The sequence below is a fragment of the Giraffa tippelskirchi genome, chromosome 11 (assembly GCF_054371585.1).
Source record: "Giraffa tippelskirchi isolate mGirTip1 chromosome 11, T2T-mGirTip1v1.2.pri, whole genome shotgun sequence".
Taxonomy (NCBI): Eukaryota; Metazoa; Chordata; class Mammalia; order Artiodactyla; family Giraffidae; genus Giraffa; species Giraffa tippelskirchi.
In genome coordinates this window covers 65,154,064-65,397,856 of record NC_137285.1, presented here as the reverse complement: position 1 = coordinate 65,397,856, position 243,793 = coordinate 65,154,064, and the positions used below count along the sequence as shown (strand labels likewise).

The window sequence follows — 243,793 nt, the reverse complement described above, 5'->3', positions numbered from 1 at the left end:
CAATACATTAAAAAGATCATACAGCATGATCAAGTGAGACTCATCTCAGGGATTCAAGGATTTTTCAATATCCACAAATCAAACAATGTGATACACCACATCAAGAAATTGAAGAATAAAAACCTCATGATCATATCAATATAAGCAGAAAAAGCTTTTTAACAAAATCCAGCACGCTTTTATGATTAAAACTCTTCAGAAAGTGGGCATAGAAGGAATATACCTCAATATAATAAAGGCCATATATAACAAATGTAAAGCTAACATCATATTCAATGGTGAAATGCTGAAATCATTTGCTCTAAGATCAGGAACAAGACAAAGATGTCAACTGTCACAACTTTTATTCAGCATAATTTTAGAAGTCCTAGCTGTAGCAATCAGAGAAGAAAAAAAATAAATGGAATCCAAATTGGAAAAGAATTTAAACTGTCACTATTTGCAGATGACATGATACTATACACATAAGATCCTAAAGATGCTATGGGAAAACTACTAGAACTCATCAATGAATTTGGTAAAGTTGCAGGTTAAAAAATTAATACACAGAAATCTGCTGCATTTCTATACATTAACAGTGAAGGATCAGGAAGAGAAATTCAAGAGAATTTAAGTAAATTCCATTTACTGTCACATCAAGAAGAATAAAATACCTAGGACTAATCTTACCTAAGGAGGCAAAAGACCTGTACTCTGGAAAATAAAAGATGCTGATGAAAGAAATTGAGGAAGACACAAACAGATGAAAAAATATATCACATTTGTGGATTGGAAGAATCAATATTGTTAAAATGACTATACTACTCAAGGCAATCTACAGATTCAATGCAATCCCTATCAAATTACCAATGGTATTTTTCACAGAAGAACAACAACAACAAAAATCTCAAAATGTATATGGAGACACAAAATATCCTGACTAGCCAAAGCAAACTTTAGGGAAAAAAGAAAAACTAGCTGGGGGAATTAGGCTTCCTGACTTCAGACTGTAGAGCTATAGTCATTTAAACAGTATGATACTGGCACAAAAGTAAAGATATAGAAAAAGATAGAAACCCCAGAAATAAACATATGCACCTATGGTCAGTTAATCTACGATAAAGAAGGCAAGATTATACCATGTTGGAAAGACAGTCTGTTCAACAAATGGTGTTGGGAAATCTTATATTAGATAATTCTTTAATACCATATACCAAAAAAAAGCTCAAAAAGATTAAAGATCTAAATGTGAGAGACTGCACATTATAAAACTCCTAGAGGAAAACAGAACACTTTGACATAAATTGCAGCAATATTTTTTTTTATACATGTCCCAGAATAATGGAAATAAAAACAAAAACAAATGGGACCTACTTAAACTCAAAAGCTTTTGCACAGCAAAGAAAACAATAAACAAAATGAAAAGACAACCCACTGATTGGGAGAAAATATTTGCAGGTGATGTGACCAACAAGGGATTAGTTTCCAAAATTTACAAACAGCTCATGATACTTGACAGCATCAAAACAAACAACCCGATCAATAAAAGAACAGAAGACGTAAATAGATATTTCTCCAAAGGGATATTCAGATGGTCAAGAGGCACATGAAAATGAAAATGTTCAACATTGCTAATTATTAGAGAAATAGGAATCAAAACTACAATGAAATATCACCTCATACCAGCCAGAATGGCTACCATCAAAAAATGCACGAATGATAAATGCTGGAGGAGGTGTGGAGAGAAGGGAACGCTCCTACTCTGTTAGCGGGAATGTGAATTGGGATGGCCACTATGGAGAACAGTATGTAGGTTCCTTAAAAAACTAAAAATAGAGTTACCATATGGTCATATGCAAGGCCCCACAGTTCCACTCCTGGGCACATATCCAGAGAAAAACATGATCTGAAAGGATACAGACATCCCAATGTTTATTGAAGCACTGTTTACCATCGCAAGGCATGGAAGCAACCTAGATGTCCATTGACAGAGCAATGGATCAAGAAGATATGGTATACATATACAATTGAACATTAATCAACCATTAAAAAGAATAAACTAATGCCATTTGCAGCAACATGGGCCTAGAGATTGCCGTAGTGAATGAAGTAAGTCAGACAGAGAAGGAAAAATAGCATATGACATCCCTTATATGTGGAATCTGAAAAGAAATGATACAAATGAATGTACAAAACAGAAAGACACTCATAGACGTAGAGAACAATCTTATGATTGTAGGGGGGAAAGCGTGAGGGAAAGGTATTGTTAGTGAGTTTGGATGGACATGTACTCACCTCTCTATTTAAAATGGATAACCAACAACCTACTTACTGCATTGCACATGCAACGCTGCTCAATGTAATGTCGCAGCATGGATGGAAGGGGAGTTTGGGGGAGAATACATACATGTATATGAGAAGCTGAGTCCCTTAAATGCTCACCTGAAACTATCACAACATTGGTAATCGCCTATAATCCAATACAAAGTAAAAAGTTAAAAAATAATTTCTTGAAAACATTGAAGTTAAGCAAATGTTGATCAAACTAAATTTTTCAAACAAGTTGAGTATAAACTGAACACTATATTTAAAAAGTTGCATTGCACAGATTGTTAAAAGCATGAACTTGTTTTTTTAAAAAAAACATAAATTTCGTATTTCTTGCTATGCACACTTAGTTTTTCAACATATTGATTTATTAAACTTGTATCCACTGTGATTTCTTTATAAATAATTGTTGAAGAAGTAAAAAAAATTCAGAGGTAGGGGGAAAAATACTGGGAACGAGTTTAATTTACTAGTCAATGAATAAATAATAAATTGAGACAATTCAATTAGGATTAAGCTTCTTCTAAATTAAAAAAAATAGTAGAAATCGTTGTTATTTTAAAGTCTTTAAAGAAGTGTCTTTTTCTTTTTATTTTGTTAAGGATTACCTATGCTAGTTAAGTGCTGTTATTTTTGGTTATTTTATCAGCACACAGTCCTCTGCCTTTTTAGATCATTTTGTTGACTGGTTTAATTTTTGACAGAATATCCACTGAGTACCTACACAAAGCATTTACATTAAAGAAACACTTGGAATGGGTTTTCAGCTGTGTGGACAAGGAATGACTTCCGTCCAGGCTCTTTGTGGCTAAGTTACACAGAGTGTTACCTAACACAGATGGAATGCAATCCCCGGCAATCTTCCAAGTATTCCATCTGCATAATTTCGTTCAATACTCACAGCAACGCTATTAGCCAGTTCGCTTCAGTCCAGTCACTCAGTCGCGACCGACTCTTTGCTATCCCATGCACGGCAGCACGCCAGGCTTCCCTGTCCATCACCAACACCCAGAAGCTTGCTCCAACTCATGTCCATCGAGTCGGTGATGCCATCCAGCCGTCTCATGCTCTGTCGTCCCCTTCTCCTCCTGCCCTCAATGTTTCCCAGCGTCAGGGTCTTTTCCAATGAGTCAGTTCTTCGCGACCGGTGGCCAAAGCATCGGAGCTTCAGCTTCAACATCTATCCTTCCAATGAATGTTCAGGACTGACTTCCTTTAGGATTGACTGGTTTGATCCCTTTGCAGTTCAAGGGACTCTCAAGAGTCTTCTCCAACACCACAGCTCAAAAGCATCGATTCTTTGGCGCTCAGCTTTCTTTATGGCTATTAAGGTTATTATTAATATTATATCCTCCCCCCTTTTTTTTAATACAGAAGAGGAAACTAGGGTATACAGATCTTAACTTGCAGGACATCACATGGACAGAGAGGGGTGCGCCAGGATTCAAATGTGCCGTTTGACTCCTGAGCCTGCAAACGTCTTTATCTTGCCTTTCTGTCCCATCTGTCAGTATATTAGTCCGTCGGTACACTACTCCGATTCACAGAACTTCATGTCTGTAACACCTGTGGCAAAACAACGGATATGTTTTGCTCTAATGAGGCCCCTCACGCCGCTGGCAGGCGCCAACTCTCAGTGCGCAGGCGCCAACTCTCCGGCTGCTGGACGGGTCCTGTCTCCTAGGTAACTACTGAAGCACAGGCGACAGGTAATACACCCTTTTCCGCAGACCCAGAGGGCTGACGTCATTTCCTGCCTCTGGGCGGTGGCCTCAGTGACTCGTAGGGCTGTAGGGCGCTGTTAGGTACCCGAGGCCTGGGGCGGGAAAAGGCACTTCCTCCCAGAGAGCTTGTATCCTAGCAACCGCGCCCCGCCTCCGTTCTTAGTCCCGCCTCGGCGCCCCCTGAGAGGCCGGGTCTCTGACAGCAGCCAGGCGCAGGCCGGGCGGAGGGGCAAGCCGCCGAGCTCTCGGTTCGCGGGCTGCCGGCCGCAGGAATGCCAGGTGAGTGCAGAAGGCGAGACTTGCGGGTCCCGGAGACCTGGGGCCGGAGGCCGCGCTGGGCTGCGCACTGGCCTGGCTAGTAGCGGCTGCTGGGTGGGCCGCGATGGGCCGAGCGGTCAGGCACAGGGCGCCGCCGTGTAGGGCCGGAGCGGTCCCCGCGCGCTACGGAGGGCCTCGGGGCGGCCCGGCAGTCTCCTGGAGCAGCTGGAAACCTTCACGGGACCATCTGACACTGATTTTGTAAAGCTTCATTTTGTTTTATCTAATTGTATTAACACTTTTGTAAGAGGGAATAGTGAAAGAAAAAAAATTTTTAAATGATGTTCTTAGATGATCCTTTATGCTGACAGTAGCCTTCTTTTAGATAAGTATGGCTTTTAAATAAAAGTAGACTTTTTATTTTTAAAATAAAAGTAGCCTTTTAAATAAGTATGGCTCATTTGTAGGCAGTATTATACTTTTGAATGAAAGAGGTGGAAAAGTTTCTGTTTTAATTGGCAACAAGCCATTGCGCTCATTATTCAAGTGAGTGCAATAATTGTAAAACTTATTTAGGATAATAAAATAATTGTGAAACTATTTTAGGATAACTTAAGTTTGAATTTTCTTTTCTCTTTGAAAACCAGTTTGTTGGTAGAATTTGCTATTTATTTTCAAGAACTCTGTTTAAGTGGACATGCAGCTCAATGATGCCTTTCTTGTTTTTGTTTGGCTTTTCTGGGGGGCAGGGAAGCATTAAATGTAATAATACAAATTCTCAAGCATGCAAAAATGTCTGACTTGTTTATTGTGTGTTTCAGCCATCATCAGAGATTGAATTATTCCTATCATTTGTTAGCCATTTTATAAAGGTAGAGAATTAAAACACACTATGTCTGATGAAGTTTTTAGCACAACTTTGGCATATACAAAGAGTCCAAAAGTCACCAAAAGAACTACTTTCCAGGTAAAGTATTTTTATTTTGAATGACTGTACAAGGTAATTCCTGTATTAGGAATATTGGACTTGAAAGTAATCCTAGAGCAGTCCTATAAAGAGCAGGAGTAAATCTTACGTTTCTTTTGAGATTTTGCAGATCATTGTATTTGGGCTCTAGTATTACCAGCTCTTCTGTGTGGCTTTAAGACTACCAAACTAAAGAAAGTTAAATTAGCTTTTGAAAGTTAAATAGCAACTTCTAATTGCCATTTTCATATAAAGATTGTTGATTTTTTTTTTTTCTTGTTTAACATAATAACATTTAAGCTTTCTGTGTCCAGTCGCTACACTTTTCAACTGAGCTTCTCAATTTATGGTATTGATTACATCTGTTAATAGCAATATGCTGAAACAAAAGATCATAAAGAATACCAGTTTCTTACAGAATATGAGTTTATAATGAACCTGGTCCAGATAGAGTCCTTCAATTAATTTTCTTGGTGTTGTCTGTCTTGTTTAATTTAACTGTAAGTTCCATGAAAAAAGGGGTCATCTGTAATGTTCTGTGTTGCCTCTTAGAGTTTGGGTGCATGGCATAAAGTAGGCTTTCAGTAAATATTTGTTAGATGAATGAAATCTGAGTTTTAAAGCAGTTATTAATCAAGCATTATTTGTTTAAAGAATTAATTCTACATATGAGAGTACACATTTGGGTAGAGATTGATTTTAATTATCTCATTTCAGGATGAGCTAATAAAAGCAATTACAGCTCGCTCAGCCAGACAAAGAAGTTCTGAATACTCAGATGACTTTGACAGTGATGAGACAGGTATGTGAGAACATGGGGAAAATAAATCTTTTCTTTTTGCTTCCTTAGTTATGCATAGCCCAAACTTGAAAAAAAAAAAAAAGTCACCATTCTAAAATAATACCAGTGAATTCACTGGTTTTAGGTCTCCAACTTTTAATGAATAAAAAGTCACTCTTAATTTTCAAGAAGTTGTATGATTGTCCTTGTTTTTTTCTGAATGTGTATACAAAAATAAAAATTAACTGATAGCAGATTTGCTTGTCAGTGGTAAATTACATTGGAGATGATGAGTGCATCTTTAAGGCCAACCCTATGAGACCTGCAGTGAAGTAATAATTAGGGACCATAGAACTGAACTTTTTGTACATCAGAATCACTTTTATAATGCTTTTCAAATCAAGGTTTTTGGGCTGTGAAAAGGAATCAGTTTTGAAAACCCAGTATGTCAGCACTGTATGATTAATTTGGTTTCTTTGGTTATGTAAGATATTAACATTTCACATTTCAAGATAAACATACAAAATTCTGAACTTGAAATTCAGTGTTTTATTCTTTGATATTCAGTGAATAATTCTTGGTGTTCTCTGTAAAAGTTACCAGAACAATAGTTAAATCATTACTGTATAGTTCAGTTAGCATTCTTTATTATTATTCTCATAATGAAATCTAATACTCTGGTATGGATGGAATAGCAGTTCCAAAATTTTTATGGAAAAACATTATTAGTTAATTCTTCCATTTACAAATATTCTTGATTTTATATGACGAAGTTTTTGAAAAAATAATAATAATAATGTTTTACAGTCCAAAATCTAAATGTCTATGACTGATTGTTATTTTGAAGAACGTTTGAATGACTTCTCTCAGAGCAAACACAGTGCTTGACTTGATACACTATTCATACTCAATAAGTATGTTTTAAATAAATGAAACTGAAAATTTTATTTTATAGACTACCTAAATTAGCAGTTTTCTTAGGGTTCCAAATCCATTCACAGTTGTAAATTCGTTTCTAATCTTGAAGGTAATGTTTCTGATTGATGTAACCTTCAAAACTTTAAAATGTATTATTGAAAATTTGTTTCTCTTCTATTTTTCAGTTTCCTTAGGTGATTTTTCTGACACCTCAGGAGATGAAAATTCAGTTAAGAAAAAAATGAATAATTTTCAAATATCAGATGATGAAGAAAACAATTCTCCAAAACTTTCTTTTTTGAAAACCAAGAAATCAAGCAATGATGTGAGGAAACATGAGCCAGTAGTCTCTATCAAAAACGATGACATTGCACTTGATGATGGTGAAGGCGTGGTTGTAAATCCCTTATCTGAATCTCAAAATAAACAACAGGAAGTTGAAAAAGAGAAAATTAAAATGGAAACTAAACCTAGAATTCTTCCAGTCAAAAGTACATCTTCAGGTAATCCGTTGGTTTGGTTTGGTTTAGTCGCTAAGTTGTGTTGGACTCTTTGCAATCCCATGGACTGTAGCCCGCCAGGCTCCTCTGTCCATGGGATTTTCCAGGCAAGAATACTGCAGTGGATCAAAAGTACATCTTCAGGTAATTTGTTAGGTTACTATAATTGCATTTCTTGAAAATTTATTTAAAGATAATTACAAAATATTTTTACATAGTGGCTAATAAATATTAAAAAAAAAAAGACAGACTTTTCAATTTTACAGATATAAATAAAAATAATAGAAGCATAGAAAGTGAAAGTGAAAATGTTTGTCTCTCAGTCTTGTCTGACTCTTTGTGATCCCATGGACTGTTGCCTGCCAGGCTCCTCTGTCCATGGAATTCTCAGGGCAAGAACACTGGAGTGGGTCGCCAGTTCCTTCTCCAAGGGATCTTCCTAACCCAGGGATTGAAGCCAGGTCTCCTGCATTACAGGCAGATTCTTTATTATGTGAACCACCAAGGAAGCCCATAAATTGGAGACCTGGCTGTGTAGAGGTTGGGTGAGTGTGTGGGTACTAAGTCGCTTCAGTTGTGTCTGACTTTTTGTGACCCTATGGACCGTAGCCCAACAGGCTTCTCTGTCCACGGCACTCTCCAGGCAAGAATACTGGAGTGGGTTGCCATGCCTTCCTCCAGGAGATCTTCCCAACCCAGGGATCAAACCCATGTCTATTACGTCTCCTGTATTGGCAGGCAGGTTCTTTAGCACTAGTGCGACCTGGGAAATCCAGAACCATAGAGGAAAGCCGTAATTCTCAGGAAAGTCTGGAGGCTTAAATAGTAAGAGCAACAACACCTCTCCCTCCCCTCCTCCAACCTCCATTTCAAATATACAAATGTCAAACAGATATTCTGGCAAATGGCTGCATGGAAATGGTTGTTTTAAGGACTGCCCCAGTGCTGCTCTAACCCTAATGTCTGGAGCATGAGATTGATTAGAAAAGATTCCATTGTAGTTACACTGCTAAAACCAAAATTGAAGCTGATAGGCCGAAGCGAGGCTGGATGTGGATGACTGAAAATTCTTTCCCCTCCTATCAGGCACTAGCAGAGATGCAAGACTGAATGCAGGAGGCAGAAGAACTTTAAGCATCCACATCCAGCCTCGCTTAGACCTGTGAGCTCCAATTTTGATTTTAGCAGTGTAACTACAATGGAATCCTTTCTAACCCATCTCACACTCCAAACATTAGGGTTAGAGCACAGCATTGGGGCTAGTCCTTAAAGAATCATTTCCATGCAGCCATTTGCCAGAATATCTATGTGACATTTGTATATTTGCAAAGGGGGTGGGGGAGAGAGGCCTTGTTACTATTCTCGTTTAAGCCTCCAGACTTTCCTTAAGAAAAGAGAATCTCCATTTGGTTTCTCTGTCCCCCAGGAAAATCCACTAAAACTCAGTTTTCTGTGTGGTAGTTCCTGGTGTAACCATTACAGTAGTTTCTCCACAATTCTACTGAGCTCTGAGCATAGTGGAGCAGAGATGGAGTGAAGCAGGCACCAACTGCTGTGAGATCCCCGGGGCTACCATGCAAGAATAAGGGCATAGAAGGTGAACGATTTGGGGTCTTCCAGCCTTTTTCTGTTTTATGGAAAACAATAGTAGTTGATACTAACCTGCACAAAAACCTCTTTCCTTTATATCATCATTAAATACAATGCTGGAAAGTATTTCATACTTTATGTATTAGATAGCACTGATAACTTCAGCCAAAGCTTTATTTCAGATATGTATTAGGGACCTACTCCTTTTTCCACCCCTGACAATCATATCCACTTTCAAATGAGAAGATTTGAATCAGCAACGATACTAGGGAGAGAGCCCCTGTATGTTAATTATGTTTGACCTTAGCAATAGGGTAAGCCTTACTGTCCTCCATGAGGAGGGAGAGGAAACTTGTTCTCCCTTCCTACAGAATTGTTTGAAGAATGTACCCAAGTGGCACAATAGTAAAGAATTCACCTGCCAATGCAGGAGACGCAGGAGAGGTGGGTTTGATCCCTGGGTCGGAGAGATCCCCCGGGAGGAGGAAATGACAACCCATTCCAGTATTCTTGCCTGGAAACTTCCATGGACAGAGGAGCCTTGCAGGCGGGCTATAGTCCCATGGGGTTGCAAAGAGTCAGACATGACAGCACACACTCATCACACTGAAATATGTCTCAAACTGTAAACTTCTACAAAAGGGTAAGCACAAGGTCTAATGAAACAGAATTTACTTGCTAAAATGTATCTTACCAACGTACTGAGTAAAATAAAAAATGGAGAGAAGGGAAACATAATCAAATAGTGAATAATCCAATAAATCACCATTTCCCACAGTATTTTCCACAGTTTGTTCATTGTATTAAGGGGAAAACACAGAGTTATAGAAAATTTAAACCAATTTCTTTGTGAGAGAACTTCTTGGAACCATTAATAAAGACATATGCACAGTGAATCTTCATGAAAGATAGAGTATGTAGTATTCCCTAGTCCTAGTTGAGTTTAAAAACTATTTTTATAGATTATGTTTATCCTTTTTGTCCTGATTCTGAAAAGCTTTTCATTAGATAATAAGAAACTGTGAGCATACCTTAGAAGCTAAAAATTAGTCTGATATAAGTATATAATTAGAACTTTATAGAACATAATCAGCAATAATCCCTTATTTAATACCTTTTCTAAAACCTGTGACAAAATGAATAGAGAAATACTGTACTTTGACCACAAGATGGCCTCTGGATTATGAATGTGCAATACTGAATTTTTTAACAATCATTAACCATTTCCAATTCAGTATATGCAGTATAAAAATAATTACTGAAATAGGTAATCATTTACATTTGATAATGAAACAAGACATCTTGATAATGTATAGACTTTGTTTTTCTTTCTGAAAACTTGAGGCTTCTGGAAGTAAGATTTTGGTATAAAATATTTGAAATCATTATTCCAAGGTTATTCAAGTTGAAGGAAAAAGTTGAGTCTGCTGGTTAGTGCCTGGCATCTAGAATTCTTTAAGTATTTGAATATCAGTTCAGTTCAGTCGCTCAGTCGTGTCTGACTCTTTGCAACCCCATGAACCGAAGCATGCCAGGCATCCATGTCCATCACCAACTCCTGGAGATACCCAAACTCATGTCCATCGAGTCGGTGATGCCATCTAACCATCTCATCCTCTGTCATCCCTTCTCCTCCTACCTTCAATCTTTCCCAACATCAGGTCTTTTCAAATGAGTCAGCTCTTCACATCAGGTGACCAAAATATTGGAGTTTCAGCTTCAAAATCAGTCCTTCCAATGAACACCCAGGACTGATCTCCTTTAAGATGGACTGGTTGGATCTCCCTGCAGTCCAAGGGACTCTCAAGAGTCTTCTCCAACACCACAGTTCAAAAGCATCAATTCTTCGGTGCTCAGCTTTCTTCACCATCCAACTCTCACATCCATACATGACCACTGGAAAAATCATAGCCTTGAGTAGACAGACCTTTGTTGACAAAGTAATGTCTCTGCTTTTTAATATGCTATCTAGGTTGGTCATAACTTTCTTTCCAAGGAGGAAGCGTCTTTAATTTCATGGCTGCAATCACCATCTGCAGTGATTTTGGAGCCCCAAAAAATAAAGTCTGACACTGTTTCCACTGTTTCCCCATCTATTTGCCATGAAGTAATGGGACCAGATGCCATGATCTTAGTTTTCTGAATGTTGAGCTTTAAGCCAACATTTTCACTCTCTTCTTTCACTTTCATCTAGAGGCTCTTTAGTTCTTCCTCACTTTCTGCCATAGGGTGGTATCATCTGCATATCTGAGGTTATTGATATTTCTCCCAGCAATCTTGATTCCATCTTGTGCTTCATCTAGTCCAGTGTTTCTCATGATGTACTCTGCATAGAAGTTAAATAAGCAGGGTGACAATATACAGCCTTGACGGACTCCTTTCCCTATTTGAAACCAGTCTGTTGTTCCATGTCCAGTTCTAACTGTTACTTCCTGACCTGCATACAGGTTTCTCAAGAGGCAGGTCAGATGGTCTGGTATTCCCATCTCTTTCAGAATTTTCCACAGTTTATTGTGATCCACACACAGTTTATTGACTATGCCAAAGCCATAGTCAATAAAGCAGAGATGTTTTTCTGGAACTCTCTTGCTTTTTCGATGATCCAACGGATGTTGGCAATTTGATCTCTAGTTCCTCTGCCTTTTCTAAAACCAGCTTGAACATCTGGAAGTTCACAGTTAACATATTGCTGAAGCCTGGTTTGGAGAATTTTGAGCATTACTTTACCAGTAGCGTGTGAGATGAGTGAAATTCTGCAGTAATTTGAGCATTCTTTGGCATTGCCTTTCTTTGGGATTGGAATGAAAATTGACCTTTTCCAGTCATGTGGCCGCTGCTGAGTTTTCCAAATTTGCTGGCATATTGAGTGCAGCACTTTTCATAGCATCATCTTTTAAGTTTTGAAATAGCTCAACTGAATTTCCATCACCTCCACTAGCTTTATTCGTAGTGATGCTTCCTAAGGCCCACTTGACTTCACATTCCAGGATGTCTGGCTCTAGGTGAGTGATCACACCATCATGATTATCTGGGTCATGAAGATCTTTTTTGTACACTTCTACGTATTCTTGCCACTTCTTCTTAATATCTTCTGCTTCTATTAGGTCCATACCATTTCTGTCATTTATCGAGCCCATCTTTGCATGAAATGTTCCCTTGGTATCTCTGATTTTCTTGAAGAGATCTCTAGTCTTTCCTGTTCTCTTGTTTTCCTCTATTTCTTTGCACTGATCACTGAGGAAGGCTTTCTTATCTCTCCTTGCTGTTCTTTGGAACTCTGCATTCAAATGGTTATATATTTTCTTTTCTCCTTTGCTTTTTGCTTCTCTTCTTTTCACAGCTATTTGTAAGCCCTCCTCAGACAGGCATTTTGCTTTTTTGCATTTGTTTTTCTTGGGGATGGTCTTCATCCTTGTCTCCTGTACAATGTCATGAACCTCCATCCATAGTTCATCAGGCACTCGGTCTATCAGAACTAGTATTTGAATATATAAATGAATAATTTATTCATTAAAGAAGTAATATGGTTAACAAGTTTAACTGTATCTGCTAAATTTTTTAGACTTTTTTCTTTATCATTTTTAGAACTTTATATTTTTAATATCATGAGATATTGCTGAATATCATTTAATGCTTTATAAAAATATTAGAACCTGAAAGTTTCCCTTGTTCTCACTTGTCTGCTGTTCAGTTCAGTTCAGTCACTCAGTCGTGTCCAATTCTTTGTGACCCCATGGACTGCAGCACGCCAGGCTTCCCTGTCGATCACCAACCCCCCACAAGACCCAGTTTTCCCCTTAGTCAGTGTCTCCCATCAGGAAGCTTCCATAAGCCTCTTATCCTTCCCCATCAGAGGGCAGACAGAATGAAAACCACAGTCACAGAAAACTAACCATGTGATCACATGGACCACAGCCTTGTCTAGCTCAATGAAACTATGAGCCATGCTGTATAGGGCCAGCCAAGACAGACAGGTCATGGCAGAGAGTTCTGGCAAATCGTGGTCCACTGGAGAAGGGATTGGCAAACCACTTCAGTATTCTTGCCTTGAGAACTCCATGAACAGTATGAAAAGGCAAAAAGATAGGACACTGAAAGATGAACTCCCCAGGTTGGTAGGTGCCCATTATGCTACTAGAGATCAGTGGAGAAATAACTCCAGAAAGAATGAAGAGATGGAGTCAAAGCAAAAACAAAACCCAGTTGTGGATGTGATGGGTGATGGAAGTAAAGTCCGATTCTGTAAAGAGCAATATTGCATAGGAACCTGAAATGTCAGGTCCATGAATCAAGGTAAATTGGAAGTGGTCAAACAGGAGATGATAAGAATGAACATTGACATTTTAGGAATCAGTAAACTAAAATGGACTGGAATGGGTGAATTTAGTTCAGATGACTATTATATCTACTACTGTGGGCAAGAATCCCTTAGAAGAAATGGAGTAGCCATCATAGTCAACAAAAGAGTCCAAAATGCTCTACTTGGATGCAGTCTCAAAAGTGACAGAATGATCTCTGCTCATTTCCAAGGTAAACCATTCAATATCTCAGTAATCCAAGCCTATGCCCTAACCAGTAATGCTAAAGAATCTGAAGTTGAATGGTTCTAGAAAGACCTATAAGACCTTCTAGAACTAACACCCAAAAAAGATGTCCTTTTCATCATAGCGGCCTAGAGTGCAAAAGTAGGAAGTCAAGAGATACCTGGAGTAACAGGCAAATCTGGCCTTAGAGTACAAAATGAAGTAGGGCAAAGGCTAACAGAGTTTTCCCAAGAGAACTCACTGGTCATAGAAAACACCCTCTTCCAACAACACAAGAGAAGATTCGACACATGGACATCACCAGATGGTCAATACTGAAATAAGATTGATTATATTCTTTGCAGCCAAAGATGGAGAAGCTCTATACAGTCAGCAAAAACAAGACTGGGAGCTGACTGTGGCCCAGATCATGAACTCCTTATTGCCAAATTCAGACTTAAATTGTCTGCTGTAAAAAGTACAATAATCAAACTCCTTCACTTTATCAAGTCATGGTCACATTGATGGTGATTGTGGAAAGTAATTTTTACAGGGTTTTATTTTAACTTTAAAGCAGGAGCACCTTGACTCCATTAGCATTGGAGCCAGGGTGCTCCTGCTTTAATTCCACAAACTAGAGTTTATAACCATGGGCATGCACATGATCTCTTTGTTCCTCATTTTATCTGTCTGTGAAAGGGGACAATAGTTGAACCACTGCAAGGGGTTTGAGGCAATTAAATGAGTTTATGTATCTGAAGGGTTTAGAGCAATCTGGCATAAATTAAGCATGCTATAAATGCTTTTACTATTCACTTTATTATTCAGCATTTGTTCATAAGCAGATCATTTTATTTATCCACACATATTTATCGTTTGTATGATATGTCTCACTGTTACAAGCACTGTGATGGTAACTACAACTGCAGCATTAGAGATGTAGTACCAGTCCTCCAGTACTGTCTTGGTCATTTGGGCTGCTATAATCAAATACTTCCCAAATAGTACTGGGGCTTCTCAGATGGGGCTAGTGGTAAAGAACCCACCTGCCAATGCAGGAGATGCAAGTTCAATCCCTGGGTTGGGAGGATGCCCTGGAGGAGGAAATGGCAACCCATTCCAGTATTCTTGCCAGGAAAACCCCAAGGACAGTGGAGCCCGGTGGGCCACAGTCCATGGGTTTGCAAAGAGTCAGACCTGACTGAAGCTTAGCAGCACAGCACAACCAGAAACTTCAAACTGAGTGAATTATAACTGATAAAAATCTGTTTCTCACAGTTCTGGAGGATGAAAGTCTGAGATCACAGGGCTCATATGGTTGGATAGGGTCCTTTTCCACGTTGCAGGCTTCTCATTGTATCTTTACATGGTGGAAAGGGCAAGGGAACTTTCTAGAACATTGTTTTTAGGGCACTAGTTCCATTCATGAAGGTCTGCCTTTATGACATAATCACCTCCCAAGGGTCCTACCTCCTAGTATATGACTTTTGGGGTTAAGATTTCAATGTAAGAATGGTAGTTATGAGTGGCTAGAGGGAGAGGGAAATGGGAATTGATAGTCAAAAGGTGTAAAGTTTCAGTTAGCAAGATGAACAAGTTCTAGAGTTCTGCTGTATGGCATTGTGCCTTTAGGTAATAATACTGCATTCTGCACTTAAAATTTTGTTAAGAGAATGGATCTCCTGTTAAGTGTTCTTGTTACAGTAAAAAAGACTCAAAACCTTTTATCAAGTTTTATATAATATTCTGCTTAAACTGAGATTCCAAAGACAAGCACGCATTCGTCAGGAGAAGCTGGAAGTGGACATCCTAGGCTGAGGAAGAACTAGGGTAAAAGTTTAGTAGCAAGAGAGATGTGGCCCAACTGCAGGACAGTGAGCCCAGCATGTCAGGACAGATTACCAAGGGAGTGTGCTGGTGATGAGGCAGCACGGGTAGCCAGGGACAAGACTATGAAACCTTTTATATTGTTCAGAGGCAACGAACTTGCAAGACTGGATGATGGGGAGCCATTGAAGAATTTTGTGGAGTGGGGTGATGTGATCTGATTTGTGTTTTATAAACATTGCTGAGGCAGTAATCTAGGCAAGACTGGATAAGGAAATGACAGTGGGGATGCAGAAAGTGGGATAAATGAGAGATATTTAGAGGTAGAGTCAATAGGGTATCATGATGCTTTGGATTTTGAGGGAGGAATCTAGGATAACTCTTGGATTTTAAATTGGACATTTGACCAGAATTTAGGACATACCTAAAATTGGCAGTGAAACATTGATAGTGGTTCCAATTAGGTCTGACTGTAGAATCTTCTAGCAGGATTTATAACCCCACTTATAGATAAAAAAGAGAAAGGTATTCAATTTTGCAGCTTTGTCAGAAGAATACATTGGTAGGACAGTGGAGAAATGGATATATATAAAAGGTGAAATTTAGGGGAAAGTTCATGTAAAAAACTTGTATATCATGTTTTGAGGGCTGGAAGTATACCAGCATTAGAGTGTTGTTTTAAACTTAGAAGTAGTGGAAATAGTAACTGAGAAATTTTAATGACTGCTGGAGAGGTTTTATGGACTCAGAGAACAGCAGCTCACAGGTTGCCGAGTTCTCCATCCCTCTTTCCAGGGACATTGGCTCTTCTACCCCTTGTACTGACATCATCTTCATACTTGTTGCAGCACTTAGCTTTGTCTTATAATTTTATTTGTTTACAATCATCTCCCTCCCCAACCTCTAAAATCCTAGGACAGGGCCATTGCCAGTGTCTTGATTCTGAGATCTGTTGATGTGAATGATGTGAACAGGGCCTGGCAGCAGACACTCAATAAAGGTTTGATGGATGAACTGCCTCATTTTATAAAGGCTGAAATCAAGACATGGTTTTGTTTGTTTTAAAAAATTTTTAATACTATGAGAGTTGATAAAGTAGAATAGTTAACTACTCACAAGAGTGAAGTATACTAGTTACTTTCAGAATGGCAGCCATTAAAAAAATTGTTTTGACTGTGAACTATCACCTATTTTTACTTTCTGGAGTTCTTTGTAGAGAAGGGAGTTGGCTTCTTCTCCAGGACAGAGAGGCAAGGTGCTTGGCAACAGGAGGGAAGTTTGGTGGCACCTGGGGTTTAGGAGAAGCCATGATCATCTTAAACAGGAAAATATTTTTTACTGTATTAAATGTATTAAAGCATTGTATTTTTCTGCAGAAAATAACAGCAGCCTTGAAGCAGACAACCATTTTAAACCTTCACCTCGACCAAGGAGCATGTTGAAAAAGCACAGCCATGGGGAGAAGAAAGATAGCCTAGGAGAAGATAAAGAAACTGTCCCACATGAAGAATTAGAGGCACATTCCACACCTCCGTTCCTCCCAAGGCTGAATGGCAGACAACCAGAAGCTGAGAAGAATGCATTCTCTGAAAACCCTGATGCTGAGGTTAGCACTGTTGCTGAATTGTGTTTTGAGTTCAGATTTTTGCATCTGGTTATAAGAGAAAGAGAGAATATTTGTGCACACGCATGTGTGTGCTTGTGTGTGTTTCACATGTTTTTGTCAGCAAATGACAAGGAACTTTAATTTTTTAAATATATTTTATTGGGTCTAAAACTGCGTTGTAAGATAGAGCAAAAAGGCAGCATTATTGCACGTACTGCTAAGAAAGAAGAAAACTGGTAATTAAGCTATAACACGCCAGTCATTATGCATCCAATATCAGAGAAAGTAAAATGTGAAAAAACAATGCAGTCCTTTTGAATCTATGCAACACTAACTGCAAGTATATATTTACACATCTTTTAATTGTATAATTTATGGCCAGTGTCATTTTATTCATTTGGTTTTAATCACTCAACAAATGCATATTGAATGTTCACAGCAGTGTCCTATCTTTTTTGGGATATACCACAATGGAAGTAGATATGATCCTTCAGGAGTTCATCAGGAGTTTACTGTGTATTGTCATTGGGGAAGAACACTTGGCCTCCTGTATTTTATTTTCACTATGGCTAGGAAACTTCTGCCTCACCTTTCAGAAGGGATAAGTATGGGAAGAACACTGCTGCTCCACAATCTGCTTAAGCAGATCAGAGAAAACTGAACAGCACCCGGCTAAGCTTCTTTCTCCTGGCTCCTCTGTGGTTCAGATGTGACTAAGAGAGGTGGTACAAAGGGAGACAGAGGAAGTCCTTTGTATCACAGCTAAATGAATGGATCTCTTCAGTTCAGACCAGAAATGTGATTACAGTAGGCTTCTTATTCCACTCTTGTCCTGTAGGTTAGCTTTACCAGGAAAGCTGGCAATTTGGTATAAACCTCTCTAACTTCAGTGTGCTATGTCCTAATTTGTTGTAAAAATCAGGAGAAGAGATGGTCTTATCAAAACCAAACAATTATTTTATATTGATCATCTGACCAAGTGGATATTGTGGTAGTTCACTGTAGCTGTTACAACCAATTGCCACAAACTAGACTTAAAATAACAGAATTTTTTTTCAGTTCTGGAGGTCAGAAGTCCAAAGTGAAAGTGTGGAGAGGGTCATATTCTCTCTGAAAGCTCTAGAGAGAAATCCTTCCTTGCTTTTTCCAGCTTCTGATGGTTGTCAGAAATCTATGGTGGTCCTTGGCTTTCAGCTGCATCACTCTAACCCCTGTCTCCATCATCACATGGCCTTTTTCCCTTGGTCTCTGTGTCTTCCCTCACTTGCCTCTAAAAAAAAAGACACCAGTCATTTGATTTAGGGTCCACCCTAGTCTAGTATAAGGGCTTCCCTTGTAGCTCAGTTGATAAAGAATCTGCCTAAAGTGCAGGAGACCTGGGTTTGATCCCTGGGTTGGAAAGATGCCCTGGAGAAGGAAATGGCAACTCACTCCAGTATCCTTGCTTGGAAAATCTCATGGACAGAGGAGCCTGATGGGCTGCAGTCTATGGGGTCACAGAGAGTCGGGCACAACTGAGCGACTAACACTTACTTACTTACTTACTAATCTAGTATATCCTCATCTTGATTAATTCCGTCTGAGATTCAGGATAGACATGAATTTTGAGGGACATTATTCAAACTGGTAGCGATACCTAACTAAATCCTCTTTGTGATGCATGTTATGTCGCTTGATTAAAGAAAAAAAGTATTCCTAAAGTTTTTAAAGTAACATATTATGACAGAAAGTTTAATTGAAAAATATCTACTCATAATCCCACCACTTAGTAACAACAATGTTCATTACTCTTATTCCTTTTGGGGCTATTTTTCCTTTACTTATTTTATCATATTTGTCATCTTAACATTCGTGATGTTTTGTATTATGCTTTTTTTTTTTAATCTCTTAGCACTAAGCTCATGAAGTGTTTCTGTGTCGCTAGGTGATCTTGAGACTACATTCACCTTAATGACGATAACATAGCCCATAATGTAGATCTATTATTTTATTGTTGGGTATGTTAGATACTTTTGTTTTTAATAATCTAAAATTTCCTTATTCCTCATTATAAAATTTGCCTTAGCATGCTGTGAATCTTCTTTAAGCCCACCTTGGCAGGGATTTCCATTAATTTTTTGTCCTACCTTTCTCTCTCCTGTATCCATAATCTTTGCCTCTGGAAGGGTCTGTTATCATCCACATTCAACTATGCTTATGTCTCTTAAACTACGTGTAAATTCTTACATGACACTGCACCTCTCTCTCTACTGCCTTACTTTCCCACAAGTGTCACAGCTAGATGTGGAAAGGGTGACACTTTCTTTTTTTGCTACGGCCTCACTTCCTACCTTTCCTTCGTGTGTATGTTTGTATGATGATACTTTTCTGTTAAATTAGCTCCGTATTCTGGGATAAAATCTGGTCGATCATAGTAGGTTGTTTTAGTGTGAGATTTTATTTCTTAATATTTTGTTAAGACTTCTACATCTGTATTTATGGAGGCAGAGTATAATTTTTTCCTTATAATGCTGTTGTCAGACATGGGTATCATATGAATTGGGGAGTGTCTCTTTCTCTTTGTTTTCTAAAATTTGGTATGAAACCAAAGATTTGGTATCATTTTTTCCATAATTGGGAGACTTCATCAGCAAAATTATCTGGGACTAGAATTTTCTTTGTGGAGAGGTCTTTGATACTAAATTTGATTTTTTCTTTTTTTGGATAGATACTTTGGTATTCAGATTTTCTACTTCATCAAATTAGTAATTTATGATAAAGACATTAGTAATTTATGTCTATTTAGAAATTTGACCACTTTATCTGAGATGCTGGTTGTATAAAGTTGTTTGTGATATTCCCTTATGCTTTTGATGGCAATAAAATTATCATGACATTCCCATCTTTCATCTCTAATGTATAGTTTGTGTTTTCTGTGTTTCTTGTTAAATTTTAAAGGCATCACTCAGTTTTGTTAAAACTTTTCTAAGAACCAGTGTTGGCTTAGTTTTCTCTATTGTTTGTTTCCAGTTTCACTGATTTTTATTCTTTTATTTTATTTTCTTTGGGTTTAATTTGCTTATCTTTAAGTTAGAAAATGTGTCCCTTTATTTTAAGCTTTTCATCCTTCCAGTCAAAACTTTTAAAAACTATGAATTTTCCTCTTATGCACTGATTAGCAGCACCCATTTTTGATGCCATTTATTTTCATTATCATTCCTTTAAATATGTTTTCTAATTTTCCTTGTCATTTCTTTTTTGACCTAATGGGGATTTTATGATGAATGATTTTAAACTTTTAGTCTTAGACTTTTAAAGAACTAAAAGAGTAGAATAAACTAGAATAAACATTTGTAGTTTTCTTAGATTTATATAACATTTCTAAGGATCTTCATTTCTTCCTTTAGATTCATATTCCTTCTAATGTTATTTCCCTTCAATCTTAAGAACTTATTTTTATTTTTCTTATAATATAGATTTGCCAGTGACAGGTTTGCTCAGTCAGTAAAAATTCACTTTATCTTCATTTTTGAAGGATGACTTAGCTGAATATGTACTTGGCTGACAGTTCTCTTCTCCTACCTCCAGCTCTTTATAGGTTTCCATTGTTCCTGATCTCTATGATTTCTGTTAGAAAATCAGCAAAAATTTATCTTGTTGTACTCATTATATAACAATTTGGGGTTTTTTCTGACAGCTTTCAGAATTTTTTTTTTTCAAGACTTTGTCTTTTTTCTTTGAATTATAATAATTTGACTACAGGGTACCTAGGTGTCGTTTTTCTTTATATTTATCCTGCCTGGGTTTCGTTGAGGTTTCAGGATCTGTAAACTGATGTTTTCCATGAAGATGGGAAGTTAATTTTTTCTGTGTTGTTTTCTTTTCTCCTGTTTGTAACCCAGTGTGTTGACATTGTTGATATGTCTCGCTGAGCTCTCATGTTCCTGTTTCTTCAGTCTTTTTACCCTTTGTTTTCTTCAATTTCTGTCTTCAGAGACTTTGAGTACCCTGCCTTTGTCTACCATATCTCATCTACTGTTAAGTCTATGCAGGAATTTTATTTTTTATTTCACTACTATTCAACTCTGGAATTTCCAATTGTTTTTTTTTTTTTTTTTGTATTTTCTGTATCTAATAACAAGATACCCATCTGTTCCACCACTGTGTATATATTTTTCCTCCTAAATACTTGAAGATATTTATGATACCTACTTTAAAGTTCTTGTTTGTAATTGCAATATCTGGGTCATCACTGGGTTGGTTAGTATAGACTGTTTTTGTTGTTTGTTTTCATAGTATAAGTCACTATTTTCTGTTACTTAATGTTTTGATTGAATACTGAATATTATGGATGATATGTTGTAGACATTTTGGATTCTATTATGTTTCTCTGAACATGTGTTCTATGTTCTATCATACTGATTTTATGGCCAGACTCAAATTCCCAACTCTGTCTCCCTTGCAATGGACATTCACTAAAACTTCTGCTTAGTTTTTTTACTTTCTAGCCACTACAATTTTACAGGGCCCTCTGAGGTCTTTTCCATGCCATGCATAGTTGAGCCAAGGGTTTGAGGTGGATTTTATATGCAGATTTTGGGGTTCTTGCCCTCTGCAGCTCTTCTCCAAATTTATTGGCTGATCTTCTATTCCTAAACTCTATTCTCTGATGCCTCAAGCAAGTCTGGTAGGCATGCAGCCTACTACTACTTGAGCTACACAGTTGGGGAAACTTTCTCAGGAGAAAAGCTACTAACTTGCAAATCTCCTTGGATAAAGCTTCATCTCTTAGGGTAGACTCCAGTGTTTTAGCCCTTCTGCCATCTTCCCAGAGGGTTTCTCTCTATTGCTTTTGACATTAAATACTATGGGAAAAAAATAAAAATTTTTATACAACAAAATCAAACTTCTTATACTTATAGGTACTTATGATACTTACAGTATCATCACCCTTAGACTAGAGTATTATCCTATAAAGAGATGTTTAATATAGGAACACAAATATAATTACTTCATTTCATATATAATTATTTTATTTCAGATATAGTAATTTTGAGGAAAACTAAAGTGCATGAAATATATGTACTTTTTAATCTAAAATATTTGGAAGTAGCTACTTGGTTTTTGGGCTTCCCAGGTGGCACTAGTGGTAAAGAACCTGCCTGCCAATGCAGGAGATAAAAGAGACGTGAGTTCTATTCCTGGGTCAGGAAGATTCCCTGGAGGAGGAAATGGCAACCCACTCCAATATTCTTACCTAGAGAATCCCATGGACAGAGGAGCCTGGTGAGCTACAGTCCATAGCGTCACGAAGAGTCAGACACGACTGAAGCAACACACACACGCACACACTTGGTTTTATGAATGGCTTTTGTTTGAACAACTATTAATGTTTGATTCAAACCAAGGGTTTTTGATCTACGATCTTTATGCTTTCTTAGAAAATATATACTTAGAGAAAGAGATGTCAAATACTTAAGTATTTCTGAGATTTGATTTTAGAGCAGCAATAGTGTTGAAAATTGCTAAAAATGGATTTAGAAGTTTCAGTTAAAGAGCTGAAATAGCTCTTAAGTTGAAAGTAAAGTATATTTTAACCTCCTTTGACTTAACCCTTATGGTGTTTCAGTAGAAAACTAATAATGCATATTTCAGAGTTATGAAATAGTCTTAATACTGCTATTGCCCTCTACAAATCTTGACAACTAAACTTACATAGTTTCTTTACATAGGATCCATGGTTAACAAGTGTACCATCATCATCTGTTAAAGAAAATCTTAAAGATTCCTTTTCACTAGGATCTGAGGAAAAAGCCTCCATTACAGGTGATTATATCAAAATATCCTACCTTATGTTATTTGTGAATTTCTTTATTGCTTAGACTGCCATAGAAGTATGCCAAAGGAGTAATATGTCACATAGTTACAGGAACAATATATGTTTATGTTTGCCTGACTTTTAATCTCACAATGCAATTTACTAACCTTGTGATTATAGATGCAGAACTTAATTTCTCAGTTTAAGAGAGATTGCAGAGAGATTGCCTCAATCCCCCAAGTTATAACAATCAACCTCATTAGGCTATTGTGAAAATTAAGTGATGCTTTGCATTTTAGCCACTAACTCAATTCTTGACACAAGTAGAGTATTCACTCAGGGTGAGCTATTATTATGTATTTGTTGCTCCAATACTCAGCATAATGGTTAGGTGAACTTTTAAATTGAGACTAAGGTGGATTTAAATCCAGGTACAACTACATGAGAAGGTAACTAACCTTTCTGGCCCTATATATTGATCTTTAAAATGGGCATAAGAGTAGAGTGATTGTAAGAATTAAATTAATTAATACATGTAAAGCACATATAACAGACCATAGTTAACATCAGTAAGTGTGAGGTATGAATAAGTTAACATTCTTTCTTTCCTTAGTCCTATGACATATAAAGGCATAGCTGTTTCTAAGGTTGGGATGTATAACTAACATTTATTAAGTGCTTACTATGTAGTATAATTTTTATCATTTTGCAGATGAGAAAAACTGAAATGCAAAGATATTGGGAAACATACCCAAGGTCAGTGATGGAGCCATAATTTGAATCTTTGGCTCCAAAGTCCTTGTTCTTTTCACTGAGTACATTGATTAGCAGAATCCATTATTGATACTTTAAATCACGAGTACTGTCCAAATATGAACATATAATTGGAATTATAAAGTGATATGATATCTAGCTTGCCTCAAAATGAGTTCCCCAAAAATGACTGTAATGAAAGCCTCAGAATTAAGACTTTGACAGTAAAGATACAGGTTTGGCCAGGTACTAGTAGAACTGAAAGTTGGTGATCAGCACAGAAAGCACTGATTTTCTGTTGCACATTCTAAAGTATGATAGAATCAAAATAGTAGAAGCAATTCTGTAAAAGCAAAACTGAATCCTCCATGCCAGAGTTTAAGACTGTCCCTTGAGCACTGAGATGGTGAGTATTAGTCCTTCCTTTCCTGCCCTTTTATTATCAGAGGCAACACTGCATCTTCGTGGGAGTAAAACTGGCAGATGACTTTATTCTCTGTGTGGTAGACTCTTCTAGAATTACATTGATTCTTGGTTTTCTCTGTATCTGTACAGTTTCACAACTGCATTGCTAGTAACTGTGGTAGCTTAGAGATCTATGCCTTTTGTTCCAGCTAAGAAACACAGGCTTTTAAGTAGAATAGATATTGCTATCTCACTTACTTGATTTATACAAGCATTTGTAATGTGTCTATATTTCAGGATGGTTATTCCATTCTATTTATTTATATGATATTTTTCTAAGGTGTGCCAAATGCTTTAGTAGATTTAGTAACCATTTTCTCTGTTATAGATCACTTTGGAAAAATGTTTATTCAAGTTGAATATGATTGTTTTCTCCATTTCTATTTTGCAAGAAAGATCAGAGACGTTTTCATTTAGCAGAAAGCAAATGAATCAGTTATCCACCTCACTAATTCAAAAGGGAGATTTAATTCTGTTACTTTGTCACAAAGTAGATCAGAATGAAGAATGCCCTGAAAGGCATAATTCCTTGAAATCAACCGAAAATGAAAAGAACTCATTTTTGATAGACTTTGTTGCTACTGCACTTGAGAAACCCAAGGAAAGTCAAGTGACTGTTGGTGACATTGAAGAAGAAAAGGAGAAAGCTGAACTGATTATGAATGATGACTTAACAGTTGAAGATCCACCACTACTACAACTTCAGAATATCTTGTGTACTGAGTCTTCAAAGGTATTTATATAAAATTGTACCTTCTATACTATACCTTAAAACTCAAAGTAGAACTCTTAAATACTTTATCTTCCATATTAGGTACTTCTGAATTATCTGTGTAAGACTCATCTTTTGATAGTAATATTATACTATCATGTGATTCTTATTCAGTAGAATTTTCACTTCAGAGAAGTGGTGAAGTGAATACAGTAAAACCCAACATTTCATTAAAATTTTCAGAAGTATATGATCATAATATCCTTTTAAATGTTTCAGAATTACATACTCAGAAGTGGGTAGATTTCTATAGGTCTTCATGTTATAAAAATATAGCTGTCTGGAATAATTTCTGAGGGTTTGGAATTAGTGAAAGGTATTCCTTTGGATATCATTTTTAAATACTTTAAAAAACTAAAAAATAAAAATTTTTTAAGAAATATTTATCAGCATCCATGCCTATTTAAATGGAAGGACAGGGTCACTATCAGGAATATTATTATCATTACCTTGAGAACCAGATTTGTGATATGTAGGATTACTTCTCCCTATGCAATACCGCAGGCGTCCTTGGTGACTCAGAGGTAAAGAATCTGCCTGCCAATGCAGGAGACACAGGTTCATCCCTGGCTTGGGAAGATCCCCTGGAGAAGCAAATGGCAACCCACCTCAGTATTCTTGCCTGCAAAATCCCATGAACAGAGGAGCCTACAGCCCATGGGGTCGCAAAGAGTTGAACAACAAACAACAATATACTATATTACACTAGAGTACTGTACTGTGCTGAGTGTACTGTACTGTACTCTGACTGAACTGAACTGAACTGTACTGATAAAATTTATGGTGGAGCATTTTTAGTCTCTCTTTCTCCTGAGTTTTCTTTATCCAGTTTCTCCTGCAGTTAATTGGTGGCTATGTATATTTACTATTGGGGAAAATAACAGTTATCTGAAAACTTGTGGTTGAACAGGACTTTTATAATACAGGGTATTAGATTTTTATTACATTTTAAGGAGAAGGTTCATTAAGCCATATTCCAGGTGTATTTCCTTAACCATTTTCATTAGGAAAACACTAATGCCAAGTTAGGGAAGCATTTACATCTGTGCCCTCACGTAGTGCTAACACCCATCTGTCTGTGTAAAATAGAAAAGTCATTCCTTAAAAGGAAGAAGGGTATTCTGGAATTTAAAGACAAGGTTTTAGAAATGTTTAACAGAGGTAATTCTAAACTAGAACAGGTGATGTACATATAACAAGATTATAACATATATCTTTTGATTGAATCTTTGGCTTTATTCTTACTCTTTACCAAGTGATTTTAAGTCTGGATAAGTCATCCCCTCTAAGGTCTCTCTGTTGGATTCTCATCATGGAATAAAATGCAGACCTCCCACCACTGCCTGGAGCTCTCTGGTGATGCTTTCTGGACCTTCCATTCCTCAGCTCACCCTGCCGTTCATTGTGCCTCAGCATCTTTCGCTGGGTCTGTTTCTCACAACTATCAAGTTCTCCACAGAGTGTCACATGGCCCTTTTCTATCCATCATCTGTCTGAGCTCTGATGTCACGTCCTCAGGGGGCCTTCCCTGATCACCTTCATTAAAGTAGCTCCTCAACTCCACTCTGTCACTGCCATTACACCCTAATTTATCACTTTCATGAGTCACATTATTTATGTGTTTAGGATCAGTCAGTTTCCCTGAAATGTGATATCCTTATTCGTTCCTGGTGACCGCTATGCTTATGTTAAGCATAGTAGATGCTTCAAAAACATTGCCTTTCTAGCAGTTGGCCTCTAACTATAACTGTGATATATAGAGTGAGTAATCTTTTGCTTTTTCTATTTAATAGAAAGCAATTCAAGATAGAAATATGAAGAATAAAAAATCAGCAAATAATAGAGCATCCAGTGCATCTGGCAGGTAATAAAGTTATCATTTTCCTTCAGTTATAGGTTTATATTTCAACAAAGCAAGTTCTAGTTTAACTTCTGAAAGTAAATTTCATTTGATATTCTTAATTTTCTTCTTATGAGAAGAATGAATTAGTCACTTCATGATAATCCCCCTAGTTGCATATATTCTTTTATAAAAGGGATTGATTAAGGATCCTCTGTGTTCTACATTGCTCATGAGATGGAGTTTCTTTCTCCTATTGTTCCTGAGACAGTATATAAAGTAGTAATAAAGCTGAAGTCTAGCATTCACCTTCTCTGTTAAATGTCTTTGTCCAACGCATGTAAAATTATACTTTAAACTTTGAGGTTCTATGTACTAAATTGGTTTATTAAAATGATAAGAACTGATCATCATTCACACTGATGCCTAGCTCATAAGTGCTAATCAAAATCTTCTGCATCTTTTAAATTATAATTACACCAATAGAAAAGGGATCGGCAAACGTTTTCTGTGAATTTGCCAGTTAGTACATATGTCAGGTCTTATAGGCCATATGGTCTCTATTGTAATTACTCACATCTGCTATTGTAGCAGGGAGGCCACAGTTGGCATTATGAAAATAAGTGAAATAGCTGTGGTGTGATAACTTTATATACCAGAAGATATCATGAGCCAAATTTTCCCACCATCCCTAAGTTAGAAGTTATTAGTCTAACTTTATATTTAAGTTGGTTTATGTAGCAAAATAGATGTTCCAGAAGAACATCTGTTTCTGCTTTATTGACTATGCCAAAGCCTTTGACTGTGTGGATCACAATAAACTGTGGAAAATTCTTAAAGAGATGGGAATACCAGACCATCTGACCTGTCTCTTGAGAAACCTGTATGCAGGTCAGGAAGCAACAGTTAGAACTGGACATGGAACGACAGACTGGTTCCAAATAGGAAAAGGAGTACGTCAAGGCTGTATATTATCACCCTGCTTATTTAACTTATATGCAGAGTACATCATGAGAAATGCTGGGCTGGAGGAAACACAAGCTGGAATCAAGATTGCGGGGAGAAATATCAATAACCTCAGATATGCAAATGACACCACCCTTATGGCAGACAGCGAAGAAGAACTAAAGAGCCTCTTGATGAAAGTGAAAGAGGAGAGTGAAAAAGTTGGCTTAAAGCTCAACATTCAGAAAACTAAGATCATGGCATCTGGTCCCATCACCTCATGGGAAATAGATGGGGAAACAGTGCAAACAGTGTCAGACTTTATTTTTGGGGGCTCCAAAATCACTGCTGATGGTGATTGCAGCCATGAAATTAAAAGACACTTACTCCTTGGAAGGAAAGTTATGACCAACCTAGATAGCATATTGAAAAGCAGAGACATTACTCTGCCAACAAAAGTCCGTCTAGTCAAGACTATGGTTTTTCCAGTGGTCATGTATGGATGTGAGAGTTGGACGGTGAAGAAAGCTGAGCAGCAAAGAATTGATGCTTTTGAACTGTGGTGTTGGAGAAGACTCTTGAGAGTCCCTTGGAATGCAAGAAGATCCAACCAGTCCATCCTAAAGGAGATCAGTCCTAGGTGTTCATTGGAAGGACTGATGTTGAAGCTGAAACTCCAATACTTTGGCCACCTCATGTGAAGAGTTGACTCATTGGAAAAGACCCTAATGCTGGGAAGGATTGGGGGCAGGAGGAGAAGGGGACAACAGAGGATGAGATGGTCGGATGGCATCATCGACTCGATGGACATGGGTTTGGGTAGACTCTGGGAGTTGATGATGGACAGGGAGGCCTGGTGTGCTATGATTCATGGGGTCGCAAAGAGGCGGACACGACTCAGCGACTGAACTGAACAGAACTGATGTAGCAAAATGGGGCTTCTCTGGTGGATCAGCAGTAAAGAATCTGCCTGACAATGCAGGAGAAGGGGTTTGATCCTTGGCTTAGGAAGATTCCCTGGAGAAGGAAATGGCAACCACTCTAGTATTCTTACCTCAGAAATCCCATGAACAGAGGAGCCTGGCGGGCCACAGTCCATGGTGTTGCAAAGAGTTGAACATGGCTTAACGACTAAACAACCACCACAGCAGTAGCAATGTAGCAATATAATACAAGAAACTATTAAAACCTACTTATTAATATTTTTTTCATGTAACTTGAGTCCATGTTTTAAAAAAATGTTTTAATTATAAATAACCTAAAAAGAAAAATTACTTTGAAGCAATATATAAATTAAAGTAATAAAACTTAAATTATGTTGAAGGGGTCTTTGTTTACTAATAAAATACCACATCATTTTCAAAGTAATACAATTATAATTTATTAAATTATAATATAGTTTTTAGATATAGTAGTTTCAAAATCTAATGAATCTTTCTTCTACCAGTGTAATTGTAATAGTTTATCTTGATTCATTTGGCTCTTTTCAGATTAATGACCTCTGAGTTCTTAAAGAAGCCTAGTTCTCTAAGGAGGACTCCGTCGAGAGCCCCAGCTTCTCACTATTTAGGGACCTTGAGAGTCTTGGACCAAAAGCCCTCACAGAAACAGAGCACAGAAGCTGACAGAGCAGATAATCTCAGGGCAACTGTTTATCAGGTAAAAAGGAAAACATTTGTTTAAAAAGTTAGAATTAATCACATAAGGTTTTTTATCAGGGAATAAAATGAACCTGTCAGAAATGATGATTTATCAATCCATTTCCTTTATAATACCCGAGCAATCCAAATCTCCTCCCAAGTTTGCTTGTGTGTGTGTGTTAGTGGTTCAGTTGTGTTCAACTCTTTGCGACTACATGGACTGTAGCCTGCCAAGCTTCTCTGTCCATGGAATTCTGCAGGCAAGAATACTGGGGTGAGTTGCCATTCCCTTCTCCAGGGGATCTTCCCAACCCAGGGATTGAACCCAGGTCTCCTTATTGCAGGCAGATTCTTTACCATCTGAGTCACCAGGGCTACTTTAAACTTTGCTTAACTGATCATACTTGTAAAGAAAGAGAATTTGCCATGGCAGTTGATAAAAATATATCAAAAGCAAAATATAGGTAAGGTATATCTATGTTTTTATACTTTTTCAACTTAAAGTTTATATTGTTATTAACAAAAGTGTTTTAATATTTTTTTGTTTCCTGAGACTTTGTATTTGAGTTAAACTTACTTAGAAAAAAGCTTTTCTAATTTTTCAAAATTCCAAACATGTCTTTTTTGGTCTTATTTCTTATATAAAATACAATGTATTTTAGAAAATTGTCCATGTGAATTTCAGAGAAAATGTTAATATATGCAGTCATCATATTCAGTCTTTGAAATCTGTTCCTAATACTGAGAAAGATAACACATATATGCTTTTCTTAATTCTTACTCGTTATATATTAGAATATTATCAGAAAAAGAGGAATGATATTAGCACATACAAAGTTTAGAAGATTTATTTTTTTTAAGTTGTAATTATATATTTCAGAAATAAATAAGAATTCTGATTCATTTGCAAAACTTTGCATAACATATAGCCTTTTTCTTCTTCTCACAGGAGTGGTTAGAAAAGAAAAATATTTATTTACATGAAATGCACAGAATTAAAAGAATTGAAAGTGAAAACTTAAGGATTCAAAATGAACAGGTATTCTGAAATGTAGAAATGAAAAACATTCCAGATTTTTAAGTCAGTAAAATAGTTCTGAATGCTTAATATTTTTAAATCAACTGCTTTTTAAATGGTGAAGTAAATTGTATATAAAAGAAATGATTTCTGATTTTCTGTAGTACTTTATACATTTTTAGTTGGTATAAATATAACTGGTTTACATGAAAACATAGATACACAGATTTTCTTATATGTGTACAATAACTTTGGCACTGTTGATTATGAACATTTTTTTTCTTGTGACCATGTACGTATTTCATTCTTAAAAATCGACTTCTGTGTTACAACTTAGCGAAGAATATAAAGGGTCTTCAGACATTAACCTTCAATTGTCCTCTTTTCTATCTTGAATTTTTTTGTGTGTCTTTAAGACCAACCTCTTGGAGAAGGAAATGGCAACCCACTCCAGTGTTCTTGCCTGGAGAATCCCGGGGACGGAGGAGTCTGGTGGGCTGCCGTCTACGGGGTCGCACAGAGTCGGACACGACCGAAGTGACTTAGCAGCAGCAAGACCAACCTCTACCTGAGTGATTGGCCCTGTCCTTCCCACTGAATGGAGCTGGGCTCTCATTTCAATCTCAGCTGTACTTCACTTTCTGCCTCTAACTCCTGCCCCATAGCCTACAACATGCTCATTCGTTTTTCATCTTCTAAAGTAAAACCACTGAAGAAAACAGAACAAAATAAAACCAACCCTTCTTTGTGTTTTTTAATGCTACCATGAAAGAAACAGCGCTGAGTGGAGCAGCCCTGCAGGGGCCGTGCCTGGACACTGGCGCCATGTTGGAGCTTTATCCGCCACAGGCAGTGCCAGACACCTCATTTGGTCTTCACAACTCAGGGTGGCCATACTTCTACTTCTAAATTATGTTATCTCTGTAGTAAGGCTTTATAGCATTTAATGCTAAGCAATATGATAAGGCAAACAGAATATTATGGGATTAGACTGAAGTAAGTAAAGTAATAGCATTTTCCAGTCTGGCCCATGTTTTCAACATTTGGGACATGTTTATGCAGTAAGAATTGTATGCTCTGATGTCAGTCAAAACTCAGGGTTAAAGTAAAGACCTGTGGTTTACTTTGTGACTTGGCCAATTTATCCTACTTCGACTGTAATTTTACCTCTCTGGCCTGTAACTTCCCTGATATTTTTCTTTTAATGCAATATTTCATTATGAGCACTTTGCAGTACCAATTAACTTATTACAGTTTACTCTGAAAACATTTGTTCAGTATACTTCCCAAAAAACGTTCCTTCCCATGCATCGTAGTAGATCAATATCTCAGAAGTATTAGAAAAGGACATTAAAAATATAGAGAATAATTCAGATAACATTTTTTATAAATTAATTTTTCTAAATCATTTAAAATAGATTGCTTTGAAACCTAACTTGATGAACATTAAGGAAAATAAAGACACATATGTATATCTATATCTATCTGTATATGTCAATTTATATTAATACATACACATATGACTATTATTTTTCCAAAATAGAAAAGAGCTGCTAAGAGAGAAGAAGCCTTAGCATCATTTGAGGCCTGGAAAGCCATGAAAGAAAAGGAAGCAAAGAAGATAGCTGCAAAAAAAAGGCTGGAGGAAATAAACAAGAAGAAAACTGAAGAAGAAAATGCTATGAGAAAAGGAGAAGCACTGCAAGTATGCAATAGCTTTAATATCTTTCTTAATTTTAAACATTTGAAAATTAGTGGTTAACTATACTTTTACTATTTTATTATATTCACATTCAATAAGAAGGTAATTCTTAACTTTTTCAGGCTTTTGAAAAATGGAAAGCAAAAAAGATGGAATACCTTAAGGAGAAAAATAAAAAAGAGAAAGAATATGAAAGAGCAAAGAAACAGAAAGAGGAGGAAACTGTTGCTGAGAAAAGAAAAGATAACTTAACTGCTGTAGAAAAATGGTAATCTAGAATAGCAAATTTTTTGATAGATCTGAAGTTAGTAACACTTTAGGCTTTTCTAAAATTCAGTTACTTGAATGTTATTAATGTACTCAATCTTATTGTAGAGACACATTAGGGAATCTTTATTATATATTCTCCTTTAACTTGCCGATGTTTTATACTGTCTTACATAGGAATGAAAAAAAGGAAGTTCTTTTCAAGGAAAAGGAAAAAGTAAAAATACATGAGAAAAGAAAAGAAGAACTGAAAAGAGCTGAGAAAAAAGAAAAAGATAAACAAGCTCTTGAGGAATATGAAAAATGGCTGGTAGGTGTTACTTGTTAATGCAGTTGTGTATCTTAAAGGTACTTTTTGTGACTTTTCTGTCCCTAATTCCAGTTCTGTTTGTCTCATGCCTACTGACTGTTTCTGCCTGGAATTTGCCTTGTTGAATTCATCCTCTCCTTCTACATATATCATAATTTCTTCGATCTACTCATTTCTATTAATGATTGTGTGTGTGCTCAGTGATGTCTGACTCTTTGTGACCCAGTGAACTGTAGCCCACCAGGCTGTTCTGTTCATGGGGTTTTCCAGGCAAGAATCCTGGAGTGGGTTGCCATTCCCTTCTCCATGTGATCTTTCTGGCCTAGGGATAAAACCCTGGTCTCCCGCATTACAAGCAGATCTGAGCCACCTGGGAATAATTAATGATTCTACTATTCCCTAACACACTCAGGCTTAAAACTTTAGTCGTAATAGTGTTGCATTTATCCTTTGCAATAATTTTCATATCTAAAATCATAAAAAGCTGACAAGTATATTGCTAAAGATATACCAGGTTAGTTTATGTAGAACTTGGTCCCAACACACAGTAAAATAGTATTTAATGAGAAAATTATTTCATTTTTTATTTCCTTTTGATCTTTCTGATGACCTCAAGGAGACGGTCTTACTTAAGTGGTTTTTGAATGAAAGAAAGCAAGTGTGACGATTGGGAGAAATGATAATAAATGACATTATATATTTTTTTCTTTCAATATACTTATGTTTATACTTGCTTTTCATTGAGAGCAAGCAAAATATCATTTTCTATCTTAAAATATCAATATAAATATGTATTTTATTAATTGATTTTTGAATAAGTAAATGCATTTCAGATGAATAAGTACTTTGCATGCTAAGTTGCTTTAGACATGTCTGACTCCATCAAATGTAGCCCACCAGGCTCCTCTGTCCATGGGATTCTCCAGGCAAGGATGCTGGAGTGGGTTGCCATGCCCTCCTCCATGGGATCTTCCTGAGCCAGGAATCAAACCCACGTCTCTTTCATTTCCTGCATTGGCAGGCAGGTTCTTTACCACTAGCGCCACCCTCGGAAGCCCGATTGAATACTTTACATTAGTCAAAAAGTGCAAAATTTCTCCACAGGGCTTAGGGTCCAATAGGGTTTCTGATTAAAAAATTATTGTAGTCTGACATGTATTTTTGAATTCATGTCTCTCAGCAAGTTAAAAGTATGTCACTCAGACATTTTTTTTGCATTTTTGCATATTTTTTGCATATTTGTATTTCTCTGATTAGGATTGAGGTTGAGCATTTTTCATTTGTATAAGGATTAATTGTGTTTATTTTTCCTATAAAGAGTCCATTTTACACTGAACAAAAACTGAACATTTTCTCATTGGTCTTTTTCTTATTGATTTCTAGAAGCTTTTATATGTACTAGGGAGATTAGCCTATTGTTTCTGATATGAGTTACAGTTTTTTTTTTTTTCCCATTGTATTATATTGTCAACTTTGCTCATATTATTTAATGAAGAATTAACTTTATTTTCAGGTATCAAATCTATTAGTCTTTTTCTATGGCTTCTCAATTTTAGAAATAATTGAAAGGACCTTCTCCAAAATCTGAAGTCAAAGGTCCCATTTTTCTTCTAATAACTTTATGATTTTAATATCTTAACATTTTAACATTTGCTCTACTTAGAACTTATCCTGTTGTATGATGGGAAATATGATTCCATCTTTATTTTTTCCAAATGCATCTTTCATGAAACAACACATCTTTTACCCACTGATTTGAGATACTGACTTTCTTATATGATACGTTAGATCATTCCCATAATGTTGGGTCTCTTTCTTGACTTTCTGTTTCATCGGTCAGTCTCACTAGAAATATCCCAGTGCTACACTCTTCTCCTTATCAGGACTTGATATATTTTCATATGTTTGTGTTAATCTCCCTTCATAACGTCATTCAAAGTATTTCTGAATATTCTAGGTTTCTTCACATAAAGTTTAGAGTTAGTAACTAGAGAAGCACCCAGGACCCAAAGCAGGCTATCTAAAGGTAGGATAAAAGATGGAATACCTAGGAATAAACAGGAAATGCACAAGACCAGTATAAGAAAACTTCAGAATCCTCCTGAAGCACACAAATGAGTGCTTGAGAAGTTAGAACAAAACTACCCTTGGGTAGAAACAATATTATAATGATATTATAAAGGTGTCAATTTTTCCCTGAAGTAATTTACAAATTTAATGTAATCCTAATAAAAACACCAACAGCATTTATTCTCGTGTATGTGTTGACTAGTACTGCTATAATGCTAAATCTATGCGGAGAAACAGTAATAAAATAAAGCAGTCAAAATTGCTTCAGTGGTTTGAATGAGAATAGTAATGTTGTATGATGACTTTCTTAGACTGAACTCTTAAATAATGCTTTGTTTTAAGAAAAATTGAAAATTTTCTTATACTAAGGAGATGGATGCTAATTCTGCTGATATCTCTTAGAGTAGTGCATATGTGCTCAATTCGTTCAGTCATGCTGGATTCTTTGGACTTGTAGCCTGCCAGGCTCCTCTGTCCACAGGATTCTTCAAGCAAGAATACTAGAGTGGGTTGCCATGTCCTCCTCCAGGGGATCTTCCTGATCCAGGGATCGAATTCGTGTCTCTTACTTCTACTGTATTCTTTACCACTAGCACCACCTGGGAAGCCCTTTAGAGTACTGATTGAATGTAAATGTCCCAGTTTTCAGTTTTATTTTCACATTGTCTCAAAAATTGGATAGAATTTCCCAAATGACGTAAGTCATACATGACTAATGTAAAATACTAAGTTAGGTACATTATGTTTTATTATAATATTTAGTCACTTTCTCATCCTAATCAATCCTGTGGAGAACAAAAACTCATCAAAGACATAATACAGAATAACTAGTTTTGATGTACAGTATATCCCTATAATATAGTGCTACCTAAAAAAAAAATATCCATGTCCAACATGTTATAGATCTATTTCCCATCTTACCAATTTCTTATTGAAATTTGCTTGCAGAGAGAATGGGAAATGACTCCTATACAGAAGAGCTAATTACTTCAATTTTCATATAAAGTAACATATCAAAATTTGGTGTACAACCTAGCTTGGGGAGTGAGCATCTGAAGGGTCACTGTTTTAGGTGAAAACTGTAGTCAAAGATCAGGTAAGATGCTTCATGCCAGTTCCCATGTTAATCCATGTGCTTAGTGCATCCTTAGTTGCTCAGTCGTATCCAACTCTTGGTGACCCCATGGGCTGCAGCCAGCCAGGCTCCTCTGTCCATGGAGATTCTCCTGGAAAGAATACTGGAGTGGATTGCCATTCCCTCCTGCAGGGGATCTTCCCAACCCGGGGATCTTCCCAACCCAGGGATCAAACCCAGGTCTACTGCACTGCAGATTCTTTACCAGCTGAGCAACCAGGGAGCCCCATATTAATTCATAGTTACCTTTAATAAGGAAAAAATAAGCAAAAGATTCATACTCCAACAAACAACAACAGAAGAACTTTTTTTAACAAGCCTCTTTTAATTATTACTCAAGATAACATCAATTTATCTTAATTGATATTACGGTTGATACTTAATTGCCCTTTTCCTGCTCTGACTTTTCAGCATCTGCTGGTAAACTCAAAGTTGCTTCAGGTTCCTCTCCACATGTTAAATGGAATGGATAAAGAGGTTGGTTTAGTCAGTTTCTGAGAACACAGCACGGTCACTGGTTTTCCCGCACCTAGCTAAGTGGGCCTCCCCCTCTCTAAAGTATTAGGATGATTGACAGTGGTCCAATTACAGCTTTTATTTTCTCAGTTAGTATTTTGAAAGGAGGTTCTTTACTAGGAGTAGCAAGGATGCAAACATTCTCATGAGGAAGAGCAAAATGTTAAGACAAAAATAAGTCTCACCTTTCTTCACTTCTTTTGTTGTATGTGAATAATTGCATGCTAATGCACCCTTGTATTAAGATATTCTTCTTGTGACATTATCAATTCCTTTTATGTACTGATAAAAGAAGCATAGACAACTAATAATTTACCAAACTGCCACTCCTCCCGAGCCATCAGCAGAGGTTGTCAAAGGGTTCCCTGACACCACTGCTCTTTGGAATACAAGGAAACCACTTTATAGATTTAGCACAGATTTAAGGAAACAGACAGTCAAGGCTGCAGGATGAAAATGCCAAATGCTATTAAAATTTCAGATATTCCTGTATCATTGTTTGGATTTCATATTAATTCTCAGATACACAGTCATTTCTTGGAAGAGAGTATAGCAGGGAAACCAAGTGGTTCTAAAATTCACCTGATATAATAAAAATGTGAGACTATGGAAGATAAGTTTTCAGAATAATATGAAACAGGATTATACCAATCACAACAATGAAATATGAACTTACCATTTCACTCACCTATGAATCCACATTCTTCTACCTTCCTGGATTATTCCCATCAAGCCTCAGTATGTGTAATCTTAAGTAAAAATAAACTCTCTTAATTCTTCATTTCTGTCCATCTACAATTGCATATTTCACTGCTCTTTTTTATAGCTAAACTTCTGGAAAGTTTGTTTATACTTCCTTAGTTCTTCATATTCTTTCCATCCTTAATAAATTCCAATCTTAACCCTTTCCCAGAACTCCATTTTGAGAGTTATGATTTTGCCAGACCATTTAACCTATGGGATGCATTCTTTTCTGCGCTCTATCCTAGACCTCTGGGCATTCTGCATGCTCGATTTCTCGTCCCACTTACAGCTGTCTCCTCCTCTGCTGCCCTGGTCGCCCATCTGCCTCTCAACTCTCTGCCTGCCTTCTCCAAATCACCTGTTGACAGCTCTTTTTTTTTTTAACTTTTGTTCTAAATGTTGCAGTGGCCTGCTGCAGTAGATAGTAGCTCTTACACATTTACTGTGTCGTTCTTATCAGGGACCCTTGCCCCTCCCTGCCAGGCTGTGTCTACACTGGCACACTGGCTTCGTCTCCTGCCCCATCTCCTCCTTGTGTGAGAATCTCATGCACACACCTCTCCTCCATGCACGTCTCTCCTCTTACCTATCACATCTCACTCAAAGTGAATGCCTGAATCCACTTTTCTTTGAAAGTAAGAACTTCCTATTATTTTTTTTATCAATCACAACAGCTTTTTTATATGTTTCATAAAATTTCACACAATTTGGAATTATCTGTTGTCTATGTACTTGTTTATTAGCCATCTGTTTTGAAAGTTCCCTAAGGGACAGGGACAGTAATTTATGTGTTTGGATTTTATAATCACTTCATGCATGGCTTCTTGTATACTACTTGACCATAGTAAGGTCTTGGTGCTTAACAGAATGAAAGAGCACACTGTAGCCAAGAAATTAAAAGATGGTTGCTCCTTGAAAGAAAAGCTATGACAAACCTAGAGAGCATATTAAAAAGCAGAGACATCACTTTGCCAACAAAGGTCCGTATAGTCAAAGCTATGGTTTTTCCAATGGTCATGTACAAATGTGAGAGTTGGACCATAAAGAAAACTGAGCGGTGAAGAATTGATGCTTTCGAACTGTGGTTTTAGAGAAGATTCTAGAGAGTCCCTTAGACAGGAAGGAGATCAACCCAGTTAATCCTAAAGGAAATCAACCCTGAATGTTCATTGGAAGGACTGATGCTGAAGCTGAAACTCCAGTACTTTGGCCACCTGATGCGAAGAGCTGACTCATTGGAAAAGACCATAATGCTGGGAAAGATTGAGGGCAGGAGGAGAAGGGGATGACAGAGGATGAAATGGTTGGATGGCATCACCGACTCAATGGACATGAGGTTGAGCAAACTCTGGGAGATGGCAAAGGACAGGGAAGCCTGTCATGCTTCAGTCCATAGGATTGTAAAGAGTCAGAAACGACTGAGCAACTGAACAACAGCAGCAAGAAGAATAACAGACCATGGACTCCTCAGAACCTGTTACCTGTAAGGATGTACTATAGAATAAAGTAACACAGATTAATAAATGTGAGGCAGTACCAGTTGGGATCATTCATGACATTTGGACATAAAGTCACTTCAAACAGTTCTTTATTGTAATACATACTTCAAAAGATTTAAGCATTAAGCTGGCTTCCTCAGTGGCTCAGTGGTAAAGAATCCGCCTGCAATTCAGAAGATGTGGGTTCAATCTCTGGGTCGGGAAGATTCCCTGGAGAAGGAAATGGCAACCCACTGCTTTATTCTTGCCTGAGAAATCCCATGGACGTGTAGTATGTCAGGCTACAGTCCATGAGATTTGCAAGGAGTTGGACACGCCTTACTGACTAAACAACAACAATAAAATTCTAAACAATAGGATACATAATAATACAAAATAAAAATATAGGTTGTTGGACGATAATTTCCTACAGCTTTGGAAAATAAATCGTTGTCATCCAGCAAAGTCAAACATATTCATACCCTACAAACTGGCAGTTTCACTCCTAGCCATGTGTATGGAGATTTTTGACTTACAAGCACAAGGAATCAGACATTTACAGCAGCATTGTCTTTGTGTGGGAAGAAAACATTAGAACATCATGTCTTCAACACCAAAATAAGTATGTTGTAAACTATGGTATGTTGATATACTAGGATTCTGTGCATCACTGAATTAGAACTATAGCTCTACATAGATGTATCTTAGAGATATGATGATAAAGAAGACAGTTGCCAAAGAATATATAGCATGGTACCATTTAGCATCGATTTAAAATGATGCTTTCAAATTGTGTTGCTGGAGAAAACTCTTGAGAGCCCAGCAATAACACCTTTTAGCATAAATTTTAAAAACCTGCCAAAAAATTGTTATTTGGGGATGAATACATGTGTGATAAAGGTATTAAGAGATGTGCTGCAACTATAAGCACTACATTCAGAGTAATGGCTAGGTCTGGAGGGTAGAGAAAAAACAGGTGCAGTGAGGGAATGGATACACAGGCTGCACAAGTATTGATCATGTTTTATTTCAAAAGGCAGGTAGTGAGTGTGTGGGTTTTGACTGTATTACTCTTTAAACAGTTTAGTTGTCTATGGTTGAAATATTAATTTAAAAAAAATAAGGACTAAAAATAATGTAGATAAAATGCTACAAGGATAATATGTGTTACATGAAAATATGCAAATTGCTAAAAATTGTAAACTCTGATACCTGTGCAGTTAGATGAGCAAATAATTGAGCAAAAAATTCACAAGAAGACTAAACAAATGAAAAGATGCTCAAGCTCAATAATAAGCAAAGAAATATGAGCCTCAATATTCAAATATCTGTAAACACTGAGGTATCTTCTGTTGCCATCACATACTCAACCTTTGCATCTAGTAATTTATTTCTGAGACCCTGTTCTCTGAAAGTCATCACTAACTTCTGACAATTATTCTCTTTGAATTATGGAATTACAGGTCTTTGTCCTCCTATTTTACATAATTCTTTTAAAATATTATCACTTTTAATATTTAAAAAATTAAGTGGTGTGCTAATGCCTATTGATAGTATACTTATAAATCAGCAACATCTCCTAGTTGCTATTGCTTTCTAACCTATTAAAGGATTTCCAAAAATACATGATACACAGATGATACCACCCTATGGCAGAAAATGAAGAAGAACTAAAGAGCATGTTGATGAAAGTGAAAGAGTAGAGTGAAAAAGTTGGTTTAAAACTCAACATTCAAGAAAGTAAGATCATGACATCTGGTCCCATCACTTCGTGGCAAATAGATGGGGAAACAATGGAAATAGTGACAAACTTTATTTTCTTGGGCTCCAAAATGAAAGCAGATGGTGACTGCAGCCATGAAATTAAAAGATGCCTGTTCCTTGGAAGAAAAGCTATGACCAATCTAGACAGCATATTAAAAAGCAGAGACATTACTTTGCCGATAAAGGTCTGTCTAGTCAAAGCTATGGTTTTTCCAGTAGTCATGTATGGATGTGAGAGTTGGACTGTGAAGAAAGCTGAGTGCCAAAGAATTGATGCTGTTGAACTGTGGTGTTGGAGAAAACTCTTGAGAGTCCCTTGGACTGCAAGGAAATCAAATCAGTCAATTGTAAAGGAAATCAGTCCTGAATATTCATTGGAAGGACTGATGCTTAAGCTGAAGCTCCAGTACTTTGGCCACCTGATGTGAAGAACTGACTCATTGGAAACGACCTTCACTCTGATAAAGATGGAAGGCAGGAGGAGAAGGGGATGACAGAGGATGAGATGGTTGGATGATGTCACTCAGTGGATGGACATGAATTTGAGCAAGCTCCAGGAGTTGGTGATGGAGAGGGAAGCCTGGCATGGGGTTGCAAAGAATCAGACATGACTGAGCAACTAAACCGAACTGAACTGAGAAAAACATCTACTTCTGTTTCATTGACTCTGCTAAATCCTTTGACTGCGTGGATCACTACAAACTGTGGAAAATTCTTCAAGGGATGGGAATACCAGACCACCTTACCTGTCTCCTGAGAAATCTGTATGCATATCAAGAAGCAACAGTTAGAACCAGACATGGAGCAACAGACTCAAAATTGGGAATGGAGTACATCAAGGCTGTATATTGTCACCTGCTTAGTGAACTTCTATGCAGAGGACATCATGCAAAATGCCAGGCTGGTTGACTCACAAGCTGGAATCAAGATTACTGGGAGAAACATCAACAACCTTAGATATGCAGATGATACCATTCTAATGGCAGAAAGCAAAGAGGAACTAAAGAGTCTTGATGAGGGTGAAAGAGGAGAGTGAAAAGCCTGGCTTAAAACTCAACATTCAAAAAACTAAAATCATGGCATCCGGTCCCATCACTTCATGGCAAATAGATGGGGAGAAAGTGGAACCAGTGACAGATTTTATTTTCATGGGCTCCAAAGTCACTGGATAGTGACTGCAGTCATGAAATTAAAAGATGCTTGCTCCTTGGGAGAAAATCCATGGCAAACCTAGACAGCATATTAAAAAACAGAGACATTACTTTGCCAACCAAGGTCTGAATAGTCAAAGCTATGATTTTTCCAGTAGTCATGTATGGATGTGAAAGTTGGACTATAAAAAGACTGAGCACTGAGCAATTGATACTTTCAAATTGTGGTGCTGAAGAAGACTCTTCAGAGTCCCTTGAACAGCAGGAAGATCAAATCCTAAAGGAAATCATGCCTGAATATTCATTAGAAGAATCGATGCTGAAGCTGAAGCTCCAGTACTTTGACTACCTGATTCAAAGAGCCGACTTATTGGAAAAGACCCTGATGCTGGGAAAGATTGAGGGCAAGGAGAGAAGAGGGCAGCAGAGAATGAGATGGTTAGATAGCATCACCAACTCAAAGGACATGAGTTTGAGCAAACCCCAGAAGATACTGAAAGATAGGGAAGCCTGGCATGCTGCAGTTCATGGGGTTGAAAAGAATCATACACGACTTAACAAAGCTAACAAATGAAATTTAAATACCTTATAATGATTATTTTGTTCTTCAGCAAGCAACTTGATTTGAAAATAATGGTCATATTTGTATATAAATTTATAGTTGTTTGTTTTCTCTTTAGGAAAAAAAAGAAAGGAAGGAAAGAATTGAACGAAAACAAAAGAAACGCCATCCCTTTCTTGAAAATGAGGCACTTCCTCCATGGAGCCCTCCAAGCAGAATGGTGTTCTCAAAAGTGTTTTGATAATTCAGAAAACTAAGATCATGGCATCTGGCCCCATCACTTAATGGCAAATAGATGGAGAAACAATGGAAACAGTGACAGACTTTATTTGGGGGGCTCCGAAATCACTGCAGATGGTGACTGCAGTCATGAAATTAAAAGACGCTTGCTCCTTAGAAGAAAAGCTATGACCAATCTAGACAGCATATTAAAAAGCAGAGATATTACTTTGCCAACAAAGGTCTGTCTAGTCAAAGTTACGGTTTTTTGAGTAGTCGTGTATGGATGTGAGAGTCAGACTACAATAGAAAGCTGAGTGCCAAAGAATTGCTTTTGAACTGTGTTGTTGGAGAAGACTCTTGAGAGTCCCTTGGACTGCAAGGAGATCCAACCAGTCCATCCTAAAGGAAATCAGTCCTGAATATTCATTGGAAGGACTGATGCTGAAGCTGAAACTCCAATACTTTGGCCACCTGATGCAAAGAACTGACTCATTTGAAAAGACTCTGGTGCTGGGAAAGATTGAAGGCAGGAGGAGAAGGGGATGACAGAGGATGAGATGGTTGGATGGCATCACCAACTCAATGGACGTGGGTTTGGGTAAACTCCGGGAGTTGGTGATGGACAAACAGGCCTGAGGTCCTGCAGTCCATGGGATTGCAAAGAGTCAGAGACTCTGCGCGACTGAACTGAACTGAACTGATTCTTGCCTTAATTAGTTATTTATCAGTTCAACAATTTTAGCCAAACTAACTTTAAAACTATTCCTTCAGTTATTTATAGTTAGAAGAATCTGTTTTAATTAATGCTGATCATTTCTACTGACAATGAAAAAGATGCTTTGGAGTTTAATCAGTGAAAGCAGTGAAGGCATTTTTATCTCTAGATGTGTGTGTACTTGCGTGCTCAGTCGCATCTGAGTGACCTTTTGCAACCCCATGGGCTGTATCCTGCCAGGTTCCTCTGTCCATGGGATTTTGCAGGCAAGGGTACTGGAGTGGGTTGTTATTTCCTTCTCCAGGGGATCTTCCTGACCCAGGGATCAAGCCCACGTCTCTTGTGTCTCCTGCATTGGCAGGCAGATTACCACTGTGCCATCTGGTAAATTGCCAAAAATGAAGAGCTAATAATCAGATTGCTTTTAACCATTGAAATGTATAACCCTTTATCGTGTCCTGATAATCCTTACAGTCCGATGATCCATGATGACCTGCACTAGCCTGTACATGTTATTTAACTGTGTTTATTCCCCAGTATCAAATGAAAATCATCTAGTACTTTAATCATAGAAATAATTAAATTTCTGAATGATTGACTGCACATTCATAGGCACTTTATAATGATCAGACCTCTAAAATATATCTTCCTAAATTTTATCTCGCTTTATCATTTCATTGACATCAAAAGATGTCCATTTCGTGGTAGTGGTATTCATTAGTTGTGGAAATTTCACGAGTCCAGGGTCATTATTACTATTATTTTTTAGACTAAAGCCATAAAAATGATAAAGACAATTTTTGTCCTCTTAGCTAATCCAGAGTCATATAACTTATATTTAGAAGAAATTATGAAAAGATAACTTGTAGAAAATGTCCAAAGAATATATTTATTTGATCTCTGCATATCCTCATTGATTGGACTCACAGTTGTCATCTAGTTTATCACAGACCAAGTGTGTGCTCTGAGTTGAAATGCTACTTTAACCAGTGAGGCAATGCAGTAGTAGATGAGAGTAAAGTTACTATTTATTAAGCATCTGTTGTATGCTTTCTACTAGATCTTTACAAGTATTATGTCTTGTCTTTACAACAGCTATTCAGAGTATGTGTTCTTATCTTCATTTTGCAGATAAACGTACCGAGAGTCAGAGAAATCAAACACTCAAAAATGAAAAAAGGAATTCATAATATTTTAAGGAGTTAGTTCACATGCCCATGTCTAGTAATTGAATGTCAGAACACCCAGTGGGTTATTAAACTTACACTTTGAGACAGTTAGTCAGGAGGTTTCACACTCTGAGAATTAGCCTGCTTGCTGCAGTGGATGTGCAAAGTAAGAAAAATGTCATGGATATCTCTGTAAGATCATATCAGTGCTGCAGATAAAAAAAATTCATAAATAAAACAGAATAGATTAAGTATTTATTGTATTGAATTAGCTATTTAGAGCTTAAAAGATATTTGCAAAGTCCATGGAGGTAAAGAAAAATAGAAAAAAAGTACATCTACTTTTATGGCTGTGAGATCTTCACTATGTGTATGATAGATTGCATATCAAATATTTTCTTAAGCATCCTGACCATTTCCTTCTATTTTATCACGCTTAGTGAATTAACTGTTATCACATCATAGTCAATTAACAAAGCATAAGGAAAGGCTTAATAAGTGTTCATTGTTTTCATTTACTTCTTATGCTGAGCCGTATGTTTCCCCACTTCATGTTTGTGACAAGATTATCATGGATGGGGTTGATAATGGTAAGTTAACATTGCACATGATTGATGTACAAGAATAAATTTCTGCTTCCCTGGACAGTCTAGCTGTAGCACTCAAAAGAAGATATAGAGGTGACCTGCATTTGGGACCTTCTAAAAAGAAACCTAAATAGTAATTCCATAGCATTCTTGTGAGGTAAATGAAAAGGAATATTGAAGTGTTTGCAAAGACCCAACAAGTTATTTCCCTCAAATAGAAATTTCATCTTACTATGCTAAATAAAACATTATTTCCTGTTTACAGCAAGCTGGAGAAGGCGGTGGCACCCCACTCCAGTACTCTTGCCTGGAAAATCCCATGGACGGAGGAGCCTGGTAGGCTGCAGTCCATGGGGTCGCTAAGAGTCAGACACGACTGAGTGTCCTTGCTTTCACTTTTCACTTTCATGCATTGCAGAAGGAAATGGCAACCCATTCCAGTGTTCTTGCCTGGAGAATCCCAGGGACGGGGGAGCCTGGAGGGCTGCCGTCTATGGGGTCGCACAGAGTCAGACACAACTGAAGCGACTTAGCAGCAGCAGCAGTACTGATTGAATGGTCTAACAGAATGAAATAACCTCTTCTCCTGTAACAGAAGTAAAGCTGAGTTCTGGGAGCTGAGTGAATTTACTTTTTGAGGTCCAAAGAGAAGAATCAAGCCTGGTAATATTCTCCTGAAGGTTTTTATCTATTTAAGGCATATGATTTCCCTGTATTTCTTTTAAAATGATGAGATATCAATATCATTAACATTTGTTAAGTTTTTCTTAAAATATGTGTGTGCTCAATCGTGTCCAACTCTTTGCAACCCCAGGAGCCCACCAGACTCCTCTGTCTGTGATATTTTCCAGGCAAGAATACTGGAGTGGGTTGCCATTTCCTTCTCCTCCAGGAGATCGTCCCAACCCAGACACTGAACTGGCTGTCTCCTGTGTCTCCTGCCTTGGTAGGTGGATTCTTTACCACTGCACCACCTGGGAATATGAGGGAATATTAATTTGAATTAAAAACATTAAAATCCTACAGATTTTCAGATTAAATGTCTACTTTTGTAAACTGTATTGAGTACTTGAAAAATGCTGACGCTTCAAAGTAAATAGCAATTTAATGAATATTTTAAAACATTACTGAGAACAGTTTCCCTAGAAATTTTAATAATAGTAAAAAATAAAATTTTATTCAGAACAGAAGTTTCATAATAACCAAGAAAACTGTGATAAGTCACTTCAGTTGTGTCTGACTCTTTGCGACCCTGTGACCGTAGCCCACCAGGCTCCTCTGTCCATGGGATTCTCCAGGCAAGAATACTGGCGTGGGTTGCCATTTCCTTCTCCAGGGGATCTTCCTGACCCAGGGGGTCGAATCCTAGGCTCCTATGTCTCCTTCATTGGCAAGCAGGTTCTTTACCACTAGCGCCACCATTTTATTCAGAATCAAAGTTCATAATAACCAAGAAAATTAGTGTTACATAATAAATAAATGATATGGCATCTTAGATCAGGAAGAGGTTAAAATTTTCTTAATGTAAGAAAATAAGAATTGGGGCTTCACTGGTGGATCAGTGGTAAAGAATCCGCCTGCCAGAGGAGCAGACACAGGTTTGATCCCTATTCCAGGAAGATCCCACATGCCTCGGAACAACAAAAGCTGTGTGCAACAACTCTTGAGCCTGTGTTCTAGGGCCCTGGAGCCGCAACTACTGAGCCCATATACTGCAACTGTTGACATCTGTGCACCCTAAAACCTGTGCTCCGCAGCGAGAGGCCACTGCAGTGAGAAGCCCAGGCACCACAGCTAGAGAGCAGCCCCACCCGCTGCAACTATTGACAGAAAAGTCAGTGAGGCAAGGAAGACCCAGCACAGCCAAAAATAAATACAATTATAAAAAAAAAGAAATAAGAATTGTTCAGGGATAACAATATTCCAGTGGTTTGCATTGTGCCACATTTTGAAAATGTGAGTAGTTCATTTACTGTTTTAAATAGTATTGAAACTGATGTTTTTCACTGTTGCCAAAGCAGTAGCTGACAGTAGTCACGTGTCCAAAGTTTGGTACTGTAGAGTGATATAACTATGCATCTGAAAGACATTTTAATAATTTAATAAACCTGGCCCAAATTCTTATTTCTAAGTTAAAGAAACTGATTTCCAAAGCCTTGCACTTGCCTGTTTTCACACAAAGGACCATAAGAAATCTAGAGTTACAACTCAGGTATCAGGTTTCCCAGCTGTAGATTGTCCACCATTCTACAATTTTGATAATCTACCATCATTAATGTCACTGATTTTTATACTCTCAGATGTGTCCTTGCTCTTCCACAGCCTTCTCTATAACCTCAGATCAGAGCTGTTTGTGCACCTACATTCTCATGGAAAATGTGGGGAAATACTGCAGTTTTTAAAATGCTGAATCATGGGTTAAGATACAGTAGAGAAAAAGAATTTTACAAAATAGGAGAAATTGATGTTTCTCAAAATTGTTCCCAAGAATAAACTAGTACAAAAAAACTCACTGTCCTGATTTAATTTTAACTCTGCTTTCAATAATGCTGTGTTAAAAAATATTTAAACCCACATGCCTCCATTCTATGGAAAGCAAAGATACTATCAATTATCCTGCTTCCTGGATACACTGGCTACCAGAAATAAAGAATGCTATGTAACATTTAACTGGAGACTTCTCTGAATTCTTTTTATGTTAAAATTTCATGTTATTTGGTTATTTTGAAACATATGTATTACATGTAGTTGTATAATGTTGACTTGAGTGAACTAAATTCTTCCTAAAGGATGCTTTAAGAATTATTTTAGGAGATGTGTTTAATGTCTGCTTTTCAGTAGCATAATTTCATATGATGCATTAAAAGTGAATTATTCAAGATATATTTTATTGGGTGATATTTACTGAGTCCAAGTTTCACTTCATAATGATAAGAAATATGGTATGAATTTTATTTGTGGGCTAAAGGGCTAAAAATAAGACCTGGAACTGACTGGCTCAGATCACCAGATCCTTACTGCAAAATTCAGGCTTAAATTGAAGAAAATAGGGAAAAGCACTAGGCCATTCAGGTATGACCTAAATCAAATTCTTTATGATTATATAGTGGAGGTGATGAATAGAGTCAAAGGATTAGATCTGGTAGACAGAGTGCCTGAAGAACTATCGGTGGACATTTATAACGTGCAGGAGCCAATGATCAAAACCATCCCAAAGAAAAATGCAAGAAATCAAACTGGTTCTCTGAGAAGGGTTTACAAATAATGGGGGAAAGAAGAGAAGCAAAAGGCAATGGTGAAAGAAAAAGATATGCCTAACTGAATGCAGAGTTCTAGAAAATAGCAAGGGGAGATAAGAAGGCCTTCTTAAGTAAACAGTGCAAAGAAATAGAGGAAAACAAAAGAATGGAAAGACGAGATCTATTCAAGAAAACTGGAAATGGAACATTTCATGCAAGTATATGGGACAGCAATGGTAAGTAACTAACAGAAGTAGAAGAAATTAAGAGGTGGCAAGAATACACTGAAGAACTATACATGAAAGGTCTTAATGACTCGTATAACCAGTGGTCACTCAACTAGATCCAGACATCCTGGAGTGTGAAGTCAAATAGGCCTTAGAAAGCATTACTATGAACAAAGCTAGCGGAGGTGATGAAATTCCAGCTGAGTTATTTCAAATCCTAAAAGATGATTTTCTTAAAGTGCTGCACAAAATATGTCAACAAATTTGGAAAATTCAGCAGTGGCCATAGGACTGGAAATAGTTTTCATTCCAATCCTAAAGAAAGGCAATGCCAAAAAATGCTCAAACTCCCATACAGTTGTGCTAATTTTACATGCTAGGAAGGTTATGCTCAAAATCCTTCAACCTAAGCTTCATCAGTATATAAATTGAGAACACCCAGATGTACAAGCAGCGTTTTTGAAGAGACAGAGGAACCAGCAATAAAATTGCTAACATTCATTGGATCATGGAGAAAGCAAGAGAGTTCCAGAAAACTATCTGATTCATTGACTAAAGCCTTTGACTGTATAGATCACAACAAATTGTGGAAAATTCTTAAAGAGATGAAAGTACCAGACCACTTTACCTATCCTGAGAAACCTGTGTTTAGGTCTAGAAGCAACAGAACTGGACATGGAACAACTGACTGGTTCCAAGTTGGGAAAGGAAGATGTCAAGTCTGTACATTGTCACCCTGCTTATTTAACTTATGTTCAGAGTACATCATGCAGAATGCTGGGCTGGATGGACCATAAGATGGAAATTAGGATTGCTGAGAGAAATATCAATAACCTCAGATCTACAGATAATGCCACTCTAATACTAGAAAGTGAAGAGGAACTAAAGTGACTCTTGATGAGGATTCAGAGAGGAGAGTGAAAAAGCTGGCTTAAAACTCAACTTTCAAAAATTCTGAATATTCATTGGAAGGACCAATGCTGAAGCTGAAGCTCCAATACTTTGGCCACCTGGTTTGAAGTGCTGACTCACTGGGAAAGACCCTGGGAAAGACTGAAGACAAAAGCAGAAGGGGACATCAGAGGATGAGATGACTAGAGAGCATCACTGACTCAATGACCATGAATTTTATCAAACTTGGGGAGATAGTGAAGCACAGATGAACCTGGTGTGCGGCAGCCCACGGGGTCGCAAGGAGTCGTACATGACTTAGCAACTGAACAACAACAACAGCAAAAGATGAAATAATCATGTGTACATGAAGCAACTAAATCGCTTCAGTCATGGTCAACTCTCTGCAACCCTATGGACTGTAGCCCACCTCCTCTGTCCACAAGATTCTCCAGGCAGGAAGCCCTTCTCCAGGTGATCTTTCCAACCCAGGGATCGAACCCATGTCTCCTGTGGCTCCTGCATTGCAGGTGGATTCTTTACCACTGAGCCACTGGGGAAGCCCCTGAAATAATCATATATTTTTTGATAAAACTTTATTAAAAAGGACTGACATTTTGGACATATAGCTTTTTGTTACTTAAAATACAGAGATTGCAAAGGTAATGTAAGTATATAATTATTACATAACTATAAAATGCACATAGCAAAAATCACCCACACTCCATTTCCCAAAGACAGTTAACATATTGCATTTTCTTCCAGTTTTTATTTTCTAAAGCATTTTCCCACATACATAAAATTAAGCCGAGAGTGAATAAGGTAGAGGTACAGTCCTTCTCTCTGTTTTTCTGTGTTTCTCTCTCTACCATGCTGCTGTATGTCTGTATACATGTGTGTGTATACATATGTATGTATATAGTATGCAAAATACAATACATGCACATACATGAATATATTCACACATACACATTCTTATTCTTTAAAAATTATATCAGTCTTCATATATGGTAACCAGATTTTAAAATATCAGAACATCCAGCAGGTTATGGAATTTAGGGTTTGAAACAGTTAATCAGGTTGCATGCTCTGAGGATTAGCCTTCTTGCTGCAGTACATGTACAATATGAGAAAAGTATTATGGATCATTTTGTAAGATCACATCAGTGCTACAGATAAAGAAATTTCATTGTTGTTGTTTAGTTTCTCAGTCTGTCTGACTCTTTGCGACCCCGTGGACTGCAGCACACCAGGCTTCCCTGTCCTTCACTATCTCCTGGAGTTTGCTTATATCCATTGAGTCAATGATGCTATCCAACCATCTCATCCTCTGCTGCCCCCTTCTCCTCTTGCCCTCAGTCTTTCCCAGTATCAGAGTCTTTTCCAATGAGTTGGCTGTTTGCATCAGGCGGCCAAAGTATTGGCGCTTCAGCTTCAGCATTAGTGCTTCCAATGAATATTCAGGGTTGATTTCTTTTAGGATTGACTGGTTTGATCTTGCTGTTTTGCGAAGTAGAAAAATAAGCTTTTCTAGTGCACTGAGTATGAGATATGAAGGATAGAGAAAAAGCAACAATGACTTCAAGATTTCATCATAGCCTGGGCCAGTGGATGGATGGTGATGCCTTTTATGCAGATAAGTGTGAAGGTGAAAGATTTTGGAGTATGAGGGATGGTGGATGATAGATTTGAGAGAATTGGTTCCAGACATCTCAGAGGCTAGTGAAGAGATAGAAGGAGAAGCTGATTGACCTGAGTATATGTCTGACCCTGCTTGCTCCTTGACTGAAACATACCATACAAAAACCCCATGACAGTCTTATGCACGGGGCACTTCAAGCCTGAGCTATGATCTGTACCAGAAAGCAATCATGTCCCAGGACAACCTATGCATGACTTAAGCCCAATCACAAGTCCAGTCCCCACTTCCCTTGCTGTTTGGTGAGTCTTTTCTGCCTTCTCCCATAATATTTAGTAGGGGCTACTTCAATATATGTGAAAGTGTTACTCAGTTGTGTCTGACTCTTTGCAACCGTATGGGCTATACCCTGCCAGGCTTCTCTGTCCATGGATTTCTTCAAGCAAAAATGCTGGAGTGGGTAACCATTCCCTTCTCCTGGGGATCTTCCCAGCCCAGGGACTGATCCCAGTCTCCCACATTGCAGGAGGATTCTTTACCATCTCAGCCACGAGGGAAGGCCTAGGAAGACACAGCCATATGGTAATTGCATCTGGACCATTGCACTGACCAGGCTACAGTACATTTTCTTTACTCTCTAGTTACAGTGTGCCAGCTTCTCACTGCAGTGGCTTCTCTTGTAGGGCCATGGGTTCTAGGTATGCAAGCTTCGTCAGTTGCGGCATGTGGGATTAGTTGCACTGTAGCATGTGGAATCTTCCTGGACCAGGGCTGGAATCAGTGTCCCCTGCATTGGCAGGTGGATCCTTACCCGCTGGACCACCAGGAGGCTCCTATCTTTAAGTTCTTGAGGAACTGCCACAGTGCCTTCGACAGTGGTTGTACCATTTTCTATCCCCACTAACAGTACACAAGGGGTCCAATTGGTTCATATCTTTGCCAACATTTGTTATTTTCTGGGTTTTTTGAGAGTAGTCATCCTACTGGGTACGACAGAGATTGAGATGATTGGAAGGCAAAACCAACTTGATGGACATGAGTTTGATCAAGCTCCAGGAGATGGTGATAGAGAGGGAAGCCTGGCAGTCCATGGGGCACAGAGACTTGGACACAATTGAGCTACTGAACAGCAACAAAATTTGTTCATTTTTTGTTAATAATTGTTGTTGCCTGTGCCTTTGGTGTCATACCAGGGAATCATTGTCAAATCTAATGTCCTGAAGTTTTTGTCCTAAATAAGAAGCTCAATTTACCGAAAGATGGGGAAAGAACTTGTCTAAAGACTTTGAAACATTAATAAGATTTATCCTCAGGTTTCCAAGGAGCTAGACAAATGGAGGTTTAGGGAAGGAAGAAGAAGTAAGCTAAACTCACTTGAAGGCTTCATTCTCTTGTTCATTTGTAAAACCACTGTGTTGTTTGAAACACTGCCATGAGATTTCTGAGACCAGTGCTACTGGGCTTCATCAGAGGAACACAAAAAAATGGCAGACCTTGCCCGTGTCCCCACTGGGAAGGAATCGCATCAGGGCACCAGGGCTCACAGACTCCAGGGAATCCCGGCCCTCAGGACTGGGCTCCTTTCTTCCAGCCGGCTGCAGGTTAGAGGCCCAGGGACTCTTATTCTGGCTCCAACCTTCAGGGCCTGAATTCTGGGACAGCGTAAGGGTAAGCAAGACCCTTAACACTCCTTTATCTGCTTGGGGGTTAGCATATCTAAGAAGCTGCAACTAGCAGATCATGGAGGGCTGAGTGCTTGCAGCAGGTATGGTTGGAAAGATGGGTGTGAGGTTCCTATGTCAGCCAGGCCTTTCCAGGGTGAAGATCTGTGCATTTTTCCTGGCCAGTCAACTCCCCATGATATCCTCCCAGGGAGCCCAGATCCATGATTATGAAGGCAGAGGCTTTCCCCTTGCTTATCTGTAATTTCCCACTCCCACAGTGAGGAGCCTGGCTCCCATCATCTGCCATTTATCTGTGCATTGCTCCTTTCCAGATTACATGGGCAGAGGCTTCAGCATCCTTAGCTACTACATCCTGGAAAAGAACTCCATAAAATAAAGTCCACTGTTTATGCACAGTCCATTTTGCCTTTTGTCTACAGATTCTGTTCATTTCCAAAGTTAACTTAGGTTAGCACCTTTTACTCCATCCCCTACAGTTGAGCTTTTCCATACATTTCTAATATGGCTACATTCTGCCATATTGTATATTCCATCCTGTAACACTCTCACAACCTAAATAACTAAATTTGAATAAATTATGACTTACCCCTTGGGCTATACAAATCTATAGTCTTAGACAAATGCAGAGTGACAGTCATCCATTTTATAGTATCACTTCAAACCCCCCACTCCAGAATTGGCTTACCATCTATGTAGCTTTGCCTTCCCCAGAATGTTATAAATGGGGTCATGCTGTGTGCTGACCGGGAGCTGACTGTGGCTCAGATCATGAACTCCTTATTGCCGAATTCAGACTGAAATTGAAGAAAGTGGAGAAAACCACTAGACCAAATGGTCTAAATCAAATCCCTTATGACTATAGAGTGGAAGTGAGAAATAGATTTAAGGGACTAGATCTGATAGACAGAGTGCTTGATGAACTATGGACAGAGATTCATGATATTGTACAGGAAATAATAATCAAGACCATCGCCAAGAAAAAGAAATGCAAAAAAGCAAAATGGCTGTCTGAAGAGGCCTTACAAATAGCTGGGAAAAGACAGAAGGCGAAAAGCAAAGGAGAAAAGGAAAGATATACCCATTTGAATGCAGAGTTCCAAAGAACAGCAAGGAGAGCTAAGAAAGCCTTCCCCAGCGAACAATGCAAAGAAATAGAGGAAAACAATAGAATGGGAAAGACTAGAGATCTCTTCAAAAAAATTAGAGATACCAAGTAAATATTTCCTGCAAAGTTGGGCTCAATAAAGGACAGAAATGGTAGGGACCTAAGAGAAGCAGATGATATTAAGAAGAGGTGGCAAAAATACACAGAACTCTACAAAAAAGATCTTCATGATGCAGATAATCAGGATGGTGTGATCACTCACCTAGAGCCAGACATCCTGGAATGGGAAGTCAAGTGAGCCTTAGGAAGCATCACTATGAACAAAGCTAGTGGAGGTGATGGAATTCCAGTTGAGCTATTTCAAATCCTAAAAGATGATGCTATGAAAGTGCTGCACTCAATATGCCAGCAAATTTGGAAAGCTCAGCAGTGGCCACAGGACTGGAAAAGGTCAGTTTTCATTCCAATCCCGAAGAAAGGCAATGCCAAAGAATGCTTGAACTACTGCACTATTGCCCTCATCTCATACACTAGTAAAGTATTGCTTAGAATTCTCCCAAGCCAGGCTTCAGCAATACGTGAACCATGAACTTTCAGATGTTCAAGCTGGTTATAGAAAAGGCAGAGGAGCCAGAGATCAAATTGCCAACATCTGATGGATCATCGGAAAAGCAAGAGAGTTCTAGAAAAACATCTATTTCTGCTTTATTGACTATGCCAAAGCCTTTGACTGTGTGGATCACAATAAACTGTGGAAAATTCTGAAAGAGATGGGAATACCAGACCACCAGACCTGCCGCTTGAGAAACCTGTATCAGGTGAGGAAGCAGCAGTTAGAACTGGACATGGAACAACAGACTGGTTCCAAATAGGAAAAGGAGTACGTCAAGGCTGTATATTGTCACCCTGCTTATATAACTTATATCCAGAGTACATCATGAGAAATGCTGGGCTGGAGGAAACAGAAGCTGGAATCAAGATTGCGGGGAGAAATGTCAATAACCTCAGATATGCAGATGACACCACCCTCATTGCAGAAAGTGAAAAAGAACAAAAGAGCCTCTTGATGAAAGTGAAAGAAGAGAATGAAAAAGTTGGCTTAAAGCTCAACATTCAGAAAACTAAGATCATGGCATCTGGTCCCATCACTTCATGGCAAAATGATGGGGAAACAGCACAAACAGTGGCTGACTTTATTTTTTTGGGCTCCAAAATCACTGCAGATGATGATTGCAGCCATGAAATTAAAAGACACTTACTCCTTAGAAGGAAAGTTATGACCAACCTTGACAGCATATTGAAAAGCAGAGACATTACTTTGCCAACAAAGGTCTGTCTAGTCAAGGCTATGGTTTTTCCAGTGGTCAGGTATGGATGTGAGAGTTGGACTATAAAGAAAGCTGAGCACTGCAGAATTGATGCTTTTGAACTGTGGTGTTGGAGAAGACTCTTGAGAGTCCCTTGGACTGCAAGGAGATCCAACCAGTCCATCCTAAAGGAGATCAGCCCTGGGTGTTCATTGGAAGGACTGATGTTGAAGCTGAAACTCCAATACTTTGGCCACCTGATGCAAAGAGTTGACTCATTTGAAAAGACTGTGATGCTGGGAAATATTGAGGGCAGGAGGAGAAGGGGAGGACAGAGAATGAGATGGTTGGATGGCATCACTGACTCAATGGACATGGGTAGACTCAGGGAGTTGTTGATGGACAGGGAGGCCTGGCATGCTGTGGTTCAGGGAGTCGCAAAGAGTCGGACATGACTGAGCAACTGAACTGAACTGTGTGCAGCCTCTTCATACTGGATTATTTCAGTTAACAACATACACTGAAGATTTATCCAGGTGTTTCTATTGGTTGATGGTTCACTGTTTTCTATTGCTGAGTAGTATTTCATTTTATGTGTATAGGAGGAAAAACATTTTTCACTCTGTCCTTCTAGATTCTTGGTTGAGAACCGTCTTGTATTAGAAGATTACTAAGAGAAGAAAAGAAGTTAATAGCATGCATACAAGGAAACTACCCAGAAATCTGAGTTACTCCCAGAAATAGCCAAAGCCATTACCTTAAATATAAACCTTCAGATAAAAACAAAAGAAGACCTTGGGAAAGGGGGAATGCCAGTTGTGGCAGGATATTATGCAAAGCAGGATAAACAAGGGTATGATTGTTTGAATATTTAAGTCAGGGCTTCTACAGTGATGAGTTACTTGAGATTTAGTCATTCTTCTATTTCTGGTGCAAAGCAGGACATGTGTGCATGTTCAGGCATATCTGACTCTTCATGGACCCAAGGACTGTAGCCCTCCAGGCTCCTCTGTCCATGGGATCTCCCAGACAAGAATCCTGGAGGAGTTTGCCATTTCCATCTCCAGGGGACCTTCCCAACCCAGGGAACTGACCCCATGACTCCTGTTCCTCCTGCCTTGGCAAGTGGATTCTTTACCACTGACCCAAGACACTTGTTCCTTGGAAGAAAAGCTATGACCAACCTGGACAGCATATTAAAAAGCAGAGACATTATTTTGCCAACAAAGGTCCATCTAGTCAAAGCTTTGCTTTTTCCAGTAGTCATGTATGAATGTGAGAGTCGGACGATGAAGAAAGCTGAGTGCCGAAGAACTGATGCTTTTGAACTGTGGTGTTGGAGAAGATTCTTCAGAGTCCCTTGGACTGAAAGGAGATCCAACCAGTCAACCCTAAAAGAAATCAGTCCTGAATATACATTGGAAGGACTGATGTTGAAGCTGAAACTCCAGTACTTTGGCCACCTGATGCAAAGAACTAACTCATTTGAAAAGACCCTGATGCTGGGAAAGACTGAGGGCAGGAGGAGAAGGGGAAAACAGAGGATGAGATGGTTGGATGGCATCACCAACTGGATGGAGATGAGTTTGAGCAAGCTCCAGAAGTTGGTAATGGACAGGGAAGGCTGGCATGCTGCAGTCCATGGGGTAGCAGAATCGGACGCAACTGAGCTACTGAACTGAACTGAAAGGGGGGCACGCTGTTACTAGTGATTTTCCTATTGTAAATATCCTTCACAGAAGACCATTCTCATATTTCTAAGTTGTTTTTTTTTTCTTTGAATCAGATTGAAACAATCCTTATTATCATAGGCAAATTTTGGGGTGGTATATTCTAATCACCTTGAAATCGATGTACCCCACTTTGCTTATGCATTCATCTATTGAAGGATATCCTGATTTTGTCAAGTTTTTAGCAATTATGAGTAGTGCTGCTGTATGCAATTGCATCTTTGTTTGCATTTGGATATAGATTTTCAAAGCACGATACTTCCACTAAATACTGGAAGCACGATTGTTGGATCTGTCGACTTAAAAAAAAAGTACAATGTGAGTGTTGTGAGTTAAGTTTTATTTGGGGCAAAATAAGGAATTCAGTCCAGAAGACAGCACCTCAGATAGTCCTGAGGAACTACTCCAAAGAGGCAGAGGGGAAAGGTCAGCATATATGTGACCTTGGTGAAGAGGGAATACATGCATTCAGGCACATATTTTTCCAGAAGTTTTCTACTGTTTTTGTGAAGCTTTGCTAGTCACGAGGAACAGTCATCACCATGAAGGATTTTAGTGCTTTTCTAGATATAGGAAGAAGTACAAGAACTGGGCTCATAAAATCAGCTCCTGAAAATAATCTAACTATCTGAAAATCTGGTCTGGCAGTTTTTCCCCAAGCACGGAGTGCCTCATTTCTGCTCTCCACCTGAACTCCTTTCAGGGAGGTGTTGAAGGTCAGTAGTTGCAGCAGCACATTATTTAATTCTTGTAGAGGTAGATAGCAAGTGCCAATGGCAAGTGCCAATTTGTACTTGACAGATCCCAAAGTGAGACTTGTTTAGCTTTGGGAAAACTGCACAATTGCCTTACAAAGTAACTGTACATGCATCCCACAAGCAATGAGGGAGAACTTGTTGTTCCTCACCTTCAACAATTGGGATTGTCATATTTTTGGACTTCAGCAGTCTTAAATGTGTGCTGTGACATCTCATGATTTTAATTTGCAATTCCCTAACAGTATATGATGTTGAGCATATCTTTGTATGATTTTTACTATATGTATGTCTTTTTTGGCCAGATATCTGTTCAGATTCTCACCCATTTTTTCCGGGGTTGTTCTAAAGATTTTTGATATACAAATCCTTTATCAAATATGTGGTTTGCAAGATGCCTCCCAGTATGTGGCTTGTCTTTTGACTTTTTGAATAAAGTCTTTTAGAGTACAAATCTCTAAGTGTATAAAATCCACAATATTACTTTTTTTTTTCTTTTGTGGATTGGCTTATTGTGTCGTGTGTTAAAACTCAAGCTCATGATCTACAAACCAAGCCCAAGGTCATGTAGATTTTCTTCTATGTTTATCTCTGTAATTCTGAGAGTGTTACATTCTAAATGTCTGCAAATATATTTGAATTTGGTGTTAAGTTTTGAAGTTTGTGTCTACAACCATTTTATTTCATACAGTTTGCAGTTTATTTGTTCCTTAACTATTTTGGAGAAGTCAGGACACTTGGCACTATTTCAGTTTGAATTTCCACAGTTTAAAGGATCTAGCAGAACTGCTCTGAGGTGCCTGGGCCTTCACTGAGCTGAGAGGGTGACTTGTTCTGCACTTTCCAATTGGTTGGCAGGGAACATGAGCCCGCCTCTCTGGCCCAGCCCTGGAATGTGCATTCCGCCTAAGGACTGAGTTCAGGGCTGATGGGAGCATCATATCCTCAGCACCTGACACAGCTTTGGCATCTGGAATATGCAGGGCTGAGTACAGGCTGACAGCCTGGGTTTCAGGATGCCCCTGGGTCAAGGCCATGCTAAGAGGAGCCGGGTCCCCTCAGGAGCCCAATATTCCCAGGATCTGCTGGAGGCAGTGCCACTGAAGAAAAAGGGGAAAAAAAGTGAGAATAGGTGGGGAGATGGTGCCTGTGTGTGGTTGACTTCTGAGGACTCAGGAGAGGAAGGACTTGGTGTGGAGAACTCAGTGTGCAGCCAGTTTTGTGTGTGGTGGGGACGGAGTACAGAGCTGTTCCCTGGTGTGTGGGGTCCAGTTTTCCCGGCGCCATTTACCGAGGGGACTGTCCTTTCCCTGGTGTACGCTCTCATCCCCTTTCTTGGGAATTAACTGAGCACACGCCTATAGGACTTTGCTGGGCTCTCTACCCTGTTCGTCTGGTCTGTGCGCCTGTTTTTATGCCAATTCTACACTTCTCTTGGTGACTGTATCTTCGTAATGTAGACGCTTCCAGCCTATTCTCCTTTCTCAGGTTTGCTTCAGCTATTCTGGGTCCTTTGTGATTCCACACACATCTTAAGATTGTTCTGTTTCTATGAAAAATGTCATTGGAATTTTGGTAGGGATCACATTGAATGTGTATGTTAATTTGGGTAGAAGTGAAGTGAAGTGAAGTCACTCAGTCGTGTCCGACTCTTTGCAACCCCATGGACTGTAGCCTACCAGGATCCTCCATCCATGGGATTCTCCAGGCAAGAGTACTGGAGTGGGTTGCCATTTTCTTCTCCATTTGGGTAGAATGCATGTATTAATAATATTCTTTCACCCATGAGCATGGGATATCTTTCTATGTGTTCAGTTTCTTTCATCAGTGTCTTACAGTTTTCAGTATGTAAGCCTTTCACATTTTTGGTTGAATTTACTCCTAGTGTTTTTTTTTTTTTTTGGATGCAACTGTAAATGGGATTTTAAATATATACATATACATATATATATATATATATGATAGTTCATTATTAGTATATAGAATCACAAATGACTTTTGTGTCTTGATTCTTTAAATTCTGCCGTTTTACTGAATTTATTTTTCTTTTAACATTTTCTGTGTGTGGTTTGATGTGGAAAACTAGAATTTAGAAATGTCACGTTTTGACTACATCCAGGTCACCCACAGCACCCAAGACGTAGGGGCTACTAATATAATCTCCCCACAGTTTCTTTAAAAGAAATACATATTGATTTATTTTCGGTTGTTTGGAGTCTGAGTTGCGGTGAGCGGAGGTCACTCTTCATTGTGGTACACAGCCTTCTCATTGCAATGGCTTCTCTTGTTGTGCAGCACAGGCTCTAGGCATGCGGGCTTCAGTAGCTGCAGCTCTTGGGCTCTAGAATGTTGCCTAAGTAGTTGTGGCGTGCAGTCTTAGTTGTTCTACAGCATGTGGAATCTTCCTGGACCAGGGATTGAACCCATGTCCTTTGCATCGGCAGACAGGTTCCTACCTACTGTACCCCACAGTGCCTCTTAGTAACATGTCAACTCCTATGGGCCATCACCACTTTGGGTGAACTGTACCTGGGTGGGGTTTGGCCTTTATAATAAAAAGGTTTGTTTTCATTTTTCTGGTGTGGTGTGATGTGGTGGTTTTAACAAGTAGCTTATTTTCTAGTAAATTTCAAGTGTATAAAAAAATTTAAACAGCAGTACCAAGTTTTCCACATTCACAAAATACTGCAGTGTATTTTACCCTGTGAAATCAGGAAGGCCACTCTCCCAGGAACAAGTACATAACCCCAAAGAGAGGGATAATTATGGTTTCCACATTATAATCCTATCCACAGGACCACTTCAACTTTCACCAGTTGCCCAACTTTGTGAAAATACCATTTTCCATTCCAATCTAATTTTCTTCTACTGGAACTATTCATTACTGGGATGTTCCCTCATTTTAAAAAACCTTGTTGGATTTAAAGTGTGCAAGATGAGCATGATTTGGGTGGTTTTTTCTGTAGGGTTTTTTTTCACTTAGGACGTTTTCAGTGTTTACCACATTGTAACATTTACCATTATTTCATTCATTTTTTTCATTGTGATTAAAAACATAACATTTATCATTTAAACCGTTTAAAGCACACAGTTCTATAACTGTTCATTAACTACATTCACATTGTTGTAAAAATATCCTCACCATTCATCTCCAGAACCTTTTCATTTTCCCCACATGACACCCTAACCTTTAAACACTAACAACACTGAACCCACTAACAACACTGAACACCCTAACCTTTAAACACTAACAACACTGAACACAGCAACCTTATTCTACATTGAATTTGACTTATCTGGATATCTCATACTAGCGGAATCATAGAATGTTTGTCCTTGTGTGTCTGACTTGTTTCACTTAGCATAATGACTTTTTAAGATTCATCCACATTGTAGCATGTGTGAGAATTATCTTATTTTTAAAAGTTAAATCATATTCCATTGTGTATATACTGTCTTCTGCTTATCCATTCCTCTGTCGAAGAACACTTTTGTTCCCATCTTTCGGCTACTGTGAATAATGCTGCTATGGATGGGGTTACAAATATCTGTTCCAGTCCTTGTTTTCTAATATTTTGGGTGTATATCCTGGATCAGAATCAAGCATCATATGTGAATTCTGTGTTTAAGTTTCTGAGGAGCTGCCATAGTGTTTTCCTCAGTGGCTGCGCCATTTTACTTTATTCCTTTCTATGACAGAATAATGCAACTTATGGCTCTTTCTTATTTTGCTTATCTGTTTACCTGTTGACACACATCTAAATCCTTTCTACATTGGGCTATTGTGACCAGTGTTGCTATGAATATTAGTGTACAATTTTGTTTGAATGCCTGTTTTCCATTCTTTGAGTATATATATATATATATATATATATATATATATATATATACATATATATATATAGGAGTGGAGTTGCTGAACCACATTTGTTGTTGTTCAGTTGCTAAGTCATGTCTGACTCTTTGTGACCCCATGGACTGCAACACGCCAGGCTCTTCTGTCCTCCACTGTCTCCTGGAGATTGCTCACAATCATGTCCGCTGAGTCAGTGATGCTATCTAATCATATCCTCTTCTGCTGTTCACTTCTCCTTTTGTCTTCAATCTTTCCCAGCATCAGGTTCTTTTCCAATGAGTCAGCTCTGCATCAGGTGACCAAAAGTATTGGAGTTTCAGCTTCAGCATCAGTCCTTCCAATGAATATTCAGGACTGATTTCCTTTAGGATGGACTGCTTTGATCTCCTTTCAGTGTAAGGAACTCTCAAGAGTCTTCTCCAACACTACAGTTCAAAAGCATCAGTTCTTCAGCACTGAGCTTTCTTTACGGTCCAACTCTCACATCTGTATATGACAACTGTAAAAACCATAGCTCTGACTATACAGACTTTTGTTGGTAAAGCGATGTCTCTGCTTTTTAATACCCTGTTTAGCTTTGCCATAGCTTTCCTTCCAAGAAGCAAGTGTCTTTTAATTTCATGGCTTCAGTAACCATTCACAGTGATTTTGGAGCCCAAGAAAATATAATCTGTTATTGTTTCCACTGTTTCCTCATCTATTTGTCATCAAGTGATGAGACTGCATGCTATGATCTTAATTTTCTGAATGTTGAGTTTTAAGCTAGTTTTTTTCACTTTCCTCTTTCACCCTCACCAAGAGGCTTAGTTCCTCTTCACGTTCTGCTATTAGAGTGTTATCATTTGAGTATCTACGGTTGTTGACATTGTTCTTCAGAGATGGGTAATTAATGTGGCCAGGGTGCTGGCATGACTCCCACCTCTCAGGGGCAGGAATGAGGTCTGTGTGTCTTCTGAGGGCACTTGGGCTACTCTGGGCCAGTCTCTGAGATATAAGGACTCAATGCCTAAGGTAGGAGACTTGAGTTTACCACTGATACCTACTTTGTTTTTTCAGAAAATGGAAGAACTTCTTGCTGTCATGGGAGGCCAGTAACAGCACTGGATGGGTGGGTGGCTTCAACCCCTGACCCGAAGTGAACCCCTTTCATCCTTCTATGTCAGGTTTTGCATGGTGCAGTGAACTGTCATTGACATGGAAACTGCTGCTTTTTCCAAACCAGTATCTGTTCTCTATACCCAAGTCTAGCACCTCAGCTTTCCTTTGGGAACTACACCTTGCCTGCTTCCATTCCAAACAGTTCCAGAGAGCTGGCTCCATGTTACACTCAGCTTGAAGATGGATTTAATATCCATGTCTAGCCAATCCTATTTTCAATCCTCTAGCTCCTGTGATGGGTTCAAGGATGAGTCTGACTCAAGCCAGGCCAAAGGCATTTAAAGTCATGGTTTTTCATGGAAACCAAGGGAAGGAGAAATCCTTTCTGGGAAAACGGATGGTAAGGGTTGTCAGCCTAGAGTTGCTTGGAGCCCCAGACACAGTGAAAGAGACAGTGCCTGTGAAGGGAGTCCCCCTAAGACAGGACAAATGTTTGGAGAAGAGCAAGTCACACTGAGAGGGCATGTGCCACTGGATCTCCCAGGTCCACACCCATTCTTAAGGCAACAAATCTCCCTGAAATTATCTCCCACTCATGGGCTAGATAAAATGATTAGAAAACAAGCCAGAGCTGCAGCCACATGTCCATCCTGCCCCTCAGGACCCACACCTGTTTCTTGGACCTGGCCAGAGCAGCAAGGCCCATTTCTGAGCCCCTGATAGACAACTCTTGGCTGACCTGGGCGGCCTGACCCAGCTGGCCAGTCCTTCACATGTGTGCCCAGGTTGAGGTCTTTACAAATACCCACTCCAGGCAGCAAGGACTTGATGTCACCTTCTCTGTCCTTTCAGAAGCCACAGGGCTGGGTTGGCAAGGGGGAGGGAGGGGTGGCCATGGCACTTCAGGTGGTCATCTGAGTGGGGCTCTGCTGGACCTCCTGCAGGGCTGCCAGCTGCCACTTGATTAGGAAGAGGCTATGTCACCTCTACCTGCTGTTGGACGTCTTCCCAGGCAGAGGTGAGGAAGCAAGAAAAAAGGCAGCGGGGGCAGAACAGGAGGGATAACTCGGAGAAACTGAAACCATCCAGAGAACCCCTAGGCCAGGACTATCCTGCTCGGCCTGTAGGCACCAACTCAGCAAGCGTGCTGTCAACGGTGCGGTTCCAAACCCTTTCCTCCAGTCTGTAAGGCCTTGTACACATCCAGTCAAAGGCTTTAGAGTAATCAATGAAGCAGAAGTAGATGCTTTTCTGGAATTCCCTTGCTTTTTCTGTAATCCAACAGATGTTGGCAATTTGTTCTCTGATTCCTCTACCTTTTCAATTTGATCTCTGATTCATCTGCCTCTTCGAAAACTCAACTTGTACACCTGGAAGTTCTTGGTTCACATACTGTTGAAGTCTAGCTTGAAGGATTTTGAGCATAAACTTGTTAACATGTGAAATGAGTGTGACTGTACAGTAGTTTGAACACTCTTTGGCCTTGTCTTTTTGGGGGATTGGAATGAAATCTGACTTTTTCCAGTCATGGAAAACTGCTGAGTTTTCCAAATTTGCTGGCATATTGAGTGCAGCACTTTAACAGCATCATCTTTTAGGATTTGAAATAACTCAGATGGAATTCTGTCACCTCCACTAGCTGTGTTTGTAGTAAATGCTTGCTAAGGCCCACTTCACTTCATACTCCAGGATGTCTTTTTCTACTTGAGTGACCACACCATCACAGTTATCCAGGTCATTAAGGCTTTTCTTGTATAGTTTTTCTGTGTATTCTTGCCACCTCTTCTTAATATCTTCTTTTGTTAGGTCCTTGCCATTTCTGCCCTTTCTTATGCCCATTTTTGCATAAAACGTCCCCCTGGTATCTGCGATTTTAATAAAGATCTCTAGTCTTTCCTATTCTACTGTTTTCCTGTTTCTTTGCATTGTTCACTTATCTCTCCTTGTTATTCTCTGAATCTCTGTATTCAGTTGGATATATCTTTCCCTTTCTCCCTTGCTTTTCGCTTCTCTTCTTTCCTTAGCTATTTGGAAACCCTCCTCAGACAACCACGTTGCCTTCTTGCATTTCTTTTTCTTTGGGATGGTTTTGGTCACTGCCTGCTGTACAATGTTATGAACCTCTGTCCATAGTTCTTCAGGCACTCTGTCTACCAGATTTAATCCTTTGAATCTATTCATCACCTCTGCTGTATAATCATAAGGATTTGATTTAGGTCATACCTGAATGGTCTAGTGGAAAACCCTACTTTCTTCAATTTGAGTCTGAATTTTGCATAAGGAGTTCATGATCTGAGCCACAGTCAGCTCCCGGTCTTGCTTTTGCTGACTGTATAGAGCTTCTCCATCTTTGGCTGCAAGGAATATAATCAATCTGATTTCGGTGCTGACCATCTGGTGATGTCCATGTGTAGAGTCTTCTCTTGTGTTGTTGGAAGAGGGTGTTTGCTGTGACCAGTGGGTTCTCTGTTAGCCTTTGCCCTGCTTCATTCTGTACTCCAAGGCCAAACTTGCCTGTTATTCCAGGTATCTCTTGACTGCCTACTTTTGCATTCTAGTCCCCTATGATGAAAATGACATCTTTTGTTGGTATTCGTTCTAGAAGGTCTTGAAGGTCATCATAGAACCGTTCAACTTCAGCTTCTTCAGCATCAGTGGTTGGGGCAGACTTGAATTACTGTGATGTTGAATGGTTTGCCTTGGAAATGAACTGAGATCATTCTGTCATTTTTAGCAGTCCTAATAGGTGTGGTGTGATATCTTATGATTTTAATTTGCAATTCCCTAATGGCATATAATGTTGAGCATGTTTTTGTATGATTTTTACTATCTATATATCTTTTTTGGCTGGGTGTCTGTTCAGATGCTTACCCATTTTTTATGGGATTGTTTAAGCTTTCTTTGTCTATAATTTTCTCCCAGTTTGTGGCTTGTCTTTTGATTTTCTGAATAAGGTCTTTCAGAGTAGACATCTTTAATTTTATAAGGTCCACAATATTTTTTTTTTGTATGTGGACTTTTTGTGTGTGAAAACTCAAAGCTCATGATCAGTAGACCAAACCCAAGATCATGTAGATTTTCTATGTTTCTATCTATAATTTTTATAGTTTCACATTTTAAATGTCTATTAGTAAATTTGAGTTAATTTGGTGATTACATTTCATTCCATACTGTTTCATGTTAATTGTTCGTTAACCGTGTTGGAGAAGTTTGGGGATACTTTATTTCAGCTTGAATTTCCACAGTTTAATGAACCTAGCAGAACTGCCTCATGGGATGGGGTCTCCCCTAAGCTGTGAGGGAGGCTTGATCTTAATGTTCTTATTGGTGGCAGGGAGCACAGAGCCCACCTCCCTGATCCTTCTGCATCCCCCAGGGTGAATTTGTGCTCTGCAGGAGCACCTGGCTCCCCGAGGCAGTCCCTCAGGATCCACTGAGGCTTCAGCTTTGGGAATTTGTAGGGTCCAGTTTATGCTGATGGGAGCCCAGTCTCCTCAGGACCTGGGTGGAGATGGTGCTGCTGAAGGAAGAGGTGAGGAAAAGTGGGGAGAAGTTTCCTGCGTGTGGCTGACTGCTGATAGTGTTTGTCTTCAGAGAACCCAGAACTGGAAGGGCTGACATGGAAAGGTGTGGGTTTTTAGTCAGTTTTTGTCTGTGGTATAAGACATAGCTGTCCAGTGTTGTTCCTTGGAGTACCGTGTCCATTTTTCCCAGCATCGTTTTTTTGTCCTTTCCCCGATTATGTTCTTGGCTACTTTTCTGTGAATTAACTGACCAGGCGCCTGTAGGTTTATTTCCAAGCTTTCTGTTCCTCTTGCCTCGGTGCCTGTTTCTGTACCAATTCCACACTCTTTTGGTGCCTTTAGCTGTGTAATGTAGATTGAAGTCAGGGAGGGAGGTGCCACCAGCCTATTCTCCTTTCTCAAGGTCACTTTGGCTCTTTTGGGTCCTTTGTGGCTCCTCACAAATGTTAAGATTATTTTTGTTTCTGTGAAAAATGTCACTGAAATGTTGGTAGTGATTGCATGAATATGTACATTGCTTTGGTTAGAATGGACATTTTAACAATATTTTCCCCATGAGCATGGGGTATCTTTTTATTTGAGTCTGTTCAATTCTTTGACCAATGTCTTTCAGTTTTCAGTTTGCAGATCTTTCAAGTCCTTGGTTAAATTCTTAGTTTTGGGGGGATGCAATTGTAAATGAGATTATTTCCTTAATTCCGCTTTCTGATGGTTAATTATTTGTATCAGTTCAGTTCAGTCACTCAGTCGTGTCCGACTCTTTGCGACCCCATGAATTGCAGCACGCCAGGCCTCTCTGTCCATCACCAACTCCCGGAGTCTACCCAAACCCATGTTCATCGAGTCGGTGATGCCATCCAACCATCTCATCCTCTGTCGTCCCCTTCTCCTCCCGCCCCCAATCCTACCCAGCATTAGGGTCTTTTCCAATGAGTCAACCCTTCGCATGAGGTGGCCAAAGTATTGGAGTTTCAGCTTCAACATCAGCCCTTCCAATGAACACCCAGCATTGATCTCCTTTAGGATGGATTGATTGGATCTCCTTGCAGTCCAAGGGACTCTCAAGAGTCTTCTCCAACACCACAGCTCAAAAGCATCAATTCTGCGGTGCTCAGCTTTCTTCACCGTCCAACTCTCACATCCATACGTGACCACTGGAAAAACCATAGCCTTGACTAGATGGACTTTTGTTGGCAAAGTAATGTCTCTGCTTTTAAATATGCTATCTAGGTTGGCCATAACCTTCCTTCCAAGGAGTAAGTGTCTTTTAATTTCATGGCTGCAGTCACCATCAGCAGTGATTCTGGAGCCCAAAAAAATAAAGTCTGACACTGTTTCCACTGTTTCCCCATCTATTTCCCATGGAGTGATGGGACCAGATGCTATGATCTTAGTATTATTTGTATAGAGAATCACAAAAGATCTTTCAGTTTTACTGAATTCATGGGCTTTTTTTTTTTTGGCCATGCCACTCAGCATGTGGGATCTTAGTTCCCCAAGTAGAGATTGAACCTGTACGCCCTGCAGTGGAAGAGCAGAGTCTTAACCACTAGATTACCAGGGAAGTCCTTGAATTCATATTTTAGTTCTGACAATTTTTCTAGTAGTTTTATGTGGAAAGCTAGAATTCAGAAATCTCACAAACTGTTTAAGTTACATCAGGTTCATTTACAGCACCCAAAACATAGTGGCCACTAATATACTCTTCCCACGGTGACTTTTAATACCATATGGACTCCTACAAGGGCCATTAGCTTCACCAGTTTAGTTGAATTTGGTCTGGGTAAGTCTTGGTCTCTAGAGCAATGTCTGATGTCATCCCTGACTTTCTAGCATGTTACACGGTTGTATTGAAAAGTGATTTACTTTCTAGTAAATTTCAAATGTTTCAACTTTAAATAGCAATACAAAGTTTTCTACAGTCACACCAAATAACAGTGTGTTTCACCCAAAACAGGGCCACTCTCTCAGGGAACCAGCAAATAATCCCCACATGAGGGATAATATGTTTCCACATTACAATTGTATTCATGAGACTACTTCCACTTTCACCAGCTGCCCGAATTTGTACAAATGTCTTTCTCCATTCTAATGCAGTTTTCTTTTCTGGAACCACCACTGGGGATTTGCCTCATTTTAAAAACCTTCATAGATTTAAAGTGTACCAGATGAGTATGATCTGGGTGGCATTTTCTATATGGTTTCTTTCACCATATTTTTCAGTGTTTCAGGATGTTTTCACTGTTTTTCCATGTTGTAACATGTATCATTATATTTTCATTATGATTAAAACATTTTCAGGTTTTTATAACTTCTATAACGTTAACTTCATTCACATCGCTGTCAAAATATCCTCACCATTTGCTTCCAGAACCTTTTCATTTTCCCCAACTGAAACTAACCATTAAGCACTTAACCACCTCAACCCTTGGCAACCTTATTCTACTTTATAATTGAATTTGGCTTATCTGGATATCTCACACTAGTGGAATCATATAGTTTGTCCTTCTGCATCCAGCTTGTTTCACTTAGCATATCGACTTCAGTGTTTATCCACATTGTAGCCTGTGTGAGAATTACCTTAGTTATAAAAGTTGAATTGTATTCCTCTTAATGAAAGTGACAGAGGAAAGTGAAAAATCTGGCTTAAAACTTAACATTCAAAAAACTAAGATCATGGCATCACTTCATGGCAAATAGATGGGGAAACAATGGAAACAGTGACAGACTTTATTTTTGGGGGGGCTCCAAAATCACTGTAGATGGTGATTGCAGCCATGAAATGAAAAGACGCTTGATCCTTGGAAGAAGAGCTATGGCCAACCTAGACAGCATATTAAAAAGCAGAGACATTACTGTGTCAACAAAGGTCTGTCTAGTCAAGCTATGGTTTCTCCAGTAGTCATGTATGGATGGGAGAGTTGGACCATAAAGAAAGCTGAGCACCAAAGAATTGATGCTTTTGAACTGTGGTGTTGGAGAAGACTCTTGAGGGTCTCTTGTGCTGCAAGGAGATCAAAGCAGTCAATCCTAAAGGAAATAAGTCCTGAATATTCATTGAAAGGACTGATGCTGAAGCTGAAGCTCCAATACTTTGGCCACCTGATGTGAAGAACTGACTCCTTGGAAAAGACCCTGATGCTGGGAAAGACTGAAGGCAGGAGAAGGGGAAAACAGAGGATGAGATGGTTGGATGGCATCACTGACTGGATGGACATGAGTTTGAGCAACCTCCAGGAGTTGATGATGGACAGGCAAGCCTGGTGTGCTACAGTCCATGGGGTCGCAAAGAGTTGGACACAAGTGAGCAACTGAACTGAACTGATAAAGGTTGAACTGTATCCCATTGTTTATATACTACATTATGTTTATCCATTCATCTGCTGAAGGACACTTGTGTTGATTCCACCTTTTGGTTACTGTGAATAATGCTGGTATGAATATGGGGTACAAATATCTGTCCCAGTCTTTGCTTTTAAATATTTTTGTTGCATACCCTGGAACAGAACTGAGGGATTCTACATTAACTCTGTGTTTAGGTTTTTGAGGAGCCTCCCTACTGTTCTCCACAGTTGTGGCTCTATTTTACTTTATTCCTTTATATGGCAGAATAATGCATCTTACGGATCTACCCTATTTTGCTTATCTATTCATCCATTTGTGGACATTTTAATTGTTTTTACCTTGGGCTATTGAGAACAGTGCTACTATGAATATTGATGTACAAGTTTATATTTGAACACCTGTTTTAAATTCTTTGAATATGTATCTATGAGGGGAGGAGTTGTTGAAACATATGATAATTACATTTTTAAGAACTCAAATACTTTGGTCACCTAATGCAAAGAACTGACTCATTTGAAAAGACCCTGATGCTGGGCAAGATTGAACTCAGGAGGAGAAGGGGGCAACAGAGGATGAAATGGTTGGATGGCATCACCGACTCAATGGACACGAGTTTGCGCAAGCTCTGGGAGTCTGTGATGGACAGGGAAGCCTGGCATGCTTCAGTTCATGGGGTTGAAAAGAGTCAGTCACTACTGAGTGACTGAACTGAAATCAATTTCAATGAATACCACAAGCAAGTTGTTTTCACCGTGCAGAACCAAGAGATCACCTTCACAGTTCTGCCCTAGGGCTACATCGACTAAATGTCTGCAGTAATCTAATCTGAAGAGATTTTGATGATCTTGCCTTTTCACAGATCATCAAATTTGCCCCCCTCACTGATGACTTACAGAAGGATCTGATAAGAACGCAGAAGAAACTACTTTAGATACCTTAGTAAAATGCATGTGAGTCAGAGAGTAGAACATAAACCTCATAAAAATCTAGGACTCATCCACTTTGGTGAAGTTACTAATGTGCTAATGGTCTGGAGTATGTTGCAATAGTCTATTCCTTTTTTAAAAAATTATCTTTAAAAAATAAATTAAAATAAATAAATAAACAAAAAGCAAAAAAAAAGAAAATGCCAAAATTTTTCATACATAGTTTGCACCATTGTACATCTCTGTAAGTAAATTCTGAGCTCCAATTTCTCTACACTGTTGCCAACGTTTGTTGTTTTTGTTAATTTTTCCCATGTTCATCCTGTGTGTCTTATTTAGGAAGAAGTTGTAATGCAGGACCCATATTTGAGGAGAGGGGAGTTAACTTCAAATACTTGGTGGAGAACTAAGTTTCTATATCAATTGTTTAGAATTTTTCTGCATAGAGACTTCTATTTAACACCATTCATAAAAATTATGTAATTTATTTTAACCAGTTTGGACACATGAAAATTATTTTAAACTTTTGGCTATAATCCAGCACTGTGTTATTAGACTGTTTAGTTCATTCTTGCTTTGACTATTGAGAGCTTTTTCCACTTGGTTCTGTTTTCATTTTATATAATTTATCTTTTGTGGGTTTTGGGGGTGATTCTTTCTTACAGTTTAATATTATCCTGATTCACATATTTACTTTCTCAGTCCTAATATCAGTTCTTTATTCAAAGAGCCCTTGTTCCTTTTTATTAGAGAATAATATTAAAAACTTGCATGTGGGAGCTTAATACTTTCAGCAGACAATGCATGGAAATATGTGTATGCATCCCAGCCTATGCACACACATATAATTATAAGTATTTCCATGTGGAACTATGTGTATATATATGAGGCTAAGGACAGTTTACACTGATGTCTCCAACCTGATCTGTTATGACATGGATATTGTAACTTTCTCCCTTTGTCTGTATGCAACTTCCCACACCAATGGTAAGAAAACTGGCTTCCACTACTTGTCATTTATTGAATTCAGTGCTTGTTCCATTTGATGATTGACACAGTTTCAGAACTATTAGCTACTGCCCTCCATGGGAAGGAACTCAGAGTCCGCTCTTTATGTATAGACGGTTCATTTTGCTTTTGCCCTGGAGGTTCCATTCATTTCCACAGTTAACTCAGTTGAGCTCGTTTTGTCCCACCATCAAGTGTGAGTTTTTTTCTTTTTCTTCTCTTCATCTCTTGGCAATGCTGTATGCATGTGAGCTTTTAATTTTCCAACTAGGAATCGAACCCACATCCCCTGCATTAGCAACATGGAGTCTTAGCCACTGGACAACCAGGGAAGTCTTGAGATTTTTCATACATTTCTCGATCAGTTAGTTTCTTTGTTAAATATTGCATTCCAGTCTTTGACATTCCCATACCCTAAATAACTAAATTTGAGCAGATAAAAAATTATTTGTTGGGTTGTGTATAAAAAATAAATCTAATGTGTTTGATTAAATGCACAGTGGCAGGTAGTCATCACTAAGGTATCATATGGAATATTTCAATGACATCTTCCATAAACTGTTTATTATGTCTGTTTTGCCCTTTCTAGAATGTCTTATAAATAAGGCCATCCAGTGTGTAGCACTTCAAACTGGATTCTTTCACTTAGCAATATAAGGGTTAGAGTCATCCTTTTTTATTTGGTATGGGTTGATGGTTCATTCCTTTATATCTCTAAATACTATTGCATTTCATTATATAAGAGGAAAAATAATTTTCCCTCTACTCTTCTATGTTCTTCATGGAGATTCCCCCTTGTAATGAAAAGGAGCTGAATTGGAGAAAAAATAATCAGAAGTTTAATATATGCCATGCATACCTCCTATATACTTGAAAGATACCTGGGAAAACTCAATCACTCTCTGAAATGGCCCAAAACTTAATCATTTTTAAATGCTATCTTCAGCTAAGAATGAAAGAAGGATGTTAGAGAATGGAAGAAGCCAATTAAGAGAGGTTATTAGGCAAAGCACAGTAAACAAGAATATGGCAGTTACACAGATTTACATCCAGGTCCATTCCATTGACAAACTTTTCCTCATATTTAGTCATCATCCAATTCCTGACTCAGAGAGGGACACATGTTTTCAAATGGAGATATCATTAATAAAAATAAATTTACTTCACAAAAAGGCATTTTCTACTTGGTTTTCAAAGATTCTCCTGGGTCTGCTGTTTCTTAATCAGCCCAAAATAATCCTTTTGTCAAATGGGCATATTTTGGGGTGCTGTATTATACTCTCTTTGACAAGTTTGTGCCATAATTTGCTTATAAATTCATCTATGAAAGGACATCCTGATATGTTTAAGTTTTTAGCCATTATGAATAGAACTGCCATGCATTACTTGATGCTAGCTTTTACTGAACAGAGTTTTTCAAAGCAGTTGTCTAAATTCAAGAGGTACGCTTCTTAGATCCTAAGGTGAGACTGTTTAGCTTTGGAGAAAACTCCCGAACTGTCTTCGAAGTTGGTTGTACATACATTCCACCAGCATCTTGAGTATATTCTTATATGCTTCTTTACTATCTGTTTATCTTCTTTAGTCAGGTGTGTGTTGCAACCTTTACCAAATTCTAATAGGGTCATTTGGTACAATTTGAGTACAGATCCTTTATTAGATGTGTGTTTTGGAAATAGCTTCTTCCAGCATGTGGTTTGTCTCTTGGTTTTCTGACTAATGCCTTCCATAGAGTAGAAATTTTTAATTTTATAAATCCACATTATTTTTTCTTTTGTTAATAGATTTTTTTTATTAAAAGTTGTTATTTTTTATTATTTTTGGAGGCAGCATGTCTCTATTGTTGTGGGCTGGCTTTGTCTAGTTGTGGTGTGTGTGGGGGGGGTACCCTCTAGTTACGACACGCAGCTTCTCCATGCAGTGGCCTCTCACTGTGGAGTACATGCTTCTAGGCTCGTGGGCTCAGTAGCTGTGGCCCACAGGTTTAGCTGCCCCATGGCAGGTGGGATCCTCTGGGACCAGGGACTGGACCGCTGTCCCCTGCCTTGACAGACAGACTCTCAACCACCGGACCACCAGGGAAGCCCAGTGTTATGTTTTAAACCTCATCACTGGACCCAAAGTCATGTAGGTGTTTGCCTAGAATTTTTATAGTTTGATAATTTAAATTTGTTTATGGGCAATTTGAGTGAATTTTGGTTTCACCCATAAAGGTTGTATCTACATTTATTTCATTCTATTTGGTTTCTAATTAATTGTTTCTTAATAATTTTTTGAGACGATATGGTGAGATACTTGGCTCCATTTCAGTCTGGCTTCAAACTCAGTATGTGCAGCAGAACTGCACTTGGGGTGAGGCCTCTGGTTGAGATGCAGGCCTCCCTGCACTTCTCTGACATTTGGGATGAGGCCTCTGGTTAAGATCAGGCCTCCCTGCATCTCACCGGCTGCACAGAACCCACATCTCTGCCCCTTGGGGCACAGGTGCATCCTGCCCATAGACTTTGCTCTGTGACAAGCAGACAGCAGCTTTGTCTCCTCAGGACCCATCAGGTCTTAGGTTTCTGGACGAAAGGGTAGTGTTCGCACTGACAGGAACTGGAATTTCTCAGGACCCACCGGTGAAGAGATGCCACAAGAGGAAAAAGTGAAAAAGTGGGGAGAAGCTTCCTGTATGCAACTGACTGCTGTGATGTGGGGTCCATCTTCAGGGGACTCAGGAGAAAAAGAGTATATGGACTATTGTGCATTTTTAGTTAGTTTTATGTGCAGTGCAGATGGTGACCAGTGTCGTTCTTTGGAATGTGGTATCTAGTTTTCCTGGCACCTTGTGTTAATGGCTTTGGGTAGACTAAACATTTTAATAATAATTTGTTCTGATGCATGAGCATGGAATATTTTTCCATTGCGTCTTCAGTTTCTTTCTTTAGCACTGCTCTATAGTTTTCTAATTATAGGTCTTTCATGTCTTTGGTTAAATTTATCCTAGATTTTTTTTTTTGATGGAATTATAAATGGTATTGTTGTCTTAATTTTCTTTCTGATGATTTATTACTATATAGTAACAAAATTGATTTGTGTATATTGATTCCATTTTTGCAACTTTACTGAATTTATTTTTTAATATATTTTTTGAAGTAATGTGATATTGTAATGATAAATCTCACTGTTTCTACTGCAGTCCAGGTCACTGCAGGACCCAAGACATGGTGGCTAATACTATACTCTTCCCACAGTGCCTCTTAATACCATATGGACTCCTACAAGGAAAACGAGTATCACCAACTTTGCTTGAACTTGGTCTGGGTGAGTCTTGACCTCTATAACAAAGTTTGATGGCTGTCTTATCACCACATCTTCTTTCTCCATTCATCAGTTATTGGAAAAGTAGTTTGCTTTCATGTCTTTGTTATTGTGAATAGTGCTGCTATGAACACAGTGGTGAACGTATCTTTTCAAATTACAGTTTTGTCTGGGTATATGCCCAGGAGTGGGATTGCTGGTTCATATGGCAACTTTCTTTTTAGTTTTTTTGAGGAAATTCCATAGCGTTTTCCACAGTAGCGGCACCAATTCCCACCGAAGTGTAGGAGGGTTTCCTTTTCTCCACATCCTTTCCAGAATTTGTTATTTGTAGACATTTTACTGATCGCCATTCTGAGTATGAGGTAATACCTCATTGTAGTTTTGATTTGCTTTGCTCTAATAATTAGCAATGTGGAGTATCTTTTCATATGTCTATTGACCATTTGTATGTCTTCTTTGGAGAAATGTCTATTTAGACCTTCTGCCCACCTTTTTTTTGGGGGGGTGAGTAGTTGTATGAGCTGCTTGTATATTTTGGAAATTGGACCATTTTTGGTGGCATCATTTGCAGATATTTTCTCCCAAACAATTAATACAAGTCCTGGGACAACGAGATCCCACGTGCAAAAGAATATAGTTGGACCCTTGCCTCCCCTTCTATACAGAATCAACTCAAAATGGCTTAAGAGCCTAAACATAGGAATCAAAATTTTAAAACTCATAGGAAAAAAACATGGAAGTAAAACTTCACGACCTTGGATTTGGCTATGATTTCTTAGATTTGCTACCAAAAGCACAAGCAACAAAACAAAATAGATGAATTGGGCTTCTTTAAAATGGAAACTGCTGTGCACAAAAGGAGTAAGGTAAAAGATAATCCACCATCCAAAATGGCACAAGATGTTTGCAAATCATGTCCTTGATAAAGGTCTGTAGCCCACCAGTCCTCTGCTGGTCAAGTGGGGGTGCCTCCCATCCCAGGTGATAAGGGGACTTCAGGCCCCACGGCACTCACGAGGCGGACACAGGTCATCCTCAGCACCCTCAAGGAGCGACTGCTGGATTCTTTTGAGCCCAGGCTCCTTCTCATCACTGCCTTCAAAGACTGGAGGCTTCAGCATGCCTTTAGAAGAACACAGAGTCTTTGCAAGTCTTTTGAGAACAAAGAGATCATCCTTAACCTTCTTGAAAAATGCATCTTATGTCATAGCAGTTCCTTTTTCCAGTCTGGCTCCCAGGGGTGCTCTCCTACCATCTTTATTTCTCTGAAAGTGGCCATGACAGTTTGGCTGTCCCCAGGTAACAGTCAGGGGGGCAGCTCCTGGTAGTCCTTACGTTCACTGCAGAGTAACTCAGACTCTCAGGCTGAGGCTGAACATGCATGCCCCTGCCTCTCCCCATCAATTCTCATCTCCTGTCTCTTTTCCTCATGCTTTTCAGTCTTAGAATTACCTGATAGTCACCATTCACAGTTCCTGCAGAGCTCAGCAATTTCTCCTGAAGGAAAGGTTCTGGAAAAACTGGAGGAACAAATAAAGAATTGTTTTGCCAAATGTTTTCACTTCTGTCTCAGGTTCAAAGGATTTGTTAACAAAAATAAGTCACTCATTATATTCAAATAAACAATACAAATATTTATTAGTGAACTATCTAGTCTACTTTCAATATACTAACCTTAAAAGGAAAAAAGAAATAGAAACAGCAGAGGAGAGCAACAGTACATACATCACCAAACTGGATTTACCGGCATCCAGACTTAAACAGTGCTGGAAAGTTCTGTGTGACAGCAATCCGGAGTTCCAATTGGGAAAAAGTCCCAGGCAGTGCTTCTGCTTCAGCACTTTGGTCTGCTGTCTCCTGGGCCTCCCTTTATAATCCCCAGGCCACAAACCCTGGATATCATTATCAGCCTGTGAGCAAAACTGCAGCTCTGGTATTATGTTAATTTTTCACAAGGCTATTTTGCTTTGTTCTGCAAATCTTGGAATGTTGCTAAATCCAGGGAGTGGTTGGCCAGACCTCCTCCACAGAGACCTAACAGATTCCAAGATCTGCTTCCTATTGTGTTACTCTTCCACAGCAGGTGTGGCTGACACCCACAGCAGTAGTCAGGGCAGGGTCCAGGTAGGTCAGAAGCAAGGTCAGAGGCCTGGTCTACTCTTTTGCCTCTGAAGCCTGAACAAGACTACTCCTATTTTATTTCCCTAACAAGAACGTAGCTGATTCCTGCACCTTGCTGATGCTCAAGGTGATGAGAGTGTTTTCACATTAGAATTTTAAAATCCTCCAAATAGATCACTAGGGGACATGCTGTGTCTTCCTGTTCATTCTAATAATGTCATTCTTGAATTTTAATTCAGTAATTTATCTCATAAATATGCCAAGGGGGAGATCCATTTAAAAATGTTATTGAGGTGACTCCAAGGGTTTTACAACAAATAGGAACATAGAACACATGGTCAGACGCTGGCTGAGAGATTCCCACCTTGAAGAGCTGTCCCTTGGAGGGTGAAGTAGCTGGGACCATCCTCCTGGAGGTGAGCCTGCTCAGGCTTATCCCATGTGGGCCCACTGCACTGCAGAACCTTAGACTGGCCAATGGCAGACAGCTGGCTAGAGATGTGGAAAAAGAGAAAACTGCCCAGCAGCCTGGGACAACCCATGGGCGAGGACTTAGTAAGGATCAGTGTCAGCTTGTTAGTTAGAGCCAGCATCAGGGCCTTAGTTAGGGACAGGATCTCAGAGACAACCTGAGGGTCTTAGCAAGAGTCAGTTCAGGCTATAAGTTAAGAACACCTCAGAGACTTCTGTAGGGACATATTCAGGGTCTTGGTTATGGACAGGATCAGAGTGTTTACTTCATGACAGCTTAGGCTATAAGGCACAGCATCATGGCATAAGTTAGGGACAGTGTCAAGGTCTTAGGGATAGGGTTAGGGCCTTCATAAGTTATAGTTCAGGCCCTTAGCTAGAGATTGTATCAGGGGCTTAGTTACAGTGAAAATATTAGTTGCTCAGTCACGTCTGACTCTTTGTGACCCCAAGGACTATAGCCCACCAGGCTCCTCTGTCCATGGAATTCTCCAGGCAAGAATACTGGAGTGGGTTGCTGTTCCCTTCTCCAGGGGATCTTCCTGACGCAGGGATTAAACCCAGTTCTCCTGTATTGCAGACAGATTCTTTACCGTCTGGGCCACCAGGGAAGCCCCGGGGCTTAGTTAAGGAAAGCATCAAGGCTTCTGTTAGAAATAACTTGGGGATGTTAGTTAAAGAAGTTCAGGCTGTAACTTAACAGCATCTTCAGGACTTTAATAGGGCTAGTGTCAGGTCCATAGTTATGCTCAGTGTCAGGGCATTATTTAAGGACAGCATCAGAGACCTACTTAGGTAAATATACAGGGCCTTAGTCATGGACAGGATCAGGAGGTTATTGAAAAACAACTCAGCCTATTACAGATTTTCTGGGGCTCCAAAATCACTGCAGATGGTGACTGCATCCATGAAATTAAAAGGCACTTGTTCCCTTGGAAGAAAAGCTATGACCAACCTAGACAGCGTATTAAAAAGCAGAGACATTGCTTTACTGACAAAAGTCCACCTAGTCAAAGCTATGGTTTTTCCAGTAGTCATGTATGGATGTGAGAGTTGGACCATAAAGAAAGCTGAGTGCTGAAGAATTGATGCTTTTGAACTGTGGTGTTGGAGAAGACTCTTGAGAGTCCCTTTGACTGCAAGGAGATCAAACCAGTCCTAAATATTCTAAAGAATATGTAGGAAATCAGTCCTAAATATTCATTGGAAGGACTGATGCTGAAGCTGAAGCTCCAATACTTTGGCCACCTGATGCCAAGGACTGACTCATTGGAAAAGATCCTGATGCTGGGAAAGACCGAAGGCAGGAGGATAAGGGGATGACAGAGGATGAGATGGTTGGATGGCATCACTGACTGGATGGGCATGAGTTTGAGCAAGCTCTGGGAGTTGGTGATGGACAGGAAGCCTGTGTGCTGCAGTCCATGGGGTTGCAAAGAGTCAGAAACAACTAAGTGACTGAACTGAACTGATTATGGATAACATCAGGATTTTTGTGAGGGAAAGGGTGTTATTATAGACATTGTCAGGGCTTTCTGTAGAGACAGCATCAAGGCCTTAGAAAGAGGATCAGGGTCTTAGCACATGGTCAGAAACACAGGCACATATTCAGGGCCTTAGTAACAGATAGGCTATGGCAAAAGTAGGGACATCAAGGGTTATTAGGGACACTCCAACTGTGGTGTTGGATGTCGAGACCGGCTCGACAAGCAGGGTTTCCGAAAGCGTGATACGGCGGGAGAATGAGTAACAAGACACAAGAATTCAGTGAAAAGCGAGGATCAGGGGACCAACACTGCTCCAAGGTGAAGGTACTGAAAGCGAATCCAAGCCAGCTTTATTATACTCTCAGCCGTGAAGGAAAGACTATGCGGGGAGTTAAGCTATAACTCATGTGGCCTTCAGGGCCAAAGAACAAGATGATCATTAGCCATTGAGTAACTAAGAAACAGTAATCAATAACAAATCAGTAGCTAAGAGTAATATTCTTACCTATAGATTTTCCACCAGATACGTAAAACATGTGACTCTGAGATGCCAGTTGAGAAACAGTCTAGAGTCGGTTTTCTGACCCCAGGATCAGATCTTGTTTTCAAGACTATGAACTGTTCCCTCTGGACTTGTTCTAAGAGTCTCAATGCCTTGTAGCATCCAGTTTATCAGTAATTATAAATTTCTTTTGTGGCCCTTGCCAGGGCCTGATTTTCTTTTCTTCTTCCTGTCTCCTACAGTTGGAGAAGACTCTTGAGAGTCCCTTCCTTAGGACCAGTGTGGGATTGGTCCACCCGCCACCAGAAGGCGCCAGTGGTAAAGAGCCCACCTGCCAATGCAAGAGACAAGAGATGTGGGTTCCATCCCCGGGTTGGGAAGATCCCCTGGAGGAGGAAATAGCAACCCACACCAGTATTTTTATCTGGAGATGCACAGGGTGTTATTTAGAGACAAAATTAGGATGTTAGGGAAAGAGTCAGGGAATTAGTTACAGACAGTGTCAGCTGAGGAAGTAGAGACTTCTTCAAGGCCTTAGTAAGAGCATCATCACCTCAGTGAAGGACTGTGTCAGGCCATTACTTAGCTACAATGTTAAGGTCTTAATTAGGGAGAGTGTCAGGGCCTCAGAGAAAATGTGAAGACCTTAGTAAAAGATACGTTAGACCATTTGTTAGTGACATTGTCAGTGCGTTCATTAGGGCCAGCATCAGGGCCTTAGTTAAGGAAGAGAGTTCAGTCTACAGTAAGGGAAAGCTCAGGCCATCTCGGACAGCTAAGGGCCATAGTTAGCATATGGTCAGGGCCTGGTAGTGAAATTGAGCAGGACCTTGTGGGGCTCCTGGGCATGGAAGCCTTTCTCATGTCTCCTGTTTCTTATTTATTGTGAATAGACTCCAGGCTCCATGACCTTCCTGGAGTTCCAAAAGGCAGATTCAAGCAAGTGCTAATCAGGAAATGGAGCAGATGCAGAGAGAAGGGAGACGCAGTCAAGAAACAGTAATTCGGTCTTGGGTCAGGGTCCTGTTTCTGCCTAAAGGGATACACATAAAAATACCTATGAGCTCTTTACTGAAATAACCCTGCCCCCTCAAAGAAAATGGAAGATTTTAGCATTCTCCATTCCAGAGATGAGGCCAGATTAAAGGAGTTCAGGCCCTGTACACATCCTAATCCTTATTAAATCTCTGCCCTTAAAACATTGCTATAAAACTCCTAACCAAAAACTCCTGCATTGGGGCACAGTCTTTGAGAGCACAAGCATCCTGTGTCCCTCTTTGCCTGGAAAAGCAGTAAAGCTATGCTTTTCTACTTCATGTGAAAGTCTGTCTCTGTGATTTTGGTTTGGCACATGTGCACAGATGTGGAGTTTGGGGATCAGATTTTGTGCTCAATGAGGGGCTGACTTGGGGACAGGTCCTATGGGTCCCCTGACTTTATGAGATGCTCCAAGATTTTCTCCATGCCAGCCTCTTTCAAGAAAGTGTGGAGGGCTGGATAATTGCTTTAGAGACCAGATCACCTGGGACCCTTGCCTGGAAAGGCCGAGCCCTAGACATGACCCATCTGTCATCCTGGCAGCTTAAACTCCAGGGCAGGAGCAGACAGAGGAAGAGGGTCTGCCCTAGCAGCTGCCAAAGACAACTTTGTCTTGAGGATGGTCCTCTCTCATCCTGATTCAGTTCAGTTCAGTTCAGTTCAGTCACTCAGTCATGTCTGACTCTTTGCAACCCCATGGACTGCAGCAAGCCAGGCCTCACTTTCCATCACCAACTTCAAGAGTTTACCCAAACTCATGTCCATTGAGTCAGTGATGCCATCCAACCATATCATCCTCTGTCATCCCCTTCTCCTCCTGCCTTCAAACTTCCCAGCATCAGGGTCTTTTCAAATGAGTCAGTTCTTCACATCAGATAGCCAAAGTATTGGAGTTTCAGCTTCAACATCAGTCCTTCCAATGAATATTCAGGACTGATTTCCTTTAGGATGGACTGGTTGGATCTCCTTGCAGTCAAAGGGACTCTCAAGAGTTCTCCAACACCACAGTTCAAAGCAACAATTCTTTGGTACTCAGTTTTCTTTATAGTCCAACTCTCACATCATAAATGACTACTGGAAAAACCATAGCTTTCACTAGATGGAAATTTGTTGGCAAAGTAATGTCTCTGCTTTTTAATATGCTATCTAGGTTGGTCATAACTTTTCTTCCAAGGAGCAAGCGTCTTTTAATTTCATGGCTGCAGTCACCATCTGCAGTGATTTTGGAGCCCAGAAAAATAAAGTCTCTCACTGTTTCCATTGTTTCCACATCTATTTACCATGAAGTGATGGGGCCAGATGCCATGGTTTTAGTTCTCGGAATGTTGAATTTAAGCCAAAATTTTCACTCCCCTCTTTCACTTTCATCAAGAGGCTCTTTAGTTCTTTGCTTTTTGCCATAAGGGTGATGTCATCTGCATATCTGATGTTATTGATATTTCTCCCAGCAATCTTGATTCCAGCTTGTGTTTCTTCGAGCCCAGCGTTTCTCATGATGTACTTTACATATAAGTTAAATAAGCAGGGTAACAATATACAGCCTTGACATACTCCTTTCCCTATTTGGAACCAGTCTGTTGTTTCATGTCCAATTCTAACTGTTGCTTCTTGACCTACATCCAGATTTCTCAAGAGGCAAGTCAGGTGGTCTGGTATTCCCATCTCTTGAAGAATTTTCCACAGTTTATTGTGGTCCACATGATCAAAGGCTTTGGCATAGTCAATAAAGCAGAAGTAGATATTTTTCTGGAACTCTCTTACTTTTTCGATGATCCAGTGGATGTTGGCAATTTGATCTCCGGTTCCTCTGCCTTTTCTAAATCCAACTTGAACACCTGGAAGTTCACAGTTCATGTACTGTTGAAGTCTGGCTTGGAAAGTTTTGAGTATTGCTTTACTAGTATGTGAGATGAGTGCACTTGTGCGATAGTTTGAGCATTCTTTGGCATTGCCTTTCTTTGGAATTGGAATGAAAACTGACCTTTTCCAGTTCTGTGGTCACTGCTGAGTATTTAAAATTTGCTGGCATATTGAGTGCAGCACTTTCACAGCATCATCTTTTGGGATTTGAAATACCTCAACTGGAATTCCATCACCTCCACTAGCTTTGTTCACAGTGATGCTTCCTAAGGCTCACTTGACTGCATTCCAGGATGTCTGGCTCTAGGTTGGTGATCACACCACTGTGGTTATCTGGGTCATGAAGATCTGTTTTGTATAGTTCTTCTGTGTATTCTTGCCACCTCTTCTTAATATCTTCTGCTTCTGTTAGGTCCATACCATTTCTGTCCTTTATTGTGCTCATCTTTGCATGAAATATTCCCTAGGTATCTCTAATTTTCTTGAAGAGATCTCTAGAGTTTCCCATTCTATTGTTTTCCTCTATTTCTTTGCACTGATCACTGAGGAAGGCTTTCTTATCTCTCCTTGCTATTCTTTGGAACTCTGCATTCAAATGGGTATATCTTTCCTTTTCTCCTTTGCCTTTTGCCTCTCCTCTATGCACAGCTATTTGTATGTCCTCCTCAGACAACCATTTTGCCTTTTTGCATTTCTTTTTCTTGGGGATGGTCTTGTCCTTGCCTCCTGTAGAATGTCATTCATCCTGTTTGGACCTACTCAAGTGTCCTACACCAAGGAGTTAATTTGGGAAACCTGAAAAGTAGCACTTGGGATGTTGCGGATCCTTGCCCCGCATGTAGTAACTCCCTGGCATGCTCTCTGAAGTCCTTTCAACTCTGTGTATTTGGTGTAATCTTGGTTCCCATTTGGGTGATTTTTTTGTTCCAGGAAATTTCATTTGGAAGGTGCTTGTGAGTTCCTTTGCCTTTAAGTGATCTGTATTTGCACTGGAATTAACTATTCTCTTTGTCTAAGTACTCTTTGACAGATTCTAATAGTTCTTTTGATCTCCAGCTAACTTTGAGATGCTATTAAAGGCTCCTGAGACATCTTAGAAATGTTTGATTAGTATGTGAAATTACATGGAATTCATAAAAATCTAGTATGTCCTGATAAAATGTTATCAGCCATAATTCTAGTTATTTTAAAATGTTGAATGTCAAAGTTCAGTTCAGTTCAGTTGCTCAGTCATGTCCAACTCTTTGCTACCCCATGAATCACAGCATGCCAGGCCTCCCTGTCCCTCACCAACTCGCAGAGTTTACACAATCTCATGTCTATGGGGTCAGTGATGCCATCCAGCCATCTCATCCTCTGTCGTCCCCTTCTCTTCCTGACCCCAATACATCCCAGCATCAGGGTCTTTTCCAGTGAGTCAACTCTTTGCATGAGGTGGTCAAAGTATTGGAGTTTCAGCTTCAACATCAGTCCTTCAAATGAACACCCAGGACTGATCTCCTTTAGGATGGACAGGTTGGATCTCCTTGATGTTCAAGGGACTCTCAAGAGTCTTCTCCAACACCACAGTTCAAAAGCATCAATTCTTCAGCGCTCAGCTTTCTCCACCATCCAACTCTCACATCCATACATGACCACTGGAAAAGTCATAGCCTTGACTAGATGTAATTTTGTTGACAAAGTAATGTCTCTGCTTTTTAATATGCTATCTAGGTTGGTCATAACTTTCTTTCCAAGGAGTAACTGTCTTTTAATTTCATGGCTGCAATCACCATCTGCAGTGATTTTGGAGCCAAAAAAATAAAGTCTAACACTGTTTCCACTGTTTACCCATCTATTTCCCATGAAGTGATGGAACCAGATGCCATGATCTTAGTTTTCTGAATGTTGAGCTTTAAGCCAACTTTTTCACTCTCCTCTTTCACTTTCATCAAGAGGTTTTTTAGTTCCTCTTCACTTTCTGCCATAAGGGTTTCGTCATCTGCATATCTGAGGTTATTAATATTTCTCCCAGCAATCTTGATTCCAGCTTGTGCTTCTTCCAGCCCAGTGTTTCTCATGATGTACCCTGCATATAAGTTAAACAAACAGGGTGACAATATACAGCCTTGATGTACTCTTTGTTCTATTTGGAACCAGTCTGTTGTTCCATGTCCAGTTCCAACTGTTGCTTCCTGACCTGCATACAGGTTTCTCAAGAGGCAGGTTAGGTGGTCTGGTATTCCCATCTCTTGAATAATTTTCCAGAGTTTGTTGTGGTCCACACGGTCAAAGACTTTTGCATACAATAAAGCAGAAATAGATGTTTTTCTGGAACTCTCTTGCTTTTTCAGTGATCCACCGGATGTTGGCAATTTGATCTCTGGTTCCCCTGTCTTTTCTAAAACCAGCTTGATCATCTGGAAGTTCAAGGATCACGTATTGCTGAAGACTGGCTTGGAAAAATTTGAGCATTACTTTACTAGTGTGTGAGATGAGTGCAATTGTGCTGTAGTTTGAGCATTCTTTGGCATTGCCTTTCTTTGGGATTGGAATGAAAACTGACCTTTTCCAGTCTTGTGGCCACTGCTGAGTTTTCCAAATTTGCTGGCATATTGAATGCAGCACTTTCACAGCATCATCTTTCAGGATTTGAAATAGCTCAACTGGAGTGCCATCACCTCCACTAGTTTAGTTCGTAGTGATGCTTCCTAAGGCCCACTTGACTTCACATTCCAGGATGTCTTGCTCTAGGTGAGTGATCACAGCATTGTGATTATCTGGGTTGGGAAGATTTTTTGTGTACAGTTGTTCTGTGTATTCTTGCCACCTTTTCTTAATATCTTCTGCTGATTATACAGTGGAAGTGAGAAATAGATTTAAGGGACTAGATCTGATAGACAGAGTGCCTGATGAACTATGGACAGAGGTTCGTGACATTGTACAGGAGACAGGGATCAAGACCATACCCATGGAAGGAAATGCAAGAAAGCAAAATGGCTGTCTGAGGAGGCCTTACGAATAGCTGTGAAAAGAAGAGAAGCAAAAAGCAAAGGAGAAAAGGAAAGATATTCCCATTTGAATGCAGAGTTCCAAAGAATAGCAAGGAGAGATAAGAAAGCCTTCTTCAGTGATCAATCCAAAGAAATAGAGGAAAACAACATAATGGGACAGACTAGAGATCTCTTCAAGAAAATTAGAGATACCAAGGGAACATTTCATGCAAAGATGGCCTCAATAAAGGACAGAAATGGTATGGACATAACAGAAGCAGAATGTCAAAGTAGTAACTAAGTTTCTTTGGTCAATTACATTGTGAATGAATGTTTGACAATGACCTTTTAAGTCTTTTCGTGATTTATGGGCAGTTACTGTACTCCAACGGTTTTGCAATAGTGCTCCACTTTCAAGAAGGTTGGTGTGGAGGACTTTTTTACAAACATCATATCATACCACTGAACTGGATAAGAAATTAACAGTCTTACTTGAAAACCTGATGGCTTCATAAAAAGTTAACAGAAGGATTGGTTACTGAGTGAACTGGTGAACATGGTTATGTTTATGGTTTTCTTTCATTACTGGTTTAGATCTGTTTTCCAGATATAGGAGAATCCTTCCCTTCAAGCTAAGTAGGACTTCGTGCAATTGGACGAATGACCCCTCTGTATTGAAGCCCATATTTATGTTAGCTTTGCTTTTCCCCTAATGTTTAGAAGGAAAGGGAAATTATCTAGTGAAGTTATCAGAGTGTAATGATGCATGATGTATCACTACTTACTTTAGGTCTACTGCTAAAAGCACATGTGTAATGCTTGTGTGACAACTGGGTGTAAATGATAAAATGTATGGCCTATAAAGCACTTTCTCATTAACACGCCTCTGAGCATGTTGCCAATACCTGATCATTATTCCCCCCACATGGATCACCTAGGCAAACAGAGAAGAGCCATAGCACCGAGGGACATGATGCACGTGAGGCACAGAGCTGAGTCACCCCTGGAGTGAGGGAGCTGAGTCACTCCTGGAGTGAGGGGTAGATGCTTTGATCATCAGTGTCCTCTTTTGAAGACTTGTAATCAAAAGGGAAAAAATAACTTCACGTATTGAGGTATGAGGAAGTCACTCTGGTACACGGTTTCACTTAAATGTTACTGACCAAAGTGGCCTGTTTCGTGGCCTTTCAGACATGCATTGTACATCTGTTTTGGCACTGAGGGGGGGGGTGCTTTTGAAAGTCAAAAAGGAGTACCTATGGTTCAGGCAGCCAAGGTAAAACTAAGTGAGCACTGGGACTTCAGATGCATTCCTGTAGTGTTGAACTTACATGTCTGAGTTGTGTCAGACTTGGGATGCCACTAGCCATTCTCAAAACAACATCTGCTGGTAGCTGCAACTTTAGTTTTCAAGAACTCCTCTCCTAACTGTTGAATTTTAAACAATGAAATTAGATCAGATTTATTCCAGACTGGGTTTCAGACTTAGCCTCCTGAATTCCTAAGGAAATGAGATCTATATTTATTATTAAAGTTTCAGTTATTACTCCTCCCTTTTAACTTTTTATTTTGTATTGGGGTGTAGCCGCTTAACAATGTTGTGATAGTTTCAGGTGAACAGTGAAGAGACTCAACCATACGTGTATTATGTATCCATTCTACACAAATCACTCCTCCTAGTTGTAACTGGGTTTGTTGCACCAAAAGAGCAGACCAAGAGATTGAGATCTTAATCATACAAGATTCTGATTCAGGACTTAAAACTCAAATATTACTACTCTGATATCCATTCCCCCAAATTTAGGCAGGCCTATGCCCCATTTAAGCAGGGAGTAGCCAGAGTGGTCATCACCCCATCCCCTGAAAGATGTGGGGAAAGATAAAACCAAAGTGGGGTTTAAAAATGAATCTCCCTAAAACCAAGTTCCTCTGCCAAACTTCTGATTAATGTCTCAATCTGAAATGATTATTCCTTTTCTTAAAAAACATCTGATCTTCACAAGATTGAGGGGTATCAAAGAGAAGAAGAGGGTGAAACTGAGAGGGACACTAAGGGTTTCTTGGGCATAGGAGTCTTTCTATGTACCCTGGTACTTCTTTGCATGGACCTTCCCTGAGCTCCAAAGCACAGATTTGAACAGTTGCTAATCAGCAAAGGAAGGGGATGCAGAGACAAGGGAGGAATAGTCAAGAACAATAGTGCAAACTCGACGCAGCTTCCTGGTTCTGCCTTAAGAGATACACATAACAACAGTTTTGAGCTCCTTACAGAGCTAAAGCTCCAACAAATGGAAGATGATGGCATTCTTCATTCCAGAGAAGCTGATTAAGAGACCATCGAGGCCAGATTAAAGAAGTGCAGGCCTGAACACACTCTAATCCTTATAAAAAACTCTGTCCTTGAACTATCTCTACAAACACCTTACTAAACCCTTTGTCACTGGGACACACATTTTTGAGGACATCAGTCTGCTGTGTCCCCAACTGGTTGGCAAAGTGATAAAACTAATCTTTTCTACTTCCTAAAATTACGTCTCTAGGATTCAATTTAGCACTGGTGCAGAGAGGCCGAGTTCTTTGCATCAGTTAGGTAGCAAGTCAGGCTGTTGGTTAGAAACAGTGTCAGGTCTTTAGTTATGGAAAGTGTCAGAGCATTAGTAAGGGACAGACCAAGACATTACGGTCAGCATCAGGGCCTTAGTTAGGGATAACATCAGGGCCTTAGTTAAAGATTTTTAAGACTGTTAGTTATGGATATCATCAGGGATTTAGGCACAGCATCAGGGCTTTTAGTTATAGACACCATATTGGTATTAGGCAATTAGAGACAATGTCAGGGCCTTAGATAAGGACATCCTTGGAGCTTGGGGAAAGAGAGTATCAGCATCTTAATTAGAGATTGTGTCAAGATGTTGGTTAGGACAGTGTCAGGGTGTTAGCGGAAGTGTTAGGTAATTAGGTAAAAAGTGTCAGGGCCTTACAAACACTGTCAAGGACTTAGATCATAAGGGACTTGGTTAGGGATATCATCATTTTTGTGTATTTATTTCATACTCAACTCTTTCCTGGTGGCTCAGATGGTAAAGAATCTGCCCGCAATGCAAGAGACCCAGGTTTGGTCCCTGGGTCGGGAAAATCCCCTGGAGAAGGAAATGGCTATCCACTCTAGTATTTTTGCCTGGAGGATTCCTTGGACAGAGGAGCCTGGCGGGCTGCAGTCCATGGGGTTGCAAAGAGTCGGATGCGACTGAGTGACTAACACTTTCACTGTCACATTCAGGATAAAGTCAAGAACCAAAAGGAGAGCAAGGCTTCAGGCTGACAGGGACAATGTCTGATTCATATTTAATGCTACATTCATAATTCCTATTACCTAGTACTACGATAAAATAATTTAGTTTGCGAACATAAAAGAGTAAAGTTTACTTATCCAGAACACTCATTTATGAGAAAAACTTCACTGTCCAATGAAAATACATAAATAGGTTGTCACTACTACACAAAATTGCTAGAATTCTTTGGCTTATATGTAATTATAATTTTCAACATAAGCCCATAATCACAATAACATAATCAAAATTTATGAAATTATTTTACGAAATTATTTAAGAATCTAAGGATTCTTAATTAAAATTCACAAACATCCGGCAAAAGTTAATGTACTTAGAAATTAAATGAAGGGTTTAAAAAGCCAATGACCCAAACTTTAGTGTCAATGAAGATATATCCATCAAAACGATTGCAAAAAAAAGGCTGTCATCGGGATTTCTAAAGTTAATGTATGCTCTTGAGTGGGGTGAATATAAAGACTAAAAGAAGAGACAACAATGAAAATAGTAAGAAACTTAAGACGTCTTTTTTAGTTTTCTTTTCCTGGATACAACAAACTACATCAGATAAAACTTTTATGCCAAAGAATACTCTCTCAGTTACTTTCAACAATCTGTATATTCTTTAGCAAGAAAACCAAACAAAATATTAACAGATCTGTTTAAAGATTTCGGAGAGGCACTTTAGGTCGGTCTCTCTACTGCACAAAGCCAGGGTTAGAAAGCCGGTCCTCAGAGGTAGAAAATCAAAGGTCCGCAGTGCAGCTTGTGGGATCTTAGTTTTCAACCAGGGGTTGAACCCAGGCCCAGCAGTGAAAGCTTGGAGTCCTAACCATAGTACCGCCAGGCAACTCCAGGTTGGCCTCTTAATGTTGGTAAAGTCTTCTCACCTAAGCTCAGTGATAAAGGTGTGTGGGCAGCAGGTGCAGCTGCTGTTCCAGCTGCTTCTTGGTGACGCTGGGGGGTAGCCGCCTGGGAGAGACGCCGCTGGTTTGTTTCACTAGATCCGCTTTAAGCTCCAGCTCCCCGAGAGCCCGGACACCCGTGTTTATGTTCTTGTTGTATCCAGCACAAATACGCATTTTAGGAAAGATTAAGGATAATATGCACGGAGAACACGGCTGTCAAAATGGTGACGAGGGCTGAACAATCTAAAAGGGATCTGTGAGGTCAGAAAAGGCTGCGCACAGTGCCGTTTTTCAGGAATTTTTAAAATTAAAACCGGATATTCGTTGGCGGTGCAGCCCCCACGCTCCTTATTGCGAGGTCGGGGACCCGCAGGGCGGATCCGCGGCCCTCGACAGTATGCAAGACTACGGTGCGGCGCTGGAGGGCCCAGTGTCCTAGCCTCGACGGGAAACATCCACAGGCCAAAATGATTTTTCCTTTCCTTCTCGGAAGCCAGAAAAGATAGCGTCAAAGAGCGTCTTCGCCGCCCAGACACCACCCGGGGCCGCTGTCCTCGGTGCTGAAGCTCCCGCCCCGCCCCTCCTCCCGCCCCGCCCCCCGCCCCCCGCCCCCCGCCCCCCGCCCCTCTCCCCGCCGCCCCCAACTGCTCCGGACAGTCCTTTTATCGCGAGGTTTGCTGGCTCCCCTCCGCCCCCCGGCGGCGATCTCACTTTGCTTAGGGCGGTTCTCTTCAGCGGGCAAGGTTTGCCTGCGCTGCCCGCACAGCCAAGGAAGAGGCCAGCGGTGCCTTGGACTTCCCCAGCGGTGACTCTCGGGAGAACTGGCTGTTTATGGGTGATGGCTTCTCCCCCGGCGCGGAGCCCGGGTAGCAACAACCACCCCGGGCCCTTTGGCTCCCTCCTCTGAGCGAAACCCACTCTCTCCGCAGAGCTGTCGCCGGTTCCCGTCAGGACGAAACATCGCGAGAACTGGACCGTTTCCACCAAGTCCCGGCCTTTCAGAGTCCCGCACTCCCGTCCTCGGTCTCAGCGGCTGCAGGTCCGCATCCGCCTCCCACCTTCGCAGGGGCCAGGGTCGGGGATCCGCTGCGGAGGGCGATCTGTGGACCTGTAGTCTCGGTCAGCGGGAAATTCGGAAACATCGGGCTTGGCACTAGCAGGGGCTTTGAACTGGGCTGTGCGAGGCAGAATCTCTTTGCCACAAAAAAATATTTCAGGGAATTACACATGCGTGCTTAATAAAGTGTTTACAGCTGTTTATTCTTTTCGATGGGCTTTCCTAATAGCTCAGTTGAATCCTCCTGCAATGCGGGAGACCTGGGTTCAATTCCTGGGTTGGAAAGATCCCCTGGAGAAGGGAACAACTACCCACTCCAGTATTCTGGCCTGGAGAATTCCGTGGACTGTATAGTCCATGGGGTCACAAAGTGTCGAATACAACTGAGCGACTTTCAGCGTCACTTGGTTCTTTTCGAAAGAAATCGGAATATTGCATCAGAGAGTAGCGATTACATTTAAGAAAAAGCAAGCGACTGACAAATAGCACAAATCAGCATATGGCTCTCCTCTGCAAAGTAGAATACCTGAGAGTTGAGAGAAGAAATTAGGTTAGGGTTAGGGTCAGATGGTAAAGAATCTGTCTGCAATGGGAGAGAACTTCCTTGGGCCCCTGGGTGGGGAAGATTCCCTGGAGAATGGAATGGCTACCCACTCCATTATTGTTAAAACTAAAATCAGGGCATCCGGTCCCATCACCTCGAGGCAAACAGATGGGGCAAAAAATGAAAACAGTGGCAGACTTTGTTGTCTTGGGCTCCAAAATCACTGTGGATGGTGACTGCAGCCATGAAATTGTTTGCTCCTTGGAAGAAAAGCTATGAGAAACCTAGACAGCATATGAAAAAGCAGAGACAACACTTTGCTGACCATCGTCCATATAGTTAAAGCTATGGTTTTTCCAGTAGCCATTTATAGATGTAAAAGTTGGATGATAAAGAAGGTGCAGTGCTGAAGAATGGATGCTTTTGAATTGTGGTGCTGGAGAAGACTCCTGAGAGTCCCTTTCACAGCAAGATCAAACCAGCAAAGCCTAAAGGAAATCAACCCTGAATATTCACTGGAAGGAGTCATGCTAAAGCTATAGCTCCAATACTCTGGCCACCTGATGCAAAGAGCCAACTCATTGGAAAAAACTCTGACGCTGGGAAAGAATGAGGGCAGGGGGAGAAGGGGGCAACAGAGGATGAGATGGTTGGATGGCATCACCGACTCAATGACATGAATTGAGCAAACTCCGAGAGATACTGAAGGGCAGGGAAGCCTGTGTGCTGCAGTCCCTGGGATCACAAAGAGTCGGACACAACTGAGTGACTGAACAAGGAACAGCCACCAGTATTCTTGCCTGAAGAATCCCATGGACAGAGGAGCCTGGCAGGCTACATTCCATGGGGTCACAAAGAGTTCTGATGCTAGGGAGGGACTAACACTTTCACTTCAGGGTATCATGACTAGGGGTAATGGTAGTTGCTTGGCCCAAGTGACTGTTTTTTTTCACTCTTTTTCCAGTAACTTTCCAATTTTGCATATCAATAAATATTTGTGGGAGGCAGACTTACCTGGCGGCAACCAAGCCCATGCACTACAACTACTGAGCCCACATGCTGCTTCAGAGAAAGTGAGCTGCTTTTACACTTTAACAAAGATCCAGCACAAGCCAAAATTTTAGAAGTAAATAATATATATATATATATATCAATGTCAAGCAAAACATAAATGCAAATTTAATATTCTATTCTGTAGCTAACAGCTGACAGATTCACAAAATACTGAATTCACAAGTGTTTTATTGTGATTTATAGTAAGAAAAATATATACATGCATATATATATATGGGGGGGGGGCTTACCAGGTGGCACAGTGGTAAAGAAGCCACCTGCCAAAGCAGGAGACACAAGAGATGGAAGAGATGCGCGTTTGATCCCTGGGTTGGGAAGATCTCCTGGAGGAGGAAATGGCAACCCACTCAAATATTCTTACCTGGAAAACTCCATGGACAGAGGAGCTTGGTGGGTTACAGCCCAAGGGGTTGCAAAGAGTCAAACACAACTGAGCATACACACACATACACATACACACATATGTGTGTGTGTGTGTATTTTTGGTCTTTATCCCTATATCTGGCACAGAGCTCCTAAAACTCTTGGAATTTCCTACGAAGTGGTGACAGCAATATACATGTCTTGTGCTATGTTAATGAGATCATTTTTGGAAAGCCCTCAGGTAACTTAAGGACGGGCTGGTTGCCAGGAGACCCAACCATGTGATTGGAGGGTTGAAACTTTCAGTCCCACCTCTGATCTTGGGGGAGGGGAAAGGCGATGGAGTTAATATGTATGGCTATCTATATCTACGGCTAATATTGTAATCAATCATGCTTATGTAATGAAGTCTGTAAAAACTCAAAAGGACAAATTCAGACAGCTTCAGAGTTGGTGAACTTAAGGAAATTTGGAAGGAGTAGCATGTCTGGAGAGGGCATGGAAGTTTTTCTGCCCTCACCCATGTCTTTCCTAGGCATCTCTTTCATCTATTTGTTCCATAATTATATATTTTTATAATAAACCAATAATCTAGTAAGTAAAATGTTTCTTTGAGTTCTGTGAGCAGCTCTAGCAAATTAAACCAACCCAAGAAAGGGGTCATGGGAACCTCCAATCTGCAGCCCATTGGTCAAAAGCACAGGTGACAACCTGGGCTTGTGATTGGCATCTGAACTGGGGTGGTGGGCTGGGACATGAACACAACACAGTCTTGTGGAACTGAGCACCTTTACCTGTGGAATCCAATGCTGTCTCTGGGTAGATAGTATCAGAATGGAGTTGAATTGTAGACATTTCAACTTGTGTCACAGAATTGCTTATTGATAGTGTGGAAAGCTCTCCATATGTCATAATCTGGTGCAGAGCCCACTTAACAAGTTACAAAGTAAAAGTGAAAGTCACTCAGTCATATCCAGCTCTTGCGACCCTGTGGATTGTAGCCTGCCAGGCTTCTCTGTCTGTGGAATTTTCCAGGCAAGAATATTTGAATGGGTTGCCATTTCCAAGAGTATACAGAAAAAATTAAGTCTCTCTTTACTGTTCTCAGCCCCCCAGCATCCCTTTCCAGAAAGCAACTGTCATTACTAGCTTTTTGTTTGTCTTTCCAAAGATGTGGTATGTATTAAAAGTATATAATTATTTGTTCTTTTAACCTCTTCAAATAATAGTATACTGCTGCTGCTGCTGCTAAGTCGTGTCAGTCATGTCCGAATCTGTGCTACCCCATAGACAGCAGTCCACCAGACTCCTCTGTCCCTGGGATTCTCCAGGCAAGAATACTGGAGTTGCTTGCCATTTCCTTCTCCAATGCATGAAAGTGAAAAGTGAAAGTGAAGTCACTCAGTTGTGTCCGACTCTTTGAGACCCCATGGACTACTGTAGCCTTCCAGGCTCCTCCGTTCATGGGATTTTCCAGTTAAGAGTACTGGAATGGGTTGCCATTGCCTTCTCTAAGATAATGTACCACATGTACTATTCTGCACATTGCTTATATCTCAGAAGACTTTCCAGATTAATGCATATAGAACTATCCTGTTCTTATTTATAGCTACATGCCATTACATTGGGTCTTCCCAGGTGGCTCAGCAGTAAAGAAACTGCTTGCTAAAGGGGGAGACTCGAGGTCGACCCCTGGGCCAGAAAGATCCCCTGGAGTAGGAAATAGCAACCAGCTCCTGTACTCCTGTCAGCAGAATCCCCATGGAGAGAGGAGCCTGGAGGGCTACGGTCCATGGGGTCGCAAAGAGTTGGACACAGCTGAGTGACTGACTACGCATGGATATTTAATAATTACATGGATATTTAATAATTTATTTAAACAGTTCTTTTTTGAAAGAATTTCTTTCCAATCCTTCTATATGATAGTGTCAAGTAATTAGATCAGACATATAGTAACATGTTATTTTACTTGTATATAAGGGAAACCAATCAATAGATTCATCTAAAAATGAAAGAAAAAAAAGCCCACCAGGAATTATAGAAGAGGAAAAAAAGAGGCAAAAGAAAGAAGAAAAACATACTGACAATCTGTATATCTTATATTTTCCTCTCCTTGAATAAGCTGCTGATTCGCTGGCCAGTACTGCTCAGAGGCCAGTCGGGGTATTCTGCCTTGGACCATCAAGAGAGATCATTAAAATAACAAATTCAGTTGTTTATAGAGTCTTTGAAAAAACTTGAGATTAGTGTCAATAATGTATATATGAAAGACTGTTCCAGGAAAATTCCTGTCTGTGTCTTTAGTTAGCACTTTGTCTTTTTCAGGCCAGGACTGTACCATTTCCCTCTTCGGAATATCTCATAGAAATTCTGCAGGGAAGAATTTTGTACATGTGGAAAGTATAATGGTAGCATCAGTGCTGACAACTGGAATTGCTGAATTGAAAGATGTTTTAATTATGAAAGATATTGCCTTACTGCTATCCACAGCAGGGTATAAGAGGGAACACACTCATGTATAAACAATACACTGACAACTTTCTCCTCTTTACCTCCAATTCACATTTAATTTCTGGTCTTTCAATACACACGAAACCTGATGTGAAGAGTCAACTCATTGGAAAAGGCCCTGATGCTGGGAAAGATTGAAGGCAGGAGGAGAAAGGGATGACAGAGGGTGAGATGGTTGGAAGGCATTATCGAGTCAATGGAGATGAGTTTGAGCAAACTCTGGGAGACAGTGAAGGACAGGGAAGCCTGGCATGCTGCAGTCCATGGGGCCTCAAAGAGTCAGACATGACAGAGCGACTGAACAGCTGGATTTATTAATAGAACACATAAGCATATTTTGACTTTCACCAAGAAACATAATTGGTATTTTTCTTAAAACATGGAACCATTTCTATCTCCAGGTTTCTCGTTTTAACAGATATGATTAGAAGAATCATTTGGCTTTCTTTCTAACTCTATCACAATTATGTTGATAAATCAAACTTCTACAGAACCTTGGTATTGAGACAAAAAGAGAGGTGAGGGTACTAATCAATGATGAATACAGAGCCTAGCTGTTTCTTTGCAACAGAATTTATATTTCTATATATTTGATGAATTTGTTTTTCAGTATCAGCAAGTACATTAACCAAATAGACAAAACCGTTTTGTGTTAACTTACAGGTAACGCTGTATGTGCAGTCCAAATGAAACAGCTCTTTCAGGCTTCCTGGTTATTTTCTTTCCAAATCCCAAACATGTGTGTCAAGGCATATGCATAAGCCAAAGCACACTGATGTGGTGCAAATGCCATAGATTTGCTCTCTGTCATGAAAGTAAAGGGAGTCTGGAGCAGAGCCCCAGGAGAGTCGGTCATCTCCAGCTGCAAACTGCTTCCTCTGCACTTCTAGGAGGGTACCATAAGATTACTTGGGCTTGCTGCTATGTCACCCTGTACTTGCAGATCTTCACTACACAGTGAAGAACAGTGGAAGTCATTGCTCTGCCTCAACTCTAAAGATCCTTAACCATAAGGAATCTGTTTTAGTAGCCAACTGCATAGTTGAATGCTTCTTATGGACAGGATTCCATAAGCTGCTGGAGAAGTTTCTTTTTGGGTGCCCAAGAAGCACAATTGTCATGGACAGCCCAGGCAGGACCCATGGAAGTGGGATGTGCCTGGAAGCCAGTTGAAGTCTCCCAGAGGGCACAGTTCTGTATTCATGTATATACTGCCATTTATAGTTTGTGTGAGCTTTTAGTAGTAGCATCCAAGCTACTGATTTACTGATGAGTTCAAAGAGGGTGTTCTAAAAATAGAAGAGTCAAGGACAGGCAGGTCAACTGAGTGGTGGTGCCATTTATTAAAACAGGAACCCTGGGGATCAAGTTTTGGAGGGAAATGAAGAGTTCTTTACTGTATGTGTTAATTATAAAAGGAAATCTCATTGTAGGTAATTTAGATATTCAGATCAAAAGAGAGAAGTTGCAGCGATGTAAATATGGGCATCACCAGGATACAGGTGATAAGGTATTAAAGCATGAGATTAGGTGGAGGTCACCTAGAAAGGGATTATAATAATGAAAAATAGAGGGTCCTAGACTAAACTCTAGGGCAGCCCAACATTTAGAGGTCAAAAAGAAGGAAGGACATACCATAAGCGACTGAGAAAGATGTGCCAGTGTGGTAAGGTGAAAGCCACGAGAGATGGATTCCCTGGAAATCAATGAAATAAAGTGTTTCAAGAAGGGGAATGATGCACAGCTTCAAATCTTTCTGATAGATCAAGTGATCAGGAGATTGACAATTGATCTATTGTGTAAAATGGAAGTCAGTGCAACCCTAAAAGAAGATGTCAACAGAGTGATAAGGATGAAGAACTGTTTCTAAGAAAAAGAAGGAAAAAAGGAAATTATGAGTATAAATCACTACCAGGAACAGAAAAAGGGGAGGGGCGCCATAAAGTAAGGAGATGTAGGGTGAAGACTTGGTATATTTGTTTTTAAGGAAGATAATTTATAGCTTCTTTCCAACAATTACTTAACAGATGGGAAAAAAATATGTTTTGTGTGATTTCATAAGCAGGACATATTGCAGAAATCAACTAATTTAGATGACAATTATATATGCCATTCTAACAACAATGTTTGAATTTTCTCCCTTGTTGTTGTTCAGCTGCTAAGTCATGTCCGACTCTTTGCAACCCCATGGACTGCAGCATGCCAGGCTCCTCCATTCATGGGATTTTCCAGGCAAGAGTACTGGAGTGGGGTGCCATTGCCTTCTCCCAAGGCAAATTGGAAGTGGTCAAACAAGAGATGGTAAGAGTGAACATAGACATTTTAGGAATCAGCGAACTAAAATGGACTGGAATGGGTGAATTTAACTCAGATGACGATTATATTTACTACTGTGGGCAAGAAACCCTTAGAAGAAATGGTCAACAAAAGAGTCCAAAATGCAGTACTTGGATGTAATCTCAAAAATGACAGAATGATCTCTGTTTGTTTCCAAGGCAAACCATTCAATATCATGGTAATCCAAGTCTATGCCCTAACCAGTAATGCTGAAGAAGCTGAAGTTGAATGATTCTATGAAGACCTACAAGACCTTCCAGACTTACATCAAAAAAAAAAAAAAATGTCCTTTTCATTATAGGGGACTGGAATGCAAAAGTAGGAGGTCAAGAGATACCTGTAATAACAGGCAAGTTTGGCCTTGGAGTACAAAACAAAGCAGGTCAAAGGCGAACAAAGTTTTGCCAAGAGAACCCACTAGTCATAGCAAACACCCTCTTCCAACAACAAAAGAGAAGACTCTACACATGGACATCACCAGATGGACAATACCAAAATCAGATTGATTATATTATTTGCAGCCAAAAATGGAGAAGGTCTATACAGTCAGCAAAAACAAGACTGGGAGCTGACTGTGGCTCAGATCATGAACTCCTTATTGCCAAATTTAGACAAATTGAAGAAAGTATGGAAAGCCACTAGACCATTCAGGTATGACCTAAATCAAATTCCTTATGATAATACAGTGGAAGTGAGAAATAGATTCAAAGGACTAGATCTGATAGACAGAGTGTCTGAAGAACAATATATGGAGGTTCATGACATTGTACAAGAGGCAGTGATCAAGATCATCCCCAAGAAAAAGTAATGCAAAAAGGCCAAATGGTTGTCTGAGGATGCCTTACAAACAGCTGTGAAAAGAAGAGAAGTAAAAGGCAAAGGAGAAAAGGAAAGTTATACCCATTTGAAAGCAGAGATCCAAAGAATAGCAAGGAGAGATGAGAAAGCCTTCCTCAGCGATCAATGCAAAGAAATAGAGGAAAACAATAGAATCAGAAAGACTAGAAATCTCTTCAAGAAAATTGGAGATACCAAGGGAATATTTCATGCAAAGATGGGCACAATAAAAGACAGAAATGATATGGACCTAACAGAGCAGAGGATGTTAAGAAGAGGTGGCAAGAATACACAGAAGAACTATACAAAAAAAGATCTTCACGACCCAGATAATCATGATGGTGTGGTCACTCACCTAGAGCCAGACATCCTGTAATGCAAAGTGAAGTAAGTCTTAGGAAGCATCAGTATGAACAAAGCTACTGGGGGTGATGGAATTCCAGCTGAGCTATTTCAAATTCTAAAAGATGATGCTATGAAAGTGCTGCACTCAATATGCCAGCAAATATGGAAAACTCAGCAGTGGCCACAGAACTGGAAAATGTCAATGCCAAAGAATGCTCAAACAACAGTACAATTTCATTCATCTCACACACTAGCAAGGTAATTCTCAAAATTCTCCAAGTCAGGCTTCAACAGTACATGAACGGTGAAATTCCAGATGTTCAAATTGGATTTTGAAAATGCAGAGAAACCAGAGATCAAATTGCCAACATCCGCTGGATCATCAAAAAAGCAAGAGAGTTCCAGAAAAACATCTATTTCCCTTTATTGACTATGCCAAATCCTTTGACTGTGTGCATCACAACAAACTGTGGAAAATTCTTTAAGAGATGGGAATACCAACCTCTTGTCTTGCTTCTTGAGAAATCTGGATGCGGGTCAAGAAGCATCAGTTAGAACTGGACATGGAACAACAGACTGGTTCCAAATTGGGACAGGAGTACCTGAAGGCTGTATATTGTCACCCTGCTTATTTAACTTATATGAAGAGTACATCATGAGAAATGCTTGACTGGATGAAGCGCAAGCTGGAATCAATATTCAGTTCAGTTCAGTCGCTCAGTCATGTCCGACTCTTTGCAACCCCATGAACCGCAGCACGCCAGGCCTCCCTGTCCATCATCAACTCCTAGAGTTTACCCAAACTCATGTCCATTGAGTCACTGATGCCATCTAATGATCTCATCCTCTGTCATCCCCTTCTCATCCTGCCTTCAATCTTTCCCAACATCAGGGTCTTTTCAAATGAGTCAGCTCTTCGCATCAGGTTGCCAAAATATTGGAGTTTCAGCTTCAACATCAGTCCTTCCAATGAACACCCAGGATTGATTTCCTTTAGGATGGACTGGTTGGATCTCCCTGCAGTCCAAGGGACTCTCAAGAGTCTTCTCCAATAGCACAGTTCAGAAGCATCAATTCTTTGGCACTCAGCTTTCTTTATAGCCCAACTCTCACATCCATACATGACTATTGGAAAAACCATAGCCTGGACTAGACAGCCTTTTTTTGACAAAGTAATGTCTCTGCTTTTTAATATGCTGTCTAGGTTGGTTATAATTTTCCTTCCAAGGAGTAAGTATCTTTTCATTTCATGGCTGCAATCACCATCTGCGGTGATTTTGGAATCCTCCCTAAAAATAAAGTCAGCCACTGTTTCCACTGTTCCCCCATCTATTTGCCATGAAGTGATGGGACCAGATGCCATGATCTTAGTTTTCTGAATGTAGAGCTGTAAGCCAACTTTTTCACTCTCTTCTTTCACTTTCATCAAGAGGCTCTTTAGTTCTTCTTCACTTTCTGCCGTATGTGTATATATATATATATATATATATATCCATTTTAAGGCAACAAAACATGTCTATAAATACACAATATATATTTTATGACTAAATTAATAAAATTATTTTTAATATGATGATTCCTTTGGATCTCAGTCAATACAGATTTTTAAAAATCTTTCAAGTGGATACGAGAGTTGGTGATATGAGTAACACTAGACTCTGACATAACAGAGGCTCTGTCATATAGTGGATAAAATTATGTACTCTAAGGCCAAGTTGAACCTGCTTACGAGATTGACATAGATCCTACCATATTCTATTAGAACTTCAAAGAGTTTCAGTGTCTTTATCTGTAAAAATGTTGCTGTTTAATCACTCAGTTGTGTCTGACTTTGTGACTCTATGGACTACAGCACACCAGGGTTCTTTGTCCTCCACCGTCTCTTGGAGCTTGCTCGAACTCAAGTCCATTAAGTCGATGATGCCATCTGACCATCTCATCCTCTGTCATCTCCTTCTCCTTTGGCCTTCAATCTTTTCCAGCATCAGGGTCTTTTCCAATGAGCGGCTCTTCGAATCAGGTGCCCAAAGTATTGACGTTTCTGCCTCAGCATCAGTCCTTCCAATGAATATTCAGAGTTGATTTCCTTTAGGATTGACTGGTTTGATATCCTTGGTGTCCAAGGGACTCTCAATAATCTCCAGTACACAGTTCAAAAGCATCAGTTTTTCAGTGCTCAGCCTTTTTTATTGTCTCGCTCTCACATCTGTACATGACTATTGGAAAAACTATAGCTTTGACTATGTGGATCTTTGGAGGCAAAATAATATCTCTACTTTTTAATATGTTGTCTAGGTTTGCCTTTGCAGTCCATGAACTGAGGTAAATTGGAAGTGGTGAAACAGGAGATGGCAAGTGTGAAATCAACATTCTAGGAATCAGTGAACTAAAATGGACAGAAATGGGCAAATTTAATTCAGATGACCATTATATCTTCTACTGTGGGCAAGAATCCCTTAAAAGAAATGGAGTAGCCCTCATAGTTAACAAAAGAGTCCAGAATGCAGAACTTGGATGTGATCTTATAAACGACAAAATGATCTGTAAAAATAGAGATGATAAAGTATTGTGGAAAAATGAGACAACAAAGAACTAGGAAGCAATGGGGAAATGATTCCTAGAGTTATCAGGAATCTCAGTCCTTTTCTAAGTGAAGGAAGAACTCAGCTGATTATTCTTATGTAAATTTTAAATGATTCCATTTTTCTTTTTGTTCCTGGCCAATCAATTTTGCCTCAGTGACAGATAAGAAGTTCTAGCAAATTGTCTTTAGTTAAGGTAAAAAATTATATTGCCTGATGGAAAAATGTCAGAGTGTTTACATTTTTTAAGGTTTACAAAAAATCTGCATGCCAATAATTAAGATAGTGACCTTGACAGAAGAATGGATACATAGGTAAATGTAACAGAACAGAAAAGCAGAAGACCCTTACAAATATTCCCACCGTATTTTTGAAAATGGTACAAAGCCATTCAGAAATGGTACAAAGCCATTCAGTGAAGTACAAGAGTCTTTGCAATAAATGTTGCTGGATTGATTATACATTCAAAGACAAAATGTGAACTTGAATCTAAACTGCATACTTCATTCAAAAATCAACTGAGAAGCAATCATGGGTTTAAATCTAAATCGCTGAGAAAAGAAGAGAAGCTAAACGCAAAGGGGAAAAGGAAAGATATACCCTTTTGAATGCAGAGTTCCAAAGAATAGTAAGGAGACATAAGAAAGCCTTTCTCAGTGATCAATACAAAGAAATAGAGGAAAACAACAGAATCAGAAAGACTAGAGATCTCTTCAAGAAAATTAGAGATACCAAGGGAATATTTCTTGCAAAGACAGGCACAATAAAGGACAGAAATTGTATGGACATAACAGAAGCAGAAGATATTACGAAGAGGTGGCAAGAATGCACAGAAGAACTAAACAAAAAGCATCTGAATGCCCCAGATAATGACGATGGTGTGTTCACTCACCTAGAGCCAGACATCTAGAATGTGAAGTCAAATGGGCCTTAGGGAGCATCACTACAAACAAAGTTAGTGGAGGTGATGGAGTTGCAGTTGAGCTATTTCAAATCCTAAAAGATGATGCTGTGAACGTGCTGCCCTCGATATGCCAGCAAATTTGGAAAACTCAACAGTGGCCACAGGATGGGAAAAGGTCAGTTTTCATTCCAATTCCAAAGAAAGGCAATGCCAAAGAATGTTCAAACTACCACACAATTGCACTCACCTCACACAGTAGGAAAGTAATTCTCAAAATTCTCCAAGCCAGGCTTCAACAGTACATGAAGTATGAACTTTCAGATGTTCAACTTGGATTTAGAAGAGGAAGAGGAACCAGATATCAAATTGCCAACATCTGTTGGATCATCGAAAAAGCAAGGGAATTCCAGTAAAACATCTACTTTTGCTTTGTTCACTATGCCTTTGACTGTGTGGATCACAATAAACTGTGGAAAATTCTGAAAGAGATGAGAATACCAGACCACCTGACCTGCCTCATGAGAAATCTGTATGTAGGTCAGGAAGCAACAGTTAGAACTGGATATGGAACTACAGACTGGTTCCAAATTGGGAAAGGAGTACATCAAGGCTGTGTATTGTCACCCTGCTTATTTAACTTATAGCAGAGTACATCATGTGGAATGCCAGACTGGAGGAAGCACAAGCTGGAATCAAGATTGCCAGAAGAAATATCAATAACCTCAGATATGCAGATGACACCACCTTTATGGCAGAAAATGAAGAAGAACTAAATGCTGGGAGAAATATCAATAATCTCAGATATGCAGATGACACCACCCTTATGGCAGAACGTGAAGAAGAACTAAAGAGCTTCTTGATGAAAGCGAAAAGAGTGAAAAATTTGGCTTAAAACTCGATATTCAGAAAACAAAGATCATGGCACCGGTCCCAATACTCCACGCCAAAGAGATGGGGAAACAATGGAAACAGTGACAGACTTTCTTTTCTTGGGCTCCAGAATCACTGGAGATGGTGACTTGCAGCCATGAAATTAAAAGAACTTGCTCCTTGGAAGAAAAGCTATGAGCAACCTAGACAGCATATTAAAAAGCAGAGACATTTACTGACAAAGTTTCATCTAGTCAAAGCTATGATTTTTCCAGTAGTCATGTATGGATGTAAGAATTGGACTATAAAGAAAGCGAAGTGCCAAAGCTATGGTTTTTTCAGTAGTTATGTATGGATGTGAGAGTTGGACTATAAAGAAAGATGAGCACTGAAGAATTGATGCTTTAGACCTGTGGTGTTGGAGAAGACTCTTGAGAGTCCCTTGGACTGCAAGGAGATCCAACCAGCTAATCCTAAAGGAAATCAGTCCCGAATATTCATTGGAAGTACTAATGCTGAAACTGAAGCTCCAATACTTTGGCCACTTGATGCAAAGAACTGACTCATTGGAGAAACCCTAAAGCTGGGAAAGATTGAAGACAGGAGGAGAAGGGGATGACAGAGGATAGGATGGTTGGATGGCATCACCAGCTGGATAAACATGAGTTTGAGCAAGCTCCAGGTGTTGGTGATAGACAGGGAAGCCTGGCGTGCGGCAGTCCATGGGGTCACAAAGAGTCAGGCACTACTGAGGGACTGATCTGAACTGATATAAGTTTTAGAAAAGAAATTAGGAGAAAAGTTTGAGACCTTAGGCTAGGCAAGGAGTTGTTAGACTTGTCACCAAAAAAAGTGATCTTGAAAAGAAAAACAGATAAATTTTATCTCACAAAGTTTGGTTTTATAATGAATAACTTTTACTCTGTAAAATGTCCTTTAAGAGGGTAAGACAGTTTACAGACCTGGAGAAAATATTTGCATATCCAAGAAAGGCCTTGTATCTCTCTCTCTCTTTCTCTCTCTCTCTATATATATATTAAAAGCCCTTGAACGATATTTACATTGAAATGTAAAACCTAACAAATATACAGCAAGCAATCCAATTAAATAAGAGACAAAAGACATAAATAGACATCTAACTGAAAAGACTATAGAAAAATGATAAATAATCTCATGAATAGATATTCAACATCATTAACCATTCAGTTCAGTTCAGTTCAGTCACTCAGTCGTGTCCAACTCTTTGTGACTCCATGGACTGCAGCACGCCAGGCCTCCCTGTCCATCACTAACTCCTGGAGTTTACTTAAACTCATGTCTATTGTGTCGGCGATGCCATCCAACCATATCATCCTCTGTCATCCCCTTCTCCTTCTGCCTTCAATCTTTCCCAGCATCAGGGTCTCTTCAAATGGGTGAGTAGGTAAATGCAAACTTAAATTCACTATTTTTAGACATCCATACACATCTACTGGACGGCTTCCCTTGTGGCTCAGAGGGTAAAGAATCCACCTGCGATGCAGGAGACCCAGGTTTGATTCCTGGGTTGGGAATATCCCCTGAAGAAGGAAATGGCCACTCACTCCAGTATTCTTGCCAGGAGAGCTCCATGGACAAAGGATTCTGATGGGCTACAGTCCATGTGGTTGCAAAGCACTGGACACAACTGATCGACTAACACTTTCACACACATTTATCACAAAGGCTAAAATAATAAAAACAGCGATAATATCAAATTCTGGTGATAATGCAAAGATACTAAATCATTCACATATTGCTGGTGGATATGTAAGTTATACAACCACTGCCAAAAAGAGTTTTGTAGCACTTAGGAGATGCCCCAACAATAATAGTCTTGGACATTTATCCCAGAGTAATAAAAAAAACATGCTCATACAAAAACATATACATACATGTTTATAGCAATGTTATTTATACTGGCCCCAGCTGTAAAAAAAATCCTAGATGTCCTTCAACAGGTGAATCATTAAGCACACTCATGCCCTGGAAAATTACTCAACAATAAAAAGGAACAAGCTAGGGATAGGTACAGCTTCATGAATGGCTCTCAAGAGAATTATGCTGAATGAAAAAAAAAGTCGCTATCAAAAGTTCATGTACTATATGACTCTATTTATAAAACATTCTGGAAATGAAAACATCATAAGGATGGAAAACATACTGTGGTTTCCAGGGTTTAGAGAGAGGGCAAGAGGGCAGCTGGCAGGGTGTGTGACTGGTGGGATGCTTGTGCTAATGGGATTGTTACGGATCTGGACTATTGATGGATTTCAGTACACACTAGCCCACAATACAGCACATTGGCATATAGAATACTGTATATTAGCTAAAGGAGTTTGAGAAAATGGCAAAACCAGAAAGGTTACTCTGACCTTTCCCCTGTCCTTTCTGCCTAATGACAAGAAAGAAATCTCCTGTGTGAGTGGTATCCTTCTGTACAAGTAGTAAAGAAGATATTATCGTCACCAGAGACAGGGCATTTGGGCTTGATAAATTTGTGCAAAGAAACTTCATTAAAGTAACCCTTGTCTTCCTAACTACTTCTTCATAATTTATGACTTCCAGTCCGAATGCCTTTGCTTCATCACAAATTTATTGTTTTTGGTATAAAAGATATAAAAGCTTCTTGTTCTGGTCTTTCCTTCAGGTCTTCATTCTCTAATGAAGACTTCCAAGTACATGTGAAAAATTAAAGTTTGTATGCCTTTTTCCTTTTTAACTGTCTCTGTTGAATTTGCAGATTCAGTCAGAAATGCAAAGAGGCTCATTGAAAACTTTTTCCGTTTCTACACTGTGATGGTGATTAAATGACTTTAAACTTGTGACAAAGTTGAATAGAATTAAGTTCATGGACACACACACACACACACACACACATGAGAGCACGTAAAACTGAAGAAACTTGAATAAGATTGGGAGGGTGTGTCAATGTCATTTTTCTGGGGCCGATCTACATGACAGATACGCAGGACACTTCCTTCAGAGGAAACTGAAGGGTACTCAGATTTCTCTGCACCATTTCTTACAACTGTCCATGAATTTACAGTTAGCTTGAATAAAACAATAGGATGAACCAGCTAGTGAAATATATTTTTTCTGATTCTTAGTAATTTTATATATAAATATTTTTATCCCTTTGGTAGTCTGGACTTTTTCCATTACTAAATGATAAATAGTTTATGAAAAGGTTAATAGGCAATTGGAATCATTAATTAGAAAATTTGTATTATGAACATGAATCAGCTTGAAATGGAAAATTTATCTTTCTAATTCAGTCAGCAATTGGCTTTAAAATGAATGCATTATAACCAGATAAAAGTCAAAATGTTCAGAATCTTGGCAAATATGACCCTTATTTCATAGAAATATTTGGCTCTGATTTTCCTATAAAGCTAAGAGGCAACAATAATTGTATTTACAACTAAAGACTCAAATTCCTGTTTAATAAAAAGATAGATATGCCTGGCATTGATAAATATAATTTTTAATAAATATTTTATTTTATAATAATTTTATATACTCCACACCCAATTTCCCTTGTTTTTCACATCTTACACTCATATGGTACATTTGTCACAAACAATCAACTAATACTAATCAACTAATGATTCATTATTATTAACTGAAGTCTATATTTATGTGAAATATTGAGCTGGATCAATCATAAGCTGGAATCAAGATTGCTGGGAGGAATATCAACAACCTCAGATATGCAGGAAATACCACTTTAATGGCAGAAAGTCAAGAGGAACTAAAGGAACTTGATGAGGGTGAAAAAGGAGAGTGAAAAAGCTGGCTTGAAACTCAATGTTGGAGAAGCTAAGATCATGGCATCTGGCCCTATCACTTCACGGCAATTAGGAAGGGAAAAAGTGCAAGCAGTGACTTTATTTTCTTGGGTTCCAATATCACTGGAGATGGTGACTGAGCTATGAAATTAAAAGATACTTGCTCCTTGGAATAAAAGCTATGACAAACCTAGACAGCATATTAAAAAGTAGAGACATCACTTTGCCCTCAAAGGATCATATAGTTAAAGCTATGGTTTTTCCAGTAGTCATGTATGGATGTGAGGATTGGACCATATAAAAGGCTGAGCACTGAAGAACTGGTGATTTTGAACTGTGGAACTGGAGAAGACTCCTCAGAGTGCCTTGGACTGCAAGGAGAACAAACCAGTCCATCGTAAAGAAAATAAACCCTGAATATTCACTGGAAGGACTGATGCTGAAGCTGAAACTCCAATACTTTGGCCACCTGGTGCGAAGAGCCAACTCATTGGAAAAGACCCTGATGCTGGAAAGATTGAAGGTAATAGGAGAAGAGGATGACAGAGGATAAGACGGTGAGATCACATCACTGACTCAATGGACATGAATTTGAACAAACTCTGGGAGATAGTGAAGGGCAGGTAAGCCTGGCGTGCTACAGTTCATGAAGTCACAGAGAATCAGACATCACTTCTTGACTGAACAACAACAAATACTTTATTCAGAATTTTTTCTTTTTTTGCCAGTGTCCTTTTTCTCTCTCACCATCCCATGTTGGACACCACATTACATTCGGTTATCATGAATACTGGTCAGATATTTTGTAGAATGACCCCTTAGTGGTATTTGTCTGATTTTTCAGAGACTGGAGTTATGAGCTTGTGGGAAGAAGGCCAGAGGTAAAGTGACATTATCATCACAGCACATCAAGGACATTTTATGATTTTGACATCTGAAAACTTAACCTGAGGGAATCCACCAACAGCTCTGGAGGAGCAACCAGGAGGGGGGGGCTGTGGTCTCAGTTCTAATGGAAGCAGCTGGATGACTGTGACCTGTGAGCTTGCCTTCTCTGTGTTCTTATTCACCCATCTAAAGACTACATTTTCTTCCATGCCTAAAATTCTGCTGTTCACACCAGCCTAAGGCATTGGACCCGTTCTGTGGGGTAGAGCTCGTTAATTTCTTTAGAATCTGGGCCATCTCCTTGAACAGACTGTGTGATTAATGCAATGGTGGTAAGAAGAACATTCTAAAGGCCTGAATCCTAATTCATGCTGACTGAGTGACAGTACAGAATCCATGCTTTTTGCTATTGGAAAACTTCAGCAGTACTCCATCAGAAATTTATTCAAAAAATGAAATAGATCCCTCCTCCATACTTCCTCTGCCTTGCCATCCCTCCTGCTTCTGTCTCAACCATCACAAATCCATGTCTGAGTTAAAGCCAGTCTTCAGTTACTGCAAGTTTAAGAACTGTTATAATACTTAACTGCTACATGTGTAAAGCTGTTCTATCTGTTTTATACACAAAAGTTAAAATCATATTTTTCAAAAGCACCATAGCTAACAACTAACTGTAAGTAGTATTTCTTTTGCTTTTTCATTTATAAAATTCTTCCTCTCATTATTTGGTATAGCTTCCAAAAAGCACTAAAAAGGTAGCAGGGCAATGGAAAGGTATTTGGGTGGTCCACAAACTGGGTCATGTGTCTTTGACAAAGTGAAAATTTAACTGTGGTAAGCAGGGTCCAGTGTCCCCTTGAACTTGCAGGACTTAAGAGACTTTATCTTTGGTGTGTGGTCATTGATAGCAAGTCACTAGGAGAAATCTAAGTAAGGCATAAAGCCCAGAACCCCACAGTATTCAAAATTTTGACAAATACTGATGGTGTCTTCTAAAAGATAGGTAAATACATCAATTTTCCTCTAGTGGGAAACTGCTATACTAAAGCAGAAAGAATATCCTTCCTGACATTTGGAAATTATCATTGTCCACAGATGGAAGGAACAGCCTATTGGCAAAAGAGTTAAACTTCTATGTTTAATTGTACACCAGTCCCCAAGTGTACACTATGCATGTGTGTATTGTTCACTAATTGTTATTCTGAAATAGAATATTTTGTATATTTACATTAAAATTGTATTTCTCTTAACTTTTTGTATAATATTAAAAAAATCCAAAATTGACAATGAGGAATGACTTTACTGTTTAGGAGAAAGGAACCTGAGTCACAGTAAGAAAGTTTCTGCCTTGACAGTTTAGGCTTTTTTTTTCCTTTAAAAAATTTTTTTTCTTGTTATCTCAAACTATGTTGCCTGGAATTCCACGTGTACACTTATCAGTCCCTAAAGTGTATATTTTATCACTGAAACCTGAAATTTCTGAAAATCAAAAGGAAACCTAAGTGTTCAACTGAAACTTCAGTACTTTTGCACCCTGTTCACTCTTAAGCTCTCTAGTCCTCCACAAATCACAGACTATGACTCAACAGTGCAGACAGTGTCTAAAATGAAATTCATTTTCAAGAATCTCTAATCCAAAGGCTCACTTTTTCCTCATTTGTCAAATTACAGCCCTATTAAGACTGGGGTAAATAATAAATATTTACTCATAACTAAATTTTATTCTTCACACTTTTCAGTATCTCCTTTTCCCCCTAAAAATTATATTTGAAAAATTGCATTAACAACAATCTTTTTCATGTAAAAATAAAATCATAACAATTAAGGAGTGCTGCCCACTTGGGGAGTAGGGTAAAACTTCCTGTATTCCATGTTTCTCTTATTTTTCATCTTCTTGTCCAAAAATAAAAATTTCTTTTCCTCAAGACCAGGAAAGGCCTTTCGGTTAAAAAGAATAAGGAAGAAATTGGTGTTCTGACTAGAATTTCTTTAACTGCACAACCAGGAGTTACACAGGGAAATAAATGGGAGACTGAGAAAAATCTAGGTATGAATTTAGGAAGTACTGACAAACAGGGAGGCCTGGCATGCTGCAGTCCATGGGGTCACAAAGAGTCGGACACTACTGAGCGATTGAACTGAACTGAACTTATTGTAAATGAGAGATACCAAAGGAACATTTCATGCAAAGATGAGCACAATAAAGGACACAAATGGTATGGACCTAACAGAAGCAGAAGATATTAAGAAGAAGTGGCAAGACTACACAGAAGAACTGTAAAAAAAGATCTTCATGACCCAGATAATCACGATGGTGTGATCACCAGCCTAGAGCCAGACATCCTGGAAGGCTAAGTGAAGTGGGCCTTAGGAAACATTACTGTGAACAAAGTTAGTAGAGGTGATGGAATTCCAGTTGAGCTATTTCAAATCCTGAAAGATGATGCCGTGAAAGTGCTACACTGGATATGCCAGCACACCTGGAAAACTCAGCAGTGGCCAGAGGACTGGAAAAGGTCAGTTTTCATTCCAATCCCAAAGAAAGGCAATGAATGCCAAAGAATGCTCAGACTACACACAATTGCACTCATCTCACATGCTAGCAAAGCACTGATCAAAATTCTCCAAGCCAGGCTTCAACAGTACATGAACCAAGAACTTCCAGGTGTTCAAGCTGGATTCAGGAAAGGCAGAGGAACCAGAGATCAAATTGCCAACATCTGCTGGATCTTTGAAAAAGCAAAAGAATTCTAGAAAAACATCTATTTCTGTTTTATTCATTATGCCAAAGTCTTTGACTGTGTGGATCACAATAAACTGTGGAAAATTCTGAAAGAGATGGGAATACCAGACCACCTGACCTGCCTCCTGAGAAATCTGTGTGCAGGTCAAGAAGCAGCAATTAGAACTGGACATGGAGCAATAAACTGGTTCCAAGTTGGGAAAGGAGTACATCAAGGCTGTATATTGTCACCTTGCTTATTTAACTTATATGCAGAGTACATCATGTGAAATGCCAGACTGGAGGAATCACAAGCCGGAATCAAGATTGCTGGGAGAAATATCAATAACCTCAGATATGCAGATGACACCACCCTTAAGACAGAGAGTAAAGAAGAGCTAAAAAACATCTCGATGAAAGTGAAAGAGGAGAGTAGAAAAGTTGGCTTAAACTCAACATTCAGAAAACTAAGATCATGGCATCCGGTCCCATCACTTCATGGCAAATAGATGGGGAAACAATGGAAACAGTGAGAGACTTTATATTTTTGGTCTCCAAAATCACTGCAGATGGTGACTGCAGCCATGAAATTAAAAGATGCTTGCTCCTTGGAAAGAAAGTTATGACCAACCTAGACAACTTATTAAAAAGCAGAGAAATTACTTTGCCAACACATGTCTGTCTAGTCAAGGCTATGGTTTTTCCAGCAGTCACGTATGGATGTGCTGCTGCTGCTGCTGCTGAGTGGCTTCAGTCGTGTCCGACTCTGTGCGACTCCATTGACAGCAGCCCACCAAGCTCCGCCATCCCCGGGATTCTCCAGGCAAGAACACTGGAGTGGGCCACCATTTCCTTCTCTAGTGCATGAAAGGGAAAAGTGAAAGTGAAGTCGCTCAGTCGTGTCCGATTCTTAGCGACTCCATGGACTGCAGCCTACCATCCGTCCATGGGATTCTCCCGGCAAGAGTACTGGAGTGGGGTGCCATTGCCTTCTCCATGTATGGATGTGAGAGTTGGACCATAAAGAAAGCTGAGCAGTGAAGAATTGATGCTTTTGAACTGTGGTGTAGGAGAAGACTCTTGAGAGTCCCTTGGACTGCAAGGAGATCCAACCAGTCCATCCTAAAGGAAATCAGTCCTGAATATTCATTGGAAGGACTGATGCTGAAGCTGAAACTCCAATACTTTGGCCACCTGATGCAAAGAACTGACACATTGGAAAAGACACTCATACTGGGAAAGATTGTCTATGGGGGAAGAAGGGGAGGACAGAGGATGAGATGGTTGGATGACATCACTGATGCGATGGACATGAGTTTGAACAAGCTCAAGGAGTTGGTGATGGACAGGGAAGCCTGCCGTGCTGCAGTCCATGGGGTCGCAAAGAGTGGGACAAGACTGAGTGACTGAACTGTACTGAACTTAGTTGTTAATAAACTGGTTTTACTCGTACTTCTGACCTCAAATGTATGGTTTTTCCACAACAAACAGTTCTTTAAGTCTCTGCAGGATCAACTGGATTTCCTACAATTTAATTCAATTGTTATTTTAACCAGAGTTAGAACAGACCCCACAGGTTAAGGACTCAGTCCCTCAAGACTGCCTCCCACTTCAGAAGCCTGTCCCATCACAGGGAGCCATCTTATTTCAGCCTACCACAGTAGAGACTGGGACACTAAAGAATTTATATATATCTTACATAATTACTTATAACTTACTTGAAATTGATTGCCTTGCTTGAAACTGATCACTAGAATGACTACAGGTTAACAGTAAGCCTAAATGTAACCTATCATGTTGATACATTCCATGTTTTATAGTCATAATAGATGTGCTCAGGGCTAGTCCTTTATTACAGATTGTGATTCCTTTCAAAGTAGGACATGCAAGAGTGTACAATGGCCTCCTTGCTGCACTTACATGTTGCCCACAATGGTTTTATGCACAGAAACATTCAACACTAGTGTTTTATCCACAGCACTTTCCCATCAAACCTGAGTCCAGAGAATATCAAGTGCCCATTTTTAACATGGAGAAGGCAATGGCAACCCACTCCAGTGTTCTTGCCTGGAGAATCCCAGGGACGGGGGAGCCTGGTGGGCTGCTGTCTATGGGGTCGCACAGAGCCGGACACGACTGAAGCGACTTAGCAGTAGCAGCATTTTTAACAAACTACATTTACTATTAGGAAAGATATACCACGTCTACTATAGAGTTAAACTTCAAAGGATTTCAGAAGAATTTTTGTAAGCTGTGCTGATATTTCTACTCATTTTTTGTTTTACTCAACCAAATAGAAAATATGTACTAAATTTCAGATAAATCATTTACATTCTCTCTAGAAATATCTATCATTTTTTCACTAAAGACATTAGATTTTAAACTTCTTTCCTTCTCACATGTATATGTACTAGCACAAAAGAAGTTAATCTACACATTTATGTTCTCAAAGAATACATTTAAAGTATTTCAAAACTGTGCATGTGTTAGTCCCTCAGTCATGTCTGACTCTTTGTGACCCCATAGGGCACATCCCGCCAGGCTCCTCTGTCCATGGAATTTTCCTGGTAAGAATACTTGAGTGGGTTGCTATTTCTTTCTCCAGGGAATCTTTCCAGCCCAGGAATTGACTCTGGGTCTCCCACACTGTAGGCAGATTAATAGCTGGCAAATGATATACACCAACACACATTGACCACCTGTACCTACAAGATACAAATCACAGAGAGTAGTTTCAGAAAATGAAATTTTATTTTAAAGGAAGATATAAAGATTTAACCAAGATTGTCTTAGGTTCTTTTGCATCAATTAACTTCTCTTTGCATACCTGTGGGTTGGGATGTGCAATTATTTTTTGGGGCTCCAAAATCACTGCAGATGGTGACTGCAGCCATGAAATTAAAAGATGCTTGCTCCTGGGAAGAAAAGTTAAGACCAACCTAGAGAGCATATTAAAAAGCTGAGACATTACCTTGCCAACAAATGTCCATCTAGTCAAGGCTATGGTTTTTCCAGTGGTCATGTATGGATGTGAGAGTTGGACTATAAAGACAGCTGAGCGGCAAAGAATTGATGCTTTTGAACTGTGGTGTTGAAGAAGATTCTTGAGAGTCCCTTGGACAGTAAGGAAATCCAATCAGTCCACAAAGGAAATCGGTCCTGGGTGTTCATTGGAAAGACTGATGCTGAAGCTGAAACTCCAATACTTTGGCCACCTGATGCGAAGAACTGATTCATTTGAAAAGACCCTGATGTTGGGAAAGATTGAGGGTGGGAGGAGAAGGGGATGACAGAGGATGAGATGGTTGGATGGCGTCACCGACACAATAGACATGAATTTGAGTAAGCTCCGGGAGTTAGTGATGGACAGGGAGGCCTGGCGTGCTGCAGTCCATGGGGTCGCAAAGAGTCAGACACGACTGAGCGACTGAACTGAACTGAACTGATGTATATTTGTACCAGTTAAATGCTGCTCTGATATGTCTCCTTCCCTCCATCTAGTGATCTCAACTGGGCCACTGTTACTGTCTGTCTCTCTTTATCCATTTTTTCCACTCTGTAGTCTATATTTTGTATAAGCGTGAATTTAATTTTTCTAATTAAAAAATTTCAGTGGCTTCTCACTACTTACAAGGGAAAGCCCTGGTTACTAAGCAGAACATAGAGACTCTTCTGGTCTCAAACTGCCTTTCCAAGCCTATCTCATCACACACAACTATGCTTAATCATCTCCAAGTGCACATGTTTTTGCAAGATTCTTTCCATTTACATAAATAGCAGTTATATATGATGTTCATGAAACCAGTTTTCTCTTTTCCTTATTCTCTTGATGTTGATCTCCTGTGCATCTGTCAAGACCAGACTGGAAAGCCTACTGCTTCATTCATATAAGGTGCCTTACCCAGCTTTCATAGGACATACAAAGAGGATTTACTCTCATTGCAGTTTAAAAATAAAGACATAATTTAACTATTTTGTAATTATTTGTCTGTTCCCCAGTTAAACTAAATTGCTCAAAGTCAAGGACTATATCTCATATTTTTTATTCTAAGCACTTTCTATGGCCATGGTGTCTGTTGCATGATGTAAAGTTTCTCTAATTGTTTATTAATTTTTTCTTTATACATATTTTAAATCAGTTGTTTTTTTGAATCACTAATAATTTCAATTATTAAATTAATGTATGTATCTCTATTTAGTCAACTTTGCTGTTTTTTTTCTATTAAGAAAATACAGAGATGCTTTAATGAACATACTTCAAAATTTTTCAATATAAATTCATCAAACATTTATTGGACTCTCGCTATATTTAAAATGCATTTATTGTATCCCTTTTATGCTTAAGATACTGCTTAAACACTAAGAAATATCTCATAATCTAAATGTAAAGAGATTAATGTAAACCAAAAAATCCTACACTATATTTAGTGCTATGCAATAGATACTTATAAAACAGGAGAACAGAGAAGAATAAATAATTAATTATGATTAAAGAATTCATAGCGTGGAGTGCTGGCATTCAGACTAATGTAAATGAGTTTGAAATATGGGAGTGGAGGATCCTAGAGAATGCCATGTAAAAAGATGTATAAACATGGAAGAAGCAAGAGACAGTTACAAGACAGAGTTTAGAGTGAAAGGGATATAGGTGTGAAAGTCAAATAACATGTCTGTTAAGAGGTTGTGACTTTGGTTATGTAAGAGGAAAGAATAGAAGGGAGTGGGAATTATATTAAGTTGCCAAGAGGGAAGTTTCACAGTCTACTCCATTTTGACTTCCATTCAGTATCTATTCCTGTTTGTATATCCATGTTAATCTTCCAAACAATAGAAAGAATAACATCATATTTTCATTCAAAATGATGCAATTCTTCCTCTACAAGCCAGGATAAGCTTAAGTACTCTCCCCAAAATATTGGGAAGATCCTCTGGAGAAAGTAATGGCAAACTACTCCAGTATTCTTGTCTGGAGAATTCCATGGATAGAGAAGCCTAGCAGGCTACAGTTCATGGAGTCACAAAGAGTCGGACATGACTAACACATACACACACACACACACACACACACACACACTCACTTTCCCCAAAGTAAAAATATAAAGTCCCAAAAGACACTAGTATTCATATCTACATTACGTTATTTCCTCTTTTACCTAGTCACAATCCTGAATATTTTATAATCTAGAGACTGAATTCGGAGAAAGCAATGGCACCACATTCCAGTAGTCTTGCCTGGGAAACCCATGGACGGAGGAGCCTGGTAGGCTGCAGCCCATGGGGTCGCGAAGAGTCGGACACGACTGAGCGACTTCACTTTCACTTTTCACTTTCATGCACTGGAGGAGGAAATGGCAACCCACTCCAGTGTTCTTGCCTGGAGAATCCTAGGGACGGAGGAGCCTGGTGGGCTGCCGTCTATGGGGTCGCACAGAGTCGGACACGACTGAAGCGACTTAGCAGCAGAGACTGAATTATTAGTTTAACTAATATCAAGACTTCCTATGTAAGATACTTAGTTAAACAAAGAGGAAAAATACATATAATAAATACATACATAACAAAGAAAGGAGGAAACCACGTATAGCTGCTATAGTCCTCATCGCACCTGGAGTAACAGGAAAATTTGGCCTTGGAGTACAGAATGAAGCAGGGCAAAGGCTAATAGAGTTCTGCCAAGAGAACGCACTGGTCATAGCAAAAACCTTCTTCCAACAACACAAGAGAAGACTCTACACATGGACATCACCAGATGGTCGACATCGAAATCAGATTGATTATATTCTTTGCAGCCAAAGATGGAGAAGCTCTATACAGTCAGCAAAAACAAGACTGGGAGCTGACTGTGGCTCAGATCATGAACTCCTTATTGTTAAAGTCAGACTGAAATTGAAGAAAGTGGAGAAAACCACTAGACCATTCAGGTATGACCTAAATCAAATCCCTTATGATTATACAGTGGAAGTGAGAAATAGATTTAAAGGACTAGATCTGATAGACAGAGTGCCTGATGAAATATGGATGGAGGTTCATGACATTGTACAGGAGACAGGAATAAAGACCATCCCCAAGAAAAAGAAATGCAAAAAAGCAAAATGGCTGTCTGAGAAGGCCTTACAAATTGCTGTGAAAAGACGGGAAGCGAAAAGCAAAAAAGAAAAGGAAAGATACAACCATTTGAATGCAGAGTTCCAAAGAATAGCAAGGAGAGATAAGAAAGTCTTCCTCAGTGATCAATGCAAAGAAATAGCGAAAAGCAATAGAAAGGGAAAGACTAGAGAACTCTTCAAGAAAATTAGAGATACCAAGGGAACATTTCATGCGAAGATGGGCTCTATAAAGGACAGAAATGGTAGGCACCTAAGAGAAGCAGAAGATATTAAGAAAAGGTGGCAAGAATATACAAAAGAACTGCACACAAAAGATTTTCCTGACCCAGATAATCACAATTGTGTGGTCACTCACCGAGAACCATACATCCTGGAAGTGAAGTCAAGTGGGCCTTAGAAAGCATCACTACGAACAAAGCTAGTGGAGGTGATGGAATTCCAGTTGAGCTATTTCAAATCCTGAAAGATGATGTTATGGAAGTGCTGCACTCAATATGCCAGCAAATATGGAAAACTCAGCAGTGGCCACAGGATGGGAAAAGGTCAGTTTTCATTCCAGTCCCAAAGAAAGGCAATGCCAAAGAATGCTCAAACTACTGCACAAATGCACCTATCTCACACACTAGTAAATTAATGCTTAAAATTCTCCAAGCCAGGCTTCAGCAATACGTGAACCGTGAACTTCCAGTTGTTCAAGCTGGTTTTAGAAAAGGCAGAGGAACCAGAGATCAAATTGCCAGTATCCGCTGGATCATCAAAAAAGCAAGAGAGTACCAGGAAAACATCTATTTCTGCTTTATTGATTATGCCAAAGCCTTTGAGTGTGGGGATCACAATAAACTGTGGAAAATTCTGAAAAAGATGGGCATACCAGACCACCTGACCTGCCTGCTGAGAAACCTGTATTCAGGTCAGGAAGCAACAGTTAGAACTGGACATGGAACAACAGACTGGTTCCAAACAGGAAAAGGAGTACGTCAAGGCTGTATATTGTCACCCTGCTTATTTAACTTATATGCAGAGTACATCATGAGAAATGCTGGGCTAGAGGAAGCACAAGCTGGAATCAAGATTGCTGGGAGAAATATCAATAACCTCAGATATGCAGATGACACCGCCCTATGGCAGAAAGTGAAGAACTAAAGAGCCTCTTGATGAAAGTGAAAGAGGAGAGTGAAAAAGTTGGTTTAAAGCTCAACATTCAGAAAACTAAGATCATGGCATCTGGTCCCATCACTTCATTGCAGATAGATGGGGAAACAGTGGAAACAGTAGCTGACTTTATTTTTCTGGGCTCCAAAATCCCTGCAGATGGTGATTGCAGCAATGAAATTAAAAGAAACTTACTCCTTGGAAGGAAGGTTATGACCAACCTAGATAACGTATATAAAGCAGAGACATTACTTTGCCAACAAAGGTCCATCTAGTCAAGGCTATGGTTTTTCCAATGGTCATGTATAGATGTGAGACTTGGACTATAAAGAAAGCTGAGCACCGAAGAATTGATGCTTTTGAACTGTGGTGTTGGAGAAGACTATTGAGAGTCCCTTGGACTGCAAGGAGATCCACCCAGTCCATCCTAAAGGAGATCAATCCTGGATGTTCATTGGAAGGACTGATGTTGAAGCCGAAACTCCAATACTTTGGCCACCTGAGGTTAAGAGCTGACTCATTTGAAAAGACCCTGATGCTGGGAAAGATTGAGGGCAGGAGGAGAAGGGTACAACAGAGGATGAGATGGCTGGATGGCATCACCGACTCTATGGACATGGGTTTGGGTGAACTCCGGGAGTTGGTGATGGACAGGGAGGCCTGGCATGCTGCGGTTCATGGGGTCGCAAAGAATCAGACACGACTGAGCGACTGAACTGAACTGAACTGAACTGTATAGTCTGCATGGTCATGAGACCACAGATGATATTAATTCTATCCCTGGGACCTAAAAGCTCTTAATTAGTAGAAAGCAACATTGCACCGATGGTAATCAAACATTTTGTGAATGTGTCATTAGGTGCTGGACAGGGTTTATCATCCTTAACACTATTGACATTTTGGAATGGATTATCAGTTGTAGGCAGCTGTCCTGTGCACTCTAGGATCTGTCCTGTGCAGCATCCCTACCCTCTCTCTCTCAGTTTAGCCTTCTTAGAGTCATGAAAAAAGAAATGTCTCCAGAGATTGCCAGATATTTCTGGCAAGTGTGAGGAGTTAGGGAGGAGACAAAATCTTGCCCAACTAAGAAACACTGCATAGAATGATAAAAATCACTTCTTTTCCACTCCTTGTTTCCTGAACCTTTATGTACTGCTGTTGTCTCAGAACATACATCAGAACTTTATTTACAGCTCAGCATCCTTATAGGATTTGTCATCCAGGTAGGGACATGACTAAACCATTATTAGGCTATTCCTCCATTTTATCATGCCAGCTGATGGAGTATGTGATGCTACCTGGGACTCATGAGCCTTTTTCCTCACCTATTTTATTGTAAAATTAATTCTTTGCTGAGTGTTATGTCAGATACCATAATGTTATTTATCACTCCACAAATGGTAGTAACTGAAAAAGCACTGCATGTTGGAGATACAAATTTATACCCAGGGTACATGTCTGAGAACAAATACTCACTTCTGCCTCTGTAATCAACGTACCACCAAAGGGTTGGTTGGTTTTCCGATGAATGGGGCTAAGTTAGCAAGAGGACTCAACAATGATCTGTACTCTTGACAGATTTGACACTCAGCTGGCCACTTAAGGGCTTCCCAAGTGGCACTAGTGGTAAAGAACCCTCCTGCCAATGCAGGAGACGTGAGAGACATGGGTTCTATCCCTGGGTCGGGAAGATCCCCTGGAGAAGGACATGGCAACCCAGATTCTTATATTCTTGCCTGGAAAATCCCATGGACAGGGGAGCCTGGCAGGCTACAGTCCATGGGGTCACATAGAGTCTGACACGACTAAAGTGACTTAGCAGTTGGCTACTTAAAGCCAGGTGAGCCATCATGTCCCTGTCATGACTTCAGACTTGGGTAACAAGACAGAGCAAATGCTCTCTGATCCTGCAAGCACTCTAGCTGATTATGGTAGGAGGAAGAGCAGCCATAGTAGGAAGTGGGGGAGAAGGGCTAGAGTTCTTACGATCCTACTTTGTTGACTCGTTTTAAGGCCCAATCTTTATTTTACTTGCTTTTCAAGTCCTTGCCTTTGTTTTCACTAGTTTGACATTGTAAAAAGAGTTGAGGATTTATATTTGTTTGGATATATGGAAGTCTTCAGAAATGCAAGATCAGTTTAAAAAGCTTGACTATTGCTGCAAGATAAGCAGCTTGAGATACAGTAGCCCACAACTCTAAATAACTCAAATATTTTTTTGACTAGTGAATAAATAAGCCAAATAGGTTATCCTCATCAGTAAAAAGAACAGATTATTGATATACACAATAATATGGGTGAATCTTACATCTCAAAGACATTATACTGAGAGGAAAGAATCCAGAGACAAAATTAGACATTATATATGATGTCATCAATATGAAATTCTAAAATTGACAAAACTAATCTACATTTGACAGAAATCAGATCAGTTGTCTCTGTGGCTGGGGTTGAAACAAATGAAAGCAAAGAAGCAGGAGAGATATCTCTGAAATGATAAGAAGTGTATTTTGATTAGGGTGATAGTTATATACAGTGTATGTATTTTTAAAAATTCTTTAGTTTTTGCACTGAAATTTGTCTCAGTTGTGTTGGCTTATAAGGAAAAAAGAGAAATACAAGGAAGGCAATGAACTCATGTTTCTCGAACAACTCACTAGGCAGCTGAAAAAATTGACTTTAGGTTCTCAGAAGCATATTTAGCAGAGGTTTGAGTTCAGGATCTTGAGTATTTAAATCAGTGATTCCCAACCAGAGCTGCCTATTAAGCCATTAGAGGAGATGCTGGGTAAACTAATGTTTGGGAATGTCCCAGACATTAGTCAGTTTGGAGAGAAGAACAGAATGTAGTAGTTTTTAAAAAGTAGATAAGTATTTCTCACGTGTGTTCAGGATTAGATTCTATGAAGTGTTATTGAAACTATGGAATTACATCCGATCTCTTTTAGATAGCTTATACAATGAAAAAAGAAGTTGGTCATACTCTGGAGGATACTATATTTAAAAGGCTAAAAATTCTGACAATGGGCTTTGTAGGAGAATTATAAGTATTTGGTCAAGTAACAAGCATATTTTATACTATATTGCTCCTGCAAGACAGAGAAGTATATTTTCAACAGAGCACTGTTTTCAGTTTAATACCCAGTGTCTAATCTCCCTTTTCCTAACAGCAATTACTGGTTTTCTTGAGATGGTAATTTGAATACCTAAAAACTACATTTTCCATTTCCTTTGTAGATAGAGGTAGCTTTTGACATAGTTTTAGCTAATAATACATTCTGGGGCTTTTAGGAAGACAGGTACAGGCTTAGCCTATACTTTCTTCTTTATTTCTGGGAAACAGATGTCATGCCAGAAGAACGGGGGAAAGAGACATCTTGCCACTGTGAGAACAAGAGAAAGCCTGATGAGACTGCGATACCAATGAATTATCAAATTTAAAACTCCTAGACGTGTGAAAGAGCAAAAATTCTCTCTATTTTGTTCAGTCACTTTAAACATGGTTCAATTTTATATATGTTGCTGAATCTATTCCTATGTAATGCAGAATTTGGATTAGTATGGCGAAACAAATAATGGATTCTAAAATACAGCTTTGACTTTGTCTAAAGAGACCTTGCAATAGCAGGAGTTAAAGTTCTACCCATTTTTTATTTCTCCTGAATCTCATTCAGCACTAGGACAATGAAACAACAGCCACCACCACAAAGAAGAAGTCATAAAAATACTCAGAACCATATATATTTTCATTCCTGTCTTAATTCATTGATTTCTATACTCATTCATTCATTAAGTATTGCGTATTCACTCATGAGAAACGCTGGGCTGGAAGAAACACAAGCTGGAATCAAGATTGCCGGGAGAAATATCAATAACCTCAGATATGCGGATGACACCACCCTTATGGCAGAAAGTGAAGAAGAACTAAAGAGCCTCTTGATGAAGGTGAAGGAGGAGAGTGAAAAAGTTGGCTTAAAGCTCAACGTTCAGAAAACTAAGATCATGGCATCTGGTCCCATCACTCCATGGGAAATAGATGGGGAAACAGTGGAAACAGTGTCAGACTTTACTTTTTTGGGATCCAGAATCACTGCTGATGGTGACTGCAGCCATGAAATTAAAAGACGCTTACTACTTGGAAGGAAGGTTATGGCCAACCTAGATAGCATGTTTAAAAGCAGAGACATTACTTTGCCAACAAAAGTCCGTCTAGTCAAGACTATGGTTTTTCCAGTGGTCATGTATGGATGTGAGAGTTGGACGGTGAAGAAAGCTGAGCGCCGCAGAATTGATGCTTTTGAACTGTGGTGTTGGAGAAGACTCTTGAGAGTTTCTTGGACTGCAAGGAGATCCAATCAATCCATCCTAAAAGAGATCAATCCTGGGTGTTCATTGGAAGGTCTGATGTTGAAGCTGAAGCTCCAATACTTTGGGCACCTCATGCGAAGGGTTGACTCACTGGAAAAGACCCTAATGCTGGGTAGGATTGGGGGCGGGAGGAGAAGGGGACGACAGAGGATGAGATGGTTGGATGGCATCACCGACTCGATGAACATGGGTTTGGGTAGACTCCGGGAGTTGGTGATGGACAGAGAGGCCTGGTGTGCTGCAATTCATGGGGTCGCAGAGAGTCGGACATGACTGAGCGACTGAACTGAACTGATTCATTCATGAATATTTATTGAGTTACCAATAGATGCTCAACAATGTCAGGCAGTGAAATTGCAAAGCTGGATAGAATCTGTGTGTGTGTGAGTGTTACTTGCTCGGTCGTGTCTTGCTCATGTCCCCATGGACTGTAGTCTTCTCTGTCTGTGGAAATTTTCTTGGAAAGAATGCTGGAGTGGATTGCCATTTCCTTCCCCAGGGGACCTTCCTGACCCAGGAATCAAACCCTCATTTCTTGCGTCTCCTGCATTGGCAGGCAGATTCTTTACCACTAGGGCCACCTGTGTGTGCTTAGTCACTCATTCATGTTCAACTTTTTGTGACCCCACGAACTGTAGCCCGCCAGGCTCCTCTGTCCATGGGGATTCTCCAGGCAAGAATACTGGAGTGGGTAGCCATGCCCTCTTCCAGGGCATCTGCCCAACCCAGGGATCAAACCCAGGTCTCCCACACTGCAGGCGGATTCTTTACCATCTGATCCAGCAAGAAAGCTCCTGGGAAGCCCCAAACAGAATCTAGTAGGCCATTTTCTTTCTTTGGTTCTCACATTGCTGTTTCCATACTAAGATTTATAGATTAGCAGAGAAACAGTGTGAGTCTGATTATTCTTATGAAACTTGATGCTCTTTATTTGAGTATCAATAATTAAAAAAAACTAATTTAGAGTTTTACCTTCCTAATGTTTTCTTGAAACAATATTATGAACAGATTTTGCTTATAATACAAACTATTTAACCTCTCTAACTACTTAAAAAGCATTCCTAGACCCACTTTAGCAATTTGATTAGACCTTATATCATAAATATTTGAGTTGAAACTTTACCCCTCACTTTTATTTCGTTCAATAGAAGCTTCCTTCACCCTTAACTCCTTCAACTATTTGATCTGTCCTTGTAAAACGCACACATTTGTATATGTCAGTTTAAATCTTTCGTAGATGAAGTTTTAGTGTAAAGGCAAAATTGTCTAGCATGTCTCTTGGAGAATAAGGGTGAGTTCTTCTTATGGATAATAATATTTAAGTTGTTTTCAATAGGTGAACTAGCTTTTTAAAAAAAATCTCAAATGCAATTCCATAGTTAAAATGAACTCTGAGATCTTAAGAACTAAGAGTATATCACGGTTTAAAGAAATGTGGTGATATATGAGAGAGAGAGTTAATTCTTAGGTAGGTTGATAAGGAGTCTGGGGCCCCAAGGAGGAGGAAAGGGTCTGGGGCCCTCAAGGAGGAGAAAAGACGACATTAATTCATCTTAGTCATATAAACATTTTTTTTCTTTTAAGCCCAGAGCTAAGATTACACAACAAAACAAATCATCTTGCTCAAGGGTTTGTTTTTCCTTAAACTATGTACTAATGATTATATAAGAACAATATATCCTGCTCAAAGACATGTTTCTCCTCAAGAAGCTTCTGACTAATCCTGTTATTTTAAAATGTATATTGTGGGAGTTGGTCTGGTAAGACCTTTGCAACTTTGAGACATTCTTTTGATTTACTGTTAATAACAAATTGAAAAAGTATGTAGCTCCCTGCTAACACTAACGAGGGGGTACTCTCCATCCCCCTTCTGATGTCTATGTCAGAAGTTTTCTCTGCCCTTTTTCACTGTAATAAAACTTCTGCCACATGCAGTTCTGAGTGTCTGAAGCCTGATCTGGGTCCTGAAACTAAATCTTCTTCAGAGATCACGAATCTGACATAGTTCACATAAGCTGTCATTTATATTTATATCTATTATTTAAATTTATTTATTTTTTAATTGAAGGATAATTGCTTTAAAGAATTTTGTTGTTTTCTATCAAACCTCAACATGAATCAGCCATAGGTATACATGTGTCTCCTCCATATCTATATCTATATTTATGTCTATATCTATATAACAAAATATTAAGCATCAAAAATAATGAAATAGTGCCATTTACAGCAACATGAATGGACCTATTTTGCTGCTAAGGCTAATCAAAACCAAAAGTTTTCAGAAAGCTGTGATTAATTCAGAAAGCTATAATGCTCCTTGAAATACAAGAATGTAGAAGTTGGAGGAATCCTAATGGGGTGAAATGGGCTTCCCTGGTGGCTCAGTGGTAAAGAATTCACCTACCAATGCAGGAGACGTGGGTTTGATATCTGGGTTGGGAAGATCCCCTGGAGGAGGAAACGGCAACCCACTCCAATATTCTTGCCTGGGAAATCCCATGGACAGGGGACCCACGGGATCGCAAATTAGTCAGACACAGCTTTGTGACTAAACAGCAACAACAGATTACCATACTAAACTACATCAGAAAGAGAAAGATAAATACTACATGATATCATTTATATGTAGAATCTAAAATATGATACAAATCAACTATCTATGAAACAAAAGCAGACTCACAGATATAGAGAGCAGACATGTGGTTGCCAAGATAGGGTAGGGGAGAGACGGATTGGGAGTTTGTGTTTAGCAGAGGAAAACTATTATATATAGAATGGATATATACAGGGTCCTGCTGGATAAGACAGGAAACTATATTCAAGATCTTGTGACAAACCATGGGAAAAGAATATGGAAAGAATACACATACATCTGAGTCACTTTGCTGTACAGAAGAAATTAACACAACATTGTAAATCAACTATATGTCAATAAAATTTTAAAAGAGTGTATCACAATTTATCAAATATTTTGAAAAGAAATGGAACAGTAGATGTTAACTTTTCTCAGGAGTTTAGTCAGTCAATAAATATAAAAATATCTGACATCTTCAAGTATGGATTATAAAAGTTGTAATAATTAAATAAGAATAAAGATAAAAGATTTTTAAGTTTCCAGAGAACATGCAGAGGAACAAGGCTTGAGTTGGTGGTATAAATCTCTAAGTAGAACAATGCTGTAAGAAATGTAGTCCTTAGGTGATCAAAGCATAAGTTCCTTATAGCTAAGCTGGAAGAACTATTCATGAGTTCAACCACAGGTTTCTAATTTTTCCAAAAAGTAAGTTTAAATGGTGCCTTCTGGGCAATCTCTGGTGTGTGGGAGGGAGTAATAGCTCATGAATAATCTAAGCATTTGTTGCAAAGAAATGTGGCTATTTAAAATGTCAACCCTTGGTAAAAGCCAAAGGCAAAGCACCAGAAATTAATTTAGGAAAAACATTTATGAGAAGGTTAAGTTATCATGGTCTATGCATGTGGCTTTATGCACTTACTTGAAACTTGGTTAATGCTATACAATGAATACTTGTGTCACACTGCAATTCATGTTAATATCCTAATTGAAAGAAAGATCCACATGATTTAGACTAGACAGTCAGTTAAGCTCGATAATCTGTTAAGTAGGTTCAAACCCATCTTGTGTATGGGTTTTGCTCAATTTTAAAGCCAAAACTAATGTACAAATTAAATACGCACAAAACAATGATGCCAAAGAAATTCAAATTAACAATACTAATGTAATCTAACAGATGGTATTATTTTGCTGAACCTAAAATTGAAGTTGGCTTTAATAGTAGAATGATGTAACCCAAGTCCACTTTTATATTAAATCAGTTCCTGAATTGACCTTTAATAATACAAATATAGAGATCAATTATGTACATGAGAATGTTATTAAAAACTGGTAAATAAACTTCAAGTGTATCAATTACTATTCTTTTCAAATATAGGACAAAGCATGAGATTAAGTGCCATTTCAGTACAGTAATTGATATAGAAAAATAAACATTTGAAGTTTATTTACCAATTTTTAATAACATTAGACAGAGGAGCCTGGCAGTCTATGTTCCATAGGGTTGCAAAGAGTCGGACATTACTGAAGTGACTTAGCATGCATGTACGCATGTATGAATGTATATATGCTGGGCATTAAAAAGATAAAAAAGAGACAAAAAAAGGAATTGTGCACAGCCATGCAGGGGGACAAATAGCTGCATAATCAAGCTCTGTAACAGGAAGAAAGTAGTGGGAAACCAAGATTATCAACTATAGTGTTTAAAACAATACTACTGAAATTTAGAGCAAAATAAGTCTTCATTCTCGAATATGTATTGTTAATGAACTCCTTTAGCTTTCCTTCTACCTGTAAATATGGGATCTGCCAAATAATTCTCTCATAACACGAATATGGTCCTGCCTGCCACAACATAAATTTTGTTTTTATTTTATTTTTAATTTGATGTGTCTTTGCTACCAAGAATCGGTGAGGACAAATTCTCTTGCTACTTACCTCTATTTGAACTCCTTTGAAGATGTCATGTGTACAGAACATTGTGGTATCAGTTAGTCTTAATATGCAACAACCATATTTTTATAAGTAATGCAAATAAATTTTGGGGATTGCTAGGTTATAAAGTGATCCTGATTTTTTTTTAATTTTATAATAAAAATAAAATGTGAAAATTCTCATAGACTACTCTTAGACCCACTAGACTGTTTTCAGAAATTCCCAAACTCCATTTAAGAAATAAGTTATGGAGAGATATAGGGAACAACACTCCAGGGTTACTCTGGCAGGGGCAGAAATCAAAACAAAATAAAACTGACTAAACAGAATGCTCATTTATTAGAGAAGAGAGGAGCGAAGATAGAAAGGTTTGAAGAGAAAAGAACAATTCAAACTGGACTTCTCTTCTCTGACCACACATTTCTAAATGATTGTTTTATATTTTCTAAACAAAAGCTTGAATGGGTATTATCTACAAAAGCATTTGAAGATGGACTGTTTGCTCAAGAATCAATGGTTTTCTTTGCTCTTTACAGTGAACCAGAAATAACTCACCCAGCCCTTGACTTAAACAGCTCACAGGATGAGTGGAAGAGCTATGGGGCGAACAAGGCAATGGGGATATCACATCTCACTTTAGTTCTCTGCCATCAGCCTTCCTAGATTTGTGACTGATGGCTGACTGCTAGAACGGGAGACAGAGACACACCATCAACCAGAGACTGTGCTTCTGTTCTGAAAGTAGATTAGGAAGGTGAAGGGCTTTGGGTTCCACACGAGAAGTTTAAACACACACACATACAGACACACACAACGTTCTGAATATAAAGGACTGGTTTTGGTCTTCTTAGTTGGATTATGTGTTTCACAAAGTCTACACACGAGCAGAGAACCATCTGTGTGAGCTGAAAGTATTAATACTTAACTCAAACATTTCCAAAACCTCAGGGTGGTAACGAGGTCAGCCTGGCACAGGGTGTGAGAAATCTGTTAGGAACATTTTTAATATCCTTGTCAAAGTATTGTATTTTCTATAAACCATGGTATCTCCCTTTGAAATATGAAGCAATGGTTTGTCAACAAAATTTCATAAATTTATGAACATGTATATAAAGGCAAAAGAAGGAGGACTCAATGTTCCCTTTGTGAGTGTAAAATAAGTCCATGAACTTTTATGAAATGACTTTGTAAGAGTAACCATTTGGGAAATACGGATTGAGGTTACTTAGCTAAGACCTGTCGTTAGAGCTAATGCCATACCCCCATGGCTTCATCCACCCTAAAATATATCTAATACAGCCCAACGTGGTCAAGTGTGCTGCTTCCCTCACAAATGAGTTTAAAATGACTTGCAGCCCAAGTACCTGTGAGTTCTGATACCTTGCTCTAATGGGAATTCACGCAGTTTAATCACCACTCACATTATTGAAAATAAAATTCCATAAAGCCTGGTGGTAAGAGCAGTCTTACATGCTCTGATTGCTGCTACCTGGGGTAATTAGTGGTGGTTCCAGTTTTTGCAGTGGGCGTTCTTTTCATGTTTCTATGTGCAAGAAAATGAGATCTGCTCATAATAGCATCCTGTGGAGAGCAAGCTCTCTGAATGACTTGAGATTTACTTCTCAGTCTTCAAAAATGCATAAAAATTGATATTTTCTGAATAAAGTGGCCTGGAAAGATTTTTTTATTGCTTTGGTCAGTTCAAAACTAAGAATATAAATTATTAAGCCTGTATTCCTTTAAACAGTTAACAGGCAGATTGAAGCCAAATATCTCACTTACTGGTAATGAACCAGTGCTGCAAAATTACAATAGAGATGAAGCACAGATTTTTCTACAGGATTACATGACTTTAAAATTTAACATTGCTATTGATTTATCTATCCCTTTTCTACTTTTTGCTTTATATTAGGATAACAAATAAAATGTGTCAATACTGATGACCTTCTGGCAATTATATATTCTATCACAGAAACAGGTGTCCAAATACAAAGATATAATCTAATAAACACAGAACACCATTTATTTTTGCTGAAAGATGTACACTTCTCTGAAAATAGTATGTTCCTGAACATGAACCCATAAAACAAATTAGTTTGAGTTAATCAGGTATATTTTGAAGCCTTTTTTTTTTAAAATAAAGAGATAAATCTGTTTAGGCTGAAAAGGGGAAACAAAATTAGGCAAAAGAGCAAGTCAGTAAAATCACAATTCAAACTGGTTAATTTGCTTTGGAGTCAAATTTGTCTGGTTTACACATCAACTGTGCAACTTTGGACAACTTAACATCTCCAACTCTCAATGTCTTCACTTTAAAAGTTAAAGAATAATTCTTACTTTATAAATTTTTATAAAGATTAAAGAAATCTTATAAAAAAATGTAGCAAGAATTTTACATGCAGTATATTTTTAAATAATTGGTGCCCATTAGATTTACTTAGTTAAAATTAACTTATAAAGCATTTTTTGAGGTCTACTGTGTGTTAAGTATTTAAGGATAAACTGGTGAGCAAAAGCAAATGTTGTTTGTATTGAAAATAGAAAGCAAGCGCAGCACTAACCTGCTTGGAGCTTCCCAATCTAGTGGGGAACATAGTCAATCAAATAATTTCACAAATAAATTTAAAATAATTACAGCTGTGAAAAGCACATGACGCTGTCAAAGCATGTGATAGGATAGATGAATTAGTTAAAGAACAAGGGTGATTTCCCTGAGAAAATAATGATTCAACTGAAACATGAAGACTAAAGAGGAAGAAGATAAGTGAAGAGAGAAGGGTTTTCACCGTAGTATTTATGAAGCACTGCTCTTTAGAGAAACTAAAAGGAAGCTGTTGTTACACAACCGCTTCAAGAGAGGGAGGATTAAAGTGAGTCTGTCCTAGGAAGCATTTTTTCCATCCCCAGAGGCCTTGGAGGGCTTTAAACAGAGGGCAACGTGAATAAACTTCCACTCAAAAAGATGGCCCTGGCTGTAGCCATAAGAATGAATTAGAGTAGAACAATTTTATGGACTCTGAGGGAGAAGGTGAGGGTGGGACGTTCTGGGAGAATAGCATTGAAACATGTATATTATCATATGTGAAACAGAACACCATTCCATGTTCGATGCATGAGACAAAGGCTCAGGGCCGGGGCAATGGGATGACCCAGAGGGATGGGATGGGGAGGGAGGTGGGTGAGGGGTCCAGGAAGGGGAACACATGTAAACTCATGGCTGATTCATGTCAATGTATGACAAAAACTATTACAATATTGTAAAGTAATTAGCCCCCAACTAAAATAAATAAATTTATTAAAAAAAAAAAAAGAATGAATTAGAAAGGAACAAGACTGAATATATAAGCCAACTAGGAAGTCAACTTAGCTGTTTAGGCAAGAGGCAGTGGTAGTTTAGACTAAGGTATCAGTGGAAATGGAGAGAAACAGATAAATTTGAGAAAGATTTGTGAGTTTAAATGACTTTCGATTGAATTGGATATGGACTTTATTGCTAAAGACATATAATACTATAACATACCCCTTCACTCTCCTTTTCTAGATATCTGCTTCATAGTGTGTTAGTCACTCAGTCATACCTGACTCTTTTTGATCCCATAATCTGCAGCCCACCAGTCTCCTCTGTCCATGGAATGCTCTAGGCAAGAATACTGGAGTGGGTAGCCATTTCCTTCTCCAGAGGATCTTCCTGACCCAGGGGTCCAACCCAGATCTCCTGCATTGCTGGCGGATTCTTTACTGCCTGAGCCACCAGGGAAGCTCAAACCCTCTCCTTTATTTTCAGCCCTGTATCCTCATCTCCTCCACCCTCATTCTTAGCTGATAACCTTGTTCCTGAGTCACTCAAGAAATGGAAGCAATCAGAAGACAAATCTTGGACTCCCTAAGCTGTATCTACCTACTCACTTTACTAGCATCTGCACCGACATCTTCTGCTTCCCTGCTTTCAGCCTGGTTATATTATTCACGCTCTGCTTCGAGCTAGTTTGTCCATGTTTTCACCTTATCCCATGTACTGTCAACTTCTTCTTCCTGTATTCCATCATCTCTCTCTCTCTCAGATCATTATTATTAGTGTGCAAAGATGCCCTTTTATCTCATATTTTTAGAAAGACTCTCAGCTCTATTTCCCTGAATAGCTAATTCTCAGCTTGGTTTTAAACAAAATTCCTCAAAAGACTTATTTGTACTCTTTTCTCCAATTCTCTGCTAGTTTTTCTTTAAACTCATTCCAACAGACCTGCACCATTTCACCAAAACTATAAAAATTCATAACCAACAAGGTCTAGTCAGGCACATTTTATGTTGGATGGGCCTAGGAAACACAAAAACAGCCTTAGAAGAAACGGTAACCCTTAGTCACACTATATCATCGTGTTAACTAATTGTTATTACAGACTAGCAACTTAAACCTTTTGTGCAAATTCGCACTGATTGACCTTCTAGCTGAGATACGGGGGGGTGGGGGTGGAGGGTGTTATGAACAAGCATTAGAATGAACATGTACAGCCTGCTCTATCACTTTCGGTTGACTTACTTCAGCCTTTGACTTCAGCTATCTCAAAAATGTAAGTATTAATTTTACAACTACATTGCATTTACAGTTGTGAAATAACCATACATGTTCTTGCTTTATAGGATCACTGTAAATATGAAAAGTGAAAAAAGTCACCATTATTGGTCACAAGAGCAGGATTTAGAGCCTATCCAGGTAAAGAGAGAGAAAGAGAGTGGGAAAAATTTTAGAACTGATTTCCTGAAACAATTAGTTTCAATCAGAAAGGGTCTCACAGTGAAACAAATGAAGGCAAAAAACAGTACATACATGAGGTGAACAAAGATTTATTATAATTAGATAGGTTTTTAGATAGTTACAAATGTCACATTAATAAATGTTCTGAAAGAATATACTTTATCTGGGAAAATAATGAATTTAATAAATAAATAAACTGTAAGACATCTTACATTTCTACCATGATAGACTTCCTCAGCATTCCTATTTAAATTCTGCATTAGGTATTCAAATTCTCATTTATACATCTGGCATACATTAAAACTCATGAATTTGTTAAAAGACTTTTGGTGTTGCTATTCAAACATATGCATTTATTCATAACGTCTTACCCCTTGCTTCTGGTGGTTTAAAATATTGTTACTTTGTGTTAATCACTCAGTTGTATATGACTCTTTTTGACCCCATGTAGCCTGCCAGACTCCTCTGTCTATGGAATTCTCCAGGCAAGAGTCCTGGAGTGGCCGCCATTCCCTTCTCCAGGGGATCTTTCCAACCCAGGGTGTTTAGTAAAAATAAGGATCTCAGTATGAAGAAGCTGAAGATGTTTATGTATCATTAAAAAAATACTTTAATATAGCACCTCACCTAAGCTTAAAGATAGGCACCAAAATATGTACTGGAAAATGTTCTACTGATCAAACTTAACAAATTTTCATCTCAACTATTACCATTAACACTGCCAATTGCTTCCAATTTACAAAAAAGTGATGCAGGTAAGGTATATATTTAAGATGATCTTCTCTGATGGCTCAGTGGGTAAAGAATCAGACTGCAATGCAAGAGATATGTGCAAGAGACACAGGTTCGATCCCTGGGTCAGGAAGATCCCCTGGAGGAGGAAATGGCCACCCACTCCAGTATTCTTGCCTGGAGAATCCCATGGACAGAGGATCCTGGCTGGCTACAGACCATGGGGTTGCAGAGTCAGACATGACTGAGCATATATGCATGGATATATTTACGGTAATACTACATGTGTCTTTCTTCTATGCTCAGATAGAGTGACCACTTAGAAAACACTAAGAATAATTTTTAAAAATCAAGCAAAAATGCGATATATAAACTTTTCGTTGCTCACAAGACAAAGTCCAGCAACATTAGTTTTAAAATATACACATCACGGCTATGACGTGCACAGTATTGAGTAGCTATAAGTTTGCGGCTGCACTGTCCTGTATGGAAGTCCTAAATGCATGCAGCTGCTGTGCACTCAAAATCTGGATCATCCAAATTGAGATGTGCTGTAAGTGAAAAATACTCACCAATTTTGAAGACTTGTCATTTGAAAAAAAAAAGAAAAGAGTACAATATCTAATTAAAGACTTCTAGAATCCTCCCTAGAATGTAGAGAGCAGGAAAAGAACATTACTTCCATCTTTATAAAAATGGCTGTTTTTTGAGGCAAAAGCTCTGTGTGTCTCCCTTTGTCTGGCAAATAAAGATATCCTTTTCTATATAAAAAAAAGCTGGAATAATTTCAAATGCATGACTCTTTTATAATCTATTAGAGAACTGATAGATGTTGTGAAAGAACTAACTGCCCCATCACTAAGGAGAGATAGGCATCTTCAGGGAGAGAGGAAACATAAGCATTCAGGTACCAGACGCTGCTGGACGCTAATAGGAAGAACTCAACTATAACAGCAGACAAATGGGTGAAAGCCTGCGGGGGGAGGCACTGCCTCTGGAAATGGGAGGAGTCCCTTCCTTCTTCTCAATTTTCTCTGTGAACCCCACCATGTAATCACAGGAATGATCAGACAGCCTGAAGGATATGTTGATTTTGGTGCAGCCCCGGGAGAGGGGAATAGCACCTCTGCAGGAAGGCCAAGAAAGTCCACCTGACTCTTTCTCCATTTCTTTACAAGGACCAATGCCTTTGGGAGGGAGGGCAGCAAATCACTGCACCCTAGAGCACAGACTGGGGGGAATAGCCAGAGCATGCTCCCTCCTGGAAGGGACAGGAACACATGATGGGTCTGCACAGCCAGGACAGGGTAGAAGGGACAGGAACACATGATAGGCCTGCACAGCCAGGACAGGGCAGAAGGGACAGGAACGCATGACGGGTCTGCACAGCCAGGACAGGGCAGAAGGGGCAGGAACGCATGACGGGTCTGCACAGCCAGGACAGGGCAGAAGGGGCAGGAACGCATGACGGGTCTGCACAGCCAGGACAGGGCAGAAGGGGCAGGAACGCATGACGGGTCTGCACAGCCAGGACAGGGCAGAAGCGACAGGAACGCATGATGGGTCTGCACAGTCAGGACAGGGCAGAAGAATGGAGAGGACCTTGCTTATGACACTGAAGACTTGGTTCCTCCTATGGCTGAGGCTTCATAACAAGAGCCACCAGTCCAAGCTTCAGGGAACAACAGTGTGCAAAGAGCCCCTTTCTGGGGTATAGCTACAGTCAAGGGCTGCACGGATATAATGTGGTAAATTAATCCTCACTCTAAACAAAAATGATCACTATAGGAATCCAAAGGTGTGTTGGGTTTAATCATAATAACAGCAAGTCTCAAATCTAGCACAATTTCTATTCAAACTCCTACTGAAGACCTAGCAGGTGGAAAAGTGTGCCCATTTCCATATACATACATACACATATAATGAGAAAATATATTGCCAAGAAACAAAACAATCATCAAAACCAAACTCAGATATGGCACAGGTGTTGAAACTATATAACAGGAAATTTAAATCACTATAATCAATACAGTTATGGCTTAATGGAAATAATAGACAATATGCAAAATCAAATGGGTAACTTCAGCAGAGAGATGGGAATAATAAGAAATGATCAAATGTACATGGCATAAACGAGAAAAACAGGAACAAAGATGAATGCCTCCACTCTGTTCATGAATACACATAACAGAGCCAGAGAAGACATAAAGGAACTTGAAAATGTGTATGGTTTTGTCACTAAGTTGCATCCGAGTTTTGTGATTCCCACAAGGCTCCCCTGTCCATGTGATTTCCCAAGAAAGAATACTGGAGTGAGTTGTCCTTTCCTTCTCCAGGGGATCTTCCCAACGCAGGGATCGAACTCAGGTCTCCTGCACTGCAGGTGATCTCCTGCATTGCAGTCAGATTCTTTACAGACTGAGCCAGCAGGGAAACCCTGAACTTGAAAATAAGTCAATAGAAATTATCCAAACTAAGCACAAAGAGAAGAAAGAGTGAGCAAAAATGGAACAGAGCATCCATAGCACCTGGAAAAAAATCAAGCAATATAGTATACATGTGGTTTGAATTCTAAAAGGAAAAGAGGGAGAATTTGACAAAGGAAAACATTTTAAAATTTAAAAAAAAATAATGGTCCAGAAATTTCTAACATTCATGACATGCCAAACAGCAGATCCTCAAACTCAGAGAATAGCAAGCAGGAAAATACGAAAAGACGAAAACCAAACAGAACAAAGCATAACATAAAACATAGGCATATCATATTCAAACTATTGAAAACAAAAGTCAGAAAGAAAATCCTGATGACAAGCAGAGGAACAAAAATAAAAATTATAGCTGAATTCTCTTGAGAAACCGTGAAAACATGAGACAATGGAATGATATCTTTAATGTACTGAAGAATAAAACAAGGATGTGCTATGTGCTAAGTTGATTCAGTTGTGTCCGATCCTTTGTAACCTCGTGGACTGTAACCCGACAGGTTCCTCTGTTCATGGGCTTCTCCAGGCAAGATCCATAATTCTATAGTTAGTAGTCTATATAATTCAACAACAACATTAGGTAAGAAGAGTTTAATAAAGACTTTCAAGGAGCAGGAATATATTATGAAACAGAAACATGGACCTGCACAAAGAAATGTAAATGGTTGGGCCAGAATAAAGATAAAATCAGTTTCTATTTCTTAGTCTGTGTTCAAATGCTCAGTTGTTCAGATGTGTCCACCTCTTTGTGACTCCATATGTCCAAATGTTTGCAACTCTATGGACTGCAGTCATGTAGGCTTTTCCCTCCATGAAATTTTCCAGGTAGGAATACTGTAGGTTGCCATTTTCTCCTCAGGGGATCTTCCCAACCCAGGTGTTTAAACTGCGTCTCCTGTATCTCCTGCATTGCAAGCAGATTCTTTCCCACTATGCCACCTTTCTAAAATATAACAGACCAGAAATAACAGAAAAGTAGTTTGTGTTTACGAACGAAAAGCAAAATAAATCATATCAGTAGCTCAAAGGATGGGAGAGAAGGATGGAGAAAATTCTAAAATCTTGCTACACATGAAGTGGTTTAATGTTTAAAAGGAGACTTTGATTAGTTAGAGCTTTCCAGGTGGCTCAGTGGGTAAAGAATCTGCCTGTAGTGCAGAACACACAGGTTCAGTCCCTGGATTGGGAAGATCCCCTGGAGAAGGGAAAGGCTACCCACTCCAGTATTCTGGCCTGGAGAATTCCATGGACTATATAGTCCACAGGGTCACAAGGAGTTGGACATGACTGAGCGACTTTCACTCACTTTCATTTATTGTAATAAAGACAAAGGGAACAAATAGGGAGGACATTGCTGAGGTGGCACTGAGCTGTCCCAGCCACCAGACTTTGTGTCAACCAGACTGAGGGCCCAGACATTATGGAACAGAGGCAGGCCACGCTTGACTTGCTCTGTTCAAATTTTCTGACTGAAGAAATTTGTGAGATAGAATAGTAACTAATTGTTGTTTAATCCACTATGTTTAGGGGTAGTTTATTGTATAGTGATACATACTGCAAGCAGTTGGGAATTGTTAAATTGCAAGAAACAAAAAAAATCTTACCCAAGTTAGTGCAAATAAAAATAAACTTATAAGTATACTAAGATGTCGCAAACACTTTTCATTTAATAAATATTTATTGAGCATTTACTACCTGTACTTACTGAAGATTTCATAGCACTTGGTCATATACATGATTATTTCATTTGTTCTACTTTACAGATGAAGAAACTGAGGTTTGGGACTAAGTTCTTTGTCAATGGCTCAAAGCAACTCAGCTGGGATCCACACTTAGATCAGATTGTAACTTTAATAATCAGAAACACTGGACTTTTAAGAAACATAGTTCTACCTCACTTGCAGGCCATCAAAGTATTTAAGAAGTAACCTACCCTGTCCCTCTGCCTGGTGCAACAAAGACCCTCATCTATACCCAATTCAGGTCAATAGATTAGCATGTTAGCTATAATGTTGTCTGCCTCCTTTTTGGGATTCAGTGTGAAAATATAGTAAAGAGACAGGATTGATTTCTGGTGAGGAGGAAGGATAAATTGATTCACAGATTCTAGCTCAGTATAACCATTATGAGCAGAGGCTTAAGGGTCAAACTTATTCAAACCCCAGCTACTCTATTTTCTAGCTGTGAGGCAAATTTCTTAATCTGTCTAAGTCTCAATCTTCATATATATATTTTGTGATAATAATAATTCAGACATATCAAAAATTAAATGAAATGATATAAATAATACCCCTCAATTAAGGCTCGCAATTAAGCTATTATTATTTTATGGACTTTGGATAACAAGGTGGTTAATCTGTTTAATTCACTGAAACTTAACAATAGGAAAAAGAATGAATTTTGCAGGGTGAAAGTCAAATTTGGTACATGTTGAGTTTGAAGTGATTGTGAGACATTCCACTGAAGATTAACAGTAGATAGTTGGACATGCGGTTATGTAGAGGTTAAAGAACAATGAACTCAAATAAGGAAATGGCCAGTTACTAGAGGCACTTGAATCCCAAATTGAGGCTTTGAAGCAATAGACAACATTGGAAGTTTCTGAGCAGAAGAATGAATTCTGCTACTAAAAGAGTAAGTTCTGTACAGAAATAATCCTTCCATATGTGATTCTCCAATAATAAAATATTAAAAAGTTAAATATCACAATATTTTTTAAAAATCACATAAAGTTGAAACTTCTGATTTCTCTAACCACTTTATTTCGTAAATACTTTTTATATCACTAAGAAGTGAGGAATGATATATTCCTGTAAGGTCAACATCATCTGGAAAATAATAATTTTTTTTTTGACAGAAGTTAGGGCTTATTGTTAAAGCTTTGTAACCTTGCTAAGGACTTCATTCATCTTGCAATAATTCGTTGAGATGAGAAGCACAGAAAGACATGTAACAGGCAGATGGTTGTCCTGTTGCATAAAATCTGAAGAAGGACAGTCTTGACTTAGTAAGTTCTCAATACCACCATTTTAAGAAAGGAAAGTAAAAAGACAGAGCAGAATCTTATGACAAAGAAGAAGTGGGAAAACCAAGGCCTTTGGAACTGCAAGTACATTGGCATAATAGCAGCTTCTTGGATCTTATATAAAGAGTGGCCAGAGATCTAGGCACGGTCTGTTAAGTATAGACCTTACAAAAAACAATTAAGGAACAGGACACATCATTTTTCATTTCCAGAAGTAATTCACAGATAATTTCAATTGTCTATCTTCCCATCTATGCTGCATTTTCTTGAAGGTACTACTAAATATGGTTCGTTCCTTTATTCACTTATTATTTCATGAACTTATTCATCAAGACTATATTATATACTGTATACTACGCTAAATGTACAGTATTCCTTCCCAGGTGGCGCTAGTGGTAAAGAATTCATTGTCAATGAAGGATATACTGTTTAGGGAAGCCCCCTTGGAGGAAGGCATGGCAACCTACTCTCGTATTCTTGCCTAGAACATCTCATGGACAGAGGAGCCTGGAGGGCTACATAGAGTCACAAAGAGTCGGACACTATTGAAGCAACTGAGTGAGCATGCATGCACATATTCATACTAAATATGAGTAATTAAATACCAAATAAACTACACTTCCTGACTAGACCTGTTCTTAGTCTGGAAAAATGTTAGGTGTCAGATAGATGTGTATATGAAAATTAAAATATAGAAATATAAGACCAAAAGAGTATTTATATAAAGTGTTATGGGAGCACCAACCGTATAGTAACAGCTATGCTTAAGGTTGATCAGTGAAGAATACTGAAAAAGATCAATGTGCTATTTAAACACATATATGAAGGAAAAAGTAGGAGTTTATTCAAATGGCAAGGGAATGATCATTTTAGATACCAGAATACAGGTGTTGGATCTGTTAAAAAGCTTTGAGCTGTGAGTAACAGAAACTATGATTAAACAGAACTTAATAAAGACTTATTTTTTCACTTATTTTTCACTTCTACTTCATTGACTATGCTAGAGCCTTTGACATTGGATCACAACAAACTGGAAAATTCTGAAAGAGATGGGAATACCAGATCACCTTACCTGCCTTCTGAGAAATCTGTTCCCAGGTCAAGAAGCAACAGTTAGAACCAGACATGGAAAAATGGACTCGTTCCAAATTGGGAAAAGAGTACATCAAGGCTGTATATTGTCACCCTGCTTATTTAACTTATATGTAGAGTACATCATGTGAAATGCCCAGCTGGATGAAGCACAAGCTGGAATCAAGATTGCTGGGAGAAATATCAATAACGTCCGATATGCAGAGGACACCACCCTTATGGCGGGTTCACATCTTTTGTTTAAAGATCGTGACTGCAGCCTTGAAATTTAATGATGCTTGCTCCTTGGAAGAAAAGCTGTGATAAACTTAGACAGTGTATTAAATAGCAGAGACAGCACTTTGCTGACATAGGTTCATCTAGTCAAAGCTATGGTTTTTCCAGTGGTCATGTATGGATGTGAGAGTTGGACCATAAAGATAGCTGAGTGCTGAAGAATTTTTTTTTAATTTATTTATTTTAATTGGAGGCTAATTACTTTACAATATTGTAGTGGTTTTTGCCATACATTGACATGAATCAGCCATGGGTGTACATGTGTTCCCCATCCTGAACCCCCCTCCCATCTCCCTCCCCAGCCCATCCCTCTGGGTCATCCCAGTGCACCAGCCCTGAGCACACCGTCTTGAGATAGCAAAAGAGACACAGATGTATAGAACAGTCTTTTGGACTCATGCGAGAAGATGAGGGTGGGATGATTTGAGAGAATAGCATTGAAACATGTGTATTATCATATGTGAAACAAACTGCCAGTCCAGGTTCGGCACATATTATTTTTGGAGTTATTTGCCATTTTAAGTTGTTATAAGTAATTGACTATATTCTCTGTGCTATACAGTAAGCCTTTCTTGCTTTATGCACATCTATTTTTTAATAGAAATGCAATATTCTATTCATATTAAGTCACACGAGTGGAATCAAAATGTCATAAATTTTTTTAGTTAGGGAAAAACTCATAAGTTTTCTAAAATATATATGTTATATATATATTGTTCATATATATGTACACAAAAGCTTTTCTACTACACTTGCTAAAGGCTTGAGAAAGAATATTTAAAAGAAAGAAGAGATGGAGAAATTGGAAAACAGACTAAATGAAATAAGAACACTAAATATGAAATAGAAAAAGTGAAACAAGCAGGATAAAAGTAAAAGATCCTCATATAGTCCAGTTGTTTTTAAACATGGCTGCTCATTAGAAACATATCTGGAGCTCTGGTGAAAACAATGCAATATGGTGACATTTGTATTTTTCAGTAAATTCCAAGATAATTCTGATATGCTTCTGGGTTTTAAAAAGTGATTACAGGTTTTTCTATTAAATGGTAATTTTGGTGATATAGAATTCTATTATTTTTCTATTGATCAATCATGATACAATGGCATTAGGTGAGCAATAATTACATAATCACAACAGTAAAAGATGTTTATCAGTTTTCATAATTAAGAACTAGACAAAAAAGAATGATAATTACAATTGCAAGTCATAATGGAAATGTGATTAACCTAACAATACAAAAGAATTACATATAATTTGGAGGGTCAAGAAGAGTGACGTGGTAAGTGAAAGTGTATAATGCACATGTTTTTATGCGCCCAGCCAGTCTATGTCTTTTGGTTGGTGCATTTAATCCATTTACATTTAAGGTAATCATTGATACGTATGATCCTATTACTGTTTTCTTAATAGTTTTGGGTTTATTTTCTGTTGATAAGTTTTTTCCTTCTCTTGTTTCCTGCCGAGAGAAGTCCCTTTAGCATTTGTTGTAAAGCTGGTTTGGTGGTGCTAGATTCTTTTAACTTTTGCTTGTCTGGAAAGTTTTTGATTTCTCCATCAAATCTGAAGGAGAATCTTGCTGGAGAGAATATTTTTGGTTGTAGGTTCTTCCCTTTCATCACTTAAAAATAACATTCCATTCCCTTCTGGCTTGTAGAGTTTCTGTTGAGAAATCAGCTGATAGCCTGACAGGAGTTCTTTTGTATGTTATTAGCTGTTTTTCCCTTGTTTCTTTTAATATTTTATCTCTGTCTTCAATTTTTGTCAGTTTGATTCTTATGTGTCTCGGTGTGGTCCTCCTTGGGTTCATCCTGCCTGGGACTCTCTGTGCTTCCTGGACTTGGCTGACTATTTCCTTTCCCATGTTTGGTAAGTTGTCAGCTATTATCACTTCAAATATTTTCTCAGGTCCTTTCTCTTTCTCCTGTCTTTCTGGGACCCCTATAATGAGAATGTTGGTGTCTTTAATGTTGTCCCAGAGGTCTCTTATGCTGTCTTCACTTCTTTTCATTCTTTTGTCTATATTCTGTTCTGCAGCAGTGATTTCTACCTTCTGTTCTCCAGGTCATTTATCTGTTCTTCTGCCTCAGTTATTCTGCTCTTGATTCCTTATATTGTATCATTCATCTCTGGTTATTTGTTCTTTAATTAATCTAGGTCTGTGGTAAACATTTCTCGCATCTTCTCAATCTTTGCCTTCATTATTTTCCTGAGACACTGAATCATCTTCCCTATCATTATTCTGAATTCTTTTTCTGGAATTTTCCCTATCTTTACTTCATTTGGTTGTTTTTCTGGGATTTTATCTTATCCATTCATCTGGGACATAACGTCCTGCTTTTTCATGCTGATTAACTTTCTATAATGTGACTTTTGTTTTAGTCACTGCGGGACTGCGGTTCTTGCTTCTTCTGTCTGCCCTCTGATGGAGGAGGCTAAGAGGCTTGTGTAAACTTCCTGATGGGAGGGACTGGCAATGGGAAAAACTGAGCCTTGCACCGGTGGGCAGCTCAGTAAAGCTTTAATCCAATTATCTGCTGATGGGTGGTGGTGTGCTCCCTACCTTGTAGTTTTTTGGCCTGAGATGACCCAGTATGTGCTCTTGGTAGGGTTAATGGGGACCTTCAAGAGGATTTACATCAAGGGTGACCTTCCCAGACTGCTGTTGTCAGTGCCCCTGTCCCTTTGGTGAGGCCCTGCTGATGCACGCCTCCACAGAAGACCCTCCACAATAGCAGGTAGCTTTGGTTCAGTCTCCTGTGGAGTCACTGCTCCTTTCCTTCGGGTCTTGGTGCATGCAAGGTTTTGTTCATGCCCTCTAAGACTTGGAGTCTCTATTTGCCCCCAATCCTGTGGAATTCTTGTAATCAAATCCCACTGTCATTCAAGGACAGATTCCTTTGGGATTCCCAGTACCTCTGTCGGATTGCCAGACTAGGAAGCATGACATGGGGTTCAGAATCTTTACAACAGTGGAAGAACTTCTTCAGTATTATTTCTCTCCAGTTTGTGAATCACCCACACAGTTACAATGGTATTTGATTTTATTGTGATTGTGCTCCTCCTACCATCTCACTGTGGCTTCTTCTTTGTCTTTGGACATAGGTATCTTTTTTTGGTAGGTTCCAGTATCCTCCTGTCAATGATTGTTCAACAGCTAGTTGTGATTTTGGTGCTCTCTCAGAGGGAGATGAGCCATGTCCTTCTACTCCACCATCTTGAACCAGAAGCCCCGGCACTCAGCCTTCTTTATGAACTGACTTTCACATCCATATGTAGCTACTAGATATTAGGGTGATATCATCTGCATATCTGAGGTCTTTAATTAGAGAAGAGCTAACACCTTTTTCTCAAACTCTTCCAAGATGTTGCAAAGGAAGGAACACTTCCAAACTTCCACATCTCTACAAGGCCACCATCATTCTGATACCAAAACCAGATAATGATATCACACACAATAAAAATGACAGGCAAATGTCTCTGATGAACATAGATGCAAAAATCCTCAAGAAAATTATTATCTTAGAAATCAAGAGCAATGTGTGTGTGCGTGCTGTCTCTTCAGTCATGTCCACCTCTGACCCTATGGATTATAGCCTGCCAGGCTCCTCTTTCCACGGGATTCTCCAGGCAAGAACACTGGAGTGGTTTTCCATGCCCTGCTCCAAAGGATCTTACATGCCCAAGGATCAAATCCAAGTCTCTTACCTCTCCTGCATTGGCAGGTAGATTGTTTAAGACTAGAGCCACCTGGAAAGCCCATCAACAGCAATATTACATCTTAGAAAGTTCCAAATATTTAAACATTAAATTAACATGTGCCCCCCCAAAGACAGAGGTTAAAAACAGATCATGAAACAGAAAATAATCTAATTGATGATGGCCATTCTGACTGTGGTTTTTCCAGTGGTCATGTATGGATGTGAGAGTTGGACTATAAAGAAAGCTGAGTGCCAAAGAATTGATGATTTTGAACTGTGGTGTTGGAGAAGACTCTTGAGAGTCCCTTGGACTGCAAGGAGATCCAACCAGTCCATCCTAAAGGAGATCAGTCCTGGGTGTTCATTGGAAGGACTGATGTTGAAGCTGAAACTCCAATACTTTGGCCACCTGATGCAAAGAGCTGACTCATCAGAAAAAACTCTGATGCTGGGAAAGATTGAGGGCAGGAGGAGAAAGGGACTACAGAGGATGAGATGGTTGGATGGCATCACCGACTCAATGGACATGGGTTTGGGTAAACTCCGGGAGTTGGTGATGGACAGGGAGGCCTAGCATGCTGCGGTTCATGGGGTCGCAAAGAGTCAGACATGACTGAGTGACTGAACTGAACTGAACTGATTCTGACTTGTGTGAGGTGATATGCCATTGTAAGTTTGATTTGTATCTCTCTAGTAATTAGTAATGTTGAGCATCTTTTCATGTGGCTCTTGGCCATCTGCATGTCTTCTTTAAAGAAATGTCAATTTAACTCTTCTGCCCATTTTTTATTTGGTTATTGATGTTTTCTTAGCATTGAGCCACAGAAGTTTCTCAACATCCTCTCTACAAAAAAATGCTGGAGAAGTTGTAGAGAAAAAGTAGTCCTACTACACTCAGAGATAAAGAACACAACGCAAGAGACCCAGAAGACACAGCTTGATCTCTGGATCAGGAAGATGCCCTAGAGAAGGAAATGGCAAGCCACTCCAGTATTCTTGCCTGAGATATCCATGGATAGAGGATCCTGGTAGATGACAGTTCACGGTGTTGATTTCCTTTAGGATTGACTGGTTTGATCTTGCTGTCCAAGGATTCGCAAGAGTCTTCCCCAGCAACACAGTTAAAATCATCAATTCTTTGGCACTCAGCTCAGTTTATGGTCCAACACTCACATCTCTACTACTGGAAAAACCATAGCTTTGACTATACAGACCTTTGTCAGCAAAGTGACGTCTCTACTTTTTAATATGCTGTCTAGGTTGGTCATAGCTTTTCTTTCAAGGAGCAAGAGTCTTTTAATTTCCTGGCTGCAGTCACCATCTGCAGTGCTTTTGGAGCCCAAGAAAATTAAGCCTCTTATCGTTTCCATTGTTTCCACATCTCTTTGTCATTAAGTGATGGGACTGGATGCCATATTAGTTTTCTGAATGTTGAGTTTTAGGCCAGCTTTTTCACTCTCCTCTTTCACCTTCATCAAGAGGCTCTTTAGATCTTCACTTTCTGCCATAAGAGTGGTGTCATTTTCATATCTGAGGTGATTGATATTTCTCCCAGCAATCTTGATTCCAGCTTGAGCTTCATCCAGCCGAGCATTTGGCATGGTGTACTCTGCATGTAAATTAAATAAACAAGAGTGATGATATACAGCCTTGATGTACTCCTTTCCCAATTCGGAACCAGTCTGTTGTTCTGTGTCCAATTCTAACTGTTGCTTCGTGACCTGCATACAGATTTCTCGGGAGACAGTTAAGGTGCTCTGGTATTGTCATCTCTTTAAGAATTTTCCAGTTTGCTATGATCCACACAGTCAAAGGTTTTAGTGCAGCCAATGAAACAAGTATATGTTTTCCTGGAATTCTCTCACTTTTTTCATGAGCCAGTGGATGTTGGCCATTTGATCTCTGCGTTTTCTAAGACCAGTTTCTACATCTGGAAGTTCTCAGTTCATGTATTGTTGAAGCCTAGCTCAAAGGATTTTGAGCATTGCCTTATTGGCCTGTGAAGTGAGTGCAATTGTGCAGTAGTTTGAACATTCTTTTCTTTAGCATTGCCCTTCTTTTGGATTGGAAATAAAACTGACATTTTCCAGTCCTGTGGCCACTGCTGAGTTTTCCAAATTTGCTGACATATTGAGTGCATCACTTTAACAGCACTGTCTTTTAGAATTTGAAATAGTTCAGCTGGAATTCCATCAGTCTCCACTAGTTTTATTTCTAGTAATACTTCCTAAGCAAGAGTGTGACTTGACGTCACATTCCGGGATGTTTGGCTCTAGATGAGTGATCACACCGTTTTGGTTATCTGGGTCATGAAGACCTTTTTGGTACACTTTATCTGTGTATTTTTGTCACCTCTTCTTAATAGCTTCTGCTTCTGTTAGGTACATAATATTTCTGTCCTTTATTGTGCTCATCTTTGCAGGAAATGTTTCCTTGGTATCTCTAATTTTCTTGAAATGATCTCTAGTCTTTCCCATCCTGTTATTTTCCCCTATTTCTTTACATTGCTCACTTAAGAAGGCTTTCTTATCTCTCCTTGCTATTCTCTGGAACTCTGCATTCAGATGGGTATATCTTTTCTTTTCTCCTTTGCCTTTCATTTCTCTTCTTTTCTTAACTATTTGTAAGGCCTCCTCAGGCAATAATTTTGCCTTGTTGCATTTCTGTTCGGGGGGGGGGGTTGGTTTTGGTCTCCACCTCCACTACAATGTTACAAACCTCTGTTCTTTGTTCTTCATGCACTGTGTCTGTCAGATCCAATCCCTTGAATCTATTTGTCACTTTCACTGTAAAATCATAAGGGTTTGATTTTCATCATACCTGTATGGCCTAGTGGTTTTCCCTACTTTCTTCAACTTAAGTCTGAATTTTGCAATAAGATGTTTATGATATGAACCACAGTCAGCTCCTGGTCTTGTGGTTGCTGTCTGTATAGAGCTTTTCCATCTTTGGCAGCAAAGAATATAATCAATCTGATTTTGGTATTGAGCATCTGGTGATCTCCAGGTGTAGAGTTGTCTCTGGTGTTGTTAGAAGATGATGTTTGCTATGACCATGGTGTACTTTTGGCAAAACTCTGTTAACCTGTGCCCTACTTCATTTTGTTCCAAGACTAAACTTTCATGTCACTCCAGGTATCTCTTGACTTCCTCCTTTTGTATTCTAATCCCCTATGATGAAAAGGACAATTTTTGTTGTTGTTGTTGTTTGTTCTAGAAGGTCTTGTAGGTCTTCATATAAATGTTCAACTTCAGCTTCTTCAGCATTAGTGCCAGACATCCTGGTGTGATGGACCTAATAGAATAAAGAAATGGTATGGACCTAACAGAAGCAGAAGATATTAAGAAGCATGGCAAAAATACACAGATGAACTGTACAATAAAAGTCTTAACGACCCAGACAACCAAAATGGTGTGATCACTCACCTAGAGCCAGATATCCTGGAGCGTGAAGTCAAGTGGGCCTTAGGAAGCATTACCACAAACAAAACTAGTAGAGGTGATGGAATTTCAGCTGAGCTATCTCAAATTCCAAAAGATGATATTGTTAGAATGCTGCATTCAATGTGAGTCATAGACTTAGATATTTATTTACTGTGATATTGAATGATTTGCTTGGCTATGAACCAAGACCATTTTGTCATTTTTGAGATTGCAAACAAGTACTGCATTTCAGACTCTTTTGTTGACTATGAGGACTACTCCATTCCCTCTAAAGGATTCTTGCCCACAATGATAGTTATGGTTATCTGAATTAAATTTGCCAATTCCTGTCCATTTTAGCGCACTGACACCTAAATTGTTGATGTTCACTCTTGCCATCTCGTTTGACCACTTCCAGTTTTCCTTGATTCATGGACTTAATATTCCAGATTCCTATGCAATATTCTTCTTTACAGCATCAATCTTTACCTTCATCACCAGACATATTCGCAAATGGGTGTCGTTTCTGCTTTGCCTCAGGCTCTTCGTTCCTTCTGGAACTATTTCTCTGCTCTTCTCCAGTAGCATATTGGACACCTACCATTCACCTTTTAGTGTCATATATTTCTGCCTCTTCATTACTGTTCTTGGGGTGCTCAATATAAGGATGCTGGATATGAATCAAACCTCATACCAGCCAGAGACACTTGGAGGGCACGAAAAAAACCTTGTATACCCCAGAACTCAGAGAGAGGAGCAGAGACTCCCACAAGAGACAGAGCTAGACCTGCCTGTGAGTGTTTGAGGGTCCTCTGTGGAGGCATGTCTCAGCAGTGGCCTGCCACAGGGATAGGACCACTGGCAGCAGCAGTCCTGGGAGGCATGGTGTGTGGCATAAGTCCTCTTGGAGGAGGTTGCCAATAGCCCCACCATAGAGCCACTGAGTGGGCAACTCACAAACTGGAGAACAATTACCAAAGAAATTCTCACACTGATGCAAAAATCCCAGCCCCTACGATAGACTTCCCAACCTGTGGATCTGGCAAAGGGACTGAGACCCCCCAGAGAATCTGACTTTGAAGGTCAGTGGTATTTGAGACTCTTTGAGGGGTAATAGAGACTGTTGGATGATGCAAGCAAAACTTTGTACACACCAGGACCCAGGAGAAAGAAGCAGTGATCCCACAAGAGACTGAGCCAGATTTGCCTGTGAGTATTTGGGAGTCTCTGGCAGAGGTGTGAGTTGACAGTGGCCTGCCACCAAGTCAGGGACTGGCAGAAGCAGTCCTAGGAGGGAGGCATGCTGACATAATTCTTTTTGGAGAAGGTTGCCATTACCCCTATGATAATGAACCTGCAGCACAGCCCCATCCATCAGCAGAAAATTGGATTAAAGATTTACTGAGCAAGCCCTGCCCATCAGAGCAAGACCCAGTTTTCCCCATAGCCAGTCCTTCTGATCAGGAAGCTTGCACAAGCCTCTTATCCTCATCCATCAGAGGGCAGACAGAAAGGAAATCACTATCACAGAAAACCACCCAAAATGATCACACAGATCACAGGATTTTGTAACTCAATGAAACTATGAGCTGAGCAGGGCCACCCAAGACAGATGGGTCATAGTGGAGAGTTGTGGCAAAACATGGTCCCCTGGAGAAGGGAATGGTAAATCTCTTCAGCATTCTTGCCTTGAGAACCCCATGAACATGATGGAACAGCAAAAAGAGGTACCATACGATCCAGCAATCCCTCTCCTGGGCATGTATCCAGAGCAAAACATGGTTCACAAGGATGCATGCCCCACAATCCATTACAACAGCATTTACAATAGTGAGACATTGACACAACTAACTGTCCACTGACAGATGAATGGGTAAAGAAGATGCGGCACATATACACAATGGAATGTTACTTAGCTAGTAAAAAGGCTGAAACAATGCCATATGCAGCTACATGGATGTGCCTGGCAATTATCAGAGGAAATGAAGTAAGTCAGACAGAGAAAGACTAATATCATATGATATCACTTACATGCAGAATCTTGAAAAATGATAAAAATAAATCTATCAACAAAATATAATAGACTCCAAGACTTAGAGAACAAATTTATGGTTATTGAGGGAAGAGTAGGGAGGAGGCATAGATTGGAAGTTTGGGATTGGATGTACCCACTATCATATTTAAAATAGATAGCCAACAAGACCTGCTGTAATAACAGGGAACTCTGATCAATATTCTGTAAAAACCTAAAATGGGGGGAAAAATTGAAAGAGTACATGTATAACTGAATCTCTTTACTGTACATCTGAAACTAACACAACATTGTTAATCAACTATGTTCCAACATAAAATAAAATTTTAAAAAGGAAAATAATCTAAGTGAATAATAGGAAACATACTGCATATCAAAATTCAGGCAAGGAATATAACTGAAAAGGGTTTGAAAGTGAAATTGAAAGTATTAGTCACTCAGTCATGTCCACTGTAACCTGCAAGGCTTCTCTGTCCATGGAATTCTCCAGGCAAGAATACTGGAGTGGGTAGACATTCCCTTCTCCAGGGGATCTTCCCAACCTAAAGACTGAGCCTGGGTCTCCCGAATTGCTGGCAAATTCTTTACTGTCTGAATCACCAAGGCACCAAGGAAGCCCCAGGAAAATTTAAAATTCTGAATGCTTACATTGCAAAATAAGAAAGATTTAAACTTTAGAAGGTATAAAAACTGTCCACTAAACCCAAAGCAAATTAAGGAAATAATAAAATAATGGCAAAAATCAATGAACTAGAAAACACCTAGCAATATAAAAATTAACTAAGTCAAAAGTTGAGTTTTTTTAAAAAGATTGATAAAATTGATAAATTCTTGTAAGAATGATCAAGAATAAAAGAAGAGAGACACCTAATTACCAATATCAAGTATGAAAGACTGGATAACAATATTCACCTAAGAGAAATGAAAAGAATCAGGAAATATTATGCTTAATTTAATATCAAAAATTATAACTTAGATGAAAGGGGGAAAAAAAGCCTTGAAAGGCAGTAACCTTACACTCTGCATGCATGCTCAGTCACTTCAGTCGTGTCCAACTCTTTGTGACCCTGTGGACTGTGGCCTGTCAGTCTCCTCTGTCCACGGGATTCTCCAGGCAAGAATACTGTAGTGGGTTGCCATGCCCTCTTCCACAGGATCTTCCTGACCCAGGGGTCGAATCTGTGTCTCCTGCATTGCAAGCAGATTCTTTACCACTGAGCCACTGGGGAAGCTCCAACCTTACACTACACACAAAAATTGACTCAAAATGAATTAAAGACCTGAACATAAGACCTGAAATCATAAAGAAAAAAAAAACCTAGAAGAAAAGATAAGCAGTAAGCTCTTTGACATTGGTCTTAGTGATAAAATTTGAATCTGACACCAAAACCAAAAGCAATGAAAGCAAAAATAATCAAACGGGGTTACATAAAACTTAAAAACTTCTAAACAGCAAAGGCAACTACCAATAAAATGAAGACAACCTACTGAATGAGAGAAAACAATTACAAATCACATATCTGATAAGAAACTAATATCCAAAATATATAAAGAAATCACACATAACCAAATTACAATAAAACAACCAATCTAATTAAAAAATTGTAGAAGATCTGAATGGACATTTTTCCAAAGTAGACATACATAGGCCAATAGACACAAACTAGCACTGCTGACCACTAGAAATTCCACTACTGGCGTTTATATAAACAAAATGAAAACACTAATTTGAAAAGAAATATGCACCCCATGTTTATTGCTGCATTATTTACAATAGCCAAGATATGGAAGCAAATTAAATATACATTGTTGGGTGAATGAAGAAATGATGGTATATATATTAACACATGCAATGGACTATTAGGCAGCCATAAAAAAGAATGAAATCTTGCCATTTGCAAAACATGGATGGGCCTTGAGGGCATTATACTAAGTGAAATAAGTCAGACAGAGAAGATAAGTGCTATGAACACTCTTATATGTGGACTCTAAAAAACCAACAACAACAAAAATCCAAGTTTATAGAAACATAGAATAGATTTCCGGTTGCAAGAGGCAGAGAGGGGGAGGGTGAGAAATGAGTGAACTGTTTTCTTAGTTTAAATGAACTAATTAAATTAGAAATATATATAATCTTTATATATTGGCATACTAATTTAAGAAGTATTGATAGGAGGAAAGTTATACAATGCAAAACAATTCTTGTCCAGTTCATTTCTAAAATGTTTCCAATGTATTCATTTCTCTGATAAACCCACTAAATTAACACGAGCCAGACTCGTGTTAACAGATTTGTCTATGTTGACTCTTCCCTTTTGAGACAGCAGTCAGAGGGATTTTCTATTTCAAAAAAAGCAAGAAGGAATATTATAATCTATTTAATGTAAAAATGTCAACAACTCAGATGAAAGAAGCCAATTCCTTAAAAGATGCAATATACCAAAACCAAGCTAAGAAGAAAGAAAAAATATAAATAATTCAATATCTAAAATAGACTTTGGAATTTGAAGGATAAATCCTTCCCACAGATAAAACTGTAAGCCTAGATGATTTAGCAGGTGAATTCTACCAAAGAATTGTTCAGAAAGAAACAATGCTAATTATAACCAAACTTCTTCATAAAATAGAAAAGGGGGAAACACCAACTAAGATGATGTATGAAATGTTTTCAAGAAAGTAATTATATACATTAATATTCTTTATGAGCATAATCTTCAATAAAATATTAGCAAAATGGCTTGAAGAATACACTAAAAAAGAGTATATGAACCCCATGAGACTTCTCCCAGGAATGTAAAGCTGATGTTACATTAAAAACTCAGTCAATATAATTCATAAATTTGAAATATAAAAGTGAAAAGACACAGAAAATAGACACAGAAAATTTTACTGAGAAAATTGAAAACCCAGTAGATATTTCAAAAATTAAGAAAAGAAAACTTTATCAAACCTTTATCTGGTAAGCAGTATCTACAAAACACCCCAATGGTTATTATACTTAATGGGACATATTTCCACCTCAAATATCCCTGGGGTTGGAACGAATTAAAGATATTCACTATCACCACTTCTATTACCATTATACCAGAGGTCCCAACCAGAACAATAATGTATGGAAATGACATAAATAGCATTCAGATTTGGCAAGAAGAATAAAAATTATCTTCATTCACAAAGGGTAGAATTACTTATATTGAATATCTTGTCACTTGCAAAAACATTGCTGAAATTAATGTGAGAAGTTTCCGAGGTGAAAAAAATGTTAGTGGCATACTAGTAATGCCTAGTTCAGGTGTGACATTGAAACGGTTTCCAATTTTAATAGTTTCTAAAAGCATACAATACATGATAAATTTTAACAGAAGTTATGTTAGACAGCTACACTAAGTATAAAATATTCAGATAAATTAAATAATACAAATAAATGAGATAGTGTTGTCATGTACTAAGAGACAATATACTAAAGGATATACTATGTCCTGTGTTGTGCTAAGTTGCTTCACTGGTATCTGAATTTTCACAACTTTATGGACTGTAACCTACCAGGCTTCTCTGTCCATGGGATTCTCCAGGCAAGAATAATAGAGTGGGTTGTCATGCGCTCCTCAAGGGGATCTTCCTGACCCAGGGATAAATTTGTGTCTCTTATGTCTCCTGTATTGACAGGTGTATTCTTTACTATTAGTGCCAACAGGAAGCCAATTAAAAAAAAAAACAAACACAATACACTATGGTCATGTATTAAAAGACAATATTGTTAGGATGTCAAGTCTCCCTAATTTGATCTACAGAATCAATGCAACCTCAATCATAATACTGGAGTGTTTTTCTACGTAAATTGGCCAGCTGGTTCTAAAATTTATATGGAAATGCAAAGGCCCGAGAATAGTCAAAATAATATTGCAAAAATGAACAAATCTGTTGTTTACAAAACAGAAATAGACTCACAGACTCAGAGAATGAAATGTTTATGGTTGTGGGGGGTGGGGGAAGGATGGGATGAAGGGACTGACATGTACACACCATGATATTTAAATTGGATGACCTACTGCATAGCGCAGGGAACTCTGCTCAATGTTTTGTGGCAGACTGGATGGAAGTTTGTGGGAGAGTGAATGCATATACATGTATGGATGAGTCCCTTTGCTACTCACCTGAAACTATCACAAAATTGTTAATCAGCTATATTCCAATACAAAATAGAAAGTTTTTTTAAAACAATAAATTTGGTAGATATAATTACCAGATTTTAAGATAATGGTAATCAAAAGAGTGTGGAATTGGTTTAAGAATAGACAAATTTATCAAGTGACTATAATAGCCAGAAATAGTTCTAAGTATTTACAGTCAATTGATTTTTGACAAAGATGCCAATGTAAATCAACGTGGGAAATTAAAGTATGTTTAATGATTGATATCAGAAGAATTAGGTAAACACATGAAAAATAAATAAATCCAAGCACAAACATTAGTTGAGGTAAATCATAGATATGAAAGCTAAAACTATAAAACTTCTGGGCAAACAATATTTTTTGGCCTAGGGTAAGCCAAAATTTCTCAGAGAAAAAATAAAAGATGCTAACATTTAAAACATGCTAAATTGAACTTGACCAAAATTAAAATCTTTTGTCACTTACTGGGAAAAAATCATTTGTGATACATGTATCTGGGAGAATATATCCAGATACACTCAATATATATCCAGAATTTATAAGGATCCATGATTCAATAAAAAAAACAAAAAATAAATCTAGTTTTTAAAAATACACAATAAACAAGAATAGACACTTCCCCCAAGAAGATACGTGAAAGATGAATAAGCATAGGAAGAGATGATCAGCACCATTAATTGTCAGATATATGCAAATCAAAATCTTGATGATGTAAGGTTAGGTTGCTTATTTGATATTTCTCTTGTTTCTTCAGGTAGGCTTGTATTATTATAAACTTCCCTCTTAGAACTGCTTTTAGAGCATCTCACAGGTTTTCACTTGTTGTGTCTTCATTGTCATTTGTTCCTAGGTATATTTTGATTTCTTTTTTTATTTCTTCAGTGATCTGTTGGTTATTTGGTAGCATATTATTTAGCCTTCATGTGTTTTTGTTTTGTGTAGTTTTTTCTTTTTCTTCTGTAGTTGATATTTAATTTTATACTGTTGTGGTCAGAAAAGATGTACGAAATGATTTCAAGTTTTAAAAATTTGCCAAGGCTTGATTTTTGACCCAAGATGTGTTCTATCCTGGAGCATATTCCACGTGCCCTTGAGAAAAAGTGAAATATACTGTTTTTGGATAAAATGCCGTGTGGATATCAATTATGTCTAACTAGTCAAATATATCATTTAAAGCTTGTGTTTGAAAAGAGCAACAACAACAACAACAACAAAAATCCAAAGTTAGCAGAAGGAAAGAAATCATAAAGATCAGAATGGAAGTAAATGAAAAAGAAACAGAGGAAACCATAGCAAAGATCAATAAAACTAAAAGCTGGTTCTTTGAGAAGATAAACAAAACTGACAAATCATTAGTCAGACTCATCAAGAAAAAAAAAGGAGGAAATTCAAAGTAATAAAATTAGCAACTAAAAAGAAGTTACAGTAGAAACACAGAAATGAAAAGGATCATAAGAGACTACTATGAACAACTTTATGTCAATAAAATGGACAACCTCTAAGCAATGGACAAATTCTTAGGAATGTATAGACTTCCAAAACCAAACCAGGGAGAAATAGGAAACATGAATAGACCAATCACAAGCATGAATAGTCAAATTGTAATAAAAAATTTCCAACAGACAAAAGCCCAGGGCAAGATGGCTACACAGGTGAATTCTACCAAAAGTTTGGAAAAGAGCTAACACTTACATTGCTCAAACTCTTCAGGAAAGTTACAGAGGAAGGAAAACTCAACTCATTCTATGAGGCCACCATCACCCTGATACCAAAAGTAGGCAGATATGCTAAAGAAAGAAAGAAAGAAAAAAAAAATTGCAAGCCAATATCACTGATGAACATAGATGAAAAATCCTCAACAAACAGAATCTACCAAACAGAATCCAGGAACACACAAAAAGGATTACACATTATGACCAAATGAGCTTTATCATAGAGATGCAAGAATTTTTCAATATACATAAATCAATCAATATGATATACCATATTAACAAATTGAAAAATAAAAACCATATAATCATCTCAATAGATTCAGAGAAAGTTTTTGACAAATTTCAGTACCCATTTATGATAAAAAAGAACTCTTCCCAAAAGTAGACATAGAAGGATCATACCTCAATATAATAAAGGCTGTGGATGACAAACACACAGTAAACATTATTCTCAATGGAGAAAAACTGAAAGCATCTCCTTAAGATCAGAAACAAGAGTGCCCACACTTGCCACTATTATTCAACATAGTTTTGGAAGTCCTTGCTACAGCAATCAGAGAAGAAAAAGAAATAAAATGAATCCAGATTGGAAATGATGAAGTAAAATTCTCACTGTTTGCAGATGATTTGACTCTATACATAGAAAACCCTAAAGATGCCACCAGAAGATTACTAGAGATAATCAATGAATATAGCAAAGTTGCAGGATATAAAATTAACACAGAAATCCCTTGCATGCCCAGACACTAACAACGAAAAATCAGAAAGAGAAATTAAGGAAATAATCCCACTCACCATTGCAAAAAAAAGAATAAAACACTTGGGAATAAATCTTAAAGAGACAAGAGACCTTGTCTGTATGCAGAAAACCATGACACTGGTGACAGAAATGGAAGATGACACAAAGACGTAACAGATACTCCATGCTCTTGGATTAGAAGAATTAATACTGTGAAAATCACTATAATACCCAAAGCAATCTACAGAATCAATGCAATCCCTATCAAACTACCAATGGTATTTTTCACAGGACTAGACCAAAAAATTTCACAACTTGTATGGAAACAAAAAGGACCCTGAATAGTCAAAGCCTTCTTGAGAAAGGAAAACAAAGCTGAAGTTCTACAAAGCTACAGTCATCAAGACAGTATGGCATGGGCACAAAAACAGAAATATAGACCAATGGAACAAGATAGAAAGCCCAGAGATTAGACCAACAACCTATTGGCAACTTACCTTTGAAAAAAGAGGCAAGATTATACAGTAGAGAAAAGACAGCCTCCTTAATAAGTGATGCTGGGAAAACTGGACAGCTACTTGTAAAAGAATGAAGCTAGAACACCTCCCAATACCATATGTGTGCCCATGTGTTAAGTCACTTCAGTCATGTCCAACTCTTTGTGACCCTATGAGCTGTTTCCCGACAGGCTCCTCTGTCCATGGACTTCTCCAGGCAAGACTACTGGAGTGGGTTGCCATGCCTTCCTCTAGGGGATCTTCCCAATCCAGGGGTCGAACCCATATCTCTTATGTCTTCTGCATTGGCAGGTAGGTTCTTTACCACTAATGCAACCACAAAAATAAACTCAAAATGGATTAAAGAATTAAATGTAAGGCCAGAAATTATAAAGCTCCTAGAGGTTACCATAGGCAGCACATTACAAGATCCTCTATGACCCACTTCCTAGAATAATGGAAATGAAAATAAAAATAAGCAAGTGGGACCTAATTAAACTTAAAAGCTTTTGCATATCAAAGGAATCTATAAACAAGATGGAAAGACAATCCTCAGAATGGGAGAAAATAATTGCAAATGAAACAATTTACAGAAGAATATGCTCCAAAATATACAACAGCTCATATAGCTTGGTACCAGAAGAGCAAACAACGCAACCAAGGAGTGGGTAGACGACCTGTTTAGTCATTTCTCCAAAGAAGAAATACACATGGCTAATAAATACATGAAAAGATCGCTCAATACTGGAGAAATGGAAATCAAATATATAATGAAATGTCACCTCATACTTATCAGAATGGCGATCTTTGAAAAATCTACAAATAATAAATGCTGGAAAGGGTGTGGAGAAAAGGAAAGTCTGTTATACTGTTGGTGGGAATGTAAATTGATACAGCCACTATGGAGAACAGTGTGGAGATTCCTTAAAATACTAGGAATAAAACTACCATATGACCCAAGAATCCTACTATTGGGCAGGTACTCTGAGAAAACCATAATTGAAATAGACACATGTCCTCCAAAGTTCAATTCAGCTGTGTTTACAATAGCTAGATGTGAAAGCAATCTAGATGTCCATCAACAAGCGAATGGACTAAGAAGTCGTGGTACATATATAAAATGGAATATTAATCAGCCATAAGAGAGATGCATTTGAGTCAGTTCTAATAAGGTGGATTAACCTGGATCCTATTATTCAGAGTGAAGTAAGTCAGAAGGAAAAATATATTTATGTATATACATGGAATCTAGAAAGATGTAACTGATGAACCTATTTGAGGGTAGCAAAGAAGACATAGACATAGAAAACAGATTTGTGCACACAGTGGGGGAAGAAGAGGGAAGGATGAATTGAAAGATTTCCACTGAGGCATATACATTAACATATGTAAAATATTAATAGGTAACCAGTGGGAATTTGCTGTATGACCCAGGGAGCTCAAAGCTGTTGTTCTGTGACAACCTAGAAGGGTGGGGTGGGGAAGGAGGTGGGAGGGAGGTTTAAGAGGCAGGGGACATATGTATACCCATGGTTGATTCATGTTGATTGGCAGAAACTAACACGATATTGTAAAGCAATTATCTTCCAATTCAAAATAAAAAGAAACAATGAGATTTCCATTACAACAGAAAAAATTAAATATCTGACAACAATCAATGTTGCAAAAAAATGAAACAGCTAGATCTCTCATCCTTTTTCAAGAGAGAGTATAAACTCCCTTTAAAAATTAAAAATTAGGGCAGAAATAAATGCAAAAGAAACAAAAGAGACCATAGCAAAAATCAACAAAACTAAAAGCTCCTTTTTTGAGAAGATAAAATTGATAAACCATTAGCCAGACTCATCAAGAAACAAAGGGAGAAGAATCAGATCAACAAAATTAGAAATGAAAATGAAGAGATCACAACAGACTACACAGAAATACAAAGGATCATAAGAGACTATTACCAACAGCTATATGCCAACAAAATGGACAACTTGGAAGAAATGGACAAATTCTTAGAAATGTATAGCTTTCCAAAACTGAACCAGGAAGAAATAGAAGATCTTAACAGACCCATCACAAGCACGGACATCAAAACTGTAATCAGAAATCTTCCAGCAAACAAAAGCCCAGGACCAGATGGCTTCACAGCTGAATTCTACCAAAAATTTAGAGAAGAGCTAACACCTATCCTACTCAAACTCTTCCAGAAAATTGCAGAAGATGGTAAACTTCCAAACTCATTCTATGAGGCCACCATCACCCTAATTCCAAACCCAGACAAAGATGCCACAAAAAAAGAAAACTACAGGCCAATATCACTGATGAACATAGATGCAAAAATCCTTAATAAAATTCTAGCAAACAGAATCCACATCATATTAAAAAGATCATACATCATGACCAAATGGGCTTTATCCCAGGAATGCAAGGTTTCTTTAACATCCGCAAATCAATCAATGTAATACACCACATTAACAAATTGAAAGATAAAAACCATATGATTATCTCAATAGATGCAGAAAAAGCCTTTGACAAAATTCAACATCCATTTATGATAAAAAAAAAAACCCTCCAGAAAGCAGGAATAGAAGGAACATACCTCAACATAATAAAATCTATATATGACGAACCCACAGCAAACATTATCCTCAATGGTGAAAAATTGAAAGCATTTCCCCTAAAGTCAGGAACAAGGCAAGGGTGCCCACTTTCACCACTACTGTTCAACATAGTTTTGGAAGTTTTGGCCACAGCAATCAGAGCTGAAAAAGAAATAAAAGGAATACAGATAGGAAAAGAAGAAGTAAAACTCTCACTGTTTGCAGATGACATGATCCTCTACATAGAAAACCCTAAAGATTCTACCAGAAAATTACTAGAGCTAATCAATGAAAAAGTAAAGTTGCTGGATATAAAGTCAACACACAGAAATCCCTTGCATTCCTACACACCAATAATGAGAAAACAGAAAGAGAAATTAAGGAAACAATACCATTCACCATTGCAACAAAAAGAATAAAATACTTAGGAATATATCTACCTAAAGAGGCAATATCTTATATAAAGTTCATTATATATTAATTAATATCTACTCCATAACCAAGTAGATATTGTTGAAACTGAAAGTCGTTCAGTTGTGTCCGACTCTTTGCAACCCCATGGGCTGGCCATGGAATTCTCCAGGCCAGAATACTGGAGTCGGTAACTTTCCCTTCTCCAGGGGATCTTCCCAACCCAGGGATCAAACTGGGGTCTCCTGCATTGCAGCTGGATTCTTTATCAACTGAACTATCAGGGAAGCCCTAGATATTGTTAGGGAAATTAAAATGGAGGAAGTCTTGTTCAGGCTTCAGAAGCAGGAGAGCAGGCCTCCGACATTACTTCTGACCTGCCTGGATACTGCCCAGAATCCATGCCTGCCCACAAGCATAGCTAGTCAGGTGGCACTTTAGATGAAAAAGGGAGTGGAAATTCTTGAGCTCCTGGAGGTCTGGCCAACTGCTCAGGATTTAACAAAATCCTATCACTCACAAGATTAATCAGGCAGCATAAATAAAAAGGCTAAAGTAAAACCAGAGCTGCATTTTTGTGCACAAATTGATACCAGTTTGCAGTCTGGGATTATCAGCGGGAACCCCCAAAACTGCAATTTGAAGTCTCACTTGTGGAGTGGACAACCTGCCCAGGACTTTTCCCCAATAGGGCCTTCAGATAGCTGTTAATGAGGAACTTCCTTCCAAGCATGCTGTTTAAGTCTGGATGTTGGCTGGCCCAGCTGGGTGATGTATGTGCTTACTCTTCTCTAGTTTTTCTATTTCTCTTTTCTTTTATTGATTGTATTTGAAACTATGTTAAATAATCCTATATTCGAAACTAAAATGGTTTGTGTGTAAAGAGCAGTTTCTTTTAACAAATCTTTCCAATCTGACAAAAGTAAAAGTTTTGCAAAACAAATATAAAGAATACATTGTATATGTTGCCATTAATATGATGTTGAAGAAAAGAAAATATTGATCTATGACTTGTATTGGGATAGAGTGGAAATGACTGGAAATGAACATGAAGGATCTTTAAGGAGTGATGAGAATTGTCTGCATCTTCTTTTATTCTTTTAAATTGGAGTATAATTGTTTTACAATGTTGTGTTAATTTCTGCTGTACAAAAACATGAATCAGCTATGTAGCTACAGCCTCTTCATCTTAAGCCTCCCTCCCACCCCCTCCCCCACCCTACCCTTCTAGGTCATCACAGAGCACTGAGCTGAGCTACTTGTATTATAAGGAAGCTTCCCACTAGCTCTCTGCTTTACACGTGGTAGTGTATACATGTTACTGCTACTGTCTCAACTCATCTCACCTTTTCCTTCCCCTCTGTGCCCACAACTCTGTTCTCTATATCTGTGTCTCTATTCCTGCCCTGCAAATAGACTCATCTGTACCGTTTTTCTAGATTCCATATATACACATTGATATACGATATTAGTTTTTCTCTTTCTGACTTGCTTCACTCTATACCACATCTCTAGGTTCCTCCATATCACTATAGATGACCTAATTTTGTTCATTTTTATGGCTGAGTACTATTATATTTTATATATGTATTATACCACAACTTCTTTATCCACTCATCTGTTGCTGGACATCTAGGTTTCTTCCATGTTAAGCTACTGTAAATAGACCTGCAATGAATATTGGGGTATATGTTTCTTTTTGAATTACGGTTTTCTCAGGGTAGATGCCCAATAGTGGGATTACTGGGTCAGATAGTATCTTTATTCCTAGTTTTTTAAGGAATCTCCCTACTGTTCTCCATAGTGGCTGTATCAATTTATATTCCCACCAATAGTGTAAGAGACTTTCCTTTTCTTCACAACGCCTCCAGCATTTATTATTTGTAGATTTTTTTATGATGGCCATTCTGACCTGTGTGAGATGATATCTCAGACTACAATGTTTTGATTTTCATTTTCTTTCTTTTTTTTTTTTGATTTTCATTTTCTAATAGCGAGCAATGTTGCACATCTTTTCATGTGTTTGTTGGCCATTTGTATGTCTTCTTTGGGGAAATGGCCATTTCAGTTTTCTGCTCACTTTTTGATTGAGTTGTTTGTTTTTCTGATATTGAGCTTCATGAGCAGCTTGTGTATTTTCGAGCTTAATTCTTTGTCAGTTGCTTCACTGGAAATTATTTTCTTCCATTCTGAGGGTTGTCTTTTCTTTTTGTTTATAGACTCCTTTGCTATGCCAAAACTTCTAAGTTTAATTAGGTCCCATTTTCTATTTTTATTTCCACTATTCTAGGAGATGGGTCATAGAGGATCTTGCTATGACTTATGTGTTTCTCTAAGAGTTTTATAATGTCTGGCCTTACATTTAGGTCTTTTAATCCATTTTGAGTTTATTTTTGTGTATGGTATTAGGAAAATTTTCTAATCTCATTATTTTACATGTAATTATTCAATTTCCCCAGCACCACTTATTGAAGAGTGGTATCTTTTCTCCACTGTGTATTCTTGCTTCCTTTGTCATACATTATTTGCCTATAGATGCATGGGTTTATCTCTGGGCTTTTATCATGTTCCATTGATATATATTTCTGTTTTTGTGCCAGTACTATACTGTCTTATTTACTGTAGCTTTGTAGTATAATCTGAAGTCAGGGAGATTGATTCCTCCAGCTCTGTTTTTCTTTGTCGAGATTGCTTTGGCTACTCGGGGTCTTTGTGTTTCCATACACAATGTAAAGTGTTTGTTCTAGTTCTGTGAAAAATGCAATTGATACTTGATAAGTTGCATTGGATCTGTAAATTGCTTTAGGTACTACAGTCTTTTTCACAATATTGGAGAATCATCTTTATTTTGATTGAGGTAAATGGTCACACATGTGTATGCCTGAGTGCATGCTAAGTTGTTTCAGTCATGTCCGAATCTTTGCAGCCCTATGGACTGTGGCCTGCCAGGCTCCTCTGTCCATGGGATTCTCCAGGCAAGAATACTGGAGTGGATTGCCATGCCCTGCTTCAGGGGATCTTCCTGATCCATGCATTGAACCTGTGTCTCCTATGTCTCCTGCACTGGCAGTCAGATATTTTACCACTACTGCCACATGGGAAGCCCACATACATGTGTACTCTTGTCAAAACACATGGGATTATGTACCTAAATCTGTGCATTTAACTATAAGTTTTACTTCATTAAGATTTAAAATGGTAGGGGATTGACTGAGTGCTGGAGCTGTCTGGAAGTTCAACAATGTTGCAGAAAGATTCATTGACTCTTCCAGTAAGTTTGTACCCATTTGATCTACACAATGTAGGCAAATAGGAAACTGCTTGGGAGGTCTTCTTTCCCTTTGCCTCAGACTGTTTCATCTGCTCTTTGGCCTTCATGTCTCCTCTCCACAGAGATCACTCTTTCATATACCCCTCACTCCCAATAGGGTGAAAAGCAGGAAGTAATTATCACAAGAATTTACTGTTTTAAGGCTCAGTAAGCTTATTATGTGTTAAATGAATGAACTCCCAGATATTAAAAAAAAAACCCTACAATTCAATTAAAATGTTTTCTAGAGACTTACGAGAGCTTGCAGACAATTTTAACTAAAAGGCGTGAGTGTTGCTGTCGTTGAGTGTCTATGAACTCATGCCATAAGGAAATGCTTATCTAAGATTTTCCAGCTTGGTCCAGGACCCTTCACTTAGCATTGCTATCCATAGTGGAACAGCTATGACGCTGCTCCTGCCTGCTTTCCCCTTTTCACTGTTTCTGCTTCCTGGTTTGGGTCCGGGCCCTGCCCAGATATCGACACTTAGTTCCCTGACTTCTTTAAGATGGCCCCCTTGAACTTGGCTGTTGCTCTGGATTCTCCAGCTTTAAGCCTTTCCTTATGCAGATTCACCCACTGGTCTTCCTTGCGTTTTGGAGTATATTACTTTAACCTTGGAACCCTGTTCAGGTCGCTTGTTCTTCCAGCCGATCTCTGTCAGTGGAAAACAGAACTGGAGAGGAGGAGAACAAGGGAACATTTATGAGAGAGACTTAGATCTGGGAATAACAGAAGGCCGTGTAAGGAATGCTGTGAGTTTGTTGAATACTCTGAGTTTTCTGCAAGGATAGCATAACTCTGTTGCACAGTCATACCTCTAAGAATGTGCTGGTGGGCAAAGTGTAATCAGTAAGAGATGCTGATTACAGTACAAGTGATTAGCATTAATAACAAAACTGCTCAAGGTAAGGTATATGCTCAAGTATGTTTATGCATAAAAGTAGCACCGCATAACAATATCAATAGTTCCAAAATTCCATTAGTATACTTTAAATTATATCCACTAAAAAAAGCTGCTGAAACCTGTATTTAAATAAATACGCATGACCATAATCATCTGCTTCATGTTGTCTTGGAATGTAATGACTGTTATAAGCAATTTCCACAAGAGTCCTTCTAGGTAAGGAATGCCTACATCTAATTTTAGACTTTTAAACTGAAAACCAGAAAATAAATATAAAACCCTTATCATGGAGATAAACGAGATTTGTTTATCTTCTGTGGAGTTTTAGAGATCATAAGCTATTAAGTACACTGTATCTGTCCATTTGTGAGGCTTTTTGTGCCTTTGACAAAAACTATTTATATGAGGGTTGTCCTTGTAGTACTAAGTAGGAAGCTTTTACTTCCAGCAAATTATTTTTCCTGGAACAAAAAGGCAGAAGAAATCCTTCAATGTCACATTATTACTTCAGTGAATCTAAAATTACATTATCTCTGTTCCCTTAGATCCTGCTGTTGAATCCCTCAATATGGTCAAGTATGAAAAGTATTATTACAGATCTATTTCTACCCATGGCATTTGGTTCCTACTTAATATACACAGTGCATTCACCAGTCCTGACTCTAAACATGTTAGTTGAATCCACTTTTGTCTCCACTTCGATTGCATTCTCAAAACAACACTCTGTTATGCTTCTGTCAGAGAACAGGAACAATTGCACAATAAATCTGTGTCCTTAGAGGCTGTTTGTAGCTTATTCTATGCTAATAGATGACATTTTCAAAATGATAGACACCAATTTCATATGTGTCATCTTCAATTATCAACTGGTTGATAACTCTCTAAAAAACTTTTATGCAAATATATGCAAAACATCTTACATTCAAATTATTTTGTTCATATTCCAGACTGTATTTCCCCACTCTCCTCTCCCTATCCCACCTACAGCCCACTGGTAAATGCATCTGCAGGGCCCTACTGGGAATAGTATGTCATATGGAAAAAGGTTAATAATCACTGTTAGACAGTTGGATGATTTATTCATAGGCAATGTACAATATTGAATGATATTGTACATCAAGGTGATTTTGTTTGTAATTAAATATGTTTGTATTTGTGCATATACATATGCCTGTATTTTTACAGTGTGTGTTACTTTCCGATGACAAGGGCAAAAACAAATATATAAAATATTCATTTGCTTTTTATCTGGAAAAATGCAGCACTTTTAAATTTTAATGTGACAACTCATGCCTGTAGCATGGTCAGATATGTTTTGCAAGCAATTTGTTAAAGTGTTGAAACTTGATATAAAGAAGATTAGATTCAGGATTAGTCATTTCTCTTTATTTCCATGCACTTATACATTCACAGATTAACAAGAAAGAGTTGGAGTTACAGATAACATGTGAATTGTTTTAACACACAGTCTTCCATACCCAGGAAAACTTGTAAAGTCTATGGACATCTGACCAGTGTACCAAGCCAAAAAAAGTTCAGTGATCTAACAGACATGTGTCTTTTATAAATCTGCACAAATCAACCCTTAGTAATCCTTTGTTAAATGAAATTCCTACCTTTGTTTAATGTCGTAAGACATAATCATGAAGATGTTTGCATTCTCTACTATTTTTGTGTTCCATTATGGTTTTTGTTTTCTTAAGGAAAAGTAAACTCTATCTTTTGTTCCAATATAATTCAATATATCATCTTGTGAACTTGAAAATTTTAAAGAGCATTTTCTCCATGAAACATAATTTCCTTTGCTCATCCTATTGCTTCAGAGCCTTGGTATAATTCTTTCTTCCTCCTTTCTGATCAATTTCCCAGAGGAAAAAAATGGCCTTTACTTATACTTTATTCCTCAGTCCACCTGTACTAATAGGCTAGTTTTTTTGTTTTTTTGTTTTTTAATAGGCTAGTTTTTAAAGAGTATTTATAACACATTGGCCTGGATAAGAGAAAAAAAAAAAAGATATAGTCACCTTTCACCACTGCAGCTTTGAAGAACCCATAGGTACAGAGAAGGAGAAAATGTAGTTGAAACTAGAAACTGCACCATTTGGGCAGTTCTTAAGACTGACGGATTGTTGGACAGCAATTAAGCAGCATATTCTCCATTCAAAACTTTCCCCTATATCTTAGGAGCTAAAAACCTAAGAACTACATTTCCCCAAATCCCTGTCAGCAAGACTTGAGTTATATTTCACAAGTAAGAGATAATGCGTATGAATTTTGAAAAGCAGAAGAGAAACAAATGGCATAATTGAGTCTATGGGAGAGACGAGAAAGATGGTGGCTTTAGGAGGAGCCAACAACATTTTCACAGATAAATCTGTGCTTTTTCCTGTGTATTGTCCACAATGCTACTGTAGATGTTAGCTGCAGTTCCCTGCAATTTTGCACCTCCTTGTTTCCTCAATGCCAGAGGAAGCTTTTCCTAACCTTCATTTTTCCAATTCTTCCAATCATTTTGCAAGGTTTCAGTTTTCTGTACTAAATGACTTTTTTTCTGGAAATACCTTAGCTATCTGAATCATGATTAATAGACTTCACTGATTGCTACATGCTTCCATTGTATAAGGTTTTAGATAATTCTGAGTGAGCCATAAATGTAGTCTATTTATAGAGCTCTTTTCACCTATACAAATGTCTAAATGACCTTCCAAAAAAATAAAACCATGTTGAACAAATATTCATCTTTATTGGTTTTAGCTATTCCTACATAGCTAAAACCTTACTTTTCTATAAGTCGTATGATAAAGATGATTTTCCTATCATGTAGCTGATCGTTTACATCCTTATGCATGTATCTTCAAATCTGCTTTTGTATTTACTTGACTTATCAATTCAGTTTTCTTGGTGGATATTTACTGAGCACTAACTTGGTGCCAGGAGCTACAAATACCTGTGATATCATGAGGATTAAAACAGTGCTGGTCCCCTGCCTTCATGTACTCCATATGCAGCAAAGATTGGAAAAAGAATCTGCAAAAGGTAGAAGATGTTAGGTACAACTAGATCCTATACAGGTTTCAAGTCATAGAAAGATTTTGGTACAAGAATGATGAGGAAAAAAGTGATTTGATAAAATCTGAGTTTTTGAAAAATCACTTGTTTTATGGGTAAAAGTTGGATTGGATGGGCAAACAATGAGATATATAAAGAAAAATTACGAAGTTGCTACATTAAACCAAATGAGAGATATAGCGGTCTGGGGAGATAAGCACAGTCTGAACTATGGTGGGGAGCATAGAGATGGAGAAAAGCGAATTGATTCAAGAAATGTCTAGGAATTAACACAAAAGGTGAGAACTTAATGGACGTGTGTGATAAAGAGACAGAAGAGACAAGAGTGGCTCCAAAGTGCTTACATTTTTGGGAACTAGGTAGATAGCAGTATCATGACTATGACAGGCAATACAGGAAAATAAAGTGGAAGTGGGGTGAGGTGGAAATCAAAAATATCAGGTTCTGACTTAGACATGCTAGATTTGATCTACTGGTGAGACACTATGTGGGCATGTCAAGTGGGCTGACAGAGATGCAGATCTGACAACCAGAAGAAAGTTCTGGTGTGAGAATAGATGCATATCCAGGCCTTGTCAGAATATGGACTCCAAGTGCAGCCGTACGAGCAAAGTCTGTTGACTTAGGTTCACGTACAGACTGGAGAGGACAATACACTAACTGCACAGGAGCGGCCATGATTCCCCTTTTCATGATTCCCCCTTTCTGTGTCAAAGGCTGACTATCTCATGTTGGACAGGAACTCTGACATAAAATAACATGCATTTCTCTAATTTCCCAAATTCTTTTTATTTCAACAGATAAAATCACTACATAAAGGACATTTCATTAATGAGTTGATTAGCTAGATCACATATATTAATTGGATCCTAATAATTTACTATGACAACAGGTGATACAGTAGCACGCACATTTTCTAGAGTGAAAGAATTCTCCAGGAGGAAAAAAAAAAAGCCTCAACCACAATTATCTATCAGCATTTTATGCAAAGTTACTTCCATTTAAAAGACAAAAAGCTGCTTCTTGGACAGTCACGCCAGGGCTAAGAAAAAAATGAATTCTTCAATTATACATTATAGATATAATTATTTGTCAACTTCTTATTCAGTCCCACACTTAATTTAACTTCCATTGTTTTCATTCTTTTTCAGTATTTCAAAAGCACAGTTCATTTCAAGACCAGTCATTTACTTCTAGCATGAAAATAACTAAGAGACATAGTATGAATTTTAAATGTATCCATAAAATATATCACTCCTGTTCATGAAGTTAATATTTATAACTAAATGCAACAGTCATGCTGAATTTACTTAAAATTTAAGGAAATAAATTCAGTCATACTTATAAACATAGGTTTACAATGAAACTCCATTAATAGCATCCAAAGTTCAGTTATTTTAACATCTCAATTATTTTTTATAAATCTAATCGAGTTTTAACATCTTTGGTTGGATAATATTGAAATAAAAATTGCATTCACAAAATCATTAAAAGAAAAGAACTATAGCATCTATGTTCCACTGTTTATAGGTAAGATTTTATTATGTATATATTCTTAAGTTATCCAAAAATATAGCTAATTATTTCCAAAGAATAATAATTATGTTGAAATTGGTCCAAATTGAACATTTCCAAAGTGGAATGCATGTAATGTTTTTAGTAGTTCTTATCAGATAAGTTCCATTTTGATGAAATTATATTGTTTTATGAATCATGAGTGGGTCCATGGAAGATGAATTTTTTAAAAAATAATAATACTGCAGTAAACACATTACACTTATGTACCAGTGCAAAAACTGCTTACAAATAAGCAGAGAATGTTACAAAATGCCATGAAACTATTTCCTAATCTGATCTAATTCTCAATAAAGACAAGCTCAGCTCCAATACAGAAATAATGTGTTCAGAAAGTTATAACAATTAGCAATGATTAAACATAATGCATTGCATCCTTATCTGTTATCCAAATAGTAACTATATAAAGCAGAGACAACTTGTAACAAGAAGCTGAATGAAGGTTTATATTTCTCTGAGAATTTCAGCGTTCAATTCTAAGTTGAAGAAACTTTTCATTAAATGTGCATTTGGTTTTAAAAAAACAACTGGCTAACTGAATGGTAAAGATTTCCCACATCACTTGCCAAAACGCTAATCACCCAGAAAATTTCAGTTTATTTCCTTGAAGTCATCCAAATAGTTGGTAACATTTACCTGCAATGTTCTCTAATGGTTTTGGTCCACAGGAAGAATAACAGAAAGCCAAAATACAACAGAGTCTGTGCCTTTCTAGGGAAATTGATGTTGGTAGACTTTTCATCAGGTGAGAGGGGAACAGTGAATTATACATCATCCCCAACCTATCCTCTAATGTGATTTGAAAGTCAGCTTTTTTCACCCACACCTTTTGGCAATGCTGCTAACATCAATTCCTTGTTCATGGTTCCTTCACTCTTGGAAACAGTCAAAACCATTTCTCTCTGCTTTTACTCATAATTCAACCTACCATCCAAGTAACCATAATCAAACTGTTATGTTGCTTTGTCTTTGAATTTGAATGTTTTTATTAGACTCTGCCAATCAGTTTTCCATGAATTATACTGCATATGCTTCCAATCAGATGCTATCTTAAAATGGGAAATGAGGATGCACCTGCATGCTCTCCTAACCCAGGTTTATAGCTCTGGTCAGAATTCATCCATGTATTCTCACCTGTCAGTTGCCTTAGACGTTGGTAGCCTCTGTGAAAGAATCATTGGGACCATTATTCTTTGTGACTTGCAGGTGCTTTTTAGCCTTGAACGTCACAGACACCTCAGAGTGAATGGCATCCAACCTCTGCTCACAGCGAAACGCTGAGAGGAAAGCCTTTCTGTAGTTGCTGTTCATCCAGCCGTAGAGAAGGGGATTGGCAAAGGTGGAGCACATGGCAATGATGTGGAACACAGTGAAGATGAGTTTGTATTCCTTCAGGTCCAAGACTTGGCTGTCAATGTCAACAGCAAGTTGGAAGGCGTGGAGGGGCAACCAGCTGACCGCAAACACCACCACCACACACACCAGCATTTTGGTGGTTTTCTGCCTCCGCTGATGGTAGTGGTCATGAGCAGCTCCAGGACTGACATGGTTCTTAAGTTTACTCCAGATACGAGTGTAGGAAAAAGAGATGATGCCCAGAGGCAAAACATACAGGATTAGTAAGGAGGACAGACTGTAGATAGTGCCATAGATGCCCTTCTCCTCTCCAGGCCACTTCTCAGTGCAGGCCACAATCTCAAAGTCAGGAATAATCTCAATCAGTGAGTACTCCCGGAAGATGGCCAGGGGGCTTGCTAGCAGGGCGCTGACACCCCAAGCCAAGCCAATAATCAAGAAGCTGATTTGCTTGGAAATCTTGCTCTCCAGGTGGTAGACAATGCAACGATGCCGGTCCAGGGCAATCACTGTCAGGGTGATGGTGGACACTTGGACTGCCAGGCCCTGGGCGTATGGCACCAAGTGGCACAGGACAGGACCCATCTTCCACTCCCCCATTAAGGTGTAGGTAAGTGTAAACGGCAAGCACAGGGTGTTCACTAGAAGATCCGCCACAGCCAGATTGGCAATAAAGAAGTTGGTTACTGTACGCATGCTCTTGAATTTGATCACCACATGGATCACCAAGGAATTGCCAATCACCCCAAGCAAGATGATGGAGCAGTAGGCCAATATAAGGATAACCTGTACCTCAATCAGCTTGGTGCTGTCTATAAGCTCCGGTTCAGAGTCAGGGGCCAGCTCCCCTATAGGAGTGGTATGTCCTGGACTGAACTGATCCACTTTCATTTCTTCCACTGTCTGGTTCTCATCAGCCTCTGCACCTAATGGGCCCATTTTCATCAGCTAGCACAAGAATCTGCAATTTAAAAAAAATGAACAAGTATGAAACAAGGAAAACAGAAGGGTGCAAGGAATATCACAAATGGCTTGGTTTCATTTTGGCTGGGATTCAAAGTACCTGTCCTTCAATCCCTAAAGTAGCTGGATCCCACGGGAATGGCCTGCAGTGATTTTGTTTCCAGTTGGAAGCACATGGTCCCTGGCTTCAGTTACACCACTTTCTCCCTGTGTCCCTCTAGCTGGAAGTAGTGATGATTCTTTGCTCTTGCTTATCCTGTGTGGCCTCAACATCCTCTGCTTGGTTTCCATCACTTGCATAATCAATTTTTGGCATTAAATTACTTCTATTTGCATTCTTGAGTAGGTTCTGTTTTGCACGATATGCTAAGCTGCCCATGCATGTATGCTTTCATTAATTTTCTCGGCCACTACAGGTGCTTCCTGCACAGGTTGATGGCACTGACATACAGAAGAAAATCGCAACGCCACTGTATGACATCCAAGCTTTCCTTGAACTCAACCCTGTCTTCATCTCTCCTGACATTTTAGGGTCTCTCTGATCCTTCTGTCATACTGAACTATTCCTAATTCCAGCAACACGTTGGCCTTTCTATGCCTCTCTGGCCTGCCTGCTCAGTTATCCCAACAACCTATGCTTACTTCCAAGGCTGCAAGGAGCATATGACACATCCTTCAGCCTCCACACCACAGCAGTCTCTTTCAGGACACATCTCCATTTCTGGACTGTTTGCATCCATTGTTTAAATCTTAGAAAATATGAAGCTGAAGGAAAGCACAATTTTACTGAATAAATGAGGTCAGCAAAATACAAAGTAACAATTTTGATCCTTTCCTTTACTGAAGATAATTCCCTACATAGGATCTTTGCTCTGACATGACATCTCTCTGCTCATTTTCTTATATGTAACCACCAAGTAACCACCTCTATAAGAAATTTGTTCCAAGATACAATTACTGATTAGAATATTAAAAATGGGTCCTCAGTATACACCATAAGGAAACTTTCTCTCTCCAAGGGCTTCACACACACACACACACACACACACACACACACACACACACCCCATAATAGTTGCTTATCACAGAGATTTTCATATACTCATGCATTTGCTTTACTGATATATTCTAGTTCTCTCTGCATGCATTTCAAACAGAACGTTCCAAAAAGCACATCCCCTTTTGCACTTGCCTCCATTCTTTAGTGATTAGAGAAAGTGGAAACTATTCAAATCTTGGAGTATTTTATTTGATGGGCCCTTCCATTTTTCTTAGAGTAAGAGACTTTACAGGGCACAATTAGTCAATCCTGACAAGTCATTAACAGAACTAATGAGACTCCAGAATGTCTGAGGTTTGCAGCAAATTGAGAGCAAGCCTGAGATAGAAGGTTATTAGAAGCATACTTGATTTATTAATTTATTTTGCTTTTTCTTTTCAATCTCATTTTCTTTACTCCTTTCTTTAAAGCTTCTCTACAGAAATGATTATTAATCTCCAAGGTATTAGCATATGGATTCTAATAGCTGTTCTCAAGCACATGACTGGTGTTCAGCCAGGTCTGAGTGTTACTTAGAGAATGCATCATTTTATGATTGCACTTCGGGAAGAGGATAAGAGAATACATAGAGGGAACTTCCAGAGTAAAAACTCACAAAGGCAGGAAAATTAAAAGATGAGTAGAAATGGGGAAAAACTTTTTCCTTGAAGTAAGGTCAAAATGAGGCATTTACATTGTTCAAGACATTTGAGGATAGCTGTGAGTGGTACAGTTATCCTGGATGAATGAATTTTGTGATTCTGCTATAGAACAATTTCTTTGTAGAGTAGGAAAATGGCTTTAGGACTCCCCCCCCCCCAGAGATTCAAAAACCTTCAAATTATTAAGTGGGAAACGAGTTTATGTTTTGACTGCATATTTAAATTTGCGGGTTTTTTTTTTTTTAAACAGTATTCTTATTGTCACAGGTTGGCCTTAATAAAAACATTATCATCTTATCAGTCACATCCAGGAATTTTTTTTCTCAGGGAAGAATCACACATACTATGTCACATGCCCTACACTTGTTAGTCCTGGAGAGAGGGGCTGCGGACATCCAAGAAAGCCCTATGTAAGACATGACTGTTTGCCTGATAAGCAGAAAGTTAAAAATGAATGAACCAAGTTCATGAAAAGTTGAACCAAGATGATTGAGAATGAATCTCTTCTGTGTATTTGAGCCTCTGACCTTTGAACCAGCCCTGTGCATTTCATGTCATTTAGTTTACATGATGTGTCCCTACTACCAAAAGTCTTAAAGCTTTTCCTTTTGCCTCTTTTTTTTTTTTTTTGTCACCCCACGATCCTACCAGGGGGTGAACTCTTCCGATAGGTAACCAGTGAATGCTGGCATAAATGTGTCCATTCTTGGACAGTTTAGGAGAATGCAATATGACCTTCCCACCTAAACAGATGTTTGATTTTTAAAGCGGCAGGAACAGTAGCAACCTGCTGTTCTGGAAAGATAATTACCTTTCTTAAGAAGAGTCAAGACTTTTCAGTGGGTAAGGAATATTCCTGGTATCACCCATAATGCCCACCTTCGGCCTAAACGTGGGGAAAAAAAAAAAAAAAGCCCCTACACTCAGGAGGACCTTCCTCAACCCCATCAAAGGACCCGAAAGCCTTTTCTCGGGATCCTCTCACTCCCAGATGAGTCAGAGTTAAGACTTACAGGTACTGACCGTTTCTGTTGAGGGGTAGAAGCCAGACGTCTCGCCGCCAGTCAGTGTGATGATTGCCTGCCGACCCGGAGAGGGCACCGGACGATTTCCAAAGGCAGGCCCGGTTCCGTCCGCTCCGACGGTGCAGGGCAGCCGCGCGCCGGAGAGAGCAGGAGAGCTCCGCGTGCGCCCGGCGGTCTCAGCCGCAGGGAGGCTGGCCCCGCTGAGATAAGCCGCCCACCTCCGCGGCCCAGCGCGCGGGCCCCGCACCGCCCCGCACAGCGCGGCGCCAAGAGCGGGTGGGGAGGCGAGGCTCCGGAGGTGGGAGGCGAACCCCTCCCTCGAAGAAAAAGAAGCCGGGGCGAAAGGAGGGGACGAGGGCTCCGCAGTGGAGAATGCTGGACGGGAATTCTCTGTGCGATGGGGCAGGGGGCAGAGTCCCAGTGTCTCCTCCCGGAGGGCTGGAAACGCGCGCAGAGGGCCCCTGCCCGGAACCCCCTCGAGGTCCCCACCGCCGCCTGCAGCCTCCTCTCTTCTGACCACCACTGACCCCAGTAGCCACCCCCGAGTCTGACAGTCTGAGCGTTCGCACCACTCCTGCCTCCGCTCCCTCCTATCAACCCCTCCCCCTGTATTCAGTTCCTAGAAAGACGGACGGGCGCGGACAGACCCCCGGGCTCCGGCCGGCTCACCACGGCCGCCGGGGAGAGAGGCAGGACGAGGGCGAAGGCAGGGCAGACGGGCCCAGCCGCGGACGAGAGGACGCCTGGAGCTGGCTCGAGGCGAACCCGGGAGGCAGAAACCCGGCGAACTGGCGGAGCTGGGAAAATCCCACAACTCCAACCAGCAGTCGCTTTCCCTTTGGCCGGTAGGAGCGGAGGTGAGGAGCTGGACCCCGTGCAGAACCGCGGAAAAGCACCTCACAAATGCGCGTGGAGGACCAACTCTCTGCCAGGGCTGGAGTGCAGGGCTTTGGTGTAACTCTGGGAGATCGCGGAGCTCCACGCGAAGGCAAAGCGAATTAAGATCCTCATTGCCCAGAATCGGCGATTTCCTGAACAGGTGTCGGTTGACAGTTTACACGTTGGGTAATGCTCATTCAGATGCAAAAGCCGGCAGCCCGGGTGGTGCGCGCTTCTGCTCAGGGCAAAAGCTAGAATAGGAAGAGGAAAACAACGGGTCACGACAAGTCCTGAATCTTGATCTCTCGGGTTAGCTGACTTCTAGACCCTTCCCTCTCTGCTCATGACCTAAGGTGCGCGCCTGCCTCCAGAATCCTCTCAGCTGTCTCCTCCCAGCGATACCCTCTGCTAAATGACTGCCCGCCAGGCTGAGTTAGAGCCTCAGAGTAAAACAGGATTGTGGAGTCAGTCCACAAAGATTGTTCCTCCCACGAACTCTTAATTCAGAACCGTTCCTTCTCGCGGTTTTCAGCCAATCTCTCTTCCCCTTGTTCATTTCTAGAGGTAGCAGCAGAGTATTTCGAACTAGCCTGAAACTTCTATGCATCAGCCTCTTCATATCCGAAATGAGAATGGTTATTCTGCTTCACTTGAAATTTCTCTGAAGTATAAAAAAGATGACACTACTAAAAAGCACTCTCAAAAATATTAGTGAAGTCCTCTTCTCAAGAGCATTGGGTTTTCAAACTCTGAGGACTTGCAGGCACCTCGGTAGTGTTGCATATGTAAGGCATTTTTACTCAGTCTAATCTGAAATTGATCTTCTGGCTAATGTAAATTATGCCTACAAAAGCATACTTTATTGATAAATTATCACAGAAATTACTGATAAAGCAAAGCAGCTTGGGCTTTTCAATTACCAAGAAACATAAAACACAAAGAACTGGAAATATCCAAATGTTCTACGCAGTTCCACTTAAAAACATGTTTGTACATTTTTTACCTTGGAGAAATATTCCTTGTTTGTAAATGTGTTTTCTGCAATAGATTCCATGCTTAATATATTTGCACCAGTGAAGAATGAACTGCGTGCCAAGGAGCTGTAACTTTAGAAGAGTCAAGAGAGGCTTAAAACAACAATTAAGAAAGCAAATATACAGGAGAACAGATGAATATTGCCCTTGAAAGTAATTACTTTGGAGGACTCAACAGGTTTCACTGACATAGATTGCACAAAATAACTTTGCCTCTTTTTACAACTTTTTCCAAAGCATCTTAGCAAGTGTATATAAATATTTGTCTCACCATCTTATGCACACATATGTGTCTTAGAAGATTCACATAGTTCCACAGACATCTAGTCAGTGATCCTGATGAGACTGCACAACGTTTTTGATTAATATTTTCCAATAAAGTGCAGAGTTGTGTGAGAAACTGATCAATGAACCATTCTGATAATGCTAATAAACCCCATCAAGAAACTGATAGAAAGTAGTGGAAGAGGTGGCAAAATACTGATTAATACAAATTGAGATAGGACAGGATTGTTACTGCCTGATCTCTGTTGTGTCAAATCAGTTACTTCCTTGGGCAATTTCATATATCTAACCAGAATATGTGCTGATGACTGTTCAAATAAGGAGCAGACTCAAATTCAGATGCCTGTGTCACTAGGGCCGATGACATCAATATACCAGCAGTCTAGCCTGTGGTGGACAGTAGGGAATGTTGGGGGCTACCATATGTCAAAAGACACAAGGCACATGCCTCTTCTGAAGGAGGAGAGTGCTTCTCAGACTCCACTGAGCGGCCCTGAAAAAATCTGGATTCAGATCTGATTTTTTAAGAGAAACAAAATCCATATTGTTATAAATCTTCTTTTTAACAAAGAAAATTTTAACGAAGAAAATTAATTTTTAAAACATCACCCTCCCACCCAGATCTGTACAGACCAAAATAAATAGGGAGAGATAGATGGATGGATAGATAGATAGATAGATAGATAGATAGATAGTTTGCAACCTGGCCATTGGGCTTCCAATGTTGGCTTCTGATATTTGTATGCAATGTTTGATAAACCTCCTAAAATATCCAGAACATGACTCTTGCAATTTTCACTACCCTTAGACCATTCCCCAGGGCACATAAATATAAAAAGAATGCAGCCAAACATTATTGCTAAATAAGTAATTTTCTTTCCCACTTCTGATTGAATAGATGTTCTCAGTGAGATTCTGAAGTAAAGGATCTGGTGAATAACTGAACAATTCAGTATTTTAGATAGTTAGAATGAGGAATTTCCCAGAAGCTTTCATTAAAAAAAAGTTAGGGTTAGGATAGAAGATCACTTGTGATTTATCATACTTTTTAGATAAAGTAAATCATAATATGGATTTTCTTCAGCATAAATTTATTTTGAGAGCAAAGAAGCTTCTTCTATGGTGTAAGTAATTTCATTGTTATTTTGATTATAAAAGTAATTTATAATGACTGTAAAAAGAACATGGAGCTCTTGAAATGTGACCAGTGAAAGTGAAACTGAATTTTAAATTTAATTAAAAAAAAAAAGCCCCAAAAAAGAATAAATATGTTTTGATTCCTGGGAAAAGTCAAAAAAAGCTATGTTTCTTTTTTCATCTTAATATCAGTATTTCCTGAGAGAAAAATAAACTTCAAACCATACAATTCTACTTAAATCATAGACAGAATGAAGTAGTGTGGTGCAGCTAGCATGTGGAAGCTGATTCCAGAAGGAGGAAGAAATTCCATAAATCAGGGCACTGGCCCAAGGAAAGGAGGAAGAGCGCAGGACAGAGAGAGAAAGAGCGGCGAACCAGGCAGAAGGGTCCTCCAACCTCCAAACCCAGCAAGTGACAAATGCTCAGTGAGACTTTTAGTGTTTATTAAATGATATACTTATCAGACTGAAAAAGCAAACCTTAATAACAAGCCCCTAGTTAGGAAATGTTAACAATGGAATTAGCTTAATTATAATCATTAACATAGATACAGTGCTTAGTATATCTAAAACTTACTCTGTCTTGCTTTATGTAAATGTTCAATAAATTCATTTATTTATTCTTGGGCTTAATAAGTCCTTTTTACAGGAATTCTTTTAAAAATTTTAATAACAGTCTCCTATAGTAAAAATTATGGACCTTAGCTATCCTAATGACCATTTGGTTATACTATTGATTCTCAATAGGTTGTAGATATATTTCTGATAGGATCTGGAAAGGCGCAGTGAGAGTTAAGTTCATATCTGAACAGATAACGAGGGATGTTGTTTCAAGTAGGCATAAAAAAAAGAGGCTAGCTTATGTAAATAGAGCCACAAGGTTAATAACTTTTAAATTAGTCTATGTTTTAACTAATCAGTCTAATCAATTTGTTCTGTAAAATATGACCTTGTTCTACTTCCTTCTACCTCATTACAAACTTAGTTCATTTGGAACGAAAGGGCCAATAAATGTGAGTGAGCAAGAAATGGTCCAAAGCATGAGTTTCACAAAGCTGACAGTCTGGATTCTCTTATAGTCTTTATAGCAGTGTATTATGTAGGCAGGTGCCTCATTCCAGAAGAGCAGCTAGTCATTCAAAGTGAAATGTATGATAAATCCTAAACTGGGCAAAAGTATCATTTGCTATGATTTGTATTTCTATGGATTCTGGGTTTTTATTTTTGTTTTGAATTTTTAATTACAGATTCAAAGTAATTAAACAGGATTGTAAGCAACATATGCAACATTTTGCTGAGATTTTTATCTCTTGGTGATCATTCAAATGGATGTTGAAACCGGTAAAGGGCCAAATCTAGAAGGATATTTAAATGCAAATGATTCACAGTTCAACTTTTAACATAGAAGAGAGGAAGGGACATTTTTATATGGAATTCAGAATTTAATCAATGCAAATTTTCATTGGATTATCTGAAACATGCACAGGAGGCCCACAGCTAAAGAGGAAACATGCGCTCTTTCAGAAATATCAATTTTACTTTAATAAGTGTTTATCCTTGTAGCATATAGAGACATAATTTGATATGTATGTTTTGAATCATACACTCAAAACAAATCTAATCTTAAAATTTTCTCAAAAAAGTTCAAGTAAAAACAAAGCTCTTGTACTAAATTACTATTGGTTTATTTTGAGAGATGAGAACTCAAAGATTTCTATATAGTTTTCACATGTCATTTTGGAGATGGTGAAATGGCTTCTTCAAAGTAAAAATCTCAAAACATGAAATGAGTAATGCAAGCAGGATTAAATTCAGGACTCACTACTCTTTGTAGTAAAAAAGAATCATATAAAATCTATATAAACATTTTATTACTCACAACTCCTACCAACAAATCTTTACTGAGTGTCTGTAATTTGTTACAGGTACTGTGCCAGGTGATGGCCATGCAACATGAATGCCACAGATGAATGTCTCTAGTCCAGGGATGTAGATTTTTAGTAAAGAAGTACCATAAGCAGATTGAGATTTTCAGGTAGACTCTGACAAAATAGGCTTTGATGCTGAATCTGGCCTCTATACACTGATGCTGAATTAAATCTCAGAGACAGAGTTTTGGGTGAAGCAGAAAGAAAAATTGTTTTGCTTTGCAGGGCAAAGGGGGATCACAGTGGGCTAATGTCTCAAAACTGTGTGTTCCAACTTGGGGGGTAGTGAGTTTTATAGTAATGGTTCAAAGAAGGTGTAATCAGCATGTGGACTTTCTTCTGATTGGTTGGTGGTGAGGAAGGCAGGGGTCAACATCATCAACCTCTGGTTGCAGCCTATCTGGGGTCTACTTGTTTGTGGGCAGCATACAGGTAGCTTCCTCCACTTGTTAGGGGTGTCGGTGCCTGCAGAACAGCTCAGAGATATTTTTATGTGTATCCCTTGAGTGGGAACCAGGATCCTGTCCCCAAACTGTACTATTGTTTCTTGACTTTTCTTCTCTTGTCTCTGCATTCCTTCCCTTCCCTGATTAGCAACTGTTTGAATCTGCCCTTTGGAACCCAGGAGGCTGAATGAAGCCTATTTCTTATAATCAAGAAATAGGGGACACAGAAAGACTTTTGTGCCCAGGTTTTCACAGGGTCCTGCTCAGTTTCAATCTGAGGTCACAAGGAAGGAATGTTCAGTTTGTGCTTATGAGTGTTGTATGTGTGGACGGAGGAAGAATCAGGGAAGTGTTTCTTGGGGGAAATAACTCAATTCAGTGTAAACCTAGACAGAGACGGTCTTGGCTTTATCCAGCACTGGGATACCATTTTCTGTTGAAAATAACCTTCTGAAAACCATATTATCATGCACGGGTGATATAGTCAGAATCTTTTATTGAATTCCCGGAAATAATTAGCAAGATAGTCAACTTAATCATTTAACATCTAGACCACAACTTGAATAACAATTTCATTTCTTGGGATTTAGTCTACATTTTCTTTCCTGTCACTGAGTTATTATCTCAACATTAATAACTAACAGTAAATATTATCTTAAAATTTTACAGTAATTTTGACCTCTGGCAACTTTTTGATTTCTTTTATTTTGTGGGAATATACAAATAACTATAGTAAGGCTTTTAACTGATTCATTCTTCTTACTCTTGTTTCCCTGTGCTAGCACACGGAAATCAGATAAAAAAAATTGGTTTTTTTGGAGACATCAATTACATAATTAAGTTTACCTGTCATGCAGAAAGCATACAAAAAAAAATGTAAATGTTGTCTTCTGTTAAGTGTAATATATGTCATAACTTAGATATAATACTAAGATTTTGTCTAGAATGATAAGCATAGTGGAAAAAATACAAATGTGGAATACAATTATATGAACTAGGGTTACTTTTGTCAAACTACTGTGCTAGGGTTCCCTTCATCAAAATTGTCTGAAGTCCTTCATAATAATGCAGATTACAAGATTCTATCCTAGAAGATGTAGCCAAAGAAACTCTTGGAGTTACAGATGCATTCTGCAATTGGCAAGCTCCCCAGATAATGTGAATATACATCTACTTTTGACAAGCACTACTCTAGGGGGACAATACCTCATATGCTAAAAAATAAAGAGGGAAATAAATAAATAAGCAAGAGTGACAGAGACAATTTTTCTGAATTATTCAGACATTTTATGTTCTTCAGAAATTGCTGGAAACTTTTTCAGTTCCTATATTTCATACAGATTTAAGGTAATAATACATCTTGTTTCCATAGATAAAATTATTTATGGATAAAAAATTCATACTTAAATTGAAGAAAGAAAGGAAAACCACTAGACCATTCAGGTATGACCTGAATCAAATCCCTAATGATTACACAGTGGAAGTGACAAATAGATTCAAGGGATTAGATCTGATAGACAGAGCGCCTGAAGAACTATGGACGGAGGTTTGTGACATTGTACAGGAGGCAGGGATCAAGACCATCCCCAAGAAAAAGAAAAGTAAAAAAGAAAAATGGTTGTCTGAAGAAGCCTGACAAATAGCTGAAAAGAGAAGTGAAAGGCAAAGGAGAAAAGGAAAGATATACCCATCTGAATGCAGAGTTCCAAAGCATAGCAAAGGAAGATAAGAAAGCCGTCCTCAGTGATCAATGAAAAAAAATAGAGGAAAACAATAGAATGGGAACGACTAGAGATCTCTTCAAGAAAATTAGAGATACCAAGGGAACATTTCATGCAAAGATGGGCACAATAAAGGACAGAAATGATATGGACTTAACAAAAGCAGAAGATGTTAAGAAGAGGTGGCAAGAATACACAGAAGAGCTATACAAAAAAACATCTGAATTACCCAGATAACCATGATGATGTGATCACTTACCTAGAGCCAGACATCCTGGACAGTGAAGTCAAGTGGGCCTTAGGAAGGATCACTATGAACAAAGCTTGGGGAAGTAAGGAAAATCCAGCTGAGTTATTTCAAATGCTTACAGATGATGCTATGAAAGTGTTGCACTCAGTATGTCAGCAAATTCGGAAAAATCAGCAGTGGCCACTGGACTGGAAAAGGTCAGTTTTCATTCCAATCCCAAAGAAAGGCAATGCCAAAGAATGTTCACACTACCACACATTTGCACACATATCACACACTAGCAGAGTCATGCTCAAAATTCTCCAAGCAAGTCTTCAATAGTAAGTGAACTGTGAACTTCCAGATGTTCAAGCTGGATTTAGAAAAGGCACAGGAACCAGAAATCAAATTGCCAACATCTGTTGGATCATCGAAAAAGCAAGAGAGTTCCAGAAAAACATCTACTTCTTCTTTATTGGCTTTGCCAAAGCCTTTGACTGTGTGGATCAAAACAAACTGTGGAAAATTCTTCAAGAGATGGGAATACCAGACCACCTTATCTGCCTCCTGAGAAATCTGTATGCAGGTCAAGAAGCAATAATTAGAACTGGACATGGAACAACAGACTGGTTCCAAATTATGAAAGGAGTACATCAAGGCTGTATATTGACACCCTGCTTATTTAACTTATATGCAGAATATATCATGTGAAATGCCGGGCTGGATGAAGCACGAGCTGGAGTCAAGATTGCCAGGAGAAATATCAATAACCTCAGATACACATATAACACCACGCTTATGGCAGAAAGCAAAGAAGAACTAAAGAGCCTGTTGATGAAAGTGAAAAAGGAGAGTGAAAAACCTGGCTTAAGACTAAACACTTAAACAGTGAAGATCATGGCATCCAGTCCCATGACTTCATGGCAAATAAATGGGGAAACAATGGAAACAGTGAGCAGTTTTCTTGGTCTCCAAAATCACTGCAGATGGTGATTGCAGCCGTGAAAATAAAATACCCTTGCTCCTTGGAAAAAAAGCTATGGCCAACCTAGCTGCTGCTAAGTAGCTTCAGTTGTGTCCGACTCTGTGCGACCCCATAGACGGCAGCCCACCAGGCTCCCCCGTCCCTGGGCTTCTCCAGGCAAGAACACTGGAGTGGGTTGCCATTTCCTTCTCCAATGCATGAAAGTGAAAAGTGAAAGTGAAGTCGCTTAGTCGTGTCCGACTCTTCGCGACTCTTCGCGACCCCATGGACGGCAGCCTACCAGGCTCCTCCGTCCATGGGATTTCCCAGGCAAGAGTACTGGAGTGGGGTGCCATCACCTTCTCCAATCAACCAACCTGACCAACCTAGACAGTATATTAAAAAGCAGAGACATTACTTTGCCAACAAAGGTCTGTCTAATCAAAGCTATGGTTTTCCCAACAGTCATGTATGGATGTGAGAGTTGGACTATAAAGAAAGCTGAGCACTAAAGAATTGATGCTTTTGAACTGTGGTGTTGGAGAAGACTCTTGAGAGTCCCTTGGACTGCAAAGAGATCCAATCAGTCCATCCTAAAGGAAATCAGTCCTGAATATTCATTGGAAGGACTGATGCTGAAGGTGAAACTCCAATCCTTTGGCCACCTGATGTGAAAAACTGACTCATTGGAAAAGACCCTGATGCTGGGAAAGACTGAAGGCGGGAGGAGAAGGGGACGACAGAGGATGAGATGGTTGGGTGGCATCACCAACTCAATGGATGTGAGTTTGGCGATGGACAGGGAGGCCTGGTGTGCTGCAGTCCATGGGGTCGCAAAGAGTCGGACTCGACTGAGTGATCAAACTGACTGACTGAGTCACAGCTATGGTTTTTCCAGTAGTCATGTATGGGTGTGAGAGTTGGACTGTAAAGAAAGCTGAGCACTGAAGAATTGATGCTTTTGAACTATGGTATTGGAAAGGACTCTTAAGAGTCCTTTAGACTGAAAGGAGATTGAACCAGTCAATTCTCGAAGAAAGCAGTCCTGAATATTCACTGGAAGGACTGATGGGGAAGCCGAAGCTCCAATACTTTGGCCACCTGATGGGAAGAACTGACTCATTGGAAAAGACCCTGATGCTGGGAAAGATTGAAGGCAGGAGGAGAAGGGGACAACAGAGGACGAGATGGTTGGATGGCATCACCGATTCAAAGGATATGAGTTTGAACTAGCTTTGGTAGTTGGTGATGGACAGGGAAGCCTGTTGTGCTACAGTCTATGGGGTCGCAAAAAATCATACACGACTGAGTGACTGAACTGAACTAACTGAGATAAAATATTATCCAGGGCAAATTCCTAGGGGCATATCTCTGCATAATTTACTTTCTAATTAGAAGTCAGAGACTCGCTTCCTTAGGGAAACAGTCCCTCACCATGCTAAACAGGTCAATTTTGCCTATCAGAAAGCTGTTAATTCTCTTTGTCTCTTCAGCACTTGTATAGTACTTTGAATTGTATATTTCTATGTGATTATTTTACTGCCTGATGGACACCTCTCTCCCTAACTAGTCTTTGAGACTCAGAAAACAGCTCTGGGTCTGATTTAACTACCATTGTATCATCTGCATTTAGCATAGTACCTCCTACACAGATGACACTGAATGTATCTTGTACATTTGCACGTATAGAAGAGATATGAAAAGGCAGTCTTTCCATTTTTCCTCCTGTTAATTAGTTAACTTATCATTATACAAATTATTTGAAACTATCTTCTCCATCTCTTTTCATTTACTACCCCTTGCTTCATCACTGTCTTGCCCAGGTAGATCCAACTTCTTGTAGAATTATGGGCAGGAATCTCCCTCTTTCTTCACCTCCTCTTTGAAACACAAGTTATCCTTCTCCATAGCAAGAAGAGTAGATATTCCTTAACTAATGAGAAAGTAGGTATCCCTGAATTGCTAAGGAAAGTTCATATCTCTCTGACTCAGAGATGCAAATCCTTCCACTCCTCCTTTGATTCTGCTCTTCACACAAGTTCTTATTTCCAAAGTGAATCCCTGCCTGTGCCTTGCATAAATAATCACTCATACAATTCTATACAGAAGCAGCTGTAGCCTAGTGGTTAAATGTTAAAGGGTTGGGGTTAGCCTGTGCATGTGTGTGTGTGTGTGTGTGTGTGTGTGTGTGTGTGTGTGTGTGCACGTGCCAAGTCGCTTCAGTTGTGTCTGACTTTTGCAGCGCTATGGACTGTAGGCTGCCAGGGTCTTCCATTCATGAAATTCTCCAGGCAAGCATACTGTAGTGGGTTGCCACACCCTCCTCCAGGGGATCTTCCTGACCCAGGGATCGAACCTGCATCTCTTCTGTCTCCTGCTTTGGCAAGTGGGTTCTTTACTGCTAGAGCCACCTGGGAACCACTGGGGTTAGCCTACTTGGATTCAAATACTTGTTATGGCGTTTATTCATCATCCACTTGGGGGCAACCTGCTTGGGCAAGTTCCCTGGGCTTCATTTGGAAAATAGAGTTAATAATACCCAACCTGTAAAGCTGTTGCAAAGATTAATAGATGGGAAAACATACATAGTGTTTGGCACTGCAGAGTGTTACATCTGGCTCAGAGTACATATTAATAATTCAGCACATATTAGTAATTACTATCAAATAGGCATCTTGCCTTCTTGCACTACATGTCAGTTCTCAGTTAAACATCTTTGTCTGAGCATATACTCTCTTGCATTACATCTTTACTCTCAACACAACCTTTCTTAAAACTACTCTTTCCTTTGTTGTTTTTTAGTCACTAAGTCATGTCCAACTCTTTTGCAACCCCAGGGACTGTAGCCCACCAGATTCCTCTACCCATGGGATTTCCTAGGCAAGAATACTGGAATGGATTGCCATTTTCTTCTTCAGGGGATCTGCCTGACCCAGGGATTGAACCTGCATCTACTGCTTGGCAGGCATAATTTTTTTTTTCTTTTTTTTACCACTGAGCTACCTTACTTTATTCTTACCTACTGAAAATAGACACTTATTCCTACAAAGATATTGCAGGTAATTGTAAAGCTGCAATGGGTTATTATCCATATCAGGCAAACACTGGGTCGATTTTTTTTTCCTTCTAAAACATTAATGATTTCCTCTCCTCACTCATGGCCAGAGATTAGGGTTAGGTAAAGCTAGATGTTTTGGCGTTAGGAGCTGAGAATGTTTTACTTTGTGTTAACTTTAATTCTAAGAGTTGTGTCATTCTTGAGGTCTTGCATATAGTATTTCTCAGTATGTTTTGTAGGTAGTGAATGGCTTTATATATGAAGTACAATCGTTATTTCTTGGTGGTGGGGTTGTCATACCTGAATAAATGAAAATCAGCTTCAAATATTTTATTGTGTATAATGACCTTCACTGCATAATCAACTGTCCAATTGTGTCTTGGGAAAATATAGGGTAGATTATTATCAAACCTATGCAACTAGCTATTAATATTTTGCTTTGAAATATAAGAAGACTCAGTCAAAATATTTGTTTCTGAATTCTGCAGAGTCAGTGAAAATCAGATACCATTTAAAAATATATTTCATTTTACAAATGCATAGCTTAAAATTCAGTTTATAAATGCATAGAGTTCTAAATTGAGGGCTAGAGATAGCTTAAGAAGAAAGAAATAAGGCCTTCACATATATTCCTTAGAAGACAAAAGCATTAAACATAATACAAACAAAATTCCAGATAAATAATAAAAATAAAATGTCCTTTTTCAGTATTTTCAGTCCTATACAATTAATTTTTGATCCACTGGGGTTCTTGTGTAATTCCTCTGCTTTCATGAAGCTGTCTGCTTTCTGGAGTAAAAAGAGCCCTGGAAATATTGACTCAGTACCCTAGCACAACCTCAAAGACACACGAGGTGAGTCAGCTTGGGAATCTGTATGCAAGACTTCATTCTGTGAAATATCGGTTTTTGAATATCTGTTACAGTCCATTTGAGGTTATTTCTGACGTAAGACAAAAGTTCTTATCTGAGCTTTCAGTAAGGCTCTGAGCCTCAGAGTAAATCCTGTGTTTTCAGGTGAAACAGAATGACCATAATTTATTTATTGCCATAATCAACACTATCGGGATGGCAGAGAGTAAACTCTGCTATTGCATACAACATGTGATTCTTCTATAAGAATTTATTTTATGTATCCCTTGAGCCTAAAGAAGCATTATCATCTGTGGAGGTGTTAAAACACCTCCCAAATCCTCCAATCCATCTGTAGTCTCTGAAAGGTTTATATTAGTAACATTTACTGTACAGCTAATTTTCTCTTGAACAACTTTACCCTTGAAAATGTTACAAATATTCCTGGAGCTAATTAAGAAGTATGAAACATTAAAAAAACCGAATTGTTTTCATATCCCTCCTTTTATAAAATGAATGAATAAGTCTTTTTATTTTATGTAGTATTTTTAATAAAATCGCAGGCTTGATATGGTCAATCCTGGGCACAGAAAATTATTACATATTATATAAAATCTGGGCAGATAGAACAGAAAGTAAAACAAGCAAACGAATGGTTTACTATACCTTGTTAAAGGGAAGGTAAATGCTCTATACAAAGTTATCCTACCAGAGAGAAAATCGTGTTCTAGATGTATTAATATAAGGTTTGAAAATAAAAAGATTGTAAGCTCCTTAATATACTTTCTGAATAAACCCTCAACCTAAGTGAAATTTGCCAATAATTTTAAATGCTTAATAATTCTTTCATATCTTAAATAATATAAACCAGATACAACAAATTTTACTTCTCTCAAACTTTATTCAGCTAGCTGTACAAAATCAAGTTTTGCTCTTTACTAAATTCTTTTATATTTTCGGACAATCTCATACTTCACTTTAGAGCAAACTTTTTCTTTCTGTGAAAACAACAGAAAAACTCATGCTTCACACACATATATGTTCCTACCATAGGCTCAAATATCAATAAGAACTATAGCATTTAACCAAATTAACTATCTTCTATTTAACTAGAAAGTATATAATTCACAAGTATATAAATACACAAGCAATTCAGCAGGCAAGCAAAGCTCATCCCTTAGAGTCACACACACCACTTTTATCTCTCTGAAAAGTGACAAAAATAACAATACACTTTAATTAGCAAGACTCCAAAGTATAGCCACTCTAATAACTAAAGATCAAAGTGACATATCTGAAAAACTATGTCTAATTGAAAAGGAAGAGGTAAAACTGCCACTATTTACAGATGACATGATATTATATGTAAAAAAACCCCAAAGACTACATACACACACACGCACTCACACTAACTACTTGAAATAATAAATGGATATGGTAATGTTGCAGAATATAAGATTAATATACAGAAATCTTTATTTTCTATGCAATAATAATAAGCTATTAGAAATGATAAGTTAAGAAAACAGCATGATTTACCACCACAACAAAAAGAATTTTTAAAAATTGAAATTAAAAGTACTCTGCCTTACAGCATTCTTTCTTCGGTAAAGAAAAAATAAGGATCCAGTATCCAGGGGTCCAAAGATTATTTATTAAGTAGGTTTAATCTTACTTCAAGGTTGTAAAGTTAACTAAGGATCTTCAATATGGTGTTTTAAGCTGACACATTAGAAACATGATTACTGCTCATATAAAACAATTTATCAGACTAATATAATTTAAATCAAGACAATTTTACATGATTCATAATCATTAACATTGTGTTAACTTATCTGATGGGTAAAAAAATATAGCAGGCTTCCCCAGGGTGGCTCAGTGGTAAATAATTTGCCTGCAGTGCCAGAGAGGCAGGTCCCATCCCTGGGTTGGGAAGATCCCCTGGAGAAGGAAATGGCAAGCCACTCCAGTAGTCTTGCCTGGGAAATCCTATGGACAAAGGAGCCTGGCAGGCTACACTCCATGGGGTTGCAAAAGACTTGATCACGACTTAGCTACTAAACAGCAACAACAAAACGGTATAAGAAATCTAGGAAGTTCAGATGAACTAACATCAATTAGTATCAAAACAAACACAAATCTGATAATTACATCAGAGAAAAGCCAGAGCTTTGTTTGTATTTAAATAATTCAATTTATCTCAGTATTTACCTTCACTGCATGAACTTAGATTCTTATATAAAAATGATTCTTAGCTATCAGTGAAAAGGAAAATTTTCCTTAAAAGTCTAACACATGATAATATGAAAATTTCAGCTTCTTTATTCTGCAGACATAGGAGTGGTATGAGATTTATATTATTAGTCTTATTAGTCTTCTACAAACCAATTATAACAGGGCTCCTTTAACTAGAGGAACTTCAAAATCTAATTAGTTAGTATCTAACGGAAATAGGACTCATTCAAAAGATAAAGGCTTTTTTCTCCATTATGGACACACAGGCACACAACTAACAGTTTCAGTTCTACAGCCTCAGCTCTGGGTAGAGTGAACACAGAAACACAGAAATCCATTACTCCAGACCTCCTTTCTAGTAGGTACCAAATGAGTCCTTAAGTAATTTGTGTGCACAAATAGATAAATAATCATAAAGTAATAAGAAAATGAATTCCCTGTTTTTATCATGCAACAGAGATTATATTCCTGCCATCCTGGTAGAAATCACTGAATGGTCACATTATAAAAGGGTTTTTCTGCTATACTGTCATTACTGAGTAATGACATTTGCTATGTGCAAACTAGAAAAGCTGTCTAGGTCTGGAAACAAAAACAAAGAAAGAAGTCAGTACAAATAAAACCTAGAGAATCAGAGAGTCAGCAAAGGTCAAGTTTTATTGCCACTTAAAATAATTTCAGAAGGAGGGAGATAGAAAGAGAGCGAGAGAAACAGGCTGAGAGAGATCTCTTGGTAAGTTCAATGTAATACACTCTATTAAGTGAGTTTACTTGGACATCTTGGTGATACCTACACAATCACTAAAGGATAATTTTCAAAAAGCAAAATTAAATTTAAAAATGACTCATAAATATAAACAGTTCAAATATTTTATTCAACTTATTAGATAATGACAGTGAAATAGTAAGGTTGGTTCAGAGAACATTTGAAGATCTAGTTATTTATAGTCAATTGATGAAGGAATATTAACATATAATTGTTATATTTAGTTATAAAAGTGCTAATGTCCTACAGAAAAGTAAACCACAAACTTTGGGTTATCTTTTGCACCAGAAAGAAATTATTAACAACTCTATTGGACAAAAATACACAAGTCAAAGTATAGCCTAAGTCTGGGGACTTTAATCAGTTGTAAACAGTGAGTTGAACAAAGAACATTCTCCTGGATAACAAAACAAACCTTTGGTAGGCCCGGTAAACAATGCTACTGTATATCATTGAAAAGACATGCCACTCACTTTGGGGTGGGGGGGCATATTTCAAAACCGTAAATAGTTTTCACATTAATAATATATCCCATGGGCACATCAACTGCAACATTATCATTTTTTTAAAACAGATTTCTTTCTTTTTTCTTTTTTTTTGCCTTCTTATTTTGGTTACTGGGCTTCCCTGGTAGCTCAGCTGGTAAAGAATCTCCTTGCAATCATGAAACCCTGGTTCGATTCCTGGGTCAGGAAGAATGGCTGGAGAAGGGATAGGCTACCCACTCCAGTATTCCTGGGCTTCCCTGGTGGCTCAGCTGGTAAAGAATCCGCCTGCAATGTGGGAGACCTGGGTTCGAACCCTGGTTTGGGAAGATCCCCTGGAGAAGTGAAAGGCTAGCCACTCCAGTATTCTGGGCCTGGAGAATTCCATGGGCTGTAGAGTCCACAGGGTCGCAAAGAGTCAGAGACCACTGAGCAACTTTCACTTTCATTTTGGTTACTGGTATTAATACACTCAATCACCAAGTTCAAAGCTTGAAAATCAAGCACTCTCCTCACTAACACCACAGGACAAACAAATAATCACATGCTCTATGGGATATTTCTTTTGCAAAGTCTTTTAATCTGTTCTCTCATTTTCACCCTAGGTCTTTTGTATGCATGTGTCCTAACGTCTCTGCATGAGTGTTTTCAAACCTGAATCTAGGTCAGTGTCAGAATCACATGAAGTGTGTCATGGACAAACTCTAATATGGTCTCCAATTTTTCCTACATTCAGGTATTCAAGCCCTTGTCTACTGCCCTACTCTTGAGGGTGAGTATAATTTGAATGCTTCTAACCAGTAAAAGAAGGCAAAGGTGATGGGAGCTTTCTTCCATAAGAGCATAACTTTCTTCTTGTCAGCAGATGCGTTCTCTTATTAGCTTTAATGAACTAAACCTCCAGGTAGAGAGGTCCACATAATAAAAGAGAGACAGAGAGAGAGACAGAACCAGAGAGAGAGGGAAGCTTCCAGGAAACAGCAAGGAGCTGGGCTCTCAGTCCCATAAGCTACAAGAACTGAAATTCTGCTAACAGTCATCTGAGCTTCAAAGCTGATCCTTCTCTGGTTGAGCCTCAGATGAAACCTCAGCTCTGGCCAAGATCTTGATTGTAGCCTTGTGACAGAACTTGAAGTAAAAGACCTGGCTAGATAACACTCCAATTCTTGACTCACAGAAACTCTGAGATAATAAATGTCTGTTGTGCTAACTGCAAAATTTGTGGTAAAATATATAAATATATAAGTTTGTGGAGAAATATATGAATAATAAGGTGGCTTTTAAAAAATATAGATTCTCAGGTTCCAGTGCCACGTGATTCTTTAAATTTGCAGTGGTAACCAGCTATCTGTGGCATATTTTAAAGCTGTCTGTATAATTCTCTGATTACAGTCTGTCTGAATTGTGAATCACTGCTCTAAGTTGTACCTTTCCCTACCCCCAAAACTTATACATTGCTAACAGAATGCCCTTACTAAAACTCAAATATGATCACACTTTTGGTGTGTTTTAAACCTTTCAGTGACTACATATTACAAATACAATAAAATGCAACCACCTAGAAACACTCTCAATTATCTGGCTGCTGTGGATCTCCCCATAAAATCTCCCAGTCACCCCAAAAAGTGATCCTAAACTACATGCAGCTGATCCTTTTTAGAGACTCTTTACTATCACCGTGCATTTGCTAGTCTCATTTCAACTACTTAGAATTTCCACCCTCTATTTCAGTTCCCATCAAATTGTAAACTATTCATCTACAAGAAACAAGCAAAATTTCACGTCCTCTATGAAACACATGTCTATTATAAGACCTATCACTTGTGACATAATTAACTTCTTAAATTTGTCTCTTGAGCACTAAATCATGGGCTTTTGCATGACCTAAGCCCAATTTCACCAATCCTTGTTTAGAGAAGCATTGTTGAAGATTAGATATCCATTATATACATAGAGCAAATTCATGCCACAAAATTGTTGTTCAACACAGAATGAATAAAAACTGTGTTCAGCTCTAGCTGCTCATAAAATGCTATATGTGTCATCCTGCCTTTATTCTTAACATATTTTTTAACTCAATATTTTATAAATCAAGTAATATGGTTGACTTTCATTTCAAGGAATTCTTCAGTAAGTCTTTTGAAATTCAACAAATCCCTTTGAGAACATAAAGTTGCTTTCTTTATCTTTCTTACTCTTGAGTTAGACTGAGTTGTCTTTAAAGTAGAGCTCATGTCTTACCAAATTATATATTTGAACAAATGTTCTTTTCCTCTCTTTTAGTCTCTGAATACACATCAGGGCTAAATACTTAGATTTTTTTTTAGTTTCCCAGAGGAGAAGATGCAGTCAGGCCCATACAGAAATTGGCATATACATGTTTTTTTTTTTTTGAAAATGATGCAGTGACAATATCAGAATTGCATGGATAACATTTGAATTCAAATAAAAATTTAAAAATCTTTATTTCAAGTTATAAAAAACTCATCTTTCTGCAACTTCTAACTGGTAGGGGAATATGCTTTGAAAATTAAGGAAGAACTCTAGCTCTTGGGTCTGAGTTAGATGCCTATTTGGAAGTATTATTTCCTTTAAGTCAAGAACATGACTACTGAGATCTTTGAGCTTTAAAGAAAAACAAAGTATTGAAAACATATTTTGTAATTATAAAGTAGATTAAATCGAGACTACCCAAAATCAAACAGGTAGCACCTTTCACTGCCACGTTTCCCTTATTTTTGGCCTCACCTTGCCTGTCAGATAAAGCTAAATTAGAAGGGAATGTTTATCACATGTTCCGGTTACCGTCTTAGATACTCCTATGTATCAAACCTTGAAATTCATACTGCCTATACAAAAGAACGAATACCGTTTAGAAATTATGAAAATACAAAGAAACATCCTATGCATAATTAGCCCAAAGCTTCATTTAGTGACCTATACTTGCATCACCAAATTTTTATCAGTGGCAATTTGCCTAGAATTTACTCAAGTGTTTACTGAGAATTTTAGTACATGAGGATATGCTAACATCATGAATTAACATTGATCAAATGAAGGAAACAAGCAGGTGGTTTAATATACAAACATCCTTTTAAGGGAAAATGAAGCAAAATGGTGTTTTTTTTCCATATTGGCTCTCTCACTGTTGCACAAAATCATTAAAAAGTTATTTTTGCTTGATTGTGTCACTAGATATTTCCATTTCACAACCTTATTCCATTTTCAGAATTTAAATTTTATACAGAAAAAGAACAATTGTCCTAATTATCAAATAGTTTTATAGTCAGATGGGACTTTAAAAGTCATGTATTACAGCATTTATCAACTAAGTAATTATGTGTTCATTTGGGACAGATAAAGCACCTTTGTTTTTACAGAAAACCTTAGAATGAGGGAGCAAAGGGACGAAAGGAGGAAGCAAAAAAAACAATGTAGGTACATCCTCCTGAAAGAAGTGGGACAGGAGAAGGCATAAGGGTTTAAAACTGGGCCAAGTGCATTATTATAGGTAGATACTTATGTTTTCTCTTTCCATAACTAATTATCAAACTTGTTCATTCGTCAAACCTTCTCTCATATACTCTCTCTGGTAAAGTCCCTCTAGTTTTCCCTGAGAAAATTAACCATGCATGTCTCTAGATTTAATTTGTGGCTTTTGGACTTCTGGTACATTTATCACTTAGCAACCTAGTTAATTTTTCACACAGTCAGCTCTTTAACTAGCCTATAAACCTTTTGGACAAGCATTGTGATTTTTTATCCTTTACTCTAGTGACTGGCACACAGAACATACTCAGTAAATCTTTTGGATCACAAACACTGTTGTTCAAAACAAAATTAATGTATTCAAGACAGCTGGCAGAGATGAATGCACTTGCTTTGCTTGGTAACATGACTTGTAGATAAAACCTGTAATTTTATATTTAAGAGGTCATATAGAAAGCTTGAGACTTTGTACCTCCTAGAATTTCACAATTGCACTCATCTCACACACTAGCAAAGTAATTCTCAAAATTTTCCAAGTCAGGCTTCAACATGATGTGAACCGTGAACTTTCAGATGTTCAATTTGGATTCGGAAAAAGAGGAACCTGAGATCAAATTGCCAACATCCATTGCATCATAGAAAAGGCAAGAGAGTTCCAGAAAAACATCTACTTATGCTTTATTGACTATGCCAATGCCTTTGACTGTGTGGATCACAACAAACTTGGAAATTCTTCAAGAGATGGTAATATCAGACCACCTGACCTGCCTCCTGAGAAATATGTATGCAGGTCAGGAAGCAACAGTTAGAACTGGATATGGAACAACAGACTGGTTCCAAATCGGGAAAGGAGTATGTCAAGGCTGTATATTGTCACCCTGCTTATTTAACTTATATGCAGAGTACATCATGTGAAATCCGGGCTGGATGAAGCACAAGCTGGAATCAAGATTGCTGGGAGAAATATCAATAACCTCAGATATGCAGATGACACCACCCTTATGGCAGAAAGCGAAGAAGAACTAAAGAGCCTCTTGATGAAAGTGAAAGAGGAGAGAGAAAACGTTGGCTTAAAGCTCAACATTCAGAAAACTAAGATTATGGCATCCGGTCCCATAACTTCATGGCAAATAGATGGGGAAACAATGGAAACAGTGAGAGACTTTATTTTTTTGGTTTCCAAAATTATTGCAGATGGTAACTGCAGCCATGAAATTAAACAATGCTTGCCCCTTGAAAAGAAAGCTATTATCAACTCAGACAGCATATTAAAAAGCAGAGACATTACTTTGCCAAAAAAGATCCATCTAGTCAAAGCTATGGTTTTTCCAATAGTCGTGTATGGATGTGAGAGTTGGACTATAAAGAAAGCCAAAGAATTGATGCTTTTGAAGTGTGGTGCTGGAGAAGACTCTTGAGAGTCCCTTGGACTGCAAGGAGATCCAACCAGTCCATCCTAAAGGAAATCAGTCCTGAATATTCATTGGAAGGGCTGAAGCTGAAGCTCCAATACTTACTTTGGCCACCTGATGTGAAGAACTGACTGACTAGAAAAGCCTCTGATGCTGGCAAAGACTGAAGGCAGGAGGAGAAGGGGATGACAGAGGATGAGATGGTTGGATGGCATCACCTACTCGATGGACATGAGTTTGAGTAAACTCCAGGAGTTGGTGATGGACAGGGAAGCCTGGCATGCTGCAGTCCATGGGGTCGCAAAGAGTCAGACATGACTGAGTGACTGAAATGAACTGAACTGAACTGGAGAATTTCTTAGAACTCCAAGGGGTTGCCAATTATCTTTGAAATTATTCAAGAAGAAGTGTGTAAGATTACCACCTTCCTGATTTGGGGTGAATAAATATATATTTTTTCATGTTTGACAATTCTTATTATGAAGAATAAAATACGTTTAAAGAATTTAAATTATAGTTCATAATGCTCTTGTATAGAACCTTGCTCTTCAGAGTGGTCCAGGGACCAGCATTCCCTGGAAGTCTAGAGAATAGAGAGTAATCTTGGACCCCATCCCAGATACACTGAATCTAATCTATGTCTTAATAAGTTTTACATTTTAAAAATCATTTTGTAGAGGCCATGAAACAATTCCCTATTTCTTAAGAATAAATGAAAGTTATTTGGACTTAGGAAGATTTTTTTTTTCCAAAAATAAATAGTAAGAGATCATAGAGTTAAATATGAAATGAATGTATAAGAGTATGTTTTTGAGAACTTATTTTTAAATGATATATTATCATTTATTTCAGAAACCTCAAATAGAAAAAGGGTCTTAGTTCTTGAGCTTATGAAAGACTATAATTAATTCTATACTATAAACTTCCTGAATGGGGTGAATAAATATTAGTGAAGACATTGTGAAAAAAAATCATAGTAGCTTGCTTGTGATCATTCTAATCATTGCTTTGGATAACTTGTAATGCCCAGTTTAGTATTTTTGAACTTGAAATTTCTGATAATTTTCTTTAAAAATCAATTTTTATTCTTTAAGTCCTATGTGCTTTTTCTGTAGATCTTGGTGCAGTCTCAGTATGTGTTTGCATCAGACTCACATACACACATACCTCTTACATCTCAAAAATAATTGCTTAATTGCTTCCATGTTTTATACTGTATCATTGTTTTCAAATATACACCAGTAAGTAGCCAGGTATCTAGTAAAGATTTTAGAAGACAGTATTGTCCTTGATAGGTCAGCTGGCAAAGAATGTGCCTGCAATGCAGGAGACCCCAGTTCGATTCCTGGGTCGGGAAGATCCGCTGGAGGAGGGACAGGCTACCCACTCCAGTATTCTTGGGCTTCCCTTGTGGCTCAGCTGTTAGAGAATCTGCCTGCAATGCGGGAGACCTGGGTTTGATTCTTTGTTTGGGAAGATCCCCTGGAGAAGGGAAAGGCTACTCAGGCCAGTATTCTGGCCTAGTGGGGTCGCAAAGAGTCCAACACGACTGAGCGACTTTCACTTTCATTATCGACTTCATCAGTACAACAGACTTCCCGCATTCCCTGATCTTGATCTTATTCTTTAGAATCGTGCCAGTGGTTGAAGGATACATGTTATAAGAATAAGCAATTTGTTCATGAATCCAGTAAATAAGCACTTTGCAATAGATCTTATCACTTGATTACTGAGATCCTTCAGTCTTTGAGCAAGATTCACAAATATGAAGACTCTAGGCTCTTCCTAGGTCATGCAAGGATACCTTCTGTGGGAAGAGAGCAAAGTAGCCCAGATGGCTTTCTTAGGATCTTCTGCTCCACGTTTTGTAAATAATGACTATGTAACAGCTGAGATCACTTATAGCACTGGGCATGCACATCACGAGGTACTCGCTTGGTCATGAGCTACTTTGTGCTGTGTGCATATATATAAGCTCCACCTGGAAAAAGCCCTGAAGTGTTGTGTGTAGTTATGTCGTGTTATGTTATGTCTGCTGCTAAGGCTGCTGCACCAGCCAGGAGAGAATAAACATGTCTGCAGCTTCTGTGGCTCTTTCAGTCCCCTTACAGCCTCTTCGCTTGCACGTTGCCTACCCTGGGTTCAGGTAGCAGTGCAGACAGTGTGAACAGTGAAACAGTTGGTGCTGTGCAGGGTCAGCAATACACCTTCCTCCTACAATCCTCCTTATGACCATTCCTCTAGCTCTCTTGGAGGAACTCCAGGAGAGAGAAATTCAGCCAAGTTTATGGATAGATTGGGATAATTTATTGGACTTTGTGTCTTAGCCTTGAAATAAAATCAAATTACACAGGATCTTCCAAGTCCCACCAGATATATTTTCAAACATACCCAGGTAGAAATTATTCCTCTAGCATTCAGTAATCACTCAATACTCTATGGCTCTAATCCTGTAAGAATAGATTCAAAGACTGACCTTTGAATTTTCAGGGTAAAGGAGACTTGAGATAGTGGGGGCAGCCAGATTAAGCCATAGGTCATGGAACTTAGCTGGGTATGAAAGGAGAAATATTGATTGGCAGCTAGAGGTGAGGTGCAGGGTTAAAAGAGGGTTCTTTGTAAAGATTGATGAAACTTGATTGTAGCTGGGAAGGACCTGCAGAAAAGTCAAAAGAAATAATAGATGGAGCCAGATGTTAAATAAAATGGAACAAGATAGTGAGTAAAGAGCAGAGGGGAGGTATCATCCCTAAACTAGTTGGACAGATCTGTTTTGTAAAAGCAGTTTACATTGCTGGGTCCATGTGTAAATGTTATCCTTATCACTATTGGCACTTTGTTCATGAATCCAGTAAGTAAGCACTTTGCAGTGCACCCCATCTTAACACTTGATTATTGAGGTCTTGAGTCTTTGAGCAAGATTTACAGATGTCTTCATTCTAGGCACTTTCTGGGACATCCATGGATACCTTCCTCCTGCAAGCCTCCTTACCAGCATTTCTCTAGCTTCTTTAAAAAAAATCATTAGAAATTGCCCACAAATATATGTAACTTCATGACTTTATGTAAATTCATGACTTTTGCTATCTTTTCTTCCAGAAAAACCAATGAAATTCAGATGTTCCATTTGATATTGTGTCCATCTTGAGCAATTCATAGCTTTCTTCTCAGTCAGTTTGTCATAGAGAACTTCCACAAGAGACTTTCAATGTGCCCTAAAAGAGAAGAATTAGTTTGTCAAAATTGGAATAATACAAAGAGAATGCAAGCCAATTGCTTATGAAATGTATATATTCGTTACTGATTCAGGTCACAGGATTGCTTTTAACACATTTATTTGATGATGGAGTGCTACTAAGGAGACCCAAGATTATGGTTTTGTAGATTAGTAAGAACCAAGGACTTCATGATGGGAAGTTGAGATTGCATATTTTCCTGGTGTCCTGAGGTCAGATGCTCACTCTGTTCAAAGTTTCGTTTGGAAACCAAGAGCTGTATCTCAATATTTTTTGACCAAAAAATTTTGCTTTCAAATCAAATGGACTGTCCTTGTGATTCTCCTGTTGGAAACTGAGAGAGGATCTGTACTCATAGATACACTTAAAGCATCATTAGGTATGTTGGATCAAAATTGCCAAATGACATTGGTTTATGCTGCTCTGTGATCCAGTCACACATGCTTCTCTTTCCATGGGCACCATTACAATTTAATCTAGGTTTCTGGATTATTAGTATATTAGTTGGGGGGATTAGTTGGGGAGATCACACACGATGGTGTGATCACTCACCTAGAGTCAGACATCCTGGGGTCCGAAGTCAGGAGGGCCTTAGGAAGCATCACTACAAACAAAGCAAGTGGAGGTGATGGAATTCAGCTGAGCTATTTCAAGTACTCAAAGATGACGCCATTAAAGAGCTGTACTCAATATGCCAGCAAATTTGGAAAACTCAGCAGTGGCCACAGGATTGGAAAAGGTCAGTTTTCATTCCAATCCCAAAGAAAGGCAATGTCAAAGAATATTCAAACTACTGCAAATTGCACTCATCTCACACACTAGCAAAGTAATACTTAAAATTCTCCAAGCCAGGCTTCAACAGTATGTGAACCTAGAACTCCCAGAGGTTCAAGCTGGATTTAGAAAAGGCAGAGGAATTAGAGATCAAGTTGTCAACATCCTTAGCATCATAGAAAAAACAAGAGAGTTCCAGAAAAAAACATCTACTTCTGCTTTATTGACTACACCAAAGCCTTTGACTGTGTGGATCACAAAAAACTGTGGAAAATTCTTAAAGAGATGGGAATACCAGACCACCTTACCTGTCTCCTGAGAAATCTGTATGTAGGTCAGGAAGCAACAATTAGAACAGGAGATGGAACAATGGATTTGTTTCAAATTGTGAAAGGATGCTATTGTCCCAGAACGTCCCACCCTCACCTTCTCCCTCAGAGTCCATAAGACTGTTCTATGCATCTGTGTCTCTTATTCTGTCTCACATATAGGGTTATCGTTACCATCTTTCAAATTCCATATATATGCATCAGTATACTGTATTGGTGTTTTTCTTTCTGGCTTACTTCACTCTGTATAATGGGCTCCAGTTTCATCCATCTCAATAGAACCAATTCAAATGTATTTTTTTAATGGCTGAATAATATTCCATTGTGTATATGTACCACAGCTTCCTCATCCATTCGTCTACTGATGGACATCTAGGTTGCTTCCATGTCCTGGCTATTGTAAACAGTGCTGCGATGAACACTGGGGTACACGTGTCTCTTTCAATTCTCGTTTCCTCAGTGTGTATGCCCAGCAGTGGGATTGCTGGGTCATATGGCAGTTCTATTCCCAGTTTTTTAAGGAATCTCCACACTGTTCTCCATAGTGGCTATATTAGTTTGCATTCCCACCAACAGTGTAAGAGGGTTCCCTTTTCTCCACACCCTCTCCAGCATTTATTGCTTGTAGACTTTTGGATAGCAGCCATTCTGACTGGTGTGAAATGATACCTCATTGTGGTTTTGATTTGCATTTCTCTAATAATGAGTGATGTTGAGCATCTTTTCATGAGTTTGTTAGCCATCTGTATGTCTTCTTTGGAGAAATGTCTGTTTTGAAACATGTATATTATCATATGTGAAACAGAACACCATTCCATGTTCAATGCATGAGACAAATGCTCAGGGCTGAGACAATGGGATGACCCAGAGGGATAGGATGGGGAGGGAGGTGGGAGGGGGGTTCAGGATGGGGAACACATGTAAACCCATGGCTGATTCATGTCAATGTATGGCAAAAACTACTACAATATTGTAAAGTAATTAGCCCCCAACTAAAATAAATAAATTTATTTTTTTTAAAAAAATTGTGAAAGGAGTATGTCAAGGCTGTATATTATCACCCTGCTTATTTAACTTCTATGCAGAGTACATCATGTGAAATGCTGGGCTGGATTCAACCACAAGATTCCAGATTGAAGCACAAGCTGGAATTAAAAGTGCCGGGAGAAATATCAATAACCTCAGATATGCAGATGACACCACCCTTATGGCAGAAAGTGAAGAGGAACTGAAAAGCCTCTTGATGAAAGTGAAAGAGGAGAGTGAAAAAGCTGGCTTAAAACTCAACATTCCAAAAACGAAGATTGTGGCATCCAGTCCCATCACTTCATGGCAAATAGATGGGGAAACAATGGAGACAGTGAGAGACTTTCTTTTCTTGGTATCCAAAATCACTGCAGATGGTGACTCCAGCCATAAAATTAAAAGACACTTGCTCCTTGGAAGGAAAGCTATGGCCAATCTAGACAGCATATTAAAAAGCAGAGACATTATTTTACTGACAAAAGTCTGTAGTCAAAGCTATGGTTTTTTTCAGTAGTCATGTATGGATGTGAGAGTTGGACCATAAAGAAAGCTGAGCACTAAAGTATTGATGCTTTTGAACTGTTGTGTTGAAAAAGATTCTTGGGAATCTCTTAGGCAGTAAGGAGATGAAACCAGTCAATCCTAAAGGAAATCAGTCCTGAATATTCATTGGAAGTACTGATGCTGAAGCTGAAACTCCAGTACTTTGGCCCCCTGGTTCGAAGTGACTCACTGGAAAAGACTCTGATGCTGAAAAAGATTGAGGGCAGGAAGAGAAGGGGATGAAGAGGATGAGATAGTTGGATGCCATCACCGACTTAGTGGACATGAGTTTGAACCAGCTCTGGAAGTTGGTGATGGACAGGGAGGCCTGGTGTACTGTAGTCCATGGGGTTGCAAACAGTTGGACATGACTGAATGACTGAACTGAACTGATATGGCCAAAATGAAGTTTTCTGTTACCTCTAAAATACAAAAATACTCACAAATGATGGATCATTACTCTTGAGTAATTTTTTTGTTTGTTGGTGGCACTAATATCTGTGATTTCCTGATGAAAGTAGTCATTTTTCGTTAAGAAAAACGCCTCACACACTATTACTTAGCCTTTATATATAGCCCTCATTTCACAGAAACTATTGTTAATATGGGGATTAAGAGAGTTGCTAAGTAGACGAACTCCTACCACACATTAAGGAATTGAAGTAATGCTACCTTTCGGAGTCACAGACTATTATCTAAATTCTGTAAATCAAGTTACCTTAATTAACCCTTACTGTGAATAATGGAACAAAGTGACTTTTGAGGCTTAAGAATTACTTTGTCTTCACTGAAGGAGTTATGGGTCTGCAAACAGATTCAGGTCCAAAAGTTCAGTAAGAGTGCATCACTTTCCCTCATGATGACTCAAATCAGATTTAGTTTAGCTTTCTTTTCCTGTTTTCTTTTTGTCTCTCTTGGTGGTGGTTTTATCTCTCTCTTAAGCTGCAGGAGGAAACAAACTAGTGATATGTGTGTGTGTGTGTATATATATATATTTTTTTTCTTCTCTATACAAATTTAAAAAGGAGATTTCTCTTAAAATACTGTGTTGCCATAATGACACCTGGTTCCACCTGAAGTTAACTATTCTCAAATCTTGAGCTAACCAATGCATTTTTCTTATGAAAATGTTTGTCTTAAACTATGTTAATGTACTATGCATTTACTCCAGACTCTGTCTTCAAGTCAGTTCCCCCTAATGGGCTCAGAACGGACTTGACAAACCATTATGTTATACTCAGACATTGTTCCCCTAATCTATGTAAACGAAACTATTTGTATGGTAATCTGCCCTTTTACAAGATTCAAGTCAATCTATTTAGGGCTCCGGATGACTCATCTGGGTGCCAAGATTATCCCAAAATACATCTTATGAATGAGGGGCCTGGGGCCATTCTCTGAGTTTTAAGACATTCCTTTCTTTCATTAACAGACTGCTAGTAACTATATAACCTCCAGCTAAAAACTAGCAGGCGTGTATTCTTTCTGCCCCCTTCTGATGTCTATGTCAGAAGCTTTCTCTATCTCCTTTAGACTTTAATAAAACTTTATTACACCAAAGCTCTGAGCGATCAAGCCTCGTCTCTGGCCCCGGATTGAATTCTTCTCCTCCAGAGGCCAAGAATCCCAAAGTCTTTTCATGATTCAGCAACAACCTTTCAGCAGCTTCTTCATGATTACCCCTACTCTACAAAAAATATCACCTACCATATTTCTCAGAGAATTTTACACTGTTCTCATCAAAGTTTTCCTCAATATCCTGATGAAGGAGGATTTCTCTATGCACTTTTAAGAAAGATACATAAGGGGCTAGATGAATGATTGGCACATAATACATGTGCACTGACATTTATTTTTCCCTGTCTCTGAATATTTCACACTGCTGGTAATAACATCCTAAAGGGTATGGGTTAAAAGATTTGTGAGTGATGCTTTTGGATGCCACAGGGATGGGAGGTTACTCCTACCATTTAAAGAGTGAGATCATGGGTCAAATTCTAAACATCCTTAAGTATCAGGACAGGTCCTTACTACAAAAAGTTATCCTCTGTACCATATAATTTCTGAATGTACTGAAGGGTAATTGTGAATGTAAAAACTTAGCTGAGCTTGGAAACTACTGCCATGTCATAGAAAAATTACCAGTTTTTGTTGTTGTTGTAGTTTTAAAGCATTCCAGCTTTTTTAGTAATGCAGAGACATAGAAGTTGAGCAAGTATTATACTTTATTTGTGTTCTCAAATCTATTGAGAGCTGTTCATTATTTGGGTCTCATTACAATTTAGGGCTTGTCAGATGGCCCAGTGATAAAGAATTCACATGCCAATGAAGGAGATATGAGACTCAGGCTCGATCCCTGGGTCAGGAGATCCCCTGGAGGAGGACATGGCAACCCACTCTAGTATTCTTCCCTGAAGAATAATCCTCATGGACAGAGGAGCCTGGCAAGCTATGGTCCATAGGCTCACAAAGAGTCAGATATGACTGAAGCAACTTACCATGCATGCACGCATCATCAATAGACTGCTTATTTTATTTGAATTACCATAGCATAGTTTCATCATTTCTAATTTATAGTTGTTACTAAAACTGACGAGATTTTCAAAGCAAGACTGCTAAAGTGGTTTGCCATTCCCTTCTCCAGTGGACCATGTTTTGTCAGAACTCTCCACCATTAGAGACACCAAGGTAATATTTCATGCAAAATGGGCACAATAAAGGACAGAAACCGTATGGACCTGACAGAAGAAGAAGATATTAAGAAGAGGTGGTAAGGATACACAGAAGAACTATTAAAAAATAATCATAATGACTCAGATAACCACAATGGTATGATCATTTACCTAGAGCAAGACATCCTGGAACGCAAAGTAAGTGGGCCTTAGGAAGCATCACTATGAACAAAGCTAATGGAGGTGATGGAATTCCACCAGAGCTATTTCAAATCCCAAAAGATGATGCTGTGAGAGTGCTGCACTCAATATGCCAGCAAATTTCGAAAACTCAACAGTGGCTACAGGACTGGAAAAGGTCAGTTTTCATTCCAATCCCAAAGAAAGGCAATGCCAAAGAATACTCAAACTACCGCACAATTGCACTCATCTCACATGCTAGGAAAGTAATGCTCAAAATTCTCCAAGCTAGACTTCAACAGTATGTGAACCTAGAACTTCCAGATATTCAAGCTGGATTTAGAAAAGGCAGAGGAACCAGAGATTAAATTGCCAGCATCTGCTGCATCATTGAAAAAGTAAGAGAGTTCCAGAAAAACATCTACTTCTGCTTTATTGACTATGCCAAAGCATTTAACTTGTGGATCACAAAAAACTGTGGAAAATTCTTCAAGAGACAGGAATACCAGACCACCTGACCCACCTCCTGAGAAATCTGTATGCAGGTCAAGAAGCAATAGTTAGAACTGGAAATGGAACAATGGACTCCTTCTAAATTGTGAAAGGATTACATCAGCACTGTATATTGTCATCCTGCTTATTTAACTTATATGCAGTATGCATCATACGAAATGATGGGCTGGATGAAGCACAAGCTGAAGCCAAGATTGCCAGGAGAAATATCAATGACCTCAGATATGCAGATGACACCACCCTTATGGCAGAGAGTGAAGAGGAGCTGAAGAGCCTCTTGATGAGGGTGAAAAAGGAGAGTGAAAAAGCTGGCTTAAAACTCAACATTCAAAAAATGAAGATCATGGCATCTGGTCCCATGATTTCATGGCAAATAGATGGGGAAACAATGGAAAGAGTGACATTATTTTTTGACATTTTTTTGGGTCTCCAAAATCAGTGTTGAGATACTGACAGCAGAGACATTAATTTGCCAACAAAGGCCCATATAGTCAAAGGTACGGTTTTTCCAGTAGTAATGTATGGATGTGAGAGTTGGACCATAAAGAAGGCTGAATGCTAAACGATTGATGCTTTTAAACTGTGGTATTGAAGAAGACTCTTGAAAGTCCCCTGGACTGCAAGGAGATCGAATCTGTCAATCCCAATGGAAATCAGTTCTGAATATTCATTGGAAGGACTGATGCTGAAGCTGAAGCTCCAATACTTTGGCCTCCTGATGTGAAGAGCTGACTCATTAGAAAAGATGCTGATTCTGGGAAAGACTGAAGGCAGGAGGAGAAAGGGATGACAGAGGATGAGATGATTGGATGGCATCACCGACTCAATGGACATGAGTTTGAGCAAGCTCCTGAAGATGGTGAAGGACACGGAAGCCTGGCTCGCTGCACTCCATGGGGTCACAAAGAGTTAATCAGGGAGGGGAAAGAATGCAGAAACCAGGGAGGAACAGTCAGGAAACAATAGTACAGTTTTGGGACAGGGTCCTGGTTCTCACTCAAAGAATACACAAAACAATACCTCTGAGCTGTTCTGCAGGTACTCACACCCCCACCAAGTGCAGGAAGTTAGCTGTATGCTGCCCTCCAGCAAGTAGACCCAAGATGGGTTGGAACCAGAGATTGTTGATACCGACTCCCACTTAACTCACCACCAACCAGTCAGAAGAATGTCCACACACTGATCACACCCTCTTTGAACCATTACTATAAAACTCCTCACTAGCCCCCAGGTTGGGACACACAGTCTTGAGGTATTAGCCCACTATGACCCTCTTTTGCTTGGTAAAACAATATAGCTATTCATTTGCTATACATTTTTCTTTTCACCCAAAGCTCTCTGAGCTTGATTCAGCTTCATTATTCTCAAAGATTATCTATCTAGCCCTATCTATCCATCATTTACTTAATTTTCTAAGTATCCATCTCTCTATCACATAATTTAAAATGTCAAATATAAAGAAAAAGTGTCAATATTTAACTGAATATTCAAAATTCAATTTTCTAATTTTGCATAAAAAAGACAAGTACTAACATTTCTACTCTATACCAGCAATGATGAAAACATAAGTCTCAACATTTTGCAAAGAAAAATATTTATAAAAAGCCAAATATGTGTATTGAAGTTCTCAGATTTAAAAACTTAAGAAGTACTTTTCCTTCCTAGAATATTAGGAATAAACTTGTCAAAGGATAAAGATGTCATTGTTTCTTACAAAATAACAGAATTATGAACTGTATAAACCATAAAAATTGGTGAAAAATTACTTTTGCCAGCTGTATGAGAAGTACAATGATGAAAGAAAAACTAAATAAAATAATTCCATCTACTCTAGCTAGCAATTATATTGTTTCAAGATGAGGGAAAATGAAGAAAATCATCTGTGTAATGAACTGCATTCAGGCAAATTTTCATGAAAAGTGGATGTGAGCATCCTTTTTGTTAAAAGAAAAAAAAACTTCCATATTGCACATGTAAGGCTCATAAGAAAACACAACATTCACAGAGGAAATGTTATTTTCCAAATTACTGAGAGCATTTCCACTTATATTTGAAATTAATAGGGTTTGGAATTACCTTTCTGCTGTAAACAACTAGAAAATTGACCAAAAAAAAAACCAAAAAAGGAAGAAACTATACTTACAAATTAAAAAAAAATAGTGCAGGACTGTGGTCCTTGATAGAAAGTGAACCCACAAAATCAGGCTTTATAATTCTACCAGCTTTCCTCCCAGAGAAAATTCAAGATCACTACAGAGGGAGTGAAATGATAAACATTAGCCCATTGGTCTCACTGGCTTGACAAGACAGTGATCAGACTTTGGGGAGACCAAGTAGTCAAGAATTTATGAGACAGAATGCCATAAAGGAAGAAGCAGTGCAGTGAAAGAGTTATAAAGTCTTCATAGCAATCTCTTGAGTCTTTGAACACCCATCTGTGCACACATAGGGTGAGACTTCGTGAGACTAGAAAAAGAACAACTTTTTGGAAAGAACAATTACCGGGGAAATGTAAGATCAAAACTCTCCAGAACTCACTATCCAGAATTGAGAGGACTCACTAGATACACAGAACAATCAATAGAGATCCTAAAATGTTTATGTCTTAGAAGCAAGACTGAATTAACCCCAGAGTAGTGAATACACTACACATGCCCCTAAAAAAGCATGGAAGCAAGTTTTAAATAGCTCAGATTGTCCCACAAGTTACTCAACTACTTGCCAGAACAAATTCCAACACTACTTAGAGGACTTAAACAAAATCAGGCACTCAGCAATGTAAAACTCAAAACACCTGGCATGTAGTAAACAACAAGTAGCCAAAAAGATAATAAAATGTGGCCTACTATCAGAAAACAAGTCAGTTAATAGTAACAGACCCAGAACTGGTAAATATGATAGAATTAGTAGACAAGATTATTTGCAACCCCAAGTTCATATGCCTGATGCAGAGTGAGGCCAAACAAACCAAACTTTAGGCTGGAGCAGAGAATGTTTATTGCCGGGCCATGCAAGGAAATGGGTGGCTCATGCCCCTGCAAGATCTTGAACCCTCAAAGGGTTTCAGCAAAGCATGTTTAAAGGCCAGGTGAGAGAAGAGGGTCACAAGGAATACAACCAGCCCATGCATAGTTCTCTGATTGATGGTCAGGTAACAAGGTGATGGCACGGGGGTTAACATTATCAATCCTTCGACTCCAAGAGTATGTGGGGACTATGATCATGGTCACCAAGTAGTTAACATCTTCCATTTGTGGAAGGTTTTCACATCTATAAAGCAACTTAGGAAGTGTGCACTAAATATTGTTTTCTAGGTACTTCAGAGAGGAGCTGAAGCAGAGGATATGGGGGAAGGGTCCATCATTTTAAAGAGTATGGTTTAAATAATTTGTGAGTGATTTTTATTTTGGAAGCCACAGGGATGGGAGGTTACTCCTATCATTTAGTGAATGAGATCATGGGTCAAATTCTCAGGTGTCACTCAGTGAAAAGGACACAACAAAACTATTTTAAGTATGTTGAATATTCTCGTTAATGTAAATGGACACATCTAATGTTCATAATAAAGAGGGAGATGGAATATGTGAAAAAGGTAACTTCTAGATATGAAAAATACATTATTTAAAATATAAACTTCTGTAGATGTTACCATCAAATTAGATTCTAAGAAAAAAGAGCATGAATTTGAATGTAACACAACCAAAACTAGCAAAAAGGAAGGATATAGTGAAGTGGGGCAATATTAAGTTGTCTAACATTTGTGCAATTGGAGTCCCAAAACGAGAAGGAGAAGAAATATCAACAAATTTAAAGATGTAATGTCTGAGTGTTTTCCAAATTTAGTGAAAACTAAAGTCGGGCTAAGCTGACTTCAGAACCAAGAATATTGGCATAAGTAAAAAGAGACTCTTAAAGATAAAAGATTGTATTTATCAGGGCTTGAGACATAAAAAAAAAAAAGTGTTGATTATCCTAAATGCCTGTATACCTAATATGCTTTAAAATATAGCCATCCGTTGGTATCCATGAGGGCTTGGTTCCAGGACTTTTCCAGATACCAAAATTTGTGGATGCTCAAGTCTCTTGTATAAAATGATATATTATTGCATGTAACTACACATCATCCCATAAACTTTAAATTACCTTGAGATTACTTATAAAACTGAATATAATGTAAATGCTATGTAAATAGTTGCCAGTACATGGAAAATTCAAATTTTTCTTTTTGATCTTAGAAAGACCCTGCATGAGAATGAAACCACACAGCTGAGAGCGCACGGAAAGATGGTGGGAAAGAGGCATCACCCAGGTATACGATCCACTAAATTCTTTTTCTTTTCTGCTTAAACAATTTATATAATTTGCAACCAATACAAATTAGTACATATCACTTTCTAGGGTATGTGACCCAGAAGTAACTAGTAGTTTACCATTTTGTCATTTTCATTAGAAGCTACATTTGAGACCAGGCTTCTAAAGAAAATTATGCATAAAAATTGACAAGTGACTATCTCTAGATATCTCAATTAATTGTCATTATCAACATTAAAATCTAATACTTATATTTGAAGCAAAAAATGAGATCATTTCTCAGCAATACTGAGAAGACAGGTTGTAAGATTTGGATAATAAAGACATGATCAGACCCCAGAGCTGAGGTTGGTTTGAATGCAGATAGAATTATTTTTTTTATTTGGAGTTTAACTGGTGTACACATAAATTCATCTCTATTTTCTTTGATCGTATTTTCTCTTCAGCTTTTAAAAACTTTGAATATAATACAGTTTTCACTGATTGTATTTCTCTTGCATATTAACAAACACTTGGGCAAATTATACCAAACTTGGCATCACTTCTTTTTCTTTCTCCATATTCCTTTGGATATTAATGTGAAAATCACACTCTGTTTATCTACATATCAGTTCAGTTCAGTTCATCATGCAGTCGTGTCCAGCTCTTTGAGACCCCGTGGACTGCAGCACACCAGGCTTCCCTATCCTTCACCAACTCCTGGAGCTTGTTAAAACTCATGTCCATGGAGTCAGTGATGTCATCTAATGATCACATCCTCTGTCATCACCTTCTCCTCCTGCCTTCAATGTTTTCCAACCTCAGGGTCTTTTCAAATGAGTCACTTCTTCACATTTGGTGGCCGAAGTATTGGAGCTTCAGCATCAGTCCTTCAAGAATATTCAGGACTGATTTCCACTGAGATTGACCAGATTGATCTTCTTGCAGTCCAAGGGATTCTCAAGAGTCTTCTCCAACACCACAGTTCAAAAGCATCAATTTTTCAGTGCTCAGCTTTCTTTATAGTCCAACTCTCACATCCATACATGACTAATGGAAAAACCATTCCTTTGACTATATGGACCTTTGTCAGTAAAGTAATGTCTCTACTTTTTAATATGCTGTCTAGGTTGGTCATGGATTTCTTCCAAGAAGCAAGCATATTTTATTTTCATGGCTGCAGTCACCACCTGCAGTGATTTTGGAGACCAAGAAAATTACTCACTGTTTCCATTGTTTCTCCATTTATTTGCCATGAAGTCATGGGACTGGATGCTATGATCTTCATTTTTTAAATGTTTAGTCTTAAGCAAGGTTTTTCACTCTCCTTTTTCACTTTCATCAACCGACTCTTCAGTTCTTCTTAGTTTCCTGTCATTAGGGTGGAGTTATATGCGTATCTGAGGTTATGAATATTTCTCCTGACATTATTGACTCCAGCTTGTGCTTCATCCAGCCTGGCATTTCGCACGATGTACTCTGCATATTAAAGAAGCAGGGTGACAATATACAGCCTTGAAGTACTCCCTTCACAATTTGGATCCAGTATGTTGTTCCATGTGCGGATCTAACTGTTGCTTCTTGACCTGAATACAGATTTCTTAGGAAGCAAGTAAGGTGATCTGGTATTCCCATCTCTTGAAGAATTTTCCACAGTTCTTTTTAATCCACACAGTCAAAGGCTTTGGCGTAGTCAATAAAGAAGTAGATGTTTTTCTGAAACTCTCTTGCTTTTTTTGATGATAGAGTGGATGTTGGCAATTTGATCTCTGGTTCCTCTGCCTTTTCTAAATCCAGTTTGAACATCTGGAAGTTCTCAATTCACTTACTGTTGAAGCCTGACTTGGAGAATTTTGAGCATTACTCTGCTAGTGTCTAAGATGTGTGCAATTGGGCGGTAGTTTGACCATTCTTTGACATTGCCTTTCCTTGGGATTGGAATGAAGACTGAACTTTTCCAGTCCTGTTTCCACTGTTGAGTTTTCAAAATTTGCTGGCATATCGAGTGCAGCTCTTTAACGGCATCATTGTTTAGGGTTTGAAATAGCTCAGGTGGAATTCCATCACCTCCACTATCTTTGTTTGTAATGATGCTTCCTAAGGCCCACTTCACACTCCAGGATGTCTGGTTCTAAGTGAGTGATCAATCACACCATCGTGGTTATCTGGATCATTCAGATCCCTTTTGTGTAGTTCTTCTTTGTATTATTGCCACCTTTTCTTAATATCTTCTGTTTCTGTTAGGTCCATACCCTTTATTGTGCCCATCTTATATAGTTCTTGCTGAACCAAATTTGCCATGATGATAGCATAAAATTATCGCTGTACATATGCAGCATATATCATGAGAAGTGTTGGGCTGGAGGAAGCATTAGCTGGAATCAAGTTTGCTGGGAGAAATATCAATAACCTCAGATATGCAGATGACACCACCCTTATGGCAGAAAGTGAAGAGGAACTAAAGAGCCTCTTGATGAAAGTGAAAGAAGAGAGTGAAAAAGTTGGCTTAAAGCTCAACATTCAGAAAACTAAATCATGCATCTGGTCCCATCACTTCACGGCAAATAGATGGGGAAACAGTGGAAACAGTGACAGACTTTATTTTTTTGGGCTCCAAAATCAGTGCAGATGGTGGCTGCAGCCATGAAATTAAAAGAAGCTTACTCCTTGAAAGGAAAGTTATGACCAACCTAGACAGCATATTAAAAAGCAGAGACATTACTTTGCTGACAAATGTCCATCTAGTCAAGGCTATGGTTTTTCCAGTGGTCATGTATGGATGTGAGAGTTGGACTATAAAGAAAGATGAGCACTGAAGAATTGATGTTTTTGAACTGTGGTGTTGGAGAAGACTCTTGAGAGTCACTTGGACTGCAAGGAGATCCACTCAACCCATCCTAAAGGTCAGTCCTGAGTGTTCATTGGAAGGACTGATGTTGAAACTGAAACTCCAATACTTTAGCCACATGATGCGAAGAGCTGACTCATTTGAAAAGACCCTGATGCTGGGAAAGATTGAAGACGGGAGGAGAAGGGGACGACAGAGGATGAGATGGTTGCATGGCATCACTGACTCAATGGACACGAGTTTGGGTGTGCTCCGGGAGTTGTTGTTGTACAGGGAGGCATGGAGTGCTGCGGTTCATGGGGTCGCAGAGTCGGACACAACTGAGCAACTGAACTGAACTGAACTGAATGCCTGAATATCAGAAAATTCATACTTATATTCTTACTTCTCTTGAACTTTCCAATTGTATTTACTCAAGTGGACTCTTTCAGACCTTTTGCTCTTGTTCTATGAATGATTTCAAATACATCTCAGAATTTTGAAAGATAGAGAACTTTCTTCATGGAGCGTGTCAGTAAAGTTTTAATTCCCAGAATGTATCTTTTTAATTCAGTCTGTCTTTATGCTTTATATAATAAAAGTATTCCTCTTAGACTGTGAACCTCATAAAGTATATTTTGACTGAAAGCACATTTTAAAATATAGATTTGAAATATATTTTTTAAAGCATAGTCTATGATAGTCCAAATATCTCAGTCCATATATATCTGAGTTTACTCACTAGCTAGGGAACCAATTTTTTCTCACCTATAAAATGAAAACAATGTTTTGGAAAATAGGAATAAAATATTCCTGAGAAATAAATAAGATATGTTAAAAGTGCCTAGCATAGTACCTGGTACACATATTTTAGTTAATTTTTATCTGGAGCTAATTATTTGAGGAAAAATTTGATTTTAATTTCTTCAAAACCAGTGACAGAAATTCACTATTCCAACATCATAAGTCTAAAATTGTCTTGAATAATATCAATGTGAAATTCTTATTAGAAGATCAGGAAAATTCCTTTACCTGATGCTCAGAAATTAGGTAAATGAACCAGCTAAAGAGGCCCTTAAATTTGCAGCTTGTGCTGACGTTTGAACAAGCAATTAACTTGGACTTCATCTCAAAATGATTTGAACAGTTTTAATCTCTGTTTTGTAAAGCATTAAACAATTATTAAAGCACATGAGCACTGGGGTTAGAAAATACCCATGTTTACTAATATGAATTTAGACCCAAAGAGAAATGAAATCTTCCCTTTTAGTAACACAAAGGAGGTGAAACCAAAGTAATAAAAACTGAAAAGATACTGCTTTAAAAAGAAAACTACACATTCTGTTACTTGTTTATATTTGTTAGATTTCCATGAGAATTTATGTCTGAAGCTTATTCTGAATGAATATATTTCCCAAACACAGAATATTTATGTACTTTTAATTATGAAATCTAAAAAATAAACACAAAGATAAAACAGGAGAAAAGTAGACATAGCTAAGAGAATTGATGGTGTACTAAAATTTAGTGGTATGAACAAAGGATACATAGAAAAAAAAAAAGCCCTACTTTTCAACCTTCATGACACATAAGAATCTCTGTGCTTTTAAAAATATATGAATACCTGAGTGCCAAGCTTTGGGGGTTGTGATATAATTAGTATGTGGTCAAAATATTTTTATTTGTTCAAAGCTGTTCAGATTCATTAATGAGCACCTTAGCTGAAAAACACTGAATGAATGTTTTATGGCATCAGATTGCCAGGGTTTAAATCCTTGGTGTTTTTTACTTGCTGTGTAAACTTGGGCAAATTGCTCATCTAATTCAAAATTTCATTTTCATGGTATATAACTTATGTCGCTGCTTGACATAATGCTATTTATTTTTGAAATATTTCCTGCAAATATTTAAACAAGCAATTCTTCACTGCCCTATCATATTTTGCACGCTCTGAGTACCACTGACACCCTCAAGGAAAGCTAGAACTTGAGATACTGGTTATCTGATATGAGTTATTTGGCACGAATGCTGTGAAGTATCTAGTAATGATTACTGTATCTCAGTAAGTGTTTTGCACCAAATGTCACTTAGTATACTAAGATCTTAATTTCTGCTGCTCATTTTATATTTCATAGAACTCAAATGGATATCATGAGAAGAATTCACTTCTCATGATTGCAGTGACCTAACTGTACCCTCACATCATTTAAAGCTAAGCTAGTTAGTAAGGAAATGCTTAGGATCAGGTCATCTCTGTCTTTCCCTTTCTCTTTCTCTCTCACTTTTCTTTTAGAAATGTGATAAAATATTCAAAATCATGTGCTGAAACAAGGGTAAGAAATATTTTAAATAAGTAACACCTCTGGGTTTAAAGATATCTTTGATATGTGACACTGTTTCACTAAAATGCACAATCTTGTAACTAACTTGAATATGCAAATGAATCCTAGAAATCTCTATTTTTCATTAATTCAATACAAATAAGCTAATAAAAAAACATTCTGGGCTCAATTTTTAATCTTAAAAGGGAATTGACTCCTTGTTTGAATAGGTAAGAATAGTATGGAGTATGTTAATGATTTATTAAAATGTATTCTTTCCAAAGTAGTTGAAAATATTTCCCCCCTTTGCAATATACTTCATTATGAAATTTTTGCTAATTGTGAAGTTATAAGACTTAACCTAGTAAAAGCAAATAACCCCAATTTCTAGATGCCTCAACTTGAATCACAACTTCAACACAGATCAATAGATAGACAAGTTATTTAACACTGGGGCCACAGTTTCCTCATCTGTAAAATAGAGGCATTTATGTACTTATAACATAGAAATGTTGTGAAAAATAAATGAGATAACCCATGTGAATTGTACTGTACATGTGGAGGATGGACTCTAAGATAGACCCTATAATCCCCACAAAAGCCATTCATGACCTCCTATGATACTTGACCCTTAAGTGTGGGTGGGATCTATGACATGCTTCTGGATAACTGTATAGGAAAGATGATGAGTGGGTAATTATGTGTACATGATTTTATTACATAAGATTGTAACATTGTCTTGAGAGGACGCTCCCATTTACTGGCTTTGAAGAAGCAAGCAGCTGTATTGGAAAGGCCCACATAGCAAAGAACTTAAGGTGACCTCTAGTGAATAGCCAGCAAGAAACTGAGGCCCTCTATTTGTCAGCATATGGGAACTGAATGATGCCAACAAATACATGAGCTTGGAACCAGATCCTTCCTGAATTAATCCTCAGATGAAACTGCACCACTGATTGACACCATGATTCCAGCTCTCGGGGTCCTTGAAGCAAAAAAGCCTGAATAAACCATACCCAAACTCTGGCACCTCCAAGAAACTGGAATAGTATGTATGTGTTGTTTTGCTCTGCTACAGATAATTAATAGAGTATATTTATTGTTTTTGTTATTCAGTCGCTAAGTAGTGTCCGATTCTTTACAACCCATGGACTGCAGCACACCAGGATTCTCTGTTCTTCACAATCTCCAGGAGTTTGCTAAAATTTCCATTGAATCAATGATGCTGTCTAACCATCTCATCCTCTGCTGCCCTCTTTTCATAAAGCCTTCAATCTCTCCCAGCATTAAGGCTTTTTCCAGTGAGTCAACTCTTCGCATCAGGTGACCAAATTATTTGAGCTTCAGCTTCAACATCACTCCTTCCAATGAATACTTAGAGTTGAATATGTGATATATTAAACACTTGATCTTAGGCAAAAGGCTGATGAGCAAAAAAACTAAGATCATGGCATCTGGCCCCATTTGCTATTCAGTCATTCAGTCATGTCCGACTCTTTGCCAGCCCATGGACTGTGGCATACCTGGTTTCCCTGACTTTCACCATCTCCAGGAGCTTACTCAAATTCATGTCCATTGAGTCCGTGATGCCCTCCAAACATCTGATTCTCTTTCATCCCCTTCTCCTCCTGCTTTCAATCTTTCCTGCGTCAGGGTCTTTACTAATGAATTGGTTCTTCACATCAGGTGGGCAAAGTATTGAATTAGGCTTCAACATCCATCCTTCCAATTAATATTCAGGGTTGATATCCTTTAGGATTGACTGATTTGACTGGGATTGACTGGCCCCTTACAGTCCAAGGGACTCTCAACAGTCTGCTCCAACACCACAGTTCAAAAACATCAATTCTTCGGGGCTCAGTTTTATTTATGGTCCAACTCTCACATCCATACATGACTAGTAGAAAAACCTTAACCTAACCATATGAACATTTGTTGGCAAACTAATGACTCTGCTTTTTAATATGCTGTCTAGGTTGGGCATAGCTTTCCTTCCAAGGAGCAAGCATCTTTTAATTTCATGACTGCAGTCACCTTCTGCAGCATTTTGGAGACCAAGAAAAGGAAAGTCTGTCATTGTTTCCATTGTTTCCCCACCTATTTGCCATGAAGTGATGGGACTGGATGCCATGATCTTTGTTTTCTGAATGTTGAGTTTTAAGCCAACTTTTTCACTCTCCTCTTTCACCCTCATCAAGAGGCTCTTCAGTTCCTCTCTGCTTTCTGCCATAAGGTTGGTGTCATCTGCGTATCTGAGGTTATTGATATCTCTCCCAGCAATCTTGATTCCAGCTTGTTCCTCATCCACTCCAGCATTTTGCATGATGTACTCTGCATAGGAGTTAAATAAGCAGGGTGACAATATACAGCCTTGACGTACTCCTTTTACAATTTGGAACCAGTCTGTTCCATGTCTGGTTCTAACTGTTGCTTCTTGACCTGTGTACAGATTTCTCAGAAGGCAGGTCATATGGTCTGGTATTCCCATCTCTTTCAGAATTTTCCACAGTTTATTGTGATCCACACAGTCAAAGGCTTTGGCATAGTCAATAAAGCAGAAATAGATGTTTTTCTGGAACTCTCTTGCTTTTTTGATGATCCAGTGGATGTTGGCAATTTGATCTCTGGTTCCTCTGCCTTTTCTAAAACCAGCTTGAACATCTGGAAGTTCTCAGTTCATGTACTGTTGAAGCCTGGCTTGGATAATTTTGAGCATTACTTTACTAGCATATGAGATGAGTGCAATTGTGCAGTAGTTTGAACATTCTTTGGCATGGCCTTTCTTGGGATTGGAATGAAAATGGACTTGTTCCAGTCCTGTGGCCTCTGCTGAGTTTTCCAAATTTGCTGGAATATTGAGAGCAGCACTTTCACAGCACCAACCTTAGAATTTTAAATAGCTCACCTGGAATTCCATCACCTGCACTAGCTTTGTTCATAGTGATGCTTCCTAAGGCCCACTTGACTTTGCACTATGGATGTCTGGTTCTAGGTGAGTGATCACACCATGGTGGTCATCTCAGTTATTAAGATCTCGTTTGTACAGTTCTTCTGTGTATTCTTGTCACCTCTTCTTAATATCTCATGCTTCTGTTAGGACCCTACCATTTCTGTCCTTTATTGTGCCCATTGTTGCATCAAATATTCCTTTGGTATCTCTAATTTTCTTGAAGAGATCTCTAGTCTTTCTCATTCTATTTTTTCCCTCTCTTTCTTTGCATTGATCACTTAGGAAGGCTTTCTTATGTCTTCTTGCTATTCTTTAAACTCTGCAGTCAGATAGGTATATCTTCCTTTTTTCCTTTGCCTTCTCAGCTATTTGTAAGGCCTTTTCAGCAACCATTTTGCCTTTTTGCATTTCTTTTTCTTGGGGATGGTTTGATCACCACCTCCTTTACAGTGTCATGAACCTCCATCCATAGTTCTTCAGGAACTCTGTTTATAAGATCTAATCCCTTGAATCTATTTGTCACTTCTGCTGTATAATCATTAAGGAATTTGATTTAGGTTATACCTGAATGGTCTAGTGGTTTTCCTTACTGTCTTCAATTTAGGTCTGAATTTTTCAGTAAGGAGTTCATGATCTGAGTCACAGCCAACTCCAAGACTTGATTTTGCTGACTGTATAGAGGTTCTCCATGTTGAACTGCAAAGAATATGATCAATCTGATTTTGGTATTGACCATCCGGTGATGTCCATCACCAGACACAAGTCATCTCTTGTGTTGTTGGAAGAGAACATTTGCTATGAACAGTGTGTTCTCTTGGCAAAGCTCTGTTAGCCTTTTCCCTACTTCATTTTGTACTCCAAGGCGTAACTTGCCTGTTACTGCACGTATCTCTTAACTTCCTACTTTTGCATTCCAGTCCCCTGTGATGAAAAGGGTATCTTTCTTTGTTGTTAGTTCTAGAAGTTCATGTAGGTCTTCATAAAACCTTTCAATTTCAGCTCCTTTGACATTAGTGGTTGGGCACAGGCTTGGATTACTGTGATATTGAATGGTTTGCCTTGGAAACGAACAGAGATCATTCTGTCATTTTTGTGATTGCACCCAAGTGCTGCATTTTGGATTCCTTTGTTGACTATGAGGGCTATTCCCTTTCTTCTAAGGGATTCTTGGACACTGTAGTAAATATAATGGTCATCTGAATTAAATTCACCCATTCCAGTCCATTTTAGTTCACTAATTCCTAAAATGTCCATGTTCACTCTTGCCATCTCCTGTTTGGCCACTTCCAGTTTGCCTTGATTCATGGATCTCACATTCCAGGTTCCAATGCAATATTGTTCTTTACAGCATTGGACTTTACTTTCATACCAGACACATTTGCAACTGGGAGTTGTTTCCACTTTGGCTCAGCCTTTTCAGTCCTTCTGGAGCTGTTTGTTTACTCTTCTCCAGTAGCACATTAGGCACTTACACATCTGTGGAGATCATCTTTCAGTGTCGTATCTTTTTGCCTTTTCATACTGTTTGGGGGGTTCTCAAGCTAAGGATGTTGAAGTCATTTTCCATTCCCTTCTCCAGTGGGCCATGCTTTGTCAGAACTTTCTACCATGACCTGTCCATGTTTGGTAGGCCTACATAGCATGACTCACAGTTTTATTGAGATATACAAGGCTGTGATCCATGTGATCAGTTTGGTTACTTTTTGTGATTGTAGAGAAAATTTAGGAGGTTATTATTAATTTTTACTTAAGGCATTTATGTGGATTGCACTTTGAACCATATATTCTCTTAGTTGGTATTTAAATGTATTCTGTCTTGAAATGAAGTAGCTTCCCTGGTGACTCAGATGATAAAGAATCTGCCTGCAATGCAGGAGACCTGGGTTCAATTTCTCCAGGGGAAGATCCCCTGGAGAAGGGAATGACAACCCACTCCAGCATTCTTGCCTGGAGAATCCCATGGACAGAGGAGCCTGGCAGACTCCATGGGGTCACAGAGTCAGATATGGCTGACTAACACTTTGACTTTGAAATGCGGTAGTTTCACACTAAAATTGATACAGAAAAAAATGAGATGTGACTAACGTAAAAATAGATACCTATAGTCACTTGAAAATCTTAAATGTATCCTAAAACAGGGTTTATGGACCATGAAGTACTGCATAGCATTAGTCATCATGAACTGCATGAAATTTACATTTAAATAGATAGAAGTCAAACTGCTTGCCTTCTGTCAGAGAAAGACTGAATACTAACAGTGTAATTGAAACTGAAACCCTCCCCAGAGCCACAGAGATAGCAGCCCAAGACTTGAATTTCTGAGCACTGTGCTTCCTATACTGTCACCCTCTCCCTGCCATACCATCTTTCAAAAAATGCAAGGAAAAACACATTTTTTTTTCTGTATAATAATGGGAGAGGCATTGCTAGTGTCTCATCTTAAGGTTTTCCATTCCATTTCCAGAGGAATAATAAATGAGTGTCCCTCTTTGGGAGAATGGACTCACTGAGAGGAGCACACCTACCTATCAAAAAGACATTTAGGTTTCAGAGCCAGCATCTGTCTTTGACATGGGACTGAACAAATCATCTTCCCACAGCATTCCCCACCTGCCTATGATGGCTGGAGTCTCGTGCTTCTTCTAGATACATGTGACTCATGTGGCATTGTAGCAAAATGAGCAGTATGGATCCACCCTTGTGGGATAAAGTGGAATTTGGTCATGGAAAGGAGCTTGAGATAAGAGCAGAGAGGCTTGAAGAAGGAGCCACTGGTGGGCAAAGAACCTGAACTTAAGGCAGGATGTAAAGACAGGAGAAAAGAAAGTGGTCACAGGGCATACACTCCTTCAAAAAGGCAAAAATCTTTAGGTGCTATAGTTTTTGAGATCAAGGAAAAACACAACATAGAGTTTTAATCTCTTTTTCCTTATATCATAATTTTCTTTTAAATTTATTCTAAACTTCCCAGTAAATGACATTTGCCTCTCTCTGTACAGACTATGTACTGCTTTTCAAAGACCAAAATAATATTATGGGAAGAAGGGCAAAAAATAAAGTGATGTCACAAATAGGATATTTTCCTGGTATTGAGGTAGACAACTTCATCCATCAGAGAGTCATTACAATTTAAAAATATAATTTTTTTTACTTCAGTGTATTATTATGGCTAAATTATGTCCTCCTCAAATTCTAGAATTCTGTTGATGTTCTAATCCCCAGTACCTCAAGATGTGACTGTATTTGTAAATAGGTCTTTTGCAGAAGTAATTAACATAAATGGGGTCATACGAGTGGACCCTAATCCACTGTGACTGGTATTCTTACAGAAAGAGATTAGGACACAGATTCACAGGGGAAAGATCATGTAAAGACACAGGGAGATGACTATCTACAAGCCAAGGAGAAAGAAAGGTCTCAGAATAAACTATCTGTGCCAAGAACATGATTATGGACTTCTGGCTCCAGAACTGTGAGCAAATTTTCTGCTGTTTAAGCCATCTGGTCTGTAGTAATTTGCTCTGGCAGCTGTAGCTGACTAATATGCACATTATTCAGGCTTGCCACATTCCTAAGACAGAATTAATAAAATGAAAGCATTCATTTAAAAAATTATTTAAAGAATAATACTGGCCAGCAAGATGGTGGGGTAGAAAGATGTGAGCTCAGCCCTTCCTGTAAAAACAGAAATAACAACTACCTGCTGAAAAACCATAAAAAAAAAATGCTTCAACCTACCAAAAAAGATATTCTATACATAAAAGCAAAGAAACCATGATGAGATGGTAGGAGGGGCACAATCTCAATAAAATCAAACCTCACACTTGCCAAGTGAGTGACCCACAAGCTGAAAAATAATCATACCACAGAAGTTCTCCCACAGAAGTTGAAGTACTAAGCCCCATATCAGGTTTACCAGCTTGGGGATATGGCAATGGGAGGAGGCAAAGCCAGAACCTGGCTTTGAAAGCCAATGGGTTTGATCACAGGAACTCCACAGAAGTGGAGGAAATTCTACTCTTGGAGGGTGCACACAAGGTCTAGTGTGCACCAGGACCCAGGGAAAGGAACAGTGCCCTCATAAGAGACTGGGCCAGACTTACCTCCTAGTACTAGAGGAGCTCCTACAGAGGTAAGGGGGTGGTTGTGGCTCACTACAGAGATAAAGACACTAGCAGTGTGAGCTCTGGCAAGTACTCATTGGTATGTGCCCAGGAGGGGCACCTACTCCAGGTGAAGGCCACCATTTACCCACTCTAAGACTTAACCCCACCCAACAGGCTGTAGACTACAGTGCTGGGATGCCTCAAGCCAATCAACCAGTATGGTGGAAACACAGCCCCACCATCAGCAGAGAGACTGCTTAAAGTCTTCCAGAGCATGACCCTGCTCACCAGAGAAGCAAGACCCAGCTTCACACATCAGGGAGCAGAAATTAGGCCCTCCCACCAGGAATCCTGCACAAACCTCTTAGAGAGTCTCATCTACCAGAGAGTAGACAGCAGAAGCAAGAAGAAATACAACACTTCAGCTGGTGGAATAGAAACCATAAATGCAGAAAATTAGACAAGATGAGACAGCAGAAGAATATGTACCAGATGAAGGAACAAGATAAAACCCCAGAAGAACAACTAACTGAACTGGAGATAGGCAATCTATCAGAAAAAGAATTCAGAGTAATGATAGTGAAGATGATCCAAGATCTTGAAAAAGATTGGAGGCACAGATTGAGAAGGTACAACAAATATTTAACAAAGACCTAGAAAAACAAACAGAGATGAACAATACAATAAGTGAAATGAAAAATACATTAGAAGGAATCAGTAGCACAATAACTGAGGCAGAAGAATGGATAAGTGACCTGGAAGACAGAATGGTGGAAATCACTGCTGTGAAACGGAATAAAGAAAATAAAATGAAAAGAAATGAAGACAACTTAAGCGACCTCTGGGACAATATTAAATACACCAACACTGCATTATAGGAGTCCTAGCAGGAGAAGAGAGAAAGAGAAAGGACACGAGAAAATATTTGAAGAGATAATAGCTAAAAACTTTCCTACCATGGGGACAGAAAGAGTCACCCAAGTCCAGGAAGCACAGAGACTTCCAAACAAGACAACCCCAAAAAGGACATGCTGAGAAACATAGTAATCAAATGACAAAAAATAAGGCAAAGAAAAAATATTTAAAAGCAAGAAGGAAAAAGCAACAAATAACATAAAAGAGAACTCCCATAAGGTTATGAGCTGATTTCTCAGCAGAGACTCTGCAAGCCATAAAGGAGTGGCTTGATATATTTAAAGTGATGAAAGGGAGGAATCGATATCCAAGAATATTCTACTCAGCAAGACTCTCATTTAGATTCTATGAAGAAACAAAAGCTTTATAGACAAGAAAAGCTAAGCAAATTCAGCACCATTGGAACAGCTTTGCAACAAATACTAAAGGAATTTCTCTAAAAAGAAAAGAAAAGGCCACTACTAGAAACAATAAAATTATAAATGGAAAAGCTCACCAGTAAAGGCAAAAATACAGGTAGAAAATCAGTTGCACACAAATATATCAAAACCTGACGTTGTGAGGAGTGAACACAAATACGACACCGGAAATTCATTTGAAATTAAAAGACCAGCAACTTAATATAATCTTGTTTATATTCAGACTGCTATATCCTCACGGTAACCACAAATTAAAAATCTACAAGAGATAAACACACAAAAAGAAAAAGAAATCCAAAACAACAGCAAAGCTAGTCATCAAATCAAAAAGAAGAAAACAAAAGACAAAGGAAAGAAAAAAGACAGACAAAAGCATCCAAAATAACTAAATTGGCGATGAGAACATATATATTGAGAATTACCTTAAATGTAAATGAATTAAATGTTCCAACCAAAAACACAGACTGTTAAATGGATAAAAAAAAAAAAAAAAAAGACCTATGTATATGCTGTCTACAAGAGACCCACTTCAGATCTAAGGGCACACACAGACTGAAAGTGAGGGATGGAAAAATATATTCGATGCAAATGGATATCAAAGGAAAGCTGGAGTAGCAATACTTCTATAAGACAAAATAAAGACAGTTACTAGATACAAAAAGGACACTATATAATGACAAAGGATCAAAAGTACACCATATAATGATCAAGGGATCAAACGAAGAAGATATAACAACTCTAAATATATATATATGCGTTCTGCATAGGAGTATCTCAATATATAAGGCAAGTGATTATGCCTTAGAAGGAGAAATTAAAAATAGCACAATAAGAGTGGGGAACTTCAACACCCCAGTTTCATCCAGTAAGAAAAGAAATAAGGAAACACAGGCCTTAAATGACACTTTAGAACAGATGGATTTAACTGATTAATTTACAGAGCATTCTATCCAAAAGCATCAGAATACACATTCTTCTTAAGTGTACATGAAACATTCTCCAGCATAGATCATATTTTGGGCCACAAAGTGAGCCTTAGTAAATTTAAGAAAATTGAAATCATATTAAGCATTTTTTTTCAAATTCAACACTATGAAATTAGAAACAAATTATAAAGAAAGCTGTAAAGTGACTAATGCATGGAGGCTAAACAACATGCTACTAAATAACCAACATATCACTAAAGAAATCAAAGAGGAAATAAAAAATACCTAGAGAGAAATGAATCCCAAAGCTCAATAATTCAAAACATATGGGAAACTGGAAGGGAAGTTTATAGCAATACATCTTACCTCAGGAAGCAAGAAAAAACACAAATAAACAACTTGATCTTATGCCTAAAAAACTTGAGAAAGAAGAGTAAACAAAACCTAAAGTTAGTAGGAAAAATCATAAAGATCAGAACAGAAATAAATGAAATAGAGATGAAGAAAACAATAGAAAAGATTAATGAAGCTAAAAGCTGGTTCTTTGAACAGATAAATAAAATTGACAAACCTTTAGCCAGACTCAAGGAAAAAAGGAGGGGGTTCAGATCAATAAAAATTAAAGATAAAAAAGGAGAAATTACAAGTGACACCACAGAAATATGAAGGATCATAAGAGACTGCTATAAGCAATTATATGCCAATAAAATGGACTACCAGGAAGAAATACAAATTCTTAGAAAAGTACAGTCTCCCAGGACTGAAGTCAGAAGAAGTAGAAAATGTGAATAGACCAATCACAAGTACTGACTTTGAAACAGTGATTAAAACTCCCACTAACAAAGGGCCAGGAGAAGATGGCTATATATGTGAATTCTATCAAACATTTAGAGAAGAGTTAATATCTAATCTTTTGAAACTCTTCCAAAAAATTGTAGAAGAGGCCTCTATTACCCTAATACCAAAATGAGGCAAAGATACCACCAAACAGAATATTACATGCCAATATCACTGATGAACATAGATGCAAATATCTGCAACAATCTGAACCCAATGACACAATAAATGATCATACACAATTATCAAATGGGATTTATTCCAAGGATGCAAGAATTCTTCAATATATGCAAATTAATCAATGTGATACACCATATTAACAAACAAGAATAAAAATCATAGGATTATCTTAACAGGTGCAGCAAAAGCTTTTTACAAAATTCAACACTGATTTATGACAAAAACTCTCCAGAAAGTGGCATAGAGGAAACTTGTCTCAACATAATAAAGGCCATTACAACAAACTACACAAAACATTATTCTCAGTGATGAAAAACTGAAAGCATTTCCTTTAAGATCAGAAATAAGACAAGGATGTCCATTCTTGCCACTATTATTCAACATAGTTTTTGAAGTTCTGGCCATAGAAATCAGAGAAGAAAAAGAAATGAAAGGAATCCAGTTAAGAAAAGAAGTAAAAATGTCACTGCTTGTGGGTGACATGATACTGTATATAGAAAATCCTAAAGATGCCATCAGAAAACGACTGGACCTAATCAATGAATTTGGTAAACTGCCAGATATAAAACTAATACACAGAAATATCTCTATACACTAACAATGAAAGGTAAGAAAGAGAAATTAGTGATCCCACTTACCATCATATTAAAAACAATAAAGTATCTAGGAATACAACTACTTAAGGAGGCAAAGAATCTATATTCTGAAGATTTTAAGACACTGATGAAAGAAATTGAAGATGACACAAACAGGTGGAAACATATATCATGTTCTTGTATTGGAAGAATCAATGTTGTCAAAATGACTATACAGAGCAAGGAAATTTGCAGATTTGATGCAATGCCTATTAAATTGCCAATGGCATTTTTTTCACAGAACTAGAATGAAAAATCTTCAAATTTGTATGGAGACATAAAAGACCCTGAACAGCCAAAGTAATCTTGAGAAAAAGAAAAAATGAAGCTGGAGGACTCAGGATCCTTGACTTTGGACTATACTACAACCTGTAGTCATCAAAATACTATAGTACTAGCACAAAAACAGATATATATGGATCAATGGAATAGGATAGAAAGCATAGAAATAAGCCAGCTCACCTATGGTCAATTAATCTATGACAAATGAGTCAAGACTGTACAATAGAGGAAAGACAATCTCTTCAATAAATGATACTGGGGAAACAGGGCAGCTATATGTAAAAAAGTGAAATAGAACATTCTTTAACACCATATACAAAAATAAACTCACAATGGATTAAAGACCTAAATGTAAGACTAGATACTATAAAACTCTTAAAGGAAAACATAAGCAGAACACTCTTTGACCAAAATCACAGCAATGTCTTTTTCAAGCTGTCTCTTAGAGTAAAGGAATTTTAAAAAATAATTTAAAAAATGGGATCTAATCAAATTCAAAAGCTTTTGCACAGCAAAGACATCATAGACAGAATGAAAAAATAACCCACAGAATGGGTCAAAAATGATGTGATTAATCTCCAAAATCAACAAATAATTCATGCAACTCAATATAAAAAATGCAACCAAATAAAAAATGAGCTAAAGACCTAAATAGACACTTATCAAAAAAAAAAAATCCAGATGGCATGAGACACATGAAAAGATGCTCAAAATTTTTAAAAATGCAAATTGAAACTACAATTAGATATCATCTCACACCATAATCAAATGGTGGCCATAGAAAAAAAATCTGCAAACAATTAATGCTGGCAAGAGTATGGAGACAAGGAAACCCTCCTACACTGTTGGTGGGAATGTAAATTGGTACAAACCCTATGGAGAACAGTATGGGGCTTACTTAAAAATGTAAAAACAGCAATACTGTTTAACAGCCAAGACACAGAAACAAACCAAAAAGCCACTGACAGATGAATGAATAAAGAAGATGTGGTACATATATACAATGGAATATTACTCAGCCATTAACAATGTAACAATGCCAGTTTCTGCCACATGGATGGGTCTGGAGATTTGCATACTAAATGAAGTAAGTCAGACAGAAAAAGACAAATACCATATGAAATGGTTTATATGCAGAATCTAAAAAAAATTATACAAATGAATTTATTTACATAACAGAACAGCTCATAGAGATAGAGAATGAATTTATGGTTACCAGTGGAGAAGAGTGGGGGGAGGGATAGACTGGGAGTTTGAGATTGACATGTACACACTACTATATTTAAAATAATCAACAAGCATAGGGAACTCTGCTCAATACTCTGTAATAACTTATAGGGAAAAGACTTTGGAAAAGAAGAAATACATGTATAACTGAATCACTTTGCTATATACCTGAAACAAACACAGCATTGTTAATCAACTATATGCCGATTTAAAAGAAAAATTTTAAAAATAAAGACTAATACAGAGTGCAAAATCAAAAAATAAAGGAAAAAAGAAAACACTGAAAGTTAGTATTTGCAGCATTCTCCCTAATGAGCATTTTTCTAGTTGAATTAGAAATGTGTGAAGTCAGCCCTGTAGGGGAAATGCTGAACTGATTTTTGACTATGCCAACTGACAACTGATTTTCTAGTCTTTTTGTTGTGTGTTTATTTGTCCTGAGAAAAAAGTAATATCACACAAAGATGCATTCTAAATACACAATGACAGCATTGTAAATTTTGATTTAAACTGGCTCAGTAGGATACTCTGTAAAATAATACTGTTTTTACTGAAGCAAGCAGCATATCACAGTAGTGTCATACAGCTGTGTAAAATTGGATCTCAGAATGTACATCCAATTTATTAGTTTGACGGTTTCACATAAATTTGGGAGGGGTGTCTGTTTTTAAAGTTGTTGCATTAGTGAACAGGCAACTATATCAACTATATTGCCATGAAACACCTTTAGTTAGATGAAGGGGAAATGTGCTTTATTCTAGGAATATAATCAGTTCTGCTATTATGCTTATTTTTAAAATGTGACTTCATTTTAGTGTGATTTATGTATCAGGAAGCAAATTGAACATACACTAATTTTTATGTTTGCTTATACACATTCTCTTTCAAAAGAAACACCAGATGAAGATGGACACTGTACCTTGCTGAAGAAAGATGAGAACACACACACACACACACACACACACACACACAGGAAAGCACGCTCTATCAGAAGAAGGTGAGGAACAGGCTTAAGCAGACACAAATATTAGTTACTATCCTCACTACAGCATGAATCCTGTCCCAGCATCAGAGCCAACGCTCACCTTTTCACGTGAGTCTCTTTGAATTTTCGTGACTCTGTTGAGAGGGTTGAGAAAGTTAAGCCTTCTTCCCCTAACCTTATGCCAACTCAGCTGGATCTGTGCTGAACTTGTCTACTCACACACTTGGCTTCAACCTTTGTTAAAAAGGCCAGTGAAATTTGAGAAATTCCCTTTCTTCTGAACTATCCTGCTCCTGTAACTAGAGGCCAGGGTGGTTTTCTTCACAAACTCCACCTGTAATAACTTGACCTCATTCACCTCTATACTTTCCTATTATTTTCATAATTTAACATCCCAATCAATAATTATTCCCCATACTATTAAACTATAATCACTTCAAACTGCAAATTTCCAATCAAGTAAAAACATTTTATGTTAAAGAAAACAAGAATGTCACATTTCCTTGTAGAAACTGCTTTAATAGGAAGTAGAACATGAAGTCCTACAACCAAGGATTTGGAAATTAAAAAAAACAATCAAAATCTCTAGTTTTCATAACATTTTACAGCCAATAGTTCAAATTATATTGTTAAATATAAAAACTTTATGGAGAAGGAGTTCATATGTAAACCCATCACATAGAAAGAACTTAGACTGTTTCATGAACATGACACTGCTGCTGCTGATGCTAAGTCCCTTCAGTCGTGTCCGACTCTGTGTGACCCCATAGATGGCAGCCCACCAGGCTCCTCTGTCCCTGGGATTCTCCAGGCGAGAATACTGGAGTGGCTTGCCATTTCCTTCTCCAGTGCAGAGCATGACCCTAGATAGGGGTAAATTAAATTACCTAATGTTTAATATAATCAGGCAATGGTATGCACATAAATCCATCTCCATAGAGGGCTCTTCTGGGACAAGACAATTACTGTCTTTGAATGAGAGTATCATATTGGGAAGTTTTCATGTGGTAAGGAAACTGACAGTTTCACAGAAAATAAGTGACATTCCCAAGATGACTCAAATAGTCCTCAAGTCTTTAAACCTTGTTAGACCCTGCTGTCTTATGTAGTGAAGACTCCAGACTTTGTTTCACAGAGAAAGACTCATAAGAAACAACCTTATAGCATTGATATCCCTAAAAGAGCACCAATATGACTAGGTGTTATGTGTTTAATTGTGCCCTCTCCAAAACATGTAGGTTGAAGTCCTATCCTCAAGGCATCTGTAATTGTGACCTGATATGGAAATAGGGTTTTTGCAGCTGTAATCAAGTAAAGATGAAATCATTAGGCCAGGCACTAATCTAATATGGCTGATGTCTTTATGACAATAGAAAGCAGAGACATACAGGGAATAGTCAGCTATGTGATAATGGAGGCTGAAATTGAAGTGACATATATATATATATATATATACAATCTATCAAGGCTATGGTTTCTCCAGTAGTCATGTATGGATGTGAGAGTTGGACTATAAAGAAAGCTGAGCACAGAAGAATCGATACTTTTGAACTGTGGTGTTGGAGAAGACTCTTGAGAGTCCCTTGGACTGCAAGGAGATTCAACCAGCCCATCCTAAAGGAGATCAGTCCTGGGTGTTCACTGGATGGACTGATGCTGAAGCTGAAACTCCAACACTTTGGGCACCTTATGCGAAGAGCTGACTCATTTGAAAAGACTCTGATGCTGGGAAAGATTGAGGGCAGGAGGAGAAGGGGATGACAGAGGATGAGATGGTTGGATGGCATCACCGACTCAATGGACATGGGTTTGGGTAAACTCCGGGAGTTGGTGATGGACATGGAGGCCTGGCGTGCTGCGATTCATGGGGTTGCAAAGAGTCGGACATGACTGAGCGACTGAACTGAACTGACATATATAAGCCAAGGAATGCCAAGGATTTCCAGCAAACGCATGAAGTTAGGAAGACACCATGAAGGCATCCTGTTCAGGTTTTACAGAGAGACGACCCTGTCAACACCTTCATTTCAGATTTTTAGCTTCCAGAACTGTGAGACAATAAATTTTTCTTTCTTTAGGCCTTCTAAGTTGTGGTAGTTCACAATAGTAGCAGGTATTTTTGTGTTAAAGCAGACATTGGAACCTGGCTGTGGCAGACACTGTTGGTTACCTACTCAAAATTCATCTCTGTCCTGTTAAGGCAACCCTAAACTTGCTCAAATATTGAATATTTATTTACTCACTGTTTACCTGATAATTCATGGTGATTCCATCTCCTTTATCAGTGATTTTTTTTTTCTTTTGACATGGACACTTTTGCTGCTGTCCAATGAGTTGTCCAAAATCACTGCAGATGGTGACTGCAGCCATGAAATTAAAAGACACTTGCTCCTTGGAAGAAAAGCTATGCCCAATCTAGACAGCACATTAAAAAGCAGAGACATTATTTTGCCGACACAAGTCTCTCTAGTCAAAGCTATGGTTTTTCCAATGGTCATGTATGGATGTGAGAATTGGACTATAAAGAAAGATGAGCACTGAAAAACTGATGCTTTTCAACTGTGGTGTTGGAGAGGACTCTTGAGAGTCTCTTGGACTGTAAGGAGATCCAACCAGTCAATCCTAAAGACAATCAGTCCTGAATATTCTTTGGAAGGACCGATGCTGAAGCTGAAACTCCAATACTCTGGCTACCTGATGTGAAGAGCTGACTCATTGGAAAAGACCCTGATGCTGGGAAAGATTGAAGGCAGGAGGAGAAGGGGGTGACAGAGGACAAGATGGTTGGATGGCATTGCCGATTCAAGGGACAGGAGTTTGAGCAAGCTCTGGAAGTTGGTGATGGACAGGGAAGCCTGGTGTGCTGCAGTCCACGGTGTCACAGAGTCGGACACAAATGAGCGACTGAACTGAATGAGTTGTCTGTTGCATAAATTTGCTGTGGGGCTTTTGGTAAAGTTTTCCTCTATCTTAAGCTACACAAGAAGGTATTTACACTGTTTTTTGCCTTTAGATATTTTAATGTGAGAACAATACCTGATGTTGAAGCAGCTGCATCATCCAGCTCATGTAGTTGTTTATGTTGTTCAGCCAGGTTACAGCTATGAAGGGAGAGCCAAAAGGATCACAGAGAATTGGGTGCCTGACAGCATTGGCCATTGATCCCAAACCTGCAACTGCCTTATTCTGGGCTTCTTATACAACATAGAACATACTTTTATTGTTTATTTGGATTTTCTATTGTTTGTTCCAGGAAGCATGCTAATAGATACCAATGTGAAGGCAATAGCAAGTCCTAGATTTCCACATCATCATTCTACTGTCCACAGGCACAATACCTGGGCATGGTCCCTCAGTCAGGTTCTGCAGTCCCAGAAACTGGCTCTGTAATCTACTAGGGGATGCCAATTGGATCATGTAAACCAAAATAGTGTTTCTGCATTTGGGATTATTCATTTTATGCAAAATGTGTTTAGCAAGATGTCAAAAGGTAGTCTCACAGGAAATATAAGCGATACATTTTGGTTTGTAACAAACGAGAACATGAAAATACCTACATGTTTTCAAGTCTTTCTGTTCCTAAAACTGCCTTTGTAATGAGTAATGATTTCTGACAATCTTTGTATTCTTCTGTCAACTGAAAAAAAACGCACAGTTTAAAAGTTGAGAATTATGTCATTTGGTGAAATTTTTGAGGAGTTCAGGCCTGGGAGACAGGAGTCTCAGGTAGCTCTAAGAGAGTGTTCTCCTGGATATATAGGGGTTTCTTTAATAAAGACCAGGTTGTCAGAACTTGAAAAGATTACTATAAATTAATGAAAACTGGGGCTTCCCAGTTGGCTCAGTGGTGAAGAATCTGCCTGCCAATGCAGGAGGGGCGGGTTCCATCTCTGGGTCAGGAAATTCCCCTGGAGACAGAAATGGCAACCCACTGCAGTATTCTTGCCTGGGTAATCCCATGACAGAGGAACCTGGTGGGCTATAGTCCACAGGGTCACAGAAGAGCTGGACATGACAAACAGTGGCAACAAAAAAGCCAGATATCTCAAGTTAATGAATTTAGCACATTTCTTGTGGGAAAATGCAAGAATCTGGGCACATTAAAATCACTCCTTTGACATGCAGTTCAACTATCTGGGACCAGTATCCTGTTCTTTCCCTTCTTGAGTCCCCTCAAGGTGCACATTGCGTTGACTGCGGTGGTGGTGGCGGAGGGTTTGGCAGCTGCAGCCTGTTGGTCTCCATCCTGAGTCCCCTTAGGCTCACCTCAAGGAGAGAGTAGAGACTGATATCTTGATGGCAGAAGCATCCTTTGTTTGCTGATATGGCAGGCAACACTTTTCTTCACACTTCAAAGTCTCTTCTGATCCCCCACATGTTTCAAAACTAAAACTTTTAAGAATAACAGGTTTGGGGAAGATTAAATTCAATTCACCTCACTACTCATCTGATACTTGAATTCTCCTTACAATATCCTCACCACAAAACCTCAGTGTCTTTTTATTATTCTCCTATAGTTGGGTAACTCACTTCAATTTAGGGGCTCATATTCTATCTTCAAAGTCTTCATGTATAAAATGTTCTTTTCCAAGTTAAAATACTTCTTTTTGTATATTTTATAAATGGCCTTCATCCTATTCTCTGGCACCACAGAGAGGATGAATTCCTCTTCCATGTAAAAGCCCTAATTGAGGCAGGAGATAGATGGGGTCCAGGTTAGACATTTACAACTGGCTTCCTGCTTGCATTTTATGGGGCAGGAGAAAGTGGTCTTCAGGCTCAACACACAACTAGCCTCCTGTTTGTTTTTCCTGAGACAAGAGATAGGTGGGCTTCATGTTAGACATTTTAAAGATCAGTCTCCTGTTTACTTTCCCAAATAGAAGTAACAGAGACAGGGTAAATAGCCAAGCTTTGTCTTTTGTGGACACCTTAAGGTAATGGTCATGGCAAGAACCAAGAGAGGCAAAACCTTGTTTGAGTAAAGGACCAAGAGATCAATATTTCCCCCTTCCTTGGGGCAAGGAAGCCACTATGCGCGCTCAGAAACACTCCCTGGGGGTCGAAAGTCAGGGGACAATGTTGGGCCATAATGAGTCTTGCTTCGCTCAGATGCCTTTGCATCAAGATCCATCTTGGCAGAGAGGTGCATGCATACCTAGAGTGGGTTCCTAAGATAAACTATCCAGGGAAGGAAAAGCAAGATGATTGGCCAGAAGGAAGACAAAGACCCTGAAAACTACCCCCTTATAAAGGATTTAAACATCCCAAAGGCTTGACTCTCTCTCTGAGTTCACCCATGCATCTTTCCATATGTATTTTACTTTTCCAATAAGCTTTCTACTTTTGTCTTTATCTTCTGCCTTTTTGCCTGAATTCTTTATTGACAGGGCAGGCAAGAAATGGGGACCCAGGCCCTGGCCTCTGGCCTCTGTGGTCTGCTGGTTAGGACTTGTAGTGCTGACTGCTGCCACCGCTGAGGTTTGATTCCTGGTCAGGGAACCAAGGTTCTGCTTGTACCCACTACTCGATGCTGCTTATTGAGAGCTGCCATTTATTGTTATGTGCAACTGAAATCATTATTGCTTGAAGACAGCAACCTAACAAATCAGCCTCTTTCTCCCTGGCCCTTCCAGTTCTCACCTACAGATAAAAATCTCCCTTCCTCCCAATTGCTCTCCATATAGAGGGTAACTGTGTAAAACCTGCAATTGTTAGAACAACAGATGTTAATGGAATTTCTCTGAGCAAATCAAATTTGTGGTGTATCGTCATATTGTTACTGACCAATTTTTAGCTTGCAGTTTCTCTGTATTATGTTGATCCAGAAGACATTTATCTAGGTGCAAGCACTTCAGTAAAGTGTCCAAGTTCCCAGATTGTTGAAATATTATTCATAGAATATGAAACCATTAGGTGCCATTTCCAGGGCCCTGAAGAGCTCTGATAACAGTCTTTTATGTATCAAAGCAGAAAGGAATTCAACTAGAGGCAAAGTGATAGATAAGCAGTGATTTATTAGAATAGGACAATTGTAAAGTTCACAGGCAGGCAGGCAAGCATTGTGCTGCCAGAGTACTCAGTGGGTTACATTGTTATAATCAAAGAAAGAGCAGGGTGGGGGGAGAAGATCTTCCTTCTCTTTCTTGAGTAGAAGTCACATTTCCATCATCAGTTCCTCACCCAGTTAGGGCAGGGAACACAATCCTGCCCATTAGCAGATAGGCTACCCAAAGCCATACCAAGCCCAGAGACACCCTCAAAACACTACTGGACATTGCATTTACCTTCAGAAAGACAAGACCCAGTTCCATACATCAACCAGAAAGCTTTCACAAGAAACTGGTCCAACCCCACCCATGGGAGGTAAACTCCACATAAGAGGAACTATAACCTTGCAGCCTGCAGAAAGTAGACCCCCAAACACAACACATTAAATAAAATGAAAAGAAAGAGAAGCATGCAGCAGTTGAAGGAACATGGTAAAAACCACAAGACTGAACAAATGAAGAGGAAATAAGACCTGAAAAAGAATTCGGAGTAATGATAGTAAAGATGATCCAAAATCTTGGAAATAAAATGGAGGCACACATAAATAGAATGGAGGCATGAGTCAAGAAGATGGATTAAGAAGAAATGCCTAATAGGGACTCAATGGGCAAATAAAGAATAGATGATCAGTAATGAACAGCACAGTAATTGGAATTACAAATATACTAGAGGGAACTGGTAACAAGATAACTGAGGTAGAAAAATGGATAAGAGAGATGGAAGATAGAATGGTGGAAATAACTGAAGCATAGCAGAATAAAGAAAAAAGAATGAAAAGAAATGAAGACAGTCTCAGAGACCTCTGGGATAACATTAAGTGCACCAACATTTGAATTATAGAGATCCCAGAAGAAGAGAAAAAGAAAAGGTATGAGAAAATATTTGAGATTATAGTCAAAAACTTCCCCAAAATGGGAAAGGAAAGAGCCATCCAAGTCCAGGAAACCCAAAGAGTTCCATACACAGTAGACCCAAAGAGAAATATGCCAAGACACATATTAATCAAATTAATAAGAATTAAACACAAAGAAAAAATATTAAAAGAAGCAAAGGGATAGTAACAAATACTAGGGGATTCCCCAAAAGGCTAATAGCTGATCTTTCAACAGAAATTCTGCAGGCCAGAAGGGAGTGGCAGGATATGCTTAAAGTGATGAAAGGAAAAGAAAAAAAAAAAATCTACAATCAAGTTTACTCTGCCCAGCAAACTTCTCATTTAGATTCAACAAAGAAATCAAAAGCTTTACAGATAAGCAAAGTTAAGAGAATTCAGCACCACCAAACCAGCTTTTCAACAAATGCTAAAGGAATTTCTCTAGACAAGAAACAAGAGAAAGTAAAGGCCTACAAAAACAAACTGAAAACAAGTAAACGGTAAAAGTACCATGTATATCAATAATTACTTTAAATGTAAATGGATTAAATGCTCCAACCAAACGACACAGATTGGCTGAATGGATACAGTCAGTGTGCTGTCTATAAGAGACCCACTTCAGACCTAGCAACACATACAGACTGAAAGTGGGGGAAAGGAAAAAAATATTCCATACAACTAGAAATTAAAAGAAACTGGGAGTAGCAATACTTATATCAGAAAAATGACTTTAAAATAAACACCATTATAAGAGACAAGGAAAAATACTACATAATGATCAAGGGATCAATCCAAGAAGATATAACAGTTATAAACATATATGCACCGAACATAGGAGCACCTAAATATGTAAGGCAAATGCTAACAACTATTAATGAGGAAATCAACAGTAACACAATAATAGTGGGAAATTTAACACCCTACTCTCACCAATGGACAGATAATCCAGACAGAAAATTTATAAGGAAATACAAACTTAAAACAGTACCTTGGATCAGAAAGACCTAATTGATATCTACAGGGTATTTCACTCAAACACAGCAGATTTCACTTTTTTCTCAAGTGAGCATGGAACATTCTCCAGGACAGATCACATCTTGGGTCACAAATCAAGCCTTAGTAAGTTAAAAAAATGAAATTATTTCAAGCATCTTTTCTGACCACAGCACTATATGATTAGATATCAACTACAGGAAAAAAAAAAAAAAAAGACTACAAAACACAAACATATGGAAGCTAAACAATACAATTCTAAATAACCAATATGTCACTGGAGAACTCAAAGAAGAAATCAAAACATACCTAGAAACAAATGACAATGAAAATATGACAACTCAAAACTTAAGGGATTCAATAAAAGCAGTGCTAAGAGGGGAGTTTAGAGCAATACAAGCCTACTTCAGGGAACAAGAGAAACATCAAATAAACAACCTAACCCTATACCTAAAGCAACTAGTAAAAGAAGCTGGTGAGAAGTTGTTATATAACACAGGGAGGCCAGCGTGGCTGGGCTGATGACCTATGGGATGCAGGGGAAGGGTGGGAGGTTCAAGAAGGAGGAGATATATGTATAATTATGGCTGATTCATGTTGTCATATGGCATAAAACAGTACAGCATTGTAAAGCAATTTTCCTCAATTAAAAAGTAAATTAAAAATAAGTAAGTGGGTATATAGCTAGTAGAACTTCAAAGTTCATGAGCTAAAATGGACAGATGTTAGAGAGAAAAATAAGTAAATTTATGCTAATGATTATAGATTATAATAGCCTTATCAAAATTGGTAGAACTATGCAAAATAAATTAGCAAACATATAGATCTGAGCTCTGTCAATAGCACTGACCCAATAAATATGTTTCTTCACATGTATTGAGTATAGTAGGTATAATAGCTATCACTGGATGTAAAAACATTTCCTACTTATTTTGCCCAAATACACTGAATCTAGGAAAATTAAATTTCTTTCAGTCTAACTCTTAGAATCTGACACAGAACTTCTGACCCTTTGTATGTAGTGTCTGCTGTTTCCATTTTACTGGGACAGCATCTTTCTGCTAACAAGTACCATCTCTGACAATGCCAATATTTTCTTTCTGGTTTCCTGAAATTTTCTCTACCTTTTTCCTTCTGTAGATTCCTGAATATTGGAGATAGATGCATGGGAAGTTGATAAGTATAAGACTGAACCCACGGTGGTGACAATTACCTGACGTGTCAGTTTTATACTCTGTTATCTGGCAGTATATAGCAACACTTCAGACAATATGCTTTGGCATATGTAAAGTTAGCTTTATTAAATTGAAGGAGAGGGAGAAAAAAGTTTTCTTCATAAAGAAGTGGCATCTGAAGGTTTGTTTGCCAGGGGTATTTGTTTCAAACATTATTAATGGTTAGGGATTCCCATTTATAGAGATAAGGTTTGCCGCCCCCTTTGAAATCAGTTCTGTGTGGAGTGTGGTCCTTCCTCATGCATGAGAGGTGAGTGCCCTCTTTATCTAACTACAGCAATAGAGACCTTCCATCGTCTCATCCAACTTCTCAGTTGGATCAATTTCATTTAGCACATTAAGACTGAATTTTTAAAGAGGAAACAAGACATACAAAGTGGAAAAGAGTGAAGACCATGTTTTCAATCAAGATAACCACAGTGGAAAACCAAAGTACAATAAATTCCCTCAAGTGTGAGCTCTGGAAGTAACCTTTAAGCGAGTCATAGTTTACATTTCCTTAGACTGCAGTTTAAAATCAAAGAAGAATTTTCTATCACAACTGAACTTCTAAAAATCTGTACTATCTTAAATACCTTCCGTGCCTGGAGAATCAGCAGAAAAACATGTAGCTTTTAAAATTTACTGAACGTTTACTTCATACTGTTGTTATTTTTCAGTCTCCAAGTCATGTCTGACTCTTTGCGACCCCGTGAACGGAAGCACTCCAGGCTTCCCTTTATTCATGAGCATCAATTAATTTGAATTGAGAAGTGGTTAGGTTCATACCATAGTACTGAATACCTGACAAGGGTAATTCATCAATAGAAGTATCTTTCTTTCTCCCAAGCAACTTAGATTCCATGATGACCAGTACTTGGATGATAAACAAATGACGTGCATGCCTAAAAAGTTTTAGTCTGTTTCACATTCAGAGAAGGCCACAAAACCCATAATACTCCTCCCATATATCTAGCATTTTCATTTGGATAAATGGAAAATAATATGACCACGGCCATATTTTGCTACTTTGGGACTATTTAGTCAAATACAAACATTCTATCATGGTTCACCCTTGCTTGTTACCCTCCTCCAAGTAAGCCCCTGTTCAAACATTCCCAAGATTGTTGGTGTCAGGAGCAGAGTTTGCTGTAAACTTTCCTTACCTCATCTCTCTAGGCCAGTGTTGCGCTTGACCCCTCACCACCTCTAGTCCAACCAACCACACAAAATACTTTATACCACCATGTGCCTTGCAGTTTTCGGTCACTCTGAATCTATTTGGTCTGCTTCTTTCGCTAGGACCGCTTTTCCTCTAGCCTTTGCTCCCAGTAATCAGAGACTCATGATGCAACACTGAGCACTGTTGAAGCCTTTTTTATGTTCCCTCTTGGGCTAGATGTGCTCCGGGTGCCTGTCAGTGTTTTGAGTATACATGCTCCTTATTGTATCGGTAACATTTATTTCTGCATTTGTATTTGCATTGGTTTTAAATCCTGTCCCCCTTGTTAGAATGTTAGCATACAACGTCAGAAATATATTAGGTGTTAATACATTTTACCTGAATTAATGTGTGAATTCAATAACCATTTGAAAATTGAGGAAAATAGAGATAAAGGAGAATTATTAGTTTTGCCAACAAAAAAGCATGTTAAAAATGTAACTTGTTAAAAAAATATTCATCAAACACTTCCTATGTATGCTCAAAGAGCTGAGTATTTTAATTAAAGAAATTACATAATCAGTTTTCTAATTTTCAAGGGCAATCATATTTTCCTCCCCAATGATCTCCCAGACACTATATCAGTTATAAGGATAAAGAAATGACTAGGGTATGACCTATTAACAGCATGATGATGATAGTACAGTAATAGGTACAGACCTCTAAGCAGATAATTAAAACAAAATGTGATAAATGCTTTAGGAAAGGTGTCCATCACTTAATTTATTCTGTATAACAACCTACCCCCAAATTTAGTGGTTTAAACAATAACCATTTATTAGCTTATAATTCTGTGAATTGCTCAGTTGGTTCTAGCTAAACTCTTCAGAAGTTAGGAGGCTGACCATAAGTCAGTGTTCTAAGGAGAGCCTCACGCAGATGTCAAGTGGTTGGCTGGGGCAGGTGGGGCGATGGGTCAACTGGGTCAAGTTTTACTCATTGGACAAGCTGGCCCAACTTCTTTACATGGAGAAAGTAGAGAGTCAAGATCAGGAAAAAGACAAGCTCCAAAGCGCAGGCACTCTGAAGCCTCTACTGAGGTCAAGTTTGCTAAGGTCTCAGTCACTAAAGTAAGTCACATGACCAGCCCCAAGGCAGTGTGGGAGGCCTGGATGCGTGGAACAAGAATTTCAGCAGCCATTTAGCACTACCCTCTGAGCTTTCAGGAAAGCCCTTCTATCTGAATATCCTCCTTTTTCCATAAGAAATGAATGGCCCAAGTTGATAGTTGAGTAGCTTTATAAGTTTTCTTCCAGTAGAAACTTGGAAATCCAGAGACCTCTTTTTCTCATAGTCAAAATTAGCAGCCCTTTTGCTGATATACTTTCCTTCAAAAAATGTGTGTGCTTTCTACTCCTCTGTTAACAGAAGTTATACCACAATTCTTTTTAAGACAGGCCTTAAAAAGAGAGTCTGTCCAAAGACAGACTTTTGGGAAGCTTTTTAAGCTGCTTAGAGTCTTTGAAGCCCTTTTGTCCAGCTGAGAGAGACCACTAGATTATCACATTTTTCTTAAGTCTAACAAAGGGTGTTAGAGCCATACCTTTGATTTGATGTTGATGTAGAAGCCATGCTTTACAGAAAGTGTCCTGAATTTTAAAAATACCCTCAGGTTTTAATTTACTTTGAGACTCTTTTACTCACTAGAGAGACTGCAAATGAGAAACAGGTATCCAGCACACCCTGGTTTCTCTATACATTACATAAATTCTTCTTGAAAACTGATCAGTTCTTTCTTTAGCTCCTTTCTTTCCCTGTAACTGATCACAGACAACTCAGAAAAGTCAGTGATATTTTGAACAGTTTTCTTGAAAATTATCTTGCCAAAGTCTACATCATTTTTATCTTCTAAATTACTGCAGGCAATAGTTTTACACATTTTTTGTAGTATATCATAATTGGTGCCACAATCTTCCATCTTCCACTAACAGTTTGCTTGCCAATTTCCCAGACTTCCCAACATGCCTTAAGGTTTCTGCCCACTGAATTGTTCCAAAGCTACTGTCATATTTTGTTTTACTGTTGTAGAAACACTCCAAGTGATACTTAGATCACTTTCTCTATCAGTCAGTTAACTTTTGCTGAAAAAAAAAAAAACAAACCCACCACCAAGCATGGTTGCTTAAAATACTTTCTTTAGTCCACAAGCCCAGAGTCAGTGAGGGAAGGCACTCGTGAAGGATAATAAATTATGATAGCTATTTTTGCAAAACCTACTATTAACTATGAGAAGACTACAAATAAAAGGAAAGGAGAAATTGGCTAGATATTAGGGTAAGATCAAATCTAAATCACATCAGTGTTCAGAGCGCAGATCTTGAAATTTAAAATTTGAATTGAGAGAGACAGAGAGTCAGCATGGTTTGAAAGTCAGCACAGTTTGAAAAGCATTGAATTTAACTGGACAAATGAAAATTCATGTGCAATGTGTATCGGATGGAGACACATGGGTCTGACAGCAGCTCTCTCCCCAGGCTATCTTGAGTCTTGCACACCCCAAATCCTATCATGCATTCTGGGCTCAGCAGCACTCATTCTGATAGGCCACCCCCTTCGGAAATATTTTGTTGGTTGGTCATCCTTAAGAGAAATCTTAAACACCTCTGATCATCATTTTCTCCATTCAAGAAGACTATATGGATGCAGGATGTCCCCCTCTTCATCTTCAGTGGAACTCTTCTGAAGAGATGTAGCCACGTACTCTCAAGATTTCGATTATCTTCAAACGTTTAGCCTTGATATCAAAGGTGCCTAAACCTGGTTAGAATCCCTCCATGCCTCCAAGGAACTTTCTATCTAGACATTTATAAATACCAATCTACACCCTACTACCTTTACCTATACTCAGCCAATAAAAATAAGTTTTGAGGCTGTTCATACAAGTATTCATTGAGCACTCATTACATGTGAGGTAAAGAACTGTGGTCAATAATGAGGTTGGTGACAAAATTTGGAAGGAATGAGATAGGACAGCACTGGAAAGCAGTCTTGTTGAGAAAAGAAGTGGACTTATGAAAGAAATAATTGTTGAATATTTAAACACGAGAGCTTCACATGCCTAAATAATATAATTATTTCCAAAATCCTAGGGGAAACAGTGATTTTTCAGTGTGTCAGTTTGATCATGTCAATTTTCAAAGAAAGAAAAATGAATATAAATTAAAATGGTACTATTTCATTACAGCCAGTTCAAGAGAAGAAATGGAGCTGAGGCAATATCCAGGAGGAGTATGCAAGAAACTACTAAAACAGGTTAAAAATGTAAAGAAAAAGAAAATATGTTCACCATCATCCAGCATCTTTTACAGACCTTGAAATATAGTAAGAGACAATTAATGATTTATAAATTAATTATCCAATCCAGGGATTAGAAATCATTTGACTCCCTGACACAACACTTTTCTCAACTAAACTGCACTCTGAAGTCCTCTACCTGACTTAACCCCCAGTTTGCATGGCAAAAAATAAATTAGGAAACCAGTGCTATGCCATAGCTATACTCTGCAACATCCAGGGACATAAAGGCCACTCTGGTTACTATAGTTTTGTAGACAGTGTGAGCTGAGAAACAGTAGGCCCAGATTGATCTAGCTTTCCCAAGAAATAATTTATGAAGTCAACTTAATAATATAGTCTAAACATGTATGATAGTTGTCAGTCTAGTATATCAAGTGACTTTAGTGTCAGGGCTTCTTTGTGTGTCTGTTAAAAATTAGATTTCTTCTCATGGATAAGCTACAGAGTTCAAGGCCTTAGAAAAAATAAACTGAAAACAACATCTTGTATCTTCTTCATATGCATTTTTGGGGTATGTTTCAGAATATTTGCATGTAATAATCATTTTTCATTTGAGTCAACTACTTTGCTTCTGATAGGTAAGAAGAAAGTTCAACTACCTTGAACAACTACACTGTTTCAGGTTCTGGATGTGCAAAGATGGATAACCCATCTTCAAATAGTTTATGTTCTAAGAGGCGGAGACATGAACCTAAACCAATAATTATATCACAAACAATCATTTCTAGAATAAGTAATGAATTGAGTAGGAAATAATTGAGTTGAGGAGGAAATAACTAACTCTATCTACATTGGGAAATTGGGGAAGTTTCATGTATGAGATGAGATTTGAGATGGTATTTAAAATTATGCATGTGTTCTTTTGCTATAATCAGCAATGAAACAGTCATAGGTAAATAATTTTAAGAAAATAAAATTTAAAGACTAAAAGGTAAAAAGGAGATGGTAGAGAATATGATTGAAGTCAATATAAACTTTAAGTCTCAGTTGACCTAACAATTTTTCATCTTTATTACTTTTCTACATTATAGAAATAAAACTTAACACCATCAAAAATCTTCTTGGGATGATCATTTTAATAAATATTTAAAAATACACAATCAGTATCACTGATATCTCAGCATATGAGTGTTATTCTTTGATCACCCTCCTTCTTAAATATCATCATCTTAATACACAAGTATTATGGTATAACTGAAAAGCCAAAGAGTTACTGTTTGTCCTGCTGTCTCCTTGCAAAGTTTAGTTATTGATAATTGTTATTTCTAATTACAGGACACTTTTATAATAGCATATATGATATTTTCTTCTATTCACTAAGATATTATTCATTTAAACTTATGGCTCTACTAAATGCATTTGAACACTTCTTATCTGAGGTACAGCTGAGCTAGGGAAACAAAAGAAAAAAAATCCATCTGTATAAAATTAAAAGCTTTCAAAAAATTAGCAAGTACAGAAACTAAGTACAAAATTTTGTTCTTTGAAATTTACATTTTGCATATTTAAACATCCAGAGTTTAAATTTTCATTGAAAATGGCATATTACTTAGTGTGTGTTAAATAGATTAAAATGTAAATCTTAGTTGACAAAACCTTAATGGTCCTGTGGTCAACATAGTTAATGAGAGTGGTTCTTTAAACAGTTTTTTTTTTTTCTGTAGGTTAGAAACAAAGTATTAAAAGTTAACTATGAGCTCTTTATTTCAGAATCTCCAATATGAAGCATAATTCTTAGACATAAGAATTCTAAGACGTAATTCTTAGACATAAGAATTAACTTTAATTAAAGCATAAAAGAATAAATAAATAAACAATAAGTTTCTGGTTTAGCCCTTATAACACCTGGAATGCCGAGGCTTTCACTACAGATAAGTATGTCAGTGGTAAACAGTAACGAGATGAGAGGACAATGATGAGTTCTAATGTGAGTTTCTTCCCAGAAATATATATATATATATATATATGTAATTTTCAATCAACTTTCACCAGGATCACACATTTAATTACTCCTTTTCATTTTCTTAAGATTTACTTTTCTATTACTTTAATAACAAAAATTGTTTTAAATAATAATCATTTCTAGAATCTCACATAAGTTCAATTGTTCCTAAATTGAAAGGTTCCAAATGAGAGAAAAAAGACATTCATTTGATGTGCAAATGTAAATTTTATAGGCACTGCCTGCACTTGACACAATAAATATACTTAAAAAATCCCCAACAATAGAATCATTAATTCAACAAGTATTTGCTGTGTGAGTTAGAGACTACAAAGATGAATAACGTGGTTCCAGTCTTTCTAGAAAATTGGAAATGTCAAAGAAACATTTCATCCAAAGATGGGCACAATAAAGGTTGGAAACGTTAAAGATCTAACAGAAGCAGAAGAGATCAAGAAGAGATGGAAAGAATACACAGAGGAACAGTACAAAAAAAAAGACCTTCATGACCCAGACAACTGGGTCTATGATGATGCTGTCTTTCACTAAGAGCCAGACATTCTGGAGTGTGAAGTCAAGTGGGCCTAGAAAGTACTGCTGCTGCCAATAAAGCTAGTGGAGGTGATTCTAGCTGAGCTATTTAAAACCCTACAAGATGATGCTATAAAACACTGCACTCAATATGTCAGCAAATCTGGGAAACTCAGCAGAGGGCACAGAACTGGAAAAGGTCAATCCTCACCCCAGTTCTCAAGAAGGGCAGTACTAAAGAATGTTCAAGCCACCAGACAATTTTACTCACCTTCAATGCTAGTAAGAATATGCTCAAAATCCTCCAAGCTAGGCTTCAGCATTATGTGAACAACTTCCAGATGTTCAAACTGGGTTTAGAAAAGGCAGAGGAACCAGAGATCAAACTGCCAACATTCGCTGGATCATAGAGAAATCAGGGACATTCCAGAAAAGCATCTACTTCTGTTTCAATGACTACACTAAAGCCTTTGACTGTGTGGATCATAACAAACTGTGGAAAACCCTTAAGGAGTTGGGAATACCAGGTCATCTTACCTGTCTCCTAGGAAACCTGTATGCAGGTCAAGAAGCAACAGTTAGAACCCTGTATGGAGCAACTAACTGCTTCAGGATTGAGAAAGGAGTGAGAAGACTGTTTATTGTCACCCTGTCTATTTACCTTATGCACAGGGTACATCATGCAAAATACTGGGCTGGATGAGTTACAGTCTAGAATCAAGATTGTCAGGAGAAATATCAACAACCTCAGATATGCAGATGATACCATTCTAATGGCAGAAAGTGAAGAGGAACTAAAGAGCCTCTTGATGAGAGTGAAGAAGGAGAGTGAAATTCTTAAAATTCAGTATTTAAAAAAAAAACCTAAGATCATGGCATCCAGCTGCATCACTTCATGGCAAATAGAAGAGGAAAAGGTGGAAGCAATGACAGATTTCCTCTTCTTGGGCTCTAAAATCACTGCAGATGGTGACTGCAGCCATGAAATTAGAGGAATGCTTCTTGGCAGGAAAGCCATGACAAACCTAGACAGTGTGTTAAAAAGCAAAAACATCACATTGCCAGCAAACGTCCATATAGTCAAAGGTATGATCTTTCCAGTAGTCATGTACAGATGTGAGAGCTGGACAATAAAGAAGGCAGAGTGCCAAAGAATTGATGCTTTTGAACTATGGTGCCTGAGAAGACTCTTGAGAGTCCTTTGGAAAGCTAGGAGATCAAACTAGTCAATCTTAAAAGAAATCAACCCTGAATACTCTTTGTAAGGACTGAAGCTGAAGCTCCAATACTTTGGACATCTGATGTGAACAGCTGACTCATTGGAAAAGACCCTGATACTGGGAAAGACTGAAGGCAGAAAGAGCAGAGGGTAACAAAGGATGAGATGGTTGGATGGCATCACCGATTCAATGGACATGAACTTGGGCTAACTCCGGGAGATGATGTGGGATGGGGAAACTTGGTGTGCTGCAGTCCATGGGGTCGCGAAGATTCAAACATGACTTGGTGACTGAATAACAACAACAACCTTTCTAAAAGCTCAGGTTCAGGTTCTAGTTTGAAATTAGACTTGAAAATAAATTATAACAAAAGTGATCAATATTATGGCAAAGGAAATCACAGCACATAAATGGCAACATTAAGAAGAAGAAGCATCTGAGCACTTCAGAATACCTTGGGAGTTCAAAGCAAATGAAAATATCACACCCTACCTTAGGAAATTACACCGCACTTTTTTGGCATAGGCATTTTTAAAGTGCCTTAAAAAGAATATTGAATGATCCTAACATAGAGCCAGGACTGAGAACACTCATAGAGGAGATAATTTGATACCAAGCAGAGAGGAGTGGTACCATTTTAGAAAGTGGTAACAACACAAACCAACTCTGGAAGCCTAAAAATATATGGCTTATTTGGGGAATCCCAAGTAGTTAAGATCTACTGCAGAGTAGATTTTGGATGAGGGCGGATGGGTTTAAAGTATTAAGAAATAAGGTTAGTAAGAGAGTGTGAGGAGAGAGCACATTAGCCACGATGGTGTGTTCAGGCTCTCTTGCCCCACGTTTTGTAAATAATGACTATGTAACAGCTGAGATCGTTTGAAGCACTGCCACGTGCGTCACGAGGTACTCGCTGGGTCACAGGTTGCGTGTAGTACACATGTGTGAGCGCCACCTGCAGAGTGACGGCAGTATTGCTGCGTCATGGCTGTGTCTGTCGGGTCGGTCCTGAGGGGAGAGAATTAGTGTGTCTACCGCTACAACGCTTACTCTTTGGAAGGAAGGTTATGACAACCTAGACAGCATATTTAAAAGCAGAGACATGACTTTGCCAACAAAAGTCCATCTAGTCAAGGATATGGTTTTTCCAGTGGTCATGTATGGATGTGAGAGTTGGACTGTGAAGAAAGCTGAGTGCCGAAGAATTGATGCTTTTGAACTGTGGTGTTGGAGAAGACTTGAGAGTCCCTTGGACTGCAAGGAGATCCAACCAGTCCATCCTAAAGGAGATCAGTCCTGGGTGTTCATTGGAAGCGCTGATGATGAAGCTGAAACTCCAATACTTTGGCCACCTCATGCGAAGAGCTGACTCATTGGAAAAGACCCTGATGCTGGGAAGAATTGGGGGCAGGAGGAGAAGGGGACAACAGAGGATGAGATGGTCGGATGGCATCATCGACTCGATGGACATGGGTTTGGGTGGACTCCAGGAGTTGGTGATGGACAGGGAGGCCTGGTGTGCTGTGATTCATAGGGTTGCAAACAGTCGGACACAACTGAGTGACTGAACTGAACTGAACTGAACTGACCTGACTGACCGCTACGACTGCTGCGCCGGCCAGGAGAGGACGCTGTTATGGCTGCTGTGTCGGCCAGGAGAGAACACTGTTATAGCTGCTGCGTCGGCCAGAAGAGAATGCTGCAGTGGCTGCTGCGTCAGCCAGGAGAAAGGTTGTGTTATGCTAGGTTACGCTATGGCTGCGGTTATTCTCAGCCAGGAGAGAATAAACATGTCTGTGGTTCCTATGGCTCCTCGAGTCTCCTTCCAGCTTTTTAGCTCCTGCCTTGTCTACACTGGGTTTAGCAGACAGTGCAGACAATGT

The 243,793-nt window shown here is 38.6% G+C and overlaps 3 protein-coding genes across 8 annotated transcripts; 1 reads left to right on the top strand and 2 right to left on the bottom strand.

Annotated features, from left to right (window-relative positions):
• The first annotated feature begins 4,229 nt into the window (after nt 1–4,229).
• MAP9 (microtubule associated protein 9) lies at nt 4,230–75,957 on the top strand. Of its 6 annotated transcripts, none has more exons than XM_081545905.1 (15): nt 4,230–4,310; nt 5,111–5,256; nt 5,974–6,058; nt 7,141–7,458; nt 16,772–17,001; nt 22,713–22,806; nt 24,586–24,749; nt 26,582–26,652; nt 29,064–29,232; nt 30,163–30,252; nt 31,775–31,936; nt 32,056–32,201; nt 32,378–32,510; nt 74,195–74,264; nt 75,705–75,957. In XM_081545905.1, the coding sequence occupies exons 2-15, from the start codon at nt 5,182–5,184 to the stop codon at nt 75,884–75,886; spliced, it is 1,989 nt and encodes a 662-aa protein (XP_081402031.1). In that variant the 5' UTR covers nt 4,230–4,310; nt 5,111–5,181; the 3' UTR covers nt 75,887–75,957. The 6 variants fall into 6 exon arrangements, with proteins under 6 accessions (XP_081402031.1, XP_081402029.1, XP_081402033.1 ...); XM_081545903.1 differs by having other exon boundaries at nt 24,508–24,749; XM_081545907.1 differs by lacking the exons at nt 74,195–74,264; nt 75,705–75,957 and adding an exon at nt 42,049–43,526 and having other exon boundaries at nt 24,511–24,749.
• Nucleotides 75,958–88,543: 12,586 nt separating this feature from the next.
• On the bottom strand, nt 88,544–145,919 carry LOC145525216 (uncharacterized). The gene is made up of 4 exons (XM_081538042.1): nt 145,904–145,919; nt 90,011–90,145; nt 89,664–89,947; nt 88,544–89,434 (listed from the first exon to the last, which is right to left on the bottom strand). The coding sequence occupies exons 1-4, from the start codon at nt 145,917–145,919 to the stop codon at nt 89,138–89,140; spliced, it is 732 nt and encodes a 243-aa protein (XP_081394168.1). The 3' UTR covers nt 88,544–89,137.
• A 21,654-nt stretch (nt 145,920–167,573) lies between these two features.
• NPY2R (neuropeptide Y receptor Y2) lies at nt 167,574–168,728 on the bottom strand. Its single transcript, XM_081538287.1, has one exon. The coding sequence runs from the start codon at nt 168,726–168,728 to the stop codon at nt 167,574–167,576; it is 1,155 nt and encodes a 384-aa protein (XP_081394413.1).
• Between the last annotated feature and the right edge of the window lie 75,065 nt (nt 168,729–243,793).

What these genes read in the sequence shown, in the direction of transcription:
- MAP9 (XM_081545903.1), top strand. Translation starts at nt 5,182, where the DNA reads ATGTCTGATGAAGTTTTTAGCACAACTTTGGCATATACAAAGAGTCCA. An exon ending in TGTGTACTGAGTCTTCAAAG is followed by an intron (nt 24,750 to 26,581) that starts GTATTTATATAA and finishes TCTATTTAATAG; the next exon opens with AAAGCAATTCAAGATAGAAA. An exon ending in TAAGGATTCAAAATGAACAG is followed by an intron (nt 30,253 to 31,774) that starts GTATTCTGAAAT and finishes TTTCCAAAATAG; the next exon opens with AAAAGAGCTGCTAAGAGAGA.
- NPY2R (XM_081538287.1), bottom strand. Translation starts at nt 168,728, where the DNA reads ATGAAAATGGGCCCATTAGGTGCAGAGGCTGATGAGAACCAGACAGTG.
- LOC145525216 (XM_081538042.1), bottom strand. An exon ending in CGACCCTGGCCCCTGCGAAG is followed by an intron (nt 89,948 to 90,010) that starts GTGGGAGGCGGA and finishes GGACTCTGAAAG; the next exon opens with GCCGGGACTTGGTGGAAACG. An exon ending in AGAGAACCGCCCTAAGCAAA is followed by an intron (nt 89,435 to 89,663) that starts GTGAGATCGCCG and finishes GCTTCCGAGAAG; the next exon opens with GAAAGGAAAAATCATTTTGG.